At 48.0% G+C, this 286449-nt stretch overlaps 4 protein-coding genes across 7 annotated transcripts in view; 2 read left to right on the top strand and 2 right to left on the bottom strand.

Annotated features, from left to right (window-relative positions):
• COP1 (COP1 E3 ubiquitin ligase) overlaps nucleotides 1-86313 on the bottom strand; it is a 125260-nt gene extending 38947 nt beyond the window's left edge. Inside the window, exons 1-15 of the mRNA XM_054285696.1 lie at nucleotides 85994-86313; nucleotides 79269-79328; nucleotides 77681-77778; nucleotides 76264-76340; nucleotides 73778-73897; nucleotides 71745-71813; nucleotides 62137-62196; nucleotides 60216-60292; nucleotides 55215-55272; nucleotides 51630-51744; nucleotides 48111-48246; nucleotides 33138-33281; nucleotides 25159-25267; nucleotides 22847-22928; nucleotides 16027-16143 (exon numbers count right to left, since the gene is read on the bottom strand). Coding sequence (XP_054141671.1) covers nucleotides 16027-16143; nucleotides 22847-22928; nucleotides 25159-25267; nucleotides 33138-33281; nucleotides 48111-48246; nucleotides 51630-51744; nucleotides 55215-55272; nucleotides 60216-60292; nucleotides 62137-62196; nucleotides 71745-71813; nucleotides 73778-73897; nucleotides 76264-76340; nucleotides 77681-77778; nucleotides 79269-79328; nucleotides 85994-86313 — 1642 coding nt within the window. The remainder of the gene's footprint in view (nucleotides 1-16026; nucleotides 16144-22846; nucleotides 22929-25158; nucleotides 25268-33137; nucleotides 33282-48110; nucleotides 48247-51629; nucleotides 51745-55214; nucleotides 55273-60215; nucleotides 60293-62136; nucleotides 62197-71744; nucleotides 71814-73777; nucleotides 73898-76263; nucleotides 76341-77680; nucleotides 77779-79268; nucleotides 79329-85993) is intronic.
• Nucleotides 86314-116200: 29887 nt separating this feature from the next.
• Nucleotides 116201-204057, top strand: PAPPA2 (pappalysin 2). The gene is made up of 22 exons (XM_054286254.1): nucleotides 116201-116651; nucleotides 122104-123166; nucleotides 143723-143868; nucleotides 150782-151075; nucleotides 151716-151908; nucleotides 153384-153505; nucleotides 154959-155451; nucleotides 155962-156090; nucleotides 157073-157164; nucleotides 157425-157618; nucleotides 158738-158872; nucleotides 162231-162366; nucleotides 162533-162755; nucleotides 171652-171823; nucleotides 174381-174558; nucleotides 176857-177070; nucleotides 183368-183536; nucleotides 184633-184765; nucleotides 185843-185952; nucleotides 188473-188544; nucleotides 200740-200838; nucleotides 203972-204057. Exons 1-22 carry the CDS (start codon nucleotides 116201-116203, stop codon nucleotides 204044-204046), a joined length of 4893 nt encoding a protein of 1630 aa, XP_054142229.1. The 3' UTR covers nucleotides 204047-204057.
• Nucleotides 204058-204220: 163 nt separating this feature from the next.
• ASTN1 (astrotactin 1) lies at nucleotides 204221-270791 on the bottom strand. 4 transcript variants are annotated; one of them, XM_054286257.1, is made up of 23 exons: nucleotides 270500-270791; nucleotides 248708-248895; nucleotides 243364-243760; nucleotides 240947-241093; nucleotides 240390-240509; nucleotides 239136-239285; nucleotides 237791-237958; nucleotides 237606-237690; nucleotides 229961-230035; nucleotides 229366-229503; nucleotides 228913-229063; nucleotides 228093-228259; nucleotides 227095-227289; nucleotides 226289-226416; nucleotides 223548-223652; nucleotides 222544-222732; nucleotides 219929-220197; nucleotides 218947-219080; nucleotides 218439-218590; nucleotides 217977-218112; nucleotides 217767-217867; nucleotides 217090-217273; nucleotides 204221-204419 (listed from the first exon to the last, which is right to left on the bottom strand). In XM_054286257.1, exons 1-23 carry the CDS (start codon nucleotides 270780-270782, stop codon nucleotides 204359-204361), a joined length of 3723 nt encoding a protein of 1240 aa, XP_054142232.1. In that variant the 5' UTR covers nucleotides 270783-270791; the 3' UTR covers nucleotides 204221-204358. The 4 variants fall into 4 exon arrangements, with proteins under 4 accessions (XP_054142232.1, XP_054142233.1, XP_054142230.1 ...); XM_054286258.1 differs by lacking the exon at nucleotides 204221-204419 and adding an exon at nucleotides 204692-205114; XM_054286255.1 differs by lacking the exon at nucleotides 204221-204419 and adding an exon at nucleotides 209951-212307.
• A 2655-nt stretch (nucleotides 270792-273446) lies between these two features.
• On the top strand, nucleotides 273447-286113 carry BRINP2 (BMP/retinoic acid inducible neural specific 2). Its single transcript, XM_054286259.1, has 8 exons — nucleotides 273447-273532; nucleotides 280003-280349; nucleotides 282044-282234; nucleotides 282357-282547; nucleotides 282905-283010; nucleotides 283367-283603; nucleotides 283750-283972; nucleotides 284295-286113. The coding sequence occupies exons 2-8, from the start codon at nucleotides 280069-280071 to the stop codon at nucleotides 285409-285411; spliced, it is 2346 nt and encodes a 781-aa protein (XP_054142234.1). The 5' UTR covers nucleotides 273447-273532; nucleotides 280003-280068; the 3' UTR covers nucleotides 285412-286113.
• The last annotated feature ends 336 nt before the right edge of the window (nucleotides 286114-286449 follow it).

The following is a 286449-nucleotide window of genomic DNA, read 5'->3' as shown; positions in this document are numbered from 1 at the left end:
ATGCTTTGCCCCAAGCACTCCTTCAAACACCTCCTGTGTCTTTCACCTCTGAAATACTAAACCTCCAAGCAACCAAAATCTCAGCGTGCTCCTACCATTTGGGTTTTTTAATTAGCTGTACAGCGACATGATGTTGCAACAGGCTAATTGCACATTGGGTTAATTTTCTAAGGGACTCTGAATTAAGCATTAATACTGTAACAAGATCTGGGCATCTTGGTCCCTTCTACTTCCCTGAAAGCTGGAGCCAAGAAACCCCACAGTTTTTCATCTATGCAGCAGACCTGTGGGAGCTGTGAAACAGTTAACTGGCAATTGCTATTTTAATGAGCAGAATTATTCTAGCAGGGCTTTTTATTAGGAATCAGTTAGTGGATAAGCCTTTCAAGTCTATTTTTGCTTACAGTTTCAATACTGGCCCATCATTAGGGCACCTTTTTGAGCACAGATTTCATCCTTCAAGTAAATAGCAGGGAAAGGGATACCTGCATGTGAGCAGCTGGAGCAATGCAGAGAGGAGAGAGCTGTAGCAGGGCAGACAAGTCTATTTGCAGAAGAGAAGCATGAAGTTGCATTCACCTTCCAAACATCCCAGTAAACAGCTCAAAGCCTGGCAGCATCTGGCCCCAGCACGGCTGTGCCTCTGGGCATCAGCAGGGCAATCAATCACTGTCTGCTCTCATCACAACAGGTCTGAGGCAACCAGCAAGGCCACTGGGCTCCAAAATTAGCCACTTAATTATTAATTGATTATTTCACCAGACAAAGTGTTGGCGCCCAAATGGGTTTTAGTTTTTTGTTTGTTTTTTTTTTTAATTCAATTGAAGCAGCTATTTTTAAGTAGATACATGAAGATGAATGCTCAGTGCACTCATTAAAATCTGAACAGGTGGTCATGTTTTACAATTAAAGAGATACTCTCTCTTGTAGGCCATATGGACTTCACAAAAAACATGATAAAAATGCCATCTGCTGAGGAAGTAGAGAGCCCCAAAGTGAAGTGAAATGAGAAAAATACAACTCCCAGAGATCTCAGCAGAAGCCTTGCCTGGTGGACTTTGATGAGCTGAAATTGTCTGGGATGGGCAGAATCTCTGGCACACCAGCAGGTCAGAGGTGAGGTGACAGGGTGATCTGGGAGGCTCAGAAAATGAGATTTTCCCAAGAGGCAGATGAAGGTGGGGTAAATGGAGTGAGCAATGAGGGGAATCAAACGCTTCCTGCGCTCCACAAGAACCTATCAGCTCCTCCAGCATCCCTGGCAGACCATGCTCCACTGCCAACCAGCAACACCAGGGGTATTTGTTTCCTGTTTGCTCTTTAAAATTAACATTAATATCATAATTCAGCTAATCTCTACCCCAACTAGAAAACTCACTCTGAACAAGTTCATTTTAGAATTCACATTTAGAGTGTTAAAGCCTCCTGCCTGCCCAGCCCTTGGGCAGCAACAGCTCCCTGCTTCACCCTTTCTTCTGCATTCAGGCTTAATTTAAATATTGATGAAATAAAGGGAAAGAACATGTATATATTTCATAACAAATTAAACACTCCAGAACAATTCTCATCTAGTTCAATGTCACTGCAGAAGCTGAGCATGACAGAAATCTGCTGCTATACCTTCTGAATTCAAATGTTTGCTGGCAAGTCGTTTTATTTTTTATACATGTATTTTTAAGTGATCTCAGAAGGCAAAAAGGACAGCTGAGCTCTGCCATTGCTGCAGAGGTCTCTGACCAGAAGCCTGAGTTTTTAAATAGTGCTTTTCCATTACTCTCAGCTTACTTCCCTTAAGACACTGCTGCTTTCACCTTTGAGCCATCAAGTGACAACTAATCAAGGATTCAGACTTCTCCAAACTCCTGAGATCTTGCCACCTCTTCAGTAAATACAACCCATGTCAGCAAAGGATGGCATCCCTCTCTGCTCAGCTGCTCATAAATTCACACGACTCCAGCTGGCAGGAAAAGGCCAAAAGAGAAGGATGGGTTTGTGCTGAACAAGGTGAAAGGATCAGCACCTCCTCAGCCTCAATTCTCACATTCAGCTTGGTTGCAGGGGTAGGGATGCAGTAAATGAGCTCATGAGTTGGTTATATAGTCACAGAAAATCAGGTTTCAGAATTTCTAAAATAAGAGAATTGGGAATTGCTAATGGAGCCAGCAGCATCATAGGTAATCTCCGAGTTATTAAGAAAAATGGAATTGATCTTGGGTTTTTAGTTGTTTAAACAAAAGAAAGAAAAGGACAGTCTGCTTTTCCCAAAAGTGATTTTCCTTACGTTCAGACTTGTTAAAAAAATTTACAAAACTGCTGCTACCAGCAGGCTTTAGGTTCAACACCACCTATTGTAAAGCTCTTACTGTGTAGTCCTGGGCAGCAGCTCCACAAAGAGCAGCAAGGGTTATGAGAGGGTGGCACACAGCAGCAGTTCTATCTTTCACTGAGCACCAGCACACACAAAATCAGAGAGCAGAGCAACCCCACTCTCCAGGTAATATTCATCTTGTAGGTCATGTGTTTCACCCATTTTCACCATGAACATTAATCAGCATCAGCTAATTCACAAGACCCCCCCAGGCTTTTTTCAACCAAGAACCACTTACTTGAAGGAATATCAAGCCAAGGACAGCAAAACAAAAAATTTACCTGCAATGCAACAGTTTTATATTCAAAGGATGCAGCCACTAGAAAGACCCAAGAGCTGCATACAAAGGTTCTGTGGCTCTCCTCTGGAAAACTAAATTGCTGGAGAATCAATGCCCATTTTTCTTATTTCAATCATTTAAAAATGCACATTTCTCAACTGTTCAATATTTAGATTATTGATCCATTAAAAAAAGAAGTCCTTTACATTACTTGGATTTCTCAGCACTCACAGACTTGAGAATATAATGATGCTCCTTGTTCCACAGCAGATAAATGTCACAGACAAGAAAATGCCCATATTGAAATGCACAGCTGTCAGGTAGGCAGCCAGATGTTAATTAAGTGGTCTGGTAGAATTATTCTGTGATCAAGTCACATTTTTGACTTTTTTAAAATAAAATACATCTTCAATAACAAACCTAAAGGTCAAAATAATTTCATATATTAATGCTCTGGCTACAGCCTGCAGTCCTGCATATCTCATGCTACAGATCTTTTACTGAAACAGAAGCTCAGGCTGGACTGTAATCTTTAATGTGCTCTTGTGCTTCTCTACCATGGTGGTCTGATTTGATACATTTAGTAACTCATGTCCTCAGCTCATGATTGCCACATGTTCCTCATTTGTCTGTTTTCCTCCATGTGAACTTCAAGCTTGGATCAAGGCTGCCTTGTTTTCACCAGTGAAACTCTGTACATCAGCAGTAACAATGAGAGACATTTATAGTCTGAGGGGGTGTATTTAAATGACCTCTTTAACAAGGCAAACTGAGTCAGAGCAAATTTGGTGCAAGATACCTCTGCTTGCCATCAATTAAATTATGCTGGGGAAACCAAAAGAACAGCAAAACAAAAGGGTATAAAACAAGCCCACAAGATGCTTTTCATCAAAATGAAAGAGGAGAGACATGACTTTCTAACATTTCATTTCAGTTTTATTTCCATTGCCTAAAAAAAAGATTTCAGAGTTCCTGGAGGACGCCTCTATCACTCAAACATTGAAGGAGTTAGCTGAAATCCAATTATATATATATTTAAACATCTACCTACACAAATTGATCTTTTTCCACTCATTTCTCCTCTGTATACCAAGTGTAAGCAAGATCACTCAGTTTTCAGGGCTCTGAGAATTGTATCCAGGCAACTTGTTTAGCAGGAAAATATAACTACATCCTTATGCATTCGAGTGTCCAGAGTACAGTGGTTCAAATCAAAGCTTGCTTTGAGTGTCTTTGGGTAAAAGGAAAGAGCACCCACTGTTATTTCCCTACCTGATGTGTCATCCTGATGAGTATTTGCTGAACAGAGATAAACAAGAAGTAGAACAACAGAACTTTAGATGGGTTAACCAAGTCTCTTTTTTGGCCAAGCTCAGTATGATTTCTTGCTCTAAAAAAGGAAGCTTGAATCCACAAAGGTAAAGTCTTTGACTGGACTAAAAATGGAAACAGGATCAGGAGACTCAAAGACCTCAGTTTTCACCAGGAAAAACCTTTCTTCTGTTAGGGAGGAGAAAGAGGAAGGAGATAAAAAGGAAAAACATCCTGGTTTAAAAATAAACTCAAATCACTGTACTTCCATACAGTACACTGGGGATGACATGGCACAGGAGGGTACCTTAGTCCTTAGAGAAACCTAAACAAGGGCCAGGTAAACAACACCTGAGGAAAGGCTGCCATCTCAGCTCAAACCCTGCAAATTAAGTGTTTGAAAACACATTTCCTTAAATTCCAGAGGAAATCTAAAAAGGCCATCTACCTAGCTCCGGAATTACTTACAGACTTACTGAAAAGTCATTAATAAAAAAAGTGGAACTTCTCCAGTGGATCTTCCATGTACCTGTGCACCAGGAAATGGAGCTTCCCTGCAAAGGCAATGATATCAAAGGCTGGTTGAAAGACAACTTAGAATTTAATTATGAGGAAGCTCAAATGAAACTTAATCCTATATAGAATGCCATATCTGTCAGAAGTCCATTTTTGCTCAAGGGCCCTGAAAGTCATGGAATACTGTAGGTTGGAAGGGACCTCTGAAATCCAGCCAGTCCAACTGCCCAGTCAAGGATGGGACAGCTGCAAAGTTGGATTCAATTTCCAAGTTAAATAATTGTGTTCAAGAGCCCTACTCAGTCACACTCCAAGCATTTCCAAAGACAATTCTATAAACTCTTCCCTCAGCTGTCTTGAAAGTGCTCTTATGTCAAAGGATTAGGGAGAATTTTTTTTTAATACAAACTTGCCTAAGCTATTTGCTCTTGACATAAGAAAGGCAAGGCATTAGCCCACCTCTCAGCACTACAGCAATAATGTTTGGGCTGTGTTTTGCTGCACAGGTTTCTGGCTTCTCAGATCTTTCAGGTTTTGTCTATCTACACCCACACAATGGGGGTGGCATGAAGCACTGTCATACAACCTTAGCTCTCCTTTAATTCACTTTTCTTTTTTCTTACTAGTGAAAAAGAAAAAGAACAGCTCAATTTTAACTGCTGCCAAGCCTGTAATACCAAACAACAGTACTTGCAGATCTTCATGTGACTGAGGTGGCTTTATTCAGAAAGTTTGGGGTACAGATTTAATCCTCCCTACAGCAGAAAAGCAGGCTGGAGTTTGAACATCCATATGTGGGTCTTGCTCTGGAGAGAAGACTGAAGACATAGGACAGCTGAACATTCCATCTTTGGGAATAATTCAACTCAACGAGACAAGTGAAACTCCATGGAATGACAACTCCCCCAAAAAAATCTCTTGGCAGAGAGGGCAGAAGAGACAGCAGGGAGGAAAAAAGGATCTTTATTGCAGCAACAGAAATGCAGAGTAGGATTTGACAAAGAATGGTGAAGAAGCCTTCCAGCCAACAAAACAGTATAAAAAGATCTATTTCAATTGAGAGAGTAATACTGGAATGGGATATGATGAGCACAAGGTTTGGCCTATTACAAACCACTTCTGGAAGGGAAGACAGTGTAATAGTTTCCACTACATAAAAGAAATAGATGTTTCAGGAAAAGAAAAGAGATGACAATGCATTAGGGACAGGGAGAAGTGGACTTGAATTCACAGAAACAAAGCCCTGCACTAAAAATTAGCACAAGAATTTTCTGAAGAAGGAATTAGATAATACCAATACAGTAAGTTGACATCAGTGACCTCTGTACAAACAATTTCCTTTACTGTAAAGGCAAGAGATTAAAAATGGGTTTGATACAGCCTGAAGCAAAGAACCTTTGCAGACAAAACTGTCTGGAGCATCCTGCTGAAGAATGCAGTGTGCTGCTTCTCTCCTGCAGCATAGCAAATCACATGAGGAGCAGACAGCAGAATGTCACTCATGACCCATGTCACTGCAACACCTTCCCCCAGAACTCTGCAGCACAGGTAAAGCTAACTGTGCTAAAAAAAGCTAATTTTTTATTTTTTCTGTTTGTACCTTCCCTTCCAAAAAAGCCCCAATAAAGCAAGAAAAATTTATCCCAACGGCCATTATCACAGGCACATTAAAATGTTTGCTGGATATGGCTTTGTATTCACAAGTTTTTCTTCCAGCAGAAACTGCAAGTGCTTTGTTTCTATAATTAAGACAAAATTACTCATTTGATGCCTTTGCTTTTTTCTCTTCCTTTTACCTGGAGTTTCCTTTGCAGTGAAGGAACAGTTTTTCTCTGAATAACCATTTTTCTGCAGCCCTGGGGAAATCTCAGCAATCTCTTTTAGAAGCAATGCTCTGGTCCACAGCAGCAAACTGTAACAATGCCCTTATTTTGTATTGCAGGTGTGTGTCCAAGATGATTTGGGATGCAGTACTTCATTTATATTTGCTCTCAGAGCTCTGTCTAGACAAGTGGTACCAGACTCCTGGGGAGGTCCTGCACACCCCATCTTCATAGGTGTCAAACATTCAGTGGCCACCCAAAAAGAGACTGAACTTGAGAAAAGCATTCAATACATATTTTCCCTGCAGGTGAAAACCTCCCCCATGTGCTCCTAAAGACTATACAAGATTAAGCAAGGTCTGTATGATTCATTTTGCTGGTAGCAAAATCTTAAAAAAGCCCAAACAACTGAACCCTTTAAAGTGAGGAAGCCACAGAGCCCATGATGTTAGTGAGGAGATGAAAGGAAGTTTCTAAAGCAGAGCAAGGCACATGGGTATTTGGAGATGACAACTTAATCTCATTTTCCTACACTGCAATACAGATGATGGGCAACAGCCTCCAAAGATTATATTTAAGGAATCCAATGGAAATCCACCCTCAAAAAAAAACATATTTAGGGAATTCAACACAAATCCAGCACAGGTTTTCATTTAAACAAACAAAGAACACAGCTTTGAGAAGAAGGAAAATGACCAACAGCGTTCTGTTTAGCAAAATGGATGATAAAAGGGGCACACTGAGAAAGCTCCACTCCATGAAAACTGAAATAAAGAGCTGAGGTTAGACTGAATGTCTGTCAGCTTAATCTCTGGCAAAACCAACAGCACAATAAGACCCTTCTACAAAAGAAAGGCTCAGGGGTGTCTCAGCACAGGGTTTCAGGTCAGCACTTGAAATATTTTGACAGAGCTCTGCAGGAAACACTATACCCTGCTTCAGCCAGGGATTTGCATCTCCTACTCACACCAGCTGCACTATTTTTTAAAAAATATACACCAACACTAGCATTCCTCTAAAGATCTATATCTCCCTCTGCTGAACAGATAAAGAGAACAGCAGCCTTGATGGGAACTGCCAACTGGGTTTTTAACCTTTGTATTCCACAGATTCCCTATAGCTCAAAGTTACAGATGACATTTGCCAGGTTATGGATAATGGTCTTTACACACTGGGGACATTTTGTTACTGACTTGTCTAAAGCTTTTGATCCAGCAGCCCATAAAGCCTTCACCCTAAATAACTTGTTTTACATTAAGGAGAGAAGGAAGAGACATAAAACATTAGATATTAATCAGTTGACAAAAGGGCTCTGAAGGGAGAGGGAACCTAAACAGATTTCTCTAGAACTCTTTTGAAACTTTGACCTTTATGGTTTTAAAGAGCTATAGCAATTTCTCACAGGAGTAAGGGATAGATGGTTTTTGTGCAATTCAAGGGTTGTTGTCTATCAGACTGCTGGAGAAACAAAATATTCAGTACACAGAAGCAGGATTTACTAATGCTACAAAACTAATGAAGAAACAGCAGTAATGACCTGAAGTTTTGGAAAGAAATCATTCTTTACATCTGAAAGAGGAAAAAATAATTACACACTGTTCAGATGCAACATTCAGTTATGCGCCTAACACAGCTTTTCTCACTGACTATGTAAATGCATAACTCCACATGCACTAGTGCCTGTAAGCTGATGTCCAAAATAAATTTTATGACACCTAAAACATGTGAACAGGCATTTTATGTAAAAGGTGCTTCAATCCATGCTGTTTAAATAGACTAGACCTTGGAAGAGATGAAATAGGAGCCATACTTGTAGATGGAGTGCTGGGTACATCTATCAAAGCTAAAAATACCATGGCATTTGCTGAACACATCTCTCTCAATTCAGATACATACTGCACACAACAAACACTCTTCATAATGCCAAAGCCATGTCAGCTCTGGTTCTTGAAAGAAGCAAAGTTGCACAAGTCACAGAGCTGTGATGCAGGGAAAGGGCAGCACAGTCAGATTCCCTGGAACCACACACTCCAAGAGGTCAAGATCATGTAGACAAGGCCTTGAGGCATTACAAAAGATGGATGTGAAAGGAACATCCTCCCTAGGATTTTAAGGGTGCATTTATGAAGCTTTCAGGTTTCTGTTGTATTAGCAGACATCATAAAAAGAGAACCAAACAGGCTTCAGAGCAGTCAAAGCAGCTCTAAGGAAAGGGAAGTGCAGGCTCCTGAGAACCTGAGTTGGCCAAATTATCAGTCAAACCTGATTTTAGTCCAGAACTACATTTTGCTTCACTAGCCTGAGGAAATATTAGTGTTAACTAGCTGCTGGAGATGATGATCTGGTTCATTACCTAAACTGACCTCACAGCAGACTCCATTGAAGGAGAGGAAGGATATTAGAACTGTCACAATTGCTAAAATCCAACCTTCAGATAAGAAGGCTTAAATCAAAGGTATGGTAGACTGTGTATACAGGGAAACAAGCACAGGAATGTGATGATACACAGGTATCCAAGGTGGAAAAGAAGCAACATACCCTAAGTAGGCAATGAAACAAGTAATGTGAAGAGTAACTGGTTTTCCACATGCATCTACACACTCATTTTTTGTCATTTTCTTGAGATTTAAATGGCTGATATGAACCTTGCCCAAACATTCAAAACTCTACTCTTAAAGACTCATGCAATGTTTAGATGCTCAGACACTGAAAAGATGCCCTTGAGATGAGAGCCCACACTGCACTCACTGGTTACAGATTTTCCTGTGCTATGTGACAATCTTCACCAGTTAGTATGGAAGCACAGTACCCAAATAAAAGGCTGGAACAGTTAATCCATGCAGTCTGAACAGGAGAAAACACAGGAAGCCATTACAGAGGATGTCATTCCAAAGAGCAATTCCTTTGAATGAGCTACCAGTAAAACTGCAGAGGTTGGAAAGCTTTAAACTCTCAAAGGATACAGCAATAGCTAGCAGCAAGAGCAATTTGGCGTTCTGAGAAAAAGATGAATGTTGGAGTTGGCTATCTGTTCCTGAATTCCAAGGCTCATTTCAACTTAAATTTGAATTTCGTCACATTGACTAAATGACTTCTGTGCCAGTTGTAAGACAAAATGTTCATGAAAAGAATATTTAAGCAAACAATTAGCACGCTCATTTCTGCCAATGACAGATTTATCCTTTTCTCTAGAGAATCAAATGGAGCTTTTCAAGTTCATTTTATTCATTCACTTGTTACTGAAGTGTGATGACCTCTGGGACAAAGTTAGGAAACTCCCCAGTAGGTCTCTATATTGTTAGTCACTATTCATTGCAATTGCTTTATCCAAGGCAAGTCAGATACTGCTTTTTCTGTGTAAGTAAAAAAGTTCTATCAGCTCTTGAACTCTTAAGGCTTATGTGAAAATTGCACATGCAACACATCCTGCACACTGATGTGAGGTTTCATGTCCCTTTGTGATTTTCTAGGAAGCAGTGGCAGCAAGGCAGAAGACACTACCTGACAGATCTGGCAGCATCTCTGATGTGCAGGAACAGAAAAATCAGCTTAACTACAAAGATCTTAAGTTCAAATAACATGGTATAGGTGCAGTTCTTCTCACTGTCAGTCCTGAGCAGAAGTACAATGTGACCCACCTACCAGAGCCAGAAAAATTGCCTTCACCAATCTTTGTTCTTCATTCCTTCATCCTTTTGTCCTTCACCAAGGACAGCAGAAGGCTTGGTTTGATATCTCACCTTCATTTACATCCCAGGGTCCATGAAGAGGGATGACATGCAAGTCAAACCTTCAAAGATTTGTCCTCACCTAAAAAACCCCACTAAGCTCAGTGTTTCCACTACAATAAGTACTTTGGGACAGAAATATGATCACAGTCTTCCTGGCCAAAAATACAGATTCTAACAAACAATCCTTAACTGACTGAAGTGCTGTAAATGCTTTCCCATGCAAAACAAACAAAGGCTTTGCAGTGAATTCTGGAATGAGTTTGAATTAAAGGTGACAAATGTGCACTTCCAAAACACAAATCTTGTCCCCTACTTCCCCTGCCAACAGCCTCAGAGATCATGGACTAGAGGAAGGTTTATTATTACCTACCCACGAAACAAAAAGACACTGCAGGTAAAGCCCTATCCAAGTAATGGGCAAGCCCTGAACTGCTGCATGCCCCTGCTTTCATCAAGGTTGAATTCTGAGCACTCACTGCTGTGAAGTTTTTCACAGGTTTGAAAGGAATGCCTAACCTTTGTCTGTGCCTTTAAACACTGAGCTCAATTCATACACTGAAGGCAATCTCATAGCACAAGCCCTAACTCCACCCTAAACATGTCATATATTCACACAAATAGATCCTTCCTGAGTCACTGCAGGCTTTCAACAGAATACACTGCTCACCCATGAGAATCTATTAAGGTAAGACCTTGCTCTCAGCTGGAAAACATTAATTCTCTTCCAAAAAGGCACACTATACCTTCTTGGTCATTAATATCCCATCATTCTTCTGAGCTGAGTGACAAGGCAGGTAAGTCACCCAGATCTGAGTCAATGTACAAGGCTAACTCTACAGGGAGATGTTTGGAAAAGAGAAATCACTGCTCCAGTTACTGCATCAGAAAAATCAATATTTCACTGGCCAGGAGAGTCTCCAAAGTGGCCCCACTTGGATACCAGGTATATTAGAAAAATGGAATGATGATGATGATAAAAAAGCCACTTTTGACCCTGAAGTCTAAGTGCATCAGGGTGCTGCAGAGACCTTAAGGGGTGGGTAAATAGCTGCAAATGAAAACAAAGCTGTTGACACAACAACTGGAGTGCTTCATAATTTGATCCACAGCACCAAATTAGTTTTGTGACCATTCCAAACCAGAATGCAACACCATTGTTCAATGCTAAAGATGGTGCACAGGAAACATCCTTCAACAGCCTGGCAAACATGGTGGGGAAGGGCAAAAATCACCTTCAAAGGAAAAGCAGAAAGTGGGGAAGGGAATAAGGAAGAGAGAGAGCTGGTAAGAAAGGAGAAGCTCAGCATTAAGAGCAGACCTCATGTTCACTGAGGGTTTGCCCCTTGTTAGTGAACACTAGCATTGATGCAGGCTGCCAAAAACCTGTCTGGGGCTGGCACTGGTGCTCAGTGGATCAGGGAATAACCTAATCCAGAAAAAAGGCAGTGCAGTTTTGGCCATGGAATTGGTAGAGTGAAGAAGAGATGGAAAAGCAAAATGAGGGGTGCTCAAGAGGGAGTATGGCATCTCCGATGCAGGCAGCCTCCAACTCTGCTGCTCTAAGCAGTAAGATCAGCATCAATCAGCACCACCCCACTTTTTCCCTGCTGTGGTCACTTCATCTGAACCCACACTAACAAGAGTTTGTGACAACATAGCAAAGCTGTTTTAGAGACTGACCAAAGCTAAAACTAATGCAGCAAAACCTTAAGTTCTGACTATGCTGCAGCTGTTCTGCTGCTATCCTGTCCATATGCGTTCCTCTGCTGCTTGCACTTATTTTGCGAAGCTCCTGCAGAGGAGACAGTCTCTGTCCTGCATCTCTGCAGCCCTGAGAAACCTCTCCTCTCAGCCCTCAAACCCCCCTCAGTTGTGGGTCCTACAGGGAAAAAATACAGTGTTTGAGGAGATGATGCACCTAATGTCACAGAAGCTTCAGATCTCTGAATTCTCACAAAACCTCGGCATAATATATGGGAAATAAAAAGTCAGTGGAAGCTGCTGACACTATTACAGCAGGCTGGGAATAAAACATTCCTACTATCAATAGCTACACTGAGCTCACTGGAGTTAGCAGACAGTCTGATCTCACCCAGACTGCACAACTTGGCCATTCCAGCTGCGAAGTGCATGATGCATTTTCAGCCTTTAGTTTTCTTTTTAAAGCAGGGAAACGGCACTGCTAGAAAATATATGGGTTAAGGACATCAGTGCTATTGCTGAGGCAGAACAATAATAACTTCAGCCATGATTTATATAGCTAATTTCAGAATAAAACCCTATCTGTTTTTAAAAAAAGACCACAGAATGACCTGATTTTGTATTTGGCAGTGATTACAGTTTATACTGGACAATGTTTCAACTCAGAAAGCATGCAAATAGAATATTTTATTAAAGTAACAGACAAAAGGGGTCTTTTCTTCTTTATGTGCCCTCTCCACTGCAACAGATTTTATCAGGCTGCAACCAGACACACCAGCTTTCCCCTCACCTGAAGTGCCTGATTTTAAGTGAATTACTTCTCAAACCAATATCCATTTCTCTCTTCTATAGGCTCTATTTCTAGTTTATGGCCCATTTGTTCTGTTTTAAGCTACCCAAGATAATTTTTTTTGGTCATCTAAAAGCTTCAGAGTGAAGAGTCCAGAAAAGAAACTTATATATCATCCACATTAGATGCTAATCCTGGGATTTGCTTTTATAGTAGCATCTAAAGCTTGTTTTCCTACATCATCTGAAGCCAATTCAGTGCTCTCTACTAGAGAAGAGTGTTCCTCATGGAGATATACAGTCTAACAATGCTTTTAAAGATGGTTATATTTAAATGAAATCATCACAGCAAATCCTGTGACAGAACCCCCCCATTTCAGTCACTGTGCCACAAGGTTCACAGCCTGACTTTGCTTCATTCTCTGTAAGGAATCTTGAACCAGAGATCCGGGTTTAACAAAACCATTTCCACCTGCACCCAGTTTCCATGCTGCATTGCCAAATAAAAGGAGGAAACTGAAGGACTGGAGGTGTGGATTTGGAAGCAAAGTCAGGCTGTGAACCCTGTGCTGCCTCAGCTCACCTAATTCATGCCATGTGCTGGTAGATCTCTAAGGGACCTTGCTTACAATTTTTCCTGCAAAAGAGAATTTTAAAAATGGAGAAGGCAGAAAGGTACCTCTCAACCTTTCACCTCTGCACAATGCAGCATCATGGGCTGTGTGGGCCAACAGCCAAAATATTACAAACAAGTGAGAAGAAATGTAAGATAAGGACAGGTGGAAAGGACAAGGACCTTCAGATGGTCATCCTGTTTCTGTGGTGAAGGCAAGGGAGGAACTAGCACAGAGATGCTGATCTAGCTGAAGCATCTGATTAGGAAAACCCACTTGAAGAAGCCATTCTGAACAGATGGATGCAATTGGGCAAGATGCAATTGTCAAGGGCAGAGCTTTTCTTAAGCAAAGTGTGAAAGAACAGGACATTATGAAAAGATGCTCCAGCTTTATGAGTGGTTAAGAGAGAACCTTTAAAGAAAATAAAAATGTCAACCTGAAAAAATTTCTACTTCAGTCAAAATTACATTGCTTAAAGAAGTGATGCTGGCTTTCAGCTATTCTGCATACAGAAAAAAGGAACTGAAATGTGTATGTAATTAATAGTATAGTACATCAATTTACCTCTTCCTTTTATAGCTCAAATATTACATACCAATACTTTCTCCCTAACAATTTTATGAATTGCTTACCTCATCAAGTCTTAAACTATAGATTTATACACACAAAAATACAGACACATATATAGCATTAAACTCCATCAAATCAACAAATAAATTGAGAGTATATACAGAAACAGCACTTCTGTTTAAATGCAATACAAGACTGAGTGGGGCATGAAATGCTCAGAAGTCTTGGCTCTTCTATCCTTGAATAAATCACTGAATAAGTAATTGGAACAGTTTTCAAAATGTGAAAATCCTCTTAGCATGTGAGCAAGCCAAGGCAGGGCTAAGGCAGCTTCCTGAAATTGGCCACTACACTGATCACTGAATTAGTGTTTAGCATTGTGGACTGTTCATTTTTATTTCTGCCAGGGGCAAACAGGAGTGATCAAGTCAGTGTGCCCTGTTCCCTGCTTGTTTTTTTCCAGTACTACTCAATGAAGTCAGCTTTGACTCTTCCTTTATTAATTTTATAGCCTATGTGACAACTCATGCTATTCAACAGTTATGTTGCTTTTTCCACAAACTAACTGAAATTATTAAGCAAGACTAGCTGAAGGTGATGGAGAAGAAAAACCTTTGTCTCCATCATAACACATTAAACATGACTGTTTTACTATATGGGGTATGAAAGTAGACACTAACTCATTTCTTTGCTCTGATTATTTTTTAGGAGTTCACAAATAATGTCTTTCAAGATTCCAGTGTTTCTTTTAATATGCCCCATTTCCCCCACATGTATTTATGGCTGAAAGATCAATTAGAATTCCATTGTGGGAAGTAATTTCAATTGGTTCAATTACCCCATGTAATTGTTTCAGCAATCATAATATCAATCAAATAGCCATTTTAATTTTTATTTAGAGATTCAATTACCAAACATCAAGCAGATGTAAACACTTCTTTCAGTACTTCTTTCCCTTTCACCCCTCAGCATCCTCTAAATCACAGAAACATGCATGCAGTCCTTTAAAACCTCCATGAAACTTTTAGGGCTTCCTAATGCTTCTTTCTCAACACACTTGCTGAGGACAAACCCATTTTGTTAGGTCTGGGTGTGGGGACAGAGACACTCCCATCTGCTCCTACCCCATGAGCCCTCCAGCTCCAAAAGCCTTCCTTGATTTATCTGTGCCTTATCCCCCTCTGCCTTTCAGGTGGCACAGAATCCCAGTTATCTATTCATTGTCTTTACAGAAGAATTCTGTTTCATAGTGCTTTTACAGGAATATTTTAATCAGTGGCTGATCCATTTGGAGCTAGTGCTCATCTTTCCTTAGAGAGTGTCCCTTCTCATTCAAATGCTGCTAGTAGGTATCGTTGTTCAACTATTTTTACATGTAATTCACTAAAACTCAGAGAGATGACTATCAAGCAAGTCAGTATTTTACACTCCAGCTTGAATCCATTTTTGGATTCAAAATGCAAGTTTATTTTTTGCCTCATAAGAGTTACAACCAAAGTAGAACGGGCCTGGAAACGAGAACATCCGAATGAAATGGCAAACTAGTGGTTGCAAGAATGATCAACATATCTCCCAGAGTCCAGAGAGAACAAATGTTGTCAGAACAAGTAGTTACAAGTCCATTAAAACTCCCCAAGGAGAAAGAAATGCAGAGTTGGTTAAACATTTATAGGCACCTGTGAGTTTTAGTTACTGTATGCATAGCACAGTACAGCTTCCTCCCAAAGCAACACCTGCTCTGCTCTCAGATCTTTGTGTTATCACCAAGAACCATTTAATCTAAGTGAATAAAAGGCTCCTTGTGCCTTCCCCACTGACTAATTCAAAAAAATAAAAATGTTAACAGCCATCTTTGCCCAGCCTAGGAAAACATGAGCCCACCCACAGGGATTGTAGTTGGAGCTATGGGAACATGCACAGCCACAGCTTTACAGCACACTTCGGGTAAAACCAGTTAAAATCCCCAGTATGGCTTTGTAGCATTTATAGAACAATATCATAAATCAGAAAGAGCAGCTCTCATCATAACACATTGAGACTCCCAGAGCTGAGCTCTGCCTGGTTGCCTTAGAGATCCCAAAAAATGCACTGGGTGATTTCTTTACCTGCCTTATCTCTGATAAAGCACCTGAATGAAAAAGCCAGGCTGGGGCATGACACTGACACAGCACTGTGGCACTTAAAAGGTCTCTGAGTAAAACTTCTCAACTGCAAAAACACTTCAGCCTTGGGCACAGCAGCCAACCTCACATCTTTGGGGAGAATAAGGAATAAAGGAAGAAGAAACAATACCCCTTTGCCCCAAATCCCTTTTACCTACCTGCACAGCCAAAAGCTAGGTGATACCTAGAAGATGGGCTGAATTTGACACAACACACGTTAGCCTTGGCCTCAATGCTTGCAACTGAGTTGTCCAAGTTGGTAGACCACAGTTTCACTAGAGAAAGAGAAAAAGATTCATGAATAAACAACAAAAACCACGACTTTCATCTGAAAGGCCTAAAATCTAGTTATTTCATGAATAAGATTCTGGAGAGCTTCAGTTGCTAAGATGTTAGTCAGTCCAAAGGGTCAGCTGTCACTGGTGGTTGATAAGTTTGAGAATATTCTCAAGTTCACATTGTAAATATCAGAGCAGGTGATTAACCACATGCTATAATCTCAGTGCTTAAAATTACTGCAGTGCAGATTCATACAATCAAGGACAGGAAGGTTTACACCCGTTTTTGTTCCTTGTCCCTGTGCTGGGATGCAAGAACTCCAGGCTCCACAGCAAAATTGCTTTGCACAGAATAAATATACCTAATTGCATGCACAGCGAGTGAGAACAACTTGTTTTATTCTTGAGAAACTGGCACAGACAGGAGAGAAATCAGTATGTTGGCTTCCTATGATGCAATAATCCCTTGGTACAAGAACTTCACTGTTCTATGAGAGAGCCTCATGAACACTGATTAAACTATGTGCTAGAAAGGGCTCTTCCACTAAGCACTCCAGTGCTTCAGAGAATGACCAACAAAAAACATCAGGGCTTTTCAAACCACAGCCTTCCCCACCTGCCAGAAACACTTCAAGCACCATTTAACCTTAAGATGAAGAGTGCCAGGTGCTCCTCACATAGTTAATCTTATTGTTAAAAGCTAAACAATGCACTGCCTTTGGTCCAGATAAAGGAGCAGCAGATTGGCATCAAGCCCCACTGATTCATACAAGCAGAAAAGACAAACATCTCCCCTCCCTCTTTTCTTGATGAGTGGATCAAGCTGTACTGGAGTATCACAGTCTGAGGCTGGAAGCAAAGCAAGCTATGTTAAAGATGTTATTAACATATGTTTAACATATTATCAATGTTAAACATGCAGTTGCTACATGAAGGGTTGAAATCCCCTCAAGAGATCCCCTTGAGCTGCAAGGGCTTCTTCAGATCTGTGGCCAACAGATCCTCCAGTCTTCTTACTGAAAGATCACTTTGGAGGTGAAGTGAGCAAAAATGGCAAAACAACAGGAACCTTGCAAGCCACTGTGATCAATACATGAGAGATCAGCAATTTTATGGGGTGTCCCCCACCCTCTGAGGGGCCCTCTGTGTCACCTGCTGGCCAGCATTTCCCAGGGGCCTTGAGGGAAAAGCAAGGCTTCCAGCAGGATTATCCAAGGATGTTTTAGAAGATGAAGGAAAAGGAGGAACACTGCAGGTTGGTTCCAGTGTTCTTTTTGACAGTATGGCAAGCAATGAAAGCAACAAGGCTGGGCTGATTCTGACCATACAAGGATGGAGGAAACAGCACAGCTCAGGGCACACCAAGGAATCATTGTAAATACAGCACTGTGTGCATATCTGGCAGCTGCCTGGAACCATCAGAAAGCAGCACACACAGACACCAGCAGAAATAAAAACCCCAGGGGCATATTCTGTTTGCCCAGAAGCATTATGTAAAATTCAATGAAAACAGCACCCAGCCTCACATTGGTTTTCAGAAATAAATGCATTCTCATTGATCAGAGCTATAATACTCATCCTAAACACCTGGCTACATTTTTAAATGAAAGAAAAGCTTTGCAAGCATGGCTTAAGAAGCTCTCTTCTCCCAGGCAAGATGGGATGATAAAGCCTCTCCACCATGTTCTGCACTTGGGAACAGAGGGGAATAGGGAAGAATTTTGGAGAACAATAAAATATTTACATTTTGCTTAAAAGAACAGACACCAAGAGATGAGTAGTCTAAGTTCTGGTGGCAGTAAAGCCCATCAAGTTTATGGATTAGATAAGAAGCAAATAAAACATGTTTATGAGAGAACAGTGTCAGCAGACAACACCACTTCAACTTGAGGAGTGTGGGGTGGGTACACAATCTTAAGTTCAGAGCAATACTCTGCCAAAATCTAGTATTAAAACAACACAGGCTTTCTTTGGAGCTTCCCACCCAGGTACTTAAAGCTGCAGCCAAAGCAGCCAAGTCTCTCCTTGACCCCCCCCAACAAACAAATGGCCATCTGGTCCCAGCTCAGTATCAAAAGCTAATTGAGGGCTCTGCTTCAGCTTGGCTCCTTTTTTCATTCAAGCTTGCAGGTCACAAACTGAGCTATTTAATCTGGTGAAGAGACAATCCATGTGCTCAAAGTCATCATAATATTTGTTACAAGTGACAGGCACAGATTAGAGCCTGCAATTTCTATGATCTAACTGCTGTGAGATATGCAGGGCTCCAATTAAATCTTAGTCAATACCATAAAAAGGATAGATGGGACACATAACAACACATAATGAAACATGTCAAGTTTTACCTAGAACTGCCCATTATTTTTTAAAAAGAACTGACAGGTTAATAAAGCATAATTCATAAGGGTAGAGTTCATTATTTGCTGCAGCTTTCATGGGTTTTGCTGGGGTCGAGGCAGTAATTATCCAACACAGATGTCTTGGTAACATCCAGAATTGTGTTGATGAGACAAGCAACCATCTGAGATTGAGTATTTCTGAAACACATGTTCTCAAAGCATATTTTCTCTCATTTTGCAGTGCTGAGACATCTTTATGTGGCCAAATACCTACCCCTCACTATTGTATTAAATAGATGCCTCCAGAACAGTTTTTCAGTTTAAAATGTTTTGGCCTTTTCAATATTTTTTTTTAGTTGAAGATTTACACCAAATGTGTAAGTTCATCAGTTAATTTTCCATGCATCAGTTCTGTGTCTAAACACTGACTAGAAGAGGCAGAAGCCTGTACTACAATAGCTGAAGGTTGATGTTCACAGTTGGTACACAGAGTAAGGATGTTTCATCCAGCCTGTCACTTGTGAGTTCTTATCTGCTCATCTGCTGCTACTCTGGAGAAGCTCTAAGCCAGGAATAGGATCTTGCTACCAGAAAAATCATTTGCAGAGATTAGCAGAATCCCTAGGAAAGGAGAAAGCTGCTGAATTGTCCTGCTAGGCAGAATTTTGGACCCACTGCCTCATGCAGGGGTCAGGAAGGTGGTGTAAACTGATGACTGGCAGTAGGCAGTGACTGCAGGGCACTCTTTGCATAAGGCACAGATTTAGTGTCAATAAAAAATAAATATCAACATCATCTTGTCTTCTTCAAGGCACTTCCACTAAATCAATCCAACAACCTCACAAATCTCCAGAAAATTACTGAATTTTTCGCCAGAAAAGTGACCAAACTGAAGGTTCAGCTAGATATTTTGAGAGCAATAAATACCAACACCTCAAGTCAAGCGAAGCTGAAGGAACGAAGCATCAATGAAAATGAAGTCCCAAACAATCCAGTGGAAGTTGGTGGAGCAGACTGAGCTGCAGTTCTCAGGCCATTTCCCCTCTGTAGAAGGCTTTTTTTTTGTAATGAAGCCATATCTGCATATCTGTGTTGCCTTGCTGAATTAAGTGCACTATAAAAAAATAGCTGCAGGACTAGTACCAGGGTCTCATTTATTGAGGCAGCATGGAAATTACTTTCCTCAGATGTAATGAGACACAGGCCTGCATTCATCCTTGCCAGGAGACAATGAAGAGTAACTATTGCTACAAACTCAGAGCTCTCAGTGCTCCTGTTCTATCCTACCTCTCACTTTTGAGCCAGGAATAATGAAGAAACTACAGATGTAAAACCAGGATGCTTTCTTAATTTGAACTTATCAGTGCTTCTTCTATTTTCTTCAGCTTCAGAGAGCTTCAAAAACAGTCAGACCACACAAATATTTGATCATCTCAAAGAAATGCATCTATCCCAGTGAAGACAAATTCTACCCACAGAGCATCACCAAATATTTCACTGTCCCTCATCTGCTAACTTTACAATGGCCATGAAACTCCACCCCCAATTCAGAACAGACAGCTGAAAGTCATTAGCTAAGTGGATTAGCTCTAGCCCTGTCCTGGTACTTTGATGCCATCATTTTGCCTTGACAAAATTCATCTTTTCTTCTCCAAGAGCAGAAATTCACCCTTTCCTACTTACATGAGTATCACAGCTCCTGCCATTATTATGTGCACAAAAGAATTTAAATTAAGGCTGTGCCTACTCCCCAAGCTCCTTGCAGAACAAGTAAACACCAATTTTGCTCACTGCTATCTAGTTAGAGTATACCTTTGGGTCCCTACAGACATACACAAGCACTTCTGCCCCTTGAAAAAGAGAGTGCATAACAACTGCAGATGAAAGTGAAGGGTTTGTACACACAGTAGTTATTCAAGTACAATAATGCTTTTATGCTGTCATTATCCGCTGTGAAAGTAGGAAGATATTCCACAGATAAGCATATTCTGGATTATTTTCATCTCACAAGATGGACAATGCAAGAACATGGGGCCCAGGGATGCTGCTGCTAATTATAGGAGAATCATTTTCTGCCTAACAGCACTGTTAGCATCCCCTTTGCAGTGCCTGAGCCCTGGCAGAGAGAGCTGAAAAGGATTTTTCATTCACAAGCACCTTCTCCAACACACCTCTACTTTCAGAATTAGCTTCTGACTTGAAAAAAAGAGGAGAGACAGGCAGATACACAGCAAGCAGGAAGAACTGGCAAAGCTGTCCCTTTTTTGGCTGCCTTGTCCTGACCACTTGACAGGGAAATGTGATACTTGTGCTTTGTGATGAGATTAGCTCCTGCACACCCAGTGTGGCCTCAAAGGGGCAGACAAATCAAAGAGGACAGGAAAAGTAGATAAAGGATCTCTCCTGCCAGACACTCTACCTGGCCACACATGTATTATTGTGTATTAAAACTGACCAGAACTCGACCAAACCACCATGAACATAAACAGAAGGACAAAATTTTAAGTTAGGCAGGTTACAATGAAGACATTTGTCATGAGTGTTACCATTCCCTCACATTTAATCCTTTCAGTGTGATCAAATGGAAGATGGACACTACAACATTAATGTGGACATTTTGCTGCTATTGATCTGTACCTCAAAAACTTCTAAAATCTCTGCTGAGACTCAATTTGTCTCCAAAGGGCTCTTAATATATGCAAATCACAGGCAAGTCATGGTAAAAAATAGAGGATAAAATGTTCCAGACCAGTTTTATCCACCAAAACCCCAATGCACCTTCAAAAGACCTTTGTGAATTGAAATGCAGGTTATGTGGATCTGCAGGCTTTATTAGAATAATTTCTAAGTAAACAGTACACTTCTACAGACAATTACTGAAGAAGTGAACAGTTAAAATGAAGACAGAAGCTCTGCCTGCAGCTGGGCTTTGCAGAACTGGACACCTTGTTAACATGCTAATAAATGCAGATCCACCTGCCAGATTAGCTTTTTATATGCATAGCAAGAGTGGGGAGCACTGATGAAGAGGCTGTTAACTTACAAGGTGAATATTCACTCCTGCTTGCATTTAAGCACACAGAAAACACACCTGTCTTCACACACACCAGAAAAGGAAGGGGAAGTGTACTGAAAACATTTTAAAAATCACTTAATTATAAAATAATCACTTAAGTTTTGTAAATGGAATTACCAGTTTTAGGAACTGTAGTGACAGAACAAGGGGAAGGGTGAGATGGGATATTGGGAAAGAATTCTTCCCTGTGAGGGTGGGCAGGCCCTGGTACAGGGTGCCCAGAGAAGCTGGGGCTGCCCTTGGATCCCTGGAAGTGTCAAAGGCCAGGCTGGATGGAGCCTGGAGCAACCTGGGACAATGGAAGGTGTCCCTGCCCACAGCAGAGGCTGGAAAAAAATGAGCTTTAAGGTCCCTTCCAACCCAAACCATTCTGTGACTCTATTATTGCCAAAAGTAACTGAGGAACATTAATTTCTTTTGGAATAGCATTTAAAAGCTTTTTGGAAGGGGGGAGCAGCTTACAAAGTTTAGCACAGATGAAAAATTAATTTATCATTTCAAAGCAAATCATGAAGAGCTCTGTCCAGAACTCTCTATCAGCCCATCTGGGAGAAGTGATCTCCACTGCTTAGGAAAGGAACTTTTAAACTTTTGCTCTTAAATAACTCTGATTTGATACTGTAAACATTACAGATAAAACTCTCATTAATTAGGGAGGAAGAATTCTACACCTCCCTCAGTGCTATCCTCTTCTTCAGGAGCTTCCTATATAGAAGAGGAACATTTTTTACCACCATGTAAAAGGGCTTGGCCGAAGGGTTCTCCAAAAATGCTTTTTCAAATGGGCCCAGGAGTGTGAAAGGCTGAGAGCTGCTCCCAGCACTCCTACACAATCCACCATCCAGCTCCTTAAAGCTCCAAGAAACACAGTCTTTAACATGCAGAGCTACAGGTAAAAGAGCAGCAGGCATTCTTTAACTGCTGCTGTTTTACTGACAGCCTTGTTTTTGAAATATAAATACATGCTGTTCTTTTGAAAGGCCCCGAGGCTTTAACTCAACAAGTTTAACTAATGTTAAAACACATTTTGGTTTGTTTGGAGTTCAGGAGAATGTTAGCTGAGAGTACATTACACAAAAAAATGTGAAGCAAGAGATGTTAATCCAAACAAAGCCTCTCCTTCTCCAAGATCCAAATGGTTCAGTAATATCTTGCCACATTACCTCAGCAATTACAATACTGAAGGCAGCTGAGGAGTCAGCTTCTTGAAATAAGACATTTTTGTTCTTCCCATTGAATACACAGAGCTTGTGTCTTCTATACAGAGTCTGAAATAAAATAGTACCTTTGGCATCATCAGAGCCTGAAGCCAATAGCTTAGGGTCCATCAAATTAAAGTCAACACTCCAGCACCTTTTCTCATGCTCCTGTTGAGAGAAACAAGAACAACATTGCAAGGCAGTGAGCTGTAATGTGATAAAACAGTAAAGGAAAACACACATGCTTGGTGTAAATTGTCAGCAGGGACCAGGAGAGAGAAGCTTACTATGTTTAGCAGCTTTTCAAAAAATATGTTTTCTCCTAATCAGATTGATCCTATCAATATGCTAGACACTCCAGGAAAGCAGAGAACACTAGACTGGCTTTTTTAAAAATTAAAACTGATTTCATTTTTACTTGGAAAGAGAAAAAAAAAAAATCAGGATATACACATTAAAAACCTGGTTTTGCAGCATTATCTGACTGTCTGTGGTTCCACCATGACCGGCTGCTTATCCTGGATTGTAGCTGTATCTTTCAATATTAATAAGCAATTTTTAAAGTATTTCCCAATACTGACAAGATGCTCATTTCAACCACCTCCTCTCTGAAAGTCCAGGAAATCCTCACCTTCCTGCTGAGATATTAAGTAAGTCTCCTGGAGTCTAATCCTCTGTTTTACCACTGAAATAAATATTATTAAGACTGCACACTCTTCCTGAAAACACAGAAGAGCTGTAATTGCTATGCTATCCATCCCACATGAAAGCAGAGCATTACACTGAATAAAATCTGAAATTCAGTTAAACCCCTTGTGTAAAGCTTTCACACAGGCTTACAAGACAAAAAGCTCACAAGGATGAAGTCACTAAAGGGTTTCAGTACATGCAAAGCAGATGTCAATGTCTCTATGCAAATCCAAATAAAAAATTTAAGTAATCTGATAGGAAGCAAAATGAGTTTGTTTTAACACAAGCAACAGCTGGTCGTCTCTAGATTCATTATTCAGCCTCAAAGAATTGCAAAATGTATTTGAGGGGAAAACAGACTAGATTTATTCTGTCCAGTATAATTTCTCTTTGAGATATGCAAAGGATTAGTGAAAACAGGCATTATAAAATGAGTAAAAAACAATGAGAAGGTAAACAGTGGCCTAAATAGGAACTTTTTAAAAAAGCTTCCTCTTTTGTTTCATAATTACCATTGAAACCAACGGCAAAACTCCCATAGTGTGACATATTAGGACTGAAACAACAAACTTGAGTTTCCTAGATTGGCCCAATTCCTCACTAGCTTACAGAACAGGGGTTTAACAAAGCTCCTTCTGTCTGGAAATGAAGACCTGCATTAATCAGTAAATTCTAAATCTGCTGATTAGACATAAAACTTATGTTGAACTGTCAAGGAGTCTGTAGTTCATCCTTTATCACTGACCAGTTCCAATGGACTGTGCTACCTACACAACAGCCTGCAGCAGTTCCAGCCTCCTCCCAAACACAACAGCCCTCTTCCAATCTCCTTGTTCTGATCATGAGCTCCTCAGAAGCCATTAGATACAAACACAATGTTTGAGTTTCACAAAGAAACAAAATGCCAGAAACTTCTCCTGACCAGGTCTTGTGCGGGGAAGGAGCTGCCTTGCTCTGCCTTGTGCTCCCTTCTCCCAGCCTCACCACTCAAGGCTGCATTTTGCACTTCTGCATCTCGAGCACCTGTGCTGGCAATCACTGCAGTTTTACAAAAGGCTTTTGACAAAGACTGAAGTGTGCTGTCATCTTATTGCAGGGGTCCCATACTGCTGTCTCCTTATCACAAGAATTCCATACCTTCCTGGTGTTTCCCATGAGCAGCTCCTCAGAGCACTGACTCTTTCCTCTTCACAAAGCAGCCAACTGACCCCAGCTCCCTTCTCACTCAGCCACCCCACTCTTTTATAGCACTCTTCTTCTCATTGGTCACAGCTGTGGCCTGTTAAAGCCAGGCCTATTCCTGATCTTTGATAATTGGCCCAGCTGCAACTCCTTAGGGGTAAGATTACTTTCTACACTATCTTTGTTTTTCCTTATATTCTATCCCCCTACAGAAGTGAAACAGGTATGGTGAGACTGAGGCTTCTAAAGAAAGACAAGACAGCTTCCAGGAACTGATTTCTCCCTGTGTAGATTCCCTACCCAAAAGCAGCAGCAAGAAAACATCAACTGCCTCACAACTGTGAGAGGAAGACAGAGCTGCCTCCCTTGGAGGACTACACCTCAATAAAGCTGTGCAGATGAGAGGCATTTCCCAAACAGGAGGAATATCAATTTCCTGTGGAACAGAAAAGCCTTTTGCTGGACTAGGAGCAGCATCTCAGACTGTACATGCAACAGGAAATGTTCCTTGCTGGGTGTGTGTTACCTGGTAGACCTTGGATCTCTGTCCTGTGAATCCATCCCAAAGGATGACGGTGCCCTCATAGTCACTGCTGGCTAGCAGGTTCTTGTGGTAACTACTCCAGCTGATACAGCTTAAAAAGAGCAAACCCTGGTCAGTCTTACAGTAAATCAATGTACAACACAAAAATCACTCTTGCAATACATTAGGCAATGAGTATCTTTGCAAAGCACACAGCACTTTGATCAAAACACCCCACTGAAACATGCAGCTTAGGGGAAAAAAAAAACAAAACCCATTAGAAATAGAACAAACATTATTCCACAAACTAAAAGCAAAACTTTATTCACTGAAGAGACATTTGCCCCTTGATATGAAGTGCTAGGGTCTAGAGTTCTTTAAAAATTTAATTATTTCAAACACTGATTTTTTTTTTTTTTTTTTGCTATTTGAATACCACACAAATTCTCAGAGAGCTCAAGGTCTGATGCCTTTACCTCTCAGCAACAGACACTACTGTTATTATTACCATAAACAAATTATGATTATACCATAAATTAACAACAACAATAACAATAATAATAATCACCATTATACCATATTATACCATATACTACTTACCTAAGAGTAGTTGTATATGTAATATGCATAGATGCATGGACAGTAAATCAACCTCTCCTGCAGCACACAGCTAATATTCTATATATGTAGCTATGTGCACATGAAAATTTGACTTCTGAGAAACTACTTCCAGCTTTCCATAAACGCTAAAAATGCCTTCATATCCAGGAGGAAACAGCAATTTGTTTACTATGAATATTTTAGGAAATGTTTCTGATCAAGAACTGGAAAATATATCACACAGGATTTTATTTCAAGCTGAATTGAGGGGCTGTGCAAAACTAAATGATGATTCCACTGGCAAACTCTAATGATCAGCAGAGAAAACAAGAGCAGCAGCACTGCCAAGTCACACTCGCAGCATTCTGGCACTATGCCTCCACTCTGACTCCCAATGACAGAGGTAAGAAAATTTGTAATACTTGTTCACCAATTTCTGGACCATCTGGCAAAGAAGCATGCCAGTAGGTATCAAGTGTGATGCACAGAGCAGAAGCTGAGCTGACAGATCCCATTCATGCAGGTCCTCGAGCAGCTCTGACACGGATAACTGGATCATGGCAGCCTTGGGGCCAAGTTTTAACCAACAATACAAACCACAAGTCCACAATTCTGTAACTTCTTAGTACTGCTTTGATCAGAGCAGCTACACATTGAAATATGATGTAGATACACGGATACTGATTTAGGAGTATTACACATCGCTAAATTCTTGGTTCCACTATACCCTTCAATCCTGTTTTCCTTAATAATTTACACACAGAAGAGGAAAAATCCTTTTCCTTTCTCATGGTAGTTAAACATTTATTTTTCCATTAGTTAAGTAATAGTAAGCAGCACTGGCATTCTGCTCCTGACTATGCTGAAATTTAACAGCATTCCTTGGTTTTTAAATTTTACATTCAGAAACTTAAAATTTTATTTACCCAATATAAGTCATCATTTTTAACCACCAGCTGCAACGATGATGGTTGCAGTGATACAGCTCATGCAATGATTTCCCTGGCTTCACCTCTTCCACGATATGTCATTAATGAGAAAATATTAAATATCCCTAACCCTTACAGGCATGAGAGCTGTCCACAAATGCAGCATCAAGGAGTCATCACTATTTCAGTTCTACTTCCATTAGGTTCCCACACAGAAAAGCAGGTCTTGACAGCCTATGATTTACTAGAAGCCTTAGTCCAAGAAGCTTAAGTGACTCCCTGAGTTCCAAATGGAGCTGGCAGGCACTGCCCACCAGTTCCATGAGGTGAAGGTTGCAGCAGCCCAGAGTTAACCACATCTGACATCTGGAGTCATGTTTCCAGCTGGAGCAGTCCCTGATGGAAGCAGAAGCAGCTCAGAGCCCTAGAGCTCCACCACACTGAGCTGGGGCTGGGAACAGTCTCCAGCCACTGCCAGGGAGGTAGAAACCACACCACAGGACACCTTTATCAGTCCAAACCTGTCCTCCCAACCTGACTATCTCCTCTCAAGTCAGGGCTTCAAGGAGCTTAAGCAAGAAAGGAAATAATCTGTGAGTGGAGCCATCATGTACAAGCAGAAAGAATACAACCCAGAGCCGTATCTTAAAAGGCAATCTCCTATCTGGATGGCTTTGAGAGAACATCAGACAACACCAGCAAGTGAAAAGGGTGCTAGAGGAAGGCTGATGTGCTGGTGACACTGTGGGTGCTTAGAGGATGAATATTCTCTTCATACTCAGGTGGAACAATCACATAACCACATCTTGTCAAAAAAGAAATCACCCCAGACAATGAAAATTAAGAATTACTGAGTAGGTAGAAAGATGTAAAGGACAAGAGTTTAACAGTTCTGTTTGAGATGTGATGAATTTAAAATATTTCACTGATGGTACAAATAGAGAAAAACATGGTTTCTGTGCCCAAAAGCATGTTCATTAGTTCTGGCACAGCAAAGATCCCACTGCAGCATGAGGGTGTTAAACAAGGGGTTAACATTCATTTGGAAAGCATTTATAGACAGACTTAGAGGGGAAAACAGGAACTGACAGGTGAAAAATGGTTAGGGATTTGCAGCTACTAAGTGGTTCAATTAACACCCTTTAAGTCACACACACCATAAATCTTTCATTTTTAAGTAATATGATTAAAAGATCATAGTAAGACAAAATCAACTCTATTCCAGCTCTCTGCCTTAATTCTGCCCTCACCCCCACCCAACTTTCTTCACAAAGTCTGAAACTAGAGCTTTTCCTTTAACATTCCAATACCTAAGCTTCTTTCTAATTTAAATTCTCCAAATTAACCTTTGTAGAGTGCAATTTAGAGTTAGATCAGGAAGAGGGGAGCTCCCCTTCCAGGTAAATTTTACCAAGGGCTGTCCTTTCATAGAAATCACAGAATGGTTTGGGGTAGAAGAAACCTTAAATATCCCCTCATTCCATTCCCCTGCCATTCCTTCCACCATCCCAGGTCACTCCAAACCCTGTCCAACCTGGCTTTGGACACTTCCAGGGATGGGGCAGCCACAGCTTCTCTGACAACCTGAGTTGTACCATCCTCTGGGCAGACAGCTTCCTAACACAATCTAAACCTCTCCTCTTTCAGCTTAAAACCATTCCCCCCTGTCCTATCACTCTCTGCACCTGTAAAAAGTCACTCTGTAAGAAGTCCTTTGGTTGTATCCTCTGGCATCTGTGACAATCCACACCAGGAAGAAGGCTGTCCTGGATCTGGGATATATTTCTCTTCCACATGGCTTTCCTGGGACCTGCAGAGGGCTGAGAACTCTCAGCCATATTCCCCTTAAGAGAAGCACTGATCTTTCTTCCATGCCCAACACAGGCAATTTTGCTGAAGCTTTAAAGACATCTATTTTTTTTTTTTTTTGGGTTCCCTTGAGATGCTATCTTGGGTAACAAATTGAGTAACAAACTCAAAAAGGGCATAGGGGAGCAAGCTGGAGAAGGGCAAAGGAAAGTCAAAGGTGACATGAACCAAAAATGCAGCTTACACAGTCCTCAGATTAACTATCAAACCCCTAGAAATTCATAAAAACAACCTTTTGTAAACAACCTTTAGATGGTCTGCAGCCACATCCAGGAGAAACTGAAGTATGAAGGCTCTGAGATATGATATAAAAATCACTATCTAGGGCTGAGAGAATGTATAATTCACTGGACTAAAAGGCATTGTGTGATGCCATCTTTTATTTTAAGTACAGTAGCTGTATTTTTTTCCCCCCAGTTTTTGCTTTGTTCTTTAATCCAGAGAGAGAGTGATAGTTACACCCCAGAGATTTATCTTATCAGAAGTTGTGATAGCTTTCCTTCCTAGGGGATTAAGCTGGAGAAACTGTAGTTGAAAGCTAATCAGCAACCTCAGAAAAACCCTCCTAACCTCAGCATCTAATCCAGCCACACAGAAATCCTGACCCTGTAAAGATTCGTGTGCATCCTTCATTTTATTCAGACGCACAAGTGGGCCAGCTCAGTTAGTGTGGTCAGTTATGCTGATCTTTCTTTCATGAGACAGTATTTTTATGGCTAATATGTCTCAAATCCAGCTCAAGCTACCCAGTGTCAACCACTCCTCTGGCAGTGAGAGCTAAATCAAGTTAAAGCTTTTAATAAGGCACAAACTCCTGTGGTCTGATCTGCTTCTGAGCACCAAGTGCTTCAGACCCACTCTGCCACCGTGAGCCAACTGATGACTGGTAGTTTTAGAACTGAAATGTTTTTAAGAGCATGATCTACTACTGCAAAGGACATTCACATGAATAACAACATGAAACAAATACTTCAGAGACATATGGAATTACATTACTGTGATGAATGTTTTAAAATAAACCCCTTTTTTCCTAATCAATTCAAAGAAAACCTCTGCTATGGTTAAAGACAAATACTTCTGGAGAAAAATTTCATCTTCTTGCAAAGTGAATCAGTGATTCCAAAAACCTGAATTAATGCAAGTTGAAGACGTATTTCCTTATAACCTGTTTATTGTCAAACATCCTCTGCATTGGAAATACAGGCACCCAACACAACCAGCTCATACCATTCCAAATTGCAGAGTCTACAATGAAAAAGACAATATGACAAGTTTTTGCTTAATTTAAACTTAATAGCAAGAAGTGGCTGCCATTTGCAAAGCTGACAGCAATACACCCATGAAGCACTATTAGGATATAGCAATCACATATTTGATTTATTGACACCAAAAAATGAAAACTGTAAAATATTAGCAGCCTCCTAAAAAAGAAAGAATACTGATGCTTTGCTTTTACTGCAATTGACTAAACAGATGCAGCTGATTTTGGAGGTTTGTGGTAACATCTATCACTGAAGTACAGATGCTGCAAACACACGGTGGTGAGCATGCAGAATACTAAACACTGATTTCAAAAGCATGTTTACCTAACCACACTCACACATCACCTGCTGTAGATTAACGAGGCCTAAAGCCAATTTTTTACCTGAATGCTAGATCTCCTTTTTTTTTTCTCCCCCTGTGACCTATGGCAAAACAACAAATGTGCCTCTTGAATAAATCAGAGCAGAGCTGTGGCTTGCTGCTAGCCATTCCTCTTCGTCCTTTCCCATCTCCTGCACGGGGGGAGCTGCAGATTAGTGCCTGCCATAGCTAGGGACACAGCAAGTCATAATTAGCTCACAGGGTGCTGTTTATAGCTACTACACAATGCCAGGATTTGTTTCTTGTACTGAAGCTATGAATCTGTAAATGGGATTTTTATGAGGATTTATGTGTCATCTTGTGTTTTTCCTGGAAGCTTATGCCACTGTTGTTCCCAGGGGATGCGATGCACATTTACCAGAAACCCAACACACCGACTTCCTCCCTGCTCTTCAAAATAGGGATAAGAAGGCTTAGCAGACGATGAAAAAAGAATGTATTTAAGAAGCAGGTGGGTGTAAAAAAAGGGGGTTGGAAAAGAGGAAGAGACTCAGCTACAGCTGGTACCAGGGCTCTGCTCCAGGAAAGCCTACAATCAATTACTGCTGGCACCAAGCTCAAGCTTTCAGCAGGCACCCAGCTGGCACACGGCAGAGCAGGGCTGGGCTGGCGCCAGCCCCGGCCCAGGCACGGGCTTCCCTTCCCGCAGCTGCTCTGGGCCAGACTTGCTCTTGGCCAGACACAAGTCTTCACAAATGCTGTCACCTGTCTGCTTTTATAAAAGCCCATCAGAGCCTCTGCTCCTCCGAAAGCTGAGTCACCAACATCATCGCTAATGATTTATGTTCCGGCATCATTGCTCTGAACAAGGTTAACCAGGATCAATTTAACCAGGAGAGACATGTCACCAAATCCCATCTGCACACAGACCCCTGCATCTCTGCCAAGAAGAAAAATACCACCAATTTGCTAGAGCAGAAATATGTTTGTCTTTGATATCAGAAGGGGCACTCACAGGTAAAGTCTCCTGGAGAAGCTGCACTTTCACCCAAATTAAGATCAACAGCTTTAAACGGAGGCTTTTTACAAAGAGCAGGCTTCACTTATTTAGATTTTTCTATTACAATATGGACACATTTTTAGCACACTGCAATATTCCATAATGAAATTGCAGCCTTCATCTCTAACTTCTCCCTCAAGCTATGCCACTTCAGAAAAGCAAGCAATTATGCTGCTTGACGCTGCAGCAGCGAGCCCCGGCACCGGTGACTGGCAGCACAGCTAATGGATATAGCAAGGATGCCTCTGACTGACAGACCAACTTTATTTGTCAAAGCCAAAAGCACCTACCTGCCAAAGGAAGCCTGATATAATTGGAGGAGGTTGATGGGGGAAAAAAACCCCACCATTTATTTCTTCAAAGGAATGAGAGAAACTAGGGCAAGAAAATGAGAGAGGACCCAATCCCCCTCTGCTGAGGAAGAGGGTCAGGGGACAGTGCATTTAGCATTGTCATATATACATAAAATATATATGTGCATGAAATTTGAGAATGCGAAAAATCTTGAAAGCAAGCAACATCCTGGCTGGAGTACAAAGCCAACATGAGTAACACCACAGAAAACCCTAATGTGACCCTCCTCACTGGCAGCTGTGGGGGAAGGGGGAATTAACAACTCTCAGCATAGCTCCCCTGTCAAAACTGAAACTGCAAGTTTGGAATTTGTTTCAAGTTGTCCAAGAAATACCAAACACATATTGCTTTTCTCCTTCTAATTAAGGCAAAAGGTATTAATAGGCTGCAAGATGATTCTCCTATTATTCTGCTCATCTCTCCACAAAAGTGGAGCTGAATGGTGCAAACTCAGGTAAAAATGCAGAATATTTCACCAGCCCAGCCAAACACAAGCTCCATAATCAGTACAGCATATCAATACAAACCACTCAGGCTGCTTTTACCCACTGTGAAATCTAGTCCCAGGGTCAGCTGCATTTACATCTTTCCCTTCATAAAATAGTGTTATGTAATTCCTGGGAACAATGAGCACAAGCAACACAGGAATGACTGAGCTATCTTTAGAAATGTATCAGCTACAAAACAAAGCGTGACTTTTACGCTCTAAAATAGGCTCACAAACATTCTTAATTTTGTTGCACAACATTTTGTTTTCATGGAAGCTGGACTGTTACATAAATTTATTACTTGCACTTTCACGGGTGCTTTACTGCTTTTAAAATGTAGAGTAACAAATAAAAACAAATTATTGCAACAGAGATGCTGGAGACTTGTATTATAATACTGAATGGGTTTGATTGCCTCTATTATTTACTTCTGAGGTTTAAGAGAATTTTTGAATTAGAATTTTAAAGTTATTTAGCTGGATTCTTTCATTTGAGTTTCTAACATGGTGGTCTGTATTTCATTGGTTTAATATATCTAAAGGGATAAAAAATGGGTTCACAGTAATGATAGCACAGAAGCAAAAAAATCAAGAAAGGTCCTTTCTCAGGAGCTTTATATTATGAGGCCCAGAAGAACAGTCCTTCAGGCAGACAAAAATTCCCAGGTAGAAGATGCCAGTGAGGAACATTTCCTGGGAACTAGCAACCTCTCAGAAGAACAGAAAGGATCTGGTCAATGAAGAGAACATGAAGAATCAGTAACTGCTATGAAGAACTGGGTACAGAGGTTACCTTGGACAAGCTATGACTTTACCTGGAGCACGTATCCACCACTTTGAGCATGTATCCAACAGCATTTGCAAGGAACACAATAGCAGTTTACTTCCCTATTGCCTTTTCTCCTCCAGATACGTGGGCTTTGTTCATCCAGCCTTGGATGAACCCAGTAAACACAAGTAACGGTGCCTGTGCCACCCAATCTCCATCAGTGCCTGCATTCCTCCTTTCCTCTCCAATTCCCACAAAGAAAGCAGAACAATTGCTACACATAATCAAGTGGAAAAGGCACTCTGAGTTCAAATACAAATCAATGCCTACCTGATTTTGGAATTACAGGTCATTTCATTCTCAGGGTAGTGAATATCCACTGCATCCTGAATGACTGTACCATACTCATAGACTTTAATCTTCTTTGTCACTCCAGCGATGGCAAAGTAGTCACAGTCTCGGTCAAACTCAATACTGAGAAACAAAAATATATGTTGAGAATTCTGTAAAAATACCCCACATACTTACCAGGAGGATATTTTACCTCCTAAACATCCTGGTATGGCAGAGTTGAAAATCACAATTTGCAGTGTGGACATACCCAGTTCAGAACACCCTGGTCAGATCTGGCACACACCCCAAGAGTGTGGAGCTCTTGCTCTAAGCATTGTTCTCTAATCCACCCCCCAACAACATACACAGCTCCATTTTTGTGGCAGCACAATCACCCTCCACAGCCAGGATATTTGTTCACACGCTCTGGAGGTTTTTCAGTTTAGCCACACCATCTACACTGCATGGTACCCAAAGGTCAAAGCCAAGAGCTTGTCCTGGAAACGTGCTTAACATTCCACGGCATGACTGCCCATTGATTCCTCCTGTGTACAACAGCTTCAGGAACTTTTAAAGTGCTACAAAGCAAAGCAGGATTTGTGAAAAAAACCCTTCTAAATTCCCTGGGTAACCACAGGGGGTTGAAATCAGATCATCAGTACTGTAAAAACAACTATGACTTCCATTTAGGGTTGCTTGTGCAAACAGAGGCACCTTCTTTCTTGGCCCGCAGGGCAAGTTTGTAATAAATATCAATGAAGCTGGAAGTAAAAGCAGTCAACTTATAACAAAGTTAAGCTGCAAATGAGAAAAGCCTGAGGTTGTAGTGAAACACATCTAAGAGAAAGGCAGGCAGTGGGTTACAAAGCTAATGTCATTCCTACCTTCACAGCTTGGAAGGGCTTGAGAGAAATCTGCTAGACATCCAGCAGCTGGGGAAGTAATCCTGCTTCCCAGGAGCTTCTGCTTGCCTGCAGCCCATGACACTGTTGGCAGGGCAGGTGCACACACACCTGTCTCCTCTGAGGGCATCAGCCTCAATGAGACACTCCCCAGAAAGGGTGGGGGCAGCATTTGCCCTCACTCAGGAGGTTTCTATGATCAGTAACCAGCTGTCCCCAAGTCTTCTGATTAAGCAATCAGTCTACTGTTTAGACAGGTCTCTTTTGGAGTTCTTCATTTAAATCCCTGCTGTCTCTATCACTTTGGTTTTTTCCCCCTTAAGAATCCAGAGTGTTTATGAACCACAGAGGAAGTTCTTAATGGCAGCAGGAAAAACTGAATTTACACTAATTCCACATTCAAAATCCTGAGAGTAGGGGTATTTAAGGTACCCTTCTACAATTAGAAAGCATTAAACCAATTACAAGAAGAGAAAGGGCTCTTCAGACTGTCCCCATTGCTGTAACAGCAAGAGCTTTCCACTCCTCACAGAGTTGAGGAGTCGAAGGCAATGCAATGTTTCCAAGGGAAGATAAATTTAAACACCAACAGAATTTTCAAGTCCTTGCAAAGGAGATAAAGTTATTTTTAAACTATGGAGAGAAAAGACTGTTGATATGCAGTCTGTGGCTTTAAAATAATTCAATGAAGCAGCCTGAAACTTGGCCATTTAACTCAGGCACCCAAACTTCTCCCAGGAGTGGCAGGAGATGGCCCCACTCACAAGTGACTGCTAGAAAAGCTAATCAGGTGCAGCCTGCAGAATCATGAGCCTCCAAAATGCAGGGAGGAACATGCTTAAGGCTGGGGAATTAAACAAGCACGCAGGCATCTATTTAAATAAAAAGGGAGAGGGAAAAAAGTCACCTAAGCATCCAGGCTGCTCTCCCCCCTCCCAAGATCTGCACTAATCTAAATCACTTTTTATACACACAGGATGGAAACACCGTTCAGGTCTGTCTTGTTTTGTCAGCTCACCCTATTCTGTGGAAGAACTTTATAATCAAAGCCTCTATAACAATACAAAGGATTTACTTGTACCACAACCTTAATTGAACTGCTGTCTCTTCTCCTGTTCTCTGCCCTGTGGATTCAGGTAAAGCACAACTAAAGTGATGGCAGTGATTCATCTGCCTGGATTCAATTTAAACCCTCAGCCTTCTGCTGAAGAAAGAAAAATAATGCATTACAATGTCTGGTAAAAAGCCAAGTTATTAGAGCAGAATAGAACCTCTCTCATTTGGGTTGAGTTTACTTCTCTAGTATTAATTCAATTTTTTTTTTTAATAGAGACATGCTGTAGACAAAACAAATTAGTATTTAAAGATGCCCATAAAAGTTAACACATCATTAAAAAAATAAAAAGCCTTAAGTAATGGAATTGTCAGACCTATGACCTTCAAACAGCATCAAAGACACTGCAGGGAGAAAAAGAATGCAGAAATAAACAACTACAGTGCAGACCAACACACACCTGCACCTTGGCCTCCCATCACCTGTGCTCAGTCCTGGAACAGCCAGTGTTCTCTCTTTCTGCCAGTCAGCTTTTCACCAGTGATTTACAAATAAAAATAGGAACAATCTAACTACCTAGTCAAGTGCATTTTATACCATATAAAACTGTTCCTAGTATTTGCAAAGCTCTGCTTACACTTGGACTAATCAGCATTAGGACAAACAGCCTACCTGCACAGCAACCATTATTTTAATGCTTTTTCTTGCAAGTCTTTTAAATACACTTAGTATTATGCAAGCCTTATTTGCATTTAACTGGCTCGTGGATACTCCTGTCACCTGCTGCTTGAAGTCTTTGTGTCAATGTAAGCTCTTGCTTATACACAAGCTTATCTATATGAAAATTCACCAGAGAATTGAAGTTTTGTTTTGTCTTGCCAAAAGACTCAAAAGAGCCAGTCAGAAAGACAACATTCTGCTTTGCAGGTGATACATTTCCACAGCCCAAGTGAATTTCTCATTAGCACAATAACATGCAATAGAAAAATAGGAAATAATGAAAACCTCCAGTGAAATTACCTTCTGGACCAGCAGTGGTCCTTGCTCCTCAAAGATGTACTTGTTAAAAACAGTTATCAACTGCTCCTTTTTGTTCAGCCTATTTTTAAATTCCACATTTCTGACCAACCAAGACTAAACAAATTTCTATATGGAATCTTTTGGGGACATAAGAACTGCTGGATATTTGAAAGAGCTTTATAAACATGCCACAGAATTACTTACAGAAATCAAATTGAAAGGATCTGACAGTTTTGTTTTAGGGAAAATAGAAGAGAGACATCTCTCATTCCCAAATCACTGCTTTCTTTCTCCTAAGAAGTTGACAACCAACATCTTATGGAAATATCACTAAGGGCTGCTAGAAAGTAAGCACATCCTCAAGGGTTCTGGTTTCTCCACTGCTTATCTTAATTCCCAATCTGTGAGATTATAAATCAACTGCTTTATTTTAATGGTAAAGCCTGTGACCTTGGAGAACACTCATAGCTAACAAATAGAATTATGAAATAAATTGCTTCTGAAACACGCCTGGAAGCCTGCTTTGGTGTTGAGGATAGAGCAGCAGGGAAAGAGTAAAGAAGGAGTATTTAGCAGCTCTGCCATTGTGTAAAGCCTTAGTACATTTGCATCCTGCTGGTGTGTGCAGTTGCTCTCCACATCCCCGGAGGATGAGCTGGAGTTAGGGAATGCATACAGATGGGCAACTAAATTGATTAAAGCAATGGAGCAGCTGCCTCCCCAAAAGGGTTATGAACAAGGCAACAGCAAGACTGGTGTTCAACAAGTCACACTACAGCTAGGAGGTACTGGCCAGAAGATTTGATCTGGGACAGAGGAGGGTTTCCTCCCTCCCAGTTACACTTTTTAAGAAGCACACACATGTTTCAGGTAGTAACTCCTGACAATCCATGTACAGCTGGGTCATACCAGATATTAACAGGGATGCACTGTACCCAGTGCTTGAAAACAGGAGAAGACAGGGAGAAGGTATCTAAGTGCATTTGCCTTTAATGCACCACCAGTTACAGGTAAAGGTCTTCAGCCCACTGCCCCTCTCCCCTTCACATCCACAGCCTACAATTGCTACTGTAATCAAAAATGCCTCAGCCCTGACTCCTTACCAAGATGTGTGACTGTAGGAGTTGCCATTTTTACAAAGTAGATGATTCAGTCCCTCTCATGGAGCTGTATATATCTATATAGATATATATTTAGAGACACGCACAGACATACTGTCCTCTCTAGATATACCTCTCTAGATATACTGTTTCTCCACAGCCTAGTGTTGTTTCTATTTCTGTATCTCTAACATCAACTCCTATCTTGCTGCAGAATCCCATATTTAATGACAACATGAATATATTGTTGGGACTTAATTGGTGAGAAGAATGAGAGATGCCAGCAGTAGTTTTCATCCTTCACTTTTATTTCCTTAAAGTCTTTCTTACTCTGTGCTTCCACTGCATGGCTTCCAAGGGGTGTCCTGTCACTCCGAACAATCCCAAGCCTGGCTATCTCTTTCCAATGCTCACTATGAGGCACCAAAGCCAAAGATTAGATATTTAGGTTACAATCTAACACTGTGGGCACCACTGTAGACTGTTAAGCACCTGGGGCCAATACAGAAATTGGTATTAATATCACACACCTGAGAGACTGCTTACAACAGACTGATATTTTAAGTAATTAAGGAAGGTAATTAGTGTCACTAAGTATTCACTACTAGCATACTAACATGGTTTTTTAAAAACAAAGCTATATTCAGGCATAGGAAGCTGCAGTAAAGCACTCAGACTTTGTGTTCTATCAGCTCAAAGCCTACATTTTGTCACACATAAAAACCAAAGCTACTGAAACAAAGGATATGAAGTTTCAGTACCAAAAGCTTGTTCTGCTAAAGCTGTGAGTGGATGAAATAAACCACTGAGGTTTTTCTCTATAATAAAGCAGCAGTTCCATTAGTTACTCCTTACTCCAGAGCACCACCACCCAAGTAAGGTCACTGCTTTTATTTCTGAGTCCTTAATCTGTGTCACAGGGACAAGGACAGACCACCACTACAGAACATATTTCTTGATTCAAACTCCCAGGCTGCCAGATATTTTCTAAAATATAAACTGAGCAAGCATGTCATGATCCCAGACAGGTAGCTGCTATCTCTAGTCAGAAAGGACCACTTAAACCTCAATTCTCTGTAAACTGCTATTTGGATAGATAAGTTAAATGTATAAATGAGATTATCACTCAAAGTCATTCTATCAGACAGCAAACACCTTTATCCTGAAGAATCACATTACCTTAGGGTAGATGTGACCCCTAGATCACCAGAAATTTTACAGATTTGTCCTCTGATCAAGGTGAATTCATCATAGCTACTCTCAGTGGATCAGATTCAGGTCTAATGGATGTCTAATAAAAACTATGGGACAGAGGACCCTAAGCTATTTCAGAGTGATGCCATTCTTTGGAGTTGCTTGGAATATCCCAGCTCCAGTGGCTCCATTGAATGCACCCAGGGTACCCTTCCCATCTCCTCTCCTCCTCCAGGCTCTGAACATCCAATGAGACTGTTACCCCTAATCAAACCCCTATGTGAAGCACAAAAAGCAGAGACTGGAAAGTCAGCTGTGTGTTAATTAACTTTCCCCCACCATCTGGGAAAGGGGCTGGGAAGGCTGCTGCATTAGCCCAGCAAAGGCTGCACTGCACAGGGAAGGACAGTCCTGAGCTCTGGGCTCCCTTGGAAAGACATCATTGCACAGCCATGCTGCAGTCACACTGTCAGGATCTCTCTTACAGGCACAGTAGCCTGGAGGGCTGTTCTGCTCTGTTTGAAGAAAGGCATAAAAAGGTACCACATTAACAAAGTAATGTCATTAGACCTAGTTCCAGGCCCACTTCTTGCTTATAAAAATCCTTTTAAGTGTAATGAAATGCCAGCAGTTCTAAGAGAGACCACTTCATAATACTCCTGTTCCATAGAGAGCTTGTTTAAAGGAGAATATTAAACCTGAATCGAGGAGATTTGGCGGGCTCAGATCCATCTCACAGCTCAGAAATCAAACCCAACAGAGTGACTTTTATGCTTTGTCATCTCTAGATAAAACAGAGTCGTTCTTTTTTCAAACCCAATGAGAGCATATAGTATGCTGTGAGATTAATTGGGCTCCTTGCATTAGCTCAGTTTTCAGAACCGTGCTCCTCTCTACTTTGCAAAGAAGTTACCATGAACCTAATCTCCTCTAAATACAACCCAAAATATCCCAGAAAGCCATAGCAGAGTCCCAGGCTTGGCTATAAGATTATAGCTAGAGACAGCCTCTTCTGCTGCATAAGGTTTTTTCCATACATGCATTAGGGGAACTTGGCTTAATTAACACTAATGATGAGAAAACCTATAGGGAACTGCTGAATTCTGCAAGCCACCAAATAAAAAGCATATTGATAAAAAGCCACTTTACTGCTGGGCGATGCTCTTCTGCATGTTGAAGAGAAGATGACGACAATGCCAGGGTTTCTATGCCAGATCCACAGAAGTACAATGAGCCAAAGCTGCTGCAAATGACTACCCTGCAACTTAATGAGGATTAGATTCAGTTTTTCCACAAACACCATTTTAAATAATTTCCTGGAGCAGGGGAAATTTAACTTAAAATGCCAACAGTTAAACGCAGAGCGTTCCTTATGACACTATTTAAAATTCAAGCCAAATGACCAGTCTGCCTGCTGCAGTATTTTGGGTAACCTATATCTGTGTTTGAAACCCAGGAGGTACCATTTCACCCAGCTGGGCTGGTACACAGTGGGTTATGAACAGCTGGTAGCAGCCACAGCACAGAGTCAACATTTTCAAACATTAAGGTGGAAAAGGTTACAGCTATCCAAACATTCTCATCCACCTTCAAATTTGGGAAGTGTTTCCAGTACAGAATCACTGAATGGATAAGGCTGGAGTCACCACAGTGGGTCATCTGGTGCCACCTCCCTTCTCCAGCAGGATCATGCCAGAGCACATGGCACAGCCTTGCATCCAGATGGTTCTGGAATATCTCAGGAGACTCCACACCCTGTCTGGGCAATCTGCCAGTGCACCATCACTGCAGAGGAAAGAAGTTCCTCATGTTCAGCTGGAACAGAACATAGCAGACTCTACCCAAGCTGAGGTTTTAGAGAGGAAACCCTGCTCCACAACAGCCAGTAAGGTAGCTTGAACAACAGCACCATCTTATCAGGATTACACCATTAAGTAGGAAGGAACTCAGTTGTGGCAAGTACTGAAGTGCCTTTTAGATATAAAGCCATTCAAAAGCTTGTTTCCAAGCCACCTTTTTGTTACTACACCAACAAGGATTTTGTTTCTTTAAAATTGAGCACAGCAACAGCTGACAGAGATGATGAGGCAGGGGAACAAACAGATCTGAAAGAGAAACCTCCATCAATACTGGGACTTTAAACAACGCACTCTGTCTGTAGGCTCCAGTTAATGCTTCCTCCATGATTTGGCAGCAGCAGCAGCTGAGGATGTTTGTCTCCAGCTGACCACACTGCCAGAGGTCCAATTTCACAGGACAAATCACCATCCCAAGCCTCTGCCTTTTCCTGACACTGCCACCAGTTCTCCAGCCAGACACCCTGCAGAGAATCAGGAGGGACAGCTGGAGACAGTAACCTCTTTAGACAACCCAGCTCAATCCAACAGGCACCAGCCTTCCTAAACACCAAATCCATACACCACATAGGAGCCTTTCCCAAGCAGCCAGAGGATGGGCTTGGGCAATTAACTGCAATGTTCCCATTGCCTGGTAATGACAGAACAAGGCTAAAGCATCATTTGAAGCATTTCTCATCCAGCTGACAAAACTGTTAAATAAGATTTGTTTTGATGGCACTTTGAATCTTATTTCATCAGTATTTTACATGCTATCCTTTTTTTACTTTTTCTAAAGAATGATTTATGTATACCCTTAATTCCACAGGCTCACGGAGAAGTTGTTCTGACTTCACTTACACAAATGTATGCACACACTTTATATAATCCCATGAAAACAAACATCACTTCATAGCTTATTCTGTGTTATTTATTACCTTATTCTATGAAGCAACTATGCAGCACATAAATCCCAAACATGCCTCAGAAACTGTATTTATTAATGGAAACAATGATATATTAATAATCATGAGCTCAAGCCTCTTCTCCAGGCTGAGCTGCTTGTAAGGTTTATTCTCAGAATCGTTTAAGCCCACACCACATATCTTTGATGCTTTAACACACTCTTATTATACTGCTCAACTACCCACCATTTAACAGGCTAATGTCTCTAGTTGGCCAGGAACAAACAAAAAAAAAATCCAAAGGCATGCTAATACTTTTCAGATCATTAGCTCTTCAAAAAATTCAGGCATTTACAACAAATATGGCTAGAAAATTAAAAGAGTACTGTAATAAGATACAGAAATCCATATTCTATTAATAAGAGGTTTGTGTCTTTACGCAGAAAAAAAGAATTCACTGTATCAACACTCAATGTCAAATGAAAGCTACAAAATTGGGGGGGATTAAATGAAATCAATCTTTGAATTTTACAAACACTCAGAATGTGAACTATATGTGCAAGATGCTGGAACCACAGTTTTTGTGGCTTGCCCATCCAGTTCTTGAGGCCAAGACACCACTGCTGCCTGATGACACCCATTACCACATTAACATCACCAGGAATGGAAGGGCAGCTACCTGCAGCCTCACTGAAAAGATTTTCATCCTGAGCAATCAAAAGGGGTGGATACAAAGATGCAAGGCAATTTTCATATGTTCAAGATGCCATTTTGGTTTTTGCTTTTTTTTCTATATGCTTTTTTCTCTGTATTCTTTGCACACATATTTGTAGCTCTGGAGACTATTGTATTAGTGGCTAGTTTTCCCAGTAACTTTCCATGTCCTTTCTGTAGGCAAAAAGATAAAACAAATTCCAGGGCCCCAATACTATCTTGGTTCTTCCTGGCTACCAAGGTTGAGAAGAATTCTTCAAGGTACATTTTCATAAAGTACAGCTAGTACCAAGGGGGGGGTGGTCCAGAGAAGGAGCTTGACCTGGAGGGGAATTGCATCACCCCTTGTATTCCTAATTGATGCTTTTTTGTCAAATTATGCTCATTTGCTAAACTTACAAAAACTGTATTCACCCGATGTGGACAGGCTTTTGTGGATATTCTCCATGACTGCCTCTGGAGGCCTCAAAATAAAGATCCACTTTTATATTACCTTCTATCCCATATTGAAAGCATGTGTTGTTTCATTTCTAGGTTGAAAAAGGCATCAGTACCATCCTCCTACCTGAATATTGATTTCTCAAAGTACACTTCTGACACTACAGTATCCACTGTGAGTTCCTGCACTTTCAGGAAGCTTCTCTTCAAAAGAAAAGCAATCTTAAACCTAATAAATACAATCCTGTTGAAATTTTAAGCAGTGATCATAAGGTTTGTAGAAGTGAAATATCCTTTGCACTACACATGTTCAAGCCACACACAGAGTTCCTCCTTAAATTCCTCTCAAAATCTAAGGCCAGAGAGAGTTTCTCAGTAGAAAGTGAGGGCAAAATGTAAAATTTCTAATGCTCTGGTCATGTACCTTTATCACAAGTACAGTCCCCAAGACTCTTGAGGTCTCTAGCCAAATAACCTGGTCAGAGCAGAGGCAGCTCTGATCATACCAGGTTACTCAGGGCTTTCCTCAGCCTGTTCTTGAATGAATCTGAGGATGGAGCTCTCATCCCTTTGAGAATCCTACTCCAAAACTGGATTACCCCATGATGCAGGCAGTGACTGCTACATGGCAAGGCATGGAAACTCCTTGCATAAACTGCACATAGATTTTAAGATATTAAAAGAAAAAAAAGAAAAAACCTGAAGAGCAATCACTATTTAAAACATTTTGTTTAAAAGCCAGTTCCCAAATGAATCAAAAGATTGCTCAATACTTTTAACAGATCATTTATGAAAATTCATAAAGTTGAAATTCAACTAAAAATTCTCATCTAATTGTCTGCAGATGAAGACAGGTTTCAAATACTGAGAGAGCTTAATGAGAAAAAGATTTTTCCTACTGCCAAATTGTCTGAAATTAGTAGGAAAAAAAATTAGGTTCCACTGGCAGCCATGCCACTTCATTCATTAACCTCCCAATTTCAAGTTAAGTTTTAGCTCTTATGTTGATGAAAGAAAAAACTTCTCTCTGCAGCATCACTGTGGTCACCAGGTTTACTTTGCAAGTCAAGACTGGAGATAAAAGCAAATAAGCTCTTTTCTGGTGCCAGTCCCTGGTACCAGCAGCCTATCCTGGGACTTGGAGGGCTGTGTTCTAGGGCAGAGTGTCCCTGAACTCTGAATTCAGAGATCAGCACTGACCCCTGCATAACCCTTTGGCTGGGTACAAGTCACATTTAGCTTCTGCTCAAGGGACTCAGACCACAATCATGTACTAGGAAATATATCAGTTCAGCACTCCAGAGAAAGATGGGAAAGTAAGGGAAAGGCTCTGTGCTTTACTCAGCTCTAATTAAACAAAAATCCCATTTCAGCCCCAGACAATGTGTGATCTAAAACCCAGAACTTCAGATGAAGGAAAGTAAGAAAACCACAGGAGAAGTACAAACTTCAAGTAAGTTTAGGGAATTATACTTCAAGTTTCCTTGGTAATTCCGCAATTTAAGTCTCCTTATCCAAACATTTCTCACTCCCTTCTACTTTTGGGAATAGTTCAAATAAGGCAGATTTGTCCAGCTTTGAGCTGCCACTTGGAAATAAGAGTCCATTCTAAAAATGGTTTATTTAATAGGCTATAAGTAAAAATACAGCCTTCCTCATTTCTTAAGGAGCAACATCTACTACACTAAAACATAATCCTGATTCCATTTCATTAATTTATCTTTACCTGCAAGAAGCATTGCTGGTCACAAACTTTAATAAAATGGCTCATCTAATCCTAGGCAGCCCAAGCATTAAAAAAAAAAAAAAAAGGGGCTTGTTATGGTGGATTCAGGATTAAAATGTATCTTGTTAAAGTCTGGATCTGAGAATTTATATGGACAAATAATTGCAGTCCAAAGTAAAAAGGGCAACAGAAAAATTAAACAGTTCAATGAATACATTTAAAACTCACCCATAATGGATTTTTTTCTTTTAAGCTCACCTTTGAAGAAAGAATTTCAGGTCATGTTACTGAAAGGCTGAACACAAACAAAAATGCCATCTTGAAACAGAAAATCATACTGTTTGGATGCTAAGAGATACCTCTTCACAGCTCATTCATTACTTAGAAGCAATGGCACAATGAGCAAGCAATGGAAAAAATATAATGAACAGCAAAGGTAAGATGCAGTTTTTGAACACTGGATCATGATTCAACAGATGATTTGACCAAGGCTTCTCCATCCAAAACCTCAAGTTGTTTATTTCCCTCTCTGTAAATCACTGATCCTTTAGATGCAGTTAGTGTCACCTATCCAAAACCTTTTAAATGTCACTTTAAGATCTTTCAGAGAAATAGTAAACTAATCTGGAAGAATTTGAAGTCTGAGCCAATGACAGAAACCCACACAAAGCCCCCAAAACTTAGAGCTTCCTCATGTTCCCAAAGCTGGGAATCATGGAGCAGGGAGAACCAGCTTTCTGGTACCCAGGCTTCATAGAGACTCCTCGTTGTGGCACATTTCTTGGATTTTCCTGTTCTTTTTCTCAGATATGAAAGACTGCCACATTATTCTCTGAAGGCCCCTGACAGTGGTAAAGCAATTTTCTTCATAAATCATTGTAATGCTAACGCAGCAGTTTACAGGCTCATCTTTAAAAGAAAGACTTTACATTTATTGCCACTGCCAGCAGAGAGAAGGAAAGTTAAGCTCTGACAACTGCTCTGTCTGGGGGAATAATAAATGGAAAATTTATTCCTGGGCCCAATTCTAACAAAATTTAATATACTTGTGAAAACTGTAAATACTTTGTACTTAAGAGAAGTGAGTGTATTAAAAAGCCATTTAGCATACTGAGATACTTGCACATTCATACTGCAAGCATGCTGAAGTCCAATTGGTGTTACAGCCAAACTCAGTAACCTGCAACAGCAAAGCCTCAAATGTGATTTCCCTGAACATTCTTCTTGATAATCTGGTGTTCTTGAAGAAAATAAGGGAAAAAGGACAAAGGGTTGAAATTTTCCTTCTCTGCTTCCTCTTTCTAAAAGGCAACTGGAGCATTCCTAAACATTTAATCAGATTTTTTTTAGTAACACTGTTTACAGTTGTTTATTACATATGTTTACATATGTAATACAGTTGTATACATATGTTTACAGTTCTTTAATAGTCCACAGTTAAGTCCAGACATCCATAAACATTCTTACCACAAGGCTCTCAGGAGGGTATTGCTGCTGCCCAGTTCCACAGTTTTTTCAGCCTATTTGTACACAATCTTTAATTACACTTTTCACCCTGTCACCATAAACCCAATTTTATTTAGCTTCTAAACATCAGTGTTGTGCAGATAAGGATTATTTACATCCTTCTCCTTTGTGAACCTAAAGGTAATACATCTTATTAAAAAAAAAAGTTGTTTAAGCCAGCAAATCTTTTGGAGTCATCTGTGAACTTTATGTAGGGTTAGAGCAATCAAACCAAACCTCTTGTATTCTGTCCATCTGTAAGAGCAACTTATTAAAAAAAATGAAATTGAACTTCCAGTCAGTTCTATGTGTATTTAGAAGTATACTTAAAATATCCCTTTAAAATACTGCCTAAGAATTTTATGAAGACTTCTTATGTATTAGTCTTGTATTAACTATGTATTTAAATTCATTTGTCTCAACAGCTAAACACCAAGACTTAACCTTCTGCCATTTCATCACTGTTTCCTACTGCATGCCCAGGAAAACATTTAAAGATCAGTGTAGTGTTCCAAATAAACAATAAAACTTTCACAGCATTAAAAAACCTTAAAAGCATTATTTCACTTTTTAAATACCTTAATTTGGCTCACGTGTGAATACTTAAAAGCTGCTCTTATTTAGTTCACAGACTCTCACAACTTGAGGCTATCAGTTTAAATGAAAAAAAAAAAAAGGTGAACACCAGACTGTGTTGGCCAACACATTCTAAGTGTAAATTCTTGATTAACAAATTCTAATTTACAGGAACTGTTTGAATAGCCAGAAGCCAAGAAGAACAATGGCAGCAGCGCATTCAGCAAAGCTGCTTTACCAAAGAACCGAAGGACATGCTCAGATGTGAATTGTCTTAGCCTAACACTAAAACCTCTAAAAATTTCTCAAATGCTTTGATCAATAAAAAGCATGAGCAGGGGAGAACACTGACTTGAAAATCAAGTTATTTTTCAGTAAAATGCATTTAATTACCAATTATAGGACTGGCTTGAAGAAGGCTTCACTGTATCTTCATTATGACAGTAACAAACATTTTCAAACTTATATTTCACCCAAGAATTAGAATGCCTTCAAATATGAGTGTGATTTACTGTCCTTCCAGCATTTTCTAAGCAAATACCACAAAAATGCTGCTCTTGCAGAATGTCAAGGAGAAGAAAGGGCAAAGGAGCAAAATCCAATCCATGCTGAACTAGTAGCTGAGAAAGTTTGTCCACATTGCAGTGAGACTCCCATCTGCATTTCATTGCAGCTGGTGTGAACCCAATCAGTGCAGGTTAAAGATACGTCAGATTCCTGATTACTGTGCTCTGACCTCTGCCTGAGTCGGACATTACACATTCCTGCTACATATTGCAGTAGTTAAGGAATCAATGTTGCTTTAAACAAAATCTGTGCTACACAATGCCTCCAATTGCTTCAATAGTGCAAATTTCTGGGGGTCCCTCAACAAACATTCAAGCTCTTCTGTCACTTTCTGTGTGGCCCCTTTGTAAGGCGCTGGATGAAAAGTCAGAAAACACAAGTTTAATCCATCTTGTCAATATAATGTTTTTTCCAAGACCTCAGGTACAGACTCTTTGGATTTCCTGCTCCCCATATATAAAACAGGGATGATACTACTCCTTCTCTCAAGAGACTGCTGTGAACAAATATTTAAATCAGTGAAATGTGCTTGCAAGCAGCTCAAACAGGTCCTGTACATATGTCAAGCAGAGAAGATTTCCTAGTTAAGATATTCCATCATTTTTCTACCCCAAGGAGCTCCAAAGACAACCTACCACAAATAAGCAAAACCCCCAGGGTGGGAGAAACCAGTTTAAGGTTAGTGCTGCAGCAATTCCCATCCTCTTCATGTGCTCTATTATAGCTTGATCCCTAAGGGAGCTGGTTCATGGACCTGAACTAGAGGAAAATGATTCTGCTGAAAGACAGTCAAAAGCATTTCACCAGCTATGTGTCAAATCTGGTCCACAGGAGGCTCAGACGAGCTTCAGCAGCAGTACACAGGACATGATCACCCTGCACAGCTGGGACACAGAGGAATTGCAGGAAAGAACAGGACTGTTCATTGGCTTTATAACCACTGCCTCACTAGTGTTCAGCACTATAAACAGCTTCAAAAGCCCAAGACTTCAAGCAATCACAGCTAAAACAACTCAGCTTTTTAATATTTGCCATTATGATTGGACCTACCAACAAAATATAAAACCACCACAGATTCTTAAGACTACCAAACAAGATGGTTAGTTTTTAAAATGCTAGAACTGCATCACTTACAACACAACTAAGCTAACATGAAGACAGCAGGCTTTGTACAACAGCTGCTGACACTGGCACCTCAGAGGTTCTGGATTTGGTCTTAATACCAACAGGAATAAGAAGTACTACTGAGGTACCTGAGTGCTTTCACAGATCAATGACAGTCACAAAATCATCACACGCAGTCACCCATTGGCAAAACTATTTTTGGGAAATATATATTGTTGGCATATACACCAACAAGAACTTGCTTAAAATGGTTATTAAGTCAGCCTGAGCAGCCCACACCCAGATGGTCAGCACTGAGTGTGCCCTACCTGGACACTATGCTGGAGCCATTGTAGAGGTCACTGGCGTAGGACAGCGTTGCCAGCGGTCGGACAGAATTGTAGCGCGTGAACTTGGACAGACACTCCTGAAACTCATCCAGCTGGCTGGTGGTTCTGCTGTCATCTAGGAAGGGGCAGCAACATTGGAGGGGGCAGAAACACAGTAAGAAGGTAAACTTAACAGCAAACACAAAAATCAACATCTATGTCTCCAGGTGATGCTTGTTATTTGGGGAGGAATCTTGGTCAGAACCAGGCTCTCTCATCTCTAGCGTTCTCTGAAGGCATTCTGAGCTTTTCAGAGCACAAATGAAATCTGGGTGAACCTACTGTGCTGAGAATCTGCCTAGAAGTCAAATACAATTTTGTAAGCTCATTTATTTTTTTACTCACATTGAGAGCCCATGGGCCATATAGATTATTAACAGAAAACTTTAAAGTATATCAAAATACACTGCAAAGGATATGTCTAGTTTTCAACAGAGGTGAAAGTAGATCCCTTTCCCTGTTCTGTTACAGTATGTCTACATTTGGTGTCAATTACATTCAAAATACTTTCAGTAAAAAATACTTCCCTTGTTATTCCAAAAGCAACAGAGCTAAGGGAGAATCATTTCAGGGCTGGAGAAGGAAGACAAGCATGGAACCAGAAGGCTCCCTGTACTAAAAGTTTTGTGAAAATTATGACCTTCAACAGACAAGGTGAAATTGAACCAGCTTGAATAATGATGATAAATATTCTGTGGGAAATGGAACAGTTTACTACAAAAGTTAAAAGCAAATTGCAGTGTAGATAGTTGAAAGTCATTCACTGAATTCTCAGAAGTCCTAACTTTTCTTAGTAGGAATGTAATTTTATTTAAACCATTTTAAATTTTAGTATTTTGTAAATAAGGAAAAATTCCTAACTCACAGCAATGCCTGAAAAGTAAAGCTGGATTCCCAATACAATCACATATCCACAGCCAAACATCAGGTAGTGCCTTCAGGCTTCACAATGACCCTTCAAATGTGCAGCAATTCTCAGAATCCCCTCTTTAATGCTTCCACCCTTATTTTCTTTTTGCACCAGTTCATTTTAGGGGAGCTCCAGCTAACACTGCTGGTTTACAGGTACTGCACACCTCAGCATCCAATGCAGCAGCAGAGAAACCACACATACCCACAACAGAGATGAAATTCCACCCACTAGTTAAGCCAGCCTTATCAGCAGCATAAGGAAACAAGAAGATCCATTTATTAAAAAGGCTTGGAAGTACCAGCGTGTAAAAAAGAGAGACTGATCTATAAAAGCAAAATCCAGCTGTGATTTCTTATGGGAAAACACAGAATAATCATTTCTGCACTCTGGTAATTTCTTGCCATCAGAAATTGTTATCTCTGTACTTGTGAGGCATTTTGAAGTGTCCCTCATATGCACTGTTTAATGTTTGAGCATGTCAAGGAACAGTGAAGGCTAGTAATTAGCATGCTTAGGGGTACTAGCAAATACATTATCCATGTTAGAGGGATGAAAAGGTGCAAAATGAACAAAGTGCTGCTCTAAATTAACATCATCAGCCCCTGACCACTACAGGAAACAGCTCGAGAAGCAACACAAACATCAGTCAGGGTTTTTCAAAGATTCTCTTCTCCTTCAGCACTGTGATAGGGACAAATAGCTGCCACCCTTCTATTTCCCTCATTTAGAGATCAAGCACACAGTCCTCCTATAATTTATTCTCTGTGTGTGCCTGGAAAACCGAATATTATTTCTCAAGACATTTTCCCCACTGAAGTGCAAGGCCATTTGATAATTACAGTAATGTTATGTCTCCACTCCCTACTCAAACAGTCAGAGGCACTTCGTGCAAAAAGCTTTAAATCCACATTAAATCCCATTTAAAATGTGTCAAAATGCAGGAATGACTCAGGAGAGGAAAAGTTAATCAAGTATCATAGGTTATCCCTTATTTAGGAGAAAACCTGCACTTGCAAATCCTCTGCTCTTGGTGCAACTGACACATACAAATATAAAAAACCAATTTCACTGCATTCATATTTATAGTTCCAATTATGAAGAAGAATGCCTTCTACAAGGGAATGCTGGGAAAAGCCCCATTTGTTATCCTTGGTTAATAAGTTTTATTTTTACATAAACACAGTTATGCATCACCAAGACAGCTCTGCATGAAAACATCTCGGTGTGAGCTGTGAAGAAGTGCATTCTGCAAAGCACCTGCTAGCACTTCACAGGGATCTGGCTGGACACATGCAAAGTGCTTCTCCAGTCTTTCAGATATTGAAGTAACCTCCCAACATGCTGCATTTCTTATTAAAATCATTTTGCTGTGAGAACTGAGACATGAGAACTGAGCCAGTCCATGCTCTCAAGTAGATAGAAGATTTATTTACTTTTAAGAGTAAATCTCGCCCTAAGACATGCTACAGCCTTTATATTTGGAGCTATTTAAAAATTAACTTTTAAAATTTATTTATTTATTTTAAAGAGACTAAAATGAAATTAATGGAGAAGAAAAAAGCAGTGGTTTCTACCCCAGCAATCCTCTTGTGAGGTTGGTCCTTGCCTTCCAAGGCAATAAGTAAAGATCCTTTGCTGCAGCAACCTGTGTCTGGTTTCCTCTCATCCCAAAGTGGTGTCTCCCACCCCCTGAGGGCTGGCTGCTTTCCCTGCAGTCTGTCACACTCAATATGGGCTGCAGCTCAAAGCTTGGTGCTGCAAATCTCTTGCCTGCCACAGACCACTGCCTGAAGCTTTGCTTGCCAAGCTGGTTTCTCCTCCAGAGAGGCTACAGAACAACCCTCCTCACCCTCAAGACACACTTATTTGACCCTAACATTTCTTAGGAGAATCTTGTGTGTAATTAAGACCCATGCATCTACTAGGCAATTACTCTAGCTGCTGTCACACTGTTACTCAATTATGAATGAGGCAATCTAAGCAATTTTGAAAACAGCTTCTAATTCTCCAAAACAGGCCTTAAATCTAAGGTGTGCCCCATGGGACAACAGCACTGCTGCACATTCAGCTTCTGTTGTCCAAACCATTTGTTAACCAAGACACAATATAGATAACAAAGGATAACTTCCACATGTCCCCTTGCATGCTAAATACAGGAGAATGTATCCAATTATGTTTATACCTCGGTAGCATTTCAATAGCAATGTTTATAAATACTGGGTTTATACCACATCTAGTGGAAAGACAACTCAGCCACTGCTTTCAGGCATTTTCATCTTCAGAACAGGCACCAGAGAAATTGTTTATTGTGGATGTTGCCCTTCACAGTAAGGGATTACATGTGCCCCTCCAAAGTGACAGGATTAAGTTTTCCAAATTTAGCAACTTCAAAGATTGGTCTAGAATAGCAAAACAGGATGATTTGAGGAACACAAATGTGTATAGTGACATTCTCATGCAAAGAAGAGAAAACTGCTCTCTCAAAAGCAAAGCTTTTCTGCAAGAGGTGCCTGACATCAGAGGTGGAGCACCACATGAGAACTCACCCGAGACACGAGTCATCCTGGTGGAGAAATAGCACTGCTCCAGGTCCTCAAAATGGGCCGTGAGGCGCTTGCGCCGCGAGGCCAGCGTGCTGTTATACCACGGCTGCTTTTTGGTCTGAGGGGGGAAAGGACAACACTTTAGGAAGCCAAAAGCCAGGCCTGGGTTTCACTTCTATAGATTTTACCCAATCATAATCAATTATACAATATATGCAATAGGTCAGAAGTGTAAAATGACAATAAATGAAGGATCTTGGCACTGTCAACAGTTATTTCTTAGGGTCCTATGCTGCACCCTTTAACATAACAAAAACAAATCCCTGCTTTTAGACAGTTTTTGTTTCCTGAACCTTAGTAAATTTAGTGATTCTGGCTTCACATACAGGACAGGCAATCCCAAACCTTGGGGAGTCCTGTCTTGCATTTATACAGATAGACAGCATAGGCCAACTTGTAGCTTCACAAATCAAACAGATTGTACAACAAATACTCCCCCAGATCCTTGGCAGACAGCTCATTAAAAGAGAAGGAAATGTTTATTTTAATGAGTTAGTTACTGAATTACTTCTTTTGAAGCAATTCAGAAACTCTCTGTAAAACTAAGCAAATAAAGCAGAAGCAGAAGACAGCATGAAGTTCAAAGGTTAATTGAAAAGAAGTTCCTGAAGTTCATCATTAAAGCCATTTCCCAACCTACCCAAACAGTAATAGTGAGATGTAGGAGCAAAGGATTTAAACTACGTGAGTAATCTTTCCTGCAGGAGCAGACACAGAAAACGCAGTACTCACCATTTTAATCACAAGTGATGAAAAGGAATGAAACCCTCTACGACACAAGAAGCACAAAGAGCTCCTTGCTTTAGGTTCTATTTAAGAAGCCTCACATACCACATCCTCAAAGCTACATTTTCAAAGATTTAAGAACCATCAAGCTCCCTAATGAACAACATCATTGAGAAGTACAGGGCCTGTAATGCTACTCAATGGCACTAACGAAACCCACCTCATATCCAACTCCCCCTCAATCCATGCAGGGGAACAGCCTGTCCTCATTACAGCCACCCACCAAGCCAATGAGAACAAATAAGTTTACAACCCACTCCAATTTTGTTTGTACCTGTATGAAAAGCATCTAACATTTGAGGAAAAAAGCAAACCCCAAGCAGTGAAAGCTCCAAGCCAGCCCTTCCCACACACTGACATGGTGGCTCACGCTTGCCTGTGACAGCACCCATGGTCCTCACAGCTTGTTGCATCTCAAAAGCAGCTCCAACCTCAACACACAACACTGGGAAGTGCTCCTACATCAATACCTTCAAGTACCATTTTCTAAAATTTTACATCTTTAAAAAACTCTTAATAGAACACTTCTATAGTCTCTTCCTATAATTTTTGTGCACCAGCCTCCAATGTCTCAGTCTCCCTCAGCACATCAGAAGTGATTTGGGCTCAAGGCAACTTCAGGCACTGAACAATCATTTCAGTCTCAAGTTAAGGCTGCCTGAACCACAATGAGTGACAAACCCAAACTCAAGCCTGACCTGCCAGATCCCAGTCCACACTGTGATGGAATCCATCATGTAAGACTTTGCCCGCTGTATAGCAAGGAAGATCCCTGAGGAGCACCTGGCAGCCCAGTTGTGCTGAGAACCAAGCAAGGGACACTAACCCACAGTTATCACACCACCCCCAGCTAAGCATTTCAACCTGCTCACACTTTGCCAAAAAACAGATCTTCATTTTCTATGAAGCTTCCTCCCTGACTACTTTCTAAGCAATACTGGGCAACAAGAAGAAAAAATTAGAAAATATAGAAGAGCAATTTTTATTCAATGGCTGAAACTACTATGGTTGCCCTAGTTGAGAATATCAGAATGGACTCCTCTGTTATCAGGAGTGATTCTTCTGTCTGAACTCCATCAGATACTCTAAAGACTCCTCTAACAACTGTGAAAAAGCTTCTTAGCTGCACACAAGCTCATTTCTAGCAGAAAAAAGGCTCTGCCATTAAATACTACCCACAGAATTCCCGAGGGCCTAAGTGACTTGTCCACTATTTACTTGTGAAGCTCATCCTCTGGAAGAGAACTGTCCTAGAGCTTTGTGGTATATAAATTCTTCCCTAACAACATGTTTGTGGGCAATGTAATTATAGTGAGAAAGGAAGGCTGTGCAGTCCATCCTAGATAACTCTTACTGCCAGCAGTGCCCAATATGTTATTTTTGCCATCGCTGACAATTAGGGAAAAACCCCACAATTTAATTTATATTCTTAAAACTCTTTTTATGCTAAAGTCTTGCTGAAATTAGACTACCTTTGAACAGAAGTGTTTAACTTCAAGAGTTCTCTTTGAACTCCCCATCCAAACATATTTTAAAAGTTTAATTTGAAAATTTGTACTTGAGAGTACAGATCTTGCACTCTTGAGGACAAGAAATCACATCTGAGGACAAAAAAAGATTATTCTCACACAAATAAGGCTGTCATACAGAATGACTAGAAAGTCTGGGTTGTTTGTTTTGTGAGCTCACCAGCAGGGTAGCTATGCTATTAATTTTGGCTTTGAAATAGGAAGTACTGAGACAAGTAATGTCACTGGAGAGCAAATACACTGTAGCACATCTGAGTCCTGAACATAAAAACTCCAATCTACATTACACCTGCCCACTGAAATTGGGTAGAACTACAACTCTATGCAAGCAAAAACCTCCAAAGACCAGAGTAGCAGGAACAACAAGCATATTCCCACAGACAAATAGATGGAATTTTCTAATTATCAATTAGTTACACAGCTGTATTTAAACATATATGTGCCCAGGTGTTTTTTTCTTTACATCAAATAAGATCCAACAGCACCTCAACCTGGTAATTTCCCAGTTTCATGCTGGTGTGTGCCAGGGATGGTCACCACCACCACCAGAGAGCAGCCAAGGCACAGCTGGGATGTGCCCAGCAGTCCATCTGCCCAAATGAAAGCTGTGAAACCTTTTTGGAACTGAGAGCTGGGTATGAGTGTCACCTCCGCAGCCCAGCTGAATCCCTCCAAGGTGCAAGACTACAGAAGTGCTGCTTGGAATTTGGGAGGCCCTACAGATCAGACAGTTTGGAGGCTGCCTGCCAAACAGCTCCATTATATATGCAACTTTTTATCCTCTATATGAATTTATAATGGTTTGTAAAAGGCCCTGAAGAGCACAAATGACATAACTGTGCCTGAAGATGCTTTTTTTGTTTTCAAAGTTAAGCTTGATCTGCAGCTATTGAAGCCAAGGCAAAGGGTTGGGGATTTGTGTCCCTGTCCCAGTGCTGCCCACATGGGACATGAAGAACAGACTATACCCCCTGTTCCATGGAAGAGTCAGCTTTAAGAAAAAAGTCAGATGTCTAAACACATTACACCAGGTCTCTCACAAGTGGGCACAATCATTCCTACAGCTGCAGCTGCCCATACAACCACTTAAAAGCATTTCCAAGGCTCCAGCTGACCAGTACTCTGGAGATGGATGAAGATGCACCTCAACCCTGCCCAACCTCACCATTCACCCTCCCCTTCCCCCCATGCAGACATTTATATATTATCTTACCTGAGAACTGCCACTGAAGCCTGGAGGCTGGCTATACTCGGTGGAGTCAATAATACTACTGCAAAAATAAAAGAAATAGTCTGCTTAAAACACTGCACAGCCATCCTTTATCATTTTTAACCTGTTTGCTATTCCCTCCTTGACATTCTGCAGCATACTTGCCTTTGAAATCCATTTTACAGACAGGGAACACAAGGTTTTATTTTGTTTGGAGGGTTAGCAGTGATTTTTTTTTTTTAAAAATAGAGAATTTTCCTAGAGCAGAATGCTGTCACACACAATTATGTGTAGTGCAGTCAAATAATTTCTAATTAGAATGCAAATGCATATCTTTCATATGAAATATGCAGCACAAGACATTCTGAAAATAACATGGTACCACTGGTTTTCAATTCCTTAAAAAAAGAAAGAAAAAAGAGAAGTCTCTGGCATTTGAATCAACACTGGAAAGGGAAAAGCTAAAGAAATCAATGCAAGACAGACACTATAAACAGACAATTAAGGAAATACAGAAATAACCTATAAAAATACTGACAGCCAGGATTACTATTAGTAGAAAACACTACATCATATTATAGTATCTATAATGACACAACATACCTTTCATATCACTGTTTTCAAAACACAGCATAGACATGCAAACTCAATGGAATTTAATTTTCAAAACTGCAAAAACATCTCCTGATCCAAGCAGAAAACAGGTGGTTCAGTGCTCTTGGACATACAGGCAAAAAATTCAGCTCCCACAGTAAGACACCAATTTATCACTCAAATTTCATGCACCTCCAGGACAGGTAAAGATTAACATAAAATAACAATTTTATTGATTGTGCAGAATACATTATGAAAATCACCATGATTAATTTCTAAAATATCTTTTTAACTGCTTTGCTTCTGCTATGTCATTTGACTTGGACAGAGAAGAAAGTAGCTGGGATCATTGTTCTCAATATTCTCAGTCTTTCTTAGGAGATAACCTTAGATTTTAAGCACTGCCTGGTAAACTGAAGGTTTCTTTAAAAAGCTTCTAGAACACTGCCGTAGGTCTTAGTTTTGTCAAAGATAATTTTACCAATTCCTGCTTATGTAGCAGCTGACAGAACTTATGTGTAAACTTGAGAATCTTGGTCAGAAACAAATTGGTTTGGTTGAACTGCTGGCAGGGCATCTGTACGTTTGGAAGAATGAACCAATGGTACCAATGTTTAAATATTTCTCTGAATGTTTTCAAGCTCCCCTGGAAGTGGGAACAGAAGATGAGACATAACCACTGATGAGACTTAAAAAATTAACTTGGCAAATGAGATTGATTGGACTTCTGTTCCAGGCATGACAAAAGCTGCAAACAAAGAAAATCTGAGGGATAAAAATCATTATTTGCAGAAGCTATTGTAAGGGAAAAAACAGCAGAGCCATTTCAGGCATGGCTGAGGACAATGTACTTTAAATTAGAATGTGGCTGCATGACATAATGAAACGGGGACAGCAGATCCTGCCAGAACTGCAGGAATAACACATTCAGCTAGAAAGCAATGAAAAAGTACTCCACTTTGAGACAGGTACAGTGGCAATTAACAGCAAAACACTGAGACTTAGAGTGTCTGGTCTTGTTTTGCCTGCAGCTTGTCTGGTGATGTAAAGCCTTCAAGAGTGTAGACATCATCTCCTTAACCAGAGTAAAAATTCAAAGACATTTCTGTGCTGTGCCCCTAGCTGAGTTAACTCATATGTACTTGAATGTTTTTTTCCTTCAATAAAGGGGAAGCAAGTAATCAGAGAATTACAGCACTCTCCAAGTTCTTTTTTAAAGGATGTACCATTAGGTTCAGTTTGGAAATTCAGCTACACTCATATGACATTTAAAAACCCAGAACAACAACAACAGCAACAAAGGCAACCCACAGACCATAAGTCCCATTACAGGGATGGGAGGAGGTAATTAGAATAAATGGAGGGGAAGGAGGATCAGGATTTCAATAAGTGAACCAGAGTTACCAAGCAACTCATTTCTAGATCAGAATTTTCCTTCAGACTCCTATTAGTGATAGCTTGTTATTGCTTTTAGTCCTGGATAGCATCACAGAGAAGCTGCTTATTCCCATCTTCTGTTTGCACCATTTACTGGGAGCAGAAATAACACACATGCCTGTTCAGAAAAGCCATACACAGAACTATTTGTTCTCTTCCCTTATTCTTCCCCTCTTGTTCTCTATTAGTATACAAACCAAGCAATAGGCAACACTGTAAACAAGCAGTGTGCTATTACCCAATTTAATGTTTCATCACACCCTGTGTAGGCACAAGAGAAAACACGTGTTTCTTGCAGCCCTGGATGTACTGAACATCATAACTGTGCTGGGGTTTTTTGCTGAAGAGCTTCTGAAGGAAGCTGGGGGAAGGCAAAGTAATTTCACATTTTGAAGATGTTACAAATGGGGAGGAAAAAAGCTACAAACAATGAAAAGAAACAGAAAGTTAATGAAGCAAGCGTGTGATTTAAAGGAAGCAGATGAATAAGGGCAAGTCACCAGAGACCAGAAGAAACTCAATTCCAAAGAACTCTATTTTCTTGAACTTTAAATACAAAGGCTAAAGAAGTTTTCTTCCTCTCAGCACTAGTCTGTGGTAACCTTGTACTATTTATAAGGAACATTACTAAAGTGTTATACAATTATATTTCATTAGCAGTGTGTTAAGTATGTGAAGTTATATTTCAATTTAAATACACCATTTTAATTCACTGATAAGCTATAAAGAGTCTCTGCAAGTTCAATATCATTTTAACATGGAAGCGAATCCATCCTAAACTATATTTGTATTTCACTCTTAGTGGTTCATGGCATCTCTAAAATGCACTCTGGAGATAAAATATTTCAGTTAAGAGGAAAAAAAAAAATCAGTATATTTCATATTAGCTGCTCTGCAGCATTCTTGCCAAGGAGAAATGTTGTTGAGATATTCTTCAAAACTTTCACTTAATGTTGAAAATAAAATTAGTTTCAAGTGGTAGACCTTCCTGGAATCTAATGTATGGTAATTCACACCAATGCAATTACTTGAATTATATAAAACTGTCAAAATGGGGCAGGGATAGAGGTTACAGGAGTAGCTTCTGGGAACAACTGATGCCTGGTCAGATAACTCTTCCACACACTGATTTCTCTTCTACCACTCAAGGCTACTTCTCACACAGGAATGTCACCAAGAAAAAGATAAGGGGCTTTCTAAATCACAGAGAAAAATGCAATCCCACATTCCCTAGAAAACATCTAAATATCCTATTATATCACACCCCTGGCATGTTATACTGGGGGAAAACCCCAAAATTCAAGACACAGCCAAGATGGACCCAGACAGGCAGGAATAAAGAGCCCATGGTCTCTGCACCCATCATGGCTCCATCCCACTGCCCCCTGCCAGCAGACCCCAGGGGAAGCACATCCATCCAGAGATCACTACAATTCTTTTTGATACTATCTTACATCTTCACATGCAAGAACTGAGATTGATTGACCCCTAGGACGTGAAATAAATAGGCATAAAGGAATGTTAAGGAATTCTCAGTAGACAGAAACCAGTGTAGCTCTCACTGCAGACTGTTCTCCCCTCAACTCTTTTACTGAAATTCCTGGGCTTAAAATGCTATCCAGCTTTCAACAGACAAAAAAGTTCTTTGGGGGCTTCTTTGTTAGCTCAGCTCAAGTAATAGAGATACATTTCTACTCATAAGTAGAATCTCCTGTTAAAAGAGAAAGGTTTCTAGGCCTGGAGGCATCCAACATCTAACAAATTGATGTTGCCCAACCAGTGCTCAAGTTTACCCCAAGCATCTGTACCATGGAGTAAAACCAATCTATTTAATAGCCAATAACCAGAAAAGCAGTGGAACCTGACAAGAATCTCATCAGTTTCACAAGGCTGCTTCTTGGCAAAACAGCAATATCCCATATCAAGAAACAAATCTGTACCCAAAAAGAATTGAAGAAGCAGTGAAGAACTGAATTAGAAATGCTGTTCCCATCCATTGTGACCATATTCCTGTCCTTTCCCTCAGGGCAGCCAGAACTACATAGAAAGATGAGAGATATTGGTCTCATGTCTAGAAATAGCATCTTGGTAGGAAATTCCAGCCAATATTGCTGGGTTCCTCACAACAGCACTGTATCTAAGTCTCTGTAAGGGAAGAAATCTGATCATTTTTTACTTCTGGGCTATTAGGTTTAGAGCTGCTAACTGCAGAAAAAAAATCTACCAGTACCATTTCATAACAGAAAATGACAGTTCAGAGAACTCTACTTCTAAGAGATAGCAGAGATGATCACTTAATAACATAACCTGGCCCTGTTGAAATTAGAGCAAAAGACATGCCTGTAAAGTAGAGCACTTCAAACTCTGGCACTTACAACTTGGATACAAGAAGCATCTGCATTATTATCATCAAGAAACCAGACTGTGCAATATTCCAGACAAAAATACACATGAAATTATGCTATTAGAAAGGCATTTCATTAAATCAAACCAGACAGCAGATAAACAGAATCAATAGGCTGTACATTTCAAATTCTGATCTGAGCCATACCTTTAGCTATCCATGCTGATTAGGGAAGCCAGAGCACTCCAATATCATCCAAAATTAAGACCTTTCATGTGCCAAGCAGAACAGCACAATGTTCAGAAAAGGCAGCATATAAATAACAGTAATATTTTATTCCATAGCAAAGGCTTATGACTCAAGTTTACTAATTCACATGACATTTAAAGCCATCGGTTCTCCATGGCATCTGATTCAGAGCAGATTTCTCATCCAAATGCAGGCTCAGATGGCTTTTTCTTCACTTCTTTGTTCACATAAAGTTTACAGCAATTACAAGCACAACAGGAAAATTCTGTACAGCACTCAAAAACCAGTTTTGCTTGTGTTTTGGCACTGTTTGGAAAGCACTAGTAAGTAGAATGCAGCATGTACAGTTTAAAATCCAAGTTGAGTTGCAAGCTCCATACCTGTGTGAAGGTGAGGGAGCCTCAAACTGTGGCACTGTGCTGTCCTCACTGACTGGGGAGTACAGGCCACTCATCTCCTGAAACAGAAAGCCATGTTACATCAGAGCTGACAAAACATGTATGTCTAATGCATGTGTTCACAGATTACTGCTGCTTTTCCATGCAGGTAACCAACTGTGTCTACATTTAATCAACTCTTACCTAAAAATCTTAACCTATACCTGAGAAAATTGTTGATTTTCTTCCATTTTTTTCAGTTACCATTTGAACCAGGTTTCAAAAATCCTACAGCTGTGGTGTTCTGTGTTTCAAGAGCGGCAGTTTTGGAGTTTACACTCCAAAAAACCCAACAGAGATTTGGTTATCATCCAACTGCCTCTAACCCAGCATCTCCCTTAAATGTGGCAGAACAAACAAGCTGTAACTGCATTTTTGAGATATGTGCAAACTTATCTAACAGCCTTCACAACTGCAAAGTAAAGCTGGATATGGGTCATGGCAAGAACAGTCACAAGGCAACAGGGCAAAGGTGGTGCCACAGACTTAAAAGTAGATCTGTCAGTCCTCTGTGGGACCACTGCACAAGAGATAAACTTTGCACATAAACTTGGCTTTGTCCCTCCCAGCCTAAGTCACTGCTGTGTACCCAGTATGGGACTGGCTTTCATCTGTTTGGGAAACGGAAGCTATGAAGGATGCAGCAGCTCATTAGTTGAGGGGCAAAGTGTTCTCAGGACAATTATTACTTGTGCTTTCAAACTCCCACTAGGTGCCTATTAGTTGGTAGGTAGAAAGAAGGATATTTGTGACAAGAGAGATCTCAGGCTTTAGAGGTCAGAGTCAAGGTCAGCATCACACCCCAGGAATACAGCCCACTGAAATGCCTGATTAAAGAGCACAGAAACAGGTAGCTGGATGCTCTTTGAGAGATCTCACAGCTTTTGGGAATAGTTTCTCCTAGATCTCAAGGCTTATTTTACCAGTCTGAAGAAAACACATTAAGTTATATTTATTTCACCAAAGCTGAGAAACATTTAGGAAAAGAAGTCTGAAAAATTCCAAATAGCTATCAGATAAATGGGAATTCCTGCAGTTGTCAGTCATATTTATATTTTGCTAATTCATCAGCACACATATTAATTGCATTAAGAAATCTAAAAGGCTTTTTGGGAGGTAGTTGGGAACACATGCTGACTGCTCAAGATGAGCAAGCAGTGAGAAGCAGACCTGCAAACTGATTCCCAAGAATCAGTTTCCCAAGAAGTTATAAGGGAATGATATTTGGAGAGGTGGCAGTCTGATGTATTCCTGAAACATCAGCTTCCTACTGCAAGATTAAACATCAGAATGATTAGAGGAAAGGACCAAGAGGAACCTAAAGAGTCACTGAAGACAGAAGGATTGCACTAATGGGGTTACAAATTCTTGGAGAATAATACTTAGCAAAAATGTCAAGAGATTCCCATTAGTACAGAATTAAGAGAACTATACCAGGAGGTAGCAGGAATAATTTTGACATGCAGCAGGAGCTGGTTTTGTTCCAGTCTCTGCATAACAACCTCTTCTGAATCTCCAACATCTCTCCCTTTTAAGACTTAGATGCTGCTAAGGTTTAAACAGCCTGTGCAAACAGCCAGCAACGTACAAAAATCTTAAATTCTGATCAATATACCAGCTGCTGATTTCTAGCAACTACTCTAAAATACTTACTAGCAACACAAAGACATGATTATATAAGAGCTACCTAACAGCAGCCTGCACACATCAACTAAATGAACAAATTAAAGAAAGAGCATCATCTGTTCATTTTCCCATTACTGACTTAAATGCCATAAATTTAAGCCAGCAGCCTCACAGCAAGGCAGACAGCTTGATGAAAATGAAAAATTGCTAGAGTCAGAACAATGTCTGGGTACCTCACCTCTACACGTTTAATATCTTCTTCCAGAACACTTAACTCCTTCTGGATCTGCTCCAATTGCTGTGGATAAGAGAATGGGAGAAGTCTAAATCAATCTGCACTGCACCACCAAAATAAATTACAATCTTTCCAGAGAGGAAGCTGATCTTCACTGGTGTGCCACACAATTCAAAAGTCACCAGGCAGGAAGTTCAAATGTACATATTAACATAAGTGTGCACACAAACCACATTCAGGACAAAGCTGTTACTTTGAAACAATGTGAAACAAGAGCAGGAGGTATTTTGATGTCAATCACAGAGATCCACATAATTCAAAGTCATACTGTAATGCTCCTCTAACATGTCTCAGGCAAGGTGTAACTGGTTTGCAAACACTGAGTATGGAATCACAAAGTGGTCTGGGTTAGATGTGACCTTAAAGATTATCTCATTCCTTAGAGATTATCTCATTCCATTCTCCGCTCCAGGCAGGGACACTTTCCATTAGACCAGGTCGCTCCAAGCCCTTCAACCCTGGCCCTGAACACCTCCAGGATCCAGGGGCAGCCACAGCTCCTCTGGGCACCCTGTGCCAGGGCCTCCCCACCCTCACAGGGATGAGTTTCTTCCCAATATCTAAACCCACACTCTTCCACTTTCAAACCATTCCCACTTGTCCTGTACAATTGGGAAAAAAAAACCACAATGAAAGACAATGATAATTTCACCCTCCAACTAACTAAATACAAAATGTTTTGCTAAAAGGTATCAAGACTAATTCTCATCCTACTTGTTAACTTGTCACTTGCCAATTTAAACCTTGTCATGAAGTTTCTAGTTTGGAAAAAACCTGTTTTGTCCAGAGTAAGATTTGCTCCTGGCACAGAGCAAGCACCACATGGTATCAAGGCATCACTCCTTCCAAAGGTGTGACACTTACCTTGGATTACACCACAAACTCCAGTCAATTTGAGGGCTACACCTGAAAGGGTCAGAAGGAGACTTCCCCTTTCACCAGCCAACATTTCCCTTCCCTTCTTTGTGCTACATGTAATATCTCCCAGGTTTTCAGTCACTCAGCAAGCTGGCTTCACTCACCTCAAGCAACTGAAGCCACAGACTTGACAACTGTTTACACCTAAGCAAGGACATCATCTCCTTACCTGTTTATTCAGCAGCTATGTCCCACCCAAACACCCACAGAGCCTAAACCCAGCCTTGCAGGGCCCAAACACACACACATACACCCCTCTAGGTGAGAGCTCCTGACAAAACACAGCTCCAGTGCAAGTCTGGTTCAGTGAGACACATAAATGTAATAAATACACAAAGAACTGGAAATCCACCTGACTCTCCACAGCTTCCAGTAAAAATTCAGAGACAACCAGCAAGGTGACCCATGACCAGAAGCATTTACTGAATTTACAGTATTTACTGTTAAGTCCATTGAAAGTTTAAGCACAACACATTCTCCAAAAACATAAATTTTTGTACTTTCAGCTTTACAACAGAATATTAAATTGCCCAAATCCAAAGTCACTAGTTTGGTGAGACATATTACTCTCAGTATGACATATTCCAAAGAATATCTGGCAAGCTACTCCCAAAGAATTATTCACTCAAGTGCTCAAGTTTGATCCTTTAAGAGGCAGAAGCTTTTGCTTAAACAACAAGCACAATTTAAGCCTCTCTCATAGTAAAGCATTCCAAATATCTGTGTGCTCTGCATTAAATAATCCACCATTTTAATTTTCCTTTTAAACACTAACAAAAGCTTTTGTCTCTGAAAACAGAAGAAATGACTGATGGATCCACACCTATTTCCAACATGGCTGCTTCTTTGAATAAGATGACATTAGAAATGTATCCTAATCTCTGTACTCTGAAAGTTTCAGTTTACATTTAATTTGAGGCATAGACAGCACAAGTTTAATGGTTTAGAACTAGACTGCCACAGATAATTTACAAATCACTACACCATAACAGATAATTCCATTTTCACTCTCGAAACCTACAGCAAGAATAGCAGGTGGTGCTACAGCTCCAAGATTAGAGGCAAAGTTAAGTGACACTTGCACAGCATGGGTCCTGCCTGAACCCAGCTCTAGAAAATACCATTAGTCCCCCACATTCATAAATCCCATTTAAAAAGAAGCTACAAAACCACTTACAAGTTCCAAAACTACAGTGAGGAAATCAGCTATTCTACAATGTACTGGCTCACAGTCAAACTGGGCCTCTGAAAAATAATTGACAGTTGTTGCCATGACATAAACAGGATATTTTTTATAGGAACAAGAGCAGAGACTTTGTATTGGCCAGCTTTCATTAACTATTGCACACAGCCAAGAGCATGAGATCTGGTACTTTTATTTATCAATTCTTCCTTCTAGTTACAACCTACCATAAACTTACCCAACAGCAGCAACTCCAAAAAGGAGGCAAGTGTTTCATGCTTGCTTTAGGAGGAGTCTTCTCATGCCATCAGCATAAAATGAATTCATGTCTACACTGAAACCTTTGGTTTCTTGGTATGTTAGTTGAAGTGTTTTAATCTATGAAAGACCTTAAATCAATCCACATTCATTCCAATTAAATTTTGAAAAATGAGACTACCAATTTATAATTGCCAGCCTTTGAGGGACAGGTAAGGAAAACTAAATGAATTATAGCTCTTGCAGTATATTCAGATTTAAGAGCTCTTAATTTAATTTTCACTGTTGGGCACAGAAAGCAAGCCAAGTCCTGTCCCAGTGATGCGCAGAATCACACATGTAAGACTTTGGATTAAGTCAGCAAAAGCACTTCCAACACACACTGAAATGTATGCCTAGAGAGAAGCACATACTATAAACTCTCTTTTCAGACACAGATGCTTTCCCAGAAATTAAAAGGCCAATATGGACAAGGAGAAGGTCCTTAATTCAGTGGTTAAACCTCAGTTTCAATTTGAGTGAATGAACTACAATAAGCAGGTGTGTAACATTCTGGTCCCATTTTTCACATCAGGGCATATATACAGAAGAACAGCTACAACTTCAAAACATTTTTATAACCCTGGAAAAGGGATTTTGGATGTTCAAGAAGCTACTAAGAACTTACACTTTACCATGACCTCACCAGGTCACGGTCACTTTGTTTTTGGGTAACCATCTACTAACAAAACTATCTGGGTACAGCATTAAGGTTTCATCCTGGAGCTTCCTGTTTTTCCTGGAGCAAGGGCCCCTTGGGAGGCAGCAACTTCCTGCCTTGTGTTTGTACAGCATGGACAACAAGCACTCCTGACTGGGTCTCCTGGTGCCAGTTCTAAGGGTTTGCAAAAAACTAAAAGCTCAGCAGAGCCTCCCAGTGCCACAAAGACAGCCTAGGAATATGCACATGGGAAGGAGCCATAGGACCTTGACCAACTCTCTTTCCTAGAAATCCTAGGAAAAGCACAGAACAGCAAAGAACAAAAAAAAAACCAAAAAAAAAAAAAAAAAAACAAAAAAAAAACAAAAAAAAAACAAACTAAAGGCTTTTTCTTGATAAAGCAAAGTACAGCAGGATTTATTTTCTACAGAAATACTGCAAAATCAGCAACACTATTCTAATAAGCAGCTTAAACAGAGCATCTGGATTCACACCTTTTGTACGCTCACAGGCCAATTTATGTACAGTAACACACCTTCCAGGCTCTGATCCAGACTCCCTGTGGAGTAGATAGATCCACAGATCTATCATAGATCCATAGATCCAGACAAACAGATGAGACTATTATTAGAGAAAACATCATTGTCCCAGACACACAAAGCCATTGCACCAACCAGGACGAGACAAAAATTTTCACCTGCCCACCCAAGGAGGATAAACCAGGCAGTCACTGTACATAAACCCTTAATTCTGTCCTGTAGCTTCATCCATCCAACATCAGAATCTTCCTACTTCCTGTTCTTCCACCAAGTACTGCATCAACAAGCCACAGTGCAAACTTCACTAGCAACAGCTGAAACTTTTCTAAAGGTACCCAGTGAAATTAATTTCTGTCTGTAGAATACAATACCTCAATGACAACGCACAATAAGATCAGTTTCTCTCTCTGGAAGTCTTGTCTGTCTCTGGGTTTTCTTTCCATTATTGCTTTGGATGCAGAGCCTTTTACAACGTACAGGGCAACTGTGGCATTAAAGTCATCTTCAGACCTTAGAGAAATTTTAGTCTTATAAACTAATTTCAAATATCACTTATTTTGACAAAATACCTCTCTGTTACAATTTCCTTGCACAACTAGAAGCAGGTGCAAGACTTTTATTAGTATGAAGACAAGAACACCTGAGCCTCCACAACTTTCATTAGTGAAATATGGCATTCAAGCCTCTTAAACATGTGGACAGTCCATCTATAACACATTTATCTGCTGAGAATATTTCTTCTCTGATCAATACTTCCTCCAAATGATAAATGTTTCCTCACAACTGGGGAAGAGCTAACAGAAAGGCTTGAGAGCATCCAAGCTGTTTAACACACAGAATTCCCAAAGGCAGGAGAAGGGAGATGCCAGGCTGATAAAGTATATTTCATATCTTTTATACTCCTCCCCCTCATTTACATCCTACAGTATGGAGGAAATATGCTCTGAAAGCTTAGTGATAGGGTCTGATAGAAAAGCCTCCTGAGATAAAGACACCTGGGGAAGGGAACAAAGCTGCCTAAACAATTAGACTAATTGCCTTGGAGTTTAATGTATCAGTAATAGGTTGTTTCTTTGCAAGACCTCTCCAGTGCAGCAAGGAGAGCCAGCTGTATACACTGATACCACTATGACAATTTTTAGTTTGCTGCTCACACACTCCCTGTATCCTTGGGCTTCTTATCACTGCTTCTGGAGCTCACATCTCTCATTCAGTAACTCAGAAATGCAAATAGATTTAAATACCAGGTAAGTGTAGTGGATAGGGACCAGATTACTCCAGCTATAAATTCCCAGGAGTCCTGAAATGTAATCAAGACCATATGACAACAAAAGAGCATGACTGATTCCTGGTTCTGCCACCTCCTCTTGCTTACTCATTAGTTCATCCATGTGTGAGCATGCAGAACATAAGGCTTGACAGGTGAAGTGATTAACACAGGGTAATGACATCCCTGGAGAATTCATGCTTAGAATTCCCAGCAATTACCCCACAATAACTAATAACTCCTCTTATTTTTAGTATCTAACATTTGAGAGTGCAAAGAACAGTGATGATTCTGAAATGCTGAGCAGGCACTCAGTGCCACAAGCCTGAGACACTTCAGGATTATTTTTCTGTCCCAGGATGTTTTATCAGCTAAAAAACAGACTTATGCATTAGCAGACATCAAAGAGGCCTTGTTTGTTAGACATGAGAGACTTAATATCACATCATGAGAAAGAAAAAATAAAAATGAAGTGACGTCTGCCAAGGGAAACATGAATGCACCCAGAGAAAAGCACCTGTGTAGAACTTGATTTGTGATACCAATCATCAAGCTCAGTATTCTCCTTCAGTATGCAATGGTGCTGCTTGACAGAAATACCATCAGGTAGCTGAGCTAATAATATTTAAGCATAAATTATTTATATGATATATATGGTGCTGTCTAACTGTTTGAAGACATTCAAATACTGACCAGACAATTAGCAAGGTCTCTTCTTTAAAGTACTGAACATAAAAGTGGGGAGAATTAACTGATATAATCAGTTTGCTCACTAAGTGTTCAAGATGAAAGAACACGTGAACATTTAAAATTAACAAAGTTAAATTTGCAAAAGCATTTATGCAACACACGTATGAAAGCAAGAACTCTAAAAAGTCACAGGCAGCTGCATTTGGTTTCCTTGGAAAATAGTAATAAACAGCCACCACTACCAAGATATAATATTTCATTATTAAACTTGACCTTCCAGACTTTTTGGATCCTTAATATCAACAGAAGAGGACTCTGGATTAAAAAAACAAAAAGCAGAGTGTGCATTCAATTAACTGTGTACACATATGGAAAGGCACTCAGCCATGCTAAGTCTGCCTTAGGGACAGACATCCAACTGCTGTGAGTGATCAATACATTACTCCCCTCCAAAACTATCTCTTGTTTGTGCGAAAAAGTATTTTTAAGCTTTAGCCATTTGTTTTCAATCTTTTCTAAAGTAAGACTTTTTTTTTCTATTACTATTGCCAAGGATTTGGGTTTTTTGCCATACTGCTCTAGGTCAAAAAGAAAACAAAATACATAAACTTCAAAAGAAAAAGGGCTTGCAAGCACCTTTGTGCAAAAAACATGCAGTAAATTCTAGCTTGAGAGATCAACATTTTGAAAAATTATGAAGAGATCAAAACAGGATTTCTAATAGAAACTGCTGCAGGTGCTGAACCTCACATTTATCTTCTAGAGAAATTATGAGAGGGTGGCAAAGAGGCATTTGTCAAAAGACTTGACTGCACCAATATTCTGAAGTACAAGTCTAAAAGATAGTTTTCTTCTAGCTGTAAGCCTACTGCAATATGCTCAGAAGTCACCATTTCATTAATGCAAGAGAAAAAAATCCATAATTTACGAGTGAAGTAGGCAAGAAGGGTTACAGGTGGTTAATCATCTACTCTGAACTTGGGAAATACTATACAGGTACACTAGCTCTGAGGCAATATCTGTATTCAGTTACAAAAGTCTCTATGCAAGAACTTGTAGTATGCAGCAAATGAAAACTGTTAATAAAATCTTGCAATAGATAGTATTCAAAGAGGCATATTAGGAAGCAAAGTTACCAAAGTTCCATTAAACATTTAAGCCAAAAATTAGAAATAAGAACTCAGGAGCACACATTAAAAAAAATATTTATTAAAAACTTATCTTTACAGCTATGGCTTACTGAGTGAAATTGCATTTACTCTGCAGCTATCCAAGATTGAATTAAGAAAGGGAAAAAGGTCATGCTCCTCCCCATAATAAGGCTGCTTGTTTGACTCAATTATGTGCAATACATCACTGTTCCAGGGTCCGTATATATTCCTTGAGCTCAATTCTTAAACAGTCACTGTCAGAACCCAAAAAAATTCCTCTAACTACCCTCAAGACCCTGACAGGGGGCTCAGAGACCTTAGCAGAGTCAAAATCACGTTTTTTTTATTTTAACCCATTAAAACAATGACCAACTTTGTGCTAAATGTCACAAACCACAAAAGTTTAAATAGAATGATGGTGAATTTATCACTAAGTGAAAATGTAAAATTTTAAAGTTTTTAGAATAGAAGTTAAGAAGCAAAATAAAAGAATTTAAGCATGTCCAGTCTCTCCTCCTTCTTGTCCTCCTCTTCTGCTGTAATTGCAGCACTTTTAGATTAAAAACACACTAAGTATTAAAAAATTATTGTAAATAATGTACACGTAGTCTTTAATATTAAAAAATAACCACCCCAAAGCAGTCAGTATGCCTCAACCCAACCTACCAGACAAACCACAGCAAGTCAGAGAAAAAATGTTACAGATTAAAAAAAAAAACCACAAAAAAACAACCTTGAAAATGATAGCCAAAGAATCCTGTCTTCTTCTTCAGTCTCAAAGCTCAGAAAAAGGACTTTCTAACACCTCAAAGTCATCTCAACACCAAAAACCTGGTCAAGTCACCTCTCACAGGATCAAAAGAAACTACAGTGAATTTCAGAAGCTCTGATAACCTTGACTGCATCATTAATATGGTCACTTAACCCCCCATACTCACCTTCCAAGCCACCATCCCAGGCTTTCTGCAGTCTGGATACCTCAGCACTGCCTTACCCCAAGCACAAAATCCTCTGTTATCTCCACAAAGCCCCTCCAGAAAGGGGTGCTTGGCACAAGTTCCACCAGCTACAGAAAGGACCTCACCACTTACCAAAAAGGAAGCACCAATTTGCTCTATGTGTAAACTGACTGCCAAGACAGATTTTGAGATATAAAACTATCCTAAGGACTGGTCTGTACTTAGCATGCATTGCCCATTGATTTTTATCTTTCTTACGCTTATCAAGCAAGAGCAAAGACTGCTACAAGTCTGACAAGTCCTCATTTTCCTCAGAATAAATGGCAAGGCCAGACACTAAGCTCTAGGGCAAGGACAGAATTGACAGGCCTGCACAGAAGTCTTTGCAGATGTGACAGTCTGCATTTCACACTGGAATACAGAGGGGGGGTACAAAATAACATAGAAGTAGTCCTGGCAACAGAGGGAATACACAAGCAGGGACATGGAGGGTCTGAAATAAACTATATGTCCCAATAGTCTTCAGGATGTTCTGCAGATCTCTGTTTCAGAGATCTGCAGACAAAATTAAGTTTCTTTGGCCTTAAAAGATGTTACCCTTTAAAAATTATTACTAAAGCCAAAGAAATAGATACTGATGGAGATGAGAAAGGCATCCCAGGTACTGAAACTCACTGAATCAAGGTTGAAAGACACCTTCAAGATGATCTAGTCCAACCACCACCATACTAACTCCTAAACCATATCCCCCAATCCATATCCAGATGCCTCTTGGACATGTCTATAGACTGTGACTCCACCAGCTCCCTGGGCAATTTACTCCAATACCTGACCACTCTTTCAGTGAAAAAAATTTTTCCTTTTATCTAATCTGAACCTCTCCTGGTGCAGCTTGAGGCCATTTCCCCTCATCTTTTCACCTGAGACGTGGCAGAAGAGCCTGACTCCCCCCACTACAACCTCCTGTCAGGCAGTTAGAGAGAGCAATGAGATCCCCACTGAGCCTCCTTTTCTCCAGACTAAACAACCCCAGTTCCCTGAGCTGCTCCTTGTAAGATGTTTTCCAGACCCTTCACCAGCTCTCTTGCCCTTCTTTGGACTTCCCACAACCCTTGTTGGTTTTGGCCATGGATATCTGTTGGTGGACAGACTTGCTCTGGAATGACTCCATAACCAGACCCTCAAATCCATTCTGGATAAGGCTTCTTACACCCATACATGATTTCAAGTTTGGCCTTACAGTCACACTGTTGGGTCTTCTGTTCTTCACACCTTTTCTCAGAAACCAAGGACCACAAGAGCTCATCCTTCTACTGTTTCCATGATGATTTTTCTAGGTTTCTGGACTATTTGTGGTATCAGGGTTTATGCACTGCATAACCTTATAAAAGAAGAGTCCCAAACCATGTGTATCTGATTACAGAACTCTCTCATATTCCTTGAGACACTCATTTTAGGACAAACAAGGAAAAAGCACAGAATATTAATTCTTTTATGTCACCATATTAGTCATGCTATTTGATAAACTAAAGGAAAAACTTGGTAGTGAAAATATTTTCACTCCATCCCAATCTTTGATATTTTTCTGTGTTGGGAAAACAATCTTCTTTCAAGAAATTGATGTTCATTTACACCAAGCAGTCTCTGTATTCCCACATGCTTCACCAGCTTGAGATGAGAAGGCAAATGATTAAAAATTGAAGCTGTCATACATAAAGAGATTAATTTCCCTTCAAACCCATGTGTCCGCTGCCTGAGATTTCCCCCAAGCCCCCTTGAGTTATTCTTTGCAGAAATAATGCCAGGCTGACACATCACTTCACCAGAAATGCACTGGGAGAAGGCAGCACACAACACTTCACCAACTGAAACACAAAACAAGTTACCTCTCGTTTGTTTCTCCTGGCAACTTTAAGGAATTCCATAAGGATCTGCAATTGGGCAGCATGGGACTCCTGTAACACAGCAAATAAGGAAGTGTAACTCTTCTGTGTACATCAAGAGAAACAAATACTCATTTTACACACAGAAATCCACACAGCACACAAACTACTTCCATTTAGATGTTACCAAGAGCAAAACAGCTTAAGGAGGATTTTTGAAATGGTTTTTTAGTTTTACTTTTTCTCACAGGTCTTAAAGTTCTGTTTGGTTCACAACAAGTTTTTATGTGAAGGCAACAGTCCTTGTAACAGTTCTTACTAATAAGTTGAAATGCTTATTTTTTCTTTGGCTACTGCACCTGAAATAGATTTTGGAATACAGGTTCCTCACAGACTCTCCTATCCTGGAAGATTCTTAGCATCCACTTCATGATCAACATACTGAAGGATTAAGTATTTATATAAAAAAACACTTTTCCCAAAATTTACATTTATGCTTATGTAGAAGTTACTGCTGAAGATTCCTTCAGAGTCAAAGACAACAATAAAGTCACTGATGAAACTAAACCATCCCTTTCTAATATTTTTCATAACAGGTTTTTTATCTCAGCCATCTAAATCGTATTTTCACCCAAGAACTTGACAGGGCAAGATGAAGAGAACCATAGGAATAAAAATAACTAAAACCTATATAACAGCATTAATATAGCCCTAATCATATCACAGCATTCCAAGTTATTTTCACCACTTATCAAAATATTTATTATTAAAGGATTGTGAACATACAGTCAAAAAGGATCAAGATATAGGAGCACACAAAATCCAGGAAAGGAGGAGGGGACAGGGAAGGTAAAGACATTGAATGCAAAACCACTATTTTTCTACAGTTATTTTTTTTACTCCCCATGATCTGATAATAAGTGTGAAGTAAGTAAAGCTAGACAAGAAAAATGCTTTTAAATTATTCTTTAAATGTCAGGTGTGATTTCACTTTTTAGGCTTAGCATCCTTAGAAGATATTCATACTCAGAAATACTTAAACAGTCATATGCCTTCTCTGCTTCAGATCTGTCACAAATCATACTAAAAGGTACACAGAGGAAAAAAGTTTTATTCTCTTTTTCCCTACCAAAACTTCACCGAACCACAAAACCATATTTACAAGTCCCCATGCAATAAGGCAACATAACAGTCAAGCATATTTTGGGGTTACTTTCTTTCAATCAGAACCACAAGTTGTAAATATTGATTCTTTAAGAGTGTATAATTAAGATATTCCCAATACAACTTTTACACACATGTTTTAAAGCATTGTCAAAATCCACCCTTCTATTCAAAGTTCACTGGGTCAAATTCTGTAATAATCCAGTCTAATTTTAAGGTCTGGTTCACATAACTTGAAAATGATCACTTGAAATGAACAGCATGGAATGGCCAAATACACAGAACAAACCCAAACCAACCACATTTCAGTTAAATCATAGGAACAGCTTGCTTCATATTGGCTAAGTTTACAAACCAATTTCATAAACAAGACATCTGAACTTTTCTTTCAAGCATTAAATACTGAAAAAGCCTTCAGGAAAGGTGGTCATTCAGATTCTAAGTGTTCCAGTAAAAACTAAAGGGTGTGATCCTTTTCACATGCTCACTGTGTTTATTCTTTAATCTATATTCTGGACCTCTTCATCCTTATTACTAAGAAAGCTCTGACATTTACTTGTGCAACAGATAATAAGCAAACTTCTTCACGTGCTTGTCTGTGTCCTGTGAGTCATTTTCTCTTATCCTTTTCTGTTTTCCCTGTTTGTTTATACAACCCTGCCAGCAACAGCATTATAAGCATGTTATGGGCATCACAGCTGAAATGTTACTTCACTACAAAGGTCAGCAAAACAGCCACCTTTTAAACACCAAAACACAAAAGAAAATACTAAGCAATTAATTCACCAACAGAATCTTGCTTCCAGGAAAAGGTATCAAAAGAAAAAAAACTTGTAAATACAGTGTTCATTTAAAAAAGAGAAACTTCTTACTGCTTCCAACTGCTTCTTCTTTTGCACCAGCAGCTCCAGCATCAGGTTGACATTGGCTAAGTCAAGATTGTCTTGATCAGTTCCCAACAAATCTTGAATTATCTGCCACCTGTGGCCATTCTAAAAAGAGAACAAAAGATGTGGAAGAGACGGTGAGACCAAGCCATCCAGGGCTGCATATGCCATCCAAAACAGCTATTAAAAGCAACACAGCAATATTTCATCTCTTTGTAAAATTGCAACCCAGTTTTCATGCACTCAGATCCCCAATTCTGCCATGTGTGCAGGATATGGCTCCTCTGACCTACTGTGGAACTTCTTATCTTATTTGGAATATATTTGTGTTTCATGAAAGCATATTTGCTGCTGCTGCTGGGAAAAGATTATTTCAGAGCAACAATTTTATCTGATTTGTGCCCCAGCTTCTGAGAACATGTTCCTTTGGAGAGAAAAAAAAACCCCTTCACATTTATCCAAGCTTAGTTGGATTACATCTGAAATACTGTTATGCACCAATACCTTTTAATTTTTTTAAGGTCAAGTAATAGGTAAAACCCTCATGCTCAACTCAAATCAAAGAGGGTAGTATCAGCTTATTTTTCCTACTGTCACCTTTCAGATTACTCCTCTAAAGTGTAAGGGAAATGGGAAATCTGAGAAGATGATAGAGCTCATCAGGTTGATCTCATTTAAACTGCTTAGAGCTGTGGGGGACTCCTCAGAGAACCAAAATATTACTATACAGTCCATTCTTCCCTGAAGGCTCTTTTCTCTTCTTCTTATCAATAAAAAAAGCAAAAAAAGGCAACTTTAAGCACAAGAAAATCAGAATAATAGGTTGATGCCAGCACAGCTTTACATCAAAAAGCTTCAGGAACCAATAGGAACAGCTGAGACATCTAAAGAACACCTAAGAAACAAAACTGGATTAAAAAATCCTGTCCAAAAAAATCTATGACACTAAATCAATTTATTTAAATTGGCAAGAACTAGAAATACCATCCAGTCTAAATCAGATACTCTCTCAAGGGCTGTAGCCTTTTTCTATTAAGTACACTAAGAAAAATAAAATATGTAACATCCATATAGAATGCACAATTTTCATACAGTGCTCAACAGAACCTATGGAAACTATTCAGCCAAAAAGTCAATTTCAATCTGGAGTAACAGGGAAAAAACCCATGGTTTTTAAGCAAGTGAACAAGATTTGAGACACATTTTAACAGACTAATGCACTAGTTAATTGTGCTACTGCTAAACTACTCAAATGTTCAAACATGCCTTAACATGATTTCTTAATGAGACCATGACTATTGCATTTGCTGCAATGTGTTTTGGATGATGTCCCTTAACACCAAAAGTAATACAAGGCACATTAAAGAAGGGACACAGGAGCAACATTACTCTTTTTTAGATGTGTGTATTTTTATTTGCTGCCAAAAGGTAGACACACCACTGTTTTGGGCATGAAGTCATGGTAGATTGTCCAATTATTGATAGTTATCAAAAATAGGTGCATCTATAAGCATAGCTTTTAAAGGGTAAGACCAATTTCCAAGAAGCTACTGTATATGCCTTCAGGTCAGCTGTGTGCACTTCAAACCATATCTGGTTTATGCATATTTCATATTAAACATGGTATATGCATATTTTATAATGAATATAAAACTTACTGTGAGTAAACCAATGAATCTTTAAAGAATGCTCTTTGCAAACACTGACAGCACCAGCTTCTGCAACACAGCCCCTAAATTAATACCACTTTAATATAAGCTTTTAAAAACAGGTGCTCCATGGTTTTTAATATTATTTTGCAATCTTATTTATGAATTACAAAAGACAAGGATGTCAGACACAGCAGGTCAAGCATGAAAGTTTTTTGGCTCATGTCATATATTCTTTTTGATCTTAATGCAGAAGAGCATCCACAGGTGCTGTAGAGAGGTACTGAGGACACAGATCCTGCTCTGATTCTGTGACATAAAGCAAGTCTAGAAGATATCAAGGCATTTTTTTGTGGCATCTGAACCACAACACCAGACTCCAAACGTATCTTTCTCCCTCTTGTGGTTGGTATCAGCATTCCTGCAGTTTCCTGATAGAACACAGCTTCTCACATGTGATCAGACAAGCCCATGGCACTTCTAATCATTCACTGCTCTCATTGTAGCTGTAATTTCCAACACTCAAGGAAAATTATTACCTTTAAACAAGTGTACTTCCATGGGCAGTTTCCCAGGTTATATGCAATACATCAAAGGACACTTGGCTATGCTAACACAGCTTCTCTCTGCACATATTGCTGGAGGAAGAACAGCAGTTAACAAGGTAGAAGGGATCTACTGCCACTGATATTGGTATTATTCCCTCTTAAAGCAAGTTAAAGCATCAGCTCAGCAGTGCAATCTCTTCTCAGGTCAGCCATGTGATTACAAATGCTGCACAGAATCATTAAATAAATATAAAGTAAAAAAGTTGGAACATACGGTGCTACTCACTGAATGGTCCAGTTTGAGTCTTTTCTCCTCAGATCTTTGCTTCTGTTTAAGAATTAATTCATTAACTAAAAAAAAAAAATAAATAGGATATCAAAGAGATTTATTTAAAGTTCACCAAAACAGTATGTAAGACTCTACCTCAATGTATTTACTTTAGTTACTAATTCCACTGTAAGATGTTTTTCAGTGATTAAAACAGTAGAAGATGTCTCCACTTTTTTTTCCTTACCAATTTATTCTGTGGAGGTTTTTGTAACATATATAAATACTTTTTAGTAATCATCAACAAATGCAATGCCTACACATTCTCCAAATTGATTCAGTTCCCTTTTCTAAACACCCATGGTTCCTTGAGAAAGTTTTTCAACTCCAAGGCAAAAGTATATCACAGAAGAGTATGAGGGAGATAAATCAGGTAATGTTCCATTATAGGCCAAAAAAACCAAAAAAAGCACAGCTGAATAGAACAACTTTTTCCTTGAATTTTCATGTGCATTTCTAAAGATATATTTTTGCTATAATTTAATTTTCACCAATCTAGAGAATGCAAAGAGAAAGATAACTTCAATCCTTTGCACACATAAATAAACACAAGCTCCTCCCCTCCAACACATACCTCAAATCCCTGGCCAAAGTGTGCAAACACTCTTTGGCCCAACATGCACTCCAAGACCTGCCTCAGCACCATCTCCAGCACAACATGATTAGGTCTAAATCAGGATGCCCATTGCTGAAGCATTCCTTGGCTACTGTGGCTTTTCAGATATTTATTATTAAATTGCTATCTCAGCACAAGAAATCAACATTTGCTCCAATTTGGTATTTCACGCTGCAATGTGTTTCTTTTAATCTTTTCTCCACAAAACTAAGTTTTAAAGTGAATTTTCACCCAGCAACATGTACTCCCTCTTTAAGAGGCAGTTAGGATTGCATATAGGTACATGTATGAATATTTTCTCTGTATCTGATTTACACCTACATCCATCACATGGGCCTCACTACTGCAGCCAAAACAGCACAGTATCTAATACAGCCTCCACCCTTTCAGTGTCCAAGCTTGGTAAACAGGCCATGTCCTTGATTACCAGGCAGACAAGAGTGCAAGAAAATAAAAGTGAAGAGATTCACATCTCTAGCCATAAGAAAAACAGCTTTGCTTTTCACAGTATGGAAACAGCAGCAAGTTAATCTCACTACTGTCACTAAGCACACAGAACTGCTGGAGGCAGTGCAGTATTAACAATCTATAGCACTAACCTTTTTTATATAAAAATGACAACCAAGGGGCTGATATTTGGATTTTATGTTCAACATCCAGAAGACTGTAATTTACAGGACAAATTTACAAGTGCCTGCCTTCCTTAACAACTAAGATGTTTCTCATGCAAGCAAGCCTAAAGCTCACCTAAGAAGTTGGGATAAAGATGATCTATGTTGTCCACAACGTAGTTGCATTTGGGACATCTGTTATTGTCCTCCAGGCTCTGGTGAATACATTTATAGCTGTTCAAAAACAAAAAAACAAAACAAGTGAGCCCACACGAAGGAACAAAACATAAGCACAAGGTAAATAATATCAGCCTTAGACAAGGTGCATTGTTTGTGTTGTCAGCTAACAGCTGTGCTGCCAAGAACCTACAGTGGAGTCAAAACGTTCCAGTGTTTGAACTCAGAGTGTGCTACAGCAGAAAGCAAAGGTTTCTGGAAAGGATTACAAAATTTAGTCAAGTACTTCACTCTTATTTCCCTGAGGATTACTGCAATGTGGAGACTCCAGCCACAACACCATCTCAAATTCATGCTCCCCACCACTTCCACAGGCAGAGGTAGCAAACAGATTGAATTACTCAAAAGCAACTCTTCTAGATTAGCTGAATACTTAGCAATCAACATTAAAAGCATTTTAGGTAATTGAGCAGAGCTAACACCTTCACCAACTTCTCCTATTTCCCCCCACAGCTGCTTTTCTTACTATCAGTGGCTTCAGAGGTGCTCACTCTTGAATTGGGGGACAGAAGAATAAGAAGATGCACTTTTACATCAGGTTTAAAAGAGCCTGCTCGAGGTCAGATCCTGCTAGGGACATCAGATAGAAACATTGCTCCACTCCTAAATAAAAGTATTACAATGTTTCTCATCTTGGCCCTCTAAAAAGTTACAGGTCACAGGGATAAAGTGTTTCCACAGAGGGCACAAAATCAGCTATTATCTTACCTGCTGTAAATCAAAGCTCTTCAGAAAGTTACCTGAATCTGCTGCTTGAGAAAGTGCTTTATAACTACTATAATATTATTTCCAACAAGGTTTATTTCTAATTAGCAGGCACCATAAGAGCATAACATAGACAGGACACTATAGGACATCATGGTTCCACATATATACCAATCCCTAGAGGAGAGGTAGCAAGTGGCTCCAGAAGTGCCCCTAGAGGGTTCTGGCACTTCTCCATGGAACATGTGTTCCTCATGGCACCCAGAGATGACACAATGAAAAGTGAGTGGGGCCAGGCCAATTCAACACAACAGGGAAGCCTGAAGCACATCCTCTCTCACAAGGTCTAAAATAATTGCAATACACCATGTGCAGGCCACTTCAAACTGTGCACAGTCTTGTACAAAGGCAAGGAGGAGCTGCCAACACTGCTTTCAACACCTCTACAGAGGTGATGCCAATAGAGGTAAATTAACAAACTGCTCTGACTCTGGATAGTGGGTGTCACCAGCAGCTTATGAACATTCTATTTCTTTACAGAGGAAATATGGTGGCACAGCACTACTTGTTAAAGACACTTGGATTTTTTTTCTTTTTAATCTAACAGGTACCCATCTTTTAAAAATTTATTTCAACCTCCTTCTTCAGTGTAGGGACAAAAGACAGAAAAGAAACAAACTCAGAATGAAAGGGTATCACAGCAACACCTGTCTGTGTTACAAATCTCTTACAAATGCAGTAAGAGATGGACATTTTTTCTAATACAAGAAACCAAATATTACCAGAAGCTGTGTCCACATTTCGTCATGTAGGCTTCTTCAATCATATCAAAACAGATGGGGCTGGAAACAAAGCAAAACAAAAATCAGAAAGATGTCCTTTTTATGTTAAAATATGAAGAAAAGTATTATTAACTCAAAGCAACCACTTAATTATGCTTAGGTAATAATCTCCTGTATGTAAAATGAAAGGACATACTAGTGCAACAGCAACCAAGCAGTGTAAAGATCAAAAGGGCAATCCACAGTTCTTTGAACTCTGAATGATACTGTAGTTTGCTACAATTAGAAACCAGTAAGTGTTCACCCTTAAGCTTTTAACACCTGCAGACAACGCAAACAAAGCCAGAGAATCTTCAACAAGCAACGCTGCAGGAAAACCTTCACACTATCTGTACTAGGGTTCAAACAAAAAGTAAAAAAACCTGGCTTTTTTTACAGGAATAGACAATGAGGATATAAATGATACCAAAACTAGTCTCTCCTTTTTTTTTTTTTCAGACAATAGCTATCTATAATTTTTAAAAGTGGCACAAAGAGGCAGAGCAGATCAGCAATAGCAATGATGTCATGAGAACAAGGATTAATAAATGGGTGGAGAAGGTGCAAAGGAGGGGGTGTGCCTGCAGAGCAGTGCCAGGGTTGAGGCTGCAGGAGAGCAGGATGAATCCGACCAAGCCAAAGTGGGAAAGGTGGAATAACGAGTTAGTGACCAGAGCACAGCCAGCTCTCTGTGAGGGATCACCAAGAACCAAGCAGGGACCTGAAGAGAAGGATGTGTGAGCAAGCAGTGCTCCACAGGAACCTGAGCACAACAAGAGACAGGAATCCAGTGCTGTGGGAAGAAATCTGGCTCCTCTGTCTGTGACATGCTTGAAAGGAAAATGAAACACAAATGAAAGAAGAGGAAAGCTGCATCCATCATACTCCCAGTGACTCCTGTGGCTGCTCTCCCTGATAACTGGTGGGATTTGCTGTCACAAATCATCTCCAGGTCTTGGCAAGCTAGCCAGCAAGATGCCATGGGCAGCAACATGACAATTGTGCACATAACACATGGATCAGCTGGTCACAAGCTTCAGCTTGTTTTCACTGCCTTACAGAGACCCAAACGCTCCCCTCTCACTCCCTCAAGTCCACACCAATCTCAGCTCCCAGAGGCTTTCACCAGCACTTGTTTTCTTCAGCAACAGCCTCCTCCCACCTTCTGCCAACAAGACAGTTCTCACCGAAGGAGCTGTTAATAAACTGTTAACAACTTCTGCGAAGCAGGAATCTTTTCTGCATCCAAAACTCAGATCAGACTGAAAAAAGCAATGCTTGTCTGAGCAGGGGAGGGGAGCATCTCCACAGAAGGCATTCCCCATTCTGTAATCTATTTTAGAGTATACTAATGTATACTCTATATAAAGTATAGTTGTTACCCCATTAGAAAAGAAATCTCAACAAAAACAGGAGAGAGGAAACACCTCTTAAATACTTTTAAAGCACACAGAAATGAAGCTGTGGCCCCTGCTAATGCAAGCCCCTGCTCTGAATCACTATACTGGAAAACACAGCTGTATGAAAGGTTTGTCCAGCCTAACATACAAGCCAGGTTGTCCTAAATATTCCACCAAATCACCTGTATAAATACCTGTATAAAGGGAAACAAATCAAACCAGAATGCTACTCTCTGAATCAACTGAGCCATCTCAAAGGAGGCCTCAAAAATAATTAATACACACCTGTTCCTCTTCCCCCCAGACAGACCTTTTTCTACACTTGCCTTGAGTAGCACCAACTTCAGGAGTCCAAGTCACTTTTTTCAAGTTGTTTAGTTTCAAGGCACTGTTTAGTCAGAATAAATCACAACCAAACTCAGCCAGCACGGGCTGATTATTAGGAGAATAAGGAGGATAAGGCACCTCTGAATTCTGTTAGCTGGACTTTAAAAGAGGAAGTCTAAGACTTAGGGTTAGATGAGTATCTCAGGGTAGTTTCTCCCTACTGGCACTGGTGATGAACAGTTTAACTTCTTGACCTTCCATTCACACTGAGGTATGTGCTCTGTGTCATGCCAGAAACTGCTATTCCCCACAGGGCCAGAGGTGATGCTCCTAATACCCTGCAGCAATCAACAAGGCTGTAATGCTCCCCTGTCTGCAGGAGAACATCACAAATTAGAGCTAAAATAGGAAGATTACCTCCTAACATGCCAGCCACACAAGATCACTGTTCCCAAACTACTCCTTCATACCAGTTTGACTGGAGAAGTGACAGAGCCAAAATAGTTGAGAAAAAGCAATCAGGGCCAACAAATAGAGCTATTCAGTACCAGGGACATCATTAAAGGTACTGAAGTTTCCCTTAAGAACTGTTTCCCCTGAAATGCTCCCTGATTTACAAGTGGAAACAAGATTGATATATTTTAATACATACTGAAGCCAATCTGACTGCAACATGTGAAAGTTGCTATGCAACAGTTGTTTGAAGCTAATCTAATACAAAGGGAAAGTTAAGAAAGAAGTGGAGGGATGGGAACTTGCGACATGTTACAGTTTGTAGTGTAACTGCAACTGGGAAGCACAAGTGTGGTGCAATCAAGGCTTCTGTGCATGAGGCAGCTGATTCTCTACTTGTGTTAAGCAGCAGTCAGGTTAAAGGGATGCAAACAACTTCAGCAAGTCAAAAATGTCACTGATCTCTAGGAAATAAGGTATCAGTACCTAATAAACACTATTTTTTAATCCAGCACTGCAAAAGTTTAGCATTCTTTCTCTGCAGGGCAGACCTCAAACATTTTAAACATCTACTTTAATCAAGTTCATGGCTCTAAGTTTTACCAGGTGTTTTTCAGGCACCTCTCAAGAGTGCTAATGTCACCCTACTGCTCCACAAACACCTGGCTGAAGTGGTCACTATGATATTTAAACACACTTCAACAGCAAACAAGATTTATTATGGTGCCTGCCTCCTATTCAGCTCCTCTCTGGTCTAATCAGAGACCAGGACTTGCTGCAGGCTCTGTCCTTCCCATGGAAGGTGGCCAGGTTAAAGATCACTGCTGGTACTATCTACTCACTATGAAGCTCTAACAACAGGTAGTCAAACTCATTGTACATGGTATGCCAACAGCTTGCTGTGTTTTTAGTTTGTGACTTCAGGGCAAATTTGTAATATTCCTTAGTAAAATTGCTTTCCAGACCACAAAAATGGGAATGACTACACTCAGCCCATGCCTGGATTAACAGGTAACCAGCTGAGGAAAGAACTGGTTTTAAAAAGCCATGAACCTGCAAGCCCAGGTGGCACACAGCCCTTCCCACAGCTGAGCTGTGGTACTGGGTGCTGAACTCCAGATCAGCACGCAACACCCCCCTCCCATCCACGATTTGTGCCAGAGCTCAGAAACAAGGACTGCTATGGAGCAGGCACTGGAGAGCCAGGTGAGAGCCACTCCATGCAGGGAGCCAAGCAGACAGCAACTGGTTTTAACGAGGTTTAGTCAATCACTAACTGGGAGGGCTAATACAAGGCCTGGGAAAACTAAGCAATTACATTGCTGGGCAGCAGAAAATCACCTGATTAGAGAAGCCACTCTCAGACACTCTCCAGGCAAGTGGAAAGACACCTGGCTACAGGAGCAGCACAAAAATACCTTTATGTTCTGCAGCCTGCACTAAGAGAAGCAAAGTTTTCCCTTTTATAATAAAGTTCTCCACTAAGTCAGACCCACCTGCAGTCCTAACTGGAGTTACACATTTCCAGGCAGAAGGTGACACACACCACAAACAGGAGACACCTGCAAACTCCTGAACATACACCTGCTAAACATTTCACAACCCAAAGCAACCACACAAGCCAGTGTTTACCCTGGAGCCTCTGTCTCACTTGAGACAATGCTTTCAGAGTACAGGCAGGGAGGTCTGATATTGACATTACTGAGGGAATTTGCACTTGCACCTTGATGTTCAAAACTCACCCAAACTTCTTTATGCTTTCCCACCTTCCACTGGGTACAGGAATAATCTACCCCTGAGTTTTACAGCTGTGGCTAACAGCAACTCACAGCTCATGTTCAGAAAAATTATCAAGTGCTCTCTGCAGCTGGCAGCATCTTGAATTATCCTTACAGAGGCAAAAAGGGCATAGGGGGAAGCTTCTGTTTCTCACATTGAGATATGTAAAGCTTGTTTAAATCAATTATTTAAATGAACACACACCTGCCTTCTTGAACATTGCTCAAAACTCCAGAGCTGCCCAGTTTGGTTTATTTCTACAGAACTGTATTGCTAACTCAAATTAAAATAAAGATAGATACTGTTATTTGAAGCTAGAACAATAATAAGTAAGAACAAGCCCTTTAGCCCACAGAAATATAGAGTAATGAAAAACCCAAGTAAACTATAATCATTGTCTGCTCTTAAAGCTTCTGACCTGCACTTCAGTATGCTCAGTGTGGCTCTTGTAAATACTAAGAAAAGACATTTTGCCCTGAGTACTACCGGGCTGATCTCTTTCCTCTCACTTGTTCAGTCAGTGGTGCTTCTCAATGAGGAGAAAACAGCTAATTACAGGTTCTCCTTAAGGCATGTACAGTACTTACCTGCAGAAAAAAAAGCAAGAAGCTCAGCTTTCTAAGCCATCTAAAAATATGTCAAGTCTACAAATTGGTTATGGGTGTAATTTCCTTTCCAAACCCCTCATTTCTACAACGGACAACAAAATAGGAAATAAGAACTGACTGGAAAGGGCAGGGAGCCATGCTGGCAGAACTCTACTGCCAGAGTGTAAGAGCAGAGGGAACAGAGGAGAATGGGGACTTGCAATTGTGTTCACACCCCATCACCAGAAAACTTGTGAGCAACTGAGCTCACACCAAGAGCTCTTAAATCCACCTAACATGGCCTAGAACCAGAGCAGGGCATCAGCTGATGACAGCAGTCCTCCCATTCAGCTGAGCAAACTACTAACTACAGTAACAAGCAGTAATTTTTGACTGTTACTTATTCCTAAAAAGAATTACTTACTGTTTTTCTTACCACTAGCTTCTTAGCAGCTTCAGGTTTTCACTTCAGCAGCAAAGGTATTTCCTATCAACTCTGCTAAACATTTTACAAGCTGTAAAGTTAAGCCAAAGGGTTTTGAGACAACACCTGTCCTCTGGGAGATGCCTCACATCCAATCCTCACCTGTAAGTCACAGCTTATATTAGAGCTGGCAAAATCATCGTGGAAGCTGTCGCCCACTTATAATCATCTTTTTTTTTACTATTTCTTTTCCATACATGACTTTCCTACAACTTGATCTTTTTCCCTGTTTGCATTTCCCAGATGCAAACACCTAACCTTTCCTGTTCCCACATTTTAGCACATCCAGCCAGCTACAAAAATCAAACCTACTTCTTATGTTGGGAGGTCTGAAACCCACCAGCAACAGGTTCTCTTCAAAACTACAAATTAGCAACAGTTCTCACACCATGGGCCTTAGTTTGCCAATTATGTTGAAAGGTGATTTCCAGCTATGAGCTACAGTTGGATGGCCGGATGTTAGAAAACAACATCTGAAAAATGTTTAAACCATCACAGAAGAAATTCCCTACTAATCTGGTTTTAGGGGCCTGCCTGACACAAAACTTATTGCTGTTTTAAACTAGACAACCTTTCCCAGCAACAGGGGCAAACCAAGCCAGCTTTGCTGGAGCTATCAACCATCATGAGGCTCCTTGGACTTCCTTCCAGAGGGGCACTTAATCCTTTGCTGAATCTTCTTCCCAAGATGAAAGGGCTCCAGACCACCTGAGATCACACTGTCCAGGAAAGCAAGGCAGCTGCTGTGTTGTCAGAACATCTCGTGCTCCAGGGCCTTTCCAACAACTTGGGTGCACTCAAGGAGGAACCTGCCAGGAATAACCTGATTCTGCTTAAAAATAGAGAGGGTGGAGGCAATGGTGCTACACAGGGCCAAAACCAGACAAAACCAGAGAATCAGGCTGGAAAAGACCTCTGAGATCAAGTCCAACCTATGACCCCATACCACCATATCAACTAGTGGTGTCAACTAGCCGAGTGCTGTGTTCAGTTGATCTCTGAATAGCTCCAGGGATGGTGACTCCACCACCTCCCTGGGCAGCCCATTTCAATATATAATCAACCCTTCTGGGAAGAAATTCTTCCTAACATCCAATCTAAACCTCCCCTGGCGCAGCTTAAGGCTGTGTCCACGTGTCCTGTTGCTAGCTACCAGAGAGAAGACTCTGATCCCCACCTGGCTGCAACATCCTCTCACAAAGTTCTAAAAAGTGATAAAGTCCCCCTCTGAGCTGCTTCTCCTCCCTGGGCTCCCCATCTCCCCTACCAGCTGGTCCTGGGTTAGGGTTAGGCTCCTGCCCCTTCCCCAGCCCCGCTGCCCTTCTCTGGACCCTCTCTAACAGCTCCATGTCCTTCCTGAATTGAGAGGCCCAGAACTGGACACAGGGCTGGAGGTGCGGCCTCAGCAGAGCCCAGCACAGAGGGACAATCGCTCCCCTGGCCCTGCTGGCCGCACCATTTCTGACAGAGAGAGGCACAAAAGAGGGAAAACCCCAAAGCCACAATCCCCGGAGGGCAGCAGCCGCTCCAGCGCCAGGAGGGGCTGCCGGCTGCTCCCTCCTCCCGCCGCTATTCTACACACGCTCCCCAGGCTTCCCGACGGCATGGCGGCGCCCCGGCTTCCCCCAGCGACATATCGCGACATATCGCGCTCACCACACGAAGTCGTTGCTCTTGTCCTCGTAGGAGTTCATGAGCCCGTTGCAGAGCGGGGTGAGCAGCGGCCTCTTCCTGCCGCCGCCCCCCGGCGCCGCGGAGGAGCCGCCGGGCCGCGCCGCCCCCGCCGCCAGCCGGGCCAGCCCCGCGCCCGACCCCGACACGGCCGCCGCCACCAGCACGGGCCGCGCCGCCGCGCCGCCCGAGGAGGACGAGCCGGGGGCCATGGCCGCCGAAGAGGAGGAGGAGGATGACGAGGAAGAGGAGGCCGGTGTGGCGGCGGGCGGCACGGCGGGGTGCGGCGGGCGGCTGCCCGACATGCCGAGGCCGGGCCGGGCCGGGCGGAGCGGCCTCAGCACATCCCCGTGCGCACGGAGAAAAATAAAGTTCCTTCAAAGAAAAAAAAAAAATGGGGGGGGGGGGGGGGGAAAGGGACAAAAAAAAAAAAAAGAAAAATGAGAAAACCCCACAATTAAAAAAAAATAAAAAATCCAAACCAAAACGGCGGCCCCGGCGCGGCGCTTGTTCAAGCTTTATTGACAGGCGGACAGAGCGGCCGCGCGTGCGCGGGGCGGGGCCGCGCCCCTGAGGGGCGGGGCGGGGCGGGGCCAAGCTGCGCTCCCCTCAGGGACCGGCGGCAGCCGGGGCTGCTGGGGGCTGGGCTGTGGATTTCCTCTCACAGCCTCGGAGCGCGGGCCAGGAGCTTCTAGCTGTACTTTAAGCTGCTCCTTCTGACACCACATCTAGTGGTGCGCAGTCCTGAGGCACAAATCTGTTGAGCGGCCGAGGGAACTGGTGGGGCTCAGCTTGTAGAAAAGGGAGCTCAGGGGGACCTTCTCGCTCCCTGCGACCATCTGACAAGGGGTCGTGGCCAGGTGAGGGTTGGACATAGTCCCAAGCTGAGCCAGGGGAGGTTCAGGCTGGACATAGGGAGGAATTTTTTCACGCTCAAGGGTGATTATGTATTGGAATGGGCTACCCAGGGAGGCGGGGGAGTCACTGTCCTTGGAGGTGTTTAAGGAAAGACTGCATGTGGTGCATGGTACTCAGTGCCATGGTCTGGTTGGCGGTTTTGGGTCATAAGTTGGGCTCAATGACCTCATGTGTTATGAGTAGAAAAGCTGCCAATTTTTTTAAAAGGTTGCAGAGTTCACAGGTTGGGCTAGTTGCTGCCAGGGTGGAGTTCTAACTGTTTGTTGTTGTAATCATCTGTCGTTTTCGTTAACTACCTGTCGTTGATGGTTAAGAATTCCCCCTTTTGTCCAGTGACACCCTGCTGCTTCCTGGAGGATGGCACCCAGGACGGTGAAGAGGAGGGGACGTCGGAGTTGGCATGCAAATGACATCGGAACCATGCAACAGGAGAAGCCCCTCTCCAAATGTAGCAAAAAACCCCTAAAAACAATGAGCCAACACAAAATTGACGAATCAGTGATGTCTAGACGTGAGGAACAGAATCCAGTATCCTCTAAGATCCTTTTTACCCCTAACCTAAAAGATGTCGGCTAGACGGAAGACTTCGAAAACTGGAATATCGGGAATCTCCTGAAGCTCTCTTGAGGATGGAAGGCCCTACTTTGCCTGCATACCAATAGACAAAGCTGCACTTTTTCTTCTCCTCTGTGTCACTCCTGGAAGCGGTGGTGGCATGAGTGTGACCCGTCAGTTCTCCACTCCCGAGCTGATCACTTTTAATAAAGGCATAAAAAAGGAAAAAGATCTCCTGCCCTGTTTATTTCATCATGAGTCTTTTTTTTAGGGCTCATGGGTATTTTCCAACCTGAGTCTGTGATTCTGTGATCTCCCTCAGACCACTGAGGGGAAGGCAGCCAGGCCTCAGGGGAAATGTGCCAGACTGTCACTCAGAGACCCTCCCTGAGTCCCCAGCATCACAAAGAGATCCTGTGAAGGGCAGGGCTGATCTGTCGCTCACAGGATGTTCTTCACCTTAGATACCTACCCCAAAAGGCAGCTTTAAGCATGCTGAACTTCATCCTGTGCCCCACACAAAGAAATGGATCCATGGACTGAGGCCAATTGAGTGAGGTTCAACAAGTGCCCAGTCTGTGCTTGGGCCACAAGAATCCCAGGCAGTGCAACAGACTGGAAGAGAAGTGGAGGAGGACCTGAGGGTGCAGCAGCCTCACTTCAAGTGCTCTGTCCCATTCTGGGCCTCTCCCTGCAGTAAAGACTTTGAGGGGCTGGAGTGGCTCCAGAGAAGGACAGCAGGGCTGGAAGACAAGTCCTCTGAGGAGCAGCTGAGGGAGCTCTGGGGGCTCATGCTGATGAAAAGGAGGCTCGGGGAGGACTTTATCACTCTAAAACTCCCTGATAGGAGGGGGTAGCCAGGTGGGGATCAGGCTCTGCTCTCAGGTAACAAGTGACAGGAGAAGAGGAAACGGCCACAACCTGGTCAGAGGAGGTTAAGGTTGGACATCAGGAAGAATTTCTTCATGAAAAAGGTTGTTAGGCATTAGAATAGGCTGCCCATGGTGGTGGTGTCCCCACCCCTGGAGCTGTTCAAGAAGTGACTGGACATGGCACTCAGTGCTCTAGTCTGGGTGGTAAGGTGGTGATCACTCACAGGTTGGACTAGATCTTGGAGGTATTTTCCAACCTAAATAATTCTATGATTCTGTGAAAGATGTCTGGTGATGAGTGAACAGCTTTTCCCAGGTTTGTGCCAGCTCTCTGCCACCTGGGTGGGTGGGAATCCCAATGGTGAGGACCACGGCCTGTTGGGTTCCTGTTTCCCAACAGCAGGCCTGAGTTTTACAGAGCAAGGACAGACCAGTTTCTGCACAAGTTCATTAGTAAAGGGTTGATAAAGGATGCCCCAAAGATGTTTTGGGTGTTAGGAGAAATGTTGTCCCCACACCCAGCCTTTTGCAAGCCAGACTGAAAAGTTCATTAAACACAGCATTTGTCAACTCCTTGGCTGGGCCAGAAGTCCTGTGGAGAGATAGCTGCTGTTCCCTTTAATTTCTCTTTTAACAGTCTATGGAAACACATTGCCTCCTTTGCATTGAGTAACTGTTTTATCTGCAGTCAGCTTTACTTGTTAGAGTGGAGGAGGCAGCTGGAGAAACACCGGGGCATTCCCTGAGGAGGGTAACCCTAAACCCAGGTATGGGAAAACGCCCAGAAAGATCGGCACTGCAGCACTCCTCCCAGCAGGGACAGCAGAGTGAGCTGTAAAACCAGTATGGGAGCTGGTAAAACTGGTCTGAGAGAGAGAAAAGGGTGCTTCAGGTAGGCAGTATTGGTCAGGAGACCTCCCAGGCATGCAGCAGGGATGCTGGATGACAAATGTCCCAAGGGCAGCACCAAACACACAACTCTGCATTTACCCTGGAGATGTGGCTGAAGAGCTGTGCAGTGCTCCTCCTGACCTCCCCTCTCAGAGGTGCTGGAACGCCATTGGGTGTTTGCCTCTGTAAGTTTATTTCTCATGCTGGGAAAAATCACCAAGGCAGTCAGCAAAACCCAAAATGTCCCTGAGGAATTCAATTGAAGCCAGGAAATTCAAAGAGTCCCTGTGAGATCCAGGTCAGCACTCTCACCTTTACAAGCTGACATCTGCCATTAGAGTCACTCCAATGATTTAACTCTTTGTTGCTGTTATTAAAAATATTTTTAATATAGTTTTGGGGGCTCTTTGTGGTGTTTTCTTTTGGATTTGGAGTTTTTAAAAAGCCATTAGGTTCCCCTGCTTTCTGTAAATAGCTTTCTGCCGGGCAGGTCTCAATACTAGCTCCACAAAGTCATTGAAGTGTAGTGATTCCCCTTGTTTTCAGTGGAAGCAAAAGAGAATTGCTGTTATTTAGACCATTCTTTCAGCCTGGCTGTTGGTGTCTGCGTGCATCTTATTTTCTATTGCTAAGAGAAAGGGAAGTCTCATTTCCTTCTCTTCCAGAGGGATCAAAAACTTTATGAATGAGTGGCTACAATAGCCTTTCAGAAGCAGTAAGCAGTAGTATTGGCAATAGCACAACCCCATGCTTCACACTGAAATACTGGCTGATCCTTGAAAAGTCTTGCTGATGCCATTAATGACTGCTCCAGAGAGGAAAAAATGACACAGGCAAAAGCTGTTAAAGATCAAATATAGGAGCACTTATGCCTGTACATAACTGGCCTTCACAACATGCCCTGCACCCACAGCCCTGGCAATGGGTGTGACTCCCAGCACTTGGGAAGAGCTCCCTGGTTCCTGAGCTTTAGGATACCATTATGAGCTCTTGGAGACCCTCTGAGTGAACACCTTCTTTTCACTGCCCAGGTGCATTGGGAGCAGCCTCTGGCTCCTGGGGACACTTCTTTCCTGGGGTCACCTTGCCTTACCACTTCCACAATCCATGTATTCCTAAGGGAAGGTTAATGTGCCACTTACTGGAGATACCTGTGTGTTGTATCAGGAAAAAGGACATGGAAAAAGTCTTCCAGTTGTAAAGTTCACTGCAGCCAGAACAATGATTTTTCAGTTATCTTCTAGTTCTTGTTAGCACAAGATGAGCTCTAAGAAATAGTTTGATTTAGTCCAGGTATCAACAGCACTGTGATTATTCTCAGTGGCCAGGGTGCAAGAGTGAAACAGGATAGATCAGTGTGAGAGGTTTCTCTGTCTCCTGCAGCCAGCAGTGTGCCAGAGTCCTGCACTGGAGCACAACTCAGGGTGGGCTCAGCACAGAGGGGAAAGTCTTGGTGTGGGACAGCTGCACCCTCACGTAGCACACCTTCATAGGTCCTGCTTCAGAGGATTGCCTGTGTTTCCTCACTTAGTCTCTCAATGGAGATAGGTCTGCCTGCCTTCAGAGGTGTGTGGATCAAGCATGGAAAGCAAATATCACCTATTCCCAAGTGGCCTCAAACTTAGGCTGCAAACAAATCAGTTTCTTTATGATAAGCTGTCTCCACCTATTGTCCTTAGTGATTATTTTACACAAAGAAACTGATATTTCTGACAGATGTTCATTTTGTAAGACTGACTGGAGGAATCTGCTCTAACTTTTCTGTATGTTTTAGCCTCTGAAGCCAGACACTGACAACATCTCAGCAAAGTATCAGTTCTGATCCTGTGCAAAGAGAGAAGACACACTACCCGTGGCATTAAAGGAAGGAGAAGACAAGTACTGTCTATAGATGAATGATCTTTAATAGCAATGTAAGATTCTGCTCTTTTGGGTACATAAACCTGATTTAATACAACCTCTGAGTTTGTGACATTTGCAGCTGCAGCTCCATTTACCTGTGCAACAAGCAGCTGCAGCCATGGAAATCATTAAGGATATTCTGCATGGATCATCCTGCAGGGAGACTGAGACTTCTTCCACATAGAGTGCTCCATGGGCTGTGTGTCTGGGGGAAGTGACAGTCATCTCCCAGGCTCCAGGCTCCGCATTGTTGATGACTCATTAGGAAAATTGCTTCTACTTCCATTTCTGAGCCTGCTGCTGCCACCTAATTTCCACTGGGTCCGTTAGTCCATTCAGGAGCTCAGCAAACCCTGCTAGGAGCTGCCACCCTGGCTTGGGAATTGCTGCTCCAGAGGTTGTTAGGGAACTTTATTAATAATCATTGCATTAACCTCTCAGCTAGTCGGTGATAGAAATGCCATTTCTTCCATTTTATAGCTGAGAAAAATGAAGCGTAGACAGATTCATCACCTGGTTACAGAGTCAATGGGAATTCTTAATGCTCCATAAATCTGAAAATTAGGCTGTCAGCAACTTCTGCAGTGAACCTGCAGCAAAGCCATTCAGGAGACCTAGTTCCTACCCATCAGGTGCCTCCTTCCCTGGTTTACTGGGAGAAACCAGGACACATCTCTGAATTTCAGTTCCTGCAGCCAGGCACAGAGACTGGGGGTCTGGAGGGGTTGGAGGAACACAGCTCAGGGCTCCCTGCCCACAGCAGACATCTCCACAGAGAAGATCCTTGAGGAGGGGCATGATGCAATGAGTGACCAGGCTTTGATCCAGGGATAGGAACTAATGGGTCATATAAAAGCTCTCACCACCTGAGACTTGACTCTGAAAGATTATTTTGTTGTTAAAATATACAATTTAGGTTAACTCAGGCTGCTTGGGATATGAGAAGAGCAGGAGCTATGGGGGACTGAGCTGGTTGGTTGATTTTTTAAATTTCTTTTCTAGTTTAATAGTGCAAAAGCAAGCAGTGCTAGGAGGGAGGATGCTTAGAGACATCTGGTCTATTTAGGATTATACAGAGTTCTTAAAATAAAGATTTTTTTCAATGCTTTATAGCAACACCTTTGCCACTTGCAAGATGAAATGTGATGCCTCAGCCTTAGGCTAGCTCCAAGCTGATATGGGGATTTTAAGCAAAAATGGTTTAACCCCTTTCAGAAACCAAGAATCAGCAAAAATAAAATATTTAAATTTATTTCTGTGTTTAAAATGGTCAGCTGTTTGAAAGGAAAAAAAAAGAAAGAGGTATATGGTAGAAGTGTCACCTATGCACTGCAAACAATTACATCATTCTGCTCTTCTGAGGAGAAATTTTCACTCGATTGAACAAAATGAGGTTAAAATAATTTGGTGATTTTTCTGTTATACTGAAATACTGCCTTCAAAGTTTCTAGGCTCTACAGAGACCTGAAGAGAAATGTCCATGGAACTGCTGTTTTAATGTGTGTGCACTGAAGCAAAGCTGCAGAGGAGCCTGACCTGCAGCAGCAGAAATACCTGATGCACTGCTCAGAATTATGGAATTCCCTCTACACAGGAAAAAATTATACCATATTATTATTAGGCACCACAGTGTAAGGGATGGGTCCTGGGGTAGAGTGAAGGCTCCCTTAAGGCGTGTCCTTTTGCTCCAAGAGTGTTTGACCTCCTATTAGGAGGAGGTTTTCTAGGCAAATATTAACTAAACCCTCTGCTCAGTATAAGCATGGATAGAGATGGTTTCTCACACACACTGGCTTGACCTGGACTCAGCTTATGCAGCCCCAGGTCTGTCTTGGGATTCTGAAGCTCTGCCAAGCTCTCTGCTTCTCATGCAGTGCAGCAGGAAGGCTCAGCTGTTCCTTAGCTGCTCCCATTGACACCCCACAAACTCAACCCCCCTTGTCACTCCCACACAGCTAACACACCATGTCTAATTACCTTCTTGTCTAACTGTAATAATCCTTAGGCTGATTTCTCTCCCACAAAATGTGATGGCATTGATGTAGTTATGTGCCCTCACAGTATGAAACAAGTGTATTTAGTGGACTGCATTTGGGTCTTTGAACGTGAGCATGCGCTGCTATCTCTGAAAGCTCCCTCCTTTATTATTATGGAAAGCACAAGTCATAGAACCACAGAATGGTTTGTGTTGGAAGGGACTTTAGTGATCATGCAGTCCCCCATTCCATGGGCAGGGACACCTTCCACTGGATCAGGTTGCTCCCAGCTCCATCCAGTCTGGCCTTGAACACTCCCAGGCTTGGGGCAGCCACAGCTTCTCTCTTTCAGCAGAGAAATAGAGAAGAGAAAGCATCATGCCAGGTGTCAGGACCTTGTGGGCAAAAGAAGTGTAGTTTGCCTTGAGCAGCCTCATCTGGGAGCTCCACACACACGTCCTCTGGCAGTTGGCCCAGGGACTATATTTGAGGTAATCCCAGGACTTCTCTCCTCCTTAGGATGTAGGGTGATGGTGCCTAACCCTCTCAATGGGTAGGACCTGGTGCCTCTGCTGTTGGTAGCTGGTTTCCAGTCCTGCCTCGTCTGCTGCTGCCTCTGGATGGGCTGAGGACCTGATTCCTCTGCTTTGTCTGAGAGCTGGTGGACCCTGTACCAGAACCCAGCCCTCCCTGCTATGCTGGGGTTACCCTGGGCTCCTGGCTTGTCCCCTGCATGGGGCAGCCCTCAGCTCCATGGCTGCTTCCCCTGCCTGCTGTCTCTGCTAAGCTGGGTGGATGGCAGGTGACAGGGGGTAGTGCTGCAAGAACGCCCCCAAAAGAGTCAGCTGTTGGTTTGGGGTAAGCTGTGGATGGCTGGTAGAAAGTCATAGAATGGTTTGGGCTGAAGGGACCTTAAAGATTATCTAGTCCTAACCCCCTGCCATAGGCAGGGACAAATTTCATTGGCCCAGGTTCCTCCAAGCCTCATCCAACCCGGCCTGGAATGTAGGGGGACACAGTATGGGTAATGTAGACTGTGATCTTATCCCCAACAAGTTGCAGCTGGACCAGTTACTAAAGATGAGGAGCAGGCCGGCTGATAACAGGCAACACCTGTAGGCAATAAGAACTAGTGGTATAAAAGAGTGGATTGGTGGGATCTGGAGTCAGATGGCTGCTGCAAGGACCAGGAACAGTCAGTGTCTAGAGGAGCTGCCTGTGAGAAACATTGAGGAGGTATGAAACTCTGGCACTATGGAATTCATGCACCATAATGATTATTGAACTTTTGTAATATATAAGGTAGCACTTGAACACTTCCAGGGATGGGGTAACCTGTTCTAGTGTGCCACCATCCTCATAGGGAAGAATTTCTTCCTAGTATCCTCTTTGAATCTGCCTTTTGTCAGTGTGAAGCCATTCCCCCTTGTCCTGCCACTTGAGACTCTTTCCCAAAGTCCCTCTCCAGTTCTCCTGGAGTCCCTTTAGACCCTAGCATCTTTCTGAAGTCTTCTCTTCAGGCTGAACACAGTTCTCCTAGCCTGTCTTCATAGGAGTTTATTTTCCTTTGTTTTTTTGCTTCTGTTTTAAACTAGTCCATACAAAAACTTTCTGTGGCCTTCTTACCCCCTTTGGGCTGCTGTAGCATCCCTGCATTGCCTCAGTTGGCCTCTGCCACCCCTGTCCCCCAGCCCTGTGTAAGGCAGGGCACAATTTAAGCTGTCATGGCCAAGCAGAAGCTTCCTTCACTGGGAAAAACTTCAGCCTAGGAGCTGAGGATGCCTTCATGGCAGCAGCACTCTCACGTGCTGCTTTAGCATCGGGGATAAGCTGGAGCAGGGAAGATAAGGTTCTGAGAGCTGCTGCTTCTCAGTACCAGCGCTTGCCATCAGAGGGCAAACTCAGCCCAGGTGAAGATGCTCCGTACCCGGTTGTAGCAGCCTGCTGCTTGCCAGACTCCTCTCTGCGAGGTAATGACAAAGGCAAGAGACCATTTACCGCCCTTCTCACGGGGGACAGATGCAGCTTCCCATCTCTGCCTGCTGCGGGAAGGGCTCTGCTGCCCGGCTCCCTCGAGAGCAAATCCTGCTCGGCAGGAGCATCCAGCCAGCAGCAAGAGGCAAGCGTGGTGCTGTGAGTTTCAGGTCAGAACAGCGTGTCACTGAAAGATGCTGGACACACTTTTTTATGGAGCCAAAAAGGAGAAGATCCCAGTTTATTCATGCATCTCTTCATATAGAGTTTTAAAACATCCCCTGTCTGTCCTCAATTGATCAGTAACAAGTTGTTACCCTGTATTGGTCAGTCACTCAATCCCCCTGTGTGTATGTGCACAGAGAATTGTTTGTGACATACTGTTTTCATTCTCCTACCTAACGGTGTAAAAACAGTTTATACAGGTGGCTAGTGTTTTTCACAGTCCTGGAGTTCTTTCTCAGGGAAAGCAGGTTGTTTTCCACAGCCCTAGAGTTTTTCTGAAGGAAAAAAAGTTGTTTTTCACTGCTGCAGACTCTGTTCTCACTAAGACCCATCAGCTTTCTCACGGCTTCTGTCAGCTCAAGTCAGGGTTCAGTTTGTAAGGGCTCTGGCCTGCTGTTCCACCACCACACACTGTAACACAGAGGGAATTCCCAGAAACCAGCAGCTCTGGGCTTTAACATCCCAAACAGAGTTTAACCTTCCTGCTCTAGCAGAATTTGTACTTATGGCTGAATATAGACTTTGAGCTGCCCTCAAAAAACTGTACTGCTTGGTGCTTGCTTTCTATCCAGCTTCTTACTGCTCTCCAGAGCCACGGGTGATTATGGCTCTACAGCCCCACAAAACCAGTGGCATTAAAGTAACCTCTGCTTTAGGGAAGTGGTGCTTCTCAGATGCATCCTGGAGGAGCAAAGTGTTCTGTGCTGCTGCAGCTCTGACCTCTCCCAGGAGCCCCATCTGCTGGCATGTGGGCCCGGCTGCCAGCCCAAAACCCTCCATGCTTCCCAAGGCATCTGGGGAGGATTTAAATCTTGCCAGCTCTCCCCTTTGCCTCTTCCAATGAATCTCAGTCTTAATCCACACCCCCCTCATAGCCAGAGACTTCCTTTAAAAAGCTGGAGGGGTTTTCAGAGGGGAATAATGAACCAGACGCTTTCCCGGTGTCTCTCTTTGTTTTTACAGCCCTGGGTCTCCCCTGAGGACAGAGAGTCCTTTGTACTGCATGGGGTCTCCTTACAAAAAGGCGCTTGTGAACAGAGCATCCTCCCATTGGGTACCACACCACATGAATTTTTTTTCCCACCTGTCCTCCTAGGCATAGCCAGTGTCAAATCCCTTTCTGTGTGTGAGAGACCCAGCCAAGAGCTTTAACCTTGGAGATGCATGGTGGATGTATGCCAAATTGCTCAGTGCCATACTGCTGCCCACCCTCAGTCTAGCTGGAAGGTAAACAAAGGGTTAACCTGGTTGTCGTCATCTCCCCTGCCCAGCTGATATTTGGAGTGAAGCCACATTCCAGTTTGAAGACAGCTGATAATTGAATAAACTCTGCATCTTGACTGAATTTAAAACCAAGACAGGAGCTCTCCCCATCAGAAGTCAATACGTTTTCTCTTGCAGGGATTTTTGTCCTGGGTTAATGCTGCAGCTGCTGCTTCCAGGGGATGAGTGCATGCTTGGGAGCAGTCAATTTTTGCCTGCCTTAAGGCTTTAAATTCAGGTCTCTATGTATAAAGGAGATTCCTATTTCCTGCTAAAGGTGAAATCTAGGGCTACAACCTCAAATGCTCTTAAAACCATTAAGCTTAAAGCAACCTACTGATGATGTAGTGTTGTCGAGCATCCTTGTCCTGCTAACAAGAAAAGAAAGGTGGAGGGTTGCAAATACAGTGCCTTATTATGTTTAGATCTTGGTGTGAATGGAGGAAACCAATGTGATGTGGCTAATTTACATCATGCTAATTAAATATTGGATACTCTGCATGTACCCTTGCAATAAATCACTCCTAGTTTCAGGTGGGAAATTCTCTCATTGTCAATATACAGGTACACTGTGGACCTGAAGAAAGCTGTTTCCTGGAAAGTTGAGGTTGGTGATTTATTGAGCTCTGTAAAATATATTTGCTTTGGTCCTTCTTTGTGTTCACTGTTCAATGATATTCAAACAAATGCCTTTGAGCCTGGGAACCAGCAGCTTTTTGGCACACGTTCCTTTTGCAAATGGGGGCATTCACACCAGAAATGCGGTTCTACGATTTCATAGCCACGTGGTGGGTAAGAAGGGATGTGCCATGCAATCTGTGCCCCATCAGAAATACCTGGCACTGCTTCTGTTTCAAACTTCACTAAGCAAAATAATTGCATGGAGCTGTTTACTGTCAATCTGCTGCCTGCATGTTATTAATAGGAGAGATGGAGTGAATAATTAGAACTAATGATTAGAGAAAGTTGTCATCTGTTCATGAATAATTTGAAGAGAGGCAGTGTTCAACAATTAACTTATTGGCAAAAAAATGATTTAGTCCGTTTGGGAAATGTGTTCTCTATTATGCCAATACATAAGCACCCACACACTGGGCCAACGTTCAGACTCCAGCTTCCCCCAGCCCTGTTTTTGGCACTCAAGCTGGTGTGATGTGATTTCCAGAGATGCTGGGGATCCCCTGCCCCACTGAACTTCCTTACCAGGCTTTGGAATTGTGTGTCTTTAGGAAAGCAGGGACACCTTTCTAAAGCCCAAATCATGGTCTGAGGATCCCAGAATGGTTTAGGTTGGAAGAGACCTTAAAGATCATATAGTTCCAAACCCTTGCCATAGACAGGGACACCTTAGACTGGACTGCTCCAAGCCCCATCCAGCCTGGCCTTGAACACTTCCAGGGATGAGGAATTGCATTCATGGCTTCTCTGGGCAACCTGTGTCAGGGCCTCATCACCCTCGTAGTTTTGAATTTCTTCCTAATATCTAGTCAAACCTGCCTTCTGTCAGTTGGAAGCCATTCCCCCTTGTCAAATTATGACATGGTCTGGTAAAAGTCTCCATTTTCTTTTAAATCTCCTTTAGATATTGAAAAGCTGCAATAAGGTCTCCCCAGGGTTTGCCAGGCTGAGCAACCCCAATTCTCTCAGCCTTTTTTCAGAGGGGAGGCTGTGAGTGCACATCACCCACTGCTATCCCCAAGTTCTTCTCTGTGAGGCTGCTCCCAATCTGGTTTTGGGCTCTTCTGTTGGATGCTGACAATCAGCTTGTGGAGATAGATGAATCTTGGTTTTCAGTGGCCTCCCAAATACTGGAAACTTACTGTGTGAGTGTGGAAAAATTAGCATGGGAAGACCAGGGAGCTGGGGCAGTTTACCAAGAGCAGACTGAGGAGAAGGTGTAGAAACAGGCTCCAAATATATCAAAAACCACCCCCAAAGGAAAAAAACCTGTCTCTTGAGAAAAAGGCAAGAAGCTATTGGTTTAAATTGCAGCAAAAAAGTTATGAAAAACGGAGGCAACAGCTTTCTGCCAGTAAAATTAGTGAAGTACAAGGAGATATTGTGGGAGGTCCCTGTTCCTGGCAGAAGGGAAAGAGGCTAAATAAGGTTTTCCCTGTGAGCTGGGGTGCCCTGCATTTCCATCTCCCACTGCTGGCTGTGAAGGTGCAGCCTTCCTCATGCAGCAGCTGTGGGGGATAAAGTGTGGAAGTGGACCTTGGAGAATGGGATGTTCAGAGAGTGGGAGAGATCTGCAGAGGTGCAGGTGGGCACCAAGAGGTAGGATTCATTTTATCTGGCTTCAGCCACCCAGAAGCCTGTTATGGCAGCAAAAGCTATTGTCCAGTGACAAAAGGACTGAATGAGCAGCTATGTGAGAGTTATCCATCCCATCTGTGCCAGTTGTCCCAAATACCTGGGATAAGTTAACTCCTGGATTGAACCACAGCTTTCTTTTCACTCCCCAGAGAGGGAGCCTGGATGATTTTTTGACTTTACACAAGAAAGCAAACCGACCAATCTTACAGATATGTGCTGTGTTCAACTTAAGCATCACAGGGCTTCTCCATCAAACCACTCAGGTGAGGTTAGGGCTCTGCTGAACCTGTAAAAGCCCCTCTAGACTACATCAGGCTGACTGATGTCAATACACCAACCCTGTGCACCATTCCTTCTCCTCAACCACCTTCTGCCCACCAAGGCTTTTTTTGTTGAGTCTGGCTCTCACCAAGTCTGAGGCTTGCTGAAAAAGATCATCCCACAAAAGTTCAAATGTTTAAATCCATTTGCTTCCAGACAGGAACCATACATGGGGTGCTCACTATCCCAAAAGCTGTAGAGCCAGCTAATTTTGTGGTGGGAAAGCCTGCCAGCATGTTGAAGGCTGAGGGAATTCTGTGGAACATGTTCAGAAAGCGAATGATTGATTCATCATCAGTGGTGGAGAACTGATTCCAGGAATTCTGTGTGCGCCAAGCTGAAGCCTGCCGAAGCCAGGGAAAAGGCATCCTTGAATTCAGATCATCAGTCAGGGCTGGGAAATGCATGGAGGCCCTGGTACAGGAAAGCTGAACTTCCAGTGCGTGCTCAAGCCTAACTAACCTCCGTTAACGTCAACGGTGATAAAATTAAACATGAGGTCAAGATTTTGGATAAGAATGGTTTATGGCCTGGAGGCTTCCATGGATGAGAATGTCAGGCCAGCAAGCCAGGGCGCTCGATATTGATCAGCCTAATCAAGGAACTCCTGCGTAAGCTGCCACGTGAATCAGGGAATAATTGGGGATAACAGACACATCTGAGTAATTCGTGACCTACTGGCAGATGATTCACGCAGACAGGCAACATCCATCAGAGGCATTATTCCTTGCAAAGGACTTCTTGGAAGGCTCTTGGGTCTGTGGGTGGCCCCACCCCCTCAGGGGGTTCATCAAGGGAGAAGCTGGTGGGATTGTGGGGCTACCCCAGCACCCATTGCTGCATGGGGCAGAGCTCGTCCTTCGCCCATCAGCAGCCCAAGAGTGATCTTCAGCATTTTTGAGCTGTCTTTGAGAAGAAATGGATTGAGATGAGGGTGTTGTAACTGTAGACCCCATATCCTGTCCCTGTTCTGCCACACATCTCCCATGTAACCTTGTTTGGATGTTCTTTATACCTTACTTTGCCACCTGAAGCATCAGTGCATGTCTCTGCTTTCTGTTCCCAATGTAGTCTGCAAGATCCATCAACTATGTCCTGGTGTTCATCAAGAGTCATCATGGATCAATACCACATATACTGGAAAAAGCCAGGTTTGGACCTCTGAAACTGGGAGTTAAAGACTCAAAACCTGGAGAAAACCAAGCATTGTCATCTCTGTTCACCACAAATCTGCTAGTTTTTGAGTAGGTGAACTCCAGGGACACATTGCCATGGGGTAAAACCCCTGCCTTGCCTCTCCAGCCTAGACACACAACAAAGCTGTGGCATTGCAGCTGTATTTGTGTGAGGGTGGTGGTTTGCCATGCTGTATCTGAGATTCTACATCAGACAGGGAAGAGTTTGAGCCTGACACTATCAAATTCCTGTTTGACAGTGAATCAGCAGTGTCTTTTGGGAGCTTCCTTTAGATGCACTGTACCTTTGCTCCTCTTCATGGAGACCAGCTGATGCAAAGTGTTCCAGAAGCAGAAAGTTCCTGTTCCGCTTAGGAGATGTAGCCCAGCTGTTCCACCTGGCTTGAAGTCACAAAGGGGAGAGGGTGGCCCCAAGGCACTGGCAGATGGGGCAGGAAGTGTTATGGGGTGACAGGACTTGGATGCAGCTGGAGAATCAGCACAGAGTCAAGGGACAAAGCTTCCCGAGATCCCATCAGGAGACCTGCACTGGCTCCAAATGTCCAGGGAAATGGGCTCCAAAGCAATAATCTGTGAGACTAGTTCTTTGCCAGAAAGTCTTAAAATAATTGCAAGTGTAGCTGCAACCAGAATCTATAAAAGACCAGTAAGGAGAAAGAGTGTCTGCACTGTGTTTGCATGAACAGCATCAGGCCTGGAAATGCTAGAACAGCAAAGAGAAAAAAAAATCTCTTTTCTGCCATGGAAAACACAGTAAGGGGAGACAGCATATCAGGTTCCTGATGGAGTTTGGCTGGGGCCTCACTAGTGCCAGGCTCTTGAAGGAGATGTGAAAGGACTTGTAGGCATCCTGTTCACATTTTCCTTTTGCAGGATGCCCCCAGACCAGGGGGATGGTACCAACAGGATGAGCACCTTTCTTTTCCCAAAAGGGCTCCTGCTCTGCCTTGGAGATGGGAAGCAGCTCAGAGCAGTACGGAAGTCTTTATCGTCACCTCATCACATGAGCATGGGACCTGACTTTTGTTAATTTCTTACCATTTTTGTGAACTGTTTGTACCATCATTGGTGCTTTGGAGCCTCCTGCATGGGGACTGTAGCCTGTCCCCCCTATCTGGCCTCTGCCTGCATGCTCCAGCAGGGCAGGTAACCTTCTAGTGGCTCCCACTTAGCTTTAAGAGTGGCTATAAAAAGAGCTTGACAAGATCAAATGCTTAATAGAAAGGTTTTCCAAAGGTTGAAACTGATCTGCTCGAGGGCATTCGTGACTGGGAGATGCCAGAAGAAACCAAATAACCAGTTCATTGTGGAGTAAATAATTGGATTTTAAATACTCTCCGGGAAAGAATTCCGGGCAGGATGGGGAGTGGGGGGAATACTGCACTAAGTGCTTGGAAAGCTGTTGCTCTTCTAAATCTTTACTTTGCTGCAACATGGATAAAGCATTTTCATTCAAAGCTACAGATGACAAATGGGGGACTTTCTTCCCTGAGTTTGCCTGGGGTGTGCGAAACTTCAGCATCTACAGCATCCAGCACCCATGGTGTCCATGGATGGTGTGGAAAGCCAGGTCCCACTGCTCACATCCTTTGTTGTCCCTATTTTTGTATGGGGGAGAGTCAGCAAGCAATTCCCTGGACCTTCAGTATCTGGAGGTGCCTTGGTTGCAGCCCTGGGTATTGTCCCTTCCCACAGTGGAAGAAAGGTCCTACCAGCAGTAGGTAGGATCCAGTTGCAGCATGAAACAGTGCCCATCTCCTGGCCTGGAGTGGCTGTATGTCACTATTGACTTCTGGAGGCTAGCTCAGTGCAATTCCACCCAAAACATGACCTCTGCCTCCTCCTAAAATGAGGAGGAGGAGGTCAGGATTGCTCTTCCAGGTCAGGGATCAAGATCTGCAGCATCAGCAGCAACTGGGAAGCCCCCAAATGGCTCAGTCAAGCCCTGCTAGCATCAATGTCCTCACCCTGGCTGGTGTTGACTGTCCATGAGAACAGCAGCCGGGTCATTGGGTCTTCAGGGCTTTATCCTTGTGAGAACCTATCCCAATTTTCAGTCTGTGCTGGTGGACAAAGGCTCCCTCCCTCTTCAGTGACTTCTTTCTGCAGAATTGATCTGAACCAAAAATGGTCTCAGCCCTGCTGACATCCCGTGCAGCTGAGCCAGGCATCCTCTTTTGCAGTGAGTCTGTCTGTGGGGACACAGGACCACACAACCATGGTCACACAGCTCTTGGACCAGAGCTGACTCCTAAACAGCCATGTCTGAGCACCGGAGTGGGCCTTGCCCCAAAAAAGCCATGCAGCAATGAAATCTTTTGGGAAGAGCTGGCTCAGATCCTGCAGCCAAACATCCTCAGGATTCCTGGGGACCAGAAATCCCCAGCTGTCCTGTGTGTGATCCCCATCTTTGTGCTCCCACTCCTTCTCCCCCCATTCTTCCTCTCCACTAATGCATCCAGCATATAAAGCTGAGGTTTTCAAAAGATCTCTGAACCCAAAGAGATATTGAGGAGATGGAAAGAGAGGGAAAGAGAAAGAGGCTTTTTGAATATTGAATTAAGGCTGTCTCCAGTATTATTGGATTCCCATAAGGAGGCAGCCAGGGAGCCCACTGCTTTAGTGTCCTATGAATATTTCATTGCTTGACTTAAGCTCAGTGAAGGGTGTTTCTTTGCACAAAACCACCTTTTTGGCTTGTGGGTTTCTCTCCAAGCTTGTGGTTATTGTCCCTGCTCTTACAGTGGCTGTGAAATCAACCTGGCTTATGGACAGTCATCTGACACTACAGCAAGCTAAATTTGTCAAACCTGGGTGATCTTTTGGCACAATCTACCCAGGAATTTCCAGAAGGCAGCCAGACATGGCTCAAAACATCTTGGTGGCTCACTGGGTCAGACAGCACGAGTGCAGCAGCAGTGATGCTCAGTGCCTGTGTCCCATGCAGCCATGGTGACACTGAAGGAGGTGCATGGTCAGGGGGGTCATTTCACCCCATTTCAACCAATGAAGTTGGCTGCAGAAGTGGGGAAATAAGTTGTGCTGCCTGGTACCCCCTTGTAGGCACTGGTCTGAAGGGTCTGGGTCTGCCTTGGTTCCCCAAATTTCAGGTGCTTACCTAGAGCCTCTCTAGGTATTCCAAACCATTAATTCCTCAGGCTGGAAATCTTTCCAAAATGAGCACTTTCACAATAATTTGTGGGCGTCCTGCTTTCAGGCAGGCTGCAAACCACATTCACCAATGCAATGGACAATCCCAACATGAGCATTGGTTGTCCACTCTGCACAGATGAAAATAGTCTCAAATACTGTGAAAACACCTAATTTTCCCTCTCCAGGACTGTTATTTGGAAGTGCTGCTGCCCCACTCCTACCACCCTGTGCTTGTCCTCCATGAGCCAGGAACTTCTTCCTATATTAGCCAGCCTGCTCAGAGATGGCAGTGGCAGGAGCCTTTTCCTTCCTCATTGGATGAGCTCAGAGGTCTCCTATCCACAGCCTTTACCACCTTTCCTTGTTCTGCCAGGTGCTGTCACACATCTGGAGTGATTCAAGTCCAGAGGTGCTTGGCTAATTCCATTGCTTCTCCTTTCTTTTGGTCTTCTCTCTCTCCCCTGCCCCTCAGTCTACAAATCCTCTTCAAAGAGGGAAAATAACAAAAAATAATTGTTTCACTGTAGACAGGGCAGATAACACTGCTTGTTACTAAAATTGCCCAATACTTCCCATTATGGGGCTGTGTTTCCCTTTAGTTAGGACAATGCCAAAACCCAGACATTTAGGCAGAAATTGTCTCTCAGGGATTTGCCTCAACCTGAATTTCTGCGAAAGATTTCAGCCAAACTGGGTCAGTTTTTTCTGAGAGAGAAGCCATGGGAAAACCATTTGGTTTGCCTGTGACCAAACACTCTTCCTGAATTTCCTTGGGAAAACTCCTTCACCCTGTGCTTCACCTGAAGAGGTGAAATTTGGCGAGAGAGTCCCCTCTTGGGATGGGGAGCTGCAAACCCTTCCTGGTTTCCATAGAAGGACTCTGTGCCTTGTGCAGTTTATTTAAGCTCCTAGAATTGTTTTTCTTAGTTTATAGTTTCTGCAGTGGTTGCGCTGACCAAGAGGTGCCCACCACAGGGTGTGCAGCCCCAGTGCAGGGTGGAGACCCTCCATGTCTCCTGCATGACTGAGTCTCAGCACTCTCCAGTCCATGGCTGTGGGACTGAACAGTTCCCACAGAACCCAGAACAGCAGCAGACAGTGGGACAGAGAGCACAAATCCCACTTCTCCTTGCTGGGCACCTGCCTGCTGCATACAAGGAGCTTCAGCTTATCACAACTGTTTGTCCCTGAGGAAAGATGAGAAGGGAGGTGATAACACATTTTATGAACAGATTTCTGATGACCATAGATCATAGAACCACAAACTGGTTTGGTTTTGAAGGGACCTTTAAAGACCATCTTGTTACAACACTCCTGCTGTGGGCAGGGACACTTTCCTCTAGACCCAGTTGCTCCAAGCCCTGTCCAACCTGGCCTTCAACACTTCCAGGGCTTTAACATCCTCACAGTGCTACACTTTGTACAAGGTTTGGAACATCTCTTCCCCATGAGGCAGGAGGGCAGCACCCTGCTATTACCTGAGACACCCCCTGAGCCCCTCTGCAACATCCCAGGTGTTTGCAGGGCTCCCAGGGCAAAGGAAGGGACGAGAATGTTGACTCCATGTTTCAGAAGGCTGATTTATCATTTTATGATATATATTATGTTAAAAGAAAATTCTATATTAAAACTATACTAAAAGAATAGAAGAAAGGATTTCATCAGAAGACTAGCAAGGAAAAGAATGGAATGATAATAAAATCTTGTGACTGGACCAGAGAGTCTGAGACAGCTGGACCTGTGATTGGCCATAAATTAAAAACAACCACATGAGACCAATCAAAACCTGTTGCATTCCACAGCAGCAGATAATTATTGTTTACATTTCATCTCTGAGGCCTCTCAGCTTCTCAGGAGAAAAATCCTAGCAAAAGGATTTTTCATAAAATGTGTCTGTGACACCCAGGCAGGGCTGGTGGGGAGCCAGGGTGCAGCTGCCACTGCTGGTTACCCGTGTGGCACAGGAGCAGAGAGATCTGTCCATCACAGATGAGAAGATGATAACCCAGGACCACACCCCTGGTCCCCTTTTGCCATTTAATCAGGAGAATCAAAAAGTTCTCTGGGTTAACAGGGCTCCTTGCACACTGAGGCCACGTGCTCCACAGCAAGCCTGGTGGCACATCCAGTCCTGATTACAACCACAAGTCCCTTCAGTGCCCACCTTGGGCTGTAATTTTCTGGGAGGGTGACACCAGGGGGCTCAGGCCTGATTACAACCACAAATCCCTTCAGTGCCCACCTTGGCTCTGCCCGTCCTGGGCTGTAATTTTCTGGAGGGTGACACCAGGTGGCTCTGGCTGACGTCAATGGAGTTGCGTTGGCGCTGCTGAAAGCCAGCCCCAGCAGAGCCCTCCTGGAGCACACGGAGCCTTTTGGCATGCATTAGGGTGGGTAAGATGGATTGCTCAGCTCCTAGCTAGGACACATAGATAAGGATAATGGATGGATGCCCAAAGAGCTGCCATGCTTTAGGCAGATGAATAAATCACTTTGATTGTTCCTATATAAACAGGAGGTACTGAGAGGACTCAGCTTTCAGAGCAGGGTGAGTCCAACTTGAGCCCTATGATTGTGTTTAAGGATCTAGAAACCATTCAATAAGGACTTTGTTAATAGAGGAAACCCCATGTATAGTGCTCCTGTGACAGAGCCAATGTCACTCAGGCCTTGGCTGAGAGCCCCAGTCCCTCTGGTCCTTTGGGAACCTCCATCCTGAGATAACCTGTGCCTGTGACACCTTTCCTGGGGAAGACGGTGTCCAGGAAAGGAGAGGGGCAGTGCCCTCTTGCTGAGAGAAGCTGACTGCAAGGCCTGCCTTCCAGCTGCCTACCTGTCTGCACCAACCACAGAGCCCCAGCTATCCCAGGAACAGGAGGGCTCTTCAGGAGGCTTTGCAGTGCCTGAAGTGCCCTTAATTTCAAAGGATGCTCAGCTCTGGCACCTCCAGCATCTTGCTATGGGGTGATATGGGTCAATATGAGGGATATACCTCCAGCACCTGGAGACGGGGCCGTGGGGTGTTACAGGGCCACTACCAGGGCCATTGCATCTCCAGCCTGGCCTCTTCATGCTGCTGAGCTCTGCATTTACAGCAGCCCACATGCTCAGTGGGATGGTAACCACTAGGTTCTCAGGCTGGGACATGGGGACATCTTCCCCACACAGAGCAGTGGACAGTGTGTGCCTGTTTCAGCATTTTTGGTACAGGAGTTGTGGCTGTTCCCATGGGTGTTCTGACTGTGTTGAGATCCATGCTGAGCACTTGTGGAAATGCTGCAGGGGCTGCAGATCAGGCAGGAGACCTCCAGCCTGTGCAGGGATGGGGCAAGCTCTCAGGGCCCATCCAGGGCCAGGGCCAGCCTGTAAGAGGAGCACCTGTTGTGCTGCCACTGCAAGGGCTGTGCCCACACTGAGAAGCTGCCCTGTCCCCCAGCAGATATCCTCGCATGCCCTGCACTAGGTTGGGAAAATCTTTTGGTACCCATTGACACCCCACACATCTGTGTCTTCCCTATGCCCAAGTCAGTGTGGCTTCATTGGGAACTCCCCCTGAGCCTCCACCCCCAAATAACTGAGCTGTGGGTCTGTCTCATGGGGCTGGGCTGCCCTGGCTGCTCCCCCAGGCCAAACCACAAGGGCCAGCAAGTGGACTCATCTCAATTACACTTCAGTCACAGCACCAGCTGCCAGCTCATCCTAAGTACGCAGCTCCAGAGATGCTTCTCACCTCCCTCTGAGGGCTGAGAGACTCCAGGAGCCAGGCAGTGGTGTCTGTCTTTCAATCCATCATTCTCACCATCCCTTTTATTTGCCCTCAGCAACACAGCAAGCCAGGATGACGCTTCAGCCATTCCCTCCCAGAGCAGTTGGGGTCCTGGATGCAATTCTGCTCCTCTACCAAAAACTGATTCAATCCCTTCCCTCTTTCTCTATCTGCTTGCTGCCTTAATATCCCTCTGATCAATCTCAGAAGGATCCAGTAACATGGAATGGCAGATGGGGAACAGAGCATGAATATTAATTAACAACGAATTCCAAACAGAGGACTTTAATTACATTAAGAGCGCAGGCTCAGAGGCAGTGACTTACTTCCTGCTGTCAATCTGTTGACAGGTCATTTGCCACGGTGGTGTCAGTGCTCCTTAATGAATGAATATATACATTTCTAGTGCTGGTGTATGGGAGAAATAGGGTCTTGTTTCCAAAAGCGGCACCACAAGCCTGCACACCAGCGAGAGGGCTTTGCTCACGGCGAGGATTCCGGGAAATAATGATCAGTGTAATTACCTGGTAATCACACACCAGCAGCTCTGCTCGTGGCGATGGAAATCCCCAGCATGAGCCAGACCTGCTGCTTTGTCATATGTGGTCTGGTCACTGGGGGGAGACCAAGAACCGCAGCGCCTTCTCCGGGGGGTTCCCTGCACCCGCTCCCATCGCCGCCTCGGGTGGGATGCGGACACATCTGAGCCTCCAGTGCTGCTGGTGGTGCTTGGGCAGCCTGGCAGGGGAAATCAGTCCTGTGAGGGCAGGGAAACCCATCCAGGCAGGATGCCCTCTCAGCCCAGGGGCAGCGGCAGGTTGGAAAAGCGTGTTTTCCCCAGCACGGGAAAAATACAGCCAGTGCTGAAGATCTTCTGTACCGGCAAAAGGGTCTTTTTGTTTCAATCCCTCAAACTGGCCTGGGACAGCAGTGCTGCCAAATAGCCTCTTACAGGGACAGCTCTCTCTGTACTCAGGGATTTTGCTGGATGAGTTTGATCTGAGGTTTTTTCACAGAAAACCAGCTTGAACTAAGAGGGTTGCATGAGTGCCAGCATGCCAATATCCCAGCAAAATGAGGCTTCAGCTTTATCTTTCTTCTCAGCTGCCCTCAGTCAGCGCAGCAGCACGTTCCTGCACAGTCCCTGGTGGCAATGCTGGGGAGCTGTGCTCTGGCCGGGAACAGCACAAAGACACAGACCCCGCTGGGCAGTGGGTGATGCTCAGGAACTGCTGCATCCCTGAGCTCCTCCTGCCTGGCCTAGGGCCTCCAGGCCCAGCTGGGAAGCACTGTGGGACATGGCATGCTTCCAGACTCTCCAGGGCCCTGGAGAGGGCAAGGAGGGAAAGGATCACTGGGTGATGGTGGTAGAGCTGCAGCAAAGGGCTGCAAGAAGGAGATAATGTGGGAGCTTGACTGCATGGCCACACTGAGCTGCAGGGGACTCTCCAGCAGCAGATTCAGGAGCTGGAGGCTTGCACAGGGGGGATATGGCACAAACAGCCTCTTCTCTTCATCTTTAACTGGAAAGACCTTGCCCAGGAGGATTGCATCCCAAGTGATAGATCACTGGTTTTGCTGGCTCTCCCCAGACTGGGATTGCTGCATTTTTCCTGTTCCTGCCAGCACAGTGAGTCTGGCAGGAGCTGGAAGCGCTGCTGGCCAGCTCTGCCAGTGGCACAAAAGGGAGGTGAGAGATGGCTTTGAGTAACCCCTCTCAACCAGGGATCACTCATGCATTTATAGCTCCAAAAGAAGTCATAGAAATGGTTGAGGGGGAAACCTGACCTAGGGATAAAGATAAAACAGCTAATTAGGTCTGACTGAGCTGGGATGAAGACTATGAGAGCAGGCTACAAACATCCAATGGGTTTTAGCACTGAGGAAGGTTCTGATTTGGAAGGTATGGTCCTTGCCAGCAAGAGCTTGTCCCGACCAAGGCTTTTACACTTGTGCTTTGCCCTCTTCTGCTCAACAGCTGAGGTGGACACACTGGTTGAGAAGGTTTTAAGGTGGCACTGGGGTTAAGATTGGGTAAAAAATGCGACAAACACCTCAGGAGCAAAACATCCTTGGGTGTCTCTGTGCTTGAGGTGGGCCACAGAGTGACTATCATCACACCACCATTGACAGAGACACTGAAGAGCTCAGGAGCACAAAACCAAAGATTCAAGGGCTTCAGCTCACCGGCACAGGAGGCACAACGTGGCAGGACACATCCCAGTGCAAGTCCTATGGCAAATGAACATCCAACAAACAAACTAAAAAGGAGCTGAAAATTTTCTGGATACTGGGTGGTGCCAGAGTTCATCTCTTGCTCTTTTTCCTTCTCCAGTAAAAACCAGTAGGTGTCACATCCCCAGCCTGGGATAACCACTCTTTTCTCTTCTAGAGAAGAATGTGTATGTGTATGTGCTTGTCCTTTCTTCCACATTTTAACCAGGGTTCCAGCCTGCCCCAAGGTGGGACATGAATGGCCTGAGTGGCAAGTCCACAGCACAGCTGTGATCTGGAGGCTGTGAGCTTCCTTGTCAGCTGGCACGTGGCTCCATCCCCTTCTCTGTGGCTCTTCTGAAAAGTCTATTTTTATTTGTCTGTTCTAAAAATAAATAGGGAAGGCAGAGGTGTTTCCTTGTTGTGACGAACTTGTCCAAACCCCAGATACTTAAAACCCTGCTGGCCAGCTTTTAAGGGCTGAGTCGGGCTCTTTTGTGCTTCTTTTTATTGCTCACTGCCAAATGACAAAGCAGGTTCTCTGCAGGATAGAGGATGCCCCAATGACAGTGAGTTTTGGATCAACAATAAGGTGGCATCTCTAATTTACAGTACCAAAAATCCTGTTTTACCTTGAGGTAAAAGTTAAATGCAGCTCCTTTGCCTCCACTTGCCTCCCAGCCACTGTGCTTGTTTACTTCTGCTCCTTTCCTTCCAGCTGTTCCCTGGCTGGGGTCAGATGAGAGATCTTAAAATGTGAATTTTGAGGAACTGCTGAGCTTTGCATCTGCTCTGAGGTGGCACAAGCCATTTCTGCCTTCCCTCGTCCTTCAGATACCAGTGCCAGATTAAATGTGTTCACTTCATGCCTTATCAGCTGGCTCTAGCAAATGGCTCTTCTGTCTGGGTGACACATGCAAAGCGTCTGACAATGCAGGAGCAGGACGAAGGCTATCAGGAGATGGTGGAGTTTTGCACAGGTAATTGCTCTGACCCTCCTGCAGGGGAAGTCATGCTCGATAAGGAAGTGATGCTATCGTGTGAGCAGCGTTTCCAACGGGGATTAGCGAGCAGATGTTGGTGTGGGCACACGGTGATGAAAATGCAGCAAATTGTGTCATTATTCTGGCCACCAGAGCTGCCATGAGTGTAGTAGTGCTCTCTCATTGAGCTCTGCTGGGGTGGGATTCTGAAATTCTGAGTGGGTCTCTGCTGTGTTTGTATCCACATGCCTCTCCCTTTGGAGCCTGTCCATCTCCCCTGGGATCCTGCCTGTGCTGCAGCCACAGGAGGTGTGTGGCATCCCCTGGCAAGTGCTTCCCCCTGAGCTGGGATAGAGCTGTGCTTGGACTATCCTGACTTTATGGGGCTGAAACTCCCCAATAACAGCAGCAGAATGGAAGTGAGAAGCTAGATTCCATTTCTCCCCTGCTTTTTCATGTATGCTTTTCCTCCTTGGCTGCTGGAAGGGCTACATTACATAAAGGCAGATAAGTCCCTGCCTTTTGTCAGCAGCTGGAAAAATTTTCAATATCTGAGACACCCTGTCTGGCAAAGGTCGTGCCCTGTTCTCTAGCAGATCTTAATTTAGCACCTGCAAGTTCTTGGTGAAGTGTGAAACTTCAGGATGCAGGAAGATCCTTGGAGGCTGTTGTGCAGGGAATGTCTTCCCTGTGTAGAGATGTGAGTGAACTGCTGAGCATCTTCACCATCCTCACCTCCCAACTGGAAGCAAATGGTTTTTACTGGGAGCTTGCAAGAACCATCCAAAGCACAGCTCTGCTGCAGCTCAGGGCCCCAGCAGGATGTCCCAGGCTGCTCTGAAATTGCTGCAGCTGATGGTGAAGTAATGAACCAGCTTCCAAGCACCTCAGCTGATGCCCCAGTGACAGCCTGGCTTGTTGGCTTCCTCCATGGGCTCCCTGCATTCCTGCTACCCTGAACAATCCACAGGCTGTGGAGCACACGGGAGGAGGCAGGTGTGAGGGGTGAGGATGAGGCAGCAGACACATCCTTTGCTGTTGTTTAAATTCATTCCTTGGCTCCACTGCCAGAGGAGTTGAGGTCATGTATGGGGCCCGTTAAAGCCTTGAGGCAGGTACAGGTGAATTCAGCAGAGGAATTGTCACCAAACTCATGGGACTGAACAGCACAGGGAAAGCTCACTGGGTGTTGCAGGGTGAGGGGAACCCAGCCCCCAGGCCATGGAGAATCCAGGGGAGTGCCTGGGGGAGATCTCTGTGATTGCCTCTCATCCCTTACAAGAGGTGTCCCTCTGCAAGGCACAAACACGCAGGCAACAGGAATTTTGACAAGAGCATGTAAGTGATAGGACAAGGGAGATCACTTTTAAGTGAAAGAGAGTAGGTTTTGATTCAGATATTAGGAAGAAACCCTTCCCTGTGAGTGTGGGGAGGCCCTGGCACAGGGTGCCCAGAGAAAGCACCCTGTGGCTGCCCCTGGATCCCTGGAAGTGTCCAAAGCCAGGCTGGACAGGACCTGGTCCAGGCAAATCTGGACCATTCTTGGAGCAACCTGGGATAGTGGAAGGTGTCCCTGCCCATGGCAGGGGGTGGAACTAAATGATCTTTACAGTCTCTTCCAATCCAAACCGTTCTGTGATCCCTTGATTGCGTGGCTCTGGAGCTTTGCTGCTGGATTTTCAGTGTGTGCCTGTGGGCTCCTACCGGCGCTGGCAGCAGACAGACAGTGGCTGCACACCAGGGCTTATCTCCAGACCCACCAGAAGCAGGAAACTCAGCGAGTTCCCAAACAAACCTCTGGTGCGGGAGGCCCGCGTCTCTGACCTCGGGGGTCCTGAGTGTTTGAACAGCCTCCTAATCTGCTTGGGAAAGGCAGGAGAGCTGGGGAGGGCGAGGAGGGAGGGCTGGGGCTGTGCCCTGAGCGGGGTCGGCTCTTGCTCGTGCCTTTGATTGCTCAGGCTTGCTGTCTCAGGCTCGCAGGATTTGGCTGCCTGGCCGTGAACAAAAAGGCTGGATTCTCCCCGAGCCTTTATTCCCATGTCAAGATCACTGGTGGTTTCCCGAGGAGGAGTGGAGGGAGAGGAAGGCTTTTGTTGATGGTTTTTGACAGGCGTGGGGAAAAGCAAGGCTCAGCCTCTGCTCCAGCTAAATCCTAGAATAGTTTGGGCTGGAAGGGTCCTTTAGAGGTCATCTTGTCCATTCCCCCTGTAGTGCTCCCCACACCTTCCCCCAGTGTGGGCTGAACCAGCCCTAGGTACCTCACTCCTGTGCTGGGGCCATCCCAGAGCCCTCACTCACTTTGATGGGGCTCCCCCCTTCCCCTGCCTCCTTCCAGGGGCTCCTGGCCCCCTGTTCCTTCCCATCATCAGCCTGTCCTATCCAATCCCCACCCCAAATAACCCTGACAGCCCAGAGGGTCCAAAGAACAGGGACATGCCAGCAAGGACAACGAGTGGGGAAGGGCTGAGGAATAAACTGACCCTCTGATACCCCTCTGCTCTCCTCCTTCCTCCCACCCAGCATGCATTTACTGCTCCTGATCATCATTAGCAGATCTGAACTGCAGTGGCACCCTGCCTGCGAGGATCATCTCCATGGAAGATGCCAGGGCTGTTGCATTCCTTAGCCAAGAGGGCCTGGTCTGAGCTGGGATCTCTAACAGATGCCCACTCTGCTTCCCTGAGAGACAGAAAACATGCTGAGGGCTCATTGCCACTAGTTGGTCACCCTGGAATCCCCACCTTATGGTCCTTGTGGTCCCCATAGGACCAATCTTCTCTTCACAGGTTCACAGGCAGGGAAATCATCTCAGTGGGCAGTTAATTGTGGGGTCCTTTGTTTTGTTTTGCTGGGTTTTTGGTTTAGTTATGTTTTTGTTGAATTTTTGGTTTGTTTGTTTGGTTTGTTTTGTTTTTGTTTTTAAAGCAAATTATTAAAAATTACCCAAACGATTTATTAAGAGGCTGTTTGTCCTCTTGCCACACAACATTCTCCCCCAGGTACTCCAGGGAAGCAAGACCCTCAGCTGCCATCCAAGAGGGTCAGCAGCACTGCCTCCTCAGGGACAGCCTAGCTGGGATGAATCCAGCCCAAGGGATTTACCCAAAGGGATTTACCCAAAGGGATTTACTCTGCAGCCCACAGGGGTGCTGGGATGGGAACAGCATCCCAGCATGTCTCCTCCCCAGATGCTGAGCCCATTGTCCTGCCATCCTCATCCTCACCAGCCCCACATTGGCAGGGATTGCCAGGGGAACCTGCCTGGGTGGAGAGTGCTCAGGAGCCAACATGGGATGATGATTCACAGTCTCAGCTTCCTGCTCCAGCGGTGCCTAAATCCGGACAGACTCAGGCTTGGACAGGCAGAGCAGGGGAAGGCAGGGGCTTGGCATGGCAGGGAGCCTTCCTCTGCTGTTGCCCATCTTGCCTCCAAGGAAGCGGGCTCCTTGGTGGGCTTTGCAGCTCCTGGTGCATCCCAACCCTGCAGAGCTATTGCAGAGCAGAGCTATTTGTTTGTGGGTGTCATTCTGTCAAGGGAGCAGCTTAGCCCAAGCCAGAACCTATATATAGAGCCGCTGCCTGGGTGCACTTCTGGAGGGTTTTGTTGCTTTGGTGCTGGATTCATCCCAGCTAGGCTGTCCCTGAGGAGGCAGTGCTGTTGACCCTCTTGGATGGCAGCTGAGGGTCTTGCTGCCCTGGAGTACCTGGGGGAGAATGTTGTGTGCCAAGATGACAAACAGCCTCTTAATAAAGTCACCGCCATTCAAAATTAGCCATCCCGTGGGATCCTCTCTTATCAGGCCCTGGTAGACAGAGCTATCAGGAGCCTGGTTCATTCCTGAATGAATACTCACTGTGAGCAGTGCTTGCTGGCATTGGCCCCAGGACAACACTTGCAGGGCCACCTCTCCAGTGCCAGGCCCTGAGCAGGGCTGTCCCCATGCCCCCACTGCCAGTGGATGGGCTCTGGGGCAGGGGGTGCAGGCAGGAGAGCTGCAGACCCCTCCTCAGCACCTCCCCACGAGCCATGGGTGTTGGTGTTGTGCTTGGATGTGGTTCACACCACAAATGTCCTCGGGAGTTGCTGGAGCAGCTCTGCATGAGCCATCCTTGCTCTGCCCGGCCTTGTTGGCTCCCTTGTGAGCTCCCTTCCTCCTCACACCCTGCCAGCCCAGCCCTCACCTCTCTGTGTGCTCACACCCACCTTCCTCTTTCCCGGGCAGCACTGTGCTCACCCCTCCTAACCCTCAGATTTTCCAGCTCTGCATTTTTCTATCTCCTCCTGACTAAAGGCACCAGTCCCCCACCCTTATTCCCATCACCCTCCCACCTTGAGAAGACAAAAAACCCGCCTAGCCCCAGCCCCACAGAGCCAGCTCCTGCCGTTCATTCTTAAATCCCTTCCCTGCTGCCTTGCTGGTTTGAAAGGCTGTACCCTGGAATGGGCCTCCCAGCTTTCGCTGGCAACCCTGCTTCACACTGACCGCCACAGATAGTGCCTGGGAGTGAAAAAAAATTATATATAAAATAATAATAACGAAAAGGAAGCACAAAAAAGCTTCTCATCGCACTGAATCTCCTTGCTGAAGTTTTGCTAGTCTCCTATGCCATGTGCTGGTGTGAGGGAGTCTTGGGAAGCAAGAGGAAACTTTGGGGGTTTGTTTTCTCACCTGCATGCTCTGAGAAACTCTGCCTAGCAGCGCTGGTGCTGTACCCTCCGGCAGAGGGTGGGTGAGATGCTTCTCACACTGCTGCCCACTCCCTTGGTGCATTCATAGGGGGTTTTTTGGCTTTTGGATGTGGTTTGCTCAGACAAGGCAACTCCACCCCACCTTTCTGCACGTGTCATTGTTTGGGAAAGGAAAAAAAATAATAACAACAAGAAAAAGCAGAAAAATCTCTTGCCGAGGAGAGACCCGAGTCCAAGACAACCTCTCCCCTTGCCTGGGGCAGGGCTGAGGGAGGCTGTCCCCTCCTTTCAGCTTCTTTTCCTCCCCTCTAGGTGACGGAGACGGAGGATGGAGGCGAGGTGGGAGCTACAGCAGGAGCAAACACGGGCAGGGACAGGGCAGGTGCCGTCCCAAAGCCCCGAGGGCGGGAAGGGGGTGCGGAGGGGACCCAGCGCCCGGAGGGTTGTGTCTCCTCCGCATCCCCTCCCCGCCAGCATCCTGGGCAGCGCCCGGGAGGGCGGAGGGAAGGGAGGGCGATGCTCCGCTCGGGGTTTATTAGATTGGACATAATCATCTTTAAATAAGGGCAGCCCCCCCTCCACACCCCTCCTCGAGGTGGGGGTGGGGAGCGGAGCGCCTCGGGGCTTTCTAGATAAGGGCGACTAACGCATCCCCCGCTCCCGCAGGCAGCGCCGGGCAGCGCCGAGAGCCGCGCCGGGTCCGCCGTGCCCCGGGAGCCCCGGCTGCGGGCAGACAGGGGGTCCCCGCCGCCGTGCTCTCGCCTTCCTTCTCCTCCTCCTCTTCCTCCTCCTCCTCCTCCTCTCGCAGGAGCAGAAGGGAGGAGAGCGGTGCCGGGGAAAAGTTGGGGGCAGCGGCTGCGGCGGGGGGCGGGGGACTGTGCCCCGGCGCTGCCGCCCGCCGCCCCCCTGAACGCCCCAAACCCCCCGCGGCCCCTCGCCCCGCACCTCCCGGCCCCCAAACTTGGTTGCCCAGGAGGATGCTGCGCGGCGGAGCCCCCCTGGCCGCGCTGCTGCTGGCGGCGCTCAGCCTGGCCCGCGGGGAGCCCCCGGCCGTGCCGGGCTGCGGGACGGAGGCTCCGAGCCGCCGCGCCGCGCCCCCGCACCACCCGCACGGGCTGTACCCGCACGGGCCCGCCGCGCCCGCAGCCGCATCCCCGCGGGGCCGCACACCGCGGGGAGCCAGGGCAGGAGCAGCAGGAGAAGAGCCGGAGGGCCGGGGCCGGAGCCGGGGGGAGAGGCGGCGGGGCCGGGAGCCGCAGGTGCCGGACCCTCCCCGGGAGCGGCCGCTGCCCGCCCTGTACTTCTCGGGCGGCCGAGAGCAGCTGGCGGCGCGGGCGGAGGCGCTGCCCGCGGTCCCGCGGGAGGAGTTCACCCTGGAGCTGTGGGTGAAGGCGGAGGGCGGACAGAACAACCCGGCCATCATCGCAGGTAAAGCCCGGCAGGGAGGGATGGGCACCCGGCACCCCCCGACCCTCCGCAAACATCCGCACGGGGCACTCCCCGGCTGCCCCGCTCCGGCAGGTGACACCCCGCGCCCACACCCGTGCTGTCAGCACCGCGGGCGTGGAATATTCCTCCTTCCCTTGAGACCAAACCCTAAACCATCCCCTCCCCTCTGTTCCCACCCGCCCCGTCCTCCCAGCCCGCCCCCCTTCCCCCATCCCCCCCATCCCGCCCCGACTCCATCTGGATTTTCCGTCTCCCCTGGCCGGGAGCTGGAATGTCCCTGGGGGTGCCACGCTCCCCCCGACTCTCCTCCCTTGCCCGCAGCGCACCGGGCAGTGCCCGCCGCTCGGGGCTCGGAGCGTTCCGGGGCTCCCCGGGGCGGCGGCCGCACGGTGGCAGCCAAGCCGCGCTCACCGCCCCATCGCCGCCCGGCCGCGGCCCCAGCGCCCTGCGAACCGCTGCGGGGCAGGGGGCAGCGCCAGGGGCTCGTTCTACCCATAACTGACCCGCCAAGGGATGAGCGAGCCCATGAGGAGCAGCTGAGGGAGCTGGGGGGGCTCAGCCTGGAGAAAAGGAGGCTCAGGGGGGACCGTGTTGCTCTCCACAACTACCTGGAAGGAGGGTGCAGTGGTTGTCTGTCTCTTCTCCTGAGTAACAAGTGATGGGACAAGAGGAAATTACCTTGAATGCTGCCAAGAGACTTTTATACAGAATAGTAAGAAAAATTTCTTCTCTGAAAAGAGTTGTTACGCACTGGAACAGGCTGCCCAGGGAAGTGGTGGAATCACCATGCCTGGAATTGTTAACAAATGTATAGATGTGGTGCCTAGGGACATGGTTTGTTTGGGCTTGGCAGCGCTGGGTTAACTGTTGGACTTGACCTTAAAGGTTTTTTTCCAACCTTAATGATCCTGTGACGGAGAAGCTGAGGAGACAGAGAGGACTGGCACACAGGCACAGAGCGGGGCATATGCCACGTCCTGCAGTGGTGCTTCATTCAGCTGTGCCAGGATGGGTGTTTGTGTCTGGGTACAAGCTCAGTAGGGCAGTGCAGGGATGGTAGGAAGGGCTGGGAACAGATGGCAGTGCCACAGTGTCTGGGGTCCCCACAGTGTAGGCTCCTGCGCTGCCCCAGCCAAGCTGATTGGGAAATCCCTCTCTCTATCCTAACTCTCCCTTGGCTTGTGGTCATTCCCCCGGACCTCCCTCTGTTTTGCCTGGTCCCTTTCACTGATTTATCTCCTCAGTTATAGGGCAGTAACCACACCTGTGCTGTGCAAGAGGTAGGAGGGATGAGCTGGAGTCTGGCAGAGGGGAAACACAGCTGTGTACAAGGAAACTACCAAACTCCCTAGCATCCACCTCACTGTCAGCCTTCCCTTTGGCATCCTGGATGTCCCCCTGCTGGCAAGCAGCACCTTGGGATGCATGGAGCACAATTCCCAGTCATCACAGCAGCAGCACAGCTGTTTGCATCTGGAGGTCTGGCCTGCAGGTGCTGGGGTTTGAATTTCCCAGCTAGCCAGCAGAGGTTTTTTTATTACTATTTTTTACTCTTTATTTTTTAATTTCCTTCTGGAGGGTGGGACAGTCGTCAGTGCTGAAAGCACCACCCGTGAGCGCTGGCACTCACTCCTGTAATATCCCCCAGCTCCCTGCTCCAGGGCCTGAGTCAGCCCCAGGCACCTCGGGCTGTCTGAGTCACTGCTCCCTCCCCACTGGCTCCCTGCACAGGGCACCAAGGGGCCTGGCAGTGGGTGGCCAAAGGGGGCCAGCCCAGTGCTGCTGGCATTTTGGGTGAGCAGGTGACAGAAGCAGCTGCCAGCCCTCAGCAAGTGCTGATTCTGCTTCTGATCTGCTGCTCCTGCTCTCTCAGAGGAGAGGCCACTGAGGATGGGGTCATCCAGAGGTGTGGAGGAGCTGGAGAGGCTCCAAGTGTCCATGTGTGAGGGAAGGCAGGAGGAAAGCAGGGCAGAGCTGAGCACTCCCAGCATCAGTACCTGGGAAGTAAGGGCAGGCTAAGCAGCTCTGAGCATGGAAAGCAGGCTGTCCTGTCAGCTGGTGTGGCTGCTGCTTGGATTGAAGGCTCAGGAGTTGCTGGTTTATCCCCTAGATGCCACATTTTATCTCAGGGCCACCCTGAACTGTAGTGGGATAGAGTGTAAGAAAATAACGATAGTGTAGAAAGTAATCTTACCCCTAAGGAGTTTCAGCTGGGTCAATTAGCAAAGATTAGGGACGGGCCTGACTTTAAGAGGCCACAGCTGTAAGCAATGAGAAGAAGATGCTATAAGAGAGTGGGTCAGTTGGCTGCTTTGTGAGGAAGAAGGAGTCAGTGCTCTGAGGAGCTACCCAGGGGAAACACCAAGGAGGTATGAAACTGTTGTGATAAGGAGACAACAGTATGGAACCCCTGCAATAAGATAACACTGGATGGGGTTGCTCATCCTTCTTAGTCACTCCTTCATGGGGGGATTTCTGCTGGGGTGTAACCTGCCATAGCCACTGTTAGGGAAGGAAACTGCTCCTTCTTCCTTGTCCTACTCATTTTGGGCAGCAGATGAGAGTCCTTTCATGTGATGCTGTTTCCTTTTCCACCTTTTTTGTCTCCCTTCCATCTATGCCTGCTCTGCTTCTGGTGAACCCCAAGGGATTTCCCTTTGTGCCAGGCTGAGGTTTGTTTTTACTCAGATTGTAGGTGATTTTGTTGGGTCAGATCCTTCACCAGAGACTATCCAAAGCATCTGCTGTGTCTAAATCCAGATGTCCTCCTTAGGTCCCTGAGCTGGTTCCCACTGCATACCCTGAGGAGTGACTGTGACTAAAGGCTCCTGGCCTTTGTCAGACCCTCTGGAGCTTTAGCAGCTGATTTCCCCCAGTATCTGAGTCTCAAAGCATGACTGGAAGCTCTTCCTTGTGCTGCAAAACCTCTGGCCCCAGTGGGAGAGGCTGCTTGCAGTGTGGCCCTTACAAAGGGGCACACTTCATCTCTTTGTGGGCTTTTTCTCCAAGACCTCCCCTGGCAGGTACCCTCCTCTTCAAATTCTTTTTATGCTGTTACCAACAACTCTTGTTTCACCCCCCAGAGGCAATTCCCCTAAGGCACAGGCAAACAGCCTAAACCAGGCTAGAGCTCCCCTTTCCTGCCTGAGGGATCAGAGGCAGGGTTGTACTTAGAGCTGCTGAGGAGATAGCTCACACTTCTACAAACAGCTTTCCCTCCTGGTGGGCTGCCTCAGGACACAATGCCAAGCTCCTTGGCAAACCCTGGGGTCCTCAAAGTGCTCCCCTGATGATTTCTCATGAAGGCCCTTGAGAGATGTCTGGACCTGGTGCTACACCTTTTTTGTTACACTATTCTGCAGTGGTGGCCAGCTGTGGGACATGCTGCTCTGCCTGCAGAACCTTCACTGCTGTTGATGTGGAGATGTCATCCCTGACCATACCTAGGATGCACTGATTTGCTGTTGTAGAGGTGGCTTTGGCCTTACTTACATCCCTTTGAGGACTTTGATGAAGTCCTTATACCTGGGTTCACTTAAATTTCTTTTGGCCAGTGTTGAACTCATCAGGCACTGCCAGCCATGGCTTGGCTCTGGCATGGGTTTGTGAGGATGATAGCTTAACACTCACCCCAGGGGCTGTTCCACCCCGATGTTGTTCTTCCCATTTTCATCTTGGGGTTTAATCAAATTTGAGGCACTCTCAATCATTTCAAGGTGAACTGCATGAGTTTTCCCAAGAGAGTAGGTACCAAGCCCTGTTTCCTCAACCCCATGAGGACCAAAAGATGGCTTTTGAGTGTGGATGTTTCAGCCCAAAAGTACTCTCCAGATTTGCCTTCTCACTTCTGCAGGGCTCCTCTGCTGGCCTCCTGCTTTTTGGCTTCCCCTGGTCTCAGCTTCCCTTGGTCTTTGTGCTTCCCTTTCACAATCCACCCAAAAACAGGAGTTGGCCCAAGCCCATCCGCCCACGGAGGCTTTGTGCGTGGCTGCCTTTGTAGTGAGCAGGGACAGGGATCCCTGCCCAGGGTGGTGACGGCCCTGGGATGGTTTAGAGGCCACCACCCAGCTCGCCCTTGGTGAAAGTGATGGATGGAGGGAGGGATGCTGCTTCCTGGGCTGCAGCAGGGCTTGGCGTGGCCTTTGCCAGCCGTGTTCATATAGGGGAAACGTGGGGTCATGGTAACCTGGCTCCAAACACATGCGCTGGGTGAGAGCCAGGACATCCTGCTCCTCCTGGAGCTCCTTCTGCTCTACACCTCTGCTTCTCTCTACTGGCCTCTTCACAGTTCTGGCAGCAGGTGGGGCATCCCCAGGCACAGGCAAGACAGTGGCACAGGCAGGAGTGCTCGTTTTGGACCACAAAGTCCTGATGCCCTGAGGATGGGCAGGCAGTGTACGTGATGGGAATGGCACAGTGAGGGGCAAGAAAAGCAGGATGGAGGATAAGGAATACCTCAGCAGGAATATGAAGTGTCTCTGGGCATGGCAGCAGGTTTTGTCAGCACTGCAACACTTTGTTGGGGTGATGGATGGGAGAACAGGGTGCCCCAGAAGACACCACTGCTCAAAGAGTGACTTCAAGCGCATTTACCTCCCCAATGACCTGCATGAACATCCTGGCTGTGATGGTTTAGGAGCCCAGAGGCATTTATTTCAAGCAGCAGGTCCCTTTATCCTTGCCAGTGTTCAAGTGCCTTACGGCTGGCCACTGATTCCCAATGGCTTTCTGTGCCTGCAAGCCTCTGGCTCTTTGCCGTGGACACTCAGCAGTCGGGGGGGAAGTCAGCACAGCTGCAGGTCTTGCCCAGCCTAAAACAGGTTTGCAGCATGTTTGGGCACAGAGGGAGAGGCTATTCCTGGGAGTAGATTTGCGTTCAGGTGGCCTTAGGGGCTGAGGAGTGCACTGGCCAGGCTGGAGGCAGCACAGCCCTCTCCAACCCTCTCCCGCCAGCACTGGATGCATGACTGGGAGGGAAACTGGAGCATAAACCAGAGCTGTAAATCTGTCTGGAAGCTGTTGGGGAAGCAGTCCCTGGAGGAGCCTGTATTGCTTTGGGTTGCTGTGCTCTAATTCTTAAAAGCTTTGGCTCACAGATAAAAAGCTTAGCCTTTAATCCCATCCCGCCGGAGCACTCCTACAGAGAGCAACTCAGAAACACCTCGCTCTTCAGCCTCTCCTCCCATCCACGCTCTTCCTCCCCTCTCCATCCTGCCTCTCTGGCTCTGCCATTCTCCCTGCCTGCTCCACCTACTCATCCAAACTATTTGGAATGGGGGCTGGGGTGCCACCCCTGGCGGAGCACCCACTGCCCAGCCTCTGCCCACCTTCATTTACCTGCTGCCGAGGACTCCAGGGCGGAGTGGCGATGCCCTCTGGTCTTACCAGCTCTCCTCTCTCTCTCCCCATCCCTGTCCCCGACCTGCTGCAGGTGTCTTCAACAACTGCTCGCACTCCGCCAGCGACAAGGGCTGGGCGCTGGGCATCCGCGCCCTGCAGCTCGGCGGCAAGAAGGACGCTCGCTTCTTCTTCTCGCTGCGCACGGACCGGGCCGCCAGAGCCACCGAGGTGACCTCGCACCACCGCTACCGCCCCGAGGCGTGGACACACCTGGCCGCCAGCTACGATGGGCGCTGGATGGCCCTGTACGTGGACGGGGTGCGGGTGGGCCGCTCGGGAGGGCAGCAGGGCCCGCTGCACAGCGCCTTCATGTCCTCCTGCCACACGCTGCTGCTCGGCGGCGACGCCTGGGGCACCAGCCACACCTTCCGCGGACACCTGGCCGGGCTGGCCCTGTGGCGTGGTGCCCTGGCCCAGTCCCACCTCCAGCGTTCCTTCCTAGAGGAGGTGCCTGCGCAGGCGGCAGGACTGGCTCTGGCCGCTGGCTTTGCCGCCCCGGAGGAATGCTGGACTCCTTTTCGGGAGGGTGCCTTTCCCCAGCAGTGGGTGCTGCTGGCCCCGCCAGCCCCCGTGCTGCGGCCGCTGGGCCCCCCGGCCTGCGGGCAGACCGCCTGCGATAACGTGGAGCTGGTGTCCCACTACAACCAGCACTGGCCGCTGCGCAGCTGGAAGGTGGCGCGGTACCGCGTGGTGAACCTGGCCGAGGACGACGGCGGGCGGCCCACGGTCAGCTGGGAGCAGATCTGGCGGCAGCACCGCGCCCTGAGCGAAGCTTTCCGGCCCTACAACATCTCGTGGCAGCTCAGCCTGCTGGAGGTGCACAACTCCTCCCTGCGCCGCCGTGCCGTGCTGCTGGGCTGCGAGCCCAGCAAGGTGGGCAACGAGCGCTGCGACCCCGAGTGCGAGCACCCCCTCACGGGCTACGACGGCGGCGACTGCCGGAGGCCCGGCCGCTGCTTCTCCTGGAAGCGCCGCGACGGCGTCTGCCACATGGAGTGCAACAACATGCTGGACGACTTCGATGACGGCGACTGCTGCGACCCGCGGGCCACCGACGTGGCCAGGACCTGCTTCGACCCGGACTCGCCCCAGCGGTAGGCGCGGGGTTCTGGGGGTGGTACATGGAGGGAGGGGATGCGCCCTGTCCCCAGCACTGCTCTGCGCCTGGGGGTTGCTTCTGACCAGCGGCTTTGGAAGGCAGAGGGGCGTTTTGCCATGGGATGGGTGTGTTTGCCATCAAAAGGAGTAAATCCTGCGGTGGGACATGGCACCCTTCTGTGAAACCCTGCCAGTGAGTGTTTTTTCCTCCCCCCGCCCAGGGGCATTCCCAGTGCAGAGCTGCCAGCCCCTGGTTACATGCCGGTGGGAATGTGGGCAGAGCATCCCGTGCAAAGGATATTGCTTACCCTGATCCCCGGCAAGGCATGTAGTTGAGGAATTGCTGCCTTTCCCACCTTCCTTGGATGTGTCTAAAGCCTGATTTCTTAATTTGTGTTCAAAATGCCTTTCTTGATTGCTGAAGTGGGGAGAAGGAGGCAAGCCAGCAGTGCTTGATGCGAGGTGCAGGATTTGGAAAGGCTTATGCACACCTACCCACAACTTTCTGAATCTTCCCCCAGGGAGTGATGCCCACAAGGAGATTCCCTTGGTTGGAGGAGGACGTCTGCCTTTAATGTGTGCTGCAGGTGCAAAACACCTTGAAAATCTGCATGGACTAAAACCCATGGAGCATCAGTATGCTGTGTTAGGGGGCCCTTGCTCTCCCAGGGGTCTTTGGAGTCAGCAGCAAGGCAGGGGATGGAGAGGAAGATCCAATCACATGATGGGGACCCTGGGTTCTTTGGAACAGTGTTCTGGGTACAGTCAGTGACTTGCACCCACCTACTGGAGTCACGAAGTGCCACAGCCCTGTTGATGGCTTCCAGCCCTCAGGGCTCTGCTAAATGTACTTTCTGTATGGAGATGGGGAAGAGGGAAAAAAGTAATGGCTTTTCTTTTTTTTTTGTTTCGTTTAAAGCCGTTTCTGTCTCAGTGTCAGAGTAAACTCATTCCCTGCCGTTGGCTCCCAGTGACAGGCATAGGTGCCCACTGGAGCAGGAGTGGTGCAGCACAGGTGGCAGCACCTGTCAAGAAAAGTTACAAGAGAGGGTTTTAGGGACACATCGGCCCTTTGATCTTCTTTCTCCTTCACTTTTGTTTCCCTGGGCTGTGGGAGCAGATCGGCTGTGAGCCATGAATCCCTTTTTCCCAAGACTGCTTCTTCTCTCTGCTCCTTCCCGGGCAGGCCACAGGGGGAGGAGGGGAGCAGGCTCTGTGTTTGGGCAGTGGTGACAGAGTGGAGCAGCACTTTCCCTCCTCCCTTCCCGAGTCCTTCTCACCCATCCTTAAGTTGCCTGAGAAAACCCAGGAGGAGGATGGGGAATGGTTCTTCACACCGTGTCCCTGCCCAAGCAACCCTCCCCAGATGTTTTCCCACCTCTGGAAGTCTCTTTGGTGACAGCCACCATTGCCACCCTGCGACCACCTGTCCCCTTGTTTCCCATGCTGTGAGCCAGCATGGAAGTGCTTTCCTGATCATGGAGCAGATGAAAAGCCTCCACAACAGCTCTCCCTCCACTTGTGGTGGCCATCAGCACCCAGTACCACTTGGCCTTGGTTTTGGCAGGGCAAAGGCTCTGTCCTTGCCTCTGTGTGCAGTTAGAGAAATGTTTTCATCCTCAGACAAAAAGGGCTCCACCTTAAATTGAAAAAGGCCAAATTTTTGCTGGTATGAATCAGGGCTTCCATTTGTCAGGATTTTCCCCTGAAAGTTGGGAAACAAAACAAAACAGAACAAAAAAAAACCCCTTGCTTCTGTGGGAAAGGAATGGGAAAATGGGAACACTAGGGAAATAACAAATCTTTTGCAATTTTCTTTCCGCAGACCTCATTGGTCTGCACAGAGAACAAGAATGATTGATTGTAGGCTAAACGCAGAAAAATGAAATCCAGTGTGCCTGGCATTTGGGAAATGAGGGGGCATGGGTTGAATCCTGCTGCCACTGAGGTCTTCTGAGCTGCTTTTGGCTGGCTCCTTCAGAGATCACAGGAAAAAGGAGTCATTGAATGGTTTGGGCGGGAAGGACTTTTAAGTGCATCCAGTTCCACCCCTCCTGTGATGGTCAGGGACACCTTTCATAGACCAGATTGCTCAAATCCCTATCCAGTCTGGTGATGCTGGTGGACGCCCACCCTCCCTGTGCTCACCCCTGCTGAGGATGGTTTCTGAGGAAGAATAAATCTGTTTGTGAGAAAACCACTGGGAAAATGGTAGTGTGTGTTTGGGGAAAACTGAGGTGAACTTGTGCTTGCCAAGAGCATGGCCAGGTTTGTGTCGTTCCCCAAAATTGGTGGGTGAACCCCAAGGCATGGGAGCAGGGGGGTTTTTTTCAGGCAGAGCTGAGTGCTGCTGCGTTTGCTGTAAGGTATTGTACTTAAATGAGCAGGGCAGCTGGAGAACTTAGATGCAGATCTACATGGCAAGACCAAAAATCTTAGCATGTTTTTTCATGGGTTAAATAATCTCTACTTCATTTCAAGGTTTTCCCAAAGAGTGATTTGGATGTGAAAGTTTCTTACTACAGCCAAAAATAATTGAATTGAGAAAGTCAGAGTGAGAGGTTGGGCAATTTCTTAGCAGCACTGTAGACAGATTCAATATGTTTTGGTGAAGGGTCTCAACACTATGTCTTGTCCTTTACAATTGTAAGCACTCGAGCAGAAGCTTTTCCCATTTTAACACATTTCTGATTTAAAAGCTGCATTCCCTCTTGGGCTGCAGCTTAGAGAGAGGTAAATTAGAGGAAAAAGCTGAGGAACAGTGGTGGCTTCAGTGCTTCTTAGCTGGTGAACATCTCATTATAATTCCAGGGCTACAGCTGGTGCCAGCTTATACCCTCACCCAGGGGAGGCAAGTGAGATTTGGAAAGAAAGATTTTTTTTTTTTTTTTTTTTTTACAAGGGTATGTAGTGACAGGACAAAGGGGAATGGGTTTAAGCTGAAGTAGTCAGGTTTGGATTAGATATCAGGAGGAAATTTTTCCCTGTGAGGTTGGTGAGGCCCTGGCACAGGTTGCCCAGAGAAGCTGTGGGCAGTGTTGAAGGCCAGGTTGGATGGACCTGGGATACTGGAAAGTGTTCGTGCCTTTGGAAGGGCAGGAATGAGTTGATCTCGATTGAAGGGCAGGAATGAGTTGATCTCGATTGAAGGGCAGGAATGAGTTGGTCCTTGAGGTCCTTTCCAACCCACACCATGCCAGGGTTCTGTGACAGCTCTGGTGGGAATGGAGCCTGCTGTGGCTGAGGCAGAAGCTGAGATAAGGGCTGATGCTGAAATGATATCAGTGGGCACTGGAACACATTGCTGAGTCCTTCCTGCTGTGGTACCACATGGAACAAGTCCTGCTGAGCTGAGACACAGTTGGGCCACCACCCACAGGTGAAACCCACCAGTGGGACCGTGCTTTTGTGGCTGGAGGGAGACAAAAGCCAGAACTCAGGTGGAGAGCTGTGTGTAGACATCCCTGCAAGGCAGCCCAACAGGAGACACGGGAAGCAGGTCACACACTTCCCATTCCACCCTTGGTCCACCTTATGAGGAACAAGGGGACAGGGAACATCAGGAGAGTTACTATCATCCTTCACCCTTCACATGACTTCAGGCGTTTCTCAGGAGTTGCTGGCAGCCCAATGCTGGGGTCTGGAGTAAAATTTGCCTTAATTTTCAGCAGGCTCCCATCTTCTTGCAGAGCTTGAGTGCTGCTGTAATTGGTGCTCTTGGAAGGAAAGCAGCAACAGCTCATTAGCAGCAATTAACACTCAGCGAGGGTCCCCCTCGGGCACTTAGTCAATGAGAATCTGGTGTGTGACACAGTTAATGTGAAAAGAAAAACCGGAGGGGAGTCTGGAGAGCAAAGTGGGTAAGGGCAGAGCTGCTGGGCCTTTCATCTCGCTGCCCAAAGTAATGGCAGAAATAACCTGAGTGACAAAAGGAGGTGAAAGATGATGAGGTGTCTCCAGGCTTGGTGGCCTCTGCTGGGATGACCAAAGCCGTGATGCTAAAATTTACCTGATTAACTGGGCACTTGATGGGCTTTAATGCGAGCTCAGCTGGCCTCCCTCCTAAGGGACTGGTGCTTAATTGGGTTAAGGCTGCTTGGGAGCCTCCTGCAGTTTAAGCCTTGCCTTCAAAAGCTGATCCAGATTAACCTCCCTGAAAGTCTCTGGTGGACAACCACGAGAAAGGAGGAATCACTCCGAGGTATCCCCAGGCACCTGAGCCTTGTCAGGTGATGTTCAGCTGAATGTCATTGGACCTGAGAGCATAAAGGGTGTCAAATTGAGAGTAGTGAGGCAGTGGGGTATCTTGGGGCCAGAGCTGACCTGCCCAGGCCTTAATCCCAGCCAGATGGTAAAACAGCATTCCAATTAGCTGCTCCTTTCCCCTTCTTCTTCCCCTGCTACAGGGAACTTTAGTAGGTCTTTCTTACTGTGAAAGGGGGAAGGAACGTGCAAAGTTATTGCAAAGCTTTGCATATGACCTCAGGCCACTGATGCTGTTGCAGAGAACAGATTCAGCTGTGTGGCAGTACCAGTCCTTGGTTTCTCTGGGTCTGGATTGAAGGCACTTGAGACAGTAATTCATATTTGGACTCAAGTGTTTATTATTTCATATCAGTAAAAGAGTCTCAATGCTGTGAGTTCAGCAGCTTTTCATTAGAAGGCACAAAATGGCCAATTCTCTTGTTACAAGGTCTTTTAAGACCAAACTATCCAATTAAGAACTGACACCTCGATTATTTTCCCTTTTAACCCAATAACTGATCCCAAAGAGCTGCAATGGGGACTTTTCTGCCCAATTACAAAATGCCACCCAAACCCATGAAGAAGAGGGAAGAAGCAGCATGAAGAAGAAACCTAGGACAACACCGTGTGCCCTCCATCTTGCTTCCATCCACAACAAACTAAAAACCCCAAAACCTAAATTTCTCACCAAGTGATACCTCTCTACTCTCTATAATCTATTTCACACTTTTGTGGATTCTAGTTTATCTTGAAGTCTAGGAAACTTTCTCCATGAATGAGGGTCAAAGTCAGTGCTCCCCTGAGGATCAGGCCACTCCAGAACAGACAGAAAATATTCCTGGTGCCCTGGGTTTCCACTCAACTGAAGATGGTGTCTGCTGCTTGTGGTGGTTGATTGTTTGCAGGGTGGATGGCAGAGGGTGTTTTCAGTGATTTTCACTGCCTGTAGAGTGGCAGAGACTGTGCTGGTCCCATGAGGAATGCATGGTTAGGAGGTTCCCTGCTCAGAACCTGAGCTCTGGCTGCTTTTGAGCTCCCTCTGGCACCTCTTGGAGTCCTACTGGCATGTGCCCAAACATTGTCCTGCTGTATCCAAAGAGCCTCAAGTGCTGAGCTTGGGGCTTTAAAGTGGTGAGGAGGGGAGTGCTTTGGGAGCACCAAAAGTGGCAGTGATGGGTTCACTGGCTTCTGAGCTTGCTGCTTCTAGTCTCTAGTACACTTGCTGGGACTGTGGGGGTGCAGTGGTAAACAGGATTTTTTGCTGCAGCCTGATGGCTTGCTGGTGGATGCTTTAAAGTTTTGTGACTGCTTGGATTTGGAAAACTTCTCCTTTCCTTGTAGGAAAGTCCCTTCACTCTGAGCTTTCCTGTGGATTAACAGTTTTAAAACCTAGCAAAAATAGGAGAGAATGTTTTTGGCAGAGCCCATTATATCAGGTGGGCAGGATGTCTCCCAAATCACTTGCTTGTGATGGGATTTGGAGGCTATACCCACGTGAAGGTGCCTCAGCCTACCCACAGCTCTGGCTTGGGGGTGAAGACACCAGATTTGGTTTTGACCTTCTCAAAATGTTGGTTAGTATGGATATAGATATTTTCTGATTGGAGAATATTTGGGATGTTACCACTGCTTAGTTGCAGGAGCCCAGCATTGGGATTTTGCTGCCAAGGGAGAGGATTTGGAATAGTGAGACACTGCATTGCTGTGGCAGAGGAGGAGATGGTGGGGGCTCCAGCATGGAGACCCCCTCTAAGGGAGGCGCACCAGGGTCTGGCTCAGCCCATCCAACAGCTGAAGGGCAGAGGGACTGCAGAAATTACCTCTTTCCAGAGGGAAATAACTGTGTACTAAGGTGCTGCCATCCAAGGGCATGTGCAGGCTCTGGGGAGCACTTTCTAAAGTCAGAGTGTTTCATGTGATACCCTCTGGTGGGGCCAGAGCTCTGTTGTGTAACCCTGTGGGGCTGGAAGAGCAGCACGAGAGTGTAGAGGTGTTTAGCTGCAAGGGGAGGTTCCCAGTCCCATCTTGATGTGCACAAATCTTCCCTGCTTTTTTTAGGGGTGTTAAATTAGGAAATAAAATCACAGTAATGCACTTCTTTTCTTGCCAAGGTAGAAAGCTCAGGGTTAATTCCCAACAAGCCTCTGTGGGAGGGTGAGTCTCACTCACTCCCAGCCTTCCTGTGAGCATGGAGCTGCCAGGCAGCGAGTTCCTGGAGGAACCTGCTCGGTTCCCCGGGGGTGAGCACATCTCTGTGGGAGAGGGAGAACATGATCTGCGTGTGAGCGAGGGCACAGACCCCTGCCCCGTGGCTGTGGGCAGCCCGGGTGCTTTTGGGGAAAACAGCTGTCCCAGATGTGAGCTATTGTTCTCGCAAACCCCGCCGACTCGGGGGCTCACTCGAGGGGGGCCGATTGTGTTGGGATGGCAATTGTGAAGGAACAGCGTGTGTCCCACGGCTGGGAGGGGTCACTCTTTGTTAGGCCTCCCCAGGGCTCCTCCTCATGCTGCTGTGCCCTTGCCCGTGGGTGGGGGACACCAGCGAGGCCCTGGCCAGGCCCCTGAGACCCCGGAGCCGGGGTGGCAGGAGCTTGGCAGCCCTGGGCAGGGACACCCGGTGCTGACAGCGCTCTGGGATGGTTCCATCTGCCCTGGGCTGGCAGCCTCAGCCCGGCCAGGGGAGTCATACTGCTCTCGGTATAACACACTGCTCTTGGTTTGCCTTGGCCCAGCCACCACTGTTATTTAGGAAATCAAATTGCCCCCTTCCAGAGGGCAGTGGGGTGAGTCCAGCACCACCCAAACCAACTGAGATGGCGTGAAGCACAGGACTTGCTTTGGAGGCTTGAAGATGGAGGAGGATGCTGAATGTTTGTGACTGTTGCCTCTCGAGGGCTGTGCTGCGGATGAGAGGCAGCCTTGGTTTTATTTTTTTTTTCTGTTAATGTATGATTGTTACACTACAGAATTTCCCCAACAAATTATCTCATGTCCTTTTTATATCTGTGAGGAAGGCATTTTTAGAATACTGGCTTGTGCACTTTCTGCTCTGGCTGGGACACTCAGTTGCCTGGATCTAAAAAAAGTTGGAGGCTTGGGACTTGGTTTTACCCTTAAAAAATGCATATAAAAAGCAAGTTGGAGATGTTTTGCTTGAACAGATTTCTTCTCATCTGTCTCAATCCCTTTCCTTACCAATATCATGGTTATAAGCTTTTGCCCTTCAGTGAGAAGTGTAGGGTGAATGTTTTGGATCTTGGACATTGCCATCATGGTGTAGAGTGCACGAGGAGGGGTTTATTGACCACAGGGCTGTGTGGTTCCTCTTGAGCAGTTAGCTTAATGCCCTGGGAGCATCATCCTTGCTCAGCAAATTGATCCACTGCCTGCCTGTTACAGCATCCTTATCCTGCCAGTGCCCAGGAATCTGAGCAGAAGTTACATACCAGGGACTGGAAGGGTGGCACCCTGATCTTCTGCCACCCTTTTATTGCCTATGCTGCCCTGCTGGTGGATGGGGATGCCCATTGCAGCTGGCTGCAGGCTTGTCTGGCACCAGCAGAAATCCTTGCAGTGTTTGTGGTGCCTTTTCTGCTGCCCTGTTTGTCAGTTTGAGGCTGGGTGAAGAAGAGAGACAATTTTTGTTTGTTTTTTTTTTTTTCCCCTCCTTGTCACTTTGGCTGTTTCTGAAGATGGCCTCAAGCTTAGGGTTCTGCCTTTTGCATCCACGCAGAAACCTATTTGTGGTCTGGTCCCTCTTTGCCAGCCATTCTTTCTGTCAGGGGGTGACCAAGCTGCCTCCTGATACACCTCAGTTCAAAAGCCATAAGGCTTCCCTAAGCCAGAAACATTGTTGTAGGCAAAAAATTAGATAACTGATTTACAGATCTGTTCTTGTAGCTTAGGTGGGACAAGGCTGATCTGTGCAACCTTAGGCAAAAAGACCTGTAAAACTTTGTCCTGGCTTGGGGTGTTTTTTCTCATTTTGCTTTGAAACAAACAATCCAGACAGAAAGGGAACCATCCCTGACTTTGTTTGGCTTGGAACAGGCTCTAGAATAACTTGCCACCGTTGAGTTCTGCCTCCCAAAACCACACAGGGCTGCAAACATATTTCTCTGTTTCCCCTGCTGCTTCTTGCCTGCCCTCTCTCCCACACACTGTGTGACCCCAGCCAGCACAGGCCTTGCCAAAGGAAGGTGAGTGCTCACCCTGTGCTGTGGATAGCAAGTTCTCCCAGGCTGGTGGTGGGTGCTGGAGCTGGGATGCTGCCTCAGCTGGCTTTGGAGGCAAGGCTGGACTCCCCTCCTTCCCTAAGCTGCTGCTTCACTGCCTTTCTCCCAGGCAGAGCTCTTTTTCATTCCCTCCATGGTTCCAAACTGGATCTTTAACTCATTCTTTTAAATTTTTTTTACTAACTCCCTGCAACTACAGCTCTTTCCATGTTGTCAAGGATAATGTCTCAGAGAAGCTGTGGCTGCCCCATCCCTGGACGTGTTAAAGGCCAGGCTGGACAGGGCTTGGAGCAACCTGGTCTAATGGAAAGTGTCCTTGCCAATGGCAGAGGGGTGGAATGAGATGGTCTTCCAGGTCATTTCCAACCTAAACCAACCCATGGTAATTGAACATGAAAGTGGGAGATGCATTACTGGGGTGGAAGCATGTGGGGAGCTGGAGTATTTGTCTCCTTTGCTTATTCCACTGATGAGGACAACAGAAGAGGCAGCAGTCTGTGGCTCTGAACTCTAATTGCTGCTTCAATGGCTTTTTAAAGGGGAAGGTTAGAGGGATCGGGAGAGCAGATGTCCCTTTGAAATTTGGAAGTTTTCAGGTCCTTGGATTTTTTTTCTGCTTTATTCTAAGGGATCTTGCCATGACCCTCACCCAGCCCTGCTGTACTGCACACATGTCCATCCTTGAATCTCCTCTTTGTGGTCACTGAACCCTCAGTTTGGTTTCAAAGAGGTAAAAATCTTGGGCCTCTGTGTTCCTGCAGCCTCACAAAAAAGGCAGCCAAGAAGGAGCTGCTCCAGTGGTGGGAAAAATGAAGAATAACTGCAGCCTTGTGCTTGGTAGACCAGGGAGAGCTTTTGGGGGTGATAACCCTTAATACATGCCCTAGTTGGAGCAGGGGGCCTTCAGTCAGTGGAATAAATATCAGGGTTTAGTCCGTCCTTTGCTTCTTAGCAATTAGTGCATTCCTTTGGAGTTTGCTCCTGTTGATGTCTGATATGTGTCAACCCCAGACAAACCAAGATTTCTCCCTGGGAATTTCCCTGAAGGAGCCTGTAGGTTGAGTTTAAACCCAAGAGTCTGAGGCACACATGTCTTTTGAGCTCCCAAGGAGTTGCCCTGTGAGCAATGGGTGCATCATCCGTGAGAGATGGTCCGTGCATGCTCCGCTCCCACCGTGGAAGCATCTGGGAGCCCGGCTGTTCTGAGAGCTCTGCATCATTGCCTGGTCTAATGAAAGACATCCCCAGACCCTCCTGGGGCTCAGATGGGCCATGTGCTTCAGGATGATCTCAGCCATGAGGAAATGGTGAGCCTCTCCGAGGAAGAGATGGCCGTGATTCACTCGGATAGAAATAGAAAAGCCAAGCACGCAAATGGAGACTCCCTATTGACCAGGTTCCTGCCATTTAAATGGGTTTTTACTACCTGTTCCAGTATTCATTTGAAAATCACACACATTTACTCATACACACGACAATCAGATTGTTTTTAAGCCATTAAGGCCCATTGGGTCAATAACCAGTGTTTTCAAAAATCTATTAAATTCCCATTTCCGTGGAAATAGAGCTTTTACAATTGATCATGGCTACTGACTCCCATTAAAATAAACCCTAAATGCTATCAACTCCCCCAAGATGTAGAGCACTAAAAGACAGTTTGCCAGGCCAAATTTATCCCAGGGGAAAGTTGATGGCCCATTATGCTTAAGCAACATGAGAATTGTCGTATAAGTCAGGAAGTTTATGGGACTTGCATGGATTTGTCTTCCCTGAGGGGTGAAAAGGAAGGTTCATGGGTTGAATCAGTAGTGCTAACATAAGCTCAAAGCCAGACTCCTGTAGGAGATTTTTGGGATCATTTAGCCTATTTTGAATTAAATTTCAAGTGTGCGTAGAGTTTGGTTGTTTGGCAAAAACAAATGATGCTTTAGGGCTGAAGTGCTGTAAGAAATGCTAGATTTGTGGACCAAGTGGTGGCACAGGGTTTCCTATGTTGCTTAGCTCTGCCCAGCAGAGATGCTCCAGCCCTCTGATCACCTCTGTGGATCACCTCTGGGCTCACCCTGACAGGACCACATTTTCCTCATCCTGGTAGCCCCAAATGCTGCAGCTCTGGACCACTGCAGGTGGGGTCTCACAAGAGCAGAGCAGAGAGGACCGGGCAGTGGTTTCCAGGACAGGCACCAAGGCTGGGGGAAGAGCAGTGCAGAAGGAAGGGGTCCCACATCTTGGCTGGGCAGAGGAGCATGGGGAGCTTTGTGCCCCAGCTGTCCTTTCAGATTAGGGCTGTGCTGCTTGCCCTCTCTGGCAGCAGCAGCCGCTCTCGGGCCGCAGGCTCGCCGCCGGCGTCAGCCCGAAGCTGCCGTGGCCCTTGGAGGAGAGGTCAGGCAGTCCCTGCAGAGCCAGAGGCCAGGCTTCCTTTGTTTGTCTCCCTTCATGCCTCCTTCAATCAGCTTCACTCTGCTCCCTCCCACAGCCCTGGATTTCTCTGCTGTGCGTGCCTTGTCCAGCACTCCTGTTCCTCCTGCTGCTGTCTCCCCAAGACCTCTCCTGTTAGCGATGATGTCTGTGCTATGGGGCCGTGTCTTGGGGCCACTCATGGAAAAGACACCCCTTCCCCCCCAGCAGTGTGGTGGTGTTGGATGGTATTTGTGATGGGAATGGAGGAGGCAGTGGATTGAATTGGTCCTTTCCTCCCTAAGACAGTTTAATTTGAGACAGGTGGAGAGGAACCTGTGGGTTCGTGTTCCTGGATGAACTGCAGACAGTCATCCCTAGAACAAGTGTTGTGGCACTTCCTCTTACCGTGGGTTCTGTGTCAGGCAGCAGAACCACTTGGGGTTATTGGTGGTTGGCCTTGGGGCTTTTTGCAGGACAGGACTGACTCCTCCAGGAGCTCAGGAGGGAATGACTACAGGTCTATCCAATAGCCACAACCATCAGCCTTTTTTCTTTTCTTTTCTTTTTTTTTTTTTTTTTTTTCTTGGAAACTGAAAAGCAACTTGAACAAAATGGTGTCTCAGTCCCAGTGGGTATGTCTCAAAAACCTTATTTCCTCCAAAGGTGTGCTAGGGCTGGTGGTAGCTCAGTGCTGTCTGGGAAGCCTACACAGACACATGGAGATGTGCTGGGATTCCCAGCACAGCCATCCCCAGGGGCCCTTGGACAGGCTGTGGTGCCCATTATGTGCATGGCAGCAAGCAGCTGAGCGAGGCAGTGAGCCAGCCCTGCCCTCAGGCCGCAAATATCACAAACCCAGTGTTTTTCTGTGATCCAAGCATTTGATGCACATGTGCTCCCCGTTGGCACTGCTGTCCTGAGGGTGCCCACTATGGTGTGAGAGCACAGCTGGGGGTTAACCTCTCCTGAGGCTTATTCTCATGTATTCAGCCCTCATCCTCAGTTCAGACCCTAAAACATGAGTACCAACATGCAACCAGCCTTAAAACTGATCTCTGCCCTCTTGCCCTGCCTGTAAGCTGTCAACAGAGCTATAACAGGATCCAGAGAGGAAAGCAGCATGTGTCAGAAAAGCAAACAGTCTCTGGGCAGGCTGGTAGGGAGGCATTAACACAGCTTTCCTCTAAACCAGGTGTCCTGCTCTGATGCCAGAGGCAAAGACTTGAGGCCTGACTGTGGCTTTGCTCTGTGTTAAGGAGAACTCTGAATGTATGGAAGTCAGCTGTGATGATTGTGGAAGTCCTGTCAAATGCCTCTGAGTCAGGATCAGAGGAGCTGTCTCCAAGGGACATATTACAGTAGGGATCTGCTATTGACCTCCAAACCAAGATGATAAGGCCAGCAAAGCAATATTTGAATAATTTAAGCTCTGAGTCATCACAACTTTGTTCTTCTGGGTGACTTCAATTTCCCAGATATCTGTTGGTAGAATGATGCAGCAGCTCTCAGATCATCCATAAGTTTCCTGAAATGTGTAGAGGACTGCTCCTCACACAAGTGTTGGATGTGCCAGCCAGGAATGAGGCACTGCTGGACTTGCTACTCACAAACCAATCATACCTGGCCTGTAAGAGCTTGGCTAGTGATAGTCTTGCCTGCAGTGATCACAATATTGTGGATTTTGGATTCTGCTGCAGTGCTGGTGGTTAGTGCAAAGACAAAAGTTTCAGATTTTTGAAGAGTAAATTGCAGCTGGCCCAAAACTCAGCTGGGAGGGATTCACTTACATACAGGCTAAAGGAGTGAGTGCTGGGACTTTTCAAGAGCACTCTTCTAGAACCACAAAAACAGTCCATCCCCTTTAAAGGTGAGAGAACCAGGTGGGAACAGGACTTTAGAGAGAGGACAACCCAATGAAACAAGTGTTTCCTTGTGATCCTTGTTCACCCTTTCAGACATCTCTGCAAGTCCCCTATCAGCTGTTTTCCAGTCCTTCTGGATCCAAGGTGGCATTTCCCTGGGAAATGTATTACATCCACTGAGTTTTAGCTATGAATATTTGTATTTCTGCACTCTTCCCTTTTGCTTTTTGCCCCCTGCTCTATATTCCTACATATTCCTATATCCCATGCTTTTGGAGTTGGGACTTGCCACCTCCCCAGTGGTCTGTCATCCACCCAGTCCCACTGACGCTTCAGCCCCCATCCAACTGCTGCCACCTTTGGGTTTTTTTTGGGGTTTTTTTTGGCTTTTTTTGTCTTTATCTTGAGCTCTGCTCCACTACCATATAGTTAAACGTGGAAAAAGGTGGGGACCATACTGTAATTTTGTCCAGGGATGCACCTCAATTACACTAAGCTTCAGCTCCTCAGCAGATCTGCTTCTTCCTTCTTTTGCCCTTATTTCTAAAAGGATCTTTAACTCTTTGTTTTCACTGGAGTCAGCTTCATTTCAGGGGAATTCCATTTCCCTGACGGCTATGATGCAGCAGTGTCTGCTGGTCAGTCTTGGTTTTCAATTCTTCATTCAAGACCTGTGTTCATCCCTCCATTTAAGTTGATCTGAATCCACTCATTACAAGTTAAGGCCAAGTTTTCTCTCTCTCATCTGCTCTTTCATAATTTGTGCACTGCTTACCAAAACCAGGTCTAAAATAGCATTGCCTTTGGCTGATCAGTGATGATTTAGTGAACAGCCTTTTAGCCAACACTTCCAGGAATATCTGGGCCATGCCATTGTTAGCAGTACTTATTTTTCAGCCTATCTCAGGGCAAAATGCCCTGCAGGCTTTCTGGTCTAACACTGATGTTAATGTATTTCTTTCCCAAATCTGACCTCAAGGAGTTGTGTACTGCCCTCTGACGTAACAGAGCTGTGTGCTAGCAATCTGCAGCCCTCTAGCTCCCTGTAAATCTCTTGTGGAAGTGTCACAGCCTTGAACTAGAATGTGTCTTTTTTGATCCCATCTGCAGCTTTTGCCAGTGCAGCTCTCTGACCCTTCAGCATCTCCTACTGCCTCAGTCCCATGCTCACACGTGGAGATTGAGAGTTATCTCTGAATCCAACAGGAGTGGCTCATACGTGAGGGAGCCTCCTGATCCTGAAGGATTCTGTTTTGCCCTCCCATCCTCTTTGGCATCATGATACTCAGCCACCCATGCAAAACTTACACTGTCCTGCCAGTGATGATAGCTCTTCTACTCATGCTGCCGGTGCCTCAGAGGTGGATTTTTCCAGGCATGTCCAAGAACTGTGTGATATCCTCATCCCTTGTGGACTCAAATGCTCTTTGGCTGGAGTCCAGCACCCAGTGAAGTTGATGAAAGGCTCCTGAGCACTACAGAGGGTATTATTCCAGCAGTGTTGTGCTTCCCGTGATCCCAGGGGAATGTCTGGCTCTTTCTCAGCCTTCCCTTCCCATCTTGCATGTGTTTTGTATCTGGCTGTGTTACCAGAGCCTGTCCAGATGAGAGTCATTTGGATGTTACTGCCTTGTCAAGTTGTCATGATGCTGGCAGAGAATGTTTGTGGCGTACCAGCAGCGTGCTGGACTGGAGTCAGAGCTCTCAGACATGGTCATGGGGATGCAAATAGGCTCACTAAGGACTCAAAAACACTGCATCTCCCCAGCTGTGTTCATGCCAGAACTTTTGGGGCAGGTAAAAGTGTGCTTCACCCGGAGTGTGAGGCAGCTGCAGTTGTGAGAATGACCATCAGCGTTGTCTGGAAGCAGAGCAGGTAACTCATCTGGGCTCATCCTTTGTGCCAGGATCACACACAGAGGAGTCCTTTGGTGGGCCAGAATGGAAGATATCCACTTTGGCTCACCACCTAGAGAAGCATCTCCCTTCACAGATGAATTTAGAGAGTCTGCTCTCCCAAAATGTTCACACCATTTGGATCAGCACCTGTCTTCATGGACTGAGCCGTGGTTCAGAGACAAGGTTGCTCTGTTTGTCATTAACCCTCTGCAGCCTTGGAGAAATGTTTTACCCACACACTAAAAATGTTGTTGGCAGACTGGTGCTCATTTCTGGGAAGTCTGAGGGATTCCTCATTTGTCAAGCAGAGGTTTGGGGGAAAAGGGAGCCTCTCTGCTTGCAGGAAGTAGGAAGAGGAATTTCCTTGCAGTGGTTGAAAAACATGAAAGCAGAGCCAGGGATCCCCTGTGACTTCTTTAGGCTGTATGGTTAGCTGGAGCTGGCTGGGTCTCAAGTATTTTCCAGTTGTCCATGGAGGGCACTTGGACAGCTTCCACCCAACCCCACTCCCACATCCCCTCTGAAAGGTCTACAGGGAAAAGACTCCTATTTTTGAATTGCAGTGGAATTCCTGTGGCATTACATGCTGCACCCTTTGCGGTACCCAGAGAATTCGGTTTGATTTATGGTACTGCAGGGGGTATGTGCTGGCCTTGCTTTTCTTTTGGAGGTGCCGTCTTTTGTGTCCTGCTCATCATGGCCACTATGCCACCAAGGCTCCCTGTTATGGTGTAGCTGCTGTCACCAAAAAGTGCCACTCTTGCCCTTCTCCCAAATTAGGCTTGTTTTACAGCTTGACTGTGTTTTCTGCTGGCAGATCCTCTCCTCTCTTCCACTTGCCCACCAGCAATGGTCCTGCTGTTGCTCCCAGAAATTTGTGCTGGAAAAGCTGCAACAGCGCTGTCTCTCCTGGGTATATCAAGTCTTCTCCTTTGACCGAGCCAGCTTAGAGCCTGACTCACAACCAGGTTAGGAAGCTGTTGTCTCCCTCATGGTCAGGACAAAAGGTTCCAAGGAAAAGCCTGAGAAAAGAATGTGACTTCTCCAGGGAGGTCTGGGATCACGGGTGGAGTGTGATTTTTCAACTGCTCAGAAAGGGAGCTTTGGTTCTTTAGACTTTAATAAGGTAAGGTCTAGTGCAGTAAGAGTTTACCATGCAAATCTACTTTCATCTGATGACTTTTCCCCCTTGATATTAAGGGGTGACACAGGGAAGATGGAGCAGGACTCCAAGAAGACAATTGTCAGGAAGCAATGGACATAATTGGGAATGTAAGAAATTTGGATTAGACATTAGAAATTATTTTTAACTTGAGGATGCTTGAACACTAGAATAAGTTGCCCAGAAAGTTTGGGAAACCTCTGTCCTTGAGGCTGTTCAGGCCCCAGATGACCTTGAACAATGCAATCTAATTAGACCTGGTTTTGAACAAGGGGTCAGAATGGCCTGTGGAGATCCTCTCAGTCTGCAGTGGAGTCTCTGATTCTGCTGTTCTGTGGTGACAATCACTAAAGCTGCTCCATCTTCTTTTCCTTTTTCCAGCAGCAAGAAGCACCACAGGATGACAGCCCCTCATACAAGTAAAACAGGATGCAGTGTGGTGCTTTAGTGTCAGGCCATCAAACAGTGCCATTCAGCAGAACTCTGAGCCAATATCACCTGTTGTAAGGGAATCCACCATTTCTGGGCTCACCCCTTCAAATACCATCATTTTGGATGGTGTTCATTCCCACACTCATGCCTAATAATGTCATTCCATAGCCTTCCCATCCCTCATCTCTCTCTACTGTTGCACATACTCTTCTTGCAAGCTTCACTCTTCCAGGGCTGCAAGTGCCCCCTCAGCTCCAGGTGGCATCACCACACAGCTGGCTGCTCTTGGATGCCCTTGGAAAAACATTGACTTTGAATCTGGCAAACCTGATGTCCCATGTCTATCTCTTCTGTCCTCTACCCTGTTCTTTGGTGTTGGTTTGTGTTTTACTGCTCAGCTGACAGCTGTACCTTCACGTATCCTTCTGTCCTTCCTTTGTGCTTCCATGTTGGGTTTCCCATCCTACTGTAAATATCATCTAGTTTGGAATACTCTAGTCTTGTGGGCATTGGAAAATGATTTGGGAAGCAGAGGAGAGTGCTGTCATTTAGGCTGTTTGTGAAGACCAAAGGCTGCTCTGCCTTCACCTCGGTGAAAATCACAGAAGCACTGAAGGAGGGGGAGAGCCTGACCTTGGCAGGAAGCAAAAGGGTCAGATGCCAGTTGGATGCTCTTTGTCTAACCTAAGGATGCCAGCAGGAAATGTAGTTTGAGGGGAATTGGAGTTGCCCATTCTAGAATTGTTCTGCTCACGTCTTTGGGGATGTTAGCAGGATACTTGTGCTTTCTGTACCATAGCAGGTGAAATTAGGGTCCTTTCTTCTCCTTGCCTATCCAACCCATCTGAACAGCTCTCAGTGCTGGAACTGCTCCCTCTAACCCTTACACATCCCTGAACCATCCAGATCTCTCAATGGAGGAAATGACAGTTATTTATAATTAAGCCTTGACAAAAAATGTTGCTAATGTCAAGGGAATGGCAGGCGACAGCCAGAAAAACATCATGTCTCCAGAAGAGGGACTGCAGGAATATCCCTCTGAATAGGGCTGACGTCGGCTCTTGGAATTTGGACAGCCTGGAAGGCTTTGGGGCTATTTTTCCAAGATATCATAGGTCAGGAATTGATGCTATTTTTAAGTCTGTGTCCCCCGAGCAGCTTTGATGAGTGAAGGAGACTTTCTCTCCCCCCTCCCCACCCTTATGCTCTATTTCTATGAAATTTTTGCTTCTATTCCTTCCGAGTCATGCCACAAGTATGTCCTTCAGGTTTGTTTATCCTTCTCACTATCTGTTCCTCCCGGCCTGCTCCCGCCTTGGTTGGGTTGGAGGGGTGGCGTCAGCGTGGCGCGTGTCTGGGATGCTCAGGCCAGACATCACAGGCAAGGGATCGAGTTCTCCTAATTTGTCCTTTCCGGTTGGGAGAGTTTTCTCTCCACAAGCTGATGTGGCTGGGGGAAGTGTTCTGGGAATGCTGCTTTGTGGTGGGAGATCTCGGGGCCTGGTGAAGACAAGCTGGTCATCTCATCTCGCCACATAGCCCAGCCAAGATCTGTCTGAAGTAACTGAATCTTCGGAGCTCCTGGGAACGTGGGTGAGATGCCTCCAGCCTGGGATGGTCTTTTGGGGCTCACTGGTAGGAGAGAGGCAGTCAGAAGACCCTGATTATCTGACACCTCCCAAGTCAGCAGTGGCTTTTGAAAGCCTCTGCTGTTTCAGGTCCAGGGAAATAGCCCTTGGGTTTACCCAGCTCTGTTCCACATGCCACCCTGCTCTAGTTTATTTCTGGAATCCTTTGTTTTTTTCATTTTTTTCTCCTTCTCTTCAATTTGCTGTAGCAACCTCTTTCTTTCTAAACAAGCCTGTTGGTGTAACAGCTTGACTAGGGATCTTGCCATTTCAAACAAGAAAGGAAAAGGGTTTCCTTTCTCACTTCACATCTCAGATGAGAATGTGCCTTTTCCCCCCTTAGCCCATCCTCAGCTCCATCCTCCTGTCTGTCATCCCATGTAGTGAGGAATGCACTAATGGGCATCACTGCTAAAGGACACCACCAGAAGCAGCTTGTTCAAACAGAGCTGGTGTTCCTTCATGGTGAGCCCCGTGTACAGAAACAGCTGTGCTCCCTTCATAATCTCTCCACACAGCTCAAAGGTGCCAGTTGCTCCTGGAAGCATGGGAATAAATGAAATGCTTTCTGCCACCTTAATGTTGCTGTTGGCCTCATGCTGCAGGTTTAGTCATTCTTATGACATATTTCCACAATGGTGTGTTTCCATCATCATTCCACAGTGATGTATTTAAAGCCTTTCCATGAGTTGTTTTTTTTTTGTCTTGCTCAGAATCTCTTAAATGAATGGCTTCACAAATTGTGTGTCAGGGTCTTCAAGTTTTGAAGACTTAGAGACAAGTCATAGAAATGTGGAGACAATGAGGTTTATGGCAGAGATGGTGGAAATGGTAGTGCTTAATTTATAGAATCATAGAATATCCTAAGATGTAAGGGACCCACAAGGATCATTGAAGTCCATTTAAAAGGGTACCTGGCATTTGCAGCACAGTCCAAGACCCTAAAATTCCATTGCTATTATTATTGGAATTATTATTGCTGATATTAGGTTAGACTTTGATTGTTTTGTATAGTTGAGGACATAAACTCCCTAAAGACCAGTGCTGGGATTGTTGATGTTCTGGTGAATGTCATACAGTCTTTTGACCTGTGCAGAAACACTCATGTAGAGGGAAGAGTGGAACCTAAATTTCCTGACTGCTACCCACCTTTCCTAGCCCATTACCTTCATGTGGCCTTTAGAAATGGATGTCTTGGATATCACATTCCAGTGTTTTTTCAACTCTTTATTCCCAGCTCTGAAGACAGGAGGAGAGACAGCCAGCAGTGTTGTCAGGAGACTTTCCCCTCTAAACTTGCCCTTTGATGAATCTGGCTCCAGAGATTACCCTCTTCTCATTAAGCTTATTTTGGGAAATCTTGCTTTTTCCTCTCCTGGCTCCTGTAGACATCCCAAACCTCATGTGAAGGATCCGGATCATGAGCAGAGGGGGCAGTCTTCTCCAAGGTCCATTTTGAGCAGAGCTGCAAGAAATTTTTTTAAATTTTTTTTTTTGTGTGTGTTCCAAGACACGTTTTGCTCATACTTTTCCTTGTGCTATTCCCTGGGATGTGTTTTGATGAGAAATGTGCCTAAGCACTGCTGGGACACCCTTGTTTTTACCACATACTGCCATCTCTGGCATACTGGTTTTCCTGGGGAAAGGGATGGAATGGAAGACCAGATAGGCTAGAGAAGCCAGAGAAGACACTTCTCAGCTGACAAACCCTCTCTGCTCCCAACAGTAAGGTGTGATGTCCATTCCTCTCTTGCCCCATGTGAGAGGCAACCCCTGAAAAACTGTTGTTAGAAGCAGTTGGAGCTCTGGATTAATTCTTCTCTCCTTCCAACTCAAATTCTGCTTTTCTGATGCCAAACCCCCTCTCTTTTCCCTAGCAGGACCAACCTCTGCGTTTCCTCCCTCCTCTCGTATTTTCTCCTCCTGTTTTATCATATTTTATCATTTATTCTCATATTTTGTGGGGCTTCTTTTGTTGCCATGGTTGGAAAAGTCTTGTCTGGGATGAGAACTCACCAACAAAGCTACTGTAATGAGCAAAACTTCTTCAGGTTTGCATGAGTGCCTTCCACCCACACCCAAACCCCTCACTACATGAACTTGCACCTTACACAGCAGAGTTTGCAGTGTCACAGGACATCCTGTGGAAATGCTGAATATTTCAGTGCTTTAACACGCTCTCGGTTTCAGAGCTGAGGTTGTCTCCAGGTCTGGTCCAGACACTTTTCCCTCTGAAACCAAACTCACCAGCCCAGGTTCCTCATGTCAGTTTGTGGAGGTGCTTGGCACTGTCAAAGAAGCCCAAGTTGGTGGTGGTCAGGTTGGGTCATGGAGGCATCCTGCACCATATGGAATTTCAGGAGGTGGCAACCCACTCCAGGCCACAGGCCCCTGAACTCCAACGCCGGCCCTTTTCCTTGGGAAACAAAACTCAGCAGCCCAGGTTCCTGATTGCAGGAGCCACTTGGCACTGTCAAACCAGCCCGAGTTGGCACTGGTGCCAGCTGGGGTCTGGATGTCATCCTGCACAATGCGGAATTTCAGGAGCCAGCGGGCACTCCGGCCACAGGCCCCTGAACACCAATGCTCCTTTGTAGGATGTCTCTGGGTGGCTCCCACTTTTCCTCACTTTTTCTCCTCCCTCTGTTTGGAATGTGTGATGAATATTTCCTCTCTTTTGACATTTCAGGGCTTACATGAGCGTGAAGGAGCTGAAAGAGGCTCTGAAGCTGAACAGCACCCATTTCCTCAATATTTACTTCGCCAGTTCGGTGAGGGAAGAGTTGGCTGGTGCTGCCACTTGGCCGTGGGACAAAGAGGCCCTCAGTCACCTGGGTAAGTAACTTATCCCATTCCTGGGGTCTCAGAATTATTGGTTTTCCTCTCTCTTCCTCGACTTGGCAAATAGAGGCGGATGTACTGTGCCTCAACATTGCGGATGTTTCGTACAAAGGTCACGATAACAGGGTTTGGGTGCTCCAACAGCTGCTGCTGTAAGGAAAACAGCTGTCTATTCTCTGCATCCATGTGGATAGGGTTGTGAGATTACCCACTGACAAGGGGCTTCAACATTGTTATGAGGAACTTTTGATGGTGAAGGTAGTGGGACTACAGTTTTACCATAAGTGCAGGCTCTGGAGAGAGTTCTACTCACATTTGGTTTCTCCTAGACCTTCCAGGTCTATCTTTTAGTATTCTGGAGACAGTGAATTTCACTCTGCAGCACATAATAGCGAACAGATACAAACCAGAAGTGTCAGTGTTTTCAGAGCTGAGATGGCAGATTTCAGCAGCTCCAGGGCTGCACAGGCAGCAGCCAGAACTGGCCACTTCCGAATCCAGCTGCAAGTGTGAGGATAACTATCAAATTTTACCATGTTTTTTTAACTTGGCCTACTACCTGCTGGAGGCAAGGTTCTCCTTGGCCTCAGAGGATTCAGGGCGGACCCTTAAGGTCATCAGTCCTCGTAGGCTGCAAAACAGCCAAAACGTCTACTGGTTCCCTAGAATGTGGTTGTTTTGTGCATTTTCTGCTATTTCTGTTGTTTCGCTTCTTCCTGCCTCTCCTACCACCTCTTCAGTTGTTGGAGTTTTCTGGCAAAGCCCTTTCCATTTTGCAGTCAAAATGTCTAAAGTGTTTCTCAATAAGTAACTGGAAATAATTACTCCCAACACCTGCACAGCAGACCTAGATCTTCTGCTTTTACAAGTGCGTGATGTTCAACCCTGAAAAGTTTTATACTGCTGTTAAAGACCTGTTTCAAAGTTCCTTTGTGCCAGTTTCCCTCCCTCAATGAGTTTCAGGGCTGTTTTTTCAATAGGATATTGCTACAGCTGCTTGTTGAGGAAGGCAAATCTCCATGAAATTTATTCTTTCAGCTTCCAGAAATCACTTCCAAGGCTCAGCTTGACAATCATCTGACTGCAGCAAGTGCTTCAGCCGCACACATTCCCCTCAGACCTCTCCCAATGGCCTGCAAGCCGTTGTACAGAGGGGTAATTGGGGTGACTGATCTCATCAAAAGCCTTCATTTAGCTCCAGTCTCTGAGCTTGTGTCCAGCCAGGGACATGAGAAATGGCACCATCTGGAAATGCTGGATCAGGGCGTTAGTGTGGAGGTTCAGGGGAAAAGGGGTGTTGTCTTGACTCTGGTGCCAGAGCTGTGAAGTATGAAGCTGGATCTGAACTTCTTTGAGTCTCTGGCATGAGCTGAAGACTTTGGTTCAAGACTGTCCTTGGTTTTAGATTTAATGAGCTGGGGAGGGCGGGTGGTGGACTCTGTTCTCCTTTAACAGTGAGCTGCACCACATCATCATTTGCTTTGTACCATGCACAATGTACATTATTGTCCCACACAGAAGAAACTCAGGACTGAGGAGGCCATGAATGTGTGGCTTTTGACAAAAGCTCTCACTAGAGGCTAATGGAGAATCTGAGTGTAGATGTGAAAGGAAAGCAGTGAGTAAAGAGAAGGAAAAGCCTTGGGAGGAGTTAATGGCAGTTTGTGAAAAATTCCTGAGCTTAAGGACCTAGCTATGGCCAGGGGTGGAGACAGGTCTATACACAAGAGAGGGGTCTGTCTCCAAAAAGACAGACTCCTTTCCTTGTGCTAAATCTTGCTAATCTGTCCATCCTGACCTTGAAATATTAGGGTCAGCACACATCACCTGCACCCCTCAGGCCATTGTCTGCTCCCATGGAGCAGAAATGCCATGCTGATTTTTCCCTGCAGACCTACAGACCCTCCATGCTTTAGTTCTCTGCATGAATCAAATTGGTTCCTTGGCTTGTCTGAGAAGCCAAAATGCCTCTTGTCTGCAGAGAGTCTTGGTCAGATTTTGCTCTGTGTGTTTCTCTGAACTGTACTTTCTTAGATGTTTTCAGGAGAAGCATCATGAGACTTTTTCTTCTCCAGCTGCCTTCCCTTCTGCTATTTCAATACTTTGCCACAGCCCAAAGATCACTAGATTTATTGTTCTCCATCACCTCCATCTCTAGAAATTGTTTAATCTGCCACCTGGATTTTAATCTCCTTATAAACCATTTTTTCATGGTTTTGAGTGTGTTTCTCAGGAGGGTCGACCTCACCTTCCTGTTGGTGTCATCACCTTCTGTAAGTCTTCAGTGAACTTTGTTTTTCATCCCCTTCTCTTCACAATGCTTCTTTGGGGCTACCAGAAGTTACTTGACCATTCATATGCTGGTTATCTACTGTTCTATTGCTCTCCTCCAGACTTTTTTCCTGAGGAAATTTAATTTTCAGACAGCCTTTCTGAAGGCTTGGGGATAGTTTACCAATAATGCAGCCAACAGCAACTACTTTCATTGAAGCATAAAAGACAATTACTGGCTTGGAGAGGCTGAAGTGGTCTATGAAATTTCTATAGACCATGTTTCAGCTGCTGTAAAGCTCCCAGAGAAAGAAAACTTGCTGCCAGCAAGCAGCAGAGGTAGGTCTCAGGTCTGTTTGCACCACTCCCTGTGACTATACTGTCTGTCTCAGTCTTTCCGCCATAATCACAGTGAGTTCCTCGCAAATTCAGATTTCTTGGAGACTGGAACGAGTTTTCTGAGAACTTAGAAGTAAATATTTTTAACTACAAAGCAGAAAGAGTTGAAGAAATTCCTTTAAAAAAAAATCCTTAACTTTCTGTGGTGGAAAGCCTTGTTCAAAAAACCCAGTAATGTAATAATGCAGATGCTTTGAACTTCGTGTGTAGCTGCATGTGAACTGCATAAACGTGGTCAAAAGGCAAGGGAATGGTGAACATTTGATGTTATAAATACTTTCTGTAGTTATATAAGCTGAGGCCAGCTCATATATCTGGCAGAGGTCAGTGGATGCTGAGGGAGGGCCAGCCCTCCCATCCGAGGTACCTTAGGCAATGGCATCTTCCTGTCTGACTAACTGTCATGCATTTGTTCCATTCACGGCTCTGACTCAGTGTTTGGGGAAGACTGGCCCTGCAATGCAGGTTCAGCTTTGTGGTTCACTGTTTAAAGGTCCTGTGGTTTCTTGGGAATGTCTTCTAGGATAGCCCGGACCTAGGAGCAGGTTGGCTTCTTTGGGTCTGGCATGGGCAGGAGTCCTTCAGCATTGCCACAGACCCTGGCCAGCAGCAGAGAATGTCCTGGGAGCAGGAGCTTCCAGGGCTGTGGGAGTAGAGGAGAAGCACAGTCTACACCAGCACAACTCTGATGGGCTGGGCATCTCTTGTTGCTTTATCAGAGCAGCCTTGGGGACATTACCAGCTCTGCAGCTGGTAGGTCTGGCCTCTCTCCAGGCCAGACCTGAATCTTTCCTGGACTTGGTTGGGTGAGCTAGTCCAAAGAAATCTCTGGTTCACCTGCCTTGCAGTACTGGACCCCCCTGATACCAGAGGGATATGGAAGTTTTTAGCTTTGTTGTGTGAATGCTGACCTTGTGAACCTCCTTAAGCTGATTCCCAGGCACTGAAAGCCCAGTTTAGCTGATTCCCGGGCACTGAAAGCCCAGTTTAGCTGATTCCCAGGCGCTGAAAGCCCAGTTTAGCTGATTCCCGGGCACTGAAAGCCCAGTTTAGCTGATTCCCAGGCGCTGAAAGCCCAGTTTAGCCCTTTGCCGAGGGCAGGAGGAGGCAGAGGTGAGAAGGGAATGCCTGATCTGCAGTGGAGAAAGAAGGGAGGGTGGTCCTGTTGGGATGTTATGAACACTTCCACGTCTTGCCTTCACAGCCAGGATCCTGCAGAGGGGAAATAGAACTTCCTGGGAGCACTCCCAGCTCATCAGGGAGCAGTGGGGACGGGAATGAAGGGATAGGGATGTTCTGGAAGGCAGAGTTCTCAGGCTGTTTCTAATTCTGCCATTTAATTAGTTGTTAAAATGAGTACTAAAAATATGATCGTCCTTGTGGAGTGTGGGGGAGGAATGGAATAGGGGAAGCCAGCAGAGAGGAGGGGAGGGGACAGGGTACTGTGGCCTTGGCATCCGTCTCTTGTGACAGCTTTCTGCCCCCCTGTGCTGGAATCCCATTTATTCCACCACATGGGAAGAGCATTGGGTTTCTGCAGGGAGGAGGGCTGGCTGCCTGGTCCCAGGATGCCCTGTGCCCCTGGTGCCCAGCCCTTTTCCCTGTGATTACTGCTGCAGGATGCATGCAGGGCTTTCACGTCTCATTTACTTGTTTATGAACACTATTTTCTTTCTGTGTGCACATTCCTCCTTCCAGACCTTTGGGCAGGCAGCCCCCTGCCTTGCTCAGGCTTGGGTTTGGCTGTAGAGATGCCTTTTCTTTCTGTTCTCTCTTCTCTCATGCCCTGTTTTGATTGAAATGAGAAGCAGCTTTTCTTTTATGTGCCCACTGGGTTTCCCATCAATGGGATGCCCTTTGCTATCTATAGCATTTACTAGGGTGGTAATTGAGAGGGTGATGGCTTCCAGAAACCGAAGAGTTGACAGGACAGAACACGAAGGTCCCAGAAGGATTTTTCAGCCTCTGTGCCTTCTTGTCCGTCTCCAGGCAACTAAAGGGTCAAGGGCTGACTGATGGGATGCAAAGTCCTTTGCTCTCTTGTCTCACAAATAGGAAGAAAGGGAATGCAGCTACTTTGTGTGACCCATCCTTTGCCTCGAGCCCTGGACAGAAGATCCACACTGTGGGAAGGAAGAGCAATAAACATGAATTTTGAGCTAAGAAACGGTGCCACTTGACAGGTCAGTGGTGCCTCTCAGCCCTTCCACGGGCCACACACGTAGGGTGCTCCGCAGAAGATGCCACCCTCATTTCTCCACCCCTTGTTGGAAGGGCTTGGGAGAATTGCTCAGGGAGTCTCTGAAGGTCCCTTCCCAGCCCCCAGCTCAATGTTCACCCAGCCTGGCTCCCCCATGGGAGTCACAGACCTGCTGGTGCCTTGCCAGGGACACTGTGGTCTGAAGAAAACCCTCTCTTGGAAGGAATGCCCTGCACTCGAGGACATGAGTGCACGGAGCTGATCCAGGAGCAGATTTCAAGCAGCCTGTGTGGCTGGAGACAGGATCACACTGTGGCCACCTGCCAGCTCTAACTTTGCTGGCAGGGCAGTGATCATCGGCAGCAGAGATGCAGTAGCAGAGGCTCTGCCGTGAGGTAGCTGGCACAGTAAATCCTCCAGGGCCCTGCAAAGGAGGGAGCAAGCTGTGCTGGAGCCAACTATTCACCACACTGCCATCCAAGCTGTCTAGGTTAAAAGTAGTTGTGTAAAAACAGCCTCCTGAGGCATGGAGGGGTTGCCTGGAGTCAGCCTGGGCACATGCTGGGGTCTGCTTTTAGCACCCCTGTCTTGTTGATGCTTCCCAGCCCTTGCTCCTCCACTGTAAGGCAGCGTGGAAAAGTGGATGGAGCGTGAAAATGAGAAGAGAAAATGGGGGAAATGGCCAGTGAAAAACCTCAAAATGAGGAGAAAAATGAAGAGATTCCAAAGCAATTTTAATGTGAACAAAATAAAGGAGATGAATAAAAGGAGGCCAGTGAAGCAATTTTTTTTTGTTCTTGAGCACCTTCTGTGGACAGTTTCCTAGCAGATGTGGTACAGAGCCATCAGCACAGGGTGTGCATCCCAGGTCAGGAGCTGGAGATGCTGGCAGTGAGCAAAGGGAAGGCTCTGTTCCACCTGGCTTTTGTCACTATCCTTGATCCTTGTTCTTCCCATCACAGATGTGCTCACAGGAAAGGAAAAAACCACTTGCCCTGCAGCCACAGTTCAGCTTAGGGCAGGATGATCATGGCTCCTGTCCAGCTCCGTGCTGCTGCTCTCGGTGTGAGGTGGCAACTCTGGGGCAGTTTCTGGGGGACTTATCTGTGCCCATGCTCCAACATCTTTGACAGCTGAACCTGCACCAAAATGGCTTGGAGACAAACTGCCCCTCTTGTGTCCCCTTCAGTCAGGGGCTGGGGTACCCCAGTGAAGAGGAGTAGGTTTGTGCTGGTTTGTGAGGATCTTAGTGGATTCATTTGCCCCTTGCTCACATGCAGACCCCTCTGAAGGGGAGGAAGAGATCTTCAGAAGATATGTCTTGGGAAATCCCACTCTAAAATACGCTGAATTTGGGTCAGATTTGTGGTAGGAGCTTAGTGGATTTCAACAATACCTTATGAGACTTTTAGTTTACCCCAGAGTCTGGTTTGGAGGTGGAAGCAGTAAGTCATGGGTGATTTCTCAGCAGGGGCTGGAGGTAGTGCGCCTCAATCTCCACGTGGATTTTGGCTGAATCTGGCTTCTAGTTGGCACAGCTGAGTGTGTTGGGGCTTTGCTCATCACCTTATTGTCTTCACCTGCCATGGCAGCTGGCCTGCCTTAGACACCTGTCTGGGCCAGGGAAGGACTTCTGTCCTTTGCTTCAAAAGATGATCCCTGTAAAGGCACAGCATGTCTCGATGTGGTGCTCTGGCTCTAAACCTCCTGTGGAGCTGTGTGATCCAAAGCAGACACTGAATTCCAACTGTGCAAAAAGATGCAGAGGGCAGCAGTAGCTGAAATGATGGAAGATATTGAGGGGGAATAGAGTGGGAAGAAAAACCACCCACCCTGCTGCAACCCAAGAGGGCAAAGGAGCCTCTTCCTATCCTAATAGAGGCTGAGTATGTCCATCTTTGTGTGTCCATCTTTGGGTCTCCGTCTGGCCTCTCATCTGGAAGCACAACGAGTGGAGTTTTACCTCTCACAGGTGAGTAGTGACAGATGTCCCCTGTCCCTTTCTTGCAATGATGCTCTCTGTACTTGCAATTCCAGGTGGAGTTGTCCTCAACCCTGCTTACTACGGCATGCCTGGCCACACCAACACCATGATCCACGAGGTGGGGCACGTCCTGGGGCTCTACCACGTCTTTAAGGGAGTGAGCGAGAGGGAGTCTTGTGATGATCCCTGCAGGGAGACCACTCCATCCATGGAGACAGGAGACCTCTGTGCTGACACTGCCCCCACCCCAAAGAATAAACTCTGTCGCGATCCAGACCCTACCAATGACACCTGTGGCCAGACACATTTCACAGGAACACCCTTCAACAACTACATGAGTTACACAGGTAATGGGTAATCCTTGCTGGGAGTCATAGGGGGTCACCTTCCTTAAAACTTGGGTTTACCTCCATCAGTAGTGCCTTACCTCACTCCCTAACCAGCAGGGACCCTCCTGGTGGATTGGGATGTCAGGCAGTGCTTGCAGTAGCTGCTTAACCACTTTCTTCCCTCTGGCTATTTCTATCCATCCCTCTCTTCCTGCCAGTGGGGCGCTGGGCATGCACCAAGGCTGCTCCTGTCCGTTGTGTGTCTTTGTTCTCCAGTCCTGAAGCTGCTGCTATTATTATTATTATTATTATTATCATTATCATTAGTATTAGTATTAGTATTTACCCTCCTGAGCCCTTTTGGCGTGGTTCCCAAGGCATGCCCAGGAGGCTGGCGTTTCCCCTGCCATGCCAGGAGGAGCAAAGCCGCAGGAGCAGTTCCATGCCCCAGGCTGACCCTCCTGCGGTGGCACTGCCCAGGTGCGGGTGCCGGGACCTGGAGCCGCTGTGGCAGTGCCATCTTGTGGCTTTGGGGACACACGACACCAGAGAGCCCCGGCAGCACAGCAGCCCTCCCTAGAAGTTCCCGAAAAAGTTTATCCAGGAGCAAAGGGCGCATGTTGGCATGGCCTAACCCTCGGCCCTCTCTTGTCCCCAGATGATGAGTGCACCAACAGCTTCACCCCCAACCAGGTGGCCCGCATGCACTGCTACCTGGACCTGGTGTACCAGCGCTGGGGACACAGCAGGAAGCCGGCGCCCATCCCGATCCCCCCCATGGTCACCGGGCAGACTCAGCACTCCCTCAGCATCTACTGGCTGCCTCCCATCAGCGGCGTCCTCCACGAGAGGTGAGGCACCGTGCTCCTGGGCTTGCACAGCAAGGGACACGGGCTCTCTGCGCTCCCCTTCCCACCCTGCAGAGCCCTGGGGCACCAGAGCCAGGCTGCTGCCACGGCCCCCTGGCACATGGGCTCTCCTGCGAGCTTCCCGCTCTCGGGGTGCCGGGAGGGGAAGCCAGAGAGCATCAGCAGGCAAAGCCAGCCCGAAAACCCCAGAGTGCAATCAGGGGATGAAAAATGAGCTTCATTTAGCACTTATTGTATAAAGTAGCTATTTACCAGGAGGAAATGCAGCCTTGTGGTTAAGGCAGGGAGCTCGAACCGCAAGAGCTGGGTTTCGTTCCCAGCGCTGTCATGGGCTCGCAGAGCAGCTAACTGGGGGTAAGTCAGGAAACTTTTCAAGCCAGAGAAATTATGCCAAGGAGCCAGAGCTGTTTGGCTGTTGAGGAGTGCACAGCCATGAGTGTTGGGTGGATGTCTGTCTTCACCCCACTAAGGGAGCCACCAAGACCTGGAAACACCACCAATGTCTCTATTCAGCAGCTCCTCTTATTAATAGATTTCAGTTTCCACCAGATTTTAGGTGGTGAGACTTTATTTTTAGGGGCTTTTTTTGCTTATGGGATCATAAGCACGTACATAAAGAGCTTTTGAACTTGTTTTGAAGCTGCTTCATAAAGCTGTCTTTTATAATTAAAAGGAAAATGCTGTTTGATGGCAGCTGGGGCACTCTTGGGTCAGTGTTTGCTGACTTTTCAAAGAATGGGTGCTCTCTACAATGGCCCTTTTGCTCAGGAGTAACAAGAGCACATGCATGTCACCCCACAGACAGGAGAGGCTCTGAGTGCTGGGCAGCCTGGAGTCATCCAAATAAACTGCTTTGTTGGGGAATTAAGTGATTTGGGAGCAGGAAAACATGGGTCTAGAAGGGAGACCCTTTGGAACCATCCCAAGTCATCTCTCATAACTGTCTCAGGAGCTCATCCATTGTGGCAGTCCTGAATCCCCTGAGAAGAATTGGTCAAGAAAAGTGGCTGAGGCTGGCCTTTATGGTAGAAAAGTGCCTTTATCTTTTCTGGAGAGCATGACAATTGATATTATTGTGACTGGTTTGTATTGCAATAATGCTGAAAGCCAAACCCTGACTCTGGGTTTAGCAGAGAGCGCCTTATTTGCACCCACTCTAGTCCAGAGGCATTGCCCTGAGATGTGTGCGGTCTGTTAGCTCTGACTGGCAGGGATGGGATCCATCCAACACTACCCAGAGAACATGGAGAAGAGGAGAGGTTGAACCCAGCCTGTCCCATGGGTGCTCATATTTCCCTGTCTTTGAAGAAGCTGATTGCAAGCAGGATGATACACTCAGGGAGACTGAGACCTTAGCTCTGCTTCTCCACCTCCCTGTGTGGTGGCACCTGGGCACACGTGTCTGGGGGGTTGTCTGTTCCTCCTTAGCCATGTCAGGGTGTGTGCTGTGCCAGCAGGGAGCAGGACAGGCTGTGTGACAGCTGTGCTGAGGATGGCACCTTCCGGCAGTACGTGCACGAGGCCTCTTCCCCCAGAGTCTGCGACTCCTCTGGCTACTGGACCCCAGAAGAAGCAGAAGGTAAATGTCTCCTTGTCTCCTCTTTCTTCCTGTCTGGGAGTCCCCAGGCAGAATCTTTCTGGTACAAGAAAAAGAATTTTTAAATTTTTTTTTCTTTTAGAGAATCAGTTGTCTTCTGTAGTGCAGGAAGGATTTCTTGGTACCCAGGAAAAATCTGGTAATGGCCAGATGGCTTTGGACAAACTGAATGGCACCCCAATATTACCCCAAATGATTGTTCAGGTGTTGTTGAAAGATACTGACCAAAGGGAAAAGCACTTAACTGAAATCAGTCTTAAAATACAGATCTTGGGACCTCATTCAAAACCTCAGGGACAGTCACAGACTTTAATGTAGTCTTGTTCACAGAGAGCAAGAGGAGCTCTGTGCTGAGTCCCACTGAGTCTGTGCCAAGCCCTGGGCAGTCCCTTCCTCCCTAGCCAGGCTAACAGCAGCTGGGCATTACAGCTTCTCTTGTGCTGAGACCCAGATGTTGGTTTAGAGACCCACCTTGTGGGCACAGTGGTGACTTTCAGGGTCACACAAGTTCCATAGGAGCTGTTGGGCTTTTCTTGCTGCCTCAGCTCCTCCAAGAGCAGGGTAGAGGATGCAGGAGAGCAGGGGAGCTGATCCTGGGAGCTGAGTGAGGTGCATGTGCTGCTGCTGAACCATGCAGAGCCAGGGGACGTGGTTCTGTGTGTCTGTAGTTATCACAAGTGTTTGTTTGCTCTGATAAAAATAGAGAGTTTGTGGGTTTCAGAAAGTTTTAGACTTGTCTTATGTGGGTGAAGGCTTTGAATTGGTGCTGTGCCCTAAGAAATGCTTTCAGTGGCTAATGAAGACAAAGGTATTTCTACTACAGAATGATAAATTCCAGTGATCCTTTCTGGGTCTGAAAGGCCAGCTCTCCATTTCTCTTGCTGAGTGCTTATCCACCATCAGGGGAGGCAGGCTGGGGCTCTGAGGTTAGCCTGGGTACTATCCTGGAGGATCTTCTGGAAAAACAGCCTGGAAAAGCAGCAGGTCCTGCTTCCCTGCTTTGGACCTGGCCCCTTCCTGACTATGACCTGTCCTAGCCTGTGCTTGTGCAAAGCTTCAGTCTCTGCTCTGCTTGGAGCATTCAGGTGCCCTTGGCAAAGTTTCTGCACCTGTGAGGCTACAGAGCAAGCTTCACCTTCCTCAGCTGTGTCTAGGCTGTCCCTAGATCTCTGCACTGTGTCCAGCTGCAGTGTGGGTACCACTGTTCCCATTTGAGAGGGCTGAGAGTCACCAGGTCTGCTGGGCCTTGTGCATATGTGCAAGTACCCAGGAGCTGGGAGACCAGTGGGGACTATTGCTTTCCAGGATGTTAGGGCAGGTGCCGCCAGGTCTAGGACATGTGGGTGTGCAGTTATAGCCTGGAGGTGCTAAAGCAGGCTATAGGGTGTGGGTCTGCTGTGGAACCAGGTTTTCACCATCTCCCTCCCTGTCCCAGGTCCTCCGGACGTGGATCAGCCCTGTGAGCCCAGCCTGCAGGCCTGGAGCCCGGAGCTGCACCTGTATGACATGAACATGACGGTGCCGTGTCCGCAGCCGCACGGCTGCATCCTGGAGCTGCGCTTCCTGCACCCCGTCTACCCCGACTCCCTCACCCTCTGGACCACCTACCTCTCCACAGGCTCTCCCAAGGCCCTGTCTGACATTGAAATCCTGACAGAGCAAGGGGAGTCCATCCACCTGGGCCCCCTGGACACCTTCTGCGACATCCCCTTTACCGTGAAGCTCAATATCCCTAAAAAGGTGATTGGAGTTAAAATCTACACCTTTGACGAGAGGATGGAGATAGACACAGCCCTGCTGACCTCCAGGCCCCAGAGCTCCCTGTGCTCTGCCTGCAGACTGATCCAGTACCGGGTGCTCCGTGACCCCCCCTTTGCAGACGGGTCCCCTGCCACCCCCCTGCAGGGACATCGCCACTTCATGGACACGTGAGTCACAGGCTGCTCTGTCTCAGGCTGAGTCAGGCTTGATTACCTCCTTGTGTCTTCTCCCTTGGAATCCCTGGGTGGTTTTGCTTCTGTTTTGGTTTTCCTGCTGTCCCCCTGCTCTGGGAATTACTGCATCCATTGAGCAGGGGTGTGGCAGACCCATCATGCTAGCACGACTCTTCTCCATGAGCCCAGTTAAGTAGAAGGAGCTCATTAAACCAAGAAACATTTTCCCCATCAATACAACCCATAAAATTGCACTTCTCCCATCAATACAACGAGTAAAATAATTTCTCAAGCTAATTCCACTTCTCCCCAGGTCAGAGCCTTGGGAAACAAGCAGCATGACCTGAAAGAGACTCTTTTCACAGGCTCTGCCTCTGGCAGAGTATGAAGACATGTCAGATTGTGATACTGCATGGATGTATACACGTGATGTCTATAGTTGTGGTGAGCAAATCTCAGTGCTGCAGATGTTGCTGCTCCCTCAAGTTCTCCCTGTCCCTGCAGGGAAGTCACTCCTGGGCAGGTGTACCACTACCAGGTGCAGGTGGTCTCTGGGACAACCTCAGGAGAAGCGTCCCCACCGCTCGTCCGTGTGCATGGAGCACCCTACTGCGGGGATGGGAAGGTGGCCACGTAAGTTGGAAAGCTCCTCAAGCTCTCAGCTGAGGTTCTTTAAGCTGTCAGGTCATCCTGCCCCAAAGGGAAGCAGCAGGTGGGTCCCCCATGCACAGGTACCTGGCTGAAGCTGCTGCACAAAATCCCTCCAGCAGACTGAGCTGTGGAGCTTGTGTTTTGTAAAATGCCATGTGCATAGGAGATGGAGATGGTCTGCATGAGGGGTCCAACCTGAACATCCTCTGTTCTTGACTTCAGAGCTTGGATTCTGGCCCATCTCAGTGAAGTGTTGCAGAGTCCAGCCCAAAGGATCTGCCTTTGGAAGTGGGCAGGATAACTTTTTGCTCAGGGCCCTGCAACAAGCACAGTCCCATACAGTGCAGTGTCTTTAGAGAGCTGTCCAGTCTCTGCTCAGAAACCCCAAGTAATGAGGGATGCACCACCTCTACACTGAGAGAGCCCAATGCTTCACCTGCTCTGCCTGGGAGACAATTATTTCAGATTTCCTTATTTGAGCTTTTTCAGACTTCAGCTTCCAGGATACTCAGGTCACTTTCATTTGAAATCAGTTTTCTTAGCAGGGTAAGGAAAGGGAAAGGGAGAGGAACCTTTTGTCTCTCCCTACTCCTGCCCTCACTGAAACCCCAGCCCCATTTCAGAATCTACTTTCTCCAACACTTGCTTTCTTCAGCAACAGGTCTTCCTGATCTGATGCTTAGTTCTATACTTTTTCCATTCTCTTAGAGTTCTTGCCTCAGGTTTTACAGCAAAGTCACAGTACAATAATGTCTGCTCCCAAATGCTGTGGCTTCTGCCTCTTTTTATCCCCTGGCAAGGTGTTTTCTCTTCTCTGTCTAATTTCATGTGTAGTTCTGCCTTTTGAACTGCTTCTGTGGAAACAGAACCAAGATAAGGGGTCCTCACTGATGACTGGGCAGGAGCACAGAGATGGGTGTTGAGTCAAAGGTGGTAATAATACATCTGGCTGTTGCCCTCTTAGGAGCCTGGAGGAGGAATGTGATGATGGGGACTTGCTGGATGGAGATGGCTGTTCCAGGAAGTGTAAAAAGGAAAAAGGCTTCAACTGTGTTGGTGAGTCCAACTGGATTGAGACAGGCCCAAATGGATTGGCTCCTTTTGAGGCAGGAGCCAAAACTGTGTTATTCACATAGCTCCTTAGAGCAGAGGGCCATGCACCTCATCACAGCAGAACCTGGATTTGCAGCTGGAGTGATCCATGGATCTTGTGGTGGGAAAAACCCCAGGCTAATGAGACAGCAGATCTCTTATAATGAGAGAAGTGTGTGGCTGGGGCCTGGTTTGTAAGCAGCTCATCCCTGTTCTCCCTGCAGGGGAGCCAAGCCTGTGCTACGTTCACGATGGGGATGGTGTGTGTGAGCCCTTTGAGAGGACAAGCAGCATGCTGGACTGTGGCTCCCACACTCCTGAGGGGTTTGTGGATCTGTGGGCAGTGAGAGCCTACTCCTCCCATCAGGATGCAAGGTCCTGCCCTGCTTCCCTGGTCACTGGAGAGCCTGTGGTGAAGGTGAGTGAATTCATGGACAAAAAAATGACAAAGTCTGTGCTGGGGAAGGCACAAACAAAATCAGCTCTGCAAGCACTCATTGATTATTATCTTCCCAACCAGGGACTGAGTGGAAGACCTGGGCATTGCTCACCCTCCTCTTGCATCAGTCCCTGAGTTCAGGAGCTGCAGTTCATGGAGAGGTGCTTCATCCTGCAGGGAGCACCTCCCCAGCCATCATTTCACTGAGCAGTGACCACCCCATCCCACCAGCCAAACGCTCAGCTTGGAGCATGTGACTTGTCCCACTGTTGGCTTTAAAAAAAAAAAATCCTGTCAGTCTGATACCTTATAAGGTCAGGGCCTGAAAGGATGAAATCACACACACATCAGCATCTGTACTGCTCCCAAGCCCTCTGATCTGGAGCCAAGGAAAAATCAATGGGAGAATTCCCATCTTTCATATGGGCTTTGGAGCAGAGCCTGGAGGGGATTTTGCCTGATTGGTGTTAACGTGGTGTGCATGTTCTTTCCTAGCAAGCTGAAGAAAGGCAAGAAATATGTAAAGAGATCACATTTAGCCCTTTACACATATGTTTCTACTGATTTGATGAGAAGAATGATCTTCTTGAGACCTTCAGCAGGATTAAACTGCCCAGATACATGTCTGATGGGGTGCCTTGGGCTCAGGTGTCTGTTCCTTCCCAATGACACCTGTATCTCCCAGGTTTTGTCTGTCAGGCCTGTGGGGATGTCTGGGATGCCCACAGACATGGAGCAGAAGAGTGTTATTCAGGCTAGTGAATCACACCTTTGTATCTTGTGAGCCCAGCCAAAATTAGGATGCCATGGTCTCACCTGCCAGCTCACAGCTTGGCTCATGGTTTGTTACTCAGCCCCACAGATGCCATGAGATGCTTAAACAACACATTTACACCACTCCAAAATGGCAAAGGTCTCCTGGGCAAATGTGTGGGCAGTGAGATGTCCCTTAGGAAGCCCCATCCTCACTGTCTTCATGCTAAGAGCCACCTTGGGGTCCTTCCCAACACTTGGTCAATCTTCCTTGAAGTTTTGTAGGTGCTATTTTTCTCTCCTTTCCTTGCAACCATCTGGGTTGAAATAAATCTCTCCTTTCAGGTATGTAAATCCCACCTTAATGAGGTGCCAAGGGACCTGTTGGAGGCTGCTTGGTTTCCCTGTGCTCCCAGCCAAGAGAATGCTCAGGACCCAAATGAGAAGATGCTTTTGGGTGATGAGGGAGTTTGGCTCAAGGTAAGTGAGGGTGTGTGGTCAGGCACAAAGGATTTGTCTTTACCCAGCTCTGGTGACAAAACCCATCCATTTCTATCCTGTAGGAGTTACAGCAACCTGTAAAACTAGTCATGCAGTACTCCATATGGTACTGCACTCTTTGTAAATCCCAAAATACCTGTGTCTGGATCTGTCCTAGTTGCCCCATTCCCGCTGTGAGCAGCAAACCCATCCTGGGGCAGATTGCCAGGAGAAGGACTGTGCATGAAACCAAAATACCACAGAAATGCCTGGAGGCTGAGAAACAACTTGCTCCTGACTCTCCACTGCAGTCAAGGTGTGCTTTAACACCCCCAAAGGGCAGGTACAGGCTGTGTTTGAAGTCCTGGTTGCCTTTGTTCCAGCAGGAGAGCAGCTGGATATCCTCTGCCATCCTGAGGGGTCCTGAGCACCCCAAGCCCACAGCAACCAGGTCCTTGTGATGGCTCCAGAGCAGAGGTGGCATTTCTGTGCCCCAGGATGTTGGTCCTGCAGCCCAACAGGGGCTCAGGGGCTGCCCCTGGGAGGGTCCAACCCCTCCATCCCAGCAGGTAGAGAGAGGAGAGGGACGGAGCAGGGCTGAGGGTTGGGCCGCTGGGATTTTTACAGCGTTGGGTTTCTGACCACAGGCACAGTTTAGAGGTTTTGTGGCTGCTGCCTGGTGTTGCTGGAAAGCCAGGCTCTGGCATGCTGCTCCCTGTGCACTCTGAGGGGCAGCTCGCCCTGTTTTGGTCGAGTTCTCTAGAGAAGGCCTCTTCCCCCAGATGCTCGGACAACTCTGAATCATCAAACCTCAGTCGACAAACATGGGTACTGCTCTGAGGTCCTCTGTCTCTCCAAAACAACTTCCTTAACCTTCTAATTTTCCCTCTCTTCCTTGTCTGTGTGCAGTTTGTGGCTTCAGTCTCTGGCCCTGACAAACGTGCCTCCTTTCCTCCTGTGCTGACGGGAAAGCAGTAATCCTCCCCCTTGGCCTTACCTAGATGAAAGCTTGCTCTCCACTTCTCAGCAGGGGTTAAAACATGTTACACTTTTATTGGAGCTTGTGGTCAGTCCTCTTCCTCTATGGATGTTTATACTAAAGACTTTCATTACTGGTTCTCTGTGCTCTCTCTAGGAGTGCTATTATTTTCTGCCCATAAAATTATTTATGGACTAGTAATAAATATGCCCTTTTTCCCTTTTTTTTTTTTTTAAGAGTTGGCCTGATTGGTAACATGTTGGGTTAGGAAAGATGGCTTTTTGTTGACAATTTGCCTAGCACAGCTGCCTGCCCAGACAGGAGTGGTGCTGTTGGTGCATGTGTGTACCCATGTGCACGGGGTGCTTGATGCCCACCAGCTCCCAGGGCCATTTTAAACCTGTTGCACCTGTGTCTCCTGGGTTAGAGCTGCACCACAAAACTCATCAGATGGCAGGAATCACTCCTCAAGAGGTGGCACCAATGAACAAGAGGAAGGCTGGGTCAAAGAATGGTTAGGGTTGGAAAGGAGATTAAATCCCTTCTACTTCAAACCCCACTGCCATAAGCAGAGGCACCTTCCACTAGACCAGGTGGCTGAGATCCCCATCAGATCTTGATCTGTTTCCAGGGATCCACAAGTGCTCTGGAAAGCCAGTGCCAGTGTTTTACTGTGCTCACTGTCATGCTGTAATTAAAGCAAGAGGTATGTGTGTCTGTGCCACTGCACACAGCATCTGCCATGCCCCTTGGGTCTGTCTGCACATGAGAATTGTTACAATTTGCAGATCTCCAGCCATGCTTTGTTCTCAGTTTTTAATACACCTGATGAGGAAAGACATCAAAATCACTTGTAAGCAAGTCAGGATGTGTAATGCAGGAAATTAAATAAGAAGCAGGGAGAGGGAGGGAGAAAAATTAAAAAGATAGCCTGCTGCGGCCAAGCACATAATATGTATTGGAAAGGATTGGGATGTTAATCAAGGCAGCTGCTATTGGCCTAGCTTGGGGCCAGCACCTTTCACCCTCATGCAGATGTAGGAAGGGAATGACAGAACTCTTCACCTCAGGATGTGTACTCCAGGGAAAGCCTCACCTGACTTTTCCAGCTGCCTCTCCTCCCCTGAGGAACCACACTTGGAGGTTGGGTTCAAATCCTCCAGGTCCCTGGGACTTCACAGCTCTGTCCTGGGGGGCTCCTTGTCTATGAGCACTGCTGGCTCTTCTCTCTTTCTTTTCCTCCCTTCTTGCTTTCCTGTTTCTTTCCCTTCTTTCCCCACTTATCTCACCGGGGGTGACAGTGGGGATATACCAGATAAAAACATCGGAGCCCTCTGGTCCACTCCTTGCAGCCCTTTAAGCCAGCAAGCCCTAGCTAAGGGAGCAAGGAGACACCAGTGGGGCCTTGCTCATGGGGCTCTTGGTGATGAGCACCTCCCTGCAGGGTGGGAGCCCCGGGCTGAAGCCCAAGGTTTTCTCCTGTTCCCGTGTGTGAGCAATGCCTGATGTGGCACGAGCCACCCTGAGGCGAGGCTGCCATCACAGATTGCGTCGTTGTCCCCTCCATTCCCACAGTCTGCTCCTTGGGCTGTGCCTGGCCAGCCAGGACTTGTCTTCTTTCCAAATACACCTTTGCCTCCAATTTCTGAGCTTCCTCCACGCCAGCATTCCACAAAAACACTGTATCGGGAGGATCTCGATCAAAACACATCTCAGCACCAGTGGGGTGGGGGAGAAAAACATTTCTGTCCTCTTCCAAGGAACATCTGCTCTGCCATGATTGATGCCATGTGTTTCCCAGCTACTTCCAGCTGCCTTCAGGGTTGCAGACAAGTAGCAAGTTGCTGGCTCTCCTTCCTAGCAGGCAGGGCTTCTTCCCATGAATCTTTCCCCGTGTTGGCTGGTGGACAGTTTGCTCTTGCAGTGGCTACTGGGGGCATTCTTTGGGCTTGTTTTGGTTTTTGTCTTTTTTGAGGGCTTTTTTAATTGGAAATATTTTGGTGGCAAGGCTGGTAGCTGTTTTCCCTGGGTGTCTCACTTGCCTGGCCAGCTCTGTGTGGGGTGGCAGTCCGAGCCTGGTGAAGGGGGAGCAGGAAAGAGGTTATCCAGGTTTTGCTCAATGTGGATGCTGTGAAGATGCTATAAATTTAGGTCAAGGTGGGGTTGAATATTTGAGGAGAAAGCTAGTAAAAGGAAGAAGGGAAATTCAAAGGGAAAGGACTGTTTTGGCTCCCTTCCTTCCTCCTTCCCACCTCTGCAGCCCTGCAAGATCTCTGATCCCTTATCCCTGCTGCCTCTTCCTCTCTTTTGCCTGTATGGGCTCTGAGCAGCTGTTTTTGGTGTGCCTGCTCTCAGAGTGTGTCCTGCCCTTTTTCCTAGGTGTGCTTTGAGAGACCTGCAGTGCCCGCCTCTGTGCTGCTCTTCCTGGCCTCCCCTGGCTCTGTCCCAGGCCAGCAGCCCAAGCCGGTGGTGGCCGTGCAGCTGACTGACACAGACGGACAGAACAGCTCGTTGGGTGAGAGCCTCTGGGGTGACACCAACGGGGACACCAGAGCCACCACCACAGCTGGGACCTCCCACTGCTGTCCCCTGCCCTCCAAGCTGGTCTGTGGGTGTGTGGGGAGAGCAGATGTAAACCCTGGAGCTGGCCTAGTCACTTCTTTCTTTTCCTTGTCTCACAGGGACGTACGAGCTGTCGTGTCAGCACAACCCCCTCATCATCAACGCGACCCACAGCCAGGAGGACCCACTCCCCCAGGTTGCTTCAGTGCTTTTCAACTTCTCCTCTCCCCTTGTGGGCATTGCAGCTGTGGCCTTGAGGACCCTGGCTCAGCCTGGCTCCTCTGAGCCCCTCAGCACCTGCCTCCTGCAGCACCAGGAGGGATGTGGCCATCAGTGCTACAGGTAGGGATGGTCTCCTCAGGGCACCCAGGGTTGCTGCTGTCCTCTGGGAATTTGTGTTTGAGTTCTGGAGTGTTTATCTTCTCATTGAGTGCTTTGTGACTGTCCTCAGATGGATTTTGAGGTATTGTTGGAAGATCTGCTGTGTTGAGTCTTGATTTGCTTATCTTGCTGGACGGAACGGGAAGGCAGAAACCAGATTTTGTGCATGGCCTCTGCATCTGTAGAAAACTGTGCTAAAGGACTGATTCCTGGTGGGAAAACCAAGAGAAGTTTTAAAATGGCTGTGGAGTTATCACTGAAGTTTTTGCTGAAGCTGAAGCTTCTTCAGCATTTACTTTACAAGCTCCACCTCCATCCATTCCATTCCGTTGCTGAAGGTGGGGATGGAGCTCTCCTCATGCTTTCTGTTCTCGCTCCCAGTCCATCCAGGCCCCTCACAGAGTCTCACACTGCCCTGCTGAATGTGGTGATAATGCCAACAGAGGCCTCAGCACTTCAAATCTGCCAGGTCTGGCTTTGCTTCCAGATCCCAGGCTCCCTGAAGCTACATGTGCTGATCCAGGGCTCCAGTTCAGCCAGTTACTCAAACCACACCACTGGGAATACTGATTTTTGAGTTGAGCTTTGCTGGAGCTTTGGTCTTCTTCAGCACAGAAGGGCTTTGTCCAGGGTCATCTCATCACTGTTCTTGTCATGTTCCTTCTGTTGATGGCCTGGATCATGAGGGTGAACATCCCTGATAACAAATGAGAGTGTGTGCTTGTCTTAAAGCCTGTGGGATTGTGGTACAGTTGATTTATGTAGAATTCTGGAAGCCATGAATATCCTGAAGTTGCTTTTTACTTTTTTTTTTTTTTTAAGTGCATGTGTGATTTATACAGAAACATAAATCTTAGTGAGTCAGTATATAAATATTATTCTCAACCTTACATTAAAAGATCAGTGTTCACCTGAAATGCAGCGTGTTTCCTCCTGGTAGCTGTTACAGCAATGTACCCACATGCTTCTAAGACTGTGGCCAACTGATGTGGTTTTTCAATTACATTTTCTCATCCCTTAAAATAATCTTGCATTCTTGTTGCTTGAGAGCTTCCCCCTTCCCCTGAGAAGTGACTGCAAGGAAGAAAAGACTCACTGGACACAGCTGAGCATTGACTGGGGATGAGGAGATCCCCATACAGGGGCAAATAGAAAGGAAAATAGATGTTTTCTTCATAAAAGTCACATTATAGCTGAAGCACAAGCCAGTTCCTGTATTGCCAAGGCACACCAAGCTGTGTCCCTTTTCCAGGGGCCCAGCAGGATCCTCGTGTCTCGTCTTCTCTTCTTGCCCTCTCCTTGGCTCCCCATGGCCTTGACTTCACAGCAGTATGCTGGAATTGCAGATTATGTGTGTGCCCTTAGCAAATACTCAAAGCAAATCAGATTCCCAAAGTTTTCAGAGTAGAAAATTCTATTTAGAGTATTGATCTTCAGAATTGAAGTCTTGAATATTCAGGGTGGGGAGGTTAGGCTTACAGCCTCGAGTAGCCACACTGAAAATAAAGTATCTTCCTCTGTTAAGTCAGGAAACATTCAAGTATGCTCCCTTTATTATATTTTTAAAACCTATTCTATCTCCAAAAGTAGTGCAGTATTTTTAAAGGTTAACAATTAATTTTATATAAGGTAATTATATGAAATTAATTGTTAACCTTTAAAAATACTGCAATGCATTACTTTTGGAGATAGTATATAAAAATACTGCAATAATCTGTGGATTCTGGTGGTGAGCAGGGGGCGAAATCCCCTATAAAAATCGAGGAATAGAAAATCTTGATAGGCTGGGAGACATTTGACTGTGAAAGAGCCCAGGACATGCATGTTCCTGCCGCAGAGAGCTGGACTGACCGTGAGCACGCAGCAGCCTCATGTACGCAGTACGTGCGGGCGAGGGCTTTCCCAAAATAACCTGAGAAAGGACAGTAACAAAAGCAACAAAGAAATGAGATTTCCTGCCCTCAGCCTAGAAATGCTCACTGCCAAAATAATAAATATGTGACACGTTGGTATTTCTGTAGCATCTTTCATCTTGAAGGATCTTGCCGTGCTTTGCAGGCTGGGGAAAACATAGAGATGGTGTTTGTGCTGATGAAATGCAGCTTTCTCCAGGTCAGGGTGCAACAGGTGTTTGCCTCTAGAAAAGTGCACACTTGTTTTGAAGAAAATGTCACCTTTTGAGGTGCTGAAGGTTGGCAGAGCACTTGCAGAGCAAAGCAGGGCAGTGTCCCCACTGCCATTCCCAGGAACCCCTCTCTGCTGTCTCTGGCAGCAGATCAGGGCTTGTCTGTGCATTCTGCTCCCAATCACAACCTCATGAGGTCAAGCAGAAATCAGACTTTTAACACATTTCCACCCAGGAGACCCAAAGCTTCAGGCTTTCATCCTTTTCTTTGCATTTTTAAACTGAGCCACAGTCCCTCCTGTTTAACTTGGTGCAGGCTATACACTGAACCGGGGGCACATTTTTCATTTACTCTGTTATGTGTATTTTTAGCTTGCTTTTATTTTCAGTGTGTTTGATTTTATGTTCACATATGCTGGGAAATGCCTGCGTGGGTTCACAGGAAAGGTGCTACAATAGGTGATCTGCTTTGTGTTTGTATCTCCTGTGTGCAAACTCTCCTCTGCTTCCCCAAAAGTGCAAAAGTGGGTGTAAGGCATCAAGGGGAGTTGGGTTTGGATTCCTGTAGTATGAAAAATTGAGGTGAGGGAGAGAAAATTAGATGGAAGAGGGAGTTGTTTACCTGTTTTCAATTTACAAACTTTATTCAGCAGAGAGGGCTGTTTCACAAACAGGTGTTGTTTGGTTTTTCTTTCTTCCAGGCACCAAATTTATGCAGGGTCAATTTATGGGCTGCATGTCTGATGGCATGAAGATTTATGGGCACCCTGGTAGACATGCTGGTGTCTTATTTCACAGAAATGTAGAATAGTTTGGGTTGGAAGGGACTGTAAAATCCTGATTCTTTGCCTCTGGCTTAGGGTGCCCCATGGATGGAGTCTCTGTCTCTGGAGGGATTTAAAACACATGTAAATGTGGGACTTGGGGACATAGGGTAGTGGTGGCCTTGGCACTGCTGGATTAATGGCTGGCCTTAATTTTACAGGGCTTCTCCAGCCTAAATAATTCTGTGTTTCCAGGGTCTTGATAACCACCTTTCCTGGGGAATGGGCTCACTTCTGCCTTTGAGACCTCTAGAGGTGCTTCTCCTCCAGCATCAAAGCCTGATGACCTCTGGCACGTCCCTTGACTGGCTGATGGGCAGTGGTGGCCAAGACTGTGCTGTAGAATATGTTATTAATGTTAATTTAAACTAAAATTTAAATTTATGTCCAGCTGGAAGGTGTCACAGGTACCCCCTGGAGGGCCAGACACCATTTCATGGACTGCCCCATCCCATTAGCTCTCTGCAGTCTAATAGGCTTCTTGAGATTATTGCTCTATATATGGGCTTTTTTGGGAATGCTCAAGATGTCTTCTGCCTTTCCCTGAGAATAGCCAGGGAAAAAAATATCTCCCAGCACAGATTTTTCACCAGTTTGATCTTGAGTCCAACACAGTAACTGAACAGCTTTCAAGCAGGGTGCTTGGTGTCACCTCACAGATACATTGAGGCAATGTGAGTTCCAACACAGACCAGTTGAGGTCCCATGTCCAGTGAGGAAGGCAGCAATCACTGGGAGACCCCAGGTTTGCCAGCAGAGCCCTTGGTTTTCTGCAGCAGAAACCCAGTCTCCCCATTCTGCCCTGCCCTTCCTGGTGTCACACATAGGCACAGGGATTTTTCACAGGCACTGGATTAAATGCATCCTTCAGAAGGTTCTCTTATCTCCTTTCACAAGCTGCAGGAGGTGATGAGCACACCATCACCCCTGCTGAGCTATTCTCATATCCAGTAACCCTCTCTGCTGAGAAGGTGCCTCTGATTTCAAGATGAAAGTTGTTGCTTTTGCTCCATCCTTGTCAGAAAGGTCTGACTGCCTCCTGCCAGCAGACAGACAACTTTTCTGTGTCTATGTGTCTGCACAGAGATGTCAGATCCCCTCACTATCTCCTCTCTGTCATGATAAATATTTTTTCCTCCTTAAATCTTACAGCATAAGTCTTGCAGCCCAACTATGGCTTCTGCTTCCAGCTCCCTTTTGAAATCCTTCTGCTATTTTTATGTCTTTCATGGTGACGGATGTGGCTCAGAAATTAATTCCTCTGCACAAGATGAGAAAATGAGGTGGAGTGTGGTCCTGTGGAGATGGGATATGGATAAAGATGTTCTTTGGGTACAGGCTGTCCTGGCTGAGGTTGGGAAGGTGACTACACCAAACCTGACATCCCATTCAACCTCATTTTCCATGCAACTATTTTGGTGTGGTGAACAACAACACAAAAACATGGAAAGGACCTGTCTGGAAATACATTATGTGCTCTTCCTTCTTTTTTTCCCCTTTCCACTATGGCTCTGGAGGGGCCAGCGGGTCATTTGATGCCTTGCTGGTGCCTTCTCTCTGTCTCTGAGGCGGATGACAGCAGATGACTCACAGGGATGGTGCTTTTTGCCAAGTTTCTTTTGGAGTCACGTAGAGAAGCAAACACCTTTTCTTGAGATGGCAACCTCAGTGCAGATTGTGATCAAGAAGCATCACCACCGTTGGGTCTGTACACGCAGCCTGCTGCCACAAGGATGCCTGCCATCAGATTTACTGGAAAAGTGAGACCTTTCACCTTGCCTGGAGGGAGACATTCCCAAGTATTTCCAAAACACCTTTTCTCATTTCCTAGCTATTCTCTCCTGCTAGACCGCATTGGGGTAAACACCTTTTTATCTCACTGATGTTGAGTGCTACAATCCAGACTCCACCAGAGTATGTGCAGGGATGACTTCTAACTTCAGGAGATTTGGCCAAAGCCTTTACTTTTCTGTCAACATCTCCTATAACCCCCTCTCCCAAAAATTTGCACCATGAGAAGAGCTTACAAGTTTCCGCTGTAAAGAGCTGGAGCTTGATGATAAGGGATGTTTCAGCAGCAATCTTGGGGTTGAAAGCCTGAGTAGACACCACAGCAATGTATAGATGATTTATTATGCTCAGACAGCTGCACTGCTTTTGACTTGGCTTGGTTTGATGTGGGTAAATCCATCAGTATTTTCTGTGATGCATTAAGTAGTTGCAGTAAAACATGAAAATTCAGCTTTTCGGAATTTGGGATTTGTCACAACAAAGTAGTGTTACCTTACTAGCTTTGCCACCACTGGCTTCACATGCTCTGTTGCTGGTAGTGACTGCCTGCTTTTGTTCTAGAAGGATGAAGGATCCCAAAGGAAAAGTTTTGCTCTAGTTTATAGAATTGTTCCCATTTCAGAACAAAGCTCTTACAGTTCTGGAGCATTTAGGGCCATCACCAGGCAGAATTTCACAGATTTCCAGACCTGAAACTTTCTTTGATGTATAAGTTATGGGACTTGGTGAGCCCAGAGCATCGTGCAGGCTTGTGCTGACATAAAATAAGTTAGGAGAAAAACCTTGGTATTTTGTAAAAATGTTGTTGACAAATCATTAGTTTGAGCTTCAAAAGATGCTGGGATGGAAGTGGAAATTTTTTTTTGATGTCTCGGGCAGAAAAAAAGTAAAAAAATATTGGCTTGTCCCACATCTTATATGGCCTGAATCAGAAATGGGCAGAAGTCAGGAGTTTGCAGCTGTGATACAGGAATTTCATTTATCATCAAAAGCAGAAAGAGCTCCTTCATGCTGAGATCAGAACTGGGCTAACTGCACCATTTCCTTGTCCAGCCTTTGTTAGGGTGTTCCAGGGCCTGGGAGCTGTGATTTATTCCATCACTTTACCCCAGCCCTGGCATAGCATGTGGATCATGATGGGGCCAGGTCACAGGGCTTTTTTCTCCTTTGACCTGCACTTGTTCACCATCAGGCTCAGAAGTGTCCTGGTCCCAAGTACAGCAGGGATAGCAGTGATGGTGCTGATAAAGGGAGCAAGCAAGGCAATGTTTGTTGGTAGGGTTGGTATATATTTTTTAAAGATTATTGACATATTTGAGAAAATCAGACAGCTTTCAGTGATGTGAGCTCCTTTTCAGGTCTGGAACAGCAGCACCAGACTTCAAAGTAAGGTGTAGAATGAGCACGCTTTCTCAGAACTTGAGCTGATCAGGCTCAGATCATTTCCAAAATAAAATCTAGTGGGTATTTGTAGGGCTAGGTGTGTTGTTAAACACAGAGAAAATAGTGCTAAGTTAGTCATCTTTGGGGGCAAAGAGAAAGGTCATTATTCTAACCCAAAGTTTTCTATTATTTCTAGAATATATCTATATGCACATACAGAACATGCGCATGAGCATATATATATATGTGATGTACATAAAAATATTTTGTTGTTATGACCTGTAGTTATCAATCTTTTATGCATAACTACCCTATGTAATATTCTGTATTTATAATCCTTAAGAAACTTGCTGATATCTTGATCTACTTTGTACCACACTGCTGGTTGCATTTCTGAACTGGTGGAAAACCAAAACGTCCCCGGTAGCGCTCAGAAGGATTAGCGCTTCATTTAACTTTTATTTAATAACAGCATTGTCCCAGCTGCCAGGGCTGCCCCAGACAACGTGCTGTCTTTCCATCAGCACCAGCAGGGCTGCTCCAGCCAAGCACTTGGCCTGGATGCATCTGGAAGGTGCCAGGGCACACCCTGGCACATCCCCAGTGCTGTGATGGGCACATGCCCCAGATCCCAACGCCCTGACCATCAGCTGTGAGGGTGGGGATGGCCTGGCACTGTCAATCTGTGGCTGCCCCGTTCCTTGAAGTGTTCCAGGCCAGTTTGGAGGGGGCTTGGAGCAACCTGGTCTAGTGGAAAGGTGCATCTCCATGTTGTACCCATGGCTGACAAGGAAGGAGATGGAATGGAGAAGCAAGGCTGGAAAGAGGACATGTATTCCTTCCACACAAGGAAGTTCAGGACAGTGGTTCCATCACTGGGGATGGGAGCAAGTATGAGCCAGGGGCACAGGCAGGGAGCAGAGCAACTGCCCAGAGAAGGTGACTGCGGGAGGGGAGGGGAGAGGGCTACAATTGGTAACAGATGCCCTCAGAAGCTAATGACCTGACAAATGCTGCACTCATAAAACAAATTCTTTAAAAAGGAAGCAAATGGAAATATAAGCTAGTGAAAGAATTTGCAGCAGCTGCCCTGAAACCATTTCTCACTTCATAAACAGGTCTGCATTGAAAAAACAGCCCCTTTCTTCTTGTTCTCCTTTGTGGTCCCCTCCTGTGCCCACCGGCTCTTTCAGGGCTGTGGCCTGCAGGTTTCCACCATGCCTTTGGCTCGGTGGACTTGTCCAGAGTCAACAGCACATTGCGTTCCCTTAACGTCTGCGTCGGCACCGAGCTGGGCTTTTTTGGGGTTTGTTGATTTTTTGTTTTTTGTGTGCATGTCTTTTGTGGTATTTCTAGCTCTGTGCATCCTTGGCTGGAAATGTTGAGTAAAGGCTGGAGGCAGAGGCCTCTGCCTCACTGGGAGAAAGGCAGTGCCTGAAAACAGCAGCAGCAGCCCTGTGCCAGGCAGGGAGCAGAGGAGAGAGAGGCATTCAGGTACAGCTGCCTCCCTTCTCTCCCCAGTTACTGCCTGGAGTGCAGCACCTCTGTCCCTGGCTGAGATCAGTGCTGCACCTTTATCACTTGGTGACAGATAAAGCCAGACTGGTGGGTAACCAGGGCGTGGGAGCTGTTGTACTGCCCTATGTCTTTTTCCTAATTCCATCCCAGGTAATTAATCAATGGGCGGCATTTCACTGATGGAGATCACAACCCCTTGACCCACACTGGTTCTCATTATGGAATTGTGATGCTTAAATAGTCAGTACTTAATGACTGCTCCTCAGTGGGAAGCTGCTGAAGTGAGGAGGCATGGGTGATGCATTTCAGACTTTCCTGGCACCTTCTGTAACTTGCATTGGTGCTGAGGGGAAGGTTATTCCTCCTTTGAGCTACATCTCACCTTTGTGGCCACAGCTGAGGCTGTAGAGCTGGACAGGTGCAGGTATGTGTTGATCCCAAAGAGGCCTGGCATCAGCATGCACAGGTTTGGGGTGCTGTGCTGGCCTGTGGGAAGAGCAGAGGTGCTGAAAACCATCAGAGCAGAGGGGGGCGAGGGTGACAGGAGTGGGGCTGGGGAGCCAGTTGTACATCCAGCTTCTCCCTTCCACCACAGGCTGTGGTGTAGCTGTATGGATGTGAAGGGGGACTGCGCAGGATCTGAAGAACATCTCAGGGATTATCCCCTAATATTTGCAGAGGTTTCCTCTTAGCTTTCCTTGCAGATGGAGAATCATCTGTGGATTCTCCAGTGTTCTGTACAGAGTTTGACACACCTGATTCTAAAGGTATACAAAGGTATTCCTTCTGCCTCCCCTCTCCTGGTCACCTCCCTGCTTTTGTTCTCTTGACCTACCTGCAGTGAGCCCCCCTTTGGTGCCAGGCTGTGTGCACACTCTGGAAATATAAGCTAGTGAAAGAATTTGCAGTGCTGTCCTGAAACCTGTGTGCAGGGGGCACGAATTTCGGAATATTGTTGAGCTGTGCCTCCTTTCATCAGCTTGAAAGAACATGGTGGTGGTTGGTGGGAAGGTGTGGGCTGGGCTTGGGATGAAGTCTCTGGCATCATTGTCAGGGGACTTCAAATCTGGGAGAAGCTGTGAGGGATGGATGAGCATCTCTAGGCATCTGTGACCTGCTGAGCATTCACTCCACACAAGTGCCACCTGGAGAGAGCCCTGCCTTGCTGCAGTAGCCCTGGGACCCCAGCTGATCCCTTGTGTGTTCTCCTCCACAGCTGTGCCCACGGTGCCTGTGAGGGATCAGGAATCTGCACGCAGCCACTGCTCGCTCACGCTGCCAGCCTCAACTGCAGCTCGGATGGCCCAGGGCACATGGCGTGTGCTGTCTCCTGTGAAAAGGGATTTGTCCTCCACTCCAGTGGTGGGAAGAGGCTGGGCTCCACGCAGGTGAGTGGCCTCAGGATGGCCCATGGGACTAAGACTTAGATAAAAAAGATTTAACCGCCCTGAGGTGGTTGGAGAGAGCACAGAACACTTCGTTCCTCCAGCCCCAACCCTTTTGCTGCTTTCCCAACACATCCCAGCTCAATGAAGCTCCAGTGCTGGACCCCTGTGCTCATGGCTGGTGTTTCTGCTCTGGAGATCCCTCTCTTTCCCTTGCTGCAGTGCTGGTTCTCCCAGTCCAGTGTTGTCTGCAGAGCACAGCTCTGCCAGGCTGAAAGGTGCTGCAGAGCATCCCCATGTCAAGGGGATGCACTCCAGCAGAAGGAGAGGTGGATATTTCTGCTCTCCAGATGGGCATTGCTTGGAGGGTTAAACATCCCTGGGATGTTTTCTCTCTTAAAGCTGAAGTTAGTGGCTCAGGAAAAAATGAAGTCATTGCAGAGCAACTATATTTAGAGGCAGCTGAGAGCATGGAGAGCTTTTCTTCCTTTGTGTTGTGTTGCAATAATGGCACAGGGGTCACCGTGAAAGAGTTTGTCCCACTTTCCAGAGGGTTGGGAGTTACCTCATAAAAGCCAGGAGGCAGCACAGCTCTTAGCTGTTGACTGAGGAGACCTGGGATGATGTGTCCTTGGGAGCTGCACTGCCTTGGTCCAGGCAGTCACCTTGGCAGGGGGGAGGACACAGTGTCCTGTCCTTGGGCTGTTTCTGGAGGGGGAAACAGGAGTCTCTGGGGCTGAGCTGGTCTTACATGCCAGACTGAGCCAGAATGTGAACTTGCTTGGGGCAGACAGACAGAAGTGAGTTGGGCTGTGTCAGGATGGTGACATTTCCTCTCCTTGGAGATCTGCCTCTGACAACTGGCAGGCAGGTTCCCCGTGCTGCAGTGTTGGCCAGAGGAGAGGTGAGCACTGGGAAGTGCAGCAGGGCAGCTGGAGATGCACTGCTCATCACCGGGACTTGTTAATTGCATGGCCACTGGGCCTGCCCAGGGAAAACAAAATGTTCCCATTCTCCGAAATTAAACCACACAAAATGAATCTGCCTCGGGTGACAGCTTTCCTGTGTCTGGCAGTGAGATGGGAAACTTGTGAACAGAGTTCTACCAAGTGGCTGTCACAGCAGAGGGCAGCTTGCAAGGGCCTTGCCCTGAGCTCTCCAGTGGTATTACAATGGTGTCTGGCTTGTGTGACAGTGTTCACAGGGGTCCCAGGATGAGGGAAGAGATGAGAATGTTGACTCCATGTTTCAGAAGGCTTCATTTATTATTTTATGATATATATTATATTAAAACTATACTAAAAGAATAGAAGAAAGGATTTCATCAGAAGGCTAGCTAAGAATAGAAAAGGCTTGTGGCTGACCAAGACAGTCTGGACAGCTGGAGTGTGATTGGCCATTAATTAGAAACAACCACATGAGACCAATCACAGATCCACCTGTTGCATTCCACAGCAGCAGATAATCATTGTTTACATTTTGTTCCTGAGGCCTCTCAGCTTCTCAGGAGAAAAAATCTCAAGGAGAGGATTTTTCAGAAAATATCACAGCTACAGGCTTGTAACCCTATTTAGGAAAATGCACACAGCCCTTCTCCTGAGCATCCTCTCCAGCTAGTACAGCTAGACTAGGATCCTGCTGCACATTTGGGAGTGCCAGGCTGAAATTTAGTGATGTGCTTCAGAGCCACCACATCCAGGTTCAACCAAAACCTGCTGGTTGAGATGATAGGTCACATGTTCAGCTGCACCAGCAGTGTGACTGTACCAGCCAGGAAGGGACATCAGGAGCATTGGTGTGCAGCCCCTGGCTGAGGACTGCTGCACTGGGATTTGCAGTTTGGGAATGGAAATCATAGAACAATTGGGGTTGGAAGGGACCTTTAACAAATCACTTAGTCCAACCCCCCTGTTGTGGCTAGGAGCACCTTCCACTAAACCAGGTTGCTCACAGCAAGCCATCATCCACCCCTCAATTTTGATGAAGTCTGTAGCACGTGTTGACCATATTTAGTGGTGGGATCATGGTGGTTTTTGATCTTGGGCAGTTCTGAGTAAGAAGGGCTGTGCAATTAGGATTTGTAAATGAGGTTAAATGATTTCATTGGGGTCTGTGGGCTGAGGCATGAGGGAATTGGTACATTTAAGGAAAAACAATCAACAGAAGAGTTCTCTGACAACAGTTAAAGTAAGACTTGATCTTTTAAGGGAGGAAATTGCAGCACATCCAGCTGGAAATAGCTTAGCTCAAGAGGTTTCAGTGAATCTTGAGGGGACTTCCCTTTTCTCCCTAATGGGGGCTGGTACCACCCAGACGATGTAGCATGCACAGTGCCTGGATTGTTACCCCAAGGCACATTTCCTGCTCTCACAGCCCACACATCTCCCTGTGAACTGGTCAGGGCTTCGTGATTCGCTGTCCAGAGTGGGGAGAAAGGGGGAGGAAAAATATTGGAGTGCTCTCCTCATCCTGAGCCCTGGTTGGACCTTTCTGCTGTGGTGGCACAGCCGTAGATCAGAGCTCTCCTCAGTATTCTGATGGAGCTTTGCTTTTTCTGCAGCAGGAGGTGATGCTGACGTGCAGCTGGGGACGGTGGGACAGATCTGTGACTTGTGACCCTGTTGACTGCCGTGTCCCTGACCAGTCCCTTGTGTACTATGCCGAGTTCTCCTGCCCTCTGGGGACCACCTACCTGCAGAGATGCTCCTTCTCCTGCATCCCCCCAGCCAAGCTTCAAGGTATGCTCTGGAGTGTCAACACTTTTAACCGCCCTTTGTGATGCCACATTTCCATGCCTGTCCCAAGCAGTTCAAATAGAATTTGGAATTTCTCACTTGTCCTGGATTTGCCAGCTAGATGAGATCTTGAGATACTTCCCAAAATGATGGGTATCCCTCCCCCTGGAACAGAGACATCCTAGTGTGAGGATAATTCCCCCTGACTCCCATCCCCTGGCAGGCAGCCCTGATCCATCCAGCTCAGGGTGTAGTGATGTCCTCTCCTGATAACTGGTCCAGCCTCCAGTATTACAGTGATGGAGACAAGAAACATGCAGGCAGACACAGAGGGCTTGAGAGAGCCAGCAGTGGCTCTGTGCCTGGTGGCTGTGGGGAAGCCTGTGGTTCAGGGGGCTGGGGCTGTATGAAGCCATAGAGACTGATGCCCACAGCTGTAGAGCAGTCTGGGAGATGTTCACCACCCAGACACACCATGGCCTGGCTTTCATTCTGACGACTCCATCAGTAGCCACAGGAATTTTTTGAGCCAAGTCAGAGAAAGAGAGCTACTGTTCTGTCTACGCAGGGGCTGAGCTGGATGGGATTTCAGGGGAATTGCCTTGACAGCTTCAAGCATTGGGACTTTGTGAGTTTCCACCAGTGCCTTTGCTCTGAAAAAATCACATACAACAAATCATTTTAATGGGTGCCCTACTTTATGGAGACATTTATAGCTGAAATGTATGAGAATTGTTTACTTATTGTAAAAGAAAAAACCTTAAATCTAAGGATCAAAAACTGCAGAGAATTAAGGTCCCATTTCATGACAGGGAGGATGGTGGCAGATCCCCAGAGCAGGCTGATCAATGGGTAAGCATGCAAATGTCAACAACACAAATTCTGCATGAACTGATGCCCATTGCCTTGGGTTGGTCAGCTGAGGCAGAGCTTTAATCTGATGTTGCACTCACAGCTGCCTCTTGGTCCTGCTGCAGTCCCTGGGAGTTTGCCATGGGCTCCCTCTGTGGGAAGGGGTCCCCTCCATGGGCCCCTGGGTGAGTTCCAGCATGATGGCTGGAGGTGCTCAGCCAAGGCTGCCAAGCCATGGGGGGAAACTCTTGGAGTCCAGTGACACAACTGAGCCACTGAGGCAGGGACATGCTCTGTGCTTGCTCCCCTCAAAGACTTGCATCCTTACAAGCAAGCTGTCAATGGTGACAAATGCTGAGAGTAGGCAAGGAAAGGATGATGTGGCTGTGTGGCTCTTGAGGATGGGAGATGACCCCTGGCAGCCTTGACCCATCAGGAGCACAGGCACTGGGTAGAGATGTGATCTTGTCTCTGGCCCAAAAGTGTTTCTGTAAAAAGAAAGGGATGTTTGAAGGAACTGTAGAGCAGCCTGGCTGCACCACAAACATGCTGATCCAAACCTCTCACTAGGAATAGTCCCATTCACTCCAATCCAGTGTTTTTCTTGCTCATCAGTTCCCAATGAACTATCCATCATTCAATCCATCATCCATACCATGTAGGTAACGTAGTCCTGGGCACTTCCTGCAGGCATCCAGAGCTGTGCATTTAGCTGTGTCTGCCAGGGAAAACAAAGAGCTGGGCTGTAATACTCAACCCAAACTTCTAATGATGGGTGCTTTGAATTCCCAGTCACACCAGTGAAGCCTCTCACATCTGTCCTTGTGGCATTTTTCATCCTCCTAACTCTCAGGTTGCCCAGAGAGGTGATGGATTCCCCATCCCTGGAAACATTGAAAGGCAGGCTGGGCAGGGCTCTGAGCTACCTGACCTGGTGTAAGATGTCCCTGTCCTTGGCAGAGGGAGGTTGGACTAGATGTGCTCTAAAGATCCTTTCCAGCCCAAACCATTCCATGGTTCTGTGATCTTACACTGCATCTGTAGTAGGGTATGACAGCTTGATCAGCATAGCTGAGGACAAGCTGCAAAATGAAGGTGGGCTGAACTAAACATGACAGAGCTGTCCTACACTAAGACCCAGCTGTCCTGAGACACCACAAAAGAGGGCAATTTAAGGGAAACATTTGGGGAGATTTGCAGGACAAAGATCTTTTCTCCAGCCTCTAGAAGTTGACCCTACCATACTTTTGTTTGCATTCAAGTATTTTCTGCTACAGCCTGACCAAGCAGACAATGGAGTCCATGGTCTTTGTGTTTGCTGCCCCTTTTGGTATCAGTGTGCACCCTAACAAGAGAACTTCTGCTGGTCGCTCTGAGCTCCCCTCAGCAGCTCTCCATTCCTGCCTGAAACATAACCCCACACACCCTCTGCTTCTCTTTTGGGGTCAGGAACAAACCAGTGGCTCACGTGCCTGGAGGATGGTCTCTGGTCCCTGCCCGAAGCCTTCTGCAAGCTGGAGTGCGAGGCGCCGCCCGCCGTGGCCAACGCCAGGCTCCTGGTGCCGCGGTGCCTGCAGGGCAGCCACGACGTGGGCTCCGTCTGCCGCTACAAGTGCAAGCCCGGCTACCACGTGGCCGACAACGCAGCAGACAAGCCTAAGAAGTAAGTCTGTGGCAGGTCTGTTATCACCATTCCTTTCCTCCTCCCGGTGTGTGCAAGGAGCAGAGGTGACAGGACAATGGCAGTCTCGAAGACCTGGCTTGATAGGTGATAGAAGGCAGAGCAGCTTGCTCTGATCTCCTTTAGGAAGAGGCAAAGAAGCCTTCTTTCTTTCTTGAAATACAAGAGGCATTCCCTGGTTGAGGTGAACCTGCTGGGAGCAAGGTGCTGTTGCACACATGAGTGTGTTAAGTACTTTAACATGAAACAAGCAGATCTTCCTGTGCACCTCAATGTATTTGTCACTCTGTGGAAGTTAAGCACCAAATTAAGTGTTTGTGGAATCCCAGGTAATTAGACATTTACAAGATGCTGGCAGATTCCTGGAGCTTCTGTTTTTCCTAAAAGCGATAAAACATGGAACAGAGGCACTGCAAGAATGAATGGCTGCCTTCTGTCAGGGTTAGCATCTCACCCGCTGTGCCTCTTGGCTAAATTTAATATCTCTAGCAGTGGCATTTCAATGGGAGAAGATTTTTCCTGATGCTTCGGGGAAAAATTCCTGGTGGTTCACTAGCCCTGCTCTCAGCCAATATCACGACGCTGGGGGCAAAAAGCAGAGTTTTGTCTGTGACTCCTCCAGCCAAAGTCCCCATTGGGTTTGGTCACTAAAGATTCCCTGGCACAGGATGGGTCCTCCCCAGAGTCTCAATTCTAGCCCAGATCAGGTAATTATGTGTTAATTGTTTAATGCCCCCTTCCAGTTTTAATTGGATGCAGACTTCATCTCTTCTTTGCTCTGGGGTAGAGTTGTTGTGCAGTGGGAAGCAGTTGCCAAATTTCTTGCCTAGTAATGAAGGAAGTGGTTTCTGTAAACAGCTTTTCACAGTGTTAGGAGCATTTCTAGGGCCAAAGGGAACCGAGCAAATTATTATTATGGCAGCAATCACATGGACTGCTTTGCAAGCTCTAGAGCAGCTTTTGTGCCTGTGGCGCTTCAGGCACTGGGCATTCAAACAGATCCACTCAGCTTGCAGAGTGAGGCCCCCTCTGTCCTGCTGCAGCAACTGCTGGTGAAAATGATGACCCCTGGGAGATCTTGAGGCTCCTCTGATGTGTGAGTAACTTCCATATGGGTCTGAGCAGCCTGTGAGAGAAGTCAAGGAAAATCGTGTGAAGCAGTTTACGTTTTCATAGCAATGCATGTTGACATCGTGTTTTCCCCTTTGCAATTGTCACTGCTGCTATTTCATCAGACATCTCTGATGGTGGAATAAAAAACCACATTAACAAAACCAGAAAAAGTATTGCTTTCCTATCATGCAGATTAACTCCTATGTGAGTGGCCCAGCCCAAGCAAAAACCTTTCCTTGGGCTAGTAAATGTTATTGTACCATCTCATCAGGAGCTCTTGGTTAATCTCAGCATGAGTACAAACCCCTTGGTGTGGTGTACCAGCTCTTAGCCCTTAGGTCAGTTCCTGGACTGCTGGAAATCCTTCTGGTATCTCAGCCCTGGCAAGGAGAGGGTGGGAGCTGCCAGAGTCAGAGGCTGATCTCTTTGATCGTGCCAGTTTTGGAGAAAGGGAGGTGCTGGGGAATTCTGGAAGCAACCAGCTCTGATAAGGTGCAGGTTCCTGATGTGCTGGTGTGAAAGTGGGGTCTGGGCTGGTGATTTGGACATCAGGTTTTTAGGGTCTTCTGCTGTGTCTCTGGGTTCAGAAAACTGAGTTCTTTATCTGTTGTCTCCCTGTTGTCCACCAACCCAGCAAGCACAAGCCTTGCTAAAGGATTTAGTGTCATGCAAGTGTGGAGGTTCATAAAGAAGCAAAACTCTGTGTGTGCTACATATTGGACAAAAATCAAACATCTGTGGCTGACACTGAAGGTTCCTCATGCCCACTAAGTAGCTCACCCTTGGAAATACAGTCAGGCTTCCTTTGAATTATTCTTCTAGCTCTAGATTTGCTCCTTGTGTGGAGTTGCCCACCTTATGCAGGCCTGAACTTCTTTGGGATCCAGCTGTCTCCATGCCAGTGAAGATAATCTTGGACACAGATGTTCATGCAATTGCCTCACTTCTATTTTTTATTTGAATTTTACTGCAGGAGCAGTAAGGACGCTTAGAAAGGGCTGAGGACATAGTTGAAATTCATTTCCCACAGTTTAAGTTAAAGAGAAAGGGGATGAAGAAATCAGTTGTCCCAGAGATGGTTTTGTCTGTTAAACTAGGTGAGGAAAGACCCTTGGGAAATCACTGCTTGTCAACAAGGGATCCTTGAGGAAGTACTGGTAGTGTAATCAAGGTCCTGCCAGAAAGTTGCTGCCTTCCTGCTGGCAGGTTCATCTGACTGACAATGCTGACATGAAGGGTAAAGCTTCTTTGCCTCTTCCTAAAGGAGATCTGTTATCAGCCTGGAGAGGCTCCCAGCTGCCAGGCTACTTCACTTCTATTTCCAGTGTAAGGTAACAAGGGGAACTTAACAATGCATTTGTGCTTTGTGATGGGAGCTTTCTGGATTTAGGCAGAACCTGTGCCATGGCAGTACCAGCCCAACACCTGGATCACACAAAGATATGAGCTGTCAAGGAGAAATGTTCAGCATCACCCAGAGCTGTAGCATTGAAAAGTGCTGGCCTGAAAGCCAGGGTTCAGATACTCTGGGGAAAAGAGCATCACCTCCACAGTGCTCCTTGCTGTTGCTTCCAGCATGAAGTGCCATCTGAAGCAATCTCTGACAGCAATAGACAAGATCAGGTTGGATGGAGCTTGGAGAAACTTGGTCTAGTAGAAGGTGTCCCTGTCCATGGCAGGAGGGTTGGGACAAAGTGATCTTTAAGGTCTCTTCCAACCCAAAACAATTCCATGATTGTGTGATTGTGCTCCTTTAGAGGAGCACTCTGATGTTGAGAGGATGCTCTCAATTTGGGGATCTAAAAGGGCAGACCCTTCAGGGGACTTGTTTCACTTGCCAGTTGTGGGATGATTCCTTGGAGACAAGAGATTTGGGGACCTCAAAGCTGCTTTTGTGAGGGCTTGAGCTCCTTCTGCTAGCTTGAAGGAATGAAGCAAAGAAACACTTTGGTATTTTCAGGCAGATTTGAGAGTCTCAGCCTGCATTTAGACCAGAGATCAAGGGAGCCCAGCACAGTCCCCAGTCAGCTTCCACGGAGATGTCAGCCCCTCTTCCTTCTCTCCCTGTTCAAAAACAGCAGAGACCATGGAAGAGGGAGAGGAGGTGGGAGAATGTGGAGGAGAAAATGGGGACTGGAAGGAGTTAGCAGACTGGGGACTGGAAACAAAACAAAGTTCACAGTGGAACAAGCAGGAGAGCCTAATCCAGGAGTACCAGGCAGTCATGTGGTGGGCACAGAGGCACTCCTTGCCTCTGCCTGTATCTGACCTCTTCCAGATAAAGGGCAAATACAGCTCTGGGAGCCAAGGAGCCAGGCAAAGAAAACACAGGCTGTCGACCAGGTTCCTGCCACTTCCACCTTTAAGATTTTTGAGCATTTACAGCCCAGGTTGTCCAGGCTGTTTGGAGGGAGCACAGCAGCGGAGGGTCCTACACACTGCTGCAGCTTTCTTTGAATTTACTGACAAATTTGTCTCCTTCCTTCCTATTCTTTTTGAATCCATCAGTCTCCTGCCATGGGAGATGAGGCTTTAGGCTCATTTGTCACCATTCCTGCACAGCAAACCCACTCTCCCCAAGCTGGCTGCCTCAGAAGATGGCTGGATCCCTGTATGTTCAGCTCCTAGAGCTGGGCATGTGCTTGTGCCTTCACCTCAGATACAGCCCTTGCTGGCCTCAAACACCTCCCTTGCCTCCTCTGTCCATTAGGCTTGCCTGGTTGGAGGGCTGACTCTGATTTTCCTGGCTTCCTTGTTAATCCTCAAGAAGTGCCACTGACCCAGATCAGAAGAAGTTGCAGGGTGAGAGGGGATCCAGAAATTTCCAGCTCCTGTGAAGTTGTGTGCATTTATGTATATAATTTTTTTTTTAAGCCTTTCCTTTCCCTTCAGTTCATGCTTCCACATGAACTGCTTGTTTCATATATGTGGGAGTGGTCCACACCCCACCCTCTACCCTGGGGTCAGCCTGGGCTAACTGTGTTTGAAGTCCCTGGGTTGAGCATCCACAGCAAGGTGGTCTGGGGGGGTGTGCAGGTTTGGGAGGAGCTGTGAGAGGCCATACATGGCCTGGCTGTGACACCACATCAAAATGAGGAGCCCTGTGAGGAGGATGGGGCTGCAAACCACTGCCTGCACCTGAGCAAACTGCAGCTGCCACAGCGTGTGTTCCCTGGGCCTGACCCATCTCCCTGGGCACAGGGCCCCTGCCGTGACCTGGAGAGCAACAGGGAGGTGCTGTGGTGAGTGAAAAGTCACGTGGACCGTGCTCCTGGTCTTTAAAGGAGTTTGCTCAGTGCCTGACAGATTGCTGTTGCAGTGACTTCACACCAGCAGTTTGTTTCTATCTCCATAACCCCCAGTGCTTTGCCCCTTCCAAGTCCTGCAGCTGGATCACACCCTGTGAGCCAGGAGGTTCAAAAAAGGGAAAATGCTGCTTGTGCAGCTGGACATCCAACATGGATTAGTACCTCTTGGCATGTGCCTTTGCTTACCTTTAAACTGGGGCAGGGCAGACCATTCAGTCAGATTTGGGAGAAGGCAAAGTCTGATGGGGACATCTTTGCAAGGCAGTGACTGTCATCCGCATGGAAAGGGAAGGCAAACAAGGAAGTTAAATGAGGAATGGAATGAAACCACAGATGCTTACAATGGAATCCAGAGTTCCTCCACCTCACCAGTTTTCTGAAATACTTCATAGCTGCAGTTCCCTTAGTTAATTCAAGGCTGCTGCTGTAGGAGTGATGTTGCAGCAGTCCTCACTGCTCGGGTGCTCACACCACAGCCATCCTCACTTCCCAGGTGGGCTGCAGGGAAGATTTGTGCAGAGCTCTGTGCCAGTGGACTTGCTGCATCCCATTCCCTACCCTGCCTGCCTCTGTGTTACCTGCATTCACCTGGGGAGGAACCCACTGTCCCTTTATACAGTCACAAAAACCAGATCTCTGATTTTTGAAGGGAGAAGGGGACTCTCCAAGAGCTACAAATATTTTAAAATATCAGAATGCTGCAAAAACCTCTAAAATGTCTCATCGAGGAGTTCCCAGCAGAAATCTGAGAGGGAGCCACCCCTGGTCTGGCAGCAGGGTGCAGATGGGGTCCGCTTGCTTCTCCAGCCTGTGTGACCCTGTACCATGTGTGGAGGCACAGCTGGGTGGCCCCACTCAATGTCATGACCCTGCTCCAGGTGTTAAGGGGCACATGGGTGGCCCCACACTCTGTCTGCTGCCTCTCAGAACAAGGGGCATTTTAGTGCCTTCCCCCAGGGGCTCCTCTAACCCCTGGCGGCCCCCTCCACATACCTGTGGCAGGCCATAAACTCCCTAACGTGGTGCCTGGAGCCCTGCCTGCTGGCACCCATGCAGGGAGAGGGCAGGGGCAGGCACTGGAGTGGGCTGTCTAGTAAAGGAGGACAGGAGTGGGGGGAAAGCCTCCTTAAGGATGGAGCAATCAGCTTTGGCTCAGGTAAAGCCCATCAGGGCAGTGACATGTCCTCTGCTGAGAGAGCAGTCCTGATGCCTCAGCAGTTTTGATGCCTCTGTGTAAGATGTGGTGTCTCTGTCACTGCCAGGGACAGTGAAAAGTGGGTAGGCTCTGCTCCTGGACTTTTTCTTTCTTTTCTTGGCAAAAAGCTCGTGTCTGGGCTGTTTTAGCAGCATAGGGTGGTACTGGTCTGCTGCAGCCCCTTGGCCAGAGCAGGATTGACAGATCTGGCTGGAGTACAAAGAGGAGCCTCAGGAGCAGCTGGGCACAGGCCAGAGGATTTGCTGGTGGAGGCAAACTCCATCCAGCAAAGTATGCAGCTACTGGCTGGGGGACAAAGCAGAGCAGGACCTGCAGGGACTGTGGGAGGAAGGGTTTAGGGGCACCACAAGAGGTGGGGAGCAGTGGGGTGGCAAGTGCAAGGGAAATGCATCCAGTGCTCCTAGATCAGTGCAATCCCACCAGGGAGGAGAAGAAAAGGTCCTGGTTAAGCATGGGGTGTCCCTTTGGGAGATATTCCCATGGTGAGGGATTATATAGTAAGGGAATGTCTTACACAGGGTGGGCATGATGGTGCTCCATGAGATGTCTTCAGTCTGCTGCTGGCATCTGTGGGATGCCTGGCGCAGCCAAGGTGCAGCGTTTGGGGTTCTGCAGGCCAGCCTGGTGTCTGTGTTTCCCCAGGAAGTTCCTGAAGGTGCAGTGCCTGGAGAGTGGGCAGTGGGAAGAGGGGCAGTGCGTGCCCGTGGTCTGCCAGCCCCCGCCCCCCGTCTTCGAGGGCATGTACAACTGCACGCAGGGCTTCGAGCTGGACAGCCAGTGTGTGCTCAGCTGTGAGCAGCAGGGACAGCAGGTGAGTCTGGGGGAGGCACACACTGACCACACCTCGTGTTTCAGCAGCTACAAACGGCAGGGCTCCCTGTGCCCTGCTGTGCCAAGGGGCCCTGCAGCAGTTTGACCCATCCCCAAGGCCAAATACCCTTTTATCACCAAAGAGCAGTTCCTCTACAAGCCCAAAGGTTGGTCTTGCAGTCCCTCTACAAGCCCAAAGGCTGTTCTTGCTGGGCCCCATACATGGCACAAGGTGCGCCACTGCCTGGGGATGCTCACCTGTGTGACAGTGTTCATAGGGGTCTCAGGTTGAGGGAGGAGATGAGGATTTGACTCCATGTTTCAGAAGGCTGATTTATTATTTTATGATATATATTACATTAAAACTATACTAAAAGAATAGAAGAAAGGATTTCATCAGAAGGCCAGCTAAGAATAGAATAGGAAAGAGTGATAACAGAGGCAGCTGTCTTGGACTCTGTCTGAGCCAGCTGACTGTGATTGGCCATTAATTAGAAACAACCCCATGAGACCAATCACAGATCCACCTGTTGCATTCCACAGCAGCAGATAACCATTGTTTGCATTTTGTTCCTGAGGCCTCTCAGCTTCTCAGGAGGAAAAATCCTAAGGAAAGGATTTTTCATAAAACATGTCTGTGACACTCCTGCTCCCTGGAAAGCAGTGGTCCTAAGCAAGCTGGCTTATCTTGCGTGAAAAGGGTCAGAAAGCATAAGTAGGGGGTTTCCAGTAAGTTTTGGGAGCTGCTGTGGAAGCATTCACTTGGGATGATGGGCAAGCTTGCTGCAGCATTGTGCTCACTAAGTGCTTCCCTGGGCATGGAGGCTGCTGCCTGCCTGCTCTTCCACCCAGGTATCTTTGCTTGGAAAGGGGCTTGTCAAGAGAAGGGTGGCTGATTCCCTCTGGTGGGATCCAGCAGCAGCTGGGAAACAATTGCATTCCTGGTCAGTGCACATAGGCTGGGCCAGATGGCTGCAGCCCAGCTGCCCTGTGGAGCTTTTCTCTGGTGGGAGGGCTGTCCTTGCACAGTGCTCCCCAGAGATGGGCAGTGGGCAGGCAGGGTGGGTAACACCAGCTGCTCTCCCTCTGCTTTGCAGGTTCCCATCGTCTGCACTAAGGAGGGCTTGTGGACAGAGGAGTTCAAACTGTGTGAGAGCTTGCAGGGCACCTGCCCACCACCCCCAGAGCTGAACTTCGTGGAGTACAAGTGTGAGCAGGGGCATGGCATAGGTGAGGGCAGATGAAAACCAAACTTTGTGTTGACTCAGTCATCCCAGAGAGCTGATAGTCACAATAGACTATAGATGGACTCTTCCTGTACCAATCCCCAATTAACAGAAAAAATCCTGTTTTCTCTTCCATGATCTTTATAAACACAGAGCCAGGAAGGTTTTACCCTTGTGCTCACCCTGCACTCCTGGGCAAGACCCAAATCTGAAGCTGTCTCCAGCATTAAGCATCTCTCTTTTCAGAAGCAGCAGGGATTGTCTTTAGGGCAAACCCAGCTTTTTGCACATTTTCCTGATCTGGAGCCCTCCATCTTTCCTGAGGTCTCTCCACTTGCTACCACTGCTGCTGTTTGCAGGGTCAATGTGACAAGTCCAAGATAAAAGCCATAAAAGCTGCGGTGACAACTGAGTGTAACAGGGCACTTTCACCAGAGGAGGGACCGCATCATCCATTTCTGTCTGCAGGAACTGGATGTTTTGTGCTTTCAGGAGAACCTGCAACACTCAGCCATGGTTCGTGCATCTGGTCTAGCATCCCACTGGGCAGGCTGCTTGAGCTCAGCCCATATTGCTCTGAAGGAAACACACCAGTCATCCCAGTCTGGTCTAACCAGGCTGAGGACAGCCTAATGTCAGGGACTGCTGAGGTTTAGGATTAGGACTGGGATCCCACTTGTTTTTCTAAGGTGGTTTCTGCATTTTTTTTTTTTTTATTCCTGGGTCATGGGAAGGCGGTGGGGCTTCTCTGTGGTGGAAAAATTAGAGACAGTTCTTAACAGGTCAGCAAACGTCATGTAACATCTAGGCCAGACTTATTTCCATGCTGGGTCCCATGTCCTGCCATCAAGGTTGGAATTTTTCTCTTAGGTTGTGTTCAGTTTTCCTTTCATCTGTGAGAAGAGAATTGGGCACAACTCCTGTAGACTCTAGCGTAATTCAGGATTTGGGGAGGGAATTGCTATCCCAAGCTGGGAGATAAAGCATCCTCTTTACATCTCTCTACCATCAGTGTGGCCTCCTACAGGACATTGATGCCTGGCTCCAGGTAAGGTCCTCAAGGCTCTCCCTCCTCCCACAGGTGCTGTGTGCATTCCTTCCTGTATCATTCCTCCCAGTGACCCCGTCATACTGCCCAAAAATGTCACTGCTGAGACAATGGATCACCGGCTGCAGCCCACCAGAGTCCAGGTAAAAAGGGGGAGAATTCTTCTAGCAGGGGCATTGCTGGCAGCACAGAGAGGGAACCTCCCTCCCTCTCCATCTGGTGTTTTAACCCAAAATCTCTGCCTCAGGTGAAGAAGGGTAAGGCTTGTAAAGACAAGCAGTGGATGCTCTCGTATTCCAAAGTTCAGCACAGTTATCAGCTCCCAAGCCAGCTTTCCAGGAATTGCATGATACCACAATATATGAAATTTTAATGCAAGAATCCCACTGATTTTTCAGGATGTGCTATGTGCCTAGACCTGTTAAGCTACTGTTTATTGTCAGCCAGTGTGCTGGGAGAGCAGAAGCTGCCTCTGGCACAGTGTAAGCCTGGGTCCCCACTTACCTGGCAGCAGAGATGCAATCCTAGGCAGGCATTTCCCTGCCAAGGAGGAGGCAGGGCACTGTCAGCTGAAAGGTGTCTGCAGCTGCCAGGACCTGCTGGCCGGCTGGGTGCCTCTGCTGCTGGAACAGGGGAGCCTTTCCCTCTCCACTTCTTACTCATTTTGTAGGCAAAGCAGCTCAAATAGCTCAAATACTTTGGATCCTCGTGGCACGACTTTACCAAAAAGCAGCTCTGCCAGGGTAATATTTCTTAAAATAAAAACGAGATGTATAAGGAAGGAGGTGGAACAAAGAAAAGCAAACAATCCTCCCAGGAGCCAGTGCTCCCATCCAAATGCTTTCCCCTCCTCCTGGGAAGCCGCAGGAGGCCCAGCATCATGCCTGTGGATACTCCTGTGCACTGCCTTGAATCAGACCCGCGGCTGCCGGGGGGGCGAGGATGCCTGGGGCATGTGGGATGGTGAAGCACGAGCCTTGGAAGGAGTCCTTGCCTTTGAGGGATCGCATGGCTTGGCCCGTTGAGGCAGTGGTGTTCAGCTTCCCTTTCACCACCCCTGCAGGCTTTCGTGCAAGGGAGGCATTTTGCAGAGAGGAGACACTATTTTAAGAAGGAGCTCTGTCCTTTGCCAGGAGCTCTCTCCCCAGACCATCTTGTTTTCCTCTCTGTCCTGGCTTCTGTCTCCGCTCCCCACTTGGCTCCCCCAAGCCTCCAGCAGTTTGCTGTTCCCAGGAGCTGCCATGCTCCATCAGATGGAGAGGATGGGGCAAACAACACGGGGAACTGCACAGGCCACTCAGAGAAGGCACAGTCCTGTTCTGCTTTCAGCTCTGATTCATTGCATGCCACAGCTGAGCAGGTTTGTCTCTCTGCCCTTATTTCCCAGTCTGGAATATGAGTATACTAATATGAGTATGCTAAAATGGCATCTGAGTTGCACAACAGCCACATACAAAGCAGCTCCATGGGGTTGGGATGTACGCATCCTCTTGGCTGAGCAGGATCTGGTGGGCTCTGGAATTCCCCAGTCTTTGCCCCATTAGGCTGGCTCTCTCTGGGGCTGGCTGAGGAGGGCCAGGACCTCATCCTGCTCCAGCCTCGTCACAGTCTGGACCAAGGATGCTGCAGAAAAGAAGGACCTGGAGCTGGTTTGTGTGGGCAGAGCTGCCCCATTCCCCACCTGGGAATGCTGGAGCCAGTCTTCCTGCCCCTGAACATTTCAAACAAGGCTGGGAGCAAACACACCTACCCCTCTGTGCAATTCCCGTGCTGTGAAGGGCATCCTAGGACACTTTCACAGGCCAGATGCTGTTTTATGGGGCCTCAGATTTCAAAGCCTGCCTGAGCTTTACAAGGAGGAAATTGCATGTGTGGTGGGGCTTTTCTTCCCCCTGTGTAATCATCAGTGTTCCCCACAAACCCCAGCTAAATGAGCAGTGTGGTGCGTTCCAGGGCTGGGAAACTGAGCCCTTCACATCTCGCTCTTGTGTCCATCTGGCTGCAGCAGCTGAGTTTGTAAATACCAGTGAGAAGCTCAGAGTGACCGTCAGCCTGGTGTGTCTACTTCAAGTCAGGTCTGGAGAGATGAGTCCTCCCTCCCAGGATGCAGTTTTCAGAGCCTGAGCAGGGATCAGTGAGCCAGTTGTGGGCACTGAGTGATAACCAGCTGGTGAATTCAGCATCACACAGGGATATGATGGTAGATTCCAGCCTCTTGTGGCTGCTTACCCCCCGCTGGTCAAGTCAGACATAATGGTGGCACTGCCAGCCAAACCCCCTTCTCAGGTAGTCTCTGTCCTTTCCCTTTGTCCTCTTCCAGTTTTGTATCAATATAGAAACATAGGATCACTAAGGCTGGAAAAAACTTCCAGGATCAGCAAGTCCAACCAATATATACATCTTAATACGCACACACAGATACACACGCACACACACACACGAGGTGTGTGTATATCTGGCCTCTGCCTTGAACAATGTGCCCCTGGTCTGTGGGTTCCTGGGTGCAGCTACCCTGGGTTTGCTGGTCCTGGGGGTGTCGCTGCTGTTCTGCCCCACAGTGAATAATGCAGTGCTGCAGGAGATTCTCTAGCTCCAGAACACACTGCTGGCTGTTCCCCTGCCTCATCCACCTCAGCTAACTGCTGCCTTCTCCTCCTCTCCAGAACATCGTGTGCACGGGCAGGCTGCGGTGGTACCCGGACCCCTCTGTCATTCACTGCATCCAGTCGTGTGAGGTAAGCCCTCCTTGTCCCCAGCTCAAGCTGCCTGCTCCTTGCAGGAGAGCTCCTGCCAGTGAAGACCTGCTCCAGCACAAACCACACAGCTTTGACCTTATGTTTGCTCCGAGCCTCTGAGCTGGGCTTGCTGGATGAGCAGAGATAGCAGAGGAAGCATCCTTGGGTAGTGTCCCCACAGCCAGAATGGTGTGCTGGGGAGCAAGAGCTGCACAATAACCCATTTCCTTCCTTGCCTGCTTCTTTTTGGCCAGCCTGGGCAGAATATTCTAGCAAAAGGATTTCACTGGCAAGGGGTATCCCCCAAAAGCCTGAGCTGACTCCAAGCTGGAATGTTTCCCTAACCAGAACCGCAGTTCTAGAGTAACATGGGTCCAGAAAAGCCCTGTGTGACTCACCTGTCCAAATCAAACAATCAGGATTTCCAGCCTTGTGTACGCAAAACAAACTTCTTCTGAAGAATCTGCAGACAAAGAATTCCTTGCAGAAATTGGTTAGCCACTCATTTAGCTTTGAATAATGACCAGGCAGGAGAAAATCATAGGCAGCCTGGAGTCAGTTCACAAAGGAAATTAAAAATAGGCAGTCTTTGTCAAGCACTAGTTGTTATTATGATTGAGGATAAAAGGAAAAAGGGGGGAAATTTTGGAATGTTGTATGCTGAAAATTTGGGATTTTTACCAAAAAGGAAAATGTAAATGGAGTTTGCACACCAAAAATAGCTTTGGGGTTTGCTGATTGTATTTTTTTCTTGTGCTCATTTCAATGCAATGATTGCTTTTCCTCGCTGGTTCTGCTGAGCTCAGCTCTTTGTGGACTGCAGTGTGGGGGAAAGGGCAATGTTGCAGGGGGCACGTCCCCAGGAAGGAAACCTCATGGTCTACAGAAGGTGCAGCAATTATTTCCCAAATTTGATGCCTGTGTTTGCCTGTCTACTGCAAGACAGGCAGAAAGAGTAGGGGAATGAGGTGCTGTGTGCCTGAGAGGTGTTTGGTGATTGAGTACCAGAAGTTAGTGATCCTCTGACATTTTGGGAGCTCTGTGTCTTCTAAACCACATCTTTTAGCACAAATCTGGGGTAATGTGTTTGAAATGGGATGGCTTAAGTGGAAGAGCAGACCAGATGGTCGAGTGATTGTCTCTGTGGTGGTTCTGCTAGCAAGGGAGAATTTCTTGTGCTCTCTGGGACTAGGTCCTTTCAAAAAAAGAAGCCAATGGAGTGTGAGGTGTTTCTTCTTCCCTTCCTGTGCAGCTCAGGTAACATGAAGCTGACACAATTGTGAGGCCCCTCCCTTAGGCTCAGGTACACCAGACTGACCCTAGTGTTTCCTCCTCTGTGGTTCCTGTGCTTCACCTTGGGTCTGTGTTCAGTGAGAGATCCCATAGGGAATGATGAAAAGTGCCAGTTTATTTGTCTGTGTGTGTGAGAGACAGACACACTGAGTTCCTGAAGTCCCAGTGTAAGTCACTGTGCTCTCATCAACCACTCAAACATGCTCACAGCCAACATGAGCTCCTTCTGTTCCTATCTGCTTGTCGCCCTCCTTTACTCTTAGAAAGCAGCCCCAGGCAGGACTCTTGGCACACAGGAGGTTAACCAAGCCAAAATCTTGCAGTGTCCCACCAGAAGATGGAGAGATTCCATGTTCTTCACCTTTGCAGACTTTTAAATGCTTTTCTGCTTTCAATTACTGTTTCATCAGGAATGACGAAGCAGTCAGTACATGTTCTTCCATCCCAGGTCCACCAAAGCCCTCCATAAAGCTTCCTTGTTGCTGGAAATGTCTCTTTTGATGGGACACAGGACTATATCTGCTGTTTCTGCAGTTGCATCAGTCTGGCAGTTCAGATATCCTGAGGTCAGCAAGTACACCCAGATCTTTCTCTTCCTCCTTTGTTTCCAACTGATGAGCACCAAGCTAACAGCAGATGTTTTGCTATCAGTACAAGAGCTTGCCCTTCAATTTTATAGAAGAGAATGTCATCTTGTTTCTCTCTCTAGTCCTTCAGGTCATCTAACTATTTGTTAGATGTCCTGATCCTCCTCTGTGGAACAGTGCCTTCTTCCTTGTTAGCACTTGCATCAGGGCAGGCCTATTCTTAAGGTCACAGTCACTCACTGTAGCACTAATGAAGATTCATCCTCAGATAGTGTCATTCACCCTTAAGCTCTCCTTTTTGATACAGCTCCCAGCCTCCTCCTCATCCCTGTTGTCCTTCTCACTTCTCATACATGTCTTGATTGATTCTTTTCCATGTGTTTCCTCCTAGGGGGCTGCAAGCTGCTAAGGTTGGACCAATAATCCATATTTTCCCAGATAACTTTTTTGCCCCACATGAGTTTCATAATAGTCATTGTCTTGCTGTAAAGAGTAGCTCTTACTGAAAGTGCCTCAAAGTATTGCTCTGGGAGCTGCTGCAGGGAGATGTCACCTATCTCCCCATTTGACCACAGAACACTTTGAATGTTGTTTCTACCTCATCTGTGCTGACTTCCATCCTCATTCCTCTCTGCCCTCCTCCTTGTGAAGAAAAACTCTGCAGTTCTCTTTCAGAGGCTGTTTCACTTCCCCCAGTCCCTTGTGGATATGGAGGCATCCCACAGCAGGAGCAGGGTAGAGAAAGAATATAACCTGTACTCTGTCCTCACTGCATGGCAGCCCTCCTCACACACATGATTCAGCTTCACTTGCCACAGGTCATATTAGTCCCAGCTTCCCTCTCATTTCATAGGAGCCCCTCAGTGGAGACTCCTCCTTTAAGAGCCCAGACTCTGCCATCCTTGGGCAGTGAAATGCTGTTCCAGTGGGCTGTCCATGTCACCTCAGGTCTGAGTCACCCCTTGGAGATTCCATTGTCTCTCCATTGACTGCCAAGTGTGTGTTGGATCAGGAATTTTTCTCTTCTGGATGCCATGGTGAGGGGAGCAACCCTACATAACAGAAATCCAGGCCACCTGGCAGCTCCTCCTGTCTCTCTCTGGTGGAGTCACTTCAGGCCGGGGCATGGCAGCAGTAGCCAAGGCCCAACCTTCCCAGCTCCATCTGGAGCTCTGCCTCATATTGGAAACGCCAGGTCACCATGCAATGGCATTAGAGGGGCTCTCACTCCCTCCCTGCCTAAAGAGGGACCGCATCTTTATCCTCTGCTGGCGGTGGATCAGCCTGCCTGCTCATCCCTGTGCTGCTCTCCCACCTCCCTTCTCTTTCCGTTAATCTGGTCATCCATCTGCCTCCCTCTCTCTTGCTGTGCCTTGCCAAGTTCCCCAGTGCTGGAGCAGTGAGGCACGTACGTCAGGAAAGGAGGGAGGGAGGGATGCAAACCCTTCCAGGAGCCCGTCAGGAATTCGAGTTAGCGCCGAGCGCACTTTGCCTTTCGAGGGCCAGCGGAACATCTCGTCCCCTGCCATCAGTAGAAAAACAGACGGCGGCACCAAGGGAGGGGGCTTGGGGCTGTCAGGAGAGGTGAGTAGAGGAGGAGAGAAACCCCTCCTTCCCACCATGGGTTGGGAGGAGGCGGGTTTGGTCCTGGTGGTGTGTTTGACTGCTGTGAGGGAGGTGTTTGCAGCGTCTGGATCACGTTCTCCTAAGCCATCCCAAGGTGATCACCCCTAATGCATCATCCTCCTGTGCTCAAAAGCAAGTGAGACTGTTGACTTCAGAGGAAGAGACAGCATGTACAGAGATCCAGGTTGCTCCCTTGGACTGTTCCTGCCATGGTCCAAAGCAGTCTGTGCATGAGCATAGCTGCTATAGGGCACCTCCTAGTCTGTGCCATGCCCTACACCTGCACCCCTCTGTCCCCACCACAGTACTTCACACTGTAGATGTGGTTTAGGTGCAACAGTTCACTTGTTTCATCATCATTGTGTTTACCCAATGTTATTCACAGGGCAGGGTAACCACCACTGTCCTGCTCAAATGCACTCAGGGAAAGCTGGGCTGCTCTTGCAGTGACCAGAGTGAACTTGGGCAGCCAACACATTGTGCAACATGCTGGCCTCCTTCTCACCTCCAGCTTCGTGTCATTATGTGCAGGTAGCAAAGGGTTAATTGGAATGGACTTGGACTTGAGGTCTCTGCCTCATGCTCTGGATGAAGACGGGCAGAGAACAGCACACTGTTGTGAGCATGAGCTGCTGGGAATTTCTCAGGTCTGCCCTGCATGAGGACAAGGTCTCACTGCCCTCTCGTGTTGCTGGTCATGTTATCACAATTGTAAAACATGAATCTGTTCTGTTTTGTGGTTTTCCTGAGGTATTACAATGGAAATGATGAAATAGGGACTGAAGTGTGTTTGTGGTTGCAAGTTGTGCCTGAGTCTCTTGATCCAACAGGTAGTGAAGGACCCTGAAGGATCCTTAGCTCTTCCCACCAGCATGCACAAAACCCTCACTCGGCACATCTGTGGCTTGTGTCCAGCATTTCTCAGTCAGAATTAACTCTTTGGAAGGCATATGCAATAGGGATGGTGGGGAGTGTCCCTAAAATCTGCTGTTCTCTCATGTGATGGGAGTCACGGTGACACTTTCCCCTGGGACAGCACTGCAGCTGGGCTCCAGCTGCCTCTGCTCCTCAGTCTCAGTGGGGCTGGAGACCCGTGGTTCTCACTCATCCCAGACTTGTGGGTCTCTGATTTTGTACCATGGCAGAGCTCAACACAGGAAACTGGTAAGAAATGTGATGCTGGCAGAACGCTCTGCTCCAGGAAAGATTGTCCTCTGTACTTCTGAGGCTGAAGGCAATGGGGACCACAGGCACCCCAGCTGCACCAAGGAGACTCTCTAGAGCAACTACAGCAGCAGCAGAATTAAGTCACCCTCTCATGATTCACACATCTTTCTTCTCTCTTGGACCAGGCAGTGCTGTACCCTCCACCCTATTTAATGCAGCTTGTGCAGATGGTGGGGGAGCATGAGGAGCAAGGACTGCAGGTCACTTCTGTATCAGACCTGACCTCTGACTGCTGAAGGCAAAGCCCTTTATGCTGGGGAGGTGGAAGGCAGGGTGGGGAGCTCTTTACGTACCTGCTGGGTACATCTTCATCCTGCTTTTGGCACGGATGGTATGGGCTGCTCAGCATGGGATATAGCCAGGGGATGATCCCAAAGAAATCTGTTCCTCTTCCAAAAATCTCAGCTGAGGTGTGCTTTTCCTAAACAGTGACAAGATCTCTGTCCCCTGCACACACATAGAGTGTGATTGTAGCAGCATCATTTTATTAAGAGACAGAGCAGATGGAAATAAAATTATCACAGCAGCACAAGGGACAGCTGCTGCTCCCCTACCTGCAGGGTCAGGCTCACAGGACCCCAAAAGATGGGCATGGGTAGGGCTCCAGCACCTAGACACGCCACCAGTAGTGGTGGAACCCCAAAGAAGTGGGAGCAGCCTCAGCTTCCCCAACCACTTTGTGCCAGCAGCCCTGCACTTGGGATGTGCTGCCCTATGGCTGCTTCTCTGCCCTCTGCAGTTCAGGTGCTTTCCCCTCATCCCCATCCATGTCCCACTTTCCCCCTCCCAGCAGTCACAGTCGTGCAGCCAGTGGTACAGACGGAGTGGAAAACCACTGAAAGCACCCGCTGAAATAAAAATCAATGAGTCGTTTCTGATAATAAACATCCCCAAGCACAGCCCAGCCAACTGCTCTTCCAACACGAATATTCATTCCCCTTCAGCTCCTTCATCCCTTGTACATTGTTTTTCTTTCTGTTTAAGATCTGTAACAAGAACTTGGCAGAAATCAGATACAAGTGGGTCAGGAGGCCCTTGTGGTTTTCAAGGCTTGTTTTCCATAACCCGTTCTATCCTGTAACATATTTTGCACAAATGGCTTGGCAGGAGACCTAATCCATGCAGCAGGAGAGCCACTGAGGGCAGGATGGCAGGCTGGTGCTCATGGCACAGGAAGTCCTGCCTTCTCTTGTGTGTCCCAGTGGTATCCCTGTGAATGGTGAGCCACCATGCTTGCCAGGAGCACTCCTGACACACAGCAACTTCCTCTGCTCCTCTCTCCCTGTTCTTTCCTGCTTCTGCTTCTCTTCTGTTAGCACTAGATCAGGGTGTAAAAAGGACAAGGCTGAGGAACTCACCATGAATAGATCATAGACATGGATGTTTAGATGGAAGCAAAGATCTGCTCTGATGTGGTGATCTACCCTACCATTTCATCCCTTTCTTCCCTCTCGTCCCTTGCACTTGCAAGGACCTTTCCAGATGGCTCTCTGCTCAGACATGAGGAAGAGGAGCATGACTCTGAGCAGCACAGTGCAGAAGGGATAATGAAACACATCCCCATTCAAGGGTCCAAAGTGCCACACGTTCACTTCTGCAGCAGAAGTGTGTCCAAGCCAAGTCCTGGCCTGGGACACAGAAGCACTTTCAGGCACTGTGAAGGCAAGGACCTGCTCTCCCAGGATGGCCACTGACAGCAGCCTATGGAGCCTCTGAGCACTCCATCCCCCTTGCAGACACCAATCCTGCACAGCCTCAGCACAGACTGGTTCAAATGGACCCAGCTGTTTGCAGGAAATCCATGTCCGAGGGAACCCAGTGTCCTGAAGAACACCTAGAGCTCCACACCAAGACTGCTGGGAGGTGCTATGGCAGTACAGTGATGCTCCATGAGCTGAAATGAGACAGCAAAATGTCATAACTCTCCAGCCTACCACCTCTTCCCTGAAGTGTTCATTCAGGTATATGGAGAATGTTCTCAAGCAGCAAGCCTCTGTTTCTGTAGTGAGACTTGGGGAGAAGACATTGGAGCTGGAGGAGATGTTTCTGGAGACCTGAGATGTGGTATAAACAATCTGCATGCTTAGCTGATGAGTGGCTCAGGGACACCAGCAGGCTCAGAAGCAGTTAGAATTTCTCTATTTTGCTTTCTGTCCATGTCTGAGGTGATGAGCAGGTCCATGATGTCTCCAATAAGCATGTACCTCCAAGGGACAGCTGCCACAGTTCAAAAGGAGAGAGGGATGGCTCAGGGAACAGAAACTGGAAGACAAAAATGGACAATGAAGCACTAATTCAGGCCACTTGGTCCCAGGTTCCTGTTTCCAAATTTCTAGAGTTCTCTTCCTCTGGGTAGTGCTCACCCTGTTTCCCTCTTTACAATGGGCCAGGTAGCCCTTGCTCACTGCTCAGGGTGGCTCAGGGCACAAAAACATCCCAAAAAGCTTTCTGAGCATAAGCCAAACCTGTTCCCTCTCTGTCCCTCTCTGTTTTTCAGAGCTGATTTCCTCCTTGTGCCAAAGAGCCTCCAAAAAGAGAGAAGGAAAGTGAATGTGCTTGGGGGTGTCAAGGGGGGGAGGAAAAATAAAATAAAAGACACTGCAACAGAGAGAGGGCCAAGAAAAATATTTAATCCAAACAATGAACATTGTCATTTCCTCCCACAGTCTGCATTCCCAGTCAACTTCCCTGGGCAAGCAGGGAGAGCCAAGAATGACCGGGCTCTCTGCCTCACCAGCGTGGATGTGTGTAAGGAAAGGGATGTGTCCTGGAGACACGCTGCTGTAGCATCACTTCAGCCAGCTCCTGTCACAGCTCTGGCTTTAAGGACTGACAGTTTTCTGCAGGGGAACAGTGGTTTGGAAGGATGCTGGAGGAATTGGGACAGTGATGGGAGCGGGAATTTTCAGGGACCCCAGCTGGGGTGGTGGATGTATAGAGGCTTTAAGTGAACCAGATGTTTAACAAGGCTTTGGGCACTCTTCAAGTCCTCCCAGGGACCTCCCAGAGCTTTTGGAAAGATGTTGCTAGTGACTGCGGTGGGGAGGAAGGGGAGACATCCGGCAGGGAGAAGCTGCCCTGTGCCTCTCCAAGGGCTACTCCAGCCTGTCCATTCTTTCCTGTCCCCACACATCCTGGCTCCTCCCTGCCACAGGCAGCACCTTCACCTGGGACACGGCTTCTCTTGCATGCCTGAGACCCCTGCAGCTGTAGCACTCTCTGGGGCACCTCAGGTTCATGTCCTGTGGCTCTGTGAAGCCTGGTTTGGGCTGACATCCTGGGCTGACATCCCCCTGCCACCACAGGGATGGGGTTTCCAACTCCTCTTTCCACCACTAGTGACTCATGGGTCCCAGGAGCAGAATTACCGGTGGTGAAGCTGATGCACAAGGCATGAGTCTGAGGGCAGCAGCAGCAGCTTTTCCAGGGCTGGTCTCTGCCCAAATGGTGGTTCCCCTGTTTCTCTGGGGCTGCTTTCAAAGTGACAGCTGAGGAGAGCAAAAACACATGCATCTTCTCAGCCACATGGTTGAATTAGCATGCAAACAGTCTGAGCTTGATGCCCAGAATACCAATTCCCAAAGGGAAAAATTACACCAAAATTCATGCTGACTTAGAAGCTTCATGAAAGCAAACTATGCACCCTCCTTGGATGGATCAGCAGAGTCACAAAGCCCAGGACCAGTCTGGGAGAAAGCATTTTGCTTCTTAGGGCTGGACTTGACTCCCTGAGACTGGACTCTAGCTTTTCAATGGCTGTGTACAGATAGAAATGACAAGCACTTTCCATCTCAGTAGCAGATCAGAGGAGTCTTTCAGCTCCTCAGTTACATAGCTGGCCAGGTGAATGCTGATTTTTATTTGTTTTTTCTTTTTTCCACCTTCCTCCAAAGCATCTGGAACGGGGCATGGCCAAAAGCAAGGTGCTGAGCCCTCAGGTGTGCTCAACCAGAGCAAAGCCTGCATTCCTGAAAAATAATGTGTAGCACTGAAATATGTCCAACACTGATGTGATGTGTGATTGAGTCTTCATGATCCAACTTTCCCTCACCTGTTGCACCCTTTTGTGCTCTTTCACACTGAATTAAACTGTTTAAGGTGGATCTGAAGAAAAATGCATGGATGCTGCCACCACACTGATGGCACTGGGGACTCCCTGCTGGGCAGGACAACAGCCCCAGGGATGGACCCAGCCTGGGGACACTTCAAGGGTTGTGGAAAAACACTTGTGCACCGTGCATGACATCTCCCAGCATCCTTGAGAGAAACCCCACCACTGAGCACTCGGAGATGCTTCTGGCTGGGATGCACTGGGATCTAACCAGTCCCTTCTCACATCCTTCCTTTGCCTGCAATACTTTTCCCTCTTCATTCTTTTTCCCCTTTGATTTTTTTTTTTTCCTCTTTTCATCTGTGCCTGCTCCCAGCTTGGAGAGGCTGTGTTTTTTTAGCCTATTTCACTTGCCAAGCCCTCGATTTGCCGTTACTATTTTTGCGGCAGCAGCGCAGGGCTCCGGCCCGGCAGTGCCAGCTGCTGCACCTCCACGTGCTGCCACACGCCCTGCTGGAGCTCCTGTCTGAACAAACAAGGAAGATGGATGGCCCAGCGAGCGGGAGAGCCGCTGACACAGCCCGTCTCCCTGGCTGCCTCGGTGGCACGCCTGGCCCAGCAGCTCCCCACCGCTCAGCACAGCACACAGCGGCTGCTGCAGTCGCCTTATTAATTTTTTCCCTGTTTATAGGAGACTTCTCAACCAGCCCACCACCCTCCTCCCACCAGTGGAGGATGGGTATTCTGGCAGCTGAGACCCAGCTGACCATTTCCCTGGATCTCATCCATCACCTTCATGTGGCACAGCTGGGCATTGCTGTTTTCCTTTTTCTTGACAGCATCTTAAAACATCATCAGGTGTTTTTGCGAGTTGCAGACGTGAGCAAACCGCCTTCTCCCAACGCTGGCATTGCTTTCTGTAGAGGCACAGGTCTCCAGCACAGGCTGAACAGACTCTGTATGGGGTCTGCTCTCTCACTACACCTGCCCTTAGCAGATTGCATTGCCTGTGTCCTCCCTTGCCATGATTCCTGCAAGGCCAAAATGAGACTGATGCAAGTACAAGGGCTCCTGTGCCCTTGAGGGTAACCAGCACCTTACTTTGTTCTTTCTGCTTGCAAAGACAAATCCATGTGGAGGTTCTCAGTAAGGCAAAGGCACAGGAGACACCGTGTTCTCCAAACACTAGGCAAGGAGAGGGGACAGAAATCCCCAAACCCTGTGCCTGGCTCTCCTGAGCCTCAAGTCCAATTAGTCATTTTTTATTTTCCCTTCATGTGTTTTTCCAATGTAATTTGGAGCATGAGTTGTTAAGTTTCCCCAGCAAGTGTTGCCATAGGAGCCTGTATTTGTTTAGGGTGGGGTACGGGCTCCGGCTGGGTGAGAGGAGGGGGCAGTTAGCCCTGATAGGTGTAGTGAGAGACTGGGAGACTCCTTCCCCTTGCTGTCCCTGCCTCTGTCCTCCCCCCACCTTGCACGCAAGATCTGGAAATCATTTCAGACCTGTGCAGCCGGGATGGGCAAGCCTCCCCATAATTGTATGGAAACTACCAAAGCGACGGGTGTTGTTTTGCAAGTGAGTCATGACACATGGAGCAGAGCTCAAGGAAAAACTCCACCGTGTGGAAGGCTGCAAAAGCAAATCACACCCAGAAGAGCCTTCCCCTGCCAGCGGCCCTGGCCAGTCCCGACTGCATCCTGGCACCTGCCAGCCCCAACATCCCTGCCCTGGCCCTCCTGATGCTCAGAGCTGCTTGGAGTCTTAGAAACCTTCTTTGATCACAATCGTATAAGATCCACCTGATGCCTTTAGTGGAAGAGGAGTGTTAATACTGTTGCCTTGAAAAAATTGCATCCTGGTCTTCTCTGGACGCGGTTTGTGACAGCAATGATTGGAGTAAAATCTCTTCTTGTTTTGGAATGCGCTACCTAACTTGGCTGTGCCTCAATTTCCCAGCTGTAGGAAGGTGTGCTCTTTCTTGTGCTCTTCCAAAATCTTCCAGGCTAATGTGATCTCTCTGTGGCTGCCTGAATTTGGCCTGTGGCCTGTGCTACTGATAGCAGAGACCAGACTTGGTGGTTTGCCATAATCCCTGCTGCTACTTCCTAAAGTGTTATTAGCCTGTGTTGAGCCCATTTCTCTTCCTTTTGAGTCATAAGGACAAAAAGCCACATGGGTTCTCTGGTTTTGGCATGATTTTTTCAAGTGAATTACTGGTATTATCACCAGGCCCACATGTTGGCTTTGGCACAGTGGATGCAGGGCTATTGCGGTGCAGTGACATTTTTCAGCAGGCTCTCATTCAGGGTGCTACATGTGAATGTCCATCATCAAAGGCTAAGTCTGGGTATTTTTGGGATTTCTGGTTGTTGTTTGGGGCCAACCAGATCCAATGAAATGGGTCAGCTGCTTCCATGAGCAATGGAATAGTCAGGTTTCCACCAAGAGTCCTGTTCAGTCTGGAGAAGAGAAGACTCTGTGGAGACCTTAAAGGACCTTCCACAACTAAAAGGGGCTACATAAGGGTCAGGGAGGGACTTTTGGCAAGGGAATGGAGTGACAGGATAAGGGGTAGTGGCTTTAAACTGAAAGAGGGTGGGTTTAGACTAGATATTAGGAGGAAATTTTTGACTCTGAGGGTGGTGGACACAGGCACAGGTTGTTCAGAGGAATTGTGGCTGCCCCGTTCCTGGAGATGTTCAAGACCAGATTGGACAGGGCTTGAACACCTGGTCTAGTGGAAGATGTCCCTGCCCATGGCAAGGGTGTTGGAATGAGATGGTCTTTAAGGCTCCTTCCAATCAAAACCATTCAATGATTCCAAGATTCTGATGGAAAACATCCTGGAAGTCAGCCATGGTTGCTGGGCCAGTAAGTACAATCACAGATCCCACAGTGAAAGAAGCAGTTCATTACTAATCACTCTATGAAGAAATGGCTTCTCCATCCTGTAGCTGGTTCAGTGGCTGCTTGGCAGTGCTGGTGTAGGTCTGTGATAAATAAACCTTGGCTGCTGACGACTCCTGATGCCTCCTTGTGAGTGCTTCCCGTGCATGGCGCTGGTCGCAGCCCTTGCACAGGACAGTTCTTCAGCCATCGCTGGCTGCTCCTCAGCCCCAGTTGCTTCTCTGATCAGATGACTCATGTAATTAAACAACAATAAACTGATTTTCTGAATGGCTGCTCATGCCATTTAACACTTCTGACACAATTCCACGATTCCCTAGCTGCTGCCCTTGGAGCACTTGCTGCTCCATCCACACCAGCTGGGACATCTGGTGCCCTTTGACTTTGAGGAGGGGGTTGTGTACGGTGGAAATTGGCCTTGCTGAGGACCTGGGACCTCTTCTTTTGGGGGCAACCTTATGCTTTTGAACAATCTTTCACAGAGCCTTCTTCCTCTGCCTTAGCCCTTCCAAGCAGACGGCTGGTGCGACACCATCAACAACCGGGCGTACTGCCAGTATGACGGCGGGGACTGCTGCTCCTCCACCCTGTCCTCCAGGAAGGTAAGAGAGCACCTCCCGTGCCCTTGGCCGGCATCTGTGGATTCAGGGGTGACTGCTAGCTATGTTCTTTGGCTTTGCTGGCTGTGGAACCGAGCCTGCAGTGTAACTCTCCCATGAACGGAGAACAAACGCACGGTTCTAAACCAAAGCCAGCTGAAGCTGATGGACAGCATCGCTCTGATTAAGAGTGGAGTTTGGACTCAGGCCAGTGGGATTGAAACCTCAGCCCAGCTCCCACTGAGGTTCATGGGATTTCCTCTCGTTTTGGGAAACATGTCCCAGAGAAATGACTTCCATAGGACATGGTGAGTCAGAAGTCACCTTGTGTAATTGAGCTGTCTCAGGGGATTTTTGCTATGATCCACTGGCATCTGCTACAAGTGATGTTTTCCTCCCTCTCTAAGGAGGGAAGAATAGTATAGAGGCAGCAACTTGGCATTGGGGTTGCACAGACCCTTCTTTGTCTCCCATCACAATCTTCCCTCCCACCTAACTTGCTATCCAGCACTCACAGCCCATTCTTCCTAATCATATCCAACAGCAAAACAAATCACAGGGCATGAAATAATTTCTCACTGCGAAAATATGTGAATTTGGATCTTCTCATCTTTGTTGTGGAGCTTGAATCATTTCTCCTTTCATCATGCATACATACACAGAGAAAAGGAAAAATAAAATCCTGGGAAGATCCACTTGAGATAGGAAAGAAGAGGCTTTACACCCAAGTGATGAGTGAAATCCCCACAACAATATCATGACATCTCAGAGCAAAGCATGGCCAAAATAAAGGATGGGTTCACAGCAGAAAGTGGGGGGGGTTCAGTCCCATGGCTCCCAGACCCAGCTTGCATCCCCCATAGGTTCCCAGATCTTCTGCTCAACAAGCCTCCAGCACATCCCTGTTAAGGCAGATGGAGAAATACAGGGTTTAAACATCAAAAAATCCCCAAAGCACTCCAGCCCTTCCTTTGCTGATCCAGTCTGTGAAATATCAAATGTTTTCACAGTAAGAAAAACTCCTGGCTCTAAGCCTGGTGTGTATAAAACCTCTGAAGAAAACTGTTTTCTCGGCTCCCATGGCTCATTACCAGGCCACTGTCAACCAGGAGTCAGCTGCTCAGTGTATGCCCTCCCTCCTTTCTCTGCTACCAGCAGCTAAGGGGACACAGGCTTGCTCTGTCATATGCAGTTATTGTAGAGAAAGTAATGTGAACCTGCACCTGGGGTGTCTCAAAGCTGCACAGCTTGTGAGTGGCCCTAGGTGAACCCACTGCCTGCCCCATGGAAGGCTGTTCCTGCTCACAGAGCTTCCATCCTGCCTGGCTTTCCTCAATCCACAATGCACAAGGACACTGCACCCACCTTGGGCAGTGTGCAGGTCAGCTTTGCAGCTGAGAGCTTGGTTGAGTTCCTCTAAGAGCTGCAGAAAACAAGGCTCTGTTGTCTTTGTGTTTTGCTGGAAGAGCCAGGAGTAGCTGACAGGTCCACAGATATGGATGAAGGGGGTTTTCTAATAGTAAAAAATAAAATTTTGAAACTATTAGACCAAAGTAAAACTTCAGTGGGGAGGTGCCTCACCACTGCCAGGCCTAATCTGAATCTCTTACACCCATCAGGGGACACTTCTTCCCAGGGTTTGACATTTGGGGCACAAGATTCAACCCGACCATTGGCTGCAAAATTCTAAACACATTAACAAAAAGGAAAAGGCTAAGAACAGAACTCAGCTAGGGACAGGTTGTATCAGAGCCCATTCCTCAGTGAGCGGAGAGCCTGGCAGTGCCAAACAACAGGGCATGGCCCAAAATGTCTGTTTGTCCACAGCAGCATGGAGAGGTCCTTTAGGAGGGCAGAGAGGTGTCCCAGGTTGGAGCTGAGCTGTCCCTTTTGTTATAAATGATCAACGAGAAAGCCAAATTAATAAAGATTTTATTTCTGTGACCAAAATACAGTCCTCAAAAACCACAGCCAAAGAGACAGCGTTGGGCCTGGGATCTGCGCTGCGTGAACTTAGATCCAGCCTCTATTGCTTTGGATATCCTTCTGTTCACCAATGCCATTTCCAGTGGGGCTGTTTTATACAGTTTTGTATGCCTGAGGCAGAGGTGCCCCGATTTCTTTTGTCACCCCACATATGTATGAAGTTTCTTTTTACTGTGCAGGGCTGGACAATTGCTGTTTCTTGGGTGGTGGTGGGCGCTGATCATATCAGAAGTCGTGTATTCAGATGTATGTTTTTGACGACTTTGGTTATCTTGATTGATGATGCTTATCAAGTGCTGATCATCCTTGGTGGTTCCAGGGGAAGCCCATCTCCGCACCAGCCATGTTCTTTTTTTGTTAACAAGGCATTCATTCCCACTGCCACCAAGAGTTTCGCAACGTTGGTGTGGTAATCTGTCTCTGTGGTCAGAGGCTCATTGGATGTTTAATTTATTCTACAATTTTTATTTCATGCATTTTCCATCTCAGCATGAATTACTTTACATGACTCTCGGAGTTTAGTTGTTCATTGCTGCCCTGAGATGTGTGAAAGGTCTCTGTTTCAGTCCACGCATCCAAAGAACGAGTCAGAGCTCTTCAGTTTTCGGTCTTGAAGTTTGTTTATTATATCTTATCTATAAAATTTTCTTTCTGCCCAGCCGAGATCTGCTCAGCAGGACAGCCACAGGCACTCTGACCGTCCCCGGGGCAGTGTTGTCTTTTTATACTACAAACTACGTATAACATATTTACAATTGCTTTCCAATACCTATCACCTATGTTAGACAGTGAGCTTCTATTCTAAACCAATCCCAAAGTGCCAACATCACTGCAGAAGATGGAGACCAAGAAGAAGAAGAAAGGCTACACCCAAGTTCCTCCATCTTGTCCCCATAACCCCCATTCCAAAAATCCTAAAATCGACATTTTCATCCTGTGATAATATTATTGTTATGCTATTTAAACTTCTGTGACTTTCAGGTCCTCATATGAAGCTGGTAATTTGCTCCAGGGGTCATAATCAAATCCACAGGTGCTCTGGGCTGCATGCCAGGGTCTCCGAGCCCCCTGACAGGGACCCCGGCAACTCTGGACACCCGGAGGGATGTACTGATTTCCGACACATGACACATGACACTTTGCTCCCCAGGTGATCCCGTTTGCCGCCGACTGCGACCAGGACGAGTGCACCTGCCGCGACCCGGCGGCCGAGGAGAACCAGTAGCGGCGCCATGAGGGCCTGTCTGGGTCAGGCAGCGCCGGGGGAGCCGAGGGGCGGCGGCGGGGCCGTGAGGGAGAGCCGGGCGGGGCATGGCGGCTGCGGCTCAGGGGACGGCTCCAGGCCACCGAGGAGCCCCGGAGGGCGGGCTGGGGCCCCCTCGCCGTCGCTGCTCCCTCCAGAAGCCACACGAGGCGCTCAGGCCGCGGTCTGGGGCCGCCTCAGCCACACGCTGGGCCAGGGCCCGTCCACGCCGGGAGCCCGGGGGCTGCCATGGATGTGTGTCCTGGTGCGGCTCCTGGGTGTCTGTCTTTGTCACTATTCACCCCTCTCTGCTGTACAGACTTCTTTTAGCAAGGTCGAGGTAGTTGTGATCTCTCTGCAAATATTTAAACTTAATTATATCTATATACATATATATAATATATATATAAATATATATTATATTTTCTTTGCTCTCGATGAAGCTGAGAAAGGGTATCCTTTATCACACACCCATGCTGCTGTGAAGTACAAACCATTGGGAAAAGCACAGGTCAGGGCAGGAGGAGCAGGGATTTTCCCCTTCCTTGCTGAGCGGGAAGGAGGACGGAGAGAGAAGCCAAACAGCCAGACCATGGCAGGCAGGGAGGCTCCTACCTTATGGTGATTTGGGCATCTGGCAGGGACCAAGCTTTGCCCTTGGTATTTGCCAGTGCTTTGCCTTGTTCTTAGGGCGTGGATCTGGATCAGGATTGTGGGGTTGAGAAAAAATGTTATTGTGCCCTTGAATCATCCCAGTGAGCACAACAGATTCCAAGGGTACCACAGGCATCCATCACACATTATTTTAGAGCTCTCTGGCAGGGTTATGTGTCCATGGGGATGACTGCATGGTCAATAGGAGCAAAGACTCAGCGTTCTCCCTCTCTGTCTCACTCCCCCAGCCACTGCACACCCAGCTGGGTGTAGAAGCCAAACCAGTGTAGCTGTGTGATGCTTGAATGAAGGATGCTGTGGTGGTCCTTCTTCTTTCCCTCACATCTGAGCTCCAACTGAGTTGTGTTGTCAGCAGCTCTCAGAGGAGACTAGGCTCTGTAGTGCCAAAAGGACCAAAAAAAAAAAAACAAACAACCTGTCAGGAGAGTTTGAGAATTATCTTTTCTCATTGAGATTTTCCTTAGTATTAGTATTCCTTATTCTTATCTCTGTCCCAGCCCCTCAGGCTGGACATACAGTTGCTGACTTCCTAGAGGCTCTTGCTCCTGTAGGCACTAAGTGAAAATCTGCAGATTCAGTTCTGGGCTCAAAGAAGCCCAGCAAGAAACTGGCCCCATAATTAATTCCCAGAAGCTCAGCTTGGACCCAGATGCATAAAGGCAGCAATAGGGAAGGTGCCTGGCTCCAGCTGGGATTATCACTGATGGTTTTGTGCTGTAAAGAGGCAGAGAAAAGGGGTAGAAAGAGGAGAGGAGAGCAGAGAAGGGACCACAGAGTGGGAACTGATGGCAGTGTCCCCGGGTGAGCACAGGCTGGGACCAAAGGACTCCAGGCTCTGTCCTGCTGCATGGCCTGTGCTGCTGGATACAGGCTTCCAGCCAGAGTTTGTCTGATGAAGGAGTGGTGGAGAGAGGGTGACACGGTGTGGAGAGACCAGGAATTTTCAAGGCATCGTTGGAAACAGAGCTTCCACTAGCTCTACCCCATCCTATTTTGTCAGGAATTTCCTATGCTTGTGTTTTACTTGAGGACCCAAGTAGGGGCAGAGGTGCTTGGACATCCTACCAGCATCCAGGCAGGAGATGCCTTGTCCTTCTCCAAGCCCTTTCCTGACCCCAAGTGTCCCCATCCACCTGGCCTAGGCAGAGATTTGAGTCAGTGTCTTGGGACACTGACACTTTTGTTCTCATCGTGCACAAGGGACACCGCCCCAGAATTCACTGTCACTTGGGCAAATAGCAGCAATATCTTGTCAGATATCCACTTTTCAATTAAAAAACAACCCTCAAGGAACCCAAGGAAATTCAAATAATAATAGCTGCCCGCCACCCCAGGATGTGCAGCTTGGGCAGCCTGTGCTGCTCCACCAGTGCAGAAAAGGGGAGATCCAGGACTTCCAACACAGCAGAAGTGGGGTTCTGGCAGCCCCCACAGGTGGGGACATGGGATGAGCATCACATCCAGAAGCAGAATTTCAGCATCTTTTGCCATGACAAACCCTTCCCTGCCGGGTCTCAGCATTACCTGGATGCCTCCTATGTGTTTATGTACCAAATTTGTATCCTTTTGGCATGAAAATCCTGTTTTTTTCCTCTGCTCACCTGTGTGTGCAGGGAAGGGACTGTGCCCCACAGATGGACAGGGGAACTGGGGGGTTGGGACAGGAAGTGCTGGCTTGGCTGGTAGACATTTGTGCTTCTTATGACCAGACAGCTTCTACATACTGAAATATTGTTCTTCTATAGCGACACTGAGCGGTTTTTGTCCCCTTTAGGGTTTTATTCACAATGGAGGCTGCTGCTATTTTTATTTTTTTGTATTTGATAATTATTTTTTATAAAAATCTATGAAAAATAAATAATCTTCTCATCCTCCATCTCTCCTGCCTCTTTGATTCACCCAAAAGGGGGCCAGGGAGGTGGTTTGGTCCAACATACTCTCCTCTTCCCAAGTCAGAGACTCTCCCAGAACTGTCACAGCCCAACGGGAGATTTCCTTTGGGTTTTGGGGTGTGGGGGGACACTCACCTCCAATGCCACCTCATAATTCAAGGCTGCCACCCAGGCAGCTTTTACTGTGCCACCAGCTGCAAGAACACTTTTACAGAAGGTCTTCTCCAGGTTGTACTACAAACTGGACACCTTCTATAATTAATCCACTTAAAATAAAGGGAAATGTGTGTGTTTGTGTGTGTATGTTCACATCCCTGGTGATAGGGAGCAGAAGGTGGCCCACACTAGAGCCAGAGACCCTGTGAAATCCTGGCAAGAAAGTTAAAACCCAAGACAATAAAGTTGCTTTAAGATTTGGGGAATTTTTTTTACCTTGTTTTCTTCAGTGACCAGGTAAATTTTTTACCTGTGGTCTGAGAAACACCAAAAAGCCCTTGCCCTGTGTTTAAACCCCACTCTTCTTCCTCCAGCCATCTCTGATGCTCCTCAGTCTTTTCATCATGTCTGGTCTTTGCACAGGGACTCAGTTCCAGAGGAGGAACATTGACATCAAATGTCCTCTCTAGGGCAAAGCTCCCCAAGTCAGGCAGAGGACCCAACAGCAACCCTCCAAAACACACACACACTTTACCAAAACGTTCCTAAAAACCTACCAATGAGTTGGTGATGCACCCTTTGCAGTCCACTTCACCCTTTTTTTGGGGTGGCTTTCTCCAAACCCCCGTGGATTGCAAACCAGATGACCCCTGAGATGATTTTGTAATGAGCCAGCTGTGCTGAGATATTGACACAGCAATTTAGGCTTGCAGCTGCACACCCTGCTGCCACACAGACCCTCTCCTCTTCCTCCTCCTCCTCCTCCTCCTCCTCCTCCTCCTCCTCCTCCATCTCACTCTATAGCCACAGCTTATTGTGCAATGAGATGGTGGTTAACTGCATGGAAAATCGCAGAAGGAAAGTATTGGGAGTATTTTTAGCTTATTTTCCTGCAATTTAGCACTGGGAAAAGAAAAAAAAATCAAGTTGTTCCATGAGACTTGATGAAGTCTGGTTTCCTATGGATTTGTGTGCTATAGTCCCTAAACCCCCCCCTGTGTCCCTCCCAAGTGTCCTGCCTGTCTGCCTGTCTGTCTGCCCAGGCTCTCCCTGGGTCTTCCACCCATCTGGCAGGGCAGGTGGCAATGCACACTGGGCTTGGCCATGGGACCTGTCCTTGTAAGTCCTGATGGCCTGACCATTAGACACAACACAGCAGTGTAAGTGGCTCTTGGCATCTTCTGCAGATCTCACCTCTGTTCAGGCACTGCTTTTCACATTCTTTGTGGGACATTAATACTCATGTTGCTGCTAGTCCTCTGTCAAAAGTCTGCCAGATGGACCAGGACATTCTCCAGAGGTTGTTGATCACCAGACAGCACCATCTCATCTACCTAATATACTAAAAGAATGGCTAAAAGGTGGGCAAATCACCTTATATACAAAAAATTGGCTTTTTTGGACTCTGCTTCCAAGTTCCCAGCCTCTGCGTAGGTTTGCAAATCAAGGGCTGAGAGACCCTTGCTGAGGATGTGTAAATGCAGTTTTTTCCCCAAAAAAGGGATGGCCGGAGACATCTTTACCTTCCCACGTCCAGCAGAGCAGGTGGGCAGGACAGGGCTCAGGACACGGCTCCATCTGTGTGTGCTGAGTGGTTTGGGACTTGGCTAACCCAGTGGGCAGACAGGCTAATGCTAAACTTGTGTGAAGACTCACCCAAGTTCAAAGCCTGAGAGTGTTTCATCTGCAACCAAAGATGACATCAACTGGACCAAAACTATAAACAAACACTCCAGTTTGCCAGAGCCAGGGATTACTAACAGCTCCTTTTAATAGTCAGTTAAATTATCATCTGGAGTTTTACATAGTGGTACAATGATTTTTGTTGCTGTTGTTTAAAACCTTTTTTTTTAATTCTTTTTTTTTAAAGTAATCCAGAAGGGTTTTGTATTTCTTGCCACATGGCTATCTCACCCTAAAGCACCCTACTTTCAATCTACAGTAGTAAAACGTCACATTAGAGGTTTAATAGAACATCAAGGAACATGAATTGTAGCCATCTTTGTAAAGAAAAGGACCAAACTGTTTTATATGTTAAATAACTCCACGACAAGGAAAAGGTAGTAATGCTATTACAGAGGTACAGACGCAGCAAAGAAGAATTAACGACCCAGAGGTTCATCTCAGGTGAATGATTGCTCATTAATGCAGAAATAAAACAAAAAGAAAAGGCAGGGGGGGGTGAAGGAGGTTGCAGAAATGGTTGGAAAGCAGTTCTCCTGTTGTTGGCAGTTTGGGAAGAATCAGGAGTCCAAGAGAGAAAATATTGTGCAGGCCCAACAGTAGGACCCTGCAGCAGATGTGGGTGGTGTCAGTTCTGCAGGAATCAGAGACACAGAATGGGTTAGGTAGGAGGGGACCTTAATGAGGATTGGGTACCAACCCTGCTGCCGTGGACAGGGACACCTTCCACTAGACCAGGGCATGCCTGTTTTGGGTGAGCAAGCCCCACACAGCACATCCCACCAAGGCCAGGTCAGCCCCCATGCTGGATTGGTCTGGTACCCCATGGTGGCTGCTGGCATTTGTCTGAGAGGGACTCGTGTGGTAGCTGAGAGACTTGGGCAAGAAAATCCAAGCTTGGGCAAGGTTCTGACTTGCAAAGCTAGAGTGAGGAAACCAAGCAGGAAGCCCTCACACAGCCAGGGTCACTGTGAAAATGGCCCCACAGACGTGCCAGGCTGCCAGGCCCTGCCAGCACAGCAGCTGCAGGGGCACCACGGTGGGCAAATCATCAGAGCACAGCCCTGCCAGCAGCCTGCACAGTCTGCCACAGGGTGAGGGTGCTGAGCCCCATCCAGCTGTGCAAGGGTGCTGCCAAAGGACCCCAAAGGAGGGATGGCTTTCCCCTCACTCTCCAAAGCCCAGCCCATGGAGAAGCCAGGACCCATGGAGCAGAGCCCAGCCCAGCTGGCTGATGATGCTGCAGGGCTTTGGTTGCCCATGCAAGGGCTTTGAAGTGTCAGCACAGAAGCAGAAGAGAAATATCTGCAGAGCCTCGGTGTAAATCTTGGGGCCAGATGAAAAAGTAACCTAGGCAGGTGTGAATGCATGGGGTGTGCAGGGTTTTCCTGGCAGTGTCACAGCGAGTGGCTGGCAGACAGCACTGCTCCTGTCCTTGCTGCTGCACCTAGTAAGCAATAAAAGAGAGGAGTCTGCTACCCAAAGGAAAACAGTCTGCATTTCACATAAAGGCCATGTACGTGGTATTACTTGGCGAGAAACCAGCTGGTGTCTGGGCCAGAGCAGCCTTCCTTCAAACATCCCTTCGAGGCGCTGAGCAGAGGTGCCCTTTGCCCATGGCTGGATGGCTGCCTGGCTGGAAGTTAAAAGTTGTCTCAGCATCTGCTGGGATAAGCAAAAGGATAAACAGAAGTGTCTTGGCCACGAGTCTCGCTAAAAGGAAAAGGAGTGATGACTCAGTACAGATCACCTGCCCATCTATACCTGTGCGTGGAGGTGGCACTGGTCTCACTCTGAGCCCTAAGCCCTTGGCAGCATCAGGCACATCAAAATATAAGGACAAACACATGAGAAAAATCCAAAAGGATCCAGGAGACTTCCTTCTTGCACAGAGCAAACGTTTGTCTGATGACCCCTGCCAGACACACAATACAGCAATGACACAGGGATGCCCAGGTCATACTGACTGACGGTGGCTGCTCCCAGCAGCTCCCCAGTCCAGGCCAGCTGCCCCTGGAGAGGTATCTGCCCATGAGAAGGAGAGAGCAAAGCACAGTGTGGTCCTGCAGGAAGATACTGAGCTGCTGTTGAGAGAATCTGGTGCTGCAGCGCTGTCGGCAGTGATGGGGTGCAGAGCGCAGCCGCCTCCCTCTCAGCACCACACAAATATTCAAGCCATGTCCTTGGCAGATAGGAGGAGGAATGAGGCAGAAAATCATATGAGACAGGCTGAAGACTGTTCCTGCCAAGACTGAAAAAAATGAAAAGGAAATTTCTCTCTGGAGGCATCATAAAAATCCCACTGTAGGGCTCTGGTCTTGTCTAGATCAAAGGTGCACAGCTGGCAAGTCCAGAGGTGCCTCCTCTGCAAACCAGGCAGGAAGCTGAAGCTAAAAGGAACCTGTTTTCTGCCTCCAACATCATCAGCAGGGACAGGGATTTGGAGAATCGTTTACTCCAAACCAAACCCAGTGTCCCAGTACAACCCCAGCTCTCGAGCTTTAAAAAAAAAAGTTACCAGAGGAAGAGGCAGATGTGAGCCTGGACACAGGCAAGCAATACCCCCAGAAGCCTGTCCTCCATGCCCTCTCTGGGATCAGAACCTTCAGCACCATCCTGCACCAAGGCATTGGGGTACCTTGCATCCCTCTCCCCTCACCAACCAGAGCCAGAGCCTGGCTATCCCACAGCTGCAAGTGTCTGGTGCAGAACATCTTGTCTGTGTCATCTGGCTGCTGCTCTCCTAGCTGAGTTCTCCTCAGCAGCAGCTTGATGTTGCTGCTAAGTTTTTATTAGAGTGGGTAAAAAAAAAAATAGAAAGGATTTTAAGGTTGACTTCCAAGGAATGTGGTCCCTCAAGAAGAAAGCTCATGATGTCCAGCTGACTACTGGCCCTGAGGCCAAGCTGCTTTTGTTCTGGAGGACTCTGCATCTTGGAGCACATGTGGGTTGTGGCCATGGCAGAAGAACCTGAGGAGATGGGGTCACAATGCCCCTGCCTCTTCACCCCAGCTGATGACATCACACCAGCTTTGCCCACCAACAGCACCATTGCTCTCTCTCAGGTCTCACGCTGACCTCATGTTTTACAATTGCAAAAAACCCCATCCCAACCCTGCTGGCCTCCCAGTGGCTGATCAGCTCAGCCATAACCATAAGCATCTCAACCTGACCTGCATGTCCTGCCTCCATTTTTGCCTGCATCACCTGCTCTCCCATCCTGGCTGTGTCACCATGTTCCTCCCACAACTGGTGTTGCCCACCTTTGGAGACAGTCCCCACAGCCGGAGCAGGGATGGGGCAGGAGAAGAGGGCTGTGCCCTCCCAGCCTGCCCTCTCCACCAATGCTGAGGAACCTCTTGGCAAAATGAATAAAACAAAACCAAGAAAACTGGGTCCCACAAGACTTCTAACTAGAAAGGCTTTTGGCCAAGTTGAAGAAGAAACTAATACTGAGTCAGTCCTGCACAGAGCAGCCGGTTTTGCTCCCCAGTCCAAATTCTCCAGAAACATCAGCGACACCCTCCCCTCCATGGGTCCATGTGTAAAACCCCCAGGAAGGCCCATGGGAAGGCCAGCCTGAGAGCAGGTGCCCAGAAGCCTCAGTAGTCCTTGTCACCATAGTCATTGTACAGGACACTCAGCGTCTGCTCCTCGCACGTCTTCCTGAGGTCGCGGCTGAGCTCCGACCAGTCGAGCCCATAGGGCTTGATCTCGCTGTAGCGGCAGGCCAGGTACTTGAGGGAGGAGCGCTGCAGGCTGATCTTGGGCTCCTGCAGGAGGCCATTGCACCAGCTGCTGAGGTCCCCCAGCTGCGAGAGGATGAGGCCAGCCTTCCTGCAGTGAGGGCAGGCGAGGGGAGATGCCAGGGGGGCAGTGGACAGCGAGGAGTGGCAGGGGTGATGGAGACACCACGGAGAGGATGGCGGGGAGGGCGGGAGGAATGAGTGAGGAGAGAAAAGTAAAGACAGTTAAGGACACCACGGGAGCTCCTGGAGGGAAAAGAGATAATGCAAGAGCAGCTGTAAGGAGCTGCCAGGACAAGGAGGGATGGTGGGGCTGTGGGGACACACCATTCCCAAGGCAGCACTGCCAGCTAAATCCATGTGAGAACAGCCCCTACCCAGGGCAGAGATGCCCATGTCACCATGGGGGCGGTGCTGGACCTGCTGCACTGGTCCTGGGACTCACACTTCCCTGTCCTGTCCCCTCTTCTTCTTCCACCCTGTACCACTCACACAACAAGGCCAGGTTTGCTGAGAGTTTATTAAGGAGACAGTCACAGGTGCAGCTGTGAAACCCCCAGCACCCTTTGGGTGGACAGCACCAAGGACTCAAGTGGCACCACCAGTCACTATTGCAGCTACTGGATCCCAAATATTACAGGATGGGAAACAGAGCCAATAGCACTGTAGGCAGTGGGGATAAAAGCTAAGAAGTGTCAGGCATGACATATATGGCCAGCCCAGAACAGTGTCACCACGTGTGTCCTCTCCATTAAGTGCATGTGCTGCATATTCAGGAGCTATACTGGTCATTCATGGCTTGGTGTAGGAATCACAGAATCACAGAATGGTTTGGTTGGAAAAGACCTTGAAGATCATGTTGTTCCACTCCCCTGTCCCATGGCAGCGACATCTTCCACTTGACCAGGTTGCTCCAAGTCCCAGCCTGGCCTTGAACATTTCTAGGAATGGGGCATCCTCAACTTCTCCAGTGCCAGAAATGCACACAGTATTGCAAGCAGCAAGACAGGATACCACTGAAGAAGAGGGAGATTTAAAGAAAAAAAAAATCCAAACCAGAGTGTCATGCCTGGCTTGTGAGGGTCTGTATGGAAGGTTGAAGGTGAGGTAAGAATTATGATCCATATAAGATATAAGTACAGTGAATGACACTCCTGCTACATGACTCACAATATTTAGGAATAGCTTAGGAAAAATGGACAGGAGACCCTGCAAACCAGAAGGGATACACTGGAGCACACATCAAACCCATCCAAAAAGCTCTGAGAGAGCAGGGGATGTGGCAGAGCTCCCTGGTTCTTTTCATGTGCACTTTGTATCTTCCAGTTTTGGAGAGCAAGATGAGGAAAGGCAAATCACTGCAGCAGCAGCTTGTAAAGAGCCACAACCCCGCCAAGGCAGCCTTGAGAGCAGGTCAGGTGACAGAGGCAGAGCAGCTCCAGGATGAATCCATCTTCTGCAAGAGACATCCAGCACACCCAGGGCATCATAGCCTCAGCGCAGGCTTGTCCTGGTAGTGAGGAAGTGCTAAATCACCAGCCTCTTGTATTGGCTGAGATATTGGAAGAGCACAGAGGATCATGGCCAAACATGATCTAAGCTGTGTTCTTTTAAAATTTGTCCTCTTAAAATTGTGCTTCTAATGTTTTTATCAAGAAAATCAGTTTGTACAGATAAAACACATTGTGTTCATTTTAAATTTGTCTCACGCTTTGGGTGATCTCCAGGGAATGTGGCCACTGTGGAGGCAATGGATTCAAATGAAGCATCTTGAAGTTATCTCATGTGCCTGGAAACCCAGACCAAAGTTTAAGTGTCTGATGAGCTGGGATAAATTTCCTGCCCAGCTACAAGGTCAATTGCTGGGTTAGAATAGTCAAGGAAAAGAAGATACAGCCCCTCACTAGCTTTAACTCAGCATCTGCTCAGCCCAGAACTGGCAGCAGTCACAAATCATGATTTTGAAAGGAAAAAATCGCATTCTTACTGGACATTCTTACTTAGGATAAGCAGGGTGGGCTGGTTTGACAGCTCCAGGATATGTGTACCAACCATGAAGGAACATCACTGCCTCTCCACACCTCCCTCCAGGCCAGAAATTTATTGGGAGAGCTATTTGAAGAGGAATTAATTTACCCCAAGCCCAGCCAGAGCCAACCTTGGCTTTCCTGGAGAGAAAACTTTGGATGTGACTGCAGCTCCAAGGGCGCAATCTGGAGCCACTGAAAGGTTGTCCAGCTCTGCAGCCACATGACAAGTGTCACCCCAGAGCATGTCCAGGGCATGCCAGAGAGGAAAAGGTGGTTAGCATGGTTTTGGCTCTGGAGACAGCCACCCAAGCTGGCCAGCCATGGAAAACAGCCAAACTCTCACTTGTCTTGGTGTCTGCATCTGACACCTAAGCAAGGTGCCACGAGTGCCTCTCCTCCTCCAGCATTACAGGTACTCTCACAGGAAGGCCTGATATTATCCCACAGATTTTGGCTCAACGCCCATAGGCACCACCAGACTTCACTAGGCTTTGCATCACATCCAACTTCCACTCACTGCTTGCTTTTTTTCTCCATTTCCTTTCCTTCTGCAAAGACCAGGACACTCTGCAGCCCTTCTTGGACCATGAGGGAGCGATTTGCTTTCGCAGCCTCAGACAAGTTATCAGTGCACTCACAACAAGTTCTGCTTCTTCGGTCCAGCAGCCAGCACTGCCAAGAAGGGAGCTGAGTGTGCCACAAATGAGCAGAGTAGGAGGTGCCCTGGACGTGTGGAGGAGGAGGGACATGGTAGAGTCAGTCGCGTGGGTCCGCATCCCCGACTTCAAAGGAGCATCAGCAACAGTCAAACAAACACTGTCTGCTGGCTAAATAATGTCATCTGCAAGTGATTTGTCCTGTCACCACCAGTCTGGGTGCTTCGCCCTTGCAGACGATCAAACAGGAGGTCTGCTTTCCAAGATTTGTCATCACCAGAGCCCGCTGCAGCTGCCTCAGTGCCTCTTTCCAAGGAGCGCGAGCTGCAAACACTTCATCAGTGACTTGCGTCATCCTACCCCGAGCGCTCCAGCCTTTCCAGAGGCTGCAATTAACCCTCTGGCTCGTAGATGCACACAGAAAATGGCATCGTTTGGGTAATTCAGTGGCATTCCTGGCTGCTCCATGGCAATGCCTCTGCCCTGTGGGGCTCGAGGAGGCAGCTTCCATGCCGTGTCCCGGCTGGTGCTCACTGGAGCAGAAGCAGCAGTGGCAGCGCTCAGCCTCGGTGAGGGCATCGGCTCCGTGACGACTCCAGTCTGTCACGTAAGGAATTTTATGTGTTCCTCATGCAAATCACCACAACAGATGTCAGATGGTCTGTGCAAACTGGGGCTGGATTTCACATCTGGAAATGGAGACGGAGCGGCATCACCACAGCTGGGATCAAGACAAAGGTGAGACTGAAGTCCAAGCCTGCTGATCCCACTGGGTGTCGGGGGAATGAGGCAGCCCTGGGCAGAGGAGCTGCTGGGAGCCTCTGCCCTAAAAACACTCCATGTGCTGCAATGATCCTACTGAGCTTTGAGGTTGTGCCTCAAAGAGTTCACATTTCTTAGGACATAAATGGGAAAAGGGGAAAGAGAAGAGACCCCACCTCCACTCCAGGGCATGGAGGGCCTCCTCAGAGTTTCCCACCAGAGCTGTGCCAGGAGACAAGTCCAAAGCACTAAGTGCAAGATAGGCACAAGCTGAGTCTCTCTGACTGCCTAGCAGAGGTTTGGAGGACACAGAATGTACATGGGCAATCTCCTGTCCTCTGCTAGAAGTACACAAGTGATCACCTGGAGAAGCAGGGCTGGAAGACAGACAGTGGTGAGACCAGCAAGAGGAGGGGTGGGGCACGGTGTAAGGCAGAGGCCATGAATTCCATATATAGGAGCTCTTGGTGATGTAGATTTGAAAGCAACCCTGATTTCCAGATGAGGTCACAGCTCTGGTTGTTTGGAGGCCAGATGCTATGAAACACCACTGCAGCACACGCAATCTCCCAGCCCAGCCTGCTGAACTGACTGGAAATAGCCACATTCCTGGGAAACCACGCAGACTAAAGCAGATGTTGAAGGATATGGGGAGGAGGGAACATCTGGCTATCTCCACAAGCCTGGGACATTCTCAGGCAGCTGGCGGGGCTTCAGCAACCTGGAGAAGCCTGAAGAGAAGACACGGTGCTTACTCAGGCACAAAGAGACTATTTTAGACAGGAAGAGCTCAGGACAACCTCCTCCAAAACCTGCTGTGGCAGCTAAGCACTGCCTGGGCACCAAAAACACTCGTGTCACCCCCCCCCACAACCACAGATGTGGATCAAAAGTGAGGAAATGCACAATTCAGCCCTAAAGTCAGTCCTCTGCCTGCTGGGGACCACAGGCTGACAGAGTTCAGCACACAGAGGTGTATTCAGCTCAAGCCAAAGCCCAGGAAAAGGCAGAAAGCAGAATCCAATCTCCATCCCTTGTAGGTGTGTTATTTTTCCGAGACCTTCTGCCTTTTTGCCTGTGGCATCAGCTGTGAAGGAATAAAGAGAATCCCACCCTTTTGCCACTCTGCATAGCATGAATATGTCAGGCCAGACTCCAGAGACAGGACAGGGCTGATGGGATGGACAGCAGGGTTGGGTTGACAACAGTCAACCACTTTCCACCTTGTCCTGTTAGTGGTCCTTGCACATGCACAGCATCCAGCAAAACAGAAACCCCACTGTGACACTCTGAGGTCTATCATCCATCATCATATCATGAGATTTGCTGAAGAGATGCCTTCCTGGTGACTACTATCCATCCCTGAGGGACAAGCCTGCTGCTGGGCAGGCCTGCCTGCTTATCCAGCTGAGCTCCCGAGCCTACCTGGGCCCCAGCTCATCCTCACAGCGCCAGGTGAACTCCCCAAAGCTCTCGTAGTGCTGGTTGTAGTGGTAGAGGACTCGGTGGAGGCTGGGGGAGCCCAGGTCCAGCAGGGTGTTGTAGGCTGTCTGCTGCTCCTTGCCACTCGTGTAGCCATTGAAGAGGTTGTAGATCTTGTCTGCTATTTCTAGGCAGAAGGACAGGGGGTGTTCAGTGGGGTGCAAGGAAAAGCATGAATAAAGCCTGCCACGGGTAAAGCTCAGTTCTAGGGAAGCCAGGACCAGAACCAAGATTTGTCCACTGAGTTATGATTTACATCACATCAGGACAAGATCCCAACAGACTACATGGCATTCCCTGGGCTCAGGCCAGGGACAAGGTCCCAACAGACTAGATGGCATTCCCTGGGCTCAGTCCAGGTTAGCTTCCCACAGTTTGGTCTAATTAGGAAAATAACTGGGTGATGCCATCAGGTAGTGTTAGTGAAACACCATTTATTCACTGTTGTTTGCAGAGAGGACTGTGCCTCCTGCAGCCCCCCATCTCAGCCCTGCACACTGTGTGGCAGCTCCTGGGCCACTATGGGTGAAGGAGAGGTTACAGCCAGGACACAAGACATGCACAGGAACATGCTGGAAGGGGGAACTCCCTCTTGTCCCAAGCAGCTCCCTCCATCTCACCTTGAGCTTTCACATCATCTACCACAGGGCACGGCGTCTTGACCGTCACATCACTTGACCTGGAACGTCTTCCTGTGTTGTCAACTCCCCAGAGCGTGAACCTGGATGAGAAGGGGGAAAAACAAAGCTCTGGGCTCCACATGGAAATACAGGAGCACCAAACAGGATCAGGATGCCAGCAGTGCCACAGGGCTGGCACAGGGCACTCACATGTAGGTGGTGTCGGGCTCCAGGCAGCGGATGATGAGGGAGATGGTGGAGGAGAGTCTGTCAGGCACTTGGGCTGGCATGGCACAGGGGGACTTGGCACCAGAGATGATGTCATCCACAAAGCTCAGCACTGTCTCTAGGGAGAGAGGGGAGCATGTGCCACTGGTGATGGCACAGGGGCTGTGGAGAGCCTGTGCCTTGCTGCCACACTGCCTGGTGCCAAAGGGGGACAAGGCTAAGGCATGAAGTTGGTGTCAAGTTGGACCCACTGCTTTTCCAGAAAAGTTCATCCCTATGCTATGGAGCTGCCCCTCTCTGCAGCGTGGTGGGCAGGAGAAGGGCTGCTCTCTCTTCCCCAGGATATTTGATTTGTTGCAGCATCCCCTTGCAAAGACAAAGACAGGCTCTCTTCTAACACCTCCATCTCACTGTCCCTGGAGAACCAGGGGAGTCCCCGCTCACCTGTCTCCACCTTGGAGTGGTCCATTCTGTCAGTGACCTTCTCTTGACGCAGGAGGTAGTCCACAATCTGCACCCCAATGGGGGGCTCCGAGTGGCCCCACTCCAGTACCACCAGTGTGCTGCTGGGCTCATGCACAGTGGAGAGACGCAGGCTGGGGGACAGTTTTTGCATTACTTTCTCACAACAAAAGGGATTCAAAGCCATTAACTCACAGGAGACAGCAACCTCAGGATATAAATTACTCCCCCTCCCTTTCCCCTCCAGGTTCTGGGCATGCTGGTCCAAAGGACTCCTTCCTAGGGCTGCTTTACCAGGATGGATCCACAACCAGCCCCATAGTCCTCAGCTGAACTCAGAAAAGACACTGCAACTCTGCACTCTCGATTCCCATCAGTTTGCAAACCTGCCCCACAAAGGCACACAGCCCCAGCACCTCCTGCCACCACTGCTGGCCATCACCACCCCTTCACAGAGCCACCACACCACAGAGCCAGGCTGGGCACCTACATTGGGTGTGGGAGAGGAGCACAGGTGGGCAGCCCGTCGGCCCCGAAGGCACTGGAGTCACAGCGGCACCAATCCTCGATGACATCTCCGCTGCCCGAGCACCACAGCAAGCTCATGGTGGCCTCCTGCAGCAGCTGGGGGACAGGAGAAGGGGTTGAGCACTGGCAGGTGAGCTCCCATGTAGGAGCATCAGGGGGTAGGACAGACAGAGATGAGAGATCTCTGCAGCCAGGTCATGGAACTTGGGGTTTATTGCAAAGGGCCTGGGTGCAGGGGCCTTTTGGGATTTGGGGTTTATTGCAAAGGGCGTGGGTGCAGGGGCCTGCTTGGAGCTGCCAGCCACAGCTCAGAGCAGGACTCAGAGAAAAGAGGGGTAGAGAGGATGAGAGGGTAAGAGCATAAAATGGTAAGAGAGCAAAAGCATTAGAGAGTAAAAGGGGTAAGAGAGCGAAGTTTTTGTTACAATACAATAAATTTTCTTCTGTCTTGAATATTCTGATTCTCACTAACTAATTTAGTACAATATACAAATCTTATAGCATTTACATACTGCCTATAAGAATCATTATATTACTATAGTGTGTTACATTTTAAACTCTAAAAACTCCTCTTTGGACCCTTTCTGCCAAGCTAGTAGGGTCTGCTCTGACCTTTGGACTTGTCTGCAGGCAGAGGGTGTTGTTCCATCAAAAGGGGATTACCTTCAGCTGGCCACACCATTGTTTTCCCATTGTTCAGTAACGAAGGGATCTCAAAGCTTGCTTTCATTTCAATCTCACTTATACTTTCTATATTCTCAAAATCTTTTGCCAGGCAATCATATTTATAAAGCTTTCCTGTTTCATCTTCCCCAGCACTCCCATCCCACCACCACTTGTGTTCATCCATCCCCTGGTGGGCTCAGCACAGCCCATGCACCCTGGAGAGCAGGGCTGGCCAAGGGGCAAGGGCTGACCCCGCTCCTGCCCAGGTGGCTGCTCACCCGCTGGGTCTGGTTGTTGGTGACCAGCTCGTAGAGAGGGGCTGCCTTGGTGACCTCCAGCAGGATGGGCTCGGCTGGCACGTCGGGGCTGGAGGAGACGTGGCACAGCGGGCAGGAGGAGGGGCAGCGCCCGCGGCTCTGGCACTCCATGCGCACGCCGGCCGCCACGCGCTTGGTGCCCGACTCCGAGAGGCTGGCGATGTACTCGGGGAACGTCAGCACCTTGGGGTCCCGCTCCCGCTCCTCTGACTCGTCCGAGGGAGAGTTGCCTGCAGAAGGGGGGAAAAAGTGACACCAGGGTGGGCTCCAGGCCATTGGTAATGGAATATGAGGGGCCAGAGCTCTGCCTTCCACCCAGGAGAGAGGCAGTGCTTCCAAAGAGCCCCCTGCATCCTTTTGTTCTGTAGGGATTAAATACTTACTGGTCTTCAGAGGAGGAATCAGGACTAAAAAGCCCACCCTGGCCTCTGTGATTGCAGGTCCTCTGGTCGCCCCCGTGCCTCAGTTTCCCCAGCCCCATCCCTACAGCTGGATGGGACAGTCCAGCCTTACAGCAGGTCCCCACGAGAGGGAGCCTCCTTCATGTGGCTGGAGGCTCCTGGAGAACCTGCCTGGGCACCTTCACATCACCCTGACTCCCCAAGAAAACCCCTGCCAGACCACAATCCTGCAAAAGCCTTCCTGGCCCTACATAGCAGGAAATGTTTTGGTGCAAGAGGAACAGTCCTTGCCCAGAAATCAAAAAGGTAAAATCTGCCCATCACTGCTGTGCCCTGGACAGCATCACCCTGCCATGGCAAGCCTTGCCATGAAGGGAAACAGTGCTTTTCACACAAAATCCCTGCCAAAGGATGGCAGGGATTGATACAGAAGGAAGAGGAGCGTAGAGGGACCGTTGAAGATGGTTGGTGGGGTTGGAGGAAGCTGAAGGATGAGCAGGCAAAGCCTCTCAGGGCAGGCTCAGGCCATAATTAGTGGTGACCTGCTACATGGGGGTACATGGGGAGCCACCATGGACGACATCCATGACTCAACAGGAAAATCTCCCTATAGCAAGGATTTGTGGAGAAATGATGGGCCAGCACTAGCCCATCCTTGAGACTCCTGAAAGAAAACAAGGCTGTTAAAACCTAGGATCCAAAAGTGTTGCTCTGCTCCCCCATGAAGCTGGAGATGGATCACTTTAGGCTGGCTGTGAATTGCAGCTTAGCAGGCACTGAGGAAAAGCAGAGGAGCCAGGGAATGATTTGTCTCTTGCAATTTCTCAATCGATATCCAGCCCCTGACGTTTGCAAACAAAAAGCAAAGGAAGGAAAGTGGCAGGTGCCAGAGTGAAACCTAAATGTGATACTGTGGGTGGAAAAAGGCTGCCAGACCTGAAAAGCCTCCAAGCACGAAAATCAAAGAGGAGGAAATTGCAGGAGAAATAAAAGAAGTACTTGCAATCAGGAGGTGCTACATCTGGAGACAGCCCACAGCCAAACAGCACCGTGCCCGTGCTTTCCCAGGTGGGCTTGTGAAGAAGCCCAGGCTCCAGGAGCCCACAGGATCCAGACTCAGGCTTTGAAAGAGGCCCTTCCCACACAAGAGCCCTAGGGAGATAACAAGTATCCCTGTGGCTGGGACATAGCAAGAGCAGCACCACAGGCTGGTGCCAATACTGAGAATTATGAAGCCTCATGATGGAAATGATGTGTCCATTGTGGCTCCAAGCTCACACTGCCTGCACCTGGGAATTCCTGGGCAGCAGCAGCAAACCAAGGTCCTGTAAAAAGCTGCAGCTCTGCTCAGCATCCCCCATGCCCAGGCTTGGGTGCTGGCTGTTGTTTGCTGCCCAAGCCTGGATGCTGCAACCCACCATCCCCAGCATAGGCAGGAAAACACCTACAGGCAGCTTTGCTGAGGCCAGCACAAGAGATCATAGAATCACAGAATAGTTGGGAATGGGAGGGACTATAAAGACCATCGCATTCCAGCTCCTGCCATGGGTAGGGACACTCTCCACCAGACAAGTTGCCACAGACCTGAGGACAGATGGCAGCAGGCAGGGGTTAGGCTGCCTCAGCTTTTGTAAAGCTGCCATTCAAAGTGGGCACAGCCTCTTCCACAGGGGATCCATCACAGCTCACTGCAGCCAGGGCACTGGAGGGGATGCAGCAGTGCCAGAGGCCCTGGGCACCATGATGAACCTCCCAGCTCCTAACTGGTTCCCTGGCATTAAAAGCATTCTCCCCAGGAGAAGGAAACACACTGGAGGGAGCAAAGTCTGGCTGCAGGATGCAGGTGGAAGAGAGTAGATATGGCAGAGACAAAAGGAAGGAAAGAATAAGATTAAAGATAACAGTAAAGTCCAGAATGAGGCAGGATGGCTCGGTGGGATTGGTGCACTTGTCTTTCCCTGGGGCTGTGGGTATTGATCTTTCTTTTTGGCCTGGCCTGCTGCAATCCATGGGAATCCTTTGGCTGGCTTCAAAGGGTGTGAGAGCAGAGTGTGAGATGATGACATGGGACACAGTCCTGACACAGGCTGGGCACCTCCAAAATGCCAAAAGCAAACCCCACTTCCCACTCCCAGGGGGTGGCCATGGATACCCTTCCCAAGGACAAGCTCCTACCTTTGCTGATGTCCTCATACTCCAGCCAGAGCTGCCGCTGGACCTGCCTGTTGGGATACCAGATGGAGCAGGACTCCTCAAAGCCATACACTGCCTCTTGGATGTAGTGGTTGCCAAACTGGTCCAGCAGCGCCACAAAATCTGCACGGGAGGTGGCTCCATCCAGAGAGTGGAGTGCATTGCTGAAGGCTGGCAAGGAGATGGAGGAGATGCTCAGTTCCCAGTGCCCACCAAGCCCTTGCTACCCCGTACACACTCACAATGGACAGCCAGCCTTTGAGCCCATCACCTCTCAGAATCTCTGCTGGTCAGAGTGACTCTGAGATATGTACAAGTCTCTTTTCCCAGCCTGGCAGTCAAAGAAGGAGTCAGGATTCTTCTATTCTTGGTCTCAAGGTTGTTTATCATTTCTTATCTATAAAATTCTTTCTCCAACCCACTGAGGTCTGTCTGGCAGGTTGGGTTGAGGCACACTGCCCATCCTTGGGGCAGTGTTATCTTTGTACACTAAAAACTACATGTACACTATTTACCATGACTTCCCAATACCTATCACCTATGTTAGACAGTGAATTTCTACCTTAAAGCAATCCAAAAGTGCCACCATCACCCAGAAGATGGAGGCTAGGAAGAAGAAGGAGAAAGGACAAGGCATGCCCAAATTCCTCCATCTTGGGACCCCAAGCCCCCATTCTAAGCCCCTAAAACTCTATTTTTCACCTGGTGACAAACTAACTATTATTCTACTTAAACTCTCTTGACTTGTAATTCTTCATAAAAAGGTTGGTAATTTGCTCCATGGGTCAAAATCAAAGGCACAGGGGTCTTGGGCTGTGGGCCAAGGTCTCTGAGCCCCTGGGCAGGGTCTAGAGTCCTCCAGAGCATCCAGAATGGTTCTGGAACCCAGAACCATTTCCTGGGTTCCAACAATCACCTGCCAGCAGAAGGCTCTGTCACCTCTTGCCATCCTCTCTCCTCTATTCCCCATGTTCCTGCACACTTACCCTGGGAGATGGTCATCTGGTTGAGCCGGACGTGGTACATGACAGACTGCACCTTCCAGTGCTGCAGCAGGGGGTACCCAGACACCTCACTGAAGTTCACCATCCCTGCCAGAGAGAGGACACAGGGACTCAATGCCACTGCTGAGCAATACTTCACCGTGGGGATGGCTGCAGCCCTTCGTGCCTTGGGCAACACAGCCAGCAAGGTGGGAAGAAACCAGGGAAAAGGGTTCTGTACACACCACATGCCCCCAGGGAGGCTTTCAGAGCTGAGGGTCAGGTGGTCCCCAGCAATTAAAATGACAGCTTTGAAGGAAAACACGTAGGCTTGTCTCATTTTGCTCTGCGCTGGAAGATAATGAGCCTCCTCCTGCACCCCCTCCTGTTTCCTTCCAAGTGCCCACTCCCAAGGCATGCCCAGGTGCGCTAATTATGTCACTAATGAGAGCTGTGCTTTTTAATGAGCTGTTAGCAGGCCTGGGGACGGTCACCGTCATGCCACATGTGCCCAAGGGCAACCAGGAGGCCCTGGGTCCCCCTCGGCTGGGACTGAGCTGAGTGGGCAGCAGATGGGCAGGGAAATCACTTCCTATTGATGCTAATATTCCCTCAGGACTCTATGACAAAGCTGGGGCTGGAGAGGACCCAGGGTTTGTCCTTCTCCTTCAAAGACATCCCGTTTTTCAGCCATTCAGCTGTGAGTTACAGAAGCCAGGAATTCATGGAGACCTGGGCTGGTGAGCACTTACTCCTGCCCAAAGCAGCTCAGCTTCTATGAGCAGAGGGACCGAGAGGCCACAGAGCCTCAGACAAAGCCCCAGCAAGGGAACTGAGGGGTGCTCATGGCTCTGAATTCGGTGGCCAGAGCATCCCCAGAGTGCCACAGCAGGATGCAGGGACAGGCCACCTCCTCCCTCTCAGCTCCAGTGCTGCTCAGCCAGCACGTCACAGCAAGCTCTGCTGCCAACAGGCACCCAGCAGGAGTTCAGGAGGATAGCAGTGGGCATCCCCCCCTCTGTAAGGAGACCTGGAGACAGAGTATAAGCAGGATAAGATCCTTTGCCTTCAGCACCTCTCTCTTCAGTGCTGCCTGCTGCCGACAGCTTCAAAGCCTCGCTCTTCCCTGCAAAGTGTTTATGCAAAAACAGCCCTTCCTTACTCAGCAGCTCTGCCTCTCGTGTATTCACAGCGATATCCAAGCTTCTGACAAGCAGAGAATATTTTACTTCTTTTCCTTTTTTTCCTCTTTTTTTTTTTCCCCTCTAAATAAGCCAGCAGAGTGTGGGAAATGAATAGCATCATTTACTGGCTTTTACCTCCCCAGCATAATTGCCAGTGAAATCCCAGTCCCACTGACACTGCTGTGATGCTGAGGCTGTGGTGGCAGCATCCCTGTGCTTCCCTCTCCTGCCTGTGCCTTCCTTACATCCATGTAACCATGTCACAGGCAGGAGAGCCCCAGTGGGAGGCAGGTGTCCTCCAGCACCTCCAGGCAGGGTTGAGCATCCCCAGGGAAGCAGGAGTGACCCACCCATCCATCTCTCCTGGGGAAGCTCAGCCCCCCAGGACCCACCAGCACCCTCCTCCCTGCTGAATCTGCCTGCACCTTCACTGCCATGCACCCTGTCAGGGCAACCAGCATCCACCAGACCCTCGATACAGTCCATGGGGGCTCCCCAAAATCCTCCTGGAAGCTCTGCCAGACAAGGGAATGCACAAGCTCTCCTATGAGACAAAACCAGCCACATCCTGTGCTTAGCAGCTCCTCAATGTCAGGGCCATTTCAGCTAACAGTGAGGTAGAGAAATCATAGAGAAAAGCTTCAAAAAATCAGGCCTGTTCTTCTGGAATCAGTGGCTGGCCTTATCAAGCTAGCACTTTGCAAGTTCCCATGTGAAAACAATCCTTTTGTGAGAAATTTGTTCAGATAACAAACTTTTCCTGGGTTAAAAAATTACTTGCACCTGCATAAACTGTTTCTGCACCGTTAGATAGGAAAATGAAAACTATCTTTACCAAACAACTGTCCCTGCATGTAGACACCAAGAGTTTGAGTGACCAATCAATACAGGATAACAACTTGTTACTAACTAATAAAAGTAATTGGAGAGAAAACTACTGACCAATTGGAGTCCCACAGGAGGTCTGTAAAACTGTATAAAAAGGAGTTATGTGAATAAAAAGTTGCTTTTTCCACCATGAAGAAAATGGAGTCCTGAGCGATAAACAGCAACAAACACCAAGGAAATGAAGGTTACTTATGTGTACTGGCAACATGGAAAAAAGGCAAATCCTTGAAGGCTGTCTAGGAACCCATGATAACCTATCACTCATGGCCCATGATGCTCTGGTATGACAAACCAAAACATTTTGTTTTGGTGGCACTGGGTTTTGAATGCTTCATTAAATCAGCAAAGAAATCAAAAGTAATTGGAAAACCTCTTTTGCCCTAAAAAAAAAAAAAGAAGAAAAATCCTTTTGTAAATACTCCAAATAGTTGATGGATGCTTGAGCTTTTACTCCACAATTAATTTACAGCCTTTGCCTTTCCTTCATTTTTAATGCCTTCCTCCTACTGGAAAAAGGAACCAACCCTCAGCTGCTGGTTCCTTTGTGTGCGGCTAAAGCCAGACTAGACATATCCCCCAGTAGATATATCCTGTGGGAGGTTGGGGTGCTGAGCTGGACATGCTGGCAGCTGCCTCCCTGGGAGAGGCATGGATCCAGCTGGACTCACTCACCAGTGAGGAACTCAGGGTCGGGCGTGGGGTCAGAGAGCTCCTCTTGGCACTGGTTCTCCAAGGGCACTGTGGCCACCACCAGCCCATCAGGCAGCTGCTGCTCCAGGCCCCGGGCAAAGTTGTTCTGCCTGGAAGGTAATTGCAGAGAGAAGAGCAAGGCTGGGGGACAGCACTGACTGCTAGCAAGTGATCCATCCCAAAAAACCACCTGGCACTTCTCCTTTCCTTCAGGAGCAGATTAAAAAGATGTCTACTCTTGATGGAAAGTGTAAGACCCACCCTCCCCACCAGCCCCTCCATCTTCTGCAAAGCAAAGCCAGGCATGGACGGACAGGCAGTCTGCTACAGTCCAGCCCCAGGCTCCTTCCACGCCTTCTGTCGCAGACATCTTTTCATGCAAATCCTTTCCTCCTGAGAAACTGAGAGGTCTCAGGAACAAAATGTAAACATTGGTTATCTGCTGCTGTGGAATGCAACAGGTGGATCTGTGATTGGTCTCATAGAGTTGTTTCTAATTAATGGCCAATCACAGTCAGCTGGCTTGGACTCTCTGTCCGAGCCACAAACCTTTGTTATTCATTCTTTTCTATTCTTAGCTTAGCTAGCCTTCTGAGATGAAACCTTTTCTTCTATTCTTTTAGTATAGTTTTAATGTAATATATATAATAAAATAATAAATCAAGCCTTCTGAAATATGGAGTCAGATCTCCGTCTCTTCCTTCAACATAAGACCCCTGTGAACCCCGTCACAGCCTTCCTCTTGGAGAGGATGCTGAGGTCTGACCCTGCTGGGGTCTGCAACTCACCTGAAGGTCCCTCTGAGCACCTGGCCTGGTGCCACCTCCCTGGTGTGGTTGTTGTAGCCGTAGAAGAGCTCCCCGAAGAGGGTCTGGTTCATGGGCAGCTCGCGGGGCTCGCCGCAGTCCCCGCCCTCGGGGCACGACTCCGAGATCAGCTGGCACGAGCGCCCGTCTGCGCCCAGCTTGTAGTCCTCAATGCACCTGGGGAGCCAGCACGGGGTGCCTGTCAGCTGCAGCCCCCCAACAGTGAGCACAGACACAAGAACAGAGGAGACACCCTCCATCTCAACCCCACCAGCTCAGGGGGGCAACAGCAAGTGACAGCAGCATTTTGGGGTGTCCCCGTGGCCAGGGAGGGGATGAGGATGGGTCACTTCTGGGAATCTCTGCTGGTCAGAGCGACCCTAAGATGTGTTAGAAACTCTCTTTTTCCAGCCCAGCAGTCAAAGAAGGAGTCTGAGCTCTTCATTTCTTGGTCTCAAGGTTGTTTATTGTTTATTATCTATTATCTATAAAATTCTTCCTCTGACCCACCGAGGTCTGTCTGGCAGGCTGGGTTGAGGCACACTGTCCATCCTTGGGGCAGTGTTATCTTTGTACACTAAAAACTATGTGTACATTATTTACCATAACTTCCCAATACCTATCACCTATGTGAGTTTCTACTCTAAACCAATCTAAAAATGCCACCATCACCCAGAAGATGGAGGCTAGGAAGAAGAAGGAAAAGGGACAGGGCACGCCCAAATTCTTCTTTCTTGGGACCCCAAGCCCCCATTCTAAAAACCCTAAAAATCTATTTTTCACCCGTGACAAACTATTATTCTACTTAAACTTTCTTGACTTGTAATTCTTCATATAAAGGTTGGTAACTGTTTTTTCCAAGGGCTAAATGAAAGGCACAGGGGTCTTGTGCTCTGTGCTAACATCTCCGACCTTCCTGTCAGGGTCTGGAGTCCCCCAGGGCAGGCAGAGGAATTTCCTGGGCTCGGGCAGTCACTCACCCGCAGAACATGAGGATGTTGTAGAGCAGGGGGTCCTCAGGCAGGGGCACCATCTGCTGCAGGCACAGCTGCTCGCAGCCCCCGTTGAAGCCGTCGGAGCAGTCCACACCCACGTGCCGGTCGTAGCAGCCCGTGCCGTCCTTCATGGGGCTCAGTCCTGTGGGGCACTGGTGGGGTGGGGGAAATAGGGGATGAAAACCCATGGGAAGGTTTCTGTCTGTGGGGCTGAGGTGGAGGGCAGGGCTCCAGCATTGCTCTCCACCAGAAAGTGCAGCCTTAGCAGTGCTCAGGGGCTGCAGGAGGGACAGCAGCACCATCCTCATCTGCAGAGATTCCTCCTGCACCACTTTGCAGCCCTCAGGAGTGCATCCCCTGAGGTGGGAACCCCCTAAGCCATCTCCTATCAAAGCAATGTGCTGGTATCAACCCCACTCTCCAGCAACCCAGCTCCAGTGACTGACAAAGCCGTGCTGCCCTTTCCACATCCACTTTCTTTCCCGCTCTCACAGCCTCTTCCCCCCAATGCCCAGCTCTGGTGACACCCCAGCCCCACAGTCCCCCTGTTTTGGGGCAGAGCAGCTGTAGTGGTGACACACACATGAGTGATCTGCAGCCTCCCACAGAGCCAACAAACAGATGGACTCTTACTGCCTCGTGTGCTGAGCAACAGAGGATCTGCCAGCCCAAAACCATCTCCCTGCTACAAAATCAACCTCAAAACATGCACCATAAAGTGACAGCAAGGGAGGCAGGGTTCCCTTTGTGGCCTGGCCTTCCTTGCTGACACCAAGGGGGGTTCCAGGAGCCTGGGGACACTCACCACACAGCCCGTGGAGTCCAGCTTGCGGTCCGAGATGCAGCGGAAGTTCTTGCTGCAGCCGCCATTGTCCCGGGAGCAGTCGCGAACGGGCCCGAAGGAGTCCAGCAGCACCTCCAGGCTGTCGAAGGAGGACGAGGTCATCAGCTCTTCCCTGTGAGGAGGAGGAGGAAGGGGAGATGTGTAATCGCTGCTTCCATGAGATGTTGTGGATGCATGCATGACCGTGGCTGCTGCATGGGTTTTCCCAGAGCTCAGGCTGACGGTGAACTGGACGGCAGCCGAGCTTTTAGAAGGATGCAGGAGCTCCTGAGATGAGGAGAAAACTGCCAAAACCTCGGCTTTGCAGGACTAAAGAGGGGCAGGTTCATGGTTGTATTAATCTCGTGGGATGGGGATGCCAGCTCTGCTTGCTGAAGTCCCTCCTGAGCTCCTTCACCCTGTCATGGCACCTACCTGACCTCCACTGCATCCTCCATCACCGTCATGTCAGTCTTGCACTTGGCTGAGGGGTTGATGGCCAGCTCAGCTGGTGGGATGACAAAGCTCTTGCTCAGGGGCAGCCACATGCCCTCGCCCAAGGTGTAGGTGAACCTGCCAGGGAGAGCAGAAAAGGCTTGGATAAAGGAAAAAGCTGACCCTGGAAGGTTGTCTCCACCCAAATCCAAGCCCTTGAGCCTCCCTGCTCATCCTGCAAGGATGCCAGCCCAGACTAAGGTGTGTGGGCAGGGTAAAGTGGGGTGGCTCCTCCAAATACACCCAATGATTCCCAAAAATTGCATGTTACTTTAAAAAAAGGGCACTTTCATTTTCCATAGAAACCCTCCTTCAGAGCCTAAAACTCACTCTCACCACGGACAGGGAGGAGGAACTGGCTGCTGGGTATCCAGCACCCACATGAAGCTGCAGGGGCATCTTCCCAGCCATGCTCACATGTCCCCAGGAGGTGGCACAGGACAGCTGTGCTCAGCCCTGCCAGCTGGGCTACCTGCATTCCCTGAGTCATATTTAAGCCCCAAAATGTGCTGAGCATGTTGCCTTCACTGCTTACCGAAAAATCTTGTCAGAAGGCTGCTCACCCAGCACCAAGTCAAAGCCACGTTGGAAGATGGTGTATGGCCAGGGCCTGGAAAAGAAAACCAGGAGCATCACACCAGCATCATGTCCTCACAACTGCTCACAGCCCAAAATGCCTGCTCAGCCCTCAGCTCACATGCAGAAGGGTCCTGGGGTAGGATGACTCCGAGGGTAGCCAGGACAACACAATAAAATAGCCTCAGATCCAAGATCTTAATTTTGGGGTCCCTACAACATCAGATTCTCATTCCAGCTCCAACCTGTCAATAGGCCAGTGGTATGTTGCATCTGTTATTTTGGGGTTGGATGCACTCCAGCCATCCTCACATCCCTTCATGCTCGGTACCACCTGCCTGGTCCTGTTTTAGGGATTTGCATCACAGCTATTGAATTGCAAAAAGAAAACCAAACCACAGCTGGACCATCTCTGTGAGGTTTTTGCCAGGCAGCACATCAAGCCTGGGACCTCAATTTCACCACCTGCCTTATTACCACCCTTTTTTACATTGTTCCAGGTGGGGGAGCTTTGCAAAGTGGGCGGGAAGACAAGGTGGAAGCGTGGAGCCAAGCAGGAGGCTGGAGAGCTGGTCCATCCCTGCTGTTGTAGATAGCACAGGGTGATGAGTGATGAGCCACTAAGATTTGGAGGCTGGTACCTTTCAGTGGGACACCCATGGCCATGACACCTTTGGGACATGAACCCCCAGCAGCACAGCCCTGCTGGCACACCACCACTCACAGAGTGACACAGACAAGAGACCCCACTGCCAAACCCTAAAACTCCAAATTCCCTCTGCAAAGAGCTCAGAGCTGGGGAGAGGAGATTTTCCATCACATCGCATCACTGCTGCTAAAATTCAGAATCAAGAGTGTCAGGTGCCAGTGACAAACCCAGGGATTTTCTCTCAAGGCAATTACAGCTCTCCTGCACAAGCAGTTTAATTTCTAATCTGAACTTATTTCAGCAAGGACAAAAATAATAATAATAATAATACAGAAATCCTGCCTGCAGGATTACAGCATTCCTTTGCTGGGATACAATGCTGTTCTCCTGTCTGGTCAGCTGGGAGCTGGGGATTACATTCAGCCCACAATCGGATTGCCTTGAATGAGGTCAGCCTCATCCAGAAAGAGATGTGCTCCTTGTGTCTCGCCAATACCTTGAATGCTTCACTCCCCCACCTTCCAGTGCTCCTGCAGATGGGTTTTATTCTTGCTTTTGAGGAGCACATCAGGCTGGGAACAAAGGCAGAGGCTGTATAGAAGCGAGGCATTGTTCCCCATCAATTGGGGTGGAAAAGTGGTTGTGGAGAGCTGCTCTTGGCTTGCAGCAGAGCTCAGTGCTGGGGCAGGTGCTGCAGGTGCACAGGGACTGCCAAACCAGGTGGCACATGTGGACACACCCAGGACATGGAGCCAGTGTATTTGGACCCACCTGGGAGATTGAAATCAGCACTCAAGCCATGTTGTGTCCACCCAGGATGCAATTTCCAAATGTGGCTAAAATTCCTGTAATCATGGAGTCCCAGAATGGCCAGGGTTGAAAGGGACTTTAAAGATTATCTCATTCTACCCCTCTTCCACTAGCCAAGGTTGCTCCAAGCCCCATCCAGCCTGGCCTTGAACACTTCCAGGGATCCAGGGGCAGCCACAGCTTCTCTGGGCACCCTGTGCCAGGGCCTCCCCACCCTCATAGTGCAGAATTTCATCCTAATATCTAATCAAACCTTCCCTCTGTCAGTTTGAACCCATCACCCCTGCTCCTAACACTGCATGCCCTTGCAAAAAGTGATGATGGCTGTGATCCAGGGAAGAGGTTTCTGTGCTCCAGGAAGGGAGATGTGGCATCTCCTCAGCCTGCCACACTTTTCCCTTACTTGGGGTCAAAAAAAAGCCCCTTAAATGCAACGTTCAGCCTTTAGCTACATCCCTACATGGCAAGGGAGAGTCAGGCTTGCATGGCCTTCAGAGCTCACAAAGGAAAGTGGGAATGACCAGCAGCTCTGCAGCTGACCAGGTTGGATTAAATGGGCCAGGAATGACAGCTCTCAGCTTCTTGCAAGCCTTGGCACTCAGGTGGGCATTGAAACAACAAAATGGGGAATCACCAGGGCACCTGAGAACCAGCAAATTCCCCACACTCAGCCAGCAAGGTCCCAAGGCCAGAGTGCTGCCAGTGGATCCCCAGGACAACCTTAAGTCTCTCAGCTCTTCTAGATGGACCATTACCTGCATGCTTTGCTCCATATCGGGGCTTGAGTGGAAGCTCACAAAACACCTGCTAAGCCCTCCAAACCTGGAGCTGCTGGAGATGCTTTGAACCAGCTCAACAGGGCCCTGGCCATGCTTAAATTGCAGCCCCATGGGGAGGAGGCCAGACTGACTTGGAGCATCCAGAACTGTGCTCCAGCTTGAAAAACTTCCATACAAGACGGAGGGGGTGAGAAATGATCCCAGAGCTGGCAGGATGTGACTACCCACCATGAGCTAACCTGGAGCAGCTGGAGCTGGCAAGGGGCTGGAAGGGCTGCAGGAGAAGGTACCAGGAGCTGCTGCAGGGGAATGTGACTGAAATGTCACTGGAGGAGAAAGTGGTTGGTTGTTACACGCTGGAATAGGTGACTTCACACCTGGTTCCCTGACCTCCTGTGCTTTTCAGGGTTTCCAACCAGGAAAGGATCGCAAAAGGGTGAGGAGACCAGAGCACCCCTGCTGCACCCAGGACCCCAAAATGGAGACCCATGCAGACCCAGAACCACCCTGAGAGGAACAGTGGATTTGCCTTTACGAACAATATATAGGTTGTAATATATAAACAATAGTGGATTTTTCTTTACAAACAAGCTGTGGGTCTGCTGGTAGATAAAACCAGCACTGGGAAATAAAAGAAACAATGGGAAGGATTCCACTGACTGATGAATGAGAAAAAAGATTTGCTTTTACAAATAAACTGTAAGGTTTGCTGATAAATGAAATTAAACATTGAGAGATGAAAGAAACAATGGAGAAGAAAAAACCTTAAATTCCATAAGAATTAAAAATTAAAAGGGAGGGTTATACATTAGAAGGAAATCTTTGGTATCAGACGTATCGGGGGGTCTGTACCTCTCAGGTACCTCAGCCAATGGGGAAAGAGAGAAGGGAAATGTGGCTGGGAAATTGGGATAAAAGGAGGCTGCATCCTCCAAAAATTTTAGACATCCAAGGGGAATGCTCCATGGCCTCTCCCTTTATTCCAGTAAAGTAAAATGACTCCTCTGTGCCCTTTTTGGACACAAACCTCTGATGTTTTGTGGATTGATTTTCCTAACCACCCTGGTGGCAGCAGAGCAGAGAGCAGATGCCACCCAATGCCACCGATGACATTTCCAATCAGCGATGCCCAGGGCAGCTCCTCCCCAGCTCCCCTTTGCCTGCACCAGCCCTGCTCGGGTTTCAGCTGCCGATGCTCTCCCCTCCCACCCTGCCAGCCCCTGCAAGCAGCTCTTTATTAAAAATGCTAATTCCAGCACTTTCTCCCGGGCTGCCCGTAAATCTGCCAGGGGAGCGGGGCGGGAGGAGGAGGCGGGTGGGTGGCTTGGTGAAAAGGATCTGAAAGAACCGGGAGCTTTTTATCAGGCTCTCCTTCAGCTTGCGGAGCAGCGGCACGCAGCAGGGGATGGAGAGAAAAAAAAAGATAGAAAAAAGGGTGTGGGGAGAAAAAGAGAGAGAAAAATAAAGACTTTAAGCAGGAAAAGTACTGTACTTGTCAGCTCAGTGTGTCCCTCGCTCTTCTGTGGGATGGGGATGGGATAATAGGAACAGGGGCAGTGCCAGGATGGAGATATGGGGAAGGGAAGGGAAGGGAAGGGAAGGGAAGGGAAGGGAAGGGAAGGGAAGGGAAGGGAAGGGAAGGGAAGGGAAGGGAAGGGAAGGGAAGGGAAGGGAGCTGGGTGAGCAGGGCACAGGCTGATGCACTGATTCGGGCCCTGTGCTGTAAAAAACATCCGCAAGGCTGCGGATGGGGCACCAAGGCTGGGGTGGGACAATTTCCCAACAGTCACAGCAGGATGAGAGCACCCAGCCTGGCATGTTCACCATATCACCTTAAACTGCCTTCAAACCTCCCCAGGCCGCGGTGAAGCCCATTACAAGTTGAAAGAGGACATTGAAAAGGACTCCTTCAATGCAGAGCACCTCAAATCTCAACGGGGGAGGCTGAAAACTGCACCGTGGGGAGGGGAAAGCCACATGTGAGATGGATCTAAGGGCTGGGATGAAAAAGTACAGATGCAGGCAGGTAACAGTTTATTAACTAAAGACGGAATGTGCTGATTTGATTTTTGGCCAAATCATACCACAAAAAGAACAGCAGAAATTTGGTCTGATGAGCAAAGATGAAGCGTGGCTGGTAGGATTGCTGGAAACTGCATCCTGCTCAGGGAACATTAGAGTAAGAGTCGAGAAGCAGCTAATTAACAATGCATATCAAAGCAGGGAGACAGACTGTGAGCACACAAACAGCACCAGACAGATTTGTTTAAAACAGGCAAAGAGCAGAACACACACACCAAAAAAAAAAAAAAAAGAAAAGTAAAGAAAACAAAAAAAGAAAAAAAAGCAGCTGATCAAATGTATCTGCTATCCATGATCAAAAAGATCTGAGTTTTTGAAAAACTGAAGATTTAGGGTCCGGACACGTTGGGTAAAAGATGCAGTGTGGAGGCGTGGAGCTCAGTCTGGTACCCAAAATACACACAGCACAAAAAGCTTCTCACTGCCATCACCAATAAAGTACAAAGATGAGCTCGCCTTCATGAGCAAAATTAGGTGCTACTGAGTGAACAGACAGTGAGGGAACTTGTCATCACTGTAAATAAAAACAAACCAACGGCAAAACCACCTAAACCAAAGGGTTGAAATGAGTTTCCAGATAAAAAGGCCACCCAGGGAAAACAGAGGAGGTCAGATGCAGAGCACATCACTCCCAGGTTTGCCAAGGGATTTGGCAAATCCTGCTTTGTTGACCAAGGGCCAGCGTGGTTTCTCTGGGGACTGACCCGTGGCAGCAGAACATCACTGCAATATTGGAGGGTTCAGAAAACAGCAGTCAGAAGTGTTTCAGGCACAGCTGATCTCACCTTGAGAGATGGGGGAGAGAGCAGAATATTTGCAGACATCCCTTTCAGGTGAGCCTGGAACTGGGAGTGAGCTGATGAGCCCAAAAACAGACAGCACTGCACTCAACCTCTACCCCAAAAAACACAAATAGCAGCTTACAGCTACAAGTTATCCACGTAAACAGGCTCTGACAAGATGGTTCTCCTAAGCTGAAGAGATTTCATCACAGCCACGACCTTGTGGAGGCCAAAAGTTCGTGCAAAAGGGACCTCTACCATCACAAGCCCTTCCAGGCAGAGCTGCACTGAGCAGCACCTGGACATCAGGAACAGAAAAATTCTCATTAAACACCAAGCTGCTCTCAGCATCACAATGCTTAGTGTGAACATGCTTTCAAGAGCCCCTAAAAATAGTGGAAGCTGCAGGTAGGGATGGTCAAGTGTGGTTTCAGCTGCTACCATTTTATGAAACAAAAATCTGACAGGTTCCGTGAAGAAACACAGAATGAGCCCAGTTTCAAGAGGCTTGAGAGAGTTTTCTAAGGACGGTGACAGCTGCAGCACTGGAGCCTCCTCGAGAGCAGAAGGACTTTGACAGCCCCACCATGGTCTAGGGCTGTGCTGCATCCTGGGGAGAAAGGAGAACTGCCAGGATTCTCTGCCTCAAACAGAAAAATATTCTGGAAATGCTGCACATAATTTGTCATAGCCAACTCCGGTATAGAAAAAGAAACACAAGACAAGATGCACCCTGGCCAGGCATGGATCCTGTTTCAGGCAGAGGAAAGGCTCCTGTGGGAGCCTCAGGCTGGAGATAGGTCTAAAAAAGCAGCCCCAAATCCCCCAGAGGAGCAGGGCAGGTCCTGAGCACCTTTCAGGTGAGCATTGCTGACACCAAAGCTGCGCCAGGGGATGCCAACAGGTCCAGGGGGCTTTAGGAATGTATTGGTCCTTCTTGCCCTTGGCTTCTCTCCTGCTTGTTACCATCTATATTTTTTCCCAATTTACCTGAAAGCAGCATCTTTTTCTCCACTTTGCCTTCAGAAAGTGAAGCAGCTAAATCAGGAAAAAGCTGGAGAAGAGCAGTGTGCATGGAAGGAAAGTGTGAAGCTGCAGACCCACGCTCAGGAGCAAAGGAAAAGCAGAGGGTCAGGAAGCAAATGCTTCTCCACAGTGCTTATCCATTTTTGTTACTAGCCTCCATGGACAAAGTTATTTGTTAATTTGATTTTTGCAAGGTGTTGGGCTCAACACACCAAAACCATATGTGGCTGTGGGCTCATTCCAGCCCACTGTGAGACACTCCTAAACACAACACCTCCCAAAACAGGCAAATCCCTGTCAGGGGAGTAACTCAATGTCTCCTATGAGATGGCACAGAGGAGCTGGGGCCGTTCCTCTAGCACACTGGGGACACACAGCACAAGGAGCTGTGTTTCTGCCTGGATTCTCCTGCCCCAGCAGTGGCACCTCACAGAGGTTTGGGGACCATCACCACACCCACAGCACATCCCCAACAGGGGCCACCTGCACCACGAGCATGGCCCTGCCCAGGGCACCCAGAGCAACAGCTTGTCTCACACAGCTGGTGCTAAATTGCCTCTAAAATGATAAAAAGCAGCGAGGGGGCTGGAGATGGAGCAGCAGTGCTCTCCCCAGGGCCCAGTTCAAAGGGACACAGCAGGGCTGTGCCAGCACTGACAGCTGCCAGCCCCCAGCACAGTGACACGGCAGGGGGGACACCAAGCCCAGCCTTTGATGATTTTTCTCTTCCCACTGTGAACATTAATAACTTCAGAGAGGGCATCCTGCCACATGCAGGGCCACCACTGATCCAGCTGCAGCATAATGAGAAAAGGGGGGGAAAAAAGGGGTTTGGTGGGAGCTCTGAATTTGGGGATGTCTTGGCTTTGTGCACATCATCTCCAGCCATTCCTGGGAGCTGCACATCACAGACCCACGAGTGCTGAGGGACAGATGGAGCACCCCCTTGAGGGTCACAGAGAGGTGGAAACTTTGGGAATCCACCACCAAATTGCTGCTGAAACATCAGAAAAGTTTCCTTTACCACCTCCAGGTGTGTAAAGCTTGGAGCAGGCGGTGACTCCTCTGTTCCCTCGGGCACAGTATCAAAGCATTTAATTTTCCCAGTTTTCAGTGGGGACCTCAGCCCAACCTCAGCCCTCCTCTGATGCCTCACACACCCAAAACAAAAGCCCCAGAAGATAGTGCAGAAAAGGGTGGGAGGAACAGCCTCAATCTCCTCAATCTCCAAAGAGGATGTTGGCTCTGAAATGTGACAATGGCCTCTTGTACATCAATCCTGATTATTTCAAAGAACAGAAATCCTCTCTCCTGCAGACCTGCTGCAGAGCCCAGCTGTGGGCTGACCTTCCAATTCACCGAGGTGCCTCCAAGAATTTACCCCAGTTCTGCCATCCCAGAAGTCCCCACAGCTGTGCTGAGGGGCTGTGGAAGCCCAGCAGCTCCTGTGAGGACACTGCAAGGCTGGGCACTCACCCCTGGTTCGTTCCCCACTCGTTCCTGATGCAGAGGTGCTTGTGCACAGGGTCCTTCATGTAACCTTCATAGCAGAGACACTCCCCTGTGGAGACACCAGGGACACGGCACGGGAAGGCTTTCCATGTGCTTCCCTGCTGAGTGCAGCCACACCAGCTCACAGACCCACCCTCAGGAGCACTCACCAGTCTCGGGGTCACACTGGTGCTCACAGGGGTCCAGGAGGCGCCGGGCACACAGGTCCAGGGCCCAGGGCCCACTGGAGTTTTGCTGGGAGAAGAGGACAACCTGTGCTGGGTTCAGCCAGTCACTGGCATCCAGCTGGCTCCCCTCCAGCAGGATGAACCGGCTCCCTGCCACCGAGACAAGGGCAGTCAGTGACAGCCACCCGCTGCTGCACCCTCATCCCATGGGGGTGCCCTGCATCCCACCCATCCCGTGATGTTTGCCCCCATCCTGTGATGGATCCCTGCATCCCCTGCCCATTCACTCCATCCTGAGAAAGCACCCTCTGTCCCATGACAGTCCCCTCTGTGCCACAAGGAATCCTCTGTCCTGTGCCCGTCCTCTCTGCCATGACAGCCCCCTCCATTCCATACACATGACAGCTCCTTCCATGCTGTGCCTTTCCCCTCTGTCCCACAGCAGCCATCTCCATCCCACAGCCCTCCCCTTGGTCCCACACAGAGGTTTGATCCCTCTGTCCCACCATGTCCTTCATCCCATCATGGTCCATTTAATCCCATATCCACTCCCCTACAACCCACAATAATCTCCTTGGCCCTATGCCATCCCCTCCATCCTGCAGCAAGCCCTGTGTCCCACAGCAGCCATCTCCACCCTGTGTCTGTCTCTTCTGTCCTGGGCCTTGTCACCCTGATTTTTTGAGATTTTCTAAGCCTTCTGATGTTTACATTCTTGCCATGAACTTTCTCACACACTTTATGTAAATAACTTATTGTTTTGCATTCTTTTATAGAGGAGGAGAAATTTGATGGACTGTTAGTCTGTCCAGTGTCATTCAAGAGGTGGCACTGTCACCCTCCAATCCACTGTCACTCTTGGAAATCTATAAATGTTAGAGTCAAAAATTAAAAACTCTTTTTTCACCTTGGAAAAGCTGCGTCTCCATTTTGTGTTATTTCGTGTCCTGTAGTGACAGTGCCTATCCCCTCCATCCTGTACCACCCCATCCCTTGCTCCCAACATGGTACCCTCCATCTCACACCAGTCCCTTCTGTCATGGATCCATCCCCTCCATCCCACTCTGTCTTCCGCCCATCCCCATCTCCATCCCATGCCCATTACCCTCTGTCCCATGCCCATTCCCTCCATCCCATGCCCATTCCCTCTGTCCCACACTGGTGCACTCCATCCCCACCTGTCCCTTCTGTCTTGCACCATCATTCTCCCTCTCCTCCATCAATCCTTACAGAGTGGGGCAGGAAGGAGTGGGTAAGAGCAGGGGGTGCAGGAATGGGTAAGAAGGAGCAGGGGGTGCAGGAATGGGTAAGAGCAGGGGGTGCTCACCGTCGGCGATGAGGTGCTCAGGGACATGCAGGGTGATCTTGACGACGAGGGGACAGTTCATGTGGGAAGAGCACACCAGGCTGATGACACAGCTCGTCACACTGATGAGGGTCAGCGTGGTCTTGTTCACGGGGCTTCGGGGGGACCCCACTGCAGAGCACAGGAGCACAGTCAGACCTGACACCTGCAGCACCCAGGAAGGTCTCTGGGTGCAGTCAGGGGAGCCCAGGATGCAGAGACCCTGCCCAGCCCCCTGGAAACCCAGCATCAATCGAATCAAATGGAATCATTTTGCACTTTGAAGAACATGAAGCAGCCTTTGCCATGGGACTATCCATCCCTCTCTCCTGCTGTGACCAAGATCTTCCTGATCCCCCCGAGCCCTGGCTCTCCCACACCCTGCAGTGCAGCATGCTGAGAACTTTGCAGCAGCAGAGCTTTAAAGCAGAGCAGAGATATCAGGAAAAAAGAAGGTAAATGCAGTATCCTGGTTTTCCCCCCTCCTTCTTGGCACTTCACTTGGGTTAATTTTGTCATGACAACAGGCTCCTTGATGCTCTTGAAAAAGCAATAGAGAGCCCTAACTGCTCAGAGCATGCAAGTCTTTGACTTTTAATCGTTCAGCTGAAGAAGCTGAGCAGAAAACAAACTGTTTGGAGACAAAGCCTGAATGTCTGTCTCTGTCTCTGTCTCTGAGCCTTCCAGCCTCCGCTGATGGCTCCCAGTCTTGCCAATCCCAGAAAAACAAGGCATCATCCAGCAAACGAGGCTCAGCGAGGGAAACAGACACTAACTTTCCTCTTGGGAAGAGGAAACCTCCCAGCCTCCCAGAGGGACAGAGCAGGGCAGTGGGGCAAGACTCCAGCCTGGCTGTTCCCATCCCCTGGTGCACGCACAGCTGGCATGTGCACGGTGCTGAGCAGCAGCATGGCACGGCACGGGCCAGCCTTTGAAGCATGTTACTCATTAATATACACCAGTGCCCGGCAGGAGCCTCCAGCAAAACATCAGAATACATTTCATCCTCTGCTGGGAAGCTCCACCGGAGAGCAGCAGCAGCCTGCTGCGAAGCAGGGACTGTGCCTGCCTGCAGCAGCTGGCATTGCACTGGGGTTTCCATCTTTTTGCCAATGCAAAGTCTCCAGACCCAGAGAAGCAATGGCAAATGAGGCAAGAGGGATGGCTGGTGATCAACCCCTGCACCTGCACCCACCCCTGCACCTGCACGCACCCCTGCACTGCACCTGCACCCACCTCGGCTGCGCCGGCGGCTCCGCGAGGGGTCCGTGTAGAAGGTCAGCTGGGGATCGGTGTCTGCCTCTGTCCCTGAGTCCCCCTCGGGGTTGAGAAAGGCTGAGCCAGCTGCAGGGGACACTGAGTGTAGTCACGGAGGGGTTGGCACCGTGCCACCCCAAACTTTGGCATCCTACAGCACCCTTCAGGGAAAGCCCTGCACTACAGAGCAGAAGCTCCATCTGCCAGGTGCAGCAGGGACAGCATCTACTCCCCTTCTTAGCACACACAGCCAGACCCTCCCCACAACAGGATCAGGATACCTTACACCTTTTCCCTGTGGCTGTGCCAGAACCCTGCAGTATTTACTGGGGCAAACACCACCTGCATCTTCACAACCAGCCCAACATCACTCGCGTCCTTGCAGGCACCACATTTCCCATTTCTCCCCATCCAAACTCCCTTTCCCTCTCCATGCTCTGGTTCTATTTCCTCATCCCAGGAGAGGGTGGGTGGCTGGAATGTGGGTGGGTGGGTGGGAGCCCAAGGCTGCCCACCCTCCCCAGGGACTCCCCTACCTCGCGCCTTGTTGTTGATGCGCTTGCGCTGGCTGCTGGAGGTGTGCGACAGCAGCGTGGCCTGCTGGTGGTTGGAGTCCACGGGGCTGGTGGCAATGATGTTGTCCTTGTACTTGTTCATCAGGGACAGCTTGGCGTTGTCGCTCCCTGAGCAGGAAGGATTGAAGGCGAAATATTTAGACTTTTAAAAGGGAGGGAGGTGAGAGAAAGTTTTCCTTGGGTCCATCTCCAGATCATCCTGAGGTGATCAAGGTGCTGAAGCCAATGAGCTGAGCTGCCCCCAAGGCACATTGATGAGCAGCTCAAATCCTGAAGAGGACTGGCACCTCCACCAAACTAGCCAAAAGCTGAGATTTAACACTCAGCCTCTCAGGGCGCTTCTTCATATGCAGGAGAGCTTCAGGCACCCCGCCATGATCTTCCCAAACTGTTTGGGAAGGCTCTAGTTGGATGGCTCAGTGATATAACCAAAGAACAGGTTTGTTATAAGGCTCTAGTTGGATGGCTCAGTTAGTGGTATGACCAAGGAACAGGTTTGTTACGAGCCTCAAAGAATCCCTGCTGGTGATCAGAAGGCAGTGTTAACTCTGAATCACACTGATGGCAAGTAAAAATTTGCTACCAAAAACCTCACCTGAAGAAGACACCAGAAATCTGGGGACACAGAAGGGAAGTTTGGGGGTCAGGAGGGGATAGCATGGAGGGAGCCATGTCACCATGATATTTTTGGAAAAATCCCTTCGCCAGGATTTCTTTTCCTGGGAAGCTGGGAAGCTTCAGCTTCTCCATGTTTTGCTACTCTGAAATGTGATCTGGAAAATTGTTTACCCAGCATGTGAATTGTTTTTAATTAATGACCAATCACCATCAGATGTGTCGGACTCTGAGGAGTCAATCACGAGCTTTCATGAGCATTCTTTTCTATCCTTCTGTCTGTATCCTTTATCTTTCTTTAGTATAGTTTTAGTATATAATTTTCTTTTAATATAATATCATATCATAATATAATAAATCAGTCTTCTGAGAACTTAGAGTCAATTCTCATCTCTCACCTTGTCCTGGGGACCTCACAACACAACAGGAGCCCCATTCTGGTTCTCTGTCAGGCCACGGAAAGCACAAAGCTGCCATGCCATGTCCCAGCCATGTCCCACTCAGTAGGAGCTGCTCTCCACTGGCTGCAGTAATGGAAGTGCCTTCAGGGCACCCACAGCACCTCACACCCAACAAAACCCCAGAGAAACAGGAAAAATTCTCCAGTGTTGTGTTTGATTTCAGGATTTACCTCATAACCTCGGATCCCTCCCTGATAATTCCCTGCCAGGTGTGTCAGTCACCTCTCTTTTCCCCTGCTGGGCACTGTCTGTCAATCCTGGAATTCCAGAAGGGCACTGAGTGATTGGCAGAATTCATAGGATGCTCTCTACCCCTGGGGGGACATTGGGCCATTCAGTTGTCCTTTGTCCCTTAAGTACCTGCTTGGTGGTCCCCATATTCCTTCCCTCCCTTTCACCCCCGGGTAAAAGGGCAAGCAAACCACGAAGTCAGGGATTCTGTTGGAGGAGTTGGTGGATTCAGAGGCCTGTGGGCCAGAATAAAGCTCTGGATCCAAACCCTCCATCAGAACTGACTCCTTTCCTTCACCATCACCTTAAAACTTCTCCACCAGCGGTAAACCTGAGGAGCAGCCCCTGTTATGAGGGGAAGCTCCATCCTAGCACCACCAGAGCTCCTGCAGGCCTGGAATTGTCCCCACGGGCCCAGCTGCAGCACCCAGCCAGCCCAAAGTGTCTGTGGGGTGAAACACCACACACCCAGCCAGCCCAAAGTGTCTGTGGGGTGAAACTCCACACACCCAGCCAGCCAAAAGTGTCTGTGGGGTGAAACACCACACACCCAGCCAGCCAAAAGTGTCTGTGGGGTGAAACACCACACATCCAGCCAGCCAAAAGTGTCTGTGGGGTGAAACACCACACATCCAGCTGGCCAAAAGTGTCTGTGGGGTGAAACACCACACATCCAGCCGGCCAAAAGTGTCTGTGGGGTGAAACACCACACATTCAGCTGGCCAAAAGTGTCTGTGGGGTGAAACACCACACATCCAGCCGGCCAAAAGTGTCTGTGGGGTGAAACACCACACATTCAGCTAGCCAAAAGTGTCCCTGGGGTGAAACACCAACATCCACTAGGCCAAAAGTGTCTGTGAGGTGAAACACCACACATTCAGCTAGCCAAAAGTGTCTGAGGGGTGAAAACACCACAGTTTCAGCTATTTGGCTCAGCAGCAATGGGCAGACAAGCTCAGGCATGTCCTGTCCATCTATATTGGTAAAAATTCCAATACTCTGGGGAAAACACACGCATGGAACCGCGGGGAGAAGATAAGGCAGAAAGGATCCATGTCAGCCCAAGCCCACCTGGCGTGAGGTCCATACTGGCCTTCTCGTTGCAGCCCTGCAGCGAGTCCAGCGTGCGGGTGACCTGGCTGGCGAAGTCCTCGCCGCCGTTCATGCACTCGCGCTGCAGGTGGTGCCGCAGGTCGGTGATGTCGTACTCGTAGCCGTCCAGGATGGGCGTCTCGCGGATGCTGAGCGTGCCGCTGGAGTTGTGGCCCTGCACGCGCTGGGCGTTGCGCAGGCTCTCGCGCCCGTGGCCGCCGATCAGCACCGAGGGGATGTAGTGGATCTCGTTGGCGGCCTCGGCGCTGGCGCTCTTCTGGGGCTGCGGCACGCGGCGCCGCTTGCACCAGCGCCGGCGGGTGTACAGGATCATCACCAGGCACAGGATGGACAGCAGCAGGGCGATCATGCCTCCCTGCGGGCAACACACACCGAGCAGGGTCAGCCAGGTGCTCTCGGGAGTTCTGCTGGTAATTGCAGCCCCCAGATATGTGAAAAGTCTCTGTTTTGGGCCCCCCGGAGTTCTTCAGTTTTCTGTCTCAGAGTTGTTTATTATATCTTACCTGTAAAATTTTCCTCCTGCCCAGCTGAGGTCCGCTCAGCAGGGCAGCCAGCAGCACTTTGACCACACTGTCTTTTTATACTACAAACGAAATACAACATATTTACAATTCCTTTCCAATACCTATCACCTATATAAGACAGGGCACTTCTATTCTAAACCAATCCCACCACTTACAGATTGGTTTAGAATAGAAGCTCACTGTCTAACATAGGTGATAGGTACTGGAAAGTAATTGTAAATATTGTATACGTAGTTTTTAGTATAAAGACATAACACTGCCCCGGGGGCAGGCAGAGTGCCTGGACTGTCTTGCTGAGCAGACCTCAGCAGGGCAGGAGAAAGAATTTTATAGATAAGACACAATAAACAACCTTGAGACCAAGAAATGAAGAGCCCTGACTCCTTCTTCAAGCGCTGGGCTGGGAAAAGAGACTTCTGACTTTTCTCGGGGTCACTCTGACCAGCTAGAGATCCTGACAGAAGAGGAGAAATTTGATGGACTGTTGGTTTGTCCAGTGTCATTGGAGAGGTGGCACCTTCACCCTCCAATCCACTGTCACTTTTGGAAAACTATAAATGTTAGAGTCAGAAAATAAACTTCCGTTTTCTTCACCTTGAGAGCAGCAGTGTGTGTGCTCATGTTGTTTGGTGTCCTACAGTGACAGCCAGGGGCTGGCATCCACCATCCCCTGGGACACAAACACCCCAGGGATGCTCCAGGGTGGAAAGGAGAGCCCATCACCAAGAGTCTGCTGGCACTGGACGCACCCAGTGCTGGCCTGGAGCCTGCCCTGGGCTGGACCAGTGTTGAAGTTGCCAGCGAGGCATGAAAAAGCAGCATTTAAAGCAAAGCATGTTTTTTTTCACTCTCCTGCCTTTGAAAACAGAGATCAGCTTTATTCCAGGCAAATGCTCCTACGGGCAACTTTTTCTGACCCATTTCCAGCCAGTTTCAGTGCTGTCACTCTCAATCTTGGGAGATGCTCCCAGGGTATCCAGCAGAAATCGCAGCACAGATTAAAAGAGATCAAGGCTTGAGACAGGCGGATGACTGAAGTGTTGTTTGGGGAGCATGTTTGGGGAAAGAGGCTGAAAAAGCTCCTGTCCCACAGGAATGGACCCCAAAACTGCACCTGGCCCTGCCACCCTGCCACTGTCCCCAAGATCACCCCCCTGCAAGACGTCACAGATGGAGGGCGGTGAGATGAAAGCCCCAAACTGGCCCTTCATGCACAATCTGCCAAGAATAATCACAATAATAACAAGAAAAAGCATGTGGAGCCAATTAAGAGCTCAGAGTCCATCCACAGCTCCGGTCTCCCTCCTCTTTTCTATGCAACAGGTGATCTTGAGAAAATAAAATAATAGTAATAATCCGCTCCATTAGGATAAAACATTAAGGGAATTATTGAATGAGAGGCAGGAGAGGCAGCTGGAAAAGGAAGTTTAATGGCCATTACAGTTTAACCCACTTTCATTTCCAGGATAATGGAGCTGTGATGCATCCTCCCAGCCTCCTTCCCAACTTTCTTTAAAAACAAAAACAAAACAAAAAAACCCCCTCCAAACAATAATAAAAAAAAAAAAAGAAAAGAAAGAAAGAAGAAACAAGCTCAGTGATTCATGAGACCATCAGTCCTGCAGAAGTCAGGGGGCTGGCTGGCATCTTTCTGGCCAGGGAGCCTACAGCCAGGAAGTCAGAAAATACTGCTGGGGCTGAAAACTGGCCCTGGATCACAGAAACCAGAGAATCCTACAATGGTTTTGATTGGAAGGGACCTTAAATTCACCTCATTCCAGCCCTGTCCAACCTGGCCTTGGACACTTCCAGGGATGGGGCAGCCACAGCTTCTCCAGGCCTGTGCCAGGGCCTCAGCACTCACAGGGAAGAATTCCTTCCCAATATCTAATCTCTGTATCAATCTGATTCCATCTCTACATGCATTTGTATAAAGTGCCTGGCAGAGTCATGCAGGAATTTTAGTGGCAAAGTGGGAGCCTAATTCTGCATCATGCTCCAATCCCTGTGAGTTCCTGTGATCCATAAATTAGTAGGGATTATCCCCATCCCCACCAGGGATGGCCTCCTCTGTCATGACTCTCCGTCACCCTAGAGAAAGTCCACCTGCAGGTGGCATGACAAGCAGGTAGGAGGAATTCCAGGGCATTCCTGGCTTTCCTTCACCCTCTGTATGCACATGAAATCCCCCAAACACCAGCAAGCTCTGCCATACACCTGTGCTGGTGAACAGCAGAGACCAAGCTGGAGCTCAAATCTGGTGGATGCTCAAGTTTTTCAGGCAGTGGCCATGGGTTCACAAAAGAGACTTGTTATTCCATTGAAAATGAGTTTCTTCTGCCCCACTAGTCTGAGAGCTCAAATTATCCCTGAGAAAAGCAGCCTGTGGACTCTTGAGATTTCAAGAGGCTCTGAGAGGAGGATGAAAGCCAGAACTGAAGTCTCCCCTACCTCCTGCCTATTGGAGAGGGTCAGAGCACCACCTCATAGACCCCCTTTTTTCCTGCACAGGAGCACTGAAATCCCATTGTGCTTTGTTCCCCCCAGCCCAGCATCCATGTGAAGGCTGGGAGAGGAGCCCTGCCAGGGATGGGTGTGGGAGGGCTCCTCACCCAGCCCACGAGCAGACCTTGGTCACGATGGATGCAATCCCTCACTCACACGTGTCACAGACACCTTTTATGGAAAATCCTTTCCTTAGGATTTTTCCTCCTGAGAAGCTGAGAGGCCTCAGGAACAAAATGTAAACAATGGTTATCTGCGGCTGTGGAATGCAACAGGTGCATCTGTGATTGGTCTCATGTGCTTGTTTCTAATTCATGGCCAATCACAGTGAGCTGGCTCAGACAAAGAGTCCAAGCCACAAACTTTGTTATCATTCTTTCCTATTCTATTCTTAGCCAGCCTTCTGATGAAATCCTTTCTTCTATTCTTTTAGTATAGTTTTAATATAATATACATCATAAAATAATAAAATAATAACTCAAGCCTTCTGAAACATGGAGTCAGATCCTCGTCTCTTCCCTCATCCTCAGACCCCTCTGAACACGGTCACTCGCACCTCTTCCCTTGGCAACCACACAGCAAAGAAAGGAAATCAGCCTTGAGAACCCCACGTGATGCTGGCTCCTGGCACAAAAGCCAGCCTCTGTTTGTCAGGAGGCAGGGATGCTGTCGGAGCAGAGCTGAGAGTGATGGGGAAAAAAGGGTAGGGGAGGACTCAATCTGCATTTGCACATTTTGGCATGACAGCCATGAGCTGCACACATCCTTTTCATCAGCTCCATAACAAACCCTCAGCCAGACACTTCTGCCTTGATCTTGGCTTACAGCAGTGCCCAAGAAGATCAAGACCACAGCAGGGCCAGCCTCTCCAGAGGTGATGCACCCTCTCAGGAGCAGCTGGGAGCAGACAGTAAAATTGAGATAATGGTGCAAGATGTTTTGGGGAGTGGCTTTGCAAACAATTTTTTTTTCCCCTCAGACTAATCAAGCACAAATGATGGAGGAGAAACCTGGCCTGGGGCTGCAATCTGGAAGAGCAATTGAAGCTCTTATTAGGGCAGACACCACTGAACAGCCTGCTTGCAGCCTCTGCAACACATTGGCTAATTATCTTCCAGTGGTACAAAAATTGTAGGATTCTTCAAGTTTTTTCCAACACAACAGAAAAAAAACCAAACAATCAACAAACACACCACAGATCTTCCCCCAGCCTACAGATTTCTGCTTTTCTCTGTGTGGCTGGGTGTGTATTGCTGTGTGACCCCGGCACATGAAGCCACGGCCAGGGGCTGCCAGGCTGATGAAAGTGATGGTGACAGTGCCTGGTGGCACTGTGACACAGGCTGTGCAGCAGGGCAGAGGGCAGCAGGCACCCTGCACTGGGCAAAGGGCTCCTGACCAGTCAGTGGGAATTAACCCTGGGTTAACTGGCTGAGACCTTCAAAGCACAGAACCCCCAGGGATAAAGGCACCCCACAAATGTGTTTTCAAAGTGATGTAAACTAAGGGAGAGCTTTGAAGAATCCTGTGAAGTCACTTAGCATTTGCCACTACAGAGGTGCCCAGGGCAGGTGGACACATCCTAGGGCAGCTAGAGCCAGATAGGGAAATAAATGCCTTTTCAAAAGCCACTGTATTTTCTACAGGCTTCTGGACAGCTAAACAGGGGCTGCCTTCTCATCACATACTGTGCAAACCCAGGGCACCAGAAATATTTCTCTGTCTGCTCTGGGGTGCCCTGACCCCCAGGGCAGCACTGACTTTGACCCTCGGTCATGGAGAAAGTTTCCTAGACTTCAGGGTAGACTGGAATCCACAAAAGTGTGCAGTAGATTATAGAGAGAAGTGTAGGTGTATCACTTGGTGAGAAATTTAGGGTTTGGGATTTTTAGTGTGTTGTGGATGAAAGCAAGATGGAGGGCACAGGGTGTCATTCTGGGTTTGTTCTTCATGCTTCTTCTTCCTCCTTCTTCATGGGTTTGGGTGGCATTTTGTAATTGGGCAGAAAAGTCTGCTTTGTGGGATCTTTGGGATCAGTTATAGGGTTAAAAGGGAAAATAATCTGGGTGTCAGTTCTTAATTGGATAGTTTAGTCTTAAAAGACCTTGTAACAAGAGATTGTTGGCAATTTTGTGCCTTGCTGCTGAACTCACAGTAGTGAGGCTGTTTTACTGATAAGAAATAATAAACACTTGAATCTGAACATGAATTAGTGTCTCAAGTGCCTTCAATCCAGACCCAGAGAAACCCAGAGCCAGTACCCCCCAACCTACCATGACAGAGATGTGGAGGATCCTGAGCTCCTCCTCGGCCGACTCGGTCTGGGGCTCCTCGGTGGGGTCGAAGCCGGGCAGGTTGGGGGCCCCGTCCTGGTGGTGGATGTGGAAGAGCAGGGTGCCGTTCTCCAGCCACTGCTGCCGCCAGCGCACCAGCGGGATGTCGTCCGTGTTGCCCGAGATCTCTGCAAGAGCAAAGCTGGTCAGGGGGGAGGTCTGGAGCACAGGGCGCGTGGGAGATGCTCACCCCTTCCCAAAAACATGGCTGGAGGGACCAAAGGATGCTCAGCCTCTAGCCATCGGTGTTGGAATTCGGGACATCCCATCCTGAACCCTGCCAGGGGGCTCAGAGACCTTGGCACGCAGCACAACACACCTGTGCCTTCGATTATGACCCATGGAAAAAATTACCAACCTTATATGAGAATTTGCAAGCCAAAAAAGTCTAAGTAGAATAATAGTTAGTTTGTCACAGGGTGAAAAATAGGTTTTTTGGTGTTTTTAGAATGGGGGTTCAGGAGGCAAGATGGAGGAATCTGGGCATGTCCAGCCTTTCTCCTTCTTTTTGGCCTCCATCTTCTGCTGTGACGTTGGCACTTTCGGATTGGTTTAGAGTAGAAGCTCACTGTCTAACATAGGTGATAGGTATTGGGAAGTTATAGTCAATAATGTACATGTAGTTTTTAGTATAAAAAGATAACACTGCCCTGAGGGTGGCCAATGCGCCTCTATAACCTGCTGAAAGAACCTTGGCAGGTCAGAGAAAGAATTTTATTGATAAGAAACAATCAACAATCTTGAGAAAAAGAATAGAAGAGTTCTGACTCCTTCTTCTACCACCAGGCTGGGAAAAGAGACTTTCTCACGCATCTCGGGGTCACTCTGAGCAGCAGAGATCCCGAGAATCTCCTGCCAGCACCATGGATGCCCCTACATAAATCACAACCTGAAGGGCTAAAGGGGAGTAAAGCCATATTTCTGGGTATAATCCAGATGTGGGCCTCTCCAAAACTCCAGCTGTGGTGCAGGGAGACAGCACTTAGTGACAGCAGTAACCCAGCAGTGTCCTTCCAGCTCTAGTTTGGGCAGGTTTCACCCACACAGCTTCAGACCTTGGGAACACGGTACACAGGACAAATTCTCAGCAGCATCATGGGGTCACTGGGAGCACATCTCAAATTATTGCAGACAAAATATTTACCACCCTTTGTGAGCAGTGAAACATGAAACTGGCTGTGATTTCAGAGGTTTTCAGTTTTCACTCATTTTCTACAGCTCTCCCCCCAGGACTCAGCCCAGAGACCTGCAGAGGTGCCTGCAGCTTCTGCCCAAGCAACCCAATTTTCCCTAAGCACCTTTAATTCCAGAGTTTGGGGCAGTGAGACACATGGACAAAGCTGGGCTGTCGTGGAAGTAGAGGACACCCAGGCAGGGACACCGCAAATGCTCCAGGACACGAAATGCCAAATCAAACCTAATTCACCTGGCTGGCTCCAAAATTTCAGGGACATCTACAGCTGGGTCTCAGCCAAAGACAGGGCAACACCAGCACCTCTCCCTAGGAGAGATGGGCACTGTTTTAATCACTGTGGCCCACTCAGACCGGATCACCTTGATCACCATCTCACACCACCTCCATCTCAGCCATCAGCTCAAGCCTGTTAGCTATTTTTGGTGAAAATAGCAGATTTTGTTGGGATGACCAAAAATAAACCATGATCAGCTTCCCACTGAGGCACATCTTTCCCTCCTGTATCTGCCCCATTGCTGGCAACCCCTCTCACTTTGCAAATTATCATCTTTATTTTGCTTGTTTCACGCTGCCTTCAAATGAAAACTGGAATTCAATTACAGCGCCGAAAAACAACGTTTTAAATTTGCTGCTAATTAATTTCATTAGGCCGCCTTAAGTGAGCTGGCTGCCAGGGGAGGTGGGGAGGGGGGGCAAAAATCTGCATGGGGAGCCAGGTTCATCCTCCCAAACTGATTTGATTAATCCAAAGAAGCATCAGCCACAGAGAGGAAACTGGCAGCGTGTTTGTGCTCAGCACGGGCTGTGTTTCTGGAGGTGATCAGAGCACTTGGAGTGTCCCCAGCACAGGGATGCTGAGCACTCCACCAGGCTGGGGGGGAAGCAAAACCCAGAGTTAAGTCACCAAGAAGCCAGAAGCACTTTTGGAATTCCCCCTGACTGCTGAGCTGTGTGTTCAGGGACACAGATCCCCTTTGAAAAGCCGGTCCTGGGAGCCGGGGGGATTTGGAGCAGCACATCTCCTCCTCTCCCACACGGTCTTTATTCATGGACTGAGAGGGGAAATCAAGCTTGCCTGCTTTCCCAGCTCCCCACGGCTTCTCAACTTCGTGTGAACCAGCTCAAAAGGAGGAAAACACTCTCCCTGCACCTGCCTGCTAACGTGAAATTATGGGTAATTAAGGCGAGAACTTTCCCGCACAGCAGGAACTCAACATACTGACATTTGGAAAAAATGTAAATACCAGCATTTGCTCCATTGTAAAGAGGGAAAATAATAGATACTAAGTATGTGACATTGTGACATTTAGAAAGCTAGAGTAAGAGATGTTTTCCCCCTGATCTGACATATCACTGTAAAAGCAGCACCCTTCAGCTCATTAATATTTGAGAAGAAATCCTTGATGGAAGTTATTTAAATGATTAATAGATTATAGTAAATTTAAGCCTTAAAATAGGTTGTCATAATTTCAAATTTATTTAAACAGGCTTATTTTTTTAAAAGAAAAATATATTTCAATAAAAAATGGGTTCTTGTTTTAGAAGAGCGCAATCCAGCCACAGAGCCTGAGCAGGTTTTCCTCTTTCACCAGACATCAGGATGTGACCCTGCAGCTGCATTGCACACAGGTCAGAAGGGGAAGAGGCAAAGGAAAACAACCCAAAAATCAATTGCCATCACCCCAAACTGGCAGCTATGAGCCCTCCATCAGGGCAAGGCTGCTCCAGCACCTCTGCTCCTGCCCAGAGGCACTACCTGGATGGGAGAGCTTCAGCCTGGGACCTTCTCCTCCTTTCCTCAAGTGTCTTAGCAACACTGCCTCTATCCTACTCCATTTCTCCTTGAAAGTTTTGCACTTTTAAATGACTTCCTGCACCTGTGAAGCTCCCTTGGAGTTTGGTTTAAGCAAGACCATGACAAGACCAAGACCAAGCTCCCTCCCTAACATAGCATCTCTTTACTCTCTCTTCTCCCAGTCCAACAGCTTTCACTTTTCCCTTTGTCTTGCTCTCCAAACAGACACCTCACCACCTGGTGGGATGCTACAGTGACCCATGTGGCCAACTGGGATGATTTATCTGGGTGTTGTGGGGTGTCAGCTCTGCTACAGAGCTGGCAGCTGCCAACCCTCTGAGCAGTTTGTACAGGATGTCCCAGAGGAGGCAGGAAAGTGGGCAGAAAGGCAAAAATTAAAAAAAAATATGGTGGGGGGAGAAGATAATTTCAAGTTCAAAGTTTGAAAGATATTGATGAAAAGCCTGGTCCCTGCATGGCTTTCATTAAGGCCTTGGATAGGAAGCCATTAGCACTGGTATTAACTTCTTGCACCTCTGTTAAAAAATAGCCTGTCTGAGTCAGAGGTTAATAACAGTAGGAGGCCACTAATTAGGCTGTGCCACATTCACCTGGTATCAAACGTGGCCCAGGTCCTTCATATCTGCAGGAGCAGCCGCCTCCAAAGGCCCCAGCTGCTGCTTTTAACATCAGGGCCCTGGCTGCTCCCCTCCCAGACCATCTGCAGTGGGGACAGAGAGGTTCTGCAGGAGCAATTGGAGGGGAGGACAGAAAACCAGACTGAAGGTGCTGGAGATGTGTGGATTTATGCCTGCTTTGTTCTTCATTACCCCAAACAGCCTCATTTCCCTTGGGACAGGTGTCCCACACGAAGCAAACCCAGTCCTTCTGGAGGCTGCACCTCTGCACGTGCTGATTTTGGGAGGCAGCCCCTCTGTCACATCCCAGCTCTGCACCCGACCTGGTGCAACATCAGAACCATGGCCCACGAGCCTGGTGCTGGCCTGGACCTTCTCCCAAGTCCTCATCACCCCACTGAGACCTGCCATGGTGGCACACAAGGAGAGCAACTTGCCTTTAAAACTCACATCAGCATTTTGAGGGGAAAAACCGCCCAGTAAAACAATTTTCCTCTCCATTTGGAAGCGTTTTGCACTAATAGATGCCTCCAATAAGTCAAATGAACTCTGCTATAATGCTGGTCTCCACAGAGCCATTTCAGGGAGCCGAGCACAGATTTTGACTTGGACTTGTATTTCCTCGTTAACATTTAAACCTGCCTTATTTTCCAGCCAGAACCTGACTGTGGTTTAATTTAAGCTCCCCATTAGCTCAGGCTTTTGCTCCACACCTAAACCACACACATCCTTTAAAGGGCTTGAACTCAGCTAAATCAACCCTTGCACTCCTCCCAGGGTCCCCAGTGCCTGAGGTGACTCAGGGGACCTTCCCACCATGAGTCACTTGCTCTCTCTGCTGGGACCTCAGGCCTTGAATTCTACCAATTCACATGTCAAAATGCTTATCTTGATACTTAACTCATTTATACTTCCAGGGTTTCAGTGACAGGTAATTCATGGGATAATATCAATGTTTTTATGGACCTGCTTTAAAAATTCACATCCATCACTGACTACCCATATTTCATTTGCATTTTTTCCTGTCTCCAGTCTCAGGTAGCAAAACCAGCTCATTCTGCAGGTCATTCTGCCTTTCCAAGGCAATCCAGCTTTTCCATACCAGCAAACACAAACCTCAGTGTATATATTAGGAACCTGCTTCATGGGAGAGGGCCCCTGGGGGAAAAATCTCCAAAAGACTCACAGATATGGGAGAACATAAAGGTTTGAGGAAGAGGCAGTGCTGACCTCTCAGGCTAGGTCAGAGAGATCACCCCACCACAATACCTGAGCCTGAGGCTGGTACACGTGAAGCCAAGAGATGCCCCAGCCTGGCTGACAGCTAGCCAGGCTTCTCCTTGGAATGCAGGGTGCCTTTGCTTTTGGGAAGGTCACCAGGCAGTTACATTTCAAAGCTGTAGCCACGCTTTAGCCTTCAACTGGGATTTCTGTCCCAAATATGCCAGGGCCCGAACCCCTGCTTTTCCTCAACAACAAACCCTCCGTCACTCTGGGGGTGACACTGAGCTGTTTTGGAGCAGAGGACACTGATCCATCACTGGTGGGGCTGAGCTGACCAGGTTTGCTCTGCAGCTGCTGACTTTCCAAGCTGACAGCCCCCCCTGCCCTGCTCCTCCTCCCTATGAGGCCAAGGACACACCTGGGCACCTTCCCCTCCAAGGTCATTGCTCCATCACATTTCTCAATTCTGACCTAAAGCTGGGGGGAAAACAAGCAGATTGGGACATTCTCTGCTGTTTGATTTTCACTCCTGTCTTGTTACTTTGCTCCCATCTGCCATAGCTGTGAACTGCAGAGGAAATGTGGGAAGGGAGGCAGATCCACCTCCTGGTCCAACACTCGGGTGACACGGTCGTGTTCAGAAGAACCCAAGTGCCACCCACGACAGGGAGCAAAACGAAAATAGAGAGAATGTGTGAAGACACTTCCAAGAGGCCATGCTGCTATAAAAACCCCAGAAAGAACCACATCTGTAGTTGATACCTCACCCTGCAATGCTGTCACGTCACCTCTTCCTGAGGGAAAACCAGGTCTCTGTGGAAAGGCTCCAAATGATGGAGAGGCTCCCAGTCAGCCATGGAAAATTACCACCCTGGCTAAACTGTCTCCCAGAAAATCAGTGAGAAGGAGGGCACAAACCCCTGAGCTCAGATGGTGCTCACCTACAAACTGCAGAACTGCACCAAGGAGTGGAGAACCACCAAGTGATTTTCACTATCACTCCGAAAGGGTGAGCAACTCAAGAAGAAAAACCTGCCAGAGGAAACCTCTGAGGAAACCTCAATTTCTTATAAAAGCTGTTGTGCATCAAGAAAATAAAGACCAGTAAATTCTGCTTGTGCCCTGGACACTCTGTTAGAGGAACCTGTAGGTGCATCAGTAAATACAGGTCACCCAACACTGCAAACCAGTAGATAATGGTGATCCAATTTGACAGACTCTTTTCAAAAAGTTTTCATCAAAATCCACCCTCAAAGTTTCCCAAAGCACCAAAGTGGTGCTGGGATGAGAAGGAAAGTCATCCTGAAGCCCACCAGGTGGGGGAGGAGTAAGGGTTTAGCTCTCAGGATGAAAGGAGGTTACCGAGAAGCCCCACGGAGATCTCTGTCAGGACCTTGGTTGCTCAGAAACACTCTGGAAGAGGAGGAGCATGGCAAAGTTGGTCACCAAGGCTAAATTTAGTCTTCTCAAAGCTGAAGCTGAGAAGTGCAGGAGGAAAGCGGGCAAGGAAGTGGGCAGGTGAAACTCAACCTCGGTGAGAGCAAGCTGATCTGGAATCCTGCAAGTGATATTCAGGTCAACCATCTCGAGAGAAGGAGGAGGCAAAGCTTGGGAGGTTTGGAGGAGGGGTACCAGGAAGACGAGATGCTGCAAATGGCTTTGTGAAGAGCAGAAACCAACTGTGTGAGGAATCCCCAGTGAAGGAGCCAAACAACAGGGTGAGGACATGATAAAAGCCTGTAAAACCATCAGGCCCATGGAGCAGTGGGAATGGTTATTCACTATTTCTCACTTTGCAAGGATTTACATGTGTAAAAACCAACAAAAGGTTCTTTTTCATCCACCATAAAGTATGAAAGCACTGCAAAAGGTGCTGCATTCAGGGGAGACAGAGCCACCAGCAGCTATTGAGCCAGAGAGCCCAGAGGCATAACCCAGGTTGAGAAATCCCTGGGCAGCAGGGAAAGGACCAAATATAGATATCCTGCAGTTTTAGCTAATTTTTTTTCAATTTCACTTGATAAATTATCAATTGATAAATTATCAGTTGATAAATTATCAATTTCAATTTTCAATTATCAGTGCTGGCTGCAGATTCCAAGGGACAAAAGCCCACTACACTGCCCAGTCTCTTGGGGTTCCAGGGTGACCGCAAAGCCAGCTTTGTGCTACCCAGGCCAGCATTCAAGGATGCATCCCACATCCATGTGCCCCTCTGGGAATGGTTGAGACCCTCTGCTCCCCCAGGGGAGGAGGGGGTACCCCAGGGCAGCTCCCTCCTAGTGACAGAGCTGATCCTTTAATTAACACCCAGCCAGAAGCTCCCCCTTTCCAAATCCCAGCCCTCCGTGCTGTCAGACCCTACAGCCCCAAGCTAACTTGCCAAGATTCCCTTCAGCTCTACAAGCCAGCCAGCAATTTCCACAGGGGGGCAAAGGACTGTTTATATCCATCAGGGGCTGGCAGGGAAGGTAATGTGCCAATAGGCACTCAGGAAAACATCAGAGCAAATCCTGCAGGGGAGGGCAGGCACTGGTGCTGGGACAGCAGGGGGATGCTCCACAGGGGTGACATGGGCTGCACACCAAGGGTGAACTCCAGCTCACTCCTACACACTCCTCTGTGTGAGTGCTCGTTGTGCCCAGGCTGAGAGGGCAGGAAAATGAGATGTTGTTTTGGCATTTCTGTGCTCAGCACAGGGAACAAGCACAGCCACTTGTTCCTCATCTCCCCCGGGGGGAGAGCCACGACCTGTTGGTTTTCTGAGACATGAGATGGCCCAAACAGGACCAAAACAACCTTGTCTGCTCTCCTGCTCTCCTGGGCACAGCTGGGCTGAGAGCTTTTCCAAGAGTGATCCTCCTGGAGGGAACAATGCTGGGATCAGGGGATGGGATGGAGAAGACAGGCACAGGCTGCTGCCAGCTGCAGCCTAACATCATAAACTCTTTGGTGCTTACATGATTTCAAGCTCCATTTTCAAGTTTGTGGGGAGGCTTTGAAAGATGGGAAAGGCAGAATAAAAAAGAAAAAAAAAAAAAAAAAAAGAAGGAAGAAAGATGTAGAAGGGGGAAAAGTTAACCGTGCATCTCGAATTTATCACTCCTGAAAGAAGAGCTTGTCAGGATGGCCAGAGCCCAGGCAGTGCACAGCAATCAATGGGAAGACTTTTGGGTCTAGTCAAGCTTCCTTGAGATTTACAGGAACTGAACAGAGGCATAAATCTTTGGCTGCCTGATGAAAATGGAGGTAATTAAATTTGCAGGTGTATATAATTGTCATATTGATGATCTGTATAAATCAGAGGAGCCAGCAGAGGCACAGAGGAGCTGCTGGCCCCCCTGCCTGGCCAGGAGACAGGGGCACCCACCTCACCCACACGGCTCTGCCCATCACCACAGCCTCCTCCTCCTCCACAAGAGGCTTCCCCAAATTGCCCCCACAGGCAGCAGAAGCTGCAGGACCCTCCACCCCTTCCAGCTACCTGCAGCCCCATCCTGACTACTACAAAATCTCCTGTGCAGGCAGGACCACAGGCATTGGGAAGCCTGACCATGGAGATCGTGGGGGGCTCTTTGCAGCTGCTTTGAAGCTCTGAGCCCAGGTGCAAGTGGGGCACTGACTTGATCTTTTAGCAATGACTCCCTTTTTTTTTTTAATAATTTCTTTTAACCTTTGTTATTTTGGGAACTTTGAAGCCTAAGCTGCTCCGAGGCAGCCGCCTTTGTAGGAAGGACAGAAAGTGCAGAGTGGGGATTTGAAAATTTGAAAGAGGAGGAGAAGCAGGGAGGGGAAGAAATGGTGCTTGCCATCAGAAAGAGAGAGAGAGAAAGGGAAGGAAGGAAGGAAGGAAGGAAGGAAGGAAGGAAGGAAGGAAGGAAGGAAGGAAGGAAGGAAGGAAGGAAGGAAGGACAGCAAAGAAGGAAGGACAGCAAGGAAGGACAGCTGAGGCTCTGTGGGAGGTCTGGATGCAAAATGACCACGGTCCTTCCACTTCTCCAATACTGAAGCAGAGAAACATCAAAGGCCTTTGCAGACCTGCACACCAACCTTCTCCCCTGCCCCAGTGTGGGTGCAGAGATCCTGCCCAGCTCTGGTGCCGTGGGGATTCCCTTCTCCCCGCCATGCCACAGGAACACCAGGGAAGGCTTTCCTGCCACCTTCACCAGCCAAGGCCTCTCGGGGTCTCTGTGGTCATGCTGACCCCAAGATGTGTCACAGAGTCTCTTTTCCCAGCCAAAGGAGTCATGATTCTTCTGTTCTGCTTTTCAAGGTTGTTTATTTTCTCTTACCTAAAACAATCTTTCTCTGACCGGCTGAGATCTGTCCAGCAGGTCAGGTTGTGGCACACTGACCACCCTTGGGGTGGTGTTGGCTTTTTATACTAAGAACTACGTGTACTTTATTTACAATAATTTCCCAATACCTATCACCTATGTTAGACAGTCTGTCTCTGCCCTAAACCAATCCAAAAGTGTCACCATCACAGCAGAAGATGGAGGACAAGAAGAAGAAAGAAGAAGGACAAGGCACACACAAATCCCTCCATCTTGGGATCCCAAACCCTCATTCTAAAAACCCCAAAATTCTACTTTTCTATCTTGTAACAAATTATCATTCTACTTAAAACTTTCGTGGCTTGTGAATCCTCACACAAAGTTGGTAATTGTTTTTTCCAAGGGCTAAAATTGAAGGCACAGGTGTTTGTGACTCCGTGCCAAGGTCTCTGAGCCCCCTGCCAGGGTCTGGAATCCTCCAGGGCACCAGAGGAATGTCCTGGGTTTCCAAAAGGCCCTTCCCACGTGCACAGGACGACTCGGCATCCCAAGCTGAGCTCCACAAACGTGCTGCAACTGGATAATTAAAAATTAAGGAAGAGTTTCTGCATTGCAGTCCCAATTATGTAACTCTGCTCTTGGGTTTCAGCACCCATCAGCTCTGGTGCCCTCACACAGCCCTGCCTGTATTCACCTGCCTGTCTTTCTGTCTTTCCAGGCAGGGCTCACACCCTTGGCATTGGGGAATCCCAATATCACAACCACAGGCAGAAAGTTCCCTTGCATTTACATGGGGAATAAAAAAAAGAAGGAAAATCTATTTCATGCTTTTGGTCCAGTGCTGAAATTGGAGATGGGCAGAACAAAGGGGATGGGGTCAGGGTGCTTCAGCCCAGCCAAGCACAGGAGAGCTGCCCTGGCCAGGACAGAACTTTTTCATACTTTATGGTGTATGAAAAAGAACCTTTTGTTGGTTTTTACAGGTGCAAATCCTTGCAAAGTGAGAAATAGTGAATAACCATGGTCATGACCAGGGAGCTTGTAAGCCAGGGGCTGCTGTCTCTTGCTCCTGCACCAGAGAAGCAGGAGCTCATTTTAGCAAACAAAACCAAATCAAGATGAGGAGTCAGCTGCATTTTCAGCATCTCAAGAGCAAAGAGCCCTGCTGGACTCTGAGCACCAGTGAGTGCAAACTCCTGCATTTGCAGCCCCAGCTTTGCCTTAACCCTGCCAGCTCTGGCTGCTGCTGAGCCCAGGGCTCAGCCTGCCTCTTCCTCCTGCTGTTTCCTCCTCCCTTTCCTGGCATCTCCTCGCTTTCTTGGCCACAAACCCACGGACTGCACAGCCATGTCTCAGGCAGTGCTACTCCCAGGACCTGGATGCTGCCACCTGGTGTGGAACCAGCCATTAATTCCTGCTGGGATTCACTCCAAAGGTCTCTTCACCAGGCTCTGTGTGCCACAGCTTCAAGAAGCCACCAGAGATGCTGTGGCTCACACCCACAGCTCCTAATGCCCCTAGGCTGCTGTGTGGCTCCTGCAGTTCCTTGCTATCTCCTGGCATTCCCTCCTCATGGTCCTTCCTTTCCTGCCTGTCACTCTAGGACACGGAACAGAAAGACACAGACATTGGAATTTTTTAGGCAAAAAAGAGAGCTTTCATTTTTCCGACTCTAACATTTACAGATTTCCGAAAAGTGACAGTGGATTGGAGGGTGACAGTGCCACCTCTCCAATGACGCTAAACAAACCAACAGGCTATCAAGTTTTTCTTTCTCTATAAAAGAATGCAAAACAATAAGTTATTTACATAAAGCATATAAGAAAGTTTGCTACAAAAATGTAAACATCAGAAGGCTTAAAAAAATCTTTAAAAATCAGGGCAACACCTTCTCTCCCTCCATTACCCTGGTAGCTCCCTATTGCTGGCAGGGTGCTCTCACATCCACACTCCTTCCATCCCCAGCATGTGAAAGGTGGGAAGACCCAGCCCTGAGCTGTATTACAAGGAGGTCAGGCCCATCCCAACATTTCCCAGGAATTTCCACATCCCCCACCAGCCCCAGCTCCTGCAGGATGCCCCTTTCTCCAGTTTGTGCCCCAGCATGTATGGACTGTGGGGGCACGCTGGGGCTGGGGCTGACTCCTCCAGGGTTTAACCAGAGATGTGCCTCACTCTGCAAGCACAAAAAGGCAGAAACATGGCAATAAGAGCTGTGGAAGCCAGCCCAAGCCCAAGGGTGACTCCCCTCCCACCATCCATGAGTTATTTCTCCTGCCTGCCCACCAAGTTTGAGCACACCACTGTGACAGTGTTCACAGGGGTCTCAGGTTGAGGGAAGAAACATGGAAGATCTGACTCCATGTTTCAGAAGGCTTGATTTATTATTTTATTATATATATTACATTAAAACTATACTAAAAGAATAGAAGAAAGGAAGTCCTCAGAAGGCTAGCTAAGAATACAAAACAAAATTATAACAAAGGCTTGTGTCTCGGACAGAGAGTCCAAGCCAGCTGACTGTGATTGGCCATTAATTACAAACACCCAACATGGGCCAATCACAGATGCACCTGTTGCATTCCACAGCAGCAAATAACCATTGTTTACATTTTGTTCCTGAGGCCTCTCAGCTTCTCAGGAGGAAAAATCCTGAGGAAAGGATTTTCCATAAAAGATGTCTGTGACACACCACCACCGTGGCACACCCAGGAGAGAGCAGCTCCTGCTGAAAAACTAATAAAACTGGTTTCCTTTTTCCCTGGAAGGATGTTTCTTGCAGGTGCTTGGACACACATCTCAGGCCACTGAAGCTGCACCTTGGCATGGGTTGGGGTGAGATCCTTTCAGGCATTTAGAATTCCCCCAGACATGCCATGTCTGCAAAGACAAACCCCTGGCTTGCAGGAAAGCCAAGCAACTCCAGAGCAGCATGACAGCTCTCAAATCCCCTCCCTGCTCCTCTCCAGAGCTCTGCCAGAGAGGAAAAAACCCAGAGCCCAGCTATTTCTGGCTCAGCAGTTCAGGCAGGGCTGGGAGGGGCAGCACTGGGGTGGCAGAGCAGCCACACTGGGGAAGCAGAGTCAGGGGGAGCCTGGGGCCAGCCCAGGGCACTGGCAGGCACAGCAGCCTCTCCAGAGCAAACAGGAGATTTCCCAGAGGCTGCAGACACTGGGGACATCATTAGGGCAGCAAATGGGCCGAGAGCACAGCAGCAATTTGCAGCCACTGCTGCACAGCAGAGCCTGGCAGGGAAATTTGGGAGTGGGATGTCTCCCCTGCCAAGCATCCCCCTTCCCTAGCAAAGCCAGCCTGACCCACACAGGAGCCTCCTTCTGCATCCTCACCCTCCTGCAGTGCCCTGAGCCCTCCATCACCCATCCCCTCCCACACACTCCATGCAAGGGCCTAGAAAGGGCCTTCCCATCCTTCCAGCCCTGCTCCTTGCCCTGTGCCGGAGCAGCCCCATGGGAGGAGGGTGTTTGGGGGCACAGGAAGCTCCTGGTGCCTGCCAGCCAGGGAAACTGCTCCCAGCACGGTACCCTCGCTCTCTCACTCCCCTTGGGATGCCAAATTAATTGCCTTGTCTCCTGGAGCTTTTAGCTGGAACAAATAAAAGAAAAAGGGGGGTTGCCAGAACCCATAATAAGGTCTACAGTTCCTCTGAGCTACAAGGGCTGCTTTAAATTTCGGGTTTTTTTCCTTTTTTTTTTTTTTTTATTTGAAGGAGGTTTCCATGGCAACTGTCTCCCATCACAGAGGAGCCTGTCCTGGGGATATTTCGGGGTTGCTGATATCTGCCTTCCCTTCCCAGGCAGGCAGGCACTGTGTTGTGACGGGGACAGGGCAGAGGAGCAGGGCAGGGCTGCAGGAAAAGGAGGAAAAGGAGGTGCCTCTCACAAAATACAAGGTCAGCACCCTGCCTGTACACATCAGGCAGGGCTCCATCCCAAAGGCTGTGGTTTTCCTTGGACCACTGATTTGGGAAGCACTCACAAGGCAATGCAGCCCTCACTTGTGGGGGCCAGGCAGATGGGGCATGTCCAGCTGGGAGCAATGGCACCCTCTGCCACCTTCTCTGCCCTTCATCCATCTCCATCCCTTCTCCATCCCTTCATCCTTAGGAAGGAATGGTTCCCTGTGAGGGTGGGCAGGCTCTGGCACAGGGTGCCCAGAGCAGCTGTGGCTGCCCCTGGATCCCTGGCAGTGCCCAAGGCCAGGCTGGACAGGGTTTGGAGCACCCTGGGCTAATGGAAGGTGTCCCTGCCCATGGCAGGGTGAGGAAGGAGATGAGCATTAAGGTTCCTTCCGACCCAAACCACTCTACATTTCTGGGATTCTCCCATTTCTCTCCTCCTCCAGGCTGGTTTGGAGCTGGATCAGCTCCCAGCAGGAGCAGAGCCAGCTCTGTGCATCCCCCAGCTGCTTGCTCTGTTGTGCTCGTTAGCCATCCTCATTACTGAGGAGCCTCAGAGCTGGCCACAAAAGGGGCTCTGTCCCCTCTCACATCGGGGCTGCAGACCCCAAACCTCTGTGACCTATGAGCCACCACCAGATACAGGGTCCCTCAAGGATCCGTTACTTCCCTTTGATTATAAATGTTTTAAAAATTCCCTGCCCACCTCCCAGTGGATGTCGGGCTCTGCAGCAGGAGCCATGGAGGGAACAGGCTCAGCAAAGCCAGATGTGGGCTCAGCTTAACCAATCCCACACCAGAAGCTCAGCACCAGCTCAGCATCCATGCCAGGGATGGATGATCCTGCTGCAGGGCAGGAGAGCAGGAGCAGAAACACCAGCACAGGGTGTGACCTCCTCTGGGTGATTTCTCAGCAAAAAGCTGGAGTGGGACAGCCAGAACCTGGCAATGCAAAACCTTCCCTTATCCAGACAAATCCCCCAGCTGCTGCTTGGGGTGAGCCACCAGGCACAGCTGCAGAGATGCCAGAGCCCAGCAATTTGGAAGCAAAAAGGACAACCAGTCTGAAATGACAGAGCTGTCATCATCCAGGCACTGCCTTAATCCCACCAGGCAAAAATTCCTTCATTTGAAGGACTTGCTCTGCAGCAAGGCTCCAGGAGAGATGATTTCAGTCTCTGTTTAGCTGGCTAAATGACCATGAAAAAAATAAAAAATAATAGAATATAAAATTAAATGGAATGAAACAAAATGGAATAGCATGGAAGAGCATAAAGTAAAATAAAATAAAATAAAATAAAATGGTGAAATAATAAAATAAAATAGAAAAATAATAAAATAAAATAAAATAGTAAATAAAATAGTAAGTAAAATATAATAAATAAAATAAAAAAATAAAATAAAATAAAATAGTAAAACAATAAAATAAAATAGTAAATAAAATAGTAAATAAAATATAATAAATAAAAAATAAAATAAAATAAAATAAAATAGTAAAACAATAAAATAAAATAGTAAATAAAATATAATAAATTAAAATAAATAAATAAAATAAAATAAAATAAAATAAAATAAAATAAAATAAAAGGTATGGGATGCAACCCAGGAGCAAATGCCCCTGGCACATGGAGAGGAGGGCAGAGCTGAGGCAATGGCATCAGTGTTGTTGCCCAAGGTTCTTTCCAGCAGTGGAACCACAGCCAATTCCATGAGTGTAAAACCCACCAGAAATCTTTGTGGGGCTTTGAGGAGTGCCCACATGGGCAGCCCAGCCCCAAAACAGGGCCAGGTCTCAGGCAGGAACAGGAGCAAGCCTGAGCATCCCTGCCTGGATGGGGTGAGACATTCAGGAAGGGAGCCAAAACAGGGGGCCAGGAGCCCTGCAGCCCCCCTGGCTGAGTGCTGGTTCCCTGCCAGAGCCTGCCACCCCCCTGGAAAGGCCAGGCAGCCCCACATCCCACTCCCCCCCTGCTTTCTGGGTCAGTGAGATCCCCTCCCAGCCCCGCTGCAGCCAGCTGGATGCACGGTTGCTGTGGCAACGGGTTCCCAGAGACCAAATCCTTATTTCTTACTTTTTCTTCCCTTGGTTAAGGAAGAAAAAAACATACAAGAGGCCCTGTATATCCCCTGTGGCACTGAAACATCCGTGCCCAGCCAGAGAGCAGGTCTGCACTGGGCACAGCATGGGGACAAGGTGTCCGTGAGGATGGGGACGTGCACACTGTGCCTCCTCCTGAGCCCCATTGCTCCCAGTCTGGCCACGGGCACTCCCTGCTGCTCCTTGGGATGCTGTCAGCTTCCCTGCAGTGTTTTCCACCCCAGTGTTTGCACTGGGCACAGCATGGGGACAAGGTGTCTGTGAGGATGGGGACATGCACACTGTGCCTTCTCCTGAGCGCACATCGGCCCCAGTCTGGCCACGGGCACTCCCTGCTGCTCCCTGGGATGCTGTCAGCTTTCCTGCAGTGTTTTCCACCCTGCCACGAGGTTTTAAGGGCTGCCCCCACTCACAGCTGAGGTTGGTGCTGGCTCCATGTCTGGAGAGGGAATGTTACCAGGCATGGGGTGTCCCTGGTGCTCCAGGGGCTCTGAGCACCTCACATCACTCCAGGCTCTGGATCCCAGGAAAAGGGATGTGGTTACACTGCATGGCCAAGAGGAGGGGCTGGAATGGGGTCCCACCAGCACCCAATTATTACTGGTGAATAAAATATTATTATTTTTAATATTATTATTTTCACCCAATTATTAGGTGAGCTATTAGCTATTGCTATTAGACAAGCATGTCCTGCCCCACCAGGTGCTCCAGGGCAGGGCCAGGGGAGGATGTGTCCCCTCTCTGCTTTGCTGGAAGCTCTGGAACCCCCCAAGCCTTGGGGACAAACATCTCCCACAGCAGAGCAGACATCCAGCAGCACTCTGGGTGCCACAAATATGTTCCACCAGCAGCAGCACCCACTCCAGGAGGAGGCAGCAAGAACCTGGCACTCCTGCATTTTCAGCAGACACACACCAAACATCCATTCCAAACTCATGGAAGCAGGGGTTCAGACCCCAGCCAGCTCAGCTGGAAGGAATTCAGAGCACCCCACTGCCAGGATGGTGTTGCTAAGGGGCAGAGGGCAGCTGAGATGGGATGTTTGGGGCTCCCTTCCCCACCACAGCTGCTGGCACCTCCTGAGGCGAGTCCCCAAGCAGGCAGCAGAAATGACAGCAGCTGTCCCCTGGCTGGGCCTGGCAGAGCACAGATCACACCCGCGGGTTTCAGAGCATGAGACAGTGCCCAGGATCAAAGCCAAGTCCAATTAATGGCTCACAATCTTATTAGAGAAATTATTGCAGGATCTTGAGTAAAAGTCCGATATATCCACTCCATTCCATTAGTCAGGCTCATTTAGTAATTCAATCAATCTAAGCAAGGCAATTGAGCTCCCCTGGTATCATTTAACTTGGTTATTCTCTAGGTGCTTAAGAATTTCTTAATATTTGCTTCATTATTTCACCATAACACCCATTCCCAGGTGCAGGGTTCATTCCATGGGCCCCGTGTGGAGTCAGCCCTGCTGCAGCCCTGTGCCATTCCCTGCTCTCGTGAGATGGTGGCATATGATGGAAAGGGGGTGATGCCCCTGGGAATTGAGTCCAGCCAGGGAATGGCACCACAACACCCCAAGAATTGCTTCCCAGTTGGCACCAAAGAGCTGCCCTGTGTGCCAACAGCTTTGGGCATCCAGATGCAGGTGAGAGGAGCAAAACTCAATGGGATGCTCTTCTCACTTGCCATGGAACTGGAAAAAAGTATGGGATAACACAACTCTGCAGCCCCAGGGCCTTTTAGGAGCAGAGTGGGAAGGCACAATGTGCAGCAGTCACAGCAGCAGGGAGGTGAGAGGGACGAGGATGAGAGCTGGCAGGTGTCACATCTGGCCAGAGCCAGGGTGGGCGCGCGCTCCGGTGGCCGTCACCCCCTTTAGCAGCAGCCACATCCCTCCCTGATCTGTCTCACAACCCTGCAATACCCCCAAATCCTGTTATTAACCCAGGGAAGTCAGGGCCAGTGCCTCCAGCAGTAGAGCCAAGAGCTTAGCTAGGATTTAACAAAAAAAAAAAAAAATTGATTAGATATTTCGGGGAGATATTCAAGAGCGGTTAAATATGCCCAGCTCATCGGTGCCTTTGAAAAATCTCACCCCTCTAAAAAATTAGAATTGATTTTGTATTTAAAAAGGAATCTATTTAATTTAAAAGTAAGATAATTTGAAATCATGACAGCTTGTATTAAGGCTGGAGTTTATGATAATCTATTAAAGTCATTGAAGTTAAGAACCGTCTCCCATCCTCTGCTGGCTGACGATCCCAGGAGGGCAGTGGGGAGTGGGAAGTGGGGAGGTGAGGGGCTGCACTGCCCTAATTCAGAGCACACCAACTGGGCTGGAAACCTGCAGAGGCAGAAGCAGCTCCTCCAGCTCCTCCACACTCAGGGGGGAAAAAACCAAGCATGCAAAAACCATCCAGCATTTCAAGATCCTGAAATATCTGGCACCCAGAAAGCACGAGTTCAACCCGTCAGCTCTGCTTTCTCATTTCTCAAGTCGATTTTACACTCAAAAAGGTATTTCAAGACTTTACTTTTCAAACATTTATTGCATTACAGAGAAGGCAAAGGAGTCAAAGACTCCTTCTTTGGTGCGGTTTTTAATTGCATCACAAATCTCCGTCGACCCCAAGGGGCTGAGGGAAGCCAGGATGCTCATAAATACCCCTCTTGCCACTTTATAACCTGCAAAGGATGGGGCCCGAAAAAATTAGCAGCCTGCAGGAGTGTGAATCCAATTAATGACATCTCAAATGTGGCTGGATGCTGCCGAGCCAAGCAGTGAGGGAGAGGGGACAGGGAATATTGAGCTGCAAATTAGCATTTCTTAATGGCCACCAACCAGCAAAATGCTTCCTCCCTTCAGGAAAAAAAATACAACTAATGCAACAAACACAAAATGAGATGAAAGGCAGCCATTCCAAATGAAGGCTGGCTTGACTGAAAGCAGGATGAAGGCAGGATGAAAGCAGGTGATTTTAAATCTGGGAAGCGGCCTCAGCCCAGCTCCCACACCCTCAGCACTTCCCAAAAATTCAGCAGCTGGGAGAAAACCCTACAGTAAAATGGGGAGATGTAGTTGGAGTCCCTCTGGGGATAAACATGCAAGCCAGTGTGGGGTTTATTGGTGAGAGCCCTGAGCTCTCAGGCAGGCAGTGAGGCAGCACGTGCGCAATTAAAACTCGCTCCACTCATCAGCTAAAAGAGCTGCAAAGCAGGGGAAAGCCTTGTCCAAGCACCTCACAGAAGTCATAACCCCACAGACAGCCCATCTGCTTCTGGAGGAACAGAGGAGCAGACAGCAGGCCCCCAAGTTTGGGAGCTCTGAGCACCAAAGCACTCACAGCTGTCTCTGGCAGCGGGATGGACACAGCAGGGAGGGTGAGACCCAAAAAGGTGCATGGAAAGCAGGCAGCAAGCCTCCTGTGTAAAGATAAATATAAAGCTCATCATTAATTTGTGTCATCAGGGTTATCAGGGCTCAGGAGTCACAGCCATTTTTGGCATGCCCAGTTCAGCAGCTTCCCCCGGCACTTCAGCTCTAGCAAGCACCACACATGGCTCTCCAGAGAACCCAGCACATCTTTAGCTGGGAGAAAAGTCCATGAATCCATCAGTGGGAGGCCTGTTTGGCCACTGTGTCACCAAGGCAGGGGAACCACACATGGCAGTGTCCCTGAAAACCAGCCAAGCCCAAAAGCCCCTGAATTATTTAGGAGGAATTTGAGGGGGACACCAGGACTGGAGGTGGACGATACCCCACCATCCTTGGGCTGATCCAGACCCTTTCCCAGCTGCTCCCCTCACTCATCCCCCTACTGTAGCCACCTTCCTGCATGCTCACACCCTCTTTGAGGGGAAACTGAGGCATGGAGAGGCCCTCCACCAAAGGGAGCTGATCCAGAGCCCACATGGCAGAAACAATGGTGCTTCCAGCCCAAAGCCAGGCCCTTTCTGACCAGGGGCAGCACCTGGCTCTGCTCCAAGCCTGTCAGCCTGGGTGGCAGCACACCTTCCCTTCGGAACCCCTGCTCTGGGCACAAATCTGAGATCTGGAACCACCAGAGCAGAAGCAGCAGCTGCCCCTGGTTCAGACACTGACCCAGCCCAGGCTCAGGAGCGTGTGGGGATCATCCCCCACTCCAGGACTTTATTTATTGCACATTCAAACTCAGCGAGGTGGGTGCAATTAACGGGTCTGGTTTTGGCCAGGGATGGTGCAAGAAGCACTGTGTGAAGCCCCAGTTCTGGGAAGATGCTCAAACACACCCTCCAGTCCCTGCACAAGGGCTTGTGAAAGCACAAACAGCCACTCACACCAGCTCCAGGCATCAGCCTGACACGGCCATGCCCCCAGCAAGTGTGCAGAGTGTGCAGTGACAGCACTGTTGCTCTTGAGTTTTTTGGGCTGGGGAACCTCCAAATCCAGAGGTTGCAGCCTCTGAGTTGCCAAGCCTGGGTCTTGTAAGACTTCTGTGCATTTCAGAGCTTCTGCCGTGCAAAAGCAGTGTCCAGGCTATTAGTAGTAATAACAATAACAATAATAATAACACCAATAATAAAAACAACAACCCCACACAGTAAAGCAGCACAAAACAGTGACACCCACAGATGGCAAAGTGGCCATGCCAGCTTCAAGGCAAGCCCTTGTCTCACAGGGAGAGGTAACACGGCATTTCCCAAAAGTCACCAAGCCAAAGCCCTGGCAAACAGGGGTCCCACAAGGTGCCAGCCCAGTCCCAGCCCCAGTCCCAGTCCCAGGCCCAGTCCCAGCCCCAGTCCCCTCCTCTTGCCAGCCCAGTCCCAATCCCATCATTCGAGGCAGGAAGACCTGAGCTGGGATCACCCCTGTGTCTCCCCAGCCCAAACCCCTGCATGCTGGGGGCTGGCACAGCACCATGCACAGCCATGTTTTTGGGAGATCAGTGTCCCAAGCAGCAATGCCCCAGAGAGCCTGGCCAGCACCAGGACATCAGGCTGCACTGGCACAGGGCTTGTCACCCTTGTATTTGTCTGGCAGCAGAGATCAGAAGGATGCAAAACAAACCCCTGCCAGGCATCCTCAGTGCAGAGGGGGCTGCCAGGGCAGGCAGCTTCTTTCCTGCACTGTCCAGTGTGTAGAACCTCACAGATTTGAAAAACCCCTGAGGAAAACCCCACAGCACAGGCTGGGGTCATGCCCAGGACCCTCCTCCTGGTCCCCACCCAGGTGCTCCCTGCTGGCAACACCGAGCTCCCGGGGCCCATGGGGATCTGGCTGCACAGGATGGGGTCTGAGGGGGCAGGGGACGAGCGCTCAGGTGGCCTTTGTGGCACCAAGGTGGCCTTTGGGGCTGGCAGCCGTGTCTCCCTGCATCCGCAGCAGCGCTGCTGCCTTGTTGCCACAGCAACGCTCCAGGCCCCGCTGCAGCATCCCGCAGCATCCCAGGGCCTGGGCTGGGATACAGGGGACAGCACAGCCCCCTGTCCCTGCCACACAGCCCCTGCACCCCGGCAAAGCACCCCTGGCTGTGCCCCACAGCCTGCCCAGGCACCAGCAGCCCCACGGCTGTCCCTGCCTTTCTCCCCGGAGAAGGGGGAGCCCACACAGCAGCAGTGCTGCCCCAAGCCCACCCAGAAACCAGGACTGGGGGTCTCAGCACATGGAGGGGTCCATCAACCATGGGAGTGATGAGTTGCTGGGGAAAAAACCCAGTCTGGGGTCACCATTGTACACAAAGGTGGTACAGCGGGGCAATGTCACATCAAGCAACACACCAGGACCTCATTTTTGGGCCAGCTTCCAAACAAGGGTGGCATTCTAAAAACTTCACGGGACACCCAAGGTGCAGCTGGAGAAGCAACAGATGGACAAGGCTTGCAGGAGGGGACACAGCCACCGTGGGGCTGCTAGGAAAGTGATGGTGGCAACGCCAAGGGCAGGATGTTATGTGTGGGCAAGGAACTGGTGTGCTGCACCAATGTCACCAGAAATGAAACATCTCAGGGGCTTGTTTCAGGTGGTGAGGAGGGAAACAGGTCCCTGCACACAAGGAAGGGGTGGAGGCCTCTCTCTGCATAAACAAAGGAGCAAATTGTTTAGCTTTTTTGGGGCTTAAGGAGATTAAGGCAGATAAGCCTCACCCAGTGGATGAAGAGCAGGTGGGAACCATCCAGAGAACGTGAACAGGCCAGAGCCTAAACCTGGGGGCAGAAGCACCCGAGGCAGCACACACAGGGCAGGGTGGGATACACTGAGCAGCGGAGTATTTTTCCATCGGGCTGCAGGGAAGGTGACTCTGCTCAGGGGCAGACAAAGCACAAACCCTCACTCCCAGGCTGCGGGCCCCATGCCAGCACAGCCGCCGGTGGCCATCGATCGAGCCGGGGACGAGCCCCGTGGGTGACAACCTGGGCAGCACCGAGCCTGCAGCATCCCGGCCGTGATGCTGCAGCGGGGTGCACCGGCCCCGGGGCTGGCCGAGCGGCTGCAGCGGGGTGCACGGCCCCGGGCCGAGCCGCCGCAGGGTGCGCGGTGCGGCAGGGAGGAGCCCGGCCACGGCCGGGGATGCTCGGGGATGCTCGGGGCCCCGCCGCGCTGCCGCAGGCTCACCCAGCACGAAGTACGGCAGCTCCGTGTTCTCCAGGTCATCCACCACCACCATCTCTCCGGGGAAATCGTTGCGCACCGAGAAGAGCAGCTTGGGCTCGGCGGCCGAGGGGCCGTGCATGATGCTGAGGTCGTTCTCCCGCAGGAAGGGCAGCGCCGACACCGTGATGCTCTTCAGCTTGCACTCCAGCTCCTTGGCCGCCGCCTCCGCCGCCGCCTCGGCGGGGCCGCTGCCCGCGGCCAGGCAGCAGCCGGCCAGCAGCGAGCACAGCCCGGCCAAAGCCATCTTGGAGCCCCGGCCGCGCTCCCGGCGCCGGGCGGGAGGCGGCGGCGAGGGGCGGGCACGGCGCACCGGCGCCTCCCCGTGCGGCGCGGCTCGGCACGGCTCCGCGGCTCCGGGCCCCCGCCTCTCCCTTCCGCATCCTCGCCCGCGGTCCTCCCCATCCCCCGGGAGAGCGGGAGAACCGCGGAGCGATGCGGTGCGGGACGGATGCGGGGCTGCCCGGCCTCCCGCTGCACCGGCATGCGGGTACCGCCCCCGCTGCGCTGGGTGTACCGCAGAACTCCAAAACCCCACACCTCCAAAACCCCAAACCTCCAAAACCCCACACCTTCAAAATCCCACACCTCCAATATCCCACACCTCCAAAACCCCACACCTCCAAAACCCCACACCTCCAATATCCCACACCTCCAATACCCCACACCTCCAATATCCCACACCTCCAAAACCCCACACCTCCAAAATCCCACACCTCCAAAATCCCACACCTCCAATATCCCACACCTCCAAAATCCCAGCCTTTGGAAATCCCAGGCTTCCAAAGCACCATGAGGTATCATGGAACCCAGAGCCCCAGAAGAAGCCACTGACCTCCAAAATCCAAGAAGAAGTCACAGACCTCCAAAATAAGTCCCAGGAGAAGTCATGATGGAGCCCAAAGCCCCAGAAGAAGTCACAGACCTCCAAATCCCTCAAGCTCACATTAAATATATATCATTTAGATATCATTGTCTGTATACATATACATATACATATACATACACACACACACACACACACACATATATGTATACATATGTGTATATACATATGGAGTGTAAGGGCAACCCCAAACCCACTGGATTTGGATCTTTTTCCTGGATGCTTTTTATTTTCACCCTCTTTAGGCAAGCACAAAGCAGTGCTGACAGCTCGTCTGACAGCCACACCTTCCTCCAGACACCCGTGGTCCCCAAATCTTCTGATGGAAAATGTTCTCTTCTTCCACAGTGGGGGCAATGCCCAGTCCTTATCCCAGCAGGAATGCCTGGCTGTGTTCTGCTGGTGTGGTTTTCCCAACGGGGCTCTCCTGATGGCAGACAGCTCTGGAACAGGGTGTGGAGGCATCACAGAGCTCCCACACCATCTCCTCATGGGGACAGCACCCCATCCCACCTCACACCTCCAAAAAAGCCCACACACTGCAGATATTTGGGATTTTTTCTTTTTAATTTTTCTTTTGCAGAGCTCTCCACCTCCACTTGTTATGGTTTCCCTGAATTCCTCCTCCTTCATGTATGAAGCTTAGCCTGCCCCAGAGTTGGCATCGAGGGGGACAGCACTGTGCCCCTCATACCCCAAGCAGTGGATGCTTTACCCCAGGCTGATCTGTCCTTTTTAACCCCCTTTATTTTTAACTTCCATGACTCTTTGGGCAGGAAGAACTATGCTGAGCAGAAATTACACATTTTCAACGACCAGAGAGAAGCACTGAACTAAACCAGTGGGGATGTAGTGGGGGGTGCTTCAGCAGTGCTGTTTCCCTCCAGCAGCAATGGGCTCAGGATCAGGAGAAAACAGGAAAAATTAGAAAAAAAAAAACACACAAGCAAAAAACCAAAATGGGGAAAATTGGGAAAGGACAATCAGGAACAAATAAGGAAAAATGAGCACCAGTGTTTTGTAGGATATGGCTCTCCTTTTGTGTTTCTTTTGGGGACCACAGGGAAATCCCGTGGATGACTTCCACAAGGCCCTTTCACTGCTCTTCTTTCACCATGGGCTACAAACTCATTAAAAGGAGCTTTTCCTTTCTGAAAAAATAAAATTTTAAAAAAATTGCATTATTTAGAGGGTGTCTCCAACAAGGTTCTTTCAATGTTTGGAGAAGGGATGCACCCCCAGGAGCGGTGCCCCTGGAATGTCTAACGAGGTGTGAGGAGGAGCAAGGAAGGGGTTTGGTGGGAGGTGTGAAGAACACAGAGGGATAAATGGAACACACATAAATACCATCTGGGAACGCTAAATCTGGTGTCACTGACAGCATCCTCCTGCTGCTCACCGGGAATGACCAGCACAGGAGGGAGAACCTGGGAATGTGGATCCCTGCAGGTGTTCCACGCCAGGCTGGCGGGGCTTGCAGTAACCTGGCCTAGAGGAAGGTGTCCCTGCCCATGATGGGAATGGGATGTTCTCCAGGGTCCCTTCCAGCCGCCCCATTCCCGATCCCGCACATCCCGGGATGCTCTCGGGGTCTCTCCCATTCCCGATCCCGCACATCCCGGGGCTCTCCATGGTCCCTCCCATTCCCGATCCCGCACATCCCGGGGCTCTCCATGGTCTCTCCCATTCCCGATCCCGCACATCCCGGGGCTCTCCATGGTCTCTCCCATTCCCGATCCCGCACATTCCGGGGCTCGCTCACCCCGGGTCGGGAGGCGGGAGCGGGACACCCGCACCACGCCCCGCCCCTCCCCATCCCGCTCACCCAATGGGAATGCGCGGGGCCGCCGGCGGAGCCTGTGATTGGCTGCGGGCGCTGCATATATTATCAGCGCGGCGCGGCGGCCCCGCGGAGCGCGCGGACCCGGCGGCCGCGGCTGAGGGAGCCCGGGATGGTGGCGGCGCCGCCGGGGCCCGCCCGGCCGCCCGCACATGGCGCGGCCCGGAGGCGGCGGCGGGGCAGCGCCCGTGGCCGCTGAGCCGGAGCCGATCGGAGCGGGACGCCAAGGAGAGGCGGCCGGTGCCCCGCCGGCGCTGATTTGGAGCCTGGGGTGAGTCCGCGGGGTCGCGGCGAGGAGTTGGGGAGGGGGTTTGAGCCGGCGCGGGGGTCCCGCCGGTGGTGGGGTGGGGAGGGAGCGCTGCGGGCCGAGCGGCGGCCCCGCAAGGGCGGAGATCCCGGGTACCGACGGCGGCTCGCTCGGTGACCTTGGTCAAGTTGTGTCCCCGCTCCGGGCTCGCTTCGCAGCCTCCCCGGCGATCTCGGGTGTCGGGGAAGGCACCGAGTCCTGCCCGGCGGAGCCGCCCCTGCGCGGGGCCCCACAGGTGAGGGGCGGCTGCCACCGGCCCCACAGGTGAGGGGCGGCTGCCAGCGGCACGGTGGGACCGGGAGCCGGCGGGCTACAGGGACAAACGGGCTGCCCGGGATGCTGGAACTTGCTGCCGTGTGCAGAGTGCGCTGCTCGGTGTGAAATGCCCGTGTGAGACACCCCGCGCCCGCAGGGACCGGGGAGATGCCCCCGCAAATGTTGAAACGCGCATTTCTCCGATGGGCCCCGATCATCAGTAGCCTGTGGGGGGATCAGTTCCGTGAGGGGATCGCCCGTTCCCCGCACCGCAGGGCCCCGCTCCGCCACCCGGAGCATCGGTCGAGCAGTGGATGCGTGACCCATCGGGAGGTGTTTGCTCGCCTGCCCGGCACAGCTCCGGTACCCGGGGGCTCCCCGCTGCCAGGCTCCCTTCCCTCAACACTCATCTTTCCGGTAGGAAACAAAACTCGGTGTTTTTAAAGCGCTGGATCGCATCAGCTCCGGGCGCAGCGCTGCCGGTCCGTCCCCAGGGACCCGCGTGTGGCTGCCCTGGGGCGGCCGTGGCGGCTCCCGGAGCGTCCCCGCTCTGGTCCCGGGCACTCCGAGCCCGGGCGCTCGGGGCCGGGTGGGACCCGCCGGCAGATGTCAGTGTCCCCTCTCTGTCGGCCGCCAGGAGGGTCCCTGCCAGCCCCGGAGGCCCCTGCACTTTTCCGAAGCGGAGCTGTCTGTGGTGGCCGTGCAGTGACAGTTTGGAGAGCTGGGTCTCCAGGGGAGGTGGCCCTGCTCTGACACCCCAGAGGAGCGCTCCCTCTCTATGCCCAGCACCAGCCACCCACCACCTTATTTATCATGGTCTGCTAAGGTTGAGCTACATCTGTGCATCACTGCGCATCCGTGACACTTGTCACTCGTGTGAAGGCAAGGCAGGGAAGGGAAGCAGTGTTCCTCACCTTGCACTGCCTCCTGCATGAGGATGGTGCTGGGCTTGCAGGATCTGTTAGGAGGAAGGAGCCATCCTCCCTGGGGAGGAGGCTGCAGGGCTGCTCCCTTTCCCTGGCTCCTTGTGCACAGGGTTGCTCTTTTTCCCCATCTCCTCGTATGCAGGGCTGCTCTCCCTGGTCCCAGAGATCCATCTGCAGGGATCCTTTGGTCTGAGAGCTCAGCGCAAGGTGGGGAAGCCAGAGCTGCTGCTGCCGTCACTGTGCTGGGGGGGGGAAATTCTATTTTGCACATTTATTTGCTTTATTTAAGAGGCTTTTTGCCTGTAGGTGTGAAAGTCTCGGGTGTGCAAAGCCAGGGGGCAGAACACATGGCACTGGTGCGACTGTGCACGCAGCTGTCATCTCCCCTGACAGCGGCCCAGGCTTCAACTCATTTGATGTCTTATGCAAATCCTCGGCTCCCTGAGTCCTGGGATTTTCTGCTGTTTTCCTTTACTCTCATCTTCGAGTGTCTCGCTCTTGAGGATGTGAAGAAAAGCTAATAAAAGGAACCCAAGTCGCTGAGTCCTACAGGTTTTCTAACGGGTCTCACGAGCTGAGAGGAGGAGGAGGAGGGCAGTGGCTTGGGGTCCCTCGGCTGTAGTGACTGATGGGGCTGCAGAGGGTGGCCAGCAGGAGAACCCGCTCCCAGCCGCGGCTCCGAGGTGTCCGTCTGTCTGTCCCCACGCCCGGAGCTGTGTCACCGGGGCCGGCTGCCAGGTGGCTGCCAGCGCCCCGCCGTGCCCGCTTTGCCGGCGATTACGGCGCTGCTGTCGCTCCGGCGGTGCCTGCCTCGCTCTCTTAATTACCCCGGCTGATCAGCGGGGCCCTGGAGCTTCCTTGGCAGCGTGCGGGAGCCAGCCCGGCCGTGCAGCTCCTCCCGAGCCACAGCCGAGCCGGGGCAGAGGAAACAGTGTGGGCAGGGCTGGCAGTAGGGGACACGGGTTGCACCAAGCCCCAGGTGAGCCTGGTGGCCCCGGAGCAATGGGAGCATCCTGCTAAAACTGAGCCCTTTGGGATTGTCTGTCCCGAGGTGTGCAAGAGCAGGAGGTGGCCTGGGCGCCTGCGTGCATGCACAGATAGACACGGCTCAGCTGAGTCAATCCACTTCAGACGCTAAACTGCACTTAGCCTTTGCCCAGGCTCTTTTAAGTGGCCTTAATTTGATAAAGCTTTTCCATGTTTAATGAGAAGGTGACTCAGTCGCTGGTTTGATGTCTGTCCCCACTGAAAGGCGTCCCCAGGGAGCTGCAGACCCCTCCCCATCACTCCTGCACAGATGCACCGGGGCTCCCACTGTGCCCAGGGACCCTTCCCTGTGACTGGGCACATCCCACAGCCCTGCCACCGATGGTGTTGTGTACCTGCCATGGGCACTGGGGTTTGCTGTGGCTCTGGGCTTCAGCTCAGCGTGCACAGAGGTGGTTCCAGGGTCCATCTGGAACCTTCCTGTGCTTCCCAACAGCACCTGGCAAATACCACTGCCCCCTCCCCAGTGAATGCTTCCCAGTTGCTGTATCCAAATCTGCTCCTGCAGCATGAAAGGACACAAATCAATGTTAATGTCCCTAACAATTAGCTAAAGTCTTAATTATCGAGCTCAGCCTGATGAGTGGTGGAGCACGTGGCTCTGGAGATGCCGTGGGCATGGAGGGGAGTGGAGCCTCGGCATAACTCTGATGTTGTGCTGAGGGTGTTGCTGCTGTCACTGTCAGCTCCAAGGGCAGCAGAGGGAGGCTTTTGCAGCTCACCTGAGCACCCCATCCTTCCTTCAGCCTCTCAAGCCATTTTGGATGAGAACACCACTGCAGAAGTGACCCCACTGCCATCCCCAGGGTGGGGAGTGACTCTAGAAATTGCCACGAGCTCTTTGTAAGATGTAGCTCATGACAAGTGACAATGTGGGCCATACATCAGCCTCACTGGGGTGTTCTGCTGCAGGAAATGGGAACAGACTGCACTGCAAGAAGCTCAGGAAGACTTGGCCCTGAAAGAGGTTGTGATTCTAGGAAAATTTGCCAATTATATTTACTTTAGTACTCTTCTTCCTTGCTTCGGGGTTTTTATAGAAAAGGGAAGAGGAGAAAAAAAAATAACAAGCTGGAAGTTTTCCAACTTTTGTGATGCAAAACCCTAAATCAAAAGGAAGAAGAAAAAAAAAGAGTTGTCAGATGCTTCTCATCAAATCTTCATTTTTTTGGATCAAGGAAAAGTGATTAGAAAGTTATTTCCAGCTCTAGTAGTAAGGTCAAGGGGGTTACTTGTTTCTAAAGAGCTTTACTCTCCCCAGCATCCCAGGAGGATCCTGGTGTGAGCATGTGCAGGTGCACCCTGAAAAGCATTGCCCCAACCCCACAGAGCTGCAGTGCAGCCCCCCTTCCCCTCAAACCAGAGCCAGCTGTAGGCACTGAGGACTGTGCACAGCTATGGCAATATCTGCACATATTTATTTTCTATCACTCCTGATCGATAGGAGGAAATAAATGACCCCGGTGACAGTGGTGCAGGAGAGCTGCTGCAGAGTCAGTGCAGCCCCCTCACAGGCCCTCCTTGCCTGGCTTGGGACTCCAGCTCCTGTTGGCAAGGACGCTGCCGTGCGTCATCACCATCCCTAGGCAGGAGCCTCCCTCGGAGGTGCCGCCACGCGCCGTGTAAATAGGAGGGAAGTGTGAATAAAAGCTCACGCAGCAAGGCTGCAAACTCTGCTCCATACCAGGAGGGATTCTTCACTGGTTTTGTACCAGTTTGCCCCGGCCGAGTGCTGGAAATATCAAATCCTATTTTTATTGCTCTGTAGTAAAACATGAAGTAGCCACAGGGAAACATGGCATGCTCAGCCTGGAATCTCAGAATGAGCTCCCCAGGGAAGGTGTCAGAGCAGGCTGAGATGGTGCAGAGCTGGTCTAGGGACCACAGCCTGAGGGAAAAGGTGGCCCACAGTGGGTCTACCCATAATGTCCATCCCCATGATGGTGAGCCAGATGTTTGCTGCCTTAGCTGTGGTGCTGTGGTGGGAGAGGGGATTTGGAGGGGAAGGACAGCATGGGAAATCCCTCTTGGTAAAGGCAAATGGAGATGCCCCCAGGGTGGTAATGGCAAGGGGCTGGTTAGTGCTGGTGAGAAGCATTTAACATCTAGGATGGTTTGATGGAAAAGACAGTGCTCTGCCTGGTGTGTCCCACCCCAAAAAATCCCCTCTGTGCTTTGAATCAAAGGGGGAATACTCCTGTGTCCTTCTGATTTACACTAGGAAAGCCTCAGGGAGGGTGGTGAAGTGACTGGTGCAAAACCAGTCTGTGGTGGTGGGAAGTGGTGATGGATGAGGCCAGTGTCCCATGGCACTGGAAAAACATCTCCTTTAACCACTTAAAATCCCCTTTAACATCCCCTGTGAGACTCTGGCTGTGTGGAGGGAGGGGGGAGAGGGACACAGCCAGGGAGCAGCCCCAGCTGGAGCTGGGTCAGGAGCCCCTTAAAACCCATGGATGATGGTGGGAGACCAGGAGCCAGGGTGTGCCAAGCCTGTTTGTGAGGCAACAGGCAGAGTCCCAGTGCACCAGGTATTTAAACAAGGTATTTTGCTGTCACAGCCATATTTTATGCTACAAGCAGTGTGTTTCCATGGGCAGGGTTTAGAAAGATGCTGTTCAAGGAGGCTTTACCTTCCCTCAGCTTCTCACCTGAGATCCAGAGTGTTGCTTTCCTCCTTGCTGTGTGGGAAAGGGATCAAATCACTGAGGGTTTAGCCTGTGGTCAGTATCTAAACCATCCATGAGGTTTAGTGCCAAACCCTGGCTCCCACCATTCTCTCCTGGACACAGCAGCAGGACCTGGCTGCAGGCAGCATGGACCTGGGGGGGTTGGGTTAATCTTGAGCTTTGAGGATCCCTTTGGTCCCCAGGCCACATCAATTTTTAATTGTGCCAGCAGATATTCCTGGGGAGGGGAGCAAGCTGCAGGTCTGCTTCAGGCAGGCTCTGCATCCCTTCTGCCTGCTTGCCCTCAGCCCAGATTTGGTAGCAGGCAGTGAGGATTAGGGGCAGCCAAATGCCTTGGCTCAGCCACCACCCACACGTGGCAGCTGGGATTCGGGCACATCCTGCCCCACGTGCCAGGGGCAGGAGGCAGTGACTGGGCTGTCATGTGGCTGCCTGCCAGGCTGGGAAAAACCAGGGTGACACGTGAAAAACGAGTGTGGGGGAACAGGAGCCCTGCCTGCTGCTCCTGCCCACCCCACTGCCCTGGCACCCCAGCCTGGTGATGTGAAACTCTCAGCTTTTGTTTAAAATTCACAGGGCCTCAGCCTCGAGGGCTGAGCGAGAAGCTGAGAAAGTGTAATCAAAGGGCACCCTTAAGGGTTTAAAAATAGAAGAGAGGGAGAAAAAAATTGAAAAAACATATTATTACATGTTCAAGCATGATGATTCATCCAGCAAAGCCCTGTTTGGGAGAAGGCAGGGTTGGTGTGAGCTCAGCAGGGATGGGCATTTGGGCCCCAGCCGCCTTCCTGGAACAAAACCCACCTTCCCTGGCAGGACTGCAGCAAGGGGGTCCCTGTTCTGGGAAACAGCTGCTGGTGCCTCACAGCACACCTGGCCTTGGCCAGACCTTGCAGATCCCCATCTCCACCTTTGCTGGCAAATTCAGACTCTGTCCTTGTAGTTGCTGCTGCTGCCAGAAAAGCTCCATCTTTACTTTGCACTCAAAACACTATTTCCATCAGCCTGGGCAGCCTTGGAGTGGCCATCCATCCATCCATCCATCCATCCATCCAGACACTAGCAGGACACAAAGACAAGTCTAACATCAACCACACATGATCCAGTCTATACCTGGAGAAGCTCATTTTCCCAGTTCCCCATGGTTATCATTTTTAGCCCCACCTGAAATGAGCTGCATGCTCGTGACGTTTGTCCCCACAACGCAGGGTGCAGGGCAGCCCACAGCAGCGAGCTGTGTCATATAATAATAATGATAATAATAAATAAATAATATGCCAGGCTGACGTCCAGCAGAGAAAAACATAAAGAAAAAGCCAGAAATTCCTCAAACAGCCATCAGCCAGGATTTCATTTAACCCAGCACCCCCAGCCCCATAAACTCTTATTTCCTGTGGCATGACCAGGCTCTCCCTGGAGCGCAGCGTTCCCTCTGTCAGCAGCATCCCAGCCAGCATTCCAGAGCTTGCTCCCGGTTTCCATCCGCTCCTCACGGGTTTCCCTCCTGTCGTTGCAGGGCGGGGCTGTCCCGGAGCGTTGCCGCGGGGTGAGAGAATGAAGAAGCCGGCCGGGCAGCAGCAGGATGGGGCGGCAGGACCTGCCCCGTGCTGACGGGCCCCCGCCCATGCTGCCCTGGCCGCTGGCCCTGCTGGCCCTGAGCGCCTGCTGCCGCTGCAGCCCCGCGCCCCAGGGCCATGCAGCCCCTGCCACGCCCTCCTCTTCCTCCTCATCCTCCTCTCCCTCGGCCCGGCCGCCTCTCGACTGGCTCCTCACCGACCGGGGACCCTTCTACCGAGCCCAGGAGTACGTGGACTTCATGGAGCGCTACCGGCAGGGGTTCACCACCAGGTACAGGATCTACAGGTGAGAGGCTCTGAGGGGCTGGGGGGATGTGGGGGCACGGCAGAGTGGAGGCAGACCATCTCTAATCCACATGAGCAGACCCCCATGTGTGGGAGGAGGCTGTCCTTTGGGTAGGTGTGAGATGCTGCTTTTCCAGGGAATGCTCTTGGTGAGGCCAGGCTGGGCTGCAGGCTGTCAGGGTCTCTAGCTGGTCACAGTGACCCCAAGAGAAGTTAGAAAGTCTCTTTTCCCAGCCCAGCACTTGAAGAAGGAGTCAGGGCTCTTCATTTCTCAGTCTCAAGCTTGTTTATTGTATCTTAGCTATAAAATTCTTTCTCCTGTCCAGCCAAGGTCCGCTCAGCAGGACAGTTCCAGGCACTCTGCCTGCCCCTGGGGTGGTGTTATGTCTTCATACTAAAAACTACATATACAGTGTTTACAATTCCTTCCCAATACCTATCACCTATGTGACAGCAAAGGCCACCCTGTGACATCCTCTGTGGGAAACCCACTCCACTCCACCGCCTCCTGTGCCTAACTGGGGGTGTCACCTCTGCCTAATGAGCCCTTTTCCTTCCACTCCCCACCAGTGCTGAGCCCTGGGGGCTTCCAGCAGCGAAGCAAAGCCTGACCAGGGCCTCTTGGGGATGCTGACGTGGGTGCTGGGATTGCAGCCTTGTTATGCAGGCCTGCACCCCCAGGGAGCTCCTCTCCCCTTTCCTGTGTGCTGATGCTGCCATGCCGGGGGCCCTGCGTCCTCCAGGGATGCTGTGGTGATGGTGGTGGGACAGGAAGGAGCAGCCAGAGAGACAGAGCTGGCTCACACCTCCCCAGAGGCAGAGAACCTGCCATCAGCCTTCGGGGCTTGTTTGCCTCTGGGATGCAAGGATGGAAATTGGCACCCCAGCCCCGAGGGAGTGTGTGTGTGCAAGGGGAGAGGCAGCACCCCCCTGCCTCATCCTCAGCTCTGCTACTGGCCCCTGCATCCCATCTTCTGGGCCCAAAGTCATGGTGGGAGGCAACCTGTCATCTGCCAAGCCCAGCAGCTGCTGCTTTGCACCCATCCACTGCTCCCTCCTTCTCCCTCCCTCTCCCTGTTTTCCCAGCCAGCCCTGGTGAAACTGTCTGAGAGGCACAGCCTGGTTTTAATTAGAGCCAAATGCCAAAGATTAAGCTGAAATTTGCTGCTGGTTGTTTATGAGGCCGTGGGGTTTTGGAGGCAGTGACAGGCTGGGTGGCACATTGACAGCATCTGGGGCTCTGAGGGGACCCACCACATCCCAACTCCTCCAGCTTCCCACAAAATGCTGCTGATGTTTAAAACCATGACACCCCCAGATGCTGGATTTTCCCTTGGATCTCTAGGCTGGAGGAGGGATGAGCTGCAGCCAGCCCAAGGGCTGGAAGAGGCTCTAGCCCTGCCCTGGGCTGTGATTAATGCCTTCCCGAGGTGCCGGGTTAATCAATAGCCAGCATCTCCGCTGCTTGTAGCTCTTTATCACCATCAATGGCTTAGGGAGGGACGGTGCTTTTGTCCTGCCTGGATCCATAGCTGGCAGCAGGTCCTTCACTTCCAGTGGGGAGGTCGGGATGATTCTATCCAGAGTTTTCCACCTGTCCTGAACGGAAATCAGGGACATAAGGAAGGAGAGCATGCATGTGCCGTGGCCAGACCCCCTTCACACCCTCTCCCCACTGCTGCTCTCCTCCCACAGAGAGTTTGCCCGTTGGAAGGTGAATAATCTGGCCTTGGAGAGGAAAGATTTCTTCAGCCTCCCTCTTCCCCTGGCCCCCGAATTTGTCCGCAACATCCGGCTGCTGGGGCGGCGGCCCAGCGCGCAGCAGATCACCGACAGCCTCATCAAGAAGTATGGGACACACTTCTTGCTGGCTGCCACGCTGGGAGGTGAGCGCTGGGCTGCTCAGCCCCTCGCACAGCGAGGGAGGGTGGGAAAAGCAGCACTGCACGGCCAGGAAAGGGAATGGGGGCAGCCCACAGCCTTTCTCAGGTATCACATCTCCCCCCAGGAGAGGAGTCCCTGACCATTTTCGTGGACAAGCGCAAGCTGAGCCGGAGGGCAGAGCCCGCGGCGGGGGCTGGGAACAGCTCGGGGGTGTCGCTGGAGACCCTGCACCAGCTGGCAGCCTCCTACTTCATCGACAGGGAGAGCACCCTGCGCCGGCTGCACCACATCCAGATCGCCACAGCTGCCATCAAGGTACGAGAGGGGCGAGGAGGGGCCAGCGCCGGGACACGGCAGCGCCGGGACTGCCCCGGGGCCCCTCCAGCTGGCCCGGCCTGAAACAGCATCCCCCAGAGAGCAGAGAGCCGGGAAAGTTAACACCTTCCATTATTTATGGGAAATTGGGCACGCTAATAAAGGCACATTTTTCAGCGGGCTGCCGCCTGTCAACAAGCTAATTAGCAGATAATTAGTTCTCCTCTCTGACCATCGCCCTGCTATGAGGAGGGGGGCTTGGCCAGCGGGTCAGGGATTATCTGCAGCGCTCTCACCGGGGTAGGGCACCCTGTGTCCTCTCCTGTGTACCCTGACTGCCTCTTGTCCCCACCTTAGGTGACAGAAACACGGACAGGGCCACTGGGCTGCAGCAACTATGACAACCTGGACTCGGTGAGCTCTGTCCTGGTGCAGAGCCCTGAGAACAAAGTGCAGCTCCAAGGTAGGACCAGGCTTGTGGGGATGTGGGGGCGGACAATTGCTGCCATGGGATGCTTGTGGGCGCACGGGGGGATGCAGGGGAGGATGCTGGCATGAGATGCTGCTTCTAATTTCAGGGCTGGGGAGGAGAGGGGAGGAAAATAATGAAAGCTGGGCAGGATGAGGTTGTTGCTTGTCTGCCAAGAGGAGCCAAGATCGATGCAGAGCCCAGACAAGCGGCTCCACAGCAAATTGATATGATAATCATGCGAGGGTGGGAGCCCGGCGAGGGGGGAGAGGCTGGTGCCCTCCTCGCCCGGGTGGTGTTTGAGGGGCTCCGTGCGTGCCCTGATGCCCTCGGGGCTGCTCCCTCCGCAGGGCTGCAGACGGTGCTGCCCTCCTACCTGCGGGAGAGGTTCGTGGCCGCCGCCCTCAGCTACATCGCCTGCGGCTCGGCGGGGGAGCTGCTGTGCCGCCGCAGCGACTGCCGCTGCCAGTGCCAGCCCGCCTTCCCCCGCTGCAACTGCCCCGAGGCCGACATCCAGGCGCTGGAGAGCAGCCTGGCCCAGCTCGGGCGGGCCTGGGAGAGCCACCACAGCCAGTTCGAGGAGTCAGGTGAGGCTGGCAGACCCCACCGAGCATCTCCTTCCCCTTGAGAGCAGCCCAGGCTGGGTGCTGGCTCTTCTCACCATGAAGAGCTCGGGTGGAGGGAGGTTGCTTTCAGCTCCACCTTCCCTGATGCCATCTCCTTCTCCCCACAGAGGAGTTTCAGGCCCTGGTGAAAAGACTCCCCACGGACCGTTTCCTGAACAGGACAGCCATCTCCCACTTCTGGAGCATGGATCTGGATGTCCAGCACCGCTACCAGCAGCTGGGCACCAGCCTGAAGCTGCTCTCCAGGAAAACCTTCCGGCTCATCCGGCGCCTCTTCAACCTCAGCAAGCGCTGCCACCGCCAGCCGCGCTTCAAGCTGCCCAAGGAGAGGTAGGGTGCCCTGGCAGCCTTGCTGGGGACACTGCCCTGTGCCCCAGGGGTGGGGCACTGCCAGGGGATAACCCCTGTGGCTGCAAGTGGAGAAGCTCCCACCGAGGAGGGGGTGAGCAGGCAGCAGGAGCGGCTGTACCAGCCTGGAATGTGGCCCTGAGAGATCAGGTGCAGACCTGAAGGTGAAAAATGGGTTCGTGGGGGGGCCACCAGCAGAGCAGAAAACCAACACGAGGTGGGCAGCTCTTCTATCCTTAGAGAAAGCCAGTCACATCCCAAAAGATGCCATCTAAGCCTCTCTTCTGTGTTTCCTGTGCACCAGGTCCCTCCCTTACTGGTGGAGCCGCGCACAGTCGCTGCTGTACTGCAGCGAGACCACCGTGCCTGGGACCTTCCTGGAGGAAAGCCACAGCTGCACCTGTCCCTCAGAGCAGCCCTCCTGCCAGGCCTCCATCCCGTGTGCCTTGGGCGAGGGGCCAGCCTGTGCCAGCTGTGACCAGGACAACAGCACCCGCTGCGGGAGCTGCCACCACGGCTACGCGCTCACCCAGGGCTTCTGCCGCCCCGAGGTGGCCGACTCCCTGGAGCAGTACCTGGGGCTGGAGACTGACCTGCAGGACCTGGAGCTCAAGTACCTGCTGCAGAAGCGGGACAGCCGCATCGAGGTGCACTCCATCTTCATCAGCAACGACATGCGCCTGGGCAGCTGGTTCGACCCCTCCTGGCGGAAGCGCATGCTCCTCACCCTCAAGAGCAACAAGTACAAGCCCGGGCTGGTTCACGTCATGCTGGCCCTGTCTCTGCAGATCTGCCTCACCAAGAACAGCACCCTGGAGCCCGTCATGGCCATCTATGTTAACCCCTTTGGGGGAAGCCACTCAGAGAGCTGGTTCATGCCTGTCAACGAGGGCAGCTTCCCAGACTGGGAAAGGACTACCGTAGATGCCTCTGCCCAGTGCCAAAACTGGACCATCACCTTGGGCAACAAGAGGAAGACCTTCTTTGAGACGGTGCACGTCTACCTGCGGAGCCGCATCAAGTCTCTGGATGACAGCTCCAACGAGACAATCTACTACGAGCCCTTGGAGATGTCAGATCCCTCCAAGAACCTGGGCTACATGAAAATCAACAGCTTGCAAGTCTTTGGCTACAGCCTGCCCTTTGAGCCGGATGCTATCCGTGACCTGATCCTCCAGCTGGACTACCCCTACACGCAGGGCTCCCAGGACTCAGCCATGCTGCAGCTGCTGGAGATCAGGGACAGGGTGAACAGGCTCTCACCCCCTGGCAAAATCCGCCTCGACCTCTTCACTTGCTTGCTCCGGCACCGGCTCAAGCTGGCCAACAACGAGGTGGCGAGGATCCAGTCCTCCCTGAGAGCCTTCAACGCCAAGCTGCCCAACGCCCTGGAGCAGGAGACGGGCAAGCTGTGCAGCTAACACGGCTGGCAGCGCTCACACCTCGGCCAGGGGGCTGCCAGGACAGACTGCCTGGGAGGAAAGAGAAAGAACCACCCTAAAAATTGAAATCAAGGCCTTACCTTAGTGCCAACTGCGTGCTTCCATGGTACACCCAGCATCTGGCCAAAGAGACGCAGGGCTCGGGCGGATGGAGGATGCCAGTGGGACTGAGGAGGAGGAGGGATGGCTCATGGCATTGTGAACTGGCCCCGAGTGTGGGGACAATGCCACTGTGGCTGGGGAGGTGTGCCAGTGGCCCAGGGGGTGTGGCTTGCCCAGAGGCAGCTGCTGGTCCCACCAGAGCAGGTGCTGAACCCACCCTAAGGATCCCCCAGCAGCAGCCTCCTCATCACCCCAACTTTTGTAGTCTTTTTAAGAGGTTTCTACTGGCACCTTTGCATCCCCCACCATCCATCCTGCAGCCGTAGCCTCGCACACGGTGCTGCTGGGGGCCCACAGCACAGGCCCTGCAGACCCTGCAGGTCCCCCCTGGGGCCTCTCCACGAGCACCTCGTGTCTGCTGCCGTGCCGAGGCACCGTCTCACCCCTTGCCTGGAAGGACCTGGCACCTGCCCAGGGATGCTGCCATCACAGACACCCTCGGAGACCTCTGGGCCAAGGTTCCCTACGAAACAGAAAAACCAACAAAAAAAACCCCACCCTAAAGAAAGAAAAAGAAAATGTTTTATTTATGTATTTATTTATTTGGTTTGTTTGGGACAGGTTTTTTTAAGCCTATTCATTTGGGGAGTGTCATTTCTTGTCAGTGGCTCCAGCCAAGAGACATCTTAGTAAAATGTATCTGTTTAATATATTTTTTAAAAAATGCCTTTTTTGAGCAAAAGAGCAACCAAAACCAACTGAGATTAAAAAAAAAAAAAAAGAAAGAAAAGAACAGAACAGTTACTGTCATCCCTAGCCCTGGCTTTCCCCGTGCTGTGTGGCTCCCCTCCCTCCCTCCTTCCCCGTGCTGCTGTGCTGGGTGCCTGACTGGAATATCAAGCACTGGAGCTGCCC

Source organism: Melozone crissalis, unplaced genomic scaffold (assembly GCF_028551555.1).
Source record: "Melozone crissalis strain CALT ecotype California unplaced genomic scaffold, PUWL_Pcris_2 ptg000045l_1, whole genome shotgun sequence".
Classification (NCBI taxonomy): Eukaryota; Metazoa; Chordata; class Aves; order Passeriformes; family Passerellidae; genus Melozone; species Melozone crissalis.
This window is presented reverse-complemented; position numbering and strand designations above follow the sequence as displayed.

What these genes read in the sequence shown, in the direction of transcription:
- PAPPA2 (XM_054286254.1), top strand. Translation starts at nt 116,201, where the DNA reads ATGCTGCGCGGCGGAGCCCCCCTGGCCGCGCTGCTGCTGGCGGCGCTC. An exon ending in CTGGAGAGCCTGTGGTGAAG is followed by an intron (nt 157,619 to 158,737) that starts GTGAGTGAATTC and finishes CTCTCCTTTCAG; the next exon opens with GTATGTAAATCCCACCTTAA. An exon ending in GCAGCAGACAAGCCTAAGAA is followed by an intron (nt 177,071 to 183,367) that starts GTAAGTCTGTGG and finishes GTGTTTCCCCAG; the next exon opens with GAAGTTCCTGAAGGTGCAGT.
- ASTN1 (XM_054286255.1), bottom strand. Translation starts at nt 270,782, where the DNA reads ATGGCTTTGGCCGGGCTGTGCTCGCTGCTGGCCGGCTGCTGCCTGGCC. An exon ending in TCCTCCACATCTCTGTCATG is followed by an intron (nt 243,761 to 248,707) that starts GTAGGTTGGGGG and finishes TGTTGCCCGCAG; the next exon opens with GGAGGCATGATCGCCCTGCT. An exon ending in CAGTATGGACCTCACGCCAG is followed by an intron (nt 241,094 to 243,363) that starts GTGGGCTTGGGC and finishes CTTCCTGCTCAG; the next exon opens with GGAGCGACAACGCCAAGCTG.
- BRINP2 (XM_054286259.1), top strand. Translation starts at nt 280,069, where the DNA reads ATGGGGCGGCAGGACCTGCCCCGTGCTGACGGGCCCCCGCCCATGCTG. An exon ending in GCTGGCTGCCACGCTGGGAG is followed by an intron (nt 282,235 to 282,356) that starts GTGAGCGCTGGG and finishes ATCTCCCCCCAG; the next exon opens with GAGAGGAGTCCCTGACCATT. An exon ending in GAACAAAGTGCAGCTCCAAG is followed by an intron (nt 283,011 to 283,366) that starts GTAGGACCAGGC and finishes CTCCCTCCGCAG; the next exon opens with GGCTGCAGACGGTGCTGCCC.